This window comes from Odontesthes bonariensis, chromosome 15 (genome assembly GCF_027942865.1).
Source record: "Odontesthes bonariensis isolate fOdoBon6 chromosome 15, fOdoBon6.hap1, whole genome shotgun sequence".
In the NCBI taxonomy this organism is placed as follows: Eukaryota; Metazoa; Chordata; class Actinopteri; order Atheriniformes; family Atherinopsidae; genus Odontesthes; species Odontesthes bonariensis.
The window spans coordinates 25298268-25586625 of NC_134520.1; the positions used below are offsets into that span (position 1 = coordinate 25298268).

Sequence of the window (288358 nt, forward strand, 5' to 3'; positions counted from 1 at the left end):
TTTCATTCAAAGTATTTGCTTATCTTCAGTTTAATAGCAGCAACACTGTTTTTATTCATATTCATTTTTAGTGTCCCAACCTTTTTGGACTTGAGCTTATATAAACTAAGCCAACACGTTAGTTTATGCGTCAGTGAAGGGTAAATTCCCCTAGATCCTACACAGTAAACCTTTTAAAACATGTCCAGTGAAAATCAAGTTTTTAACCTTTGTTAACATGTATATAGGGTGTTTTTTATATATGTTAGGGGACACATTATAAGAAAAACAAGCAGCCAGCTATATTGTTGAGAATTTCCATGTTGGAACTGCATGATATTTGGAGCCTCAAAACCAGGAGGTTCATACTGCCAGGGTTTTATTATGTCTCAAACCTCTGAAATCAATCATAACAACTTGTCAGAGCTAGCGATTGGTGAACAAAGTTTATCTAATGATAGCATTTTGAATCGCTTGATTGGTTGTGTTTTAATGTAGTCAAGTCCATAGTTTATATTACATGTATGCATTCACTTAATGTCAGCTCAGTGTAAAGGTCTCTGCCGCTGTTCTACTGCTTTCTGTGTGTTTGCCTTATCTCCTGAACTAATGTGGACTCGTACTCCTATATTGTATGACTTTTCAAGAAAATGACTCCTGAAGTTGTGTGTGTCTTGTGAAGAAAACAAGATGAGCTGAGCAAAGCAAAGAAAAAATTCAAAGGTGAGAAGAGAGGAGACAGATGAAGTGAAGATTAATTTCTTGAACTGTGAACTATGTTATCATATTCCTGTGATGCAAAAATTAAGCATTGGCTTTTCTTTTCTTGCTTGACAAAACACACTTTGGGGGCTTCCACTGCCTGGAGAACTAATATCGTGGTGCTCTTAAACCAGGACTGCATCCTAAAATCTATTGTGCAAATTGAAATGGTTCACCTCAAAAAATGGAAAAAGGGTTGGTTACACAAGTCCAAGTGAACATTTTCTGCTATTGCAACATAGCAGAGAGTTGTTATCACTAACTTCTCCAAAAGAAATTAAACGTCCGCTGCAGACAGTTCTAGTGCTTTACTTCAACTGTTGAGCTGGGGCACCTCAAGCCCTCTGTAGCTACATTTACGAGACCAACATAATGTGTCCAGTCATGACAGGGGTATAACACCAGACATGACCAAAATAACACACAAGGTGTTTCAAAGTGAGTCATAGGTGGCAGTCTGTCTGAGTAGAGACCACAACAAGCCAGGTCATAAATCCCTTTCTGTCACACAGAAACATCCTTAACTGTCTCATCACAATTTGGCAAATCAAATTCAAAGAAGAAAATAAAACAAACAGCCCAACAAGCAAGGCACCATCGGTTAGATCTCAGCAGCTAACAAAGGTAGCGCTTTGACTGGGTGTTGAATTATATTCTAGTGCACGAAAAACAAAATCCGCATAAATCAACTATTAGAAAACAACTGGTGATAACAGATTATCAATTTGAATACCAAAATTAGATGATCTAAATGGCTATTTATACAGACACCATTTAAATTCTGAAAAACATGACAAAAATACCTGGCACTTGGATCAGAGGCTATTGAAAGTTACAACCACCATGTGAGAAAAAAAAGACTACCTGCGGGGAAAACAGCAGTTATGTTTAACCATAATATTCATTCATAGAGTGGATGTAATTGATGCTTTTAATTTGAGAACAATATGAACAGGGAGGTGTTTCTGTGTTTTGTTCAAGGACAGTGGCAATGAAAAACCTTTGAAATTCAATTCAAGTATTACTGGATGAGAGAGAACAATGAGTCCTAGAGCAGTGAGATAATATGATATACATCCAATATACTCTGAATATATGATTTAGTGGCTTAAAGTTTTGGTGGCTAATGTAAAAACATGAGGTATGAATACTTTCCTCCAGTCACAGAACAGCAAACAAGTTACAGTCAAACATGCAGTACAGCAAGGAAAGCACGCAGTCAGGCTGATATCTGTGGAGGCCCTCGGGGTATACTTTGCCTTTCAGTTTTTTATTCTCAGAGACTGGAAAACTTTTATAGAACCACAAAGATGTTGTGAAAGAGAAACTCTGCTTTGTATGCAATCAGCTGACAGTTAACTTTAGGCATAAAATATCCCATCACTACTTGAGCTCAATAATGAGAGATCCTCCTGAGGTCTTTTCTGACATGAATGAACAGAGGCAGTCAACACAGGTCAATGTGTCAAAATAACCTATGCAACCATAAAGATTAGAAGTGACCATTTTCACCTCTTGTTAACTCTGTATTGTAGATGACAGGAAAAAAATTGCACGCGGTTATGTAAATAGGGTTTTTTCTTTTGCACTGGGAAACACAGACAGCAACACACTGATAAGCCACTTCTAAACAAACAGTATTTCACATCTGTCAACTGCTGGAAAGATTTCTCAAATGATGAAACTGTCTGAAACTGGGTCATATGCTCATGCAGACAGATGCAATTACAGTATGTCTGTATGAATATGCAATGGTTGCGAGAGCAACTACATGTGAAATAATAATAAATAAATAAAAATATGTAAAAAGAATGTATTTTACTTTTACTGTGGTCATTTTCTAACCCTCACTAAGTAGGTTTGCGGTTGATGCTATTCCCCAAACCCAACCAGGAAGTGACCAAATGCCTTCATAACATGTTGTTTACATGTAACGAAGGCAACTAACAATATGGCGTCCATTCAAGTAACTGTCATGTTGTAGCAGCTGTCATATGCTTGTCTTTAACATGTGTTATAATTGCATGCCTAACTGAAAGCACTGCATGTAATGTACCATCCAACCGCTCCTCTTTCCTCCTTGAGAGGATCTTGTGGCTTGTGAAAGGAAAACCTTGAGAATGACATCTGCTTTGATTTGATGTGGAAATGCTCATTTAAGTCGTGTTTCCCTCCTGCTACTTGGAGGGGTGGTGCTTTACAGTATGCTCTTATGGGTCACATTTAAGGGTATGAACAGGCGATCTATATCAGTTGAAGAAATCCTAAATCAAGCAAAAATGAGGAAAAGTTTTAGTTGGCCTTCTTGGATTGGAAACATTTACAGAGTGGTATTAAAATGAACATTAACAGTCTTAACATTGCCATGACCGAGTTAAAAACAAACATGCAATTGATATAGATACATTTATCCTTTTAGTTTATTCATCAGTCTCATCCTCCACTTAATCCTTTGGCAATGTATTGCTGAGTCTTGTGTTGCCTGGCATTTCAAAAGTACAGACAGTTTTGGAGTTCTTATTTTGCAAGCCCTCTCCTTGGCTCCAGCCTGTTCCATCCAGATCACTGCAGTGCTTTTATTTCCACCGTCACTGCACTTTGGGTTATTGAGGCTACTGGCAAGCTTTCAGGCAGACAGACTGAGAACTTGAGTAAATGTGTGTCATCTAGTGTGGATGATAAGGGTACAGTGGAGGGGGGAGGTGAGGGGTACTGCCTTTAAAACAGACTGCTGTGTCACACGGCTACATAGTCTGGATAGCTCCCGGTTTAGACTGTTCCCCCTCCTCTTCCCACCTGCGGCTCTCCACTCCATAGATAACTTGTGGGGCTGCTGAGTCAGAGCTATCCAAACTGACTGAACTCACAGGTCCACATGATGAAGGCGAGCTGCCATAAAGGTGTGGACAATCAATGGATCATTGATTATTTTTCTTCAATGGATTCTTGATTCTTTTCCGGTGTGCACTTGGAAAAAAAAAAAAAGACTTTGGTCAGCCTGTGACAGCCTCCTGCTTTATTTTAGTAGTTTTTCTCATCATTACAACCTGGCTTTATATCTAAATGAGCCGCCTTCGTGTGTCGATGATGAGGAAACAAGCTCCAGTTTTCTTAATAACATAAAGCATTTAGTCATTTATAAAAACACAGAGCTACATTTATCACCTTTATGTTTTCAATATATTAAATGTGTTGTCTGTCCCTGAAATAAACCCTATGAGTTCATTATTTTATAGTTTAAAAATCTTGGCACTTTGATTTTTCACTGTGGCAGCACATAGAGTTGTAGCGTCAGGTGTGGACGGTTTCCACATTTACTGACCTGACCTGAAATTAGAAAAGAGAAAGTGTGGTTAAAGTAATAGGCAAGGCATCTTTATTTATATAGCGCATTTCATACCACAGGCAACTCAATGTGCTTTAATAATTGGTGACTATGGTGAGTATGATGAGTATAGCATTCTACATCTATGTAGCTGTGGGTGGCTGAAATAAAATCACTGCAGATTACAGGTTTGTAAAAATATTCTTATCACATAGTACAATTTGTAGTGTCTTCTGAATTTCCCTCTATGATTGCATTATTCATTTCAAGTTTCATTTTCAAAACTAACCTTGAAAAACAAGCCAGTTTGTATTATACTTCTCTGAAGATCTTATAATATAACAGAGAGACCACAGGTTGTTCATTTTAACCAAACCATGCAAGAAGTATTCATTATCAACTCATGACCTTATTTCTTAAAGCCTGCTCACATCCCAGAGGCAGCAGTTATTCAAGTGTTCATTACACACATTTATAAATACGTGAGACTAATTTTCTGGTTACAGTACTTTGTAACTGGAAAATCATGAGGTGCTTTTTTTAAAGTAACTGCTTTGTGGGATGGTTTTTGCAACCTCTCCGTCCACAGGATGAAAACGGGCTATACATAGTGTTTGCTGTCAAATAATCAACTGTTACACTCACTGCTAATGACACACACTCATGACCTCAATACTGTGGCAGGTTGTATTTCAGATTCACCCCAAAATAACAAAGCAACTCAGAGTCTAACATTTACTGATGTGTCAGACTTTTTGTAAGGTTCAGTTTTGGGTTACCAAATTTTCAGCAGGGGTTTCTTCAAGTTTTCATATTGTCCCCTCTCTCAGTCCAAACAGTGTCTTCGCTGACACAGCGAGGGGTTGCCATGGCCTCAGTCACAATAAGTAAGCCACAATAACCAGGATAAAGCTGACAGCCTCTGCAAACCCTTTTAAATGAATCTATTTATTTATTTCCATGTGTTCTTAGCTAGGGGGGCACTTTTGCTGTGTATCAATCCTTTCTAATCTCCAGCCATCATAAGAAAAATTAGGTTTCATAAATCAAATCATGGTCATTATTAATATTATCATTTAAGTTCTTTATTTGCTCGTATGAAATCAGCAGAGCAGATTGTTGCAGCGGTGGTAACCACCCAGAGATGATCTGGTAATAACTCAAGAAGTGAGATGTCATATGATGGGATGGAATCTGCAGCTGGAACAGTTATAGGTGAAGATAGGACACAAAATGCTCTAAAATGAGAACAGTGAGGAGATTTAATGCAAGAGACCGTTTTAATGTAAGGTAGCAAAAGACAGGCTAAAAAGACGAATGTGAATACCTTGTGTTTTAAACTTGAGCTCAGCTCTGTCTGCTAAAAGTCACACTTAGAGCACAGAACACAAACAGTTTACCAATGATAGTGACTCACTAGCTTCACAGCAAAACTGTACTCTAATTTAAAGGAATAAAATAAAAACAATGGCTTTACTTTTAATATGCAAAAAAACAAATATCGCAGAAAAAGTCAAGCTCAGTCAGAACACGGCCTGTAGTGTTTTGGATCCTGAACAAATGAGCACTGCTAATTTAAAATGACTCGTTTCTATTTCCTCAAGTCTACACCAGCACATTTGCAAACCGGAGAGCCACTTCACATCATATACCAAGGATTAAGTCAGCGTATATGTGGATTTCATTAAAAAGCAGTTTTGGAAAATAGAAGTCTGTACATAATGATAACATCTCACCATGGCATATAATCATAATAATAATAATATTGAGTAAAACCCCTTCAAGCTAATTCTGAAACCGGAAGGTCAGCGGTTTGATCCCCAGCATGTCCACGTCTGGAAGTATCCTTGGTGAAAAACACTTTAAAGCCCAAGTTTGAAGAATTTAGCACACACACGCACACACTAAGGCAATTTCCTCATCCAAGTCTCAGCAGTCACCACCATCAGTTACAGATGGATAATCAGAACAAGATATCCTCAAATTATTAAAACCTACTGAGTGATGGCAGTGATAGTGTAGCTGGGCACGTTTTCTTTGAGCATGCAGGAAGGTTTTGGGTAACAAGCTGTAGGCCCTGTCAGTGATGGATAAAATGAGAAGTGTGGCCACAGGTTGACCCCTGCAGTCAATCAGCAGGTTAATGTCTACAGCTTTGAACCAAAGACTAGAGCTCCCTCTAGTGATTCAAATTAATACAATCAGCAGAGCCAATGTCAAGATGTCTGCCTGGGCATGTCTGTGTGAATGGTCACGGCATTTTATAATAATAATAATAATAATAATAATAATAATAATAATAACTTGGACTTATATAGCGCCTTTCAGGGTACCCAAGGTCGCTTAACAAGAGAAAAGAAGGGGGGAAGGGTAGGGCCGGAGGGGTGGGTTTATCTGCTTTATACATTACATTTTCTCAATAAAATCAAATAATAATATCATGGTGCACATTTTTCTTCTCTCTGATCCCAGCAAATCTGACCTACATGCACAATACATTTGTGAACCTTATCTTTTTGTTAATCTTATCACACAGAAGTGTAACTCACTCAGAAATTAAGTCATTAAAGGTGCAATGAAGTTGCTCAGCATTTCAGAATCAAGCTATTTAAATTTTAAATCAATTCTAAATTCCTCAGTGAGAACACTCCAACCTGAAATACTGAGTATTAATGTTTCCTATTTGAATGGCAACATATTAGCTGGCAAGTACAGTGGCTTTCGGACCAGTGCTGCATGTGGGAGAACTTCACTGACCTCAGCTCTAGACACCGAAAACCCAAACAAAACCAGATCAATTATTAATGGATCAATTTCTAAGACAGGCAGATTCTTCACAATTCCCCATGATAGTAAAAGGGGCAGTATATAAATATACAGATATATAAAAAATATTTAACAGGGTTTCCTGTAATCAGCATTCGTATTCAGATCATGATGCATCCATTAAAGATTTAAAGCTACGATACACTGGAATATTTTGATTACAGGTCTTTGTGTAGCATTGGACCATACAGGACCATTCTCATCAGGAAAGGTTTCCAGCACTCCACAAAGAAGCCAAGAAGCATGAGGGACAATAGAATCCACAACCAAAAGAATATCTCCAGGCACAAGACCTCTTTTCCTATCTCCTTGCGATATATACTATAATTGTCTCCATTTCTTTTTCACATTTAGATCTTACTTCTTGAACTTGGGGGGGGCTCAAGATCATTGAGATCCTTAGACCTTAATAAACGGTCATCCATTCGGACAAATGTGATATTAATGCACATATTGGTGTCCAGCACGTCTGGCATCTCAACATGACCAGCTCCACTCATCAAACAGTAAGAAATCACCATATAACATTTACACAGGTATTCCCCTCTATTATATTTCCTCCTTTGTTAGACTTCTGCTGAACTAACAAATGATCAAAGTGTCAAATAGAACATTTAATGAGACACTCTGACCTCTAAAAGCACGCCTGACCCCTCCATCTTCAAAGTACATCAGTGGATTCACTGACTTGACCCCTTTCGTCCATCAGTAGGGAATCAACTTTCAATTATTTAGACACATCATCCACAAGACTGTCTTTAGTGTTGACATACTTATATTGTGATACATATCAGGTGTCTCTTCGGGTTGATGCCCTGTTAGCACAAGATGTATGAAAGCACTAGTCCTCATTCAGAACAGGATTTAGTGCAATCTAACCAAAGGACAAAACACACCAACTGTAGCCGCAGCTCCGCCCTTAACGTTAACAAGTTACTTAACTTTTTTTCGAGTAAACGAAACTTAACGGGACCATTTCCTGGTTAAAGAAAGGTTAAAAAAAAAAAAATTAAGGATAAAAAAATCTGCTTGAGCTGCTGCGTGTCGCCACGTCTACATCCAGGTTGTTATGGAAAAACTAACTGAAGATAAATTCAGGTGGGCTAATTTACTATCGTTATGATATTCAAGTAGATGTTTCATTGTTAAGCTTTGTTTAGCGTTTTATTTCTATTGGCTTCTTACCTGGAAACTTTAGACGCGCTTGTCGAGCGTGTCCAAAGAGCGTCAGACATCTGCTGTGCGTATGCAAAAATTATATCTAACGAAAGATCTCATTTTCACTTTGCACTCAGTGGTGGATTTACACTACTCTTATCTCGTCTCTCTAGGGGCGTTGAAGCCCACTGCATGTATTTGACGTTGCTTAATCAAGCGTTGTTAAAAAGTGCGTGAAGATTCAATAAAACACCGTGTTTACCCAGTGCCCAGAGAAGTGGCTGTAACTGTTATTTTCTACCTTGAGTTTTCATTTAAAGACATGGTAGGTAATCCTGTTCAGAAACACATTTTGTAATACTGGGTGAAATGGTCCGTCTATCCTGAGAGAAATCTATACAAGATGTATTTAGAAAAAGGGACGAAAATAATCAGACCTCTGTGGCAGCTGCAGGACTGAGAAAAAGCTGACCAATCCGAGATCAGCGGGACGCTGATCTCGGATTGGTCGCCTACAAAAAACCAATCAGATGCCTCTGCTTTCTGCCTTCGCCCACAGCGATGAAGCACTGACGGAATGGGGAGGGGTGGAGCTTAGAGGAGTGGACACTTTCGAATCTTGCTAGCTCTCTTGCTAGCTCTCTTGCTAGCTCTCTTGCTAGCTCTCTTGCTAGCTCTCTTGCTAGCTCTCTTGCTAGCTCTCTTGCTAGCTCTCTTGCTAGCTCTCTTGCTAGCTCTCTTGCTAGCTCTCTTGCTAGCTCTCTAGGATTACCTACCATAGCTTTAAGCGTCATCTCGTGCAAAATATAAACATTGAGTGACACAAATAGAGACATATGAGAGAGGTCAAAAGGAGACATTTACAGAAGAGATGAGTACTCTAGAGATTCTTGAGGAGAGACTCTCCTGTCCTGAGAGCATTTTGGTATCGTGTTCTCCATTATGGGTAAATTAATAGTACATAGATGGCTTTTATATTTTCGATAATCATAGAAAAATGACCCATTCTGGTCCTTGTTGACACTGTTTTAATGAATTAAGATAATGATGAAAGAAGAAGCCATTTACAAACTGCTGGAAGCAGAGAAGACCTCGCTTAAAGGATATGTTTTGCTGTTTTATGTGTAACATCATTAACAAAATGCTCAACGTCCCTTTGAATTTATGAACTCTTTCCCTGATCTATGACTTTTGTTTTCACAGCTTTACTCCATCATTTTCTGTCCAACCTTCTTGGTTTAGTGCAGTCGCCAAAGATGTTCCAAACAAAGATAAAGACACCATTTCAAAAGAAAAAAAGGATGGTGCAACTTTCGAAATCCCACGTGAGTCCCTGACATGCCAGGATTTTTTTTCAGAGACCAGTTATGATACTGAATATGCAAGCATAGTTAATACAAAGAGCTTGGAGACATTTGTTTCCTATCATATAATTTCTCCACTGTAAAGATGCTTTGCGAACAAAATTAGACCAGTTTGTGCTCAAGTTGCGTATGTGTATAACCCTTTTTACACTCCACTAACATCTGGCTTTTAAGTGAAATTGTTTGATTATCTCCAGCTCTGCTTGGTATCAATGGGAGCACAACGCCCAAGTGTATGTGTGCATTTTCATTGAGGTTGGGCCCAAATCAAATTTTCTTTATAGAAACACGTTTACCAACTGTAAAATCTCACATCTTTTCACCCTCTCCTTAAGACAGCTGAAAGCTTATCCTCTTTGCCACTGCATGGGGCTGATGTTCGCGGTTAAATAAAAAGTTTTAAACTGAATTGATAGTCTCAGAGAACCATTATTAGGATACAGTGTTGTACCATCTGTTGTCATGGTGACACACCTGCCTGCTGAGAGGTACGGCTAAACTGGAAGTTGTAGGCCTCAGAGCATTGATGACTACTGGACGAAATGGGACAGGCTTTTATTTGTTTGTTTTAATGAGTGTACCCAATCAAGCAGCTTCTTTTGGTGTAAAAATGGTATCTGTTTCCGAACCCTTCATGTTTCATCAAAATCACATGAAGCTAACGGAAAGGAGAAGTTTTTTAACAAACTTTTATCATAGTGCATCATGTTTAACTCCTGAAAACAACTCACCAACACTGTTAGACGGCTAATATGATGTCACACTTGTGCTGCAAGACACAACATTTCATTAAAGATGATTTACCATTATACTTTTAATGTGTCAGGACAGTAAAAGAGTAATTAATGCATCTCACTTTTTAGAGATAAATTGTGGCTAACAGTGTTTAATCAGTAATCCTTATCAATTTTTAAAAAAGGATTTCCAGCAGTTGGAATCACAAAGTTGGAATCTCCATGGAGGGATGTGAAATGGACAGAAGAGTGAGTAAATTTGCGCTTCTGTTCTTTCTTCAGATAAATAAATCCCCCCTCTTCCTTTATTCTAACCATTTGAATCATTCCGAAGATCAAAGTCATCATCATTAATTCCTTCCTAGGCAAAAGAAAACCCTGATGAAGACTGTGGGCTCCTACAGGCCGAGTTGTGAGGAAGTGACTCAGGCTCGGGTCCTCCTCTTGGGCCCGGTCAGTTCCGGAAAGTCCAGCTTCATCAGTTCAGTCCAGTCGGCGTTTAATGGAAGAGTCACCAACCGCGCCATGGTGGGCTCCTTCTTGACCAGCTTCACGAAAAAGGTGCATCTGGAACAGCAACGGATTATTTAACCCTTGTGTGGCTTTTTAGATCCCTGCTAGCTTTAAGATTCAAGTCACTATGAGGATTTCACTGATGAAAGGAAGACACCTACATGTAAAATTAGATAACTGGCATGTAACAAAGCATGTTACAAAGCATCCTAATTCTCTAGCTTGCTTTTGTTGTCCATCAATCAAAAAATCAAACATGATCATCTTTAGCTTGAACTGAAGGACACTGTTGATGCAAACCTTCAGTATGACGTGATTCTGACTGCAGCAAAGGATGTTTCATCCCACTAACTTTTGTTTTGTCTGATCCAGCTACAGTCCTTCAACATCCATGCTCAGAAGGGAGAGGATAAATCTGGGCTCGTGCTGTGTGATATTATGGGTTTGGGGGATGGGGAGATGACCGGGCTGACCCTTCATGACATCCTGTCAGTCATTAAAGGCCATGCACCGGAGGGGCACAAGGTAAGCAGGCTGAGCTGGTAATACTGCATTTTTCCATAAAAATATTACAGATATTACAGATATAGGCTGTAGTGAGGGGGGACACAGGTTGAGAAATAAAGATGAAAAAAGATTACTAGCACAGGGGGATTTGAAATTAAAAGTAATGCTAAGATTCAAATCATGTAAAAACCGAAGACAAACAGTTAACTAAAGCAAAGAACAAAACAAAAATCACAGACTGTGCCAGCTGCACACTCTTAGCTCCATAAATATGTGACTATTATTAAGTTAGACTGATGTTTTCACCCTCAGGCCTTTCCTCAAGATGACTCATCAAATTAGGAACAACACGCTGGTGTGTACAACCTGGTAACGCACTGAATGTTTTTCAGTGAATCCTGCTGTGGCACTGTCACCTTATTTTAAAGTGAATCAAAACTTTAAAATAAGGTGACAAACATGCTGTCAAATTCAGTCAAAAGTCAAGACTTTTCGGAGGCTCTAAGTCGTTTAGAAGTTGTTGGTTTTTTTCAATCAAAGTTCTAATGAATTATATCCATGCAGCTGGAGTGTGCAGCACTTATCTCTTATTTCTTAACGCTGAGGTATTTATCTAAACTAGAAGCTAGACTCAAATTTGGCACGGTGGTCTGGCTCACCCCTTAAGTCCTTTGTACTTCACTTCGAGGTTTTCAGAAGATATAACTTTCTTACTTTACTTTACTCTTCATGCAGGAAGTTTCAATTCAAGTTAACTTTTGATGTTTTGAATGAATGTGTCTACCATTATTGAACAGTTTGTTACCTTGAGGATAAACTGTGAGAAAAATGTCACTTTTTACAACACTTTGATCTTTGGTTAGACACTACCGTCCCTCTCATTAGCCTCAGTTGTACTTTGAGTTTAGTGTTTTGCGGGAAACATCCACAGACACACTGGCACACAATGTGAATTGCTTTTCCCAAAGCTAACCTCTTACTGTCCCCCTCTCAGTTTAGCCCAGATCAGCCAGTGACGTCAGAAACTGCTGGCTATGTGAAGACGCCAAGCCTTAAGGAAAAAATCCATTGTGTTGCTTTTGTGGTGGACGCCTCTAAAATCGCAACCTACCCCAAAGGCCTCAGCACCACCTTCAGAAAGCTCAGAGAGCACATCAGCGACCTGGGTGAGCAGACGACAGAATTATTTATGCAGAGAGTCAAAAAGACACTTTCAAAAGCATTGTGATTTGGTCTGTTAGGTGTTCATCAGGTGGCTCTGCTGACCCACGTTGACCAGATTTGTCCAGAAACTGCCAAAGATATCTCTCAGGTTTACAAGAGCCGGAACATTCAAGACACGGTAAGTTGAAACAGACATATAATATTTGGTAATAAGGTAATAAAGTAGTAATTAGATAAGTTTGCAAGGAAATAAAATGCCTCTTTGGACTGGTGTAGTTCCCAACCAGCTGAAGAGACTAAACAAAAGAGATGTGTGCGTGTTTGCAGATGAGAAAAGCTGCAGCTCTTCTGGGTATGTCTCCATCCTACATCGTCCCGGTGAAGAACTACTCGGCAGAGTTGGACCTGCATGTGAACACAGATGTGCTGCTACTTAGTGCTGTTGACCACATCCTGCAATATGCTGACTTGTTTTTCAAGGAGTGTCAACCAAGGGTCCGTTTATACTAATCTGTTTCTATATCGTTTCTATCGCGGATGCACTGTCCGTTTACATTAAAATTAGAGGTGGGCATAGATTAATTTTTTTAATCTAGATTAATCTCACTGAAATCTTGAAATTAATCTAGATTAATCTAGATTAAAATGGCTCATGCAGGGGTCCGACGATCCGCGGGGTTCGCGGAAACAGACGTGTAAACTTTAGTTCCTATCCAAACAATAGTCGTTTAATCCTGAGACTGTTGCAATTGCCGTGTCGAGTGCTTCAATACAATAGTGTAGTAACCCCACGCATACCTTTCTCACTGCAATTAAGTTTTATTTCAGATTTATTTCGGATTTTATTTCGAATTTAGTTTCTTTTTCACAGCTGCCTCTGCTATTCCTGCTCTTCTCAGGTGTACCTAATGTAGTTTTACATCATTTGTAACGTGATGTATATCTTGTATAACAAATTGTAAATAACAAAACGTTTATTCGTGTCCCTGCCCTCTCTTTCCTCATGTTCTTTTCCGCGGGGGTGCTGCACAACCACGGTGCCTTTAAGAATTTAACATTCTAAATGTGACGTCACGAGCTACCAAAGCTACCAAAGCAAATTCTCAAGCGAAGCTTCTCCAGCGGAGGTCGCTCTTGGTGAACACGCAGCATTAGGCAGACCAGCTTATTCACATGCATGGCTCCAGCAGTTTCTCTAGCTTCGCCAACTTCTCATATTCAGCACTTGTTGGGAGGGCCAGGTGGTGCTGCTGTTGAGATAGCGTTGTGTGCAGTGCGTCGCTGTTGCGCCACACGCGCAGTATCCTCCCTGCGGCCACCATATTAGGAGCGCTGTCTGTTCCAACAGAGCAGATTTTGTCAACTATCCCCCACAGATTAGCGACCTCCATAAACTGCCTAGCACAGGCTTCTGCAAAGTGGCGTTCTTCTGTTTTAATCACACCTAACGGCAGACAAAGTACATCAGCCCACACCCGAGCTAAAATATCAAGGTAAAAGTCATCACAGTTTGCTTAGGCTACCTATTTTGACCCAGTTCCCAACCCAACTTTGAGAATAGATTAACGGCGATATTTTTTATATCGCCCGATAAGACTCTCAAATTATCGCAGCACGTTAACGCCGATAACGGCCCACCACTAATTAAAATACTGGAATACGACTTCATAGGTGGAAGGATTCAAAAACGCCGGAGCCCACGTAAGCATTCGCATACGATGCTGATTTTAGCAGTTGTAAACGGGGAGAAACGGGGATACGCAGTGCTGAGCTCTAGGTACTCGGCTTTTATGATGAGAACCCAGGCACAGCAGCAACGCAAGCCGTACATGGAGCACCGCTTTTGGGTTAGACCGGGAAGAAGCAGCGCATGGTGGGACAATTTCGTGGACCAAGTTGTTGTCGCCGAAGAATGGTTAATATAAAGCAGTTGCTCATGCTCCAAATGCAAGGGCGATCATGTGATGTGATGGCTGATTAGTCATGTGACTAGCGAATCAACCGATCCCCGTTTCAGTGTAAATGTAAATAGTTTGCAAGACGCCGACACGAAGAAATGGTGAAATGAATTAATGTAAACAGAGCCCAAGACACACGAGGCAAATGCTTTAATGAATTCCTTTTGGTTTATGCCCTTTTAAGAAATAGCAGTCTTTGCTTTTGTGTCAGTGTCACGATTTGAAAGAGAAGCTTTCATTTGTTTCATTGGTAAGAGTATGACGTTTTTGGGCTTCAAACAAGTGCCATTTGTTCTACCACACCCAGTGAATTAAGAAAACTTGCTTCATTCATCCGGTCCATTGCACTTAATATTTTCTTTCACTGTAGAATTGAATGATGTCCATGAGATCCAGACTTGCAGTCATGGAGGATTAATCTGCCTTTCACCATGGGGTGCACACATTTACTGTCACTCGTTCTACTGTAATCTCTCGTCCATATCATTGATCAAGATGGAGGAGTTTGATCTGCTCTCTTGATCTCTTCTGATCTGCATCAGTGACACACTGAGCTCATCTGATCTCCATTTTATTGTGCTTTATGCTTTCGATTCTGTCTGCCATTTTTATTGTTCTCAATGATTTTGCTTTCTTGAATAACCATTTTTCAACATTGTTGATTTTACTAATGAGATGTGTCAGGTTCCTCTTTGTTTGGATGCACCAGGCTAATTCACACTCTGGATTAAACACAGTTGGATCTTTCGATCTCTTGTGCTCATTGTGTCTGATTGCCATAGTGTATCTCACACCTTGTACAGCCTGAAGATGGTACTTCATATAACACAGTAACTGACGTATAAACTAAACACAGAACGGTTTAAATGCATTGCACTGCAAATGCAAACTAACCAAACTTGCTTAACCATAATGTAGCACTTAAATATCTAGATAACTAAACTTGCTCTATGTAAGCACACCAAGGACACAAAAGTACAGCCTCTAAATGGCTTATTGCACTTCTCCGTTGGTGGTGTCAGTAGTAATTCTCCTGTTATTATGACTTAAAGTTCTCTGGTTTAAGCAGTCACCATTTAGCAATGACAGATTTTAGCTGTCTTTAGTTTTAATGGGATTCTAGTCAGGGCTCGCTACAGTTTAAAACACTCTGTATTTCTTTTCAATCACTTCTTTGTGCTGTTGGATGTGAACTCCAGATTTTTGGTCCCAGACTTCAAAGCCAGTTTCCTGATTTTCAACTGTAAAATGAAACACCAATTTTGATTTTATCATTCCTCTAATGACTACAATACCTGTGTCCAAGTGATCAAAGTATGCCCCACAGCATGATAGAACCTTCTCTATTTTTCTTCATATGGGCTCATTTCATCAGCTTTGATTCTGCATCCACATGTCCCTTGGCATTTTCAAATAAAAGTGTCTTCCTTAGCATTTGCATGTGGAGCTGTATTTGCTTCAGGGTGCAGCATATGTAAAGAGCTAAAGCACCACTACAGGTTATTTCGGTTCAGCACAGTATTTTCTCACTGAGTTTCTATTTAGTACCACATCCTGAAAGCACCTTAGCATTTCTATAACTATGAAACTTCTTGATGGCATGAGCTCTTTAAAAAAGGATGTCAATATATTAAAAGACTGCTTGTTTAGCCTTTGGAAGTATTGTTTATTGTTGATGCCATCTGTAATGTCACAGACAGCTTTATTGTTTTCACAATTGTAATAAAGAAACAGCTGAAAACATTGTGCTACGGAGCACGGCATGTGCCACCAGGAGAAAAAGAAAACCCAGAGGAAATCCGTGAGGACGGTTTTCCAACTTTTTTTTCTCTATTGGTGAAGAATATCAATAAATAATCTATCTTTCTGTCTGTCTACTATACTAAATACTAAAGGAGGCATTGCAGCTTTTCTTTCTTAGAATTTGGAGAATTCAGCCTGCACTTATCATGGCTGCCATTTTGATACTTCTAGGCCATTTCAATCAATTAGGAACTTTCCATAGAAATAAAGACTCTTTGACCTGACCCTGGTAATCTGAGAGGGACTTTTACACATGGACACTATAACATAAGCCTCCACTTCACCACTTGGTACCAAATCTGTGAGTTGACATTTTGTACACACCGAGTAGTTTGTGAATTCATCTTTTGTTTCATCGCAAAGGTAAAGTCGGCGGTTGTAGGTACAGGGGATGCTGTTAAAAATAAATAAAAGCCATTGATCGCGAACATTGCTTTCCGGGGGAAGAATATGTAACGAAGGAAGGGGCGTGTCTGAAACGGGGTGGCTGTGGATTTGGGTGTGTGTGTGGGGGGGGGGGGGGGGATTGCTGAAAAAGTGACATCACTTTTTCACAAAAACGGATTGGGGGATATTCTGGGGGCTATTCAAAAAAAGGGGAGTACTTGAAACAGAGGTTCTGACACTTGCTGGCACTTCGTGTGTACTCCCCACAGTGGGGAGACTCAGAACTAACACCAAAAACGTGAAAAAGATGATTTTGATTATCTATCCCCTTTAAGTCTTCACCAGAGATTCAAAGCGTTATTATTGATCACTCTAAATCAACAGAGGGGGTGGTACAGGCAGCCATTTATGGCTGTCCTTTTTTGCTTCATTGCACCAATTTGCATGTTACAGCACATGACCCATAACAGCTCCTTCTCTGACATACTTTGAATTCATCTGCACAAATGAACTAAACGAGCGAATAAGCTATACCTCGTGTGCAAATTGTGGCGAAACGTGGAAAATGTTTTCTTCTTATGGCCACTTAGGGGCTCCATACTCTAGTCTGAGAGTTCAAGTTTCATTTTTGCAGACTGGAGCACATCTGTAGCCTGACTACGTCATACTCACGATTCTAGTCAGAATGTGAGTCTGATACCGCTGAAACAGTTGCGAGTGGTGACGCAGAACTCACGCGCGGAGTCCATTGTAGTCCATATAATTGTAGTTCAACCGCAGCGGAAATAAACATGGCGACGGAAGAACGCTAGAAGCTATCCATGAAGTTGTCTCAACTCTGGAGATCATTACACAATTAAAACGAGAGCAAGAGGAATGCCTCGTCAATTTTGTTAGTGGCAAGGATGTCGTAGCTCTCCTTCCAACTGGCTTTGGGAAAAGTTTGATTTATCAAATGGTACCGGTATTATGAAAGCGGATGTGGGAAGCGTGATTCGCGAGCTAGAGCCTCGCGAGAGTAAGCATGAACCTCGGCGCATAACCAACGTCATTTCTAAACATTATGATTGGTTAAGGGAACTCCGTTACTCCAATGAATTTAAGTTGCTGGGTAAGGTCCCGCCCTCCATGGAAACGGATTCCTCTTGGGTTTTCCCAGACTGTTTGACAGAGTCAACAGTCGGCTTTCGCCCAGGCTAGTTTCAACCGAACCAGGAGAAAAAATGCCTCTTCGCTCAATTGGATAGACCTACAACCAATCAGAGCAACGTAGTATGTGACGTAGATTAAGCGACACACACTTGTTGTAGGAAGGACGGCAAAAACATCTTTTCTATCGATAAAAGCCTTTATCGCGTTCCTCTGTTCGTCTTTCAAAATGAATGCAATGTGGAGATCCTGTAGAACAGACTCAATGCCAGAATCTACACGCCCTAGCTCTCCAGCGGCAGCAGTGTTCAGCTCTTTAGTGACGTAGTCGATAATGTCCCTATTGATCATCTGTCCATCATCGTATAAAGCCCGCCCTGGCAATCTGATTGGTCCGACCAATTCTTGGTCGGGCATAATGATTTCCCAACTGAGCAGAGCCAGATCGAACCAGAGAGTCTCTGTGAACTGTTAGCTCTCAAAAATTGTAATGTATCCTCCATCTCTAACATTCCTGTGAAAGATTTTGTAACCTATCTCGGCGTAACAATTAACAAAAATCAAAATACTAGATGCTGTCTGAATTTCAACCCCATTATAAGTAAGGTACAGAAAAAGCTGAATTCATGGCTCCAAAGAGACCTGTCGATTAGAGGAAGAATCCTGCTATCCAAAGCAGAAGGCATTTCCCGTTTGACTTATGCTGGCCTGTCTCTTGATGTGAACAAACAGACCGCTGAAGCAGTTGATAATATGCTATGTAAATTTGTATGGAGAAATAGGATTCATTATATTAGGAAGTCAGTTCTAAGGAACTCGTATGAACACGGTGGAATGAATTTTCTTGATTTTTCAACCCTAAATAATACCTTCAAAATAAATTGGATAAAACAATTTCTTAAAAACCCATCCTCAACATGGAACTTTATCCCAAACTTCCTATTTTCTAAACTTAGTGGCCTTAAATTTATTTTACTTTGCAACTACAGCATTGAAAAGATTCCTCTAAAGCTTTCTAATTTCCATAAACAAATGCTTCTTTCTTGGACTTTAATTTATAAGCACAATTTCTCACCTCACAGATATTATATCTGGAACAATAGAGATATATTATACAAAAGAAAATCTTTATTTTTGGAAAAATGGTTTGACCATGGTATTTATTTAGTCAAGCAGCTTCTCAACTCTAATGGCTTTTTAATGTCTTACTCTGAATTTCTCAACAAATACAGTATCCCCATTTCGCCAAAGGAATATGCTATTGTTTTTGACGCTGTTCCGTCTGGTGTGATTATGCTACTTAAAAGCTCCATTACATCTGAACTGTCTTTTTTGGAATTAGACCCTGCTGTCACTACTGTTGGTCAGATTTGCTTTTCTACGAAGAAAAGTAATAACAACTGTAATATACGTGCTTTATTTCAAAAAGACTTAATCTCTGTTCCAAATGTAGTTTCTCACTGGAATAGCCTTACTTCAGACTTGAACTGGAAAAGAATCTGGTGCCTTCCTTTTAAATTTCTGATTACAAACAAGATTAAAGAAGTTTCTTTTAAAATGATTCATAGAGTTTATCCCTGTAAATTATTTTTATGTAGATACAAAAAAGACATTGCTGTGGACTGTTCATTCTGCAACCAATGTGAAGAAGATCTTTATCATCTGTTCTGGTCCTGCCCTGTTTCATGTGCTTTCTGGCAAGATGTTTGTACATTTATTTCCCTGAATATCTTGTCTGATGTGTCTCTTTCATATGTGAATGTGCTGTTTGGGTTCCACTCCTATCCTGCGATCAACAAAGATCATTATTACCTCAACAACTTGCTTACTCTACTTGCAAAATACCACATACACAAATCCAAATTCTCTAATCACAATCCATCATTTTTAATTTTTGAGAAGGAACTCAAGCAATACTTTACAACAATCCAATATTCTTCAAACAAAAAAGCCATCAAGACCACTGAGCTATGCATTTTATATAATATTTTACTGGACTAATTTAACAAAGCTTATATATTATTTTGAACACTGTGACCCCTGGCATTGTAATGTTCTTTGAATTTAACAATATGTGAATGTAATACTATGAATACCTAACTGTTTTTTGAATTTGTAATGACCAATTTTTCAATAAAGTTTATTAAAAAAAAAAAAAAAAAAACAGAGAGTCTCTATTATGAGTAAAAGGGCTGTAAAAGGGCTGTGACCGAACTTCCCGACCAAAACTTTTATGGGCGGGGCTAAGTTCGGCTGGCACCCAGGCTAGCACATCTGCGCTCAGTCAGTGATCTCTGCATCAAGGAAGAGGAGGTAAGAGTGATTTATTAAAGACATGTATGTTTTTTGTGAATCATGCATGTTTTTTTTGTTTTTTTTTCTTTTCTTCTTCTGCAACTGGAGGTTTTGGTGCTGCTGCTTTTAACTTTCGCTCATCTCACAAATTTCCTCTAGGACAGAAAAACGAATTAAAACGCAAACAGTACCCATGAACAGGTGATGCGAAAAATACTCTAGTTTTGGTTTATTTTGCTTGATCTTTATTCATTTTTATGTTAGGCGTGACTTTACTTTGTCAGGAAATCGAAACTTATCACCGCCATGACGCTACGACGCTGAAGTTTGCCTTCCGATTTGCGAATTATATGGATGAGCATAAAGGGCAATTAAACTGCATTTTTCGTAACTTGAGCACCTTAGACTATATCCTGTGTGAAAAAAACATTACAGTTAGACTGCTCAAATCTGCATATAATTATTCTAAAGAGGGTACAGAGTCTTTAATACACATTTTAGGATTTGTGAAAACTTTATTTGGTCGGTGAAAATGCAAAAAGGCCATCGGAGCTTTCTATTTTTTTCATTTGGACCATCCAAAAGCAGAACCTGTATGAAAAATAATTAAATATGGGCTGAATTATTCAGCACATGATGTAAATTCTATCAAACACACAAGTGCAAATAAGACTACAGCAACAAGTGATGAAAAACGTGCACTCAGACCCCGAATCACCTGTTGCTACACCGCCTCCCCGGTAAGAATAGGATCAATCCTGCAGGTTACTAAAGACTGAAGAGTGAACATCAATTTAAAAAAACAGCTGAAATAATTGAAAATCTTGGAGTCTGACATTAAAACCAAACTGAAAGCTGTATGAGTCATTGTGTTTCAATCGTTCACAAAAAGAACAAACTGTAATTTTGTCAACCTTACATTTTATTTAATTAATTCTGGTTTTTCTTTCTGTCTTGTCTTTGTAGATTCAATCGTTAGTAAACAGCAAAGTTTCCTTCAGTATCTTCAAGAAGCTCACATCAGCAGACAAGATGTCCAATCTGATATCTCAGCTAAACAGGAACCGGCAGAGAACTATCTGCTCTCAGCTGAAAAGTGTCAAACTAAAGCTGCTGTACAAAGCCAGCGTCCACGGTTTCACCGGTGCTGCCTTCCATCAGCAATGTGACAACCACTCCCCCACAGTGTCTGTGGGCTATAACGCCTCTGGCTATGTGTTTGGAGGCTACACCAGACAACCTTTTTGTCAGTCTGGGCAGTATGTGAATGATGACCAGGCCTTTCTTTTCACCTTCAGTGGAGAAAAGCTCCTCAAATATCCAGTTGCTAATGCTCCAAATGCAGTGAAAATGATCAACACCTGTGGTCCTTATTTTGGAGAAGCATTGGTTCTTGTCAATGGAAACAAACCAGTAGTGATCAGCAGTCCAGGCAATCATTATAACTTCACTGCTGCAGAAATGCACGGCAATGACCTCAACCTGACTGAGTGTGAAGTCTACCAGGTGGAGGGTAAGTTCTCTATAAAAATGTGGATTTTGTTGTCATAGACATTTATCAGAATAATACTGCTGCATTTAATAAATAACAATCTAGTATTTAATGCAGTATTTCATGTATTGCTGGAACACAAAAACTAATTAGCTGACACCTAATCCGGTCTTAGGTAGAATATAAACAGCATGTGGGGAACAGGGCAGAGTGTTATACTTTTCACTTTGAATCACATAATTCTAATGACACTACGTTCTTTAGATAAGTTATGTAGAACCACCAAAAAGACAACAGTTGAATATATAGTTGTGTATTTCTCACTTATTCACTAAGATTGTTGCATAAATGAGTTTTTCTCTTCAACAGAAACCACTGAACTTGAGAGGCCATGGAGGGCTGTAACCTGGGAATCTAAGTAAGTTGGACCATCACACCATGTCATTAACATTTATTACATTAAAACAAGTTAAAACACTAGCAACTCAAAAAGTCATTAAAAAAAAAACCTTGTTTTAGGCTACTTAGGTTTGAAAAAATTTCACACAATGAGCCAATCAAAATTTCAGTGTAAACTTAACATCCCTCTTCAAGTTTAACTGCCTCGCCCTCTGAGCTCACCTGCTGGCATCCAACCAGCTGGGCTGCTTGGAAATGTTCTGTTGTCAGCTGTACTGATATGCATGAATCCTACATCTGTCCTCAGCCTCAGAGGATTTAAGAGCTCAGAGAAACTATGTAACTATGAGAGTAATGTTTTGTGCTGCAACCAGTTTTTGTTAGGCTATGTTTATTTTGCTCATATGTGACCTGGAGCAGATTTATTTCATGACAGTATGAACAGCACAAGTCACACGAAATACGATTTTTTTCAATCCCGATTTATGCCACTTAGGAACGGGGTCATAAATCGGACACAACACCAGTCCTCTCCTCACTGGTTTCCTACATTGAAAGCAGTGTATCACTCTCAGTGTGTTAATATTACATTATTAATTTTTTTGGGGGGGGCTTTTTATGCCTATTGTATAGGACAGTGGAGAGAGACAGGAAGCAGAGGGCAGAGAGAGGGGGAATAACACGCAGCAAAGGGCTGTCCGATCAAGGATTCGAAACATTGACATGTTTTGAATGAAGATGTCGGTCTCCAAGTGCAGTTACTTAAAATGAATATTTACAAAAATGTAAACACAGTGATCAATAGTACACATGTATTACTACGAGTTACACTGTGTACATCTCTAGCTCGGTCCATTACTGTTGATGAGAAAGCATTGTTGTTAACGTACAGCTACACTGCTAAATAATTTCCCTCTTGGATCAATACAGTAACTATCTATATTTATATGTAAAGTATTTTTTAGTATGTCTCCTTTAAATTTCATCATGTCTTTGTACAGAAAGAGGACCGAGCTGATGGAGAGCATTAAAACTTACAAACCCACAGTCAGTTCTGTGTCCCAGGCCCGGGTTTTACTCATTGGACCAGTTGGAGCTGGAAAGTCCACCTTCTTTAACTCCATCAACTCAGTATTCAGAGGCCACGTCACCAGCCAGGCCATATCAGGCAGCTCCACCACCAGCCTCACCACACAGGTCTGTGCCATCCTCTCAGTTGCTTCTGTTTCCAGCGTTCGATGTGGAAATGAAAATACTGCCCCAGCATCTCTTTTGCTCTACTACTCCATCTCTTTCTGCCCAACAGTTTCGCACCTACTCTCTGAAGGCTGGGCGAGAAGGGAAGCCTCTGCCAATCATCTTGTGCGATACCATGGGGCTGGAGGAAGGCAAAGGGGCGGGGCTGGATATAGATGACATCAGCAGCATCCTCGAAGGTCACCTGCCCAACTGCTACCAGGTACAGCATTTCATAACATTCTGCATTCTATGAACTGAAACATGGATTTGGCTGTGGCTCACTCAAACTGCTCTGTTGTTTTTCCTGAAACATGGACTCAGTTCAACCCCTCCGCTCCTCTGCATTCAGAGGTTCATGGCTATCGCAAGTCCCCAGGTCTCAGAGACAAGATCCACTGTGTGGCTTATGTTATCGATGCCTGCAAGATCTCCATCATGCCTGCAAAGCTGGAGGAGAAGCTGGATGCTATCCGCAGAAAGGTCAACTTGAAGGGTCAGTAGAACCGACTCCTGCTTCGGTGATTGTAATTTTAAGCACGGACAGTTTTCCATTTTTAAAAGCTAATCTAAACCACGACAAATTATTTTTAAAAGCACTCAGTCCGTGCCTCAGAATGCTGACGGCATTTTGGAAATGCTCTCTGCTTGTTTTCTAGGTATTCCTCAGCTGGTTCTGCTTACCAAAGTAGATGAAGCCTGCCCTTTGGTGAAAGAGGATGTGACCAAAATCTATGCGAGTGGCTACATAAAAGACATGGTGAGCATTTTAAAACAGAAAATACTTGCAGATTAGACTTTTAAGTCGTTTGTTTAAAACTTTTTGTACTGTGCTTTGTGTGATCCAGTTGCAAGAGGCCAGTGAGCGGCTCGGTGTGCCGCTGTCCTGCGTCGTTCCAGTAAGGAACTACAGCGAGGAGTTGGAGTTGGACCTGAACTGCGACATCCTGCTGCTCAGCGCCGTCATTCAGATGCTTCGCTTTGCTGACAACTACTTTGATGAGCTCAGTGACCGACTGAGCAGCGTTGAAATGAAAGAATGATGATAATTTGTGCAGGAGATGCAGCTGATGAATGACTGTATCCCTCAAATGTCATGTCCATGGGGTTTTCCCCATGTTATGAGTTCTTAGTTTTGTGTTTATCATGTTTTAGTTTATTTCATGCCTTAGTTTTCTTAGTTCTGGTCACGTCACGTCATCCGGCTCAGCCGTGTTTTATGTTAACCTTGTTCTCTGTTTGAAAAATAAATCAAGTCTTGTTTTTGAAGTCTGCATCCGTGTCCTTATGCCTCGCAACCCACGAAACATCACATCAAAATGATGATACGACTCTGTCCCTTAGTCCCTTTGAACTTTGTACACAGCAAATAACAGCGTACATCTGAGAATGTAACACTGGTTTCTCTCTTCTTAAAAGACCACAAGGTTTTATTCTGAACTGTAATCTTTAACACATTTTGGTATGACATTAAACCTTGTTTAGCTCTACCTTCTGGCACATGCTGCTGTGTAAAGCAGTAAAAAAGCTTTTTGTACTTTTTACAAGGTTTTTGTAACTAGATTTGCTTTATGATTGGATAAGGGAATATTCAAATTGTTGTGATATTACTTCGGGTACTTTCCCCCTTGGTTTAATGGGTCCTATTGCTAAAAGTAATTTTTTTTCTATCAGTTTCTTATGTGTAATCATGTTGTGTTTTTCTGTTATTTATGTCAACTTGAATAATTTCTTTATCACTGTCTTGCTGGTTACAAAGAAATAAAGTTCTGAACCTCTCTTCAAATGCTTTGATATCATTAAAAATGATTAACGGGAATAAGAATTCTTGTGGTTAGCAAAAGCACAGTTGAACTAAACTGAAACAGTGCGGATCAGACCTGTTTTACAGCTGTAAAAAATTTAAAAAATATGAATGTGCAGCAGTAAATAGTTTTCTAATTCTTACATTTTGACTATTGAGGGAAATCCTCAGAAATAAAGAAACATCATAATAGAAATGTGCTGCTACTCAATGAGAGAAATCTGGTCATAAAGGGACGCTTTCAAATTGTGTCACCGTGGTCAATAAAGTAGTCCTGACCCTAAGCCTTATAATTCATTACGAATGACAATCTATATCCAAATTATCAAAAAAAATAAAGCTTATTTGTGGCTGATAATTAATGGAGCTAAAATATATGTTCTTCACTTATAATCGCCTGAAAGTGAAAATAAGATAAGCATGAAAATCTGGACTTTAGGTGTTGAGGTAAAAATTAAAACATTTGAGATGGACCTACTGGCACGAGTGGAAGAAACTTTTGTAATATAATAGTGAAATTTCATGTGAGCTGTCTTTGAGGAATTCATTTTTCCATGTATGTGTTCAGTCTACATTTTGAAACCAATCCTCAGCAGCTTAATTTAACCTGTTGTTTGAACATTTTGTTAAATTTAATTTGATCTTATTTTGTTTTATTTGTCCTTTAGTTAATCACATAGGTCCGACTGAGACACAAGCTCTCCTCTCTCAGGGAATCTTGGTCAAGATGGCGGCATAAAACAAAACTTCAAATAAAAATTGATAATTTCAGATGTTTGTAAGATATCAAATGACGAGTAAAAAAAAAGAAAGAAAGACTAAACCAACTAAATCCAACATGTTTCTTAACCTGTCAAACCTATATAAAACAGAAACAGGTTTTTCTTTGAAACAGTTCCCAAAAGGCCCTTAAAAGCAAGAGGAAAGTGTCACCGATGATATTTGGAAGGTCATTCCACGCATAAGGAGCAGAGAGGGATAAAGCAGTTTTGTCCTTCTCTGGCTGCATTTTGGGAACATTTGAATAAATCCTGGTTGTAGATTTGGTATCATTCTGGCTGCTTCAATAAGATATAAAGCTGGATATGTAAGGAGGTAGCTTACTGAACAATATCTTTGCATAAAATAGCAACATGTGCATTTCCCTTCCATGGTTTAGAGACGACAATTCCTCTGGTTATGCGTTCAGAGGTTTACGACAGACAAACTTTAAAGTTTGGACAGTACATATCTGATGACTAAGCCATTATTTTCAATTTCAGGGGAGAAAAGCTGTACAGATATCTAACCTCTGGTCTTGTCAATGCAAAGACATTAGTATAGTGTCCTTTTTTGTGTGTTTGTCTATTTGATAAGTTACATGTCTTGTTTATTTATTATTTATTCCTTGGCACTGAGGTGAGAGTTTGTAAGTTAATTTCGTTGTCTAATGTATATTTTTTATACTATTTGTGCAATGACAATAAAAACTGAACTGAACTGAACTGAACTGAACTGAGAGCCAGAGCAACTTTGGACCTCATCCTCATTGTTCTTGGCAACAAACGCCATAAAGAAGTGTACAGTAATCCAGGAAATCATGACAACTGTGGAAATGCTTGCCTGTGACATCAACCTGATGACAAATATGACGTGTATGGAGTGGAGGGTAAGTTCTCTTTAAACAACAAAAGTATTCATGCTGTATTGGCTATTTCTTTGTCCTATTGTTTCCTATTGATAGCCACTGGTGGCTGAGCTGGAGAGGCTAACTCAAACATCCAAGTTGAAAATAATATCCAGAAGAAAAGGTTGTCCGAAAATATTGAGGGGTTTAATGAAAATAAAAGATGATACAAAACTTAGAAGATATATAATGTCCACATGAAGCAGGATTAATAAGATAAACTAAGGATTCTTTTGCTTGGGTTTTGCATGGTAGTTAGGTCAAAGACCATCACTTCCTGCTCCGGCCACGCCATCTCAGGTGACATCACCTGTAGATATAGGAAAGGTGGATGGCCCCTTTGGGCACAAGAGGGAGACAGGAATGGGCTTGCACAACACAAAAAAGGGAGATATAAGAAAAAACTCAAATGTGCATTTTGGCTCCTACACATGCCTTTCAGTGCCAAACCCATTAAAGTTGCATTGTAAATATAAAATGATCAGTAGTAGTTAATTTGTAGTGTCTCAAATCTCAGTTTGTTGTTGATTATATTTGGAAAATTATGGAGAGCAAAGGTGTGGGTTTAACTAACTGCTGCAAGGAAGTGAATCACTATAAGGCCGAAGGATTTTCACTTCACGACTGTAATGAAAGAAAGTTGTTACAATGTTTTATAAATCATTTTTATGTCTAAGTTGTAACTGAATAAAATGTAAAGGTACTGGACGTCTCACTGGAGCACAACCATCTGGAATCAAAACAAACAGAACCAAAATCAAAACCCCTGGAGATTGGAGATTATTTCAAAATGATTTGAAAAGACAAATTTATGGTAGGCTGCTTCTTGGAACGCCTTTGTGGATGCTCTCTAATCTCATCAGAGGCTTATTCTTTGAAAACACTCGACACAATGTTTTGATGTGTTCTTTACTGTAACAAAACAAAAAGTCTTCTGTGGCCACTGACAACACACTATTAGTTTAAGTCTTCACCAGAGATTCAAAGGGTTATTATTGATTACTCTCTAAATCAACAGAGGGGGTGGTACAGGCAGCCATTTATTGCTGTCCTTTTTTGCTTCATGGCACCAATTTGCATGTTACAGCACATGACCCATAACAGCTCCTTCTCTGACATACATAGGCATACACTAAGTAACAAATGAGACTGTGTAATATATTTTGTAGTTGCATGATCTATGACTGAATGGCAAAAGTGGAACACTCAGCATTGAAGAAACTGAACAAGGAGTCGAGCCTCCATCCTGCTGGTGCGTTTACTTTGAATTCATCTGCATAAATAAACTAAACGAGCGAATAAGCTATACCTCATGTGCAAATTGTGGTTAAACGTGGAAATGTTTTCTTCTTATGGCCACTTAGGGGCTCCATACTCCAGTCTGAGAGTTCAAGTTTCATTTTTGCCGACTGGAGCACATCTGCGCTCAGTCAGTGATCTCTGCATCAAGGAAGAGGAGGTAAGAGTGATTTATTAAAGACATGTATGTTTTTTGTGAATCATGCATGTCTTTTTCTTTTCTTTTTTCTTTCCTTCTTCTGCAACTGGAGGTTTTGGTGCTGCTGCTTTTAACACAAATTTCCTCTAGGACAGAAAAACAACTTTGAATTAAAACGCAAACAGTACCCATGAACAGGTGATTAACACTCTGGTTTTGATTTATTTTTGCTTGATCTTTATTCATTTTTATGTTAGGCGTGACTTTACATTTTCAGGAAATCGAAACTTATCACCGCCATGACGCTAAAAGGTCTGTGCCATTTGCGAATTATAGGGATGAGCATAAAGGGCAATTAAACTGCATGTTTCATAACTTGAGCACCTTAGATTATGTCCTGTGTGAAAAAACATTACAGTTAGACTGCTCAAATCTGAATATAAGAGCCTGTAGGGTCCGTGTAACGCTTTGCAGTGCTTTGATCCATTTTTAGAATTCACATGAAAAAGATGAAAATTGGGTTAAAAACTTCAATTTTCAATTTTCCAGACAACTCAGAAAACAGATAATTGATGTTGTTTGTTCATTTCATTGTAATTTGTCGGTGGAAAGTAAAATGAGTTAATATTCCAATTTTCAATTTCTGCGTCGTGGTTGGACGGAACCATGCACGCGGGGGCCGGGGGGATGTCTTGGCTCGAGTAGCGCCAGATGTGTTTTGTAGAGATAGGCCCAGTAGCGGCTCTTGGTCTGGAAAATAGGCGGGGCAGATGATCTGCGTTATCAAAATGCAAGCTTTTATGGAGCATACGCAATAGGCCAATAGTCTATGCAACCATATGCAGGGGGAGATGTGCGCACTCGCATAAAAGTCTGCCATACAACAAACACAAAAGCCCCATGAAAATGAGCGAAGAGAAAGTTTGTGAAAGGAATTAATACTGCCTACGTTTCAATTAGAGGGAAACTTGTCGCAAAGATGAGATGGGCGGAGTAATATATTTCTTAAACTCTTTGAGTCCTTTCCATGTCCAGGGCAGATCATACACCTGCCCCAATAGCATCTATACAGGCGCGCTAAATGTAACATGATATTATGCTACGGAGGGGCCTACAGTGATTCTGATTGGTAGAATGTGCTCGAGAGTTCGGCGGGGCCGGGCTTAGCTGAGGGCAGACCAGGCATCTGCCCTGGCCAATGGCCATAGCTCTAACGTTAAGCAGCCACACTGGAGGTAGGCTATATTTCAGCGAAAATAAAAACAGATCCACTCGCAAAGTCCGTCACAAGCCACAATATGGTGTAATACGATTCCCACTGTGATTGAAGTTGAAATAAAGATTTTATCTATAATTTATAATTATCTATATTTTATCTATAAAAGAAAGGTTGGGGGTGTGGAAGGCGGGGCTCTGCCCATCCTGCCCAAATACAGCGGCCGTGGCTGGATAGGCCTACAAATGAAATGGATGGCAAGTCAGCTTGAGAGGTACAGATAGGCTACACCTTATTAAGTTGCGGCATGATTTAATATTGTAATATGTTTTACGCCCTTCGCACTATCAATACTGCACTATCAGTAAAGAAACGGTGATGCTGAGTGTTGCCTATGCCACTTAGGCTATATTTGGGCACGAATAGCCTACATTTTGTTAAACGTTCAGTATGAGTAGCCTATTTAATTAGGTTAATACTAAGTGTGTAAACCATGTGAATTCATGTGAATTCTAAAAATGGATCAAAGCACTGCAAAGCGTTACACGGGCCCTGTAGATTCATTGCTTGGGATTCGTGAAACCTTTTTCTGATTTGTGAAAATGCTGAAAAGGTCAGTTTCACTGCTTTTTTTTTGCTTTCTAATCACCTAACACTGTGTCCTGTATGAAAACTACTATAGTTAGACTGCTCAAATCTGCATATAATTATTCTAAAGAGGGTACAGAGTCTTTAATACACATTTTAGGATTTGTGAAAACTTTATTTGGTCGGTGAAAATGCAAAAAGGCCATTGGAGCTTTCTATTTTTTCCATTTGGACCATCCAAAAGCAGAACCTGTATGAAAAATAATTAAATATGGGCTGAGTTATTCAGCACATGATATAAATTCTATCAAACACACAAGTGCAAATAAGACTACAGCAACAAGTGATGAAAAACGTGCACTCAGACCCCGAATCACCTGTTGCTACACCGCCTCCTCGGTAAGAATAGGATCAATCCTGCAGGTTACTAAAGACTGAAGAGTGAACATCAATCAAAAAAAAAAAAAGCTGAAATAATTGAAAATCTTGATGTCTGACATTAAAACCAAACTGAAAGCTGTATGAGTCATTGTGTTTCAATCAGTTCACAAAAAGAACAAACTGTAATTTTGTCAACCTTACATTTTATTTAATTCATGCTGGTTTTTCTTTCTGTCTTGTCTTTGTAGATTCAATCGTGAGTAAACAGCAAAGTTTCATTCAGTATCTTCAAGAAGCTCACATCAGCAGACGAGATGTCCGATCTGAAATCTCAGCTAAACAGGAACCGGCAGAGAACTATCTGCTCTCAGCTGGGAGGAGTCAAACTAAAGCTGCTGTACAAAGCCAGCGTCCACGGTTTCACCGGTGCTGCCTTCCATCAGCAATGTGACAACCACTCCCCCACAGTGTCTGTGGGCTATAACGCCTCTGGCTATGTGTTTGGAGGCTACACCAGACAACCTTTTTGTCAGTCTGGGCAGTATGTGAATGATGACCAGGCCTTTCTTTTCACCTTCAGTGGAAAAAAGCTCCTCACATATCCAGTCACTAATGCTCCATATGCAGTGAGAATGATCAACACCTCTGGTCCTTATTTTGGAGAAACATTGGTTCTTGTCAATGGAAACAAACCAGTAGTGTACAGCAATCCAGGAAATTATTATAACTTCCCTGCTGCAGAAATGCACGGCAATGACCTCAACCTGACTGAGTGTGAAGTCTACCAGGTGGAGGGTAAGTTCTCTATAAAAATGTGGAATTTGTTGTCATAGACATTTATCAGAATAATTATGCTGCATTTAATAAATAACAATCTAGTATTTAATGCAGTATTTCATGTATTGCTGGAACACAAAAACTAATTAGCTGACACCTAATCCTGTTTTAGGTAGAATATAAACAGCATGTGGGGAACAGGGCAGAGTTTTATACTTTTCACTTTGAATCACATAATTCTAATGACACTACATTCTTTAGATAATTCATGTAGAACCACCAAAAAGACAACAGTTGAATATATAGTTGTGTATTTCTCACTGATTCACTAAGATTGTTGTATAAATGAGTTTTTCTCTTCAACAGAAACCACTGAACTTGAGAGGCCATGGAGGGCTGTAACCTGGGAATCTAAGTAACTTGGACCATCACACCATGTCATTAACATTTATTACATTCAAACAATATACAGTTTGACAAATGTGATACGACTTGAGGAACTATAAGAATGTGTTAACAATTTGAATGGAATAATTAATATGTTACACCTGCCAGAAGATGCAAACTGCTTTAATTGTAAATTAATCTGCCCTTCAAAACAGCTTGGTGTCAGTCGAGGAGTTTCGGCTGTGCCACTGTGGCTAAACCAAGAGCTATTTGACCAAAGTCTGCCTCATACATTTTTGTGAGACCTCTTATAAAAGAGTCATAAAATGTCTCCTTTAAATTTCATCACAGAAAGAGGACCGAGCTGATGGAGAGCATTAAAACTTACAAACCCACAGTCAGTTCTGTGTCCCAGGCCCGGGTTTTACTCATTGGACCAGTTGGAGCTGGAAAGTCCAGCTTCTTTAACTCCATCAACTCAGTATTCAGAGGCCACGTCACCAGCCAGGCCATATCAGGCAGCTCCACCACCAGCCTCACCACACAGGTCTGTGCCATCCTCTCAGTTGCTTCTGTTTCCAGCGTTCGATGTGGAAATGAAAATACTGCCCCAGCATCTCTTTTGCTCTACTACTCCATCTCTTTCTGCACAACAGTTTCGCACCTACTCTCTGAAGGCTGGGCGAGAAGGGAAGCCTCTGCCAATCATCTTGTGCGATACCATGGGGCTGGAGGAAGGCAAAGGGGCGGGGCTGGATATAGATGACATCAGCAGCATCCTCGAAGGTCACCTGCCCAACTGCTACCAGGTACAGCATTTCATAACATTCTGCATTCTATGAACTGAAACATGGATTTGGCTGTGGCTCACTCAAACTGCTCTGTTGTTTTTCCTGAAACATGAACTCAGTTCAACCCCTCCGCTCCTCTGCATTCAGAGGTTCATGGCTATCGCAAGTCCCCAGGTCTCAGAGACAAGATCCACTGTGTGGCTTATGTTATTGATGCCTGCAAGATCTCCATCATGCCTGCAAAGCTGGAGGAGAAGCTGGATGCTATCCGCAGAAAGGTCAACTTGAAGGGTCAGTAGAACCGAGTCCTGCTCCGGTGATTGTAATTTTAAACACGGACAGTTTTCCATTTTTAAAAGCTAATCTAAACCACGACAAATTATTTTTAAAAGCACTCAGTCCGTGCCTCAGAATGCTGACGGCATTTTGGAAATGCTCTCTGCTTGTTTTCTAGGTATTCCTCAGCTGGTTCTGCTTACCAAAGTAGACGAAGCCTGCCCTTTGGTGAAAGAGGATGTGACCAAAATCTATGCGAGTGGCTACATAAAAGACATGGTGAGCATTTTAAAACAGAAAATACTTGCAGATTAGACTTTTAAGTCGTTTGTTTGAAACTTTTTGTCATGTGCTTTGTGTGATCCAGTTGCAAGAGGCCAGTGAGCGGCTCGGTGTGCCGCTGTCCTGCGTCGTTCCAGTGAAGAACTACAGCGAGGAGTTGGACTTGGACCTGAACTGCGACATCCTGCTGCTCACCGCCGTCATTCAGATGCTTCGCTTTGCTGACAACTACTTTGATGAGCTCAGTGACCGACTGAGCAGCGTTGAAGTCAAAGATTAGGAGTGGAAATCGAAAAATATCACATACCAACTTGTCAGTATTTATCATTCCAGCATTGCTACCGCTTTCCCAACGATGTAGTCACACAAGATAAAAGGATAAATGCTCAGATTAGTCATTGTTATAATGCTTTAAACCTGTTTAGACTGATAAACAGCTAAAACAGTGTATAGCTCATTTCTGATCTACTTAAAGATTTTGATTGGCTGTAATGTTTGCTTTTAAGTGTGAAAGTTTTCTCATTCAAACTGAATTCAACTCAAATCATTAAAGAGCCACATCCCATAGCTGTTAAATTGCTGATAATGTAAATGCTGGGAAACGTAGGCCGTTTAATATAAATATCTTTAAAGCTGTTTAGCTCCTCCTTTAAGGTTGCTCAGTGAGTTCCCCAATGTGGCTTGGTCATAAAATCTAACACCTTTTTTGCTAATTATATTAGAGATGCTTCCTTTTTCCTACATTTTTAAAAATATCCATCAAAAAACTAATTGGTCACATGCAGCTTGGTTAATAAAATGACAGATTCAGAGGGATGTTTCAGCACAATACAATTTATTAGTATGACAAGTAGTTTGAGCTGCATGAGAACGCTTCTCAGAGAAACTGACATTTATGTTTATTCTGCTCTTTGTCCTGTTACAGATAACGAAGGCTGGGTCACTGTTGGCACTTAAACAAAAAGATAACGTAGTTCAACATCATGAGCATTCCTCATTCTGTTTATTTCTTTCTATTGAATAATGTTTGAACCTTCATGGGGTCATAGTCCTATTAAGTGAGCTATGACTGAGGAGAGATTTGCATTGAACTTTGCGTCCTTGTATCTCACTGCTCTATAATAAACGCTTCTTGTGAGTTGAGCTGGAAAAAACCCTCACCTGTCCCTCTGATGTGTACCAGCAGGTAAAACTGACAGTTGTTGTCTTATTTTAAGGTAATGTGCTCTTAGTTTGTGCTTCAATTTGTGTCTATAATAATCAAAAATCCTGCTGGCCAGAATGAATATCATTAAGATTTAGGAAAATGGAACCGTCTTCACTAAAAAAGAAAAATCAAATCTGCACAACTATTTACACGTGCATCATACTTGAAGTGCTTGAGCATATTTAATCGGTATTGTGCTTTTCAATGAAAGCTCAAAGTGTCTGAATAAACAGAAGGACTGAACTTTATTAATGCAGCTCGGACAGTTACTGTACAGGGAAACGGTGTCGGGAGTCAGTCCAGCTGAGGAGCAGTCCCTCCCTCTTTAAAGGACCGTAAACTACACAACATACACCTGCAATCTGACTCACCGCCTGCTTTATGCATCATTGGAATTAACTGTGAATTAGAAAGGAATATAAATTGGCAGCTGACAGTCATCAGTTAAAAATAACTTTGGAAACAAACGCATGTTAAAATAGTGTTTAAAATATCTACGTGTGTTAGTGCACATGACAGACGGGGAGCTCCTCTCCAACTTGGCCACAGTTAACATTGAACTTTCACAGAATAACCGACAACAAGGATGTACAATAGTGAAGAAGGAATGTCCTGAAAATGCAAAGCAAACCTGGAATTCAGTGATATTCTCTGTTCTCCCCTCTCCCACACGCAGCTGAAAAAGATGCCTCAGCAGACTTTTCAACGAGATCAAATGACACAGGTCTTGGGAGGTTGGTACAGATGCTTGGGAGCACAGAGGAAGACTATGGAGAGGCTCTTATGGCACAGCTGACACTTAAACAGCCAGATGGCTTTTCTCTTTTCAGCCAGCTACTTCAGTCAAAAGAAAAGGCAGCCACGTGAAGAAGAAAACATTTCAACTTCAACAACTTGAGTTACAGTGCAGAGCACACATGTACATACGTCCATTCAGACACGCACACACGCACAAAGTACACAAAGTACACTAGGGATTGGTCCGAGTCCAAAGGCTGATTTTAGTGTCAACCAGGGTGGAGAATAAAGCGGGGCCGCTACACTGTAGCTTTCTAACATGGTGCTAATGCACATTTATGCTCCATCTAAACAGACTTTTTGGCATCCTCGAGTCCTTTATATTTAACATAGCACAATATGATGAGCACAAAATGTTAGAAGTTCTGACATTTTTCCAGTGTTTGTCCTGGTTTTGTTTTTGTTTTTGTATGTTTGTGGCGCCCTCTGCTGTTTATTTTCCTTTGGTAGAGATAAAGTAGACTTCAAGTAAGATGATCCGACAGTGGACACAGGCAGGACTCCTGTACCCACATACTTCTCATTGGGTGAGGAGTTGCAAAGAAAAGAAAATCACCACAGCAAGAGAAACTGAGGTGTTGGCACAGTCAAACGAATGGCCTCGTGACTGTTTGGCAATGACTGAGTATTACTGCTACCTCATCTTGGATAGAGGTTTATTTCGGGATGAATTGCTCCACATAATGTATATTTACTTGCTCTGGTGCTGATTATGTGTTCTCACATGATGCAGACTAACACACTGAAGTTTGGTCTCATCATGCTGACTGTTATTTGGCTCTGTGAAAGCCTTTTTTCAGTCTGAACAGAATCAAAGGCCGAAAATGGAACATAAGCGTTGATGTCTCCAAATGCAGTTAACAGCATTTGGAGCATTTTGTTTGCAAGATAAACAGACAACAGTTTTCAATACCAAACTACCATGTGCAACCGGGCAATATGTAAGGTGGCTTGTTTAAATTTGAAAACATATTTGGGTTCTTGACACAATGACTGTGGCATTCTCTAGATTATTTACGGAGGACAACTGATGGAGTGATCTAAAGTGAATCAATAAGAAAACAAGAGCGCACGGTCTGCATCCTTAAAGGTGAAACGGGCGAGGTTAGTGCTCAGCTGGAGTTGAGACAAAAAAATAAAAAAAAATTGTCATGGGGACACTGAACAAAAGATCTCTGCAGGTTGTCACTTTGGCTTCTCAGCGTTTGGACCCGACCGCATCAGTCACACACTGTGCTTACGTCAACATCTATAGAGATGACATTCAACTTCCAAACAGTAGAAAAGAAATTTAAGAACTTTTTCTTATGTTTTTTTTTTCTCTTAAAGAACTGTACAGGATTATTTTAAAAATTCAATAATTAGTTATACATATTTATATGACAACATTGTTTACGTTATATTACTATAAAGAAATGCAACGTTTGCGTTGCTCTCCACAACTGTATGCAGTATTCCTTTTTCAGTGCGGGGGCGTTTCTGCGCTGAAGACGGTTAATGTTGGTCATTGTATCTTTAAACAGTAAATATATAATACTACTGTGACAGAGCTACATCACCATCATTTAAAATCATGTCCTATTTGTTAGACTGAATGCAGGTTTCATTTTCAGCAATCAGAAAACGTGATTTCCCAGTGAGTAATACGACTCTGCAGCAGCAGAGATGAGTGCCCACAAGGTGGAGCTAACTGACCTTTAAGACCGGTTACTTTCTGTGTGCTGAATCTGCAAAAAACGCTGAACTTTAACGTCAGAGCTCACTGATGCTTCACCTGTCTCATTACCTGTGACGCAGAGAAGGTCAACAGACACTGAATAGTCTCAAGCACAGGTGGCTGTTCCAGTACCCCACCAAACCCGCCTTCCTATTTTCAGCTATTTTCAGTCCAAGAAGCCAGGTAGCTCCACTTTGCCACCTGCTGGAAAAGGAATACTGCATTTGTCCGCAGCTAGTTTCTTCAGCTCGTTTTGCTCAGCTGTCGTGTGCATCCCACAGGGGAACAAAAAGGGCGAGGGGGGGGTGGGGCTAGGCAGGCCCATCCTTCGGCGAGGACGGGGTCTGTGATGTGGAGCTGGAGGAAGAGGAGGCAGAACTCTTCAGAGACCCCAGAGTTTTACTGAACCAAGAGTTCTTGGCAGCTTGGATTTCAGTCATCAGGACTCCCCGCTGATGCTCGAGCTCCTGCAGAGCAACAAAAGGAGCAGGACTCAGTCAGCAGAAGCAGTACACAGACTTGTTATCTGGTTCTTTCTTACACTAGTCTACACAAGCATTTTATGGCAATGGACAATTCAAATAGAAATTGGCATTTTCAATGAGCCACTGTATTCTAATACATTCATTAATAATCTGGCTGTGCTTAGAGGGTACATATTTTGTACACATTGTGCTTTTGCACACTGTTTATCATCTTAGTGTAATCTATTTTGCATTATGCTCTTTCTTAAGCAGTACTCTCTGCGGCTGCACACTGATGCAGCCTCACAGAGAAGCCAGAATTTTTGGTCATCATGTTTAACTGTGCTGTGTTTCTCTTCATCTTTATAAATGTGCCAACTACTTTAACATTCCACTAAGCAACAGCAAGGGTGCAATAAAGTAAAGTAAACTCAAGAATGGCAAGTTACTTACAAATATAAGCCTTTTTTATTTTTAATCATATTAATATAGATCTTCATGTCATCTTCGGTTAAATGCGTTTCTTTATTAGTATTCTTACAGACTCACCGCCCTGGGAACAGCTGTGATTATTATGGATATCGGTGCTACTGACCTGGATGCGGCACTTGGCCTCCACCAGCTGCAGTTTGGTCTGCGCCAGCTCCAGCTCCAGCTGTCTCAGCTGCTCCTTCAGCCCATCCTTCTCCTCGTCCAGTGGTTCGTTCGATGTCCTGTCACTGCCGGGAGAGGCAGCCTGGAGGGACCCCAGGGTGCCGAACAGGTCCTTGCAGTGATCACAGCCCATTACTTTATTCTGAATGTGATACAAACACACACATACAGCAAGTGTTGGTGCAAAAAACATTTTGTGTGTTAAAGAAAAAAAAAACACATCTAAAAATAGTTTCTGTTTTAAGATTCCTACCACTGCTCAAGGACAAACTCAACCTTGCCATGTCATCCATTTAAACACAAAAGATGAATAGCTTTACTCTGCCATGCACAATTAAACAAGCTTTATTGTGCAAAAAACCAAGACACATCTGAGCTTGAGTTAATATAGTGCAGCAGGAAATCATGGCCTTTTGTGTGTTCATGTCACACATTTATTTCAGAATGAGGGTCATTTTTCATGTCACCTTATCTTTTCTGTCTGTTTTTTATGGTTGGTGAGGACATTTGAATGTTCACTCTGTGTAATTTCCCACAGCAGCTTGCATCATTGTGACATGCTGTTTCAACACACTTTAATAAGAAGGAAATCAGAAAAGTCCTCTGCCACACCCACAAAAAACAACATCGCATGTTTGACAAAGGCTAAACACTTGTGTGGGATTGTCTGTATAAATCAAGTTCTTTATGGGTGTGTTGATGAACAAACCTGGGCTTTGTCTGAAAGCCACAACAGCGCTGGAAACTCTTTTATTGTTTGATGCAACATACTGTGGCTTCTGTTTAAATGTCTCCTAACTTGCATCTGCTGCTTGCTGTGCATTAACAGTGCAATCTCACCCTGACGATGTCTAGCTCTTCCTTTGTTGCCGCCTGCTGTTTTTCCAGCCTGGTGCTCAGCTGGGAGCAGATCTGAAACACAGGGAGGGAGTTATGTTGCACTCGAGATCACACATTCAAACTACTATAGCCGCTTTCGGACAGAGTAGTTATAGGAACGCAGTTATCAGAACTGTCCTACTCGAATTTCGTTCTGATAACTGTCCTTCTGTTTCAGTCTGCATTCGCACATGAGTCGGGACCTGATAGGGACTGATGCGCCGCGTGCAGCCGTCTGCTTCAGTGACGTGTTAGCCGTTAGCCGTTTAGCGCCACATTCAAACACAAAACAAAACCCGTAAAAGTAATTAGAGTAGAAAAAACACCACAATGAAGCTAATATGGAGAGCGGGGAGGCCACTGTGTTTATGGTCTGCATGATGGTGATATTAATCATGGACGATCATATCAGGCGTCTAATATCGAGGCTGGAAGAGCTCACAGAGAGAGTCAGGAGACGATACTTTTTCATTTCATGAAGGAAGAAAGGAGAGCAGAGCGCTGCAGACAAATGAGACCAGTGTAAGTTAACTTATTAAACACCCGCTGGTTGTGTCTGTGTCATATGAGGAGACATTTCAGCCGTGATAGCATGACATGGGGCGTAGCTACCGACCACCACACACCTCTGTTAGATTCGTTCTATAGAACCATGAAAAGACCCGACCTCAGAGAAGGAGCTAAATAGTTATAGGAACTAAGGGAGAAAGCCCCGAGTTCCTGTATGTCCGAACACGGGAGAAAACGGCCCCGCGGATTAAAAGGTTATTAGAACTGCCAATGGTTCCTACAGTCTGAAAGCGGCTAATGAGATCACAGGTACACTATGTAAAGAATGTAATCTCAATCAAAACATCATGTATTCAACATAAAACTGTTCTGGGCTGTTCTGGGCTTTATTAGTGTACAGTTAACTCTTATTAAGAGATGAAAAGCAAGTAAACATAATTTCAGTATAATTGTGTCAAACTGGAAGAGTCTAAGGACAAAGAGACAGTTGTTCTGTTACCTGCTTGTATTCAGCGATGATTGCTGTGGTTTTCTTGATCTCCAATTCTGCTTTTTCCAGTTCCCTCCTGAACACTTCCTTCAGCTGCAAGACACAGAGGAACATGACAGATGATGAAATACTACATAAACAAGGAGAGTCAACTCAGTGGCCTGATCCTCCGCTGCATCGGTTTCTCTGTGTGAGTCATTCATTGACCTATATTTTGACCCCAAAATGTGTAAAACAGCCACCTCAAATGTTTAAAAGTCAGGTGGTATCAAAGTTGGTCTTAAATATGCAATTAGAATAGCTAACTAAAGCTATTACAAGGTTATAAAAAAAACAGAGAAAAAAAGCCCCACTGGACGTTTCAGAGGTTTAATAAATCACCTGAAACCAATCATTCTATATCCACTTGTGTATGTTGAAGGATCGATAAAAGAAAAGGTTAAGAATCTAAAATCTGTTTCATAAAGAGGGTTTCAGTTGAATTTCATTTGTCCAAATACCTCTGTCTAGTAACCCGGAGCACTTGATTTCTTTAAGTTTTTGGTTACAGGAAGAGAGGAGAAAGAAAAATGTACAAGAATAGTTTTGAATGCTGTCAGCTATAATCTAAGAAAGAAAAGCGGTATTGGCCAAAATCAAAATCAACAGGTCAGACCTTGAATAAATGAAATTAAATGTTTCCCTAGATATGTTCATCAGTGTGTGTGTATAAATATGTATATATATACACACACACACACACTGTATATATCACTGTATATAGAGTGCATAGATAAGAAATTTTCTAGAGCCGAGATAAGTGTGGGCCATTAACATTTATGGCTAATTATGTAGACGAGTCTGCAGAGAAAGTGAGGTTGACATTATGCCACACTGGCTTTTAGGTAACCCTGTTTGTTTATGCGTCACATTGTAAGAATCCCACTGGTACCAAGGCTGTCTTCTGTATGCAAGGAGCCACCATTCTGACCTTCAGGATCAAGGCTTTAAGCACAAACTGGAGGTTAGCCTCTGACATCATGTCTCAGTTTATTTCTTCTCATTTTTTCAAGATTACAACAATCTTGATCCAGAATAAAGCAACTATAACACCTACTGGCTATGACTCCATAAAATGAACACAAAACACCGGCCTGCAAATCTTACAGTCAATAGAAATCCACCTCATCTGTTTTCTCTATTGACATAATTACTAAAGTTATTGTGTCTAAAAAAAACAAAGACATAAATTAAAATATGAGTAGCATTGATAATTAAAAAAAAAAAAAAAAAAAAAAGTTGTCTTTTTGTTTAGTTTGTTATAGCCGTCCTTCACTAGAGGAGGACGAGTGTTACCTGAGCCGTCTCCTCCTCCTGACGTCTCTTCTCCTCTTCGGTCTCCACCAGGCGTTGCTTAGTGCTCAGCAGCTCTTTGTTCAAGACATCCGCCTTATCTTCAGCCTGAGAGCGTGTAAACGCACAGACTCTTTATTTACAGCTGTAGCAAAGCACTATTTTCACACACATCAAAAAGGGACTACAAACCTGTAATAAATGCTAATCAAATGATATGTGTCTGTAAATATACAATGTGAAATGTACAGAACAACCACAGTTCATGTGGAAGGGTTTTGGTTACTTTGGTTCACCAATCAGGGAAAAATACAGCACATAAACCATGTGTAAATATTCTCTAAAGCTGTGTTACCTGGTCAAGATCGTTCCGAAGGGCGATCTTACTGGTGACCAGTTCGTGTGCCAGGTCGTCATTCTCCTGTTCCAGTCTCATACTGGCCTCCTGAAGACGGCGGTTCTCCCTCTGCACACACACACACACACACACAGTTAAAGGATCTATTACCATCTACAACATGCTTCCTGATTTGTTTGTATCACCATCATTCGTCCAGAAATGTAAACAACTTAACAACTTTTTTTGTTTGATCAGGATAAGACTACAGTACCCGTTCTACTTTTGTTTCTCTTTCAGTATGGCAGCCCTGAGATGCTAATACAGGCCTCCACTCCTGCCTACACACACTTTAAAGTAGCCTTTGCAGACCATTAGTGGAGTCTCATGACCACCAACCTGTCAGTAAACTGACTCACATGACAGCCCCGCTTCCACAAAACGAACAGTTGTCATGGTTGTCGTGGTCATCTGACCCTGATATCCTGTCACTTTTACAATGCTGACATTTTCTAAGCCCACTGCAATCATACACCCAGAAGTATGCATGACTGGTGTGAACACAAGTATCTCATCTGAAGTGATAGAGCACTTCTCATACAATTCGTGTAATGCTGGTTTTCAGCTTTATGCAGCCAAAGCCTTCTGTTGTTGCTACTCTGTAGTTTGAAAGCAGCAGATCTTCAGAATAAAATAATCACTTCCCAACAGCAGACTGGCCGAGATCGACTATATCCTTCGGTCTGTGTTTAAGCCATCCATGTGTCATACTTCATGTCTTAGTTTACATGAAAATTTTGAGCAACTTAAATCCTATCAGTCTTTCTCATGAAAGTTTAACATCCAGGAACGATCCTGTAAGAACAGGGAAAACGCATCAATAAAAGCCTGAACAGGAACACTCATTAAATAATCTTTTGGAGCAGAGGCAGCTTACCGGGCGCCTGTCCACAGTCACAATAACGTCCTCACATCGAGCGCCCAGCAGCTCTGACTAAACTTCAACACATGATCCTGACAGTTTCACTTCAGTGACACTTCCCGGACTCACTTTCTCTCTTTCCGATTCGATGGTTTCTGGCCGTTTATAATTGGTTTTACTCTCTTATTGTCTTCAATTATCGAAAGAATGCAGAAAAAAACCCAGAACGTCCGTCCAGAAAAGTTCTACGCAGATTTCACTCGATAGATTTTCAAGATATTTAGCTATAAAAACACAAGCAAGAAAGAATACATACCCGGACCTGGAGTAAGAAACCACAGAACCACGAAATAACTAAAGAGCTTTTCCTCTGTAGCAAACAGTTTCCACTGCTGATAGAGCAGCGTGGACAAGCCCAACATCTTATCTGCAACTAAAGTCTTCCTTCCTTCCTTTCCTCCTGTTTATGCTTCACCCCAGTCTCATGGGAAAAATGACTGGAGGTAATTCTATGTTTTTCTTCATATAGAAGTTTTAACAGTTAGTTGTGTGACTGGATCTACTATTGTTTCCAGAATTTGTCATCTATTTTGTTCTTTTTCACAAGTGATAAGTCTTTTTTTTAGTTCATTTTATGCGCATGTTACTGTGTGTGTGAAGAAGGATGTAAGTGTGCTGTCATACCCTGTTTCTATGGCTACCGTACTATTGTCAAAGACCAATTTTCCAGTCTCAATCGTATTCTTCTTTTTAAAAAAAGCTTGCAAAAGCCTTGATATTGGACATTTTTAGAGATAAATTATCACTAACATACATTATTCAACAAAGGCAAGTTTCTTGTTTTTATTTAACTAAGAAAACAGAGCTGAGAAACAGTGTCTTGTGCCCTCATTGACACGTCCTACATGTATAGATCTGAGACTTGGCTTAGATATGGTTGTAAAACGTTAATGTGACGACTATTAGGGGCACTCTGATCCACTGATCATTATAAGCTGAAGTATTGGAGGCTGTTCAGAAGAGTATGTTTTTATTGAGAGGAGAAAAGAAAAGAGCAAGGGGATGCGGGAAAAGAGCAGCCAAACATAAAATGACTAACCATCTATCATTTTGTCAAAAAGTAAAACTGGTTAGAGAAATCATTTACTTCTAAACTCGATAAAAAGAAGGCAGCAAAACAGCAAACTGTGTGTACATTACTCCTGCTAATTCAATGTAAATGGAAAAAAAAAGATAGAAAGAGAGATCATTTGAAGAAATAAAGGAATAACAGATTTGAACCCAGAGGAAGAAGAAGGAAAAGTGTAAAATTGGAGCCGATGAAATGGAGTGGTGCTATAATCGTATTCCGTCTAAAAAATATCTGAAAATACTCTTTTGAAGAGGAAGACATGAAAGTCACTGCAGCTGAGCCTGTCTAACAACAGACTGTCAAATTCACCTAAAAATAATTTTCAGGAAGTTAGTGTTTGTGATGATTAAAGTGCTGTGTTATAAGTCACATTTCAAGTCAAAATAGTTTCACAAATAGTCAGGCGCGGTTTGACAAAACAAAGCTGTGTTCACGGGAGATTTCTAATCTTAGAAACCTGATTCATTTTTGGGGAAAAAAAGGCTACTTAAAAGGGGCTTTAAAACTGTAAAATGTCCGAGGAGTTATTCAGCTTAAACTCTACAGGAGGAGAGGAAATTGCTCTTAAATCAGTCCTTTCTATACTGGTCAAAAACCTGCTAACACCCGCTAACATCTAGCTTGAGTGCAATAGGAAGAAGCTCGATCAGCACTCGGTCCCACATCAAACCACCCTGCAGGAGTTCCTTTAATGAACTCCAGCATTGATGGGAATGACACTCATGTGCACACGCGAACATGCAAAAAGAGTGTGTGAAGCTTGCTTTTTCTACACCATCTGAAACACCGACTGTAACTCGAGGAGCTCAAAAGTAGTCCCGTCGTGCGGGACAGACATCTGCGGTCAGGGCGAAAATAATAAACTGGTCCAATTATTCAGAAAGTCACGCTTGTAAGAAATCGTTGCAGAATATCCTGTAGAATACAGTATAATACCATCCCTTCATGTTCTAGTAGTTACAGGCTTGTCCCTTGGAAGGTAGTGGTAGATACTGGACCGGCTCTGAGGGTACTACTGAAGTAAACATGGTACCACTGGCAATCATATTTAATCAGCTTATTTAAGCCCGTGTTTAAAGATCTTCAGGTGTTAAAAAGGCTTAAAATACAATAAGATGGGAATGTGTAAGAAAACAGGTGACGTGTGATTATGGATCATACCTGGTATCGGTCAATGGGGTCTTCTTGTTGAAGCTGGCTCTCTCTCAGGGTCTGATATTCCTTCTCAAACTTCTTCAGCTTTTTGGTTGGAACCTGACAACAACAAAGATTGTGTATTCTGTGGTGAATTTGAGTTCATTTAGTCCTCATTCAGCTGTCTTGTCCTGAGCTCAGCCCCCCCCCCCCCCCCCCCAGTAAAAAACAGCACTGTCTGTCAGAGGGATCAGAGTTTAGTTACATGAGCACAAACTGAAAGGGTCTACAAAGACTACACTGCACAACACAACTGTCTCTAAATCAGCAAGTCGTCATCATTCTCAGAATTCGCCTCATGCATCGGAAACTTTCCGTTCACAGAGCGAGTTACATGATTATCATATCACTACAAGTCATTCATTTCTTCCAGAGACGGAAGCATAGTTAGAGAACCTTCTCTCTACTATAAACATTATTTATCCTTTTAAGTACAAAATATGGCCAAATCTGAGGCTTTAAAGTCATTTTACTAGTTTCTTCATTTCTGCAATTAAATTTGAAGTAAGCAAGATCACTGTCACTCCATTTTATGTAAAGAGACTAAATGAGGCTGAGGAGTGAAAACCTGTGAGAAGTAAACCGAGTTCTGTGGTCCAAACAGCAATGAAATAAGAGACGATCTTTATGACCGACTCATTTCACTGCACCCCTGCCTGTGTCTGCCTCAGGTAAGTGGTAATGTTACCTCCCAAGAGTGGAAACAGCGTTGCTATAGCACCAATAATTGAGATTCCAGGTCAATCTGAGTCACATAACCCTTCCTCTGAGACCGGCACGAGTATGTTTGTTCATCTATGCGAGTGTTTAGTTATTACTTAAGACAGAGCCAAGGCTTTTTATGTGTCAGCAACATCACACAGAAACTACAAAGCCAAATAGCAAACTAGAAAAAAGATCCTTAAGGAAAAGCTAAACAGCAGTAAGTGTTTAGTATATTAAATATAAAAGCTTCTATAGGTTAGATTACTGTTTTTGTGGCTCAGCAACCAAAAAAAACCAACACATTATGCTTTTACCATGGGGGATGAAATTGAATATTTTACGTCGTATTATCCTCAAGGGCTTAGAAAAATAAGAAAACAGAAAAATAAAAAGTCCTTCCTTGTGCTCCACGTTACACTTTAAAATCCAACTTATACAGTGGTGTTCTGGGATCTGGTATCTACAGGTCTGACACAGTAATCGTAACAATAGCCCAGTTTCACTTCCCTTCAGAAACAACGCAGTTATAATGAGATTTATAATCTACCCGTGACCCTCTTTTCAGTGTATTTTTCTCCTTCACTGCATTAAATGATTGATGAGAGAATGACATCAAAGCCAAAAGCAACATAATTTCTTACAGCTTCTCACAATATCTTTATTGCAAAAATGGAGACGGTCCTGGAAAACCAGTGAATAAAATAACCCAGTAAAAGAGCTTGAAAGCCAAGCAATACACTGGAGAATCCCTTCAAGTAAATAATTATTAAAGGAGTCTACCTGGTCAGCCACTACGTGTTCCTCCTCGCCTGACCTCTGATTTAACCCGACTTCAACAACCCAGAAACCACCGAGTGGAGTGAACATCACAGCGTAATCTATCTCATACACAACTTCTCAGCAGATAACAGAACTAAGATCCTTTTTGTAGTTTTCTGTGGGAAGGAACAGCAGCTCGGTCCGTTTAATAATCGCGTTACTGTAACATAATACTGCAGATTAAATTGAACGCACTGTTCCCCTAAAAGCAACAGATGATTTTCGTCCAGCATCAACAAATTCAATCTGACAATTTCCAAGTCTGAGAGCAAAAATGGCTGTAAAAACACAATATCCATCCAGGAGTGGCAAAGTTAGTCTGATGAGTGATTGGATTTTAGCAGGATGCAGTTTGTGCTTCACTCAGTGAAATTTGTTTAAATGAGCCCTTTAAAGATTATTTGATCAAGTGGTTTCTTCAGCAGAAAAAAATGACAGAACAACAATGTCCTTCTTGGCCAACTTGTCTGCATCTTTCTGCATAAAACAGAATGGTCTAACCACCTGTTACAACCTATTAATTTAATGAACTTAAGCGTTCTAATACAGAAACTACTCAAACACCTACGTACACATGCTGGTTGCATCATATTTTCCAGTCTCCATGTACAGTATATGATATATCATCATAGATCTATTCTGTAGGCTCACAAAACTCCAAGTAAATGATATTTTTTTCCTTGTTGAAATGTGTAGGTTCTCTAAAGAAACTTCTCAGCACGTTACTGTGCAATGACTCATTTCCATTAACATTCCAACAATGTTTTTCATTAGGCCTAAAATGACGGCGCTTTTGTTAAAAACCAAACTGCATTCCTTAAACCAAATAAATATGGATTTGTTGAAATGGACAAGCTGAGCTCTGGCTGCTGATTGTACAACCTGCTGATCTCCCACACTCCTTAAACACACAAATATTGCAGCATGACTGTAAGTAATTAATTGCAACCTAAAACTGGCCTGGCTTACCTGTAGGAGGCAAAGCCGTTATTCAAACATACAGTCCTGCTACAGCTACAATCCAAAGATCTGCAACCTCACGATGTTCCAGTTTGTTTCCTCCTCGTTGGTTGATGTTCAGATATGAAATACACAAACAAGGTGACCGGGTGAAAGGTAACCTTAGCAGCTTCAGTGCTTCACTGCTCCTTTCGGTGTCTAAGCTATCGGGCCCCAATCTCCTATGAGACTGGGTTGGGATCTGTTGACTGAGAAGGCCATACCATGTGATTCAAATCGTTCTGCTGGTCCCATCAAGTTAAAAATAGGATGAGGGTGATAAATGAAGGGGAGATTTTTCTTTCAACTTGTCACCCTACTGCATCTATAAAAGCTCGTAATTTCACTGGCATTCTTCTACTTTGAGACATCATTCAAATCTCCTACATAGTCTTCCTGCATAGAAGGGGCATTCATTTCCACGGATATTCTTGCATCATCATTTGCCAGATATTCTTATCTGCTGTCAGTAAAACAGAGCAATTAGCTACATTTTTTAGATCACTGACATCACACGCTTTCAACAGTATTACAAGACAGTGTTGTTTTTGCCTATGTACAACACATCTGATACATTTTTATATATTTCTAAAAGTTCAGGGACATTAGTAAGCAAGGGCCCAGTGTGATCCTTGAGGTCACATCAATAACCCACATGATCAATACAGAAAAAACACGCGCATGTTCAATTTTAAAGCTCAAAAGTGCATCATCAAAGTCCATACTCCATTTCCCAGAGCTTTTAGTGTGAATACAAGAGGCCAGTGTATGGATAGAGGGTCAGATCTGACTCAGGAAATGCAATTAAAGATGCATAGGACCTCAGGAAATGGTACCAGGCCCACTTTTAGATTCCTGACCTGAATCCCTGCAGCAGAAAATGGAATTGGTCCCAAACCTCCAAGCCAGGATCACATAGGTATTATCCTCGAAGAAAGAATGTGCGCCTGTGCACAGGGGAGAAGGGTGATCTGCACTTGCATAATAGAGCAGCCCCGGAGTTTGAATATTGAAATAAGGACAACATCAACTGGACATTTGAGGAAAACTAGGCCATAGAATTAAATTACCCATGTGAGGAAAATGCACACAAACACACACACACTTACACGCACAGACACAAGGTCCGCATTGATTCCATTTATATCAGTAATTGAAACAAACTGACAGCCACAAATGAGCTCTGCATGAACTGACTGACAAAGCTCTGTAACCTCAAACGTCGGAAACGGTTTCAGAGGTAACACGACGCTCGCCCACACATTCATACATGAGTGTACGCCATCAACCAGATGGAAAGAAACATGTTGTTTCGGTGAAACCGTTTCTCACCTCTGTTTATGAACAAATCTACAAGGGCTGTCATGAAGAAAAAAGACAAGCGGCAACATCAAATGAAAACAAGTAAAACAAAAAAAATAACAAACAGGACATAGTGGAGAAGAAATAAAGAAAAAGAAGAGACGAAAAAAAGAAAGAAAAGACTGAGCAAAAAGATGACAAAAACAGAAAGACGGGAGAGCAGACGTACCACCGGTCTGGGAGCTCGGAGTGGTCTGGAATGAGCGACCAAGCGGGCCAAAGTGTCCTCCTCACCAGGGCGGTCGACTACATGAGCGTCATATGCCACCACGATGGACACCTCCTGCATCATCTTGACTCCTGCTTACTCCAAGCAGCAAGGAGCAGCGCAGGATGAATAAAAAAGGGAGGAAGAGAGGTGGAGAAGGATAGGAGCGGAGCTCAGCTGGCAGGTTTTGTTTCTCTCTGTGAGTGTAGGAGGCAACTGGCTGCCTTCAAGAGTCCCACAGGAGCTTAGCTCCGCCCACCGAGGAGGAGGAGAGGCAAAGTGGGGAGTGAGAGGGCAGTACAACACACCTGTTTGTTTCTCCCTCTCCCTCCCTGTAACGCTAGAAGTGTGTGACAAAGGAGGATGAGTTTGCTTTTTTCTTCCTCTCCAGTGAGCACGTCCCTCTCTCTGCTCCCTTTCTTTTGTGCCCCTCTCTCCAGCCCTTCTGTATTCTCTTTTACGCTTTTTACGTTGCAGTTTGTAGGTTTTCTTTTTTCTATTTCCTATTTCCTTCTTTTTACAAGCTCCTCGCTTGTTTACACAGCTACACTCTGTGAGTGTGTGTAAAGTAAAGAGGGTGTGCATGAGATTAAGAGCGATAGGAAGGAAGTAGTCAGATCAACCACAGTGACTTCACAGTTACACATCGTTCCAACGGTAGAATCTACAAAGTGAAGTGAAAGAGAATTCAAAGCTGTCCCAGATGAACGCTGTATTGTCCTCCCAAAGGACCCACATTTAAAATCCATCAGACAACCAGACACCGGCTCTAGAGCTGGTCCAAAGTGTTTTTAGCAGTCTCTGAAGTTTATTCAACTGACTTGGCAGCAGTCTGAAACTTTGTCACTAGATGACACTGAATCCTACTCACTATTCCTTTGAGACATGTTTCCTTCGTAACAATCCAAATCTACGTGTCCACATAGTTGTCAGCAAGTTTGAAGCTGACTCGAAAAGCTTTACTGTTTTTGAAACAATAAACCATTCGGCATAATGTTCATCTGTTACAGTAGTAACAGTAGTGGCAAGATTACTAATGGCTGCAGTTAACAGCATAAAGAAGCATTGTGCATGTGAACTGGTAACCAGGAGCTTTCTGAACCCCAGGTGAATGAAAAGTTTAGAGGTCTTTGTGATATTTTATCTCCACATTAGTTAATAATTGCCATGTTTCTTTTCAAGAAGAAGAACCAGCTGATCATTTATGTAATCAGTCAATTAGGTAATTACCCAATACATTCCAACTTATTAAGAATAAGTTGGAAATCTCCTCAAAACGCATTAACTGCTTTTCCACAAAGGCACAAAAACAAAAACCAAGACATTGATGGAAACATTGTTTGCAGGAACCCTTAGGTTTGTAATTTAGCCATAACCAAAAGTCATGTGCAAAGAATGGATTTGACTAAGCTCTCATTACAAAATCCACATCTATTTTGTAGCATTCAACCGTCACTCAAAGTGGCCTCGTTTTAATCAAATTTAAACTGAGGAGTAAAGTATCCATGATCGAGGCACTTATCCATAAAGACCAAAACTATGTTTTGACAAGTTGGTAGCAGAATTCGTAAATAAAAGATGGACAAAGTCTCTGTGGTGTCACTAATGGTTTATTCACTCATTTTTGAAGTCTTGGGTTCATATTAAGACAAGCTGGTGCAGTTGGAGTCTGACAAAAGTAGATGTCTTTCAGGAAGAAAACAGGACCATCGCTTTAAGGTGATCGCACACATTCAGCAGACAGAAGATGCGCTCATTCATGTCTTTTTGTAGTCTATGTGCTGCAATTATGTACAGATGTTGCCATTTACCCGTGGAAACTGTCCTGAACTGCATGATAACAAAAGTACTGAGGTCTGCTGCATGAAGAAGCTACTATATCTCAGCTGTGTGAAATTTGCAAAGTCCTTGTAAATACAGAATTCCTCAAGCAAGCAGATATTCTTTGCGGGAGTGAAAGAAAGATAGTTTGATGCCAATGCTATGTCTGCCATGTCGCGGATATCTTACAAGTGATGAGTCTAAAAAAGCAAAAGGACATGACTCAATAATCAGTTCTGAGTCACACATTTAACTGAAAGGCAATGAACCACGCCTGTCAACTTCACTGAGAGGACCAAGTTTTACAGTCAAACAAAGAATTAGTTATTGTCATCCACTGTTTCCTAAAATCTATGTATTCAATATGATATTTTACATCAAATGCATTTTGCCCTTAGATTGCAAGCCCTTATGTCACATTCTAATATAAATGTCACTGTTTTTCTGTTGTCTGTTTGAAAGTATGCCTGCGGCTTTGGAGTCTTCATCCATCACTGTAAACTTTCCTCCTCTAAATACTATTCTGCCAGCCTCCCTTTACACACCCCTTTCCCCTCTTTTGCTTCGGTTTGTTGAAGTTTAGCTTTTCTGATAGAAAAGTATAAACCTGATTAATCAGTCAAGCCCCGAGCAGCAAATGAATACATGACATTTCTCTCCCTTTTTATTAAAGCCACTCCAGCTGCGGTCTGGGGAATGTTTAAGGCTGAGAAATTCAAATTCTTCCCATAATCCCCAGAGAGGCTAAGCCACCCAACTACCCGTTGTGTTCATCAAACCAAGGCGCCGGTGAATTCTTTCGCTGTATAAAGCAGCTTATAGACTTCAGCTGATCCGATTTAAATGTTGACAGAGAAAAATGTGTAAATGGGTGGTCGAGGAGAAAGCAATGTGGCTTGAATAAGCTGGATTGCCCGATTTCTCTCGGAGTCTCTGAGAATCATCCGTCTTCCAAACTGTTAAATTGGCTCCTTCAATCTAGAAGTTACTATTTAACATCATATTAAGAATGACAACATTTACTGTGGGTGGAAAGAGAGTAGCTACTTATCCAAGTACCCCTCTTTCCTTTCATCTCTTATCCAAATTACAAGACAAGAATCTCAGCTGCTGTGGTGCTTCACCAACACTTTGTCGATATGTGGCCAACAGAATTCGGTTTTTCCACAGGTGCTTTTCATTTCTTTAACAATACAATAACAAACAAGCAGCCAGCAAATTCATGAAATCTAATTCAAACATCACTGACTTGGGCAAAGAGAGGACTGACTTCCTTTGTGGTAGAATGTGCCATGTGTGGCCGGTTGAGGCCTTACGTTAGCTGATCTAAAGTAACCAATTAGCTGATCGTTGTCCAAAAATATTGACTTTTTAGGAAGTGTTGAAGTTATTATGTTTACATGATGTAGAGTTTCTTCAGTTTTACTATTATTTGTTCTATTTTATTGTAATAAAAACTGTGACAGCATGGTTGGCAAGGAGACGAGTTGAGTTGGGATGCGATATACTGAGGTGCAGAAGGGCTCGAAATGATGTGGCTTGGCAAATTCATGAGGCATTGTGATGTAATGTGAGATAAGTAAATGTGACATGGCGTAGCTGGATTCCTGGCTTCATGTGGCGGTGTAACGCATTAAAAGCTGATGTGAGATGCTGTGATCTATGGGTGAGCCTGGTGCAGTTAGACGGATGGTCAGTGGTAAAAATAGAGTGAAAAGCAGTGAATGAAAAACATTAGTTCCATCGTATTCTTATCTTCATTTCTGTCTGACTGGCTAACTCTGTATACTTGCATCCACAGGGAATATTACCCTTGAAAGCGTAAAAAAAAAACCTAGACTTATTCATGAATATGAAAGCAGAAGGAAGATGGTGTGAAAGAGAAGCCCTCAAATATATATATGTAAATCATCATCAGGTCAGTCATCTCCTCCTTAAAGCCGAACTGAACACCTGAACATCCAGAAATGTAGTCATAAACAGCTACCAACTGTATACCACAGCTCTACAAAGCCAATTTGAACAGCCTAAGCCTTTAAATATGGGACATTTGGGTGAATCTTGCGAAGCAGTTAGTCTCCTTACAGATGTGAGAGGACAATGTCAAAGAGCAATGACATTGTCATTGACGATTTGAGAAATGTGCCAAAAAAAAAGAAGACACGAATGACAAAAGGAACATGGCTCGTGGGTTTTCATGGAGACCAACAAAAAGGTGTGAAAAATAAATATGCCAACCGCAAGAGGAGACTCAGATCAGCAGGGAATAATACAGAGATGAGCAGAAACAGACAGCTTGTCCTGAGGTAATGTCATCCCGTCCCATTACATATTCTATCATTTCACCTGCCTGCACAGTCTGTCTCTGCACAGCATGTGTGCTTCGATGATAAGTGAGTCAGGGGCTTTTGCCACATGTGAGGGTCCAGAGAAATGTTAATATGTTTGTCCAGAAATTGAGAATTGAGTGTACAACCTGAGTAAAAGAGTGGTAAAGCAGAATTAGTAAAGATGCCTAAACCCACAGGATACCCACGTTTCCATTCTCTGACGATTCAAATTAAACAAACCTTGATGAGCAAAAAAAAAAAAAAAAAAAAAAAAGTGGACATGCAAAAGATTAAAAAAAAAAGAAATGGAAAAAAGCTCTTCATCAAGGATTACTTTCATCTCTGGGAAGATCTGCTATATAATATTCTCTTACTGTACATTATATATCATATATTTAAGACTACGATCAATCATGTGAGTTTATTGTTTTCCAGCCAAGACCAAAAACAGCTGGTGAGTCACATGATTTGAAGTTTTTGCTAAGTTGTTTCAATTCAAATAAAAAACATCCCACGCAAGCATAAAACCCTTTTTTGCATGAGTGGAAGTTTTTTTTTTTTACCTTTTCCTATTCACACCTTCAAGAAGCCAACTAATGGCAATGGAAAGCCAGCTACTGCCAGTTATACGATATCATAAATAACACTCACCCAATTAGCGTAATATTTAGTTCTAAGAATGCTGTTTGTGCCTCCTGCAGAGGTGTAGAGACTTGGTGTGAAAAAGGAGCACAGCAGCTATTGTGGTCGACGTTTGAGGCTGACAAACTTGCACAAAAGTGCCCTTTTAAGTGAGATGCTTGTATTTCTGCAAGATTGTGCAAGACAAACAGAATGCTACCAAACAACCAGAGATAAAGAGTGAGCCGCAGTGCGTGGTATCCTGTACGTAGTAAAATGATGAAATACATCAAACATTGGTGATACAAGCACTCATACTGTGTACCAACATGCTCTTGAGCAAAATACTAGTATTACAATCTATGTACTCACTCTAAGCTTTACTCGACGACGAGAAAACATGTAAAAATATAAACTCTATGCAGATACAGAGAGCCATGGACAGCGAAGCGGCAAGAGGGTGGAAAGAGGATGATTATCACTTTTATCTTTCTCTGTCAACTCTTTCCTTCCTCTATCAGGCCACACGCTGCTGACATAGACACACACACACACACACATACATATCAAATACACTGTGTACCACTTTGGTCTCTGGTGACTCCAGCAAATTCCCTAAATGCCAGCAGCCTCGTTAAGGTCAGCAGGAGGACGATAACGTCTGTGTGTCCAAAGGAATTCAAGAGAAAACAGCCGCGCATATTCTGAGGAAAACTATGACTACCATCCCTGGAAGCCAGGTTTTTATCTGCTGCGCTCTTTTGAGACCGATATTCAGAACAATGAAAGCAAATATACAAGAAAGACTAAAGGCACAGGGGTATAAAAATACCAATCAATCACCGAGAACAACGCAAATGGCTGTTGGAGATGACATAACTCAGCTATGCAGTATGTCAAACAGTGCAGTCAGTTCCTCTCTTTTGCTGCCCTCTCAGTCAGACCTCTGAAACAAAACAGAGATCAATTCAAGGCACATCTCAGTTGGCCTATTTCCTTCAAAATGTCAAGTCTGACGGAGGTTTTAAATTCTCAAAGTAAGAGAATATTCAGCATCACAATGCCAGAGGGATCAACTCTAAGGTAAAGTACGACCTTTTTGGATATCACTATAAAGTGTGCTGGAATTCAAACACAACCAATCTCTCAGAAATTATCGACCAAGTAGATGAAAAGTAAAGCTTCTCGATTAGCTGTTCAGCAGTCAGTGCAAAAAAAAAGTTACTTCATACGACAACCAGAATATCACTGATTGAGTCCCAACAACAGCAACAACTGTAATGGACTTCTGACTCCTTTGGTTACATGTACTGGTGTCTCAGTGGGAGATGCCAGGAAGTAAATTCCATTCTGTGTTGCTTGGACTCACTGAATAATCTCCTTTAATGACCTGCGTGTGTGTGCATGTTGTAAATACAGTTTTGGGAGAGCAAACAATCAGTACAGCATTAAGATTTAACTGAATACATGCGTTTGTATGTGGAGCTCCTCTCCTACCTTGATGTTGCAGGCCTGCTCCATAAGCCTTCGTGCATTCTCTGCAGCTCTGTATCGTTTAGGGAGCTGAACTCTGAAGAACTTCAGAGCCCCCTCAAAGTCAGCCTGTAAGAGGTCCTCTTTGGATGTCTGGAGGGAGACATGAAGAGGCGGAAGGAGGGTTGGTTGTGGAGATAGAAAAAAGATATTCATTAAGAGCCAGACATGAGGCTCATAAACTCCAACAGATTGTTCTTCCAAGTTGTCAGTTAACATGTTATAATGTTGACTTTTTAATGAGAATCTATTGATGTAAATTCCTTGATAACGCAGCATTTTTCAAAGTTAAACATTTCACTTTTCCATTACATTCATTAGACAAAAGGAATAGATATAATTAGGTAACTTCAGTTTTCAATAATTACATTGGCTCTACCTCCTCATCCAGAACAGCCATTATCTTCCATTATATGTAACTGGATGCCAATAACTTAAAAGGGACCTCACAGGGCAGATCTCCTTTCGACGTGTTGCTCACTTGTTCTGTTCGCATTCACATATGAGAAAAAAAACCTCCCTATATTGTTCTTCAAACTAATGTCACTTGCATAATTATATCTCTCACGATCACTGGAGAGTTTTCAAAGTAGTTCAATTTATTTTTACTTTTATATGAACTCAAACCGAATATGGAGATGGATACCTTTTTGAAGAGTGGATGGTAAACAAGTCAGTAAACATTCAACAACACAAATACCGCCATCTTGTGGTGAAAAGATGCACAGACATGACAATCTATGTGCTCAGAGAGCGTTTGATCAATTATCAGGGTCTGTTATTTTAAGGTCAAAGTATGACATCACCAGATCATGTGATGTTTCCTCTTATTTTCCATTTTCATTTAGAGAGCAACTACTATTGTGAACAACATGAAAAGAAAACGGAGGGGGGCCGGAGAGGTTCATACGCTAAAGGAGTTTTACCATTGTATTATTTATGCAAAATTGGCTTCTGTTACACATGAACAAACCTGATGGCGGCAGAATTTCCCACCTTCAGATTCAATGCACAGAGACACAGTTAAACACAAACCCTTCCTTACATCACATGCAATTTAAAAACAGAGACCGTTATTCTGAGAGGTGCCGTTTCATGTCATCTGTCCTCACCAATATCTCTTCCCAATATCAACACAAGTCAAACTAGCATTCTATTACACTTGACCCCCACTGCATGCTGGTGCCTGTTTGTTTCACTCAGCATATATATCCCCGTCCCCCTTGCCTCACCGCCAGCAGCCTGGGGACGAAGAGCCGGTGTCCCATCCCAAGAAGATCCATTGCCCTGCAGAAAGAGTCTGCTGAGGCTTGACTGCTGTGGGTACCCTCTTCCACCTGTCCCTCTCCATCCTCCACCGCCCTGCGTGCTGCTGGAAGGGGCAGATGTGGGCTTAGGGCCGGTATAGGGGGAGGAGAGGGTGGACACGATTGTGGAGGAGATGGAGGTGGGGTGGGGCAGGGCGAGGGAGAGGGGCCGTCCCGCTCTGGGGCCAGGGTGGCAGATGACTCCAGCGTGTCGTGTGAATGTCACAGTGGGTTTCTCAGTTGCTGGAGGGGAGCTTGAGGAAGGGTGTGCCTAGAGCAGACACCGTGGAGGATTGTGGAGTCAACTTGAGCAAGCTGTTTTGTGGTCAATGTCCAGGAGAGGTAAGTGGTCGACTGATCTGTCACAACAGATGTTCAGGAAGCTCATAGAAATCACACAAGAGCAGACACAGCCTCGGCATCCCATATATGTAACATTGGGATTGATTCTGATCTGATCTTTTGGGCACCACAGAATTTCAACAAGTGGACCACATTTTGGTGGAGGCCACTCAGCTTGTACCACTGTCAGAGCCCAGAAACGGCCCTCTGGTGCGACAGAATCACAGTCAGAAAATCTTGCATTGACTTGCCTCTCTGCATAATGCTGAGAGCAGCTACCTGCCAGACTCACTCTGAAATCCAGTCACAGTACCCACTCTCATCTTCCTTTGGCAAACTCCTCCAACCAATTCCAATCCAGTATGCTGTTGCCTAGCAACAAAGCTGAATGACACGTGGGCTGCTGCTCCAGCAAACTGCAGCGACTGATAAGCACTGCACCTTTTTCTCCCTTTTATTTTTCCTTCGTTATCAGTCTTCAAAGATGTTGAGAAAATTCCCCTCAGTCTGAACAGCAGCTCAGGGCTCAGTCAGTGAGATGAGACATCAAAGCAGTTGATACACTCTGTGCCCCCTTTCCAAATAAGAGGGGGGCCTTAACATAAACTAAGATTTTAGCTTTCTTTGAAATGTAAAACAGTTGGGGGAAGATAAAAAAAACAGCTCTTTTTTTTTTTTTTACCTGCCCTCAAAAACATGGGCAGGCAGTCCTGGCAGCATAGCAGAGGTTTGATAACTGTGGGAATATGCTACTTCTGTGCCTGCAGGAGATGATGCTCCGTGGTTATGGCTGAGAGGATGCTGAACTCGTTGAGTCACACGCAGATCACTGATGCGTGGATTAAAAAAAAGGAGCAAAAGTAGCTAATAAGAAAAAGGGTGTCGCAACAGTCTCTCTGAGTGTGCGTTCCCGTTGACTGGTAATCCTTTGGCATGAACTCTGTGCAGATCCAAACAACATGAAGCAGTAAAAGTACTTTCCAGTCGCAGCTCCAGCGTGAACTTCAGCGTCTTTTTTCCCTGCGGATATCTATTAGCAGAGGCAGCCAGGCATCCAGTCCGGAGCAGTTTGAAGAAGATCTTTCACTCTCTTTCTCATGGGAAGTCACTCCTGTCACTCAGCGAAACAAACTACATAGACAAGTGTTTGGATGAGTGCATGTTGTTGCACTGTCAGGAATGTTGGCTCCACACATAAGGTGGGGTGAGGCAAAGCAAAGAAATGACAGTGTTTCCCATCAGCCACTTCTCGTCGTCTCTCTTGCTCTTTGTGATGCTAAAAGCTAATGGCTAACAGCCGGTAGGGGCGGCTCCATTGCAGAGGTCTGGGTGGTGGACAGAAGTAGCGTGTTGGAGAAATAAATATCCAGCCAACAAAGATGAGGGAGAGGCAGAAACGGAAAAGGTAAAAAGGAGAGGCAATGAGGAACTGAGGGAAAAACGCTCCAAGTCTGCATCCATGGAAGGTAAAGATGAAGAGGAAAAAAACAGAGCTTTGCTCCTTCTGGTTCAGATTGCTAACGTTACACCTTGTGTTCCTGTTGTGATGTGCATGGCGACTGCTCAGCAGAGAGGGAGGGAGGCGAGCGCAGATGGAGGGAGGGGTGATGAGAGTGGAGAGGAGTGCAGGATGGATGAAGGAGGGAGGGGGGAGCCTCGGGGGAGAATGCCGTCATGCCTGGCCAATAGAAAGCAGGCAGTGGAAGCCCCCTCCGCACTCCTCCTCCTCACATCCTCATTTGTTCCCATTTCCGACCATTGCATCCTCAAAATATTTCCCTCTCCAAAATATATATACTGTATGATTATGGCAACAATGGAATTATGATTTGCACTTTTTTTTTCCTTTTTCTATTAATTTACTTATTTTGTCAAGGAATCTGTACATTGTGTGACCATTTTCCATAAAAAAAAATAGAAATAGTGACAGACTCTTTATATTAATCTAACCAATTTCCTCAGTTTAGAGATATTTTTCAACCATATCTGAAAACATCTCTGTGCAAAACATCTCAGGAAAACGTAATATTTGAAAGATACAATCCTGATGTCACGTCAAACACGATTTCCAGAAAAGTAGATTTTCTTTTCCAAAATGCAACAAAAACTTTAATGTATCATTTTTTGACTGGTTTTAACCTTTACTTAACACACACACACACACACACACACACACACACGTACAAATTGAACTGTTTTCAGTTTCAATTACCTATTTTATCGTATTTAGAGAACACAAAGAAATCTAGAATTAAACGTCAGCAACAAACACACAAAGTCTGCTGCATCTCTTCAAAAATTTCAATATGCGCCTCTGCATCAATGATGCTTTGACACATATGCAAGTCACCCATAGCACAGGCATCGATGCACCTCCATACATTCACGTGTGTCCATCATCTTTCTGCTCATCTTGAGCAATTAAAAAAAACAAAGACTGCGTTTCTGTGAGATCACCAGAGAATCCTGCAGCATTTCTGCACACAGCTGATATATGGCTTTGTGAAAACTGTTTTTCAAAGTATTCATGAGTCCATTTGGCTTTACTGATCATGGTGGTCTCCCATGCAGAGCCATCTGGGGGCTTAAAGGTGTTTTTCCCATAGTGGAACACACACTATATCCCATGGTGGGGGTTTCCATATTGTATCTTTTGCACTGAGATTTCCCTATATACAAATATGTAAATTTAACTTATTGATAGTTCTCTGATGGAGTCTGGCAAAAATTGCTGTACCACAACCCATCTGTGCATGGAAAGATTAAGGTAGATGCTCCTTTTATAACCTGAAACCTTCAACCTGTCACCTCAATAAATCTGCTGATTGCAGAATCTTCGATGTGTAACGGTATTACACGTGTAGATTTTGTTTATGTTTTCCATCAAGTTGGACACGGCAGACACAGAAAATCCTTTGTACTTGTGTCTGTTATACAAAGGTTCAAGCAATTAACAGATTACAGGTTTAAGTTGTTGATACATTTTAGAAAGCATCCCAAAAGTTCTATAAATTCACTTTGTATATTGACAACATTTAATTTACTTTTAGTAAAGATACCCTTTAGATACCTTTTAGTACCCAGATTTATTTTTTTTTTGGATGGCAGAAAAAGTTAAAAAGTGAAAAACCACTGAGCTTCATGCTGGTTGACTTCATCATAGATTCTCTTCAGTTTAACCTCGTTACTACAATGACTGAATAAAAAAAGTCAAACTTATTCTTGAAATATCTCAGCAAGTGTGTTTATGACTTTAACTTATTCAGAAACTGAAACTTATACTAGAATAATACAAAGAAATAAAAAAGAAGAGATGTTAACTGAAGTGTTTGTTTCAGTACTAAGACGTGTATGACATGATAAAACAAGGAAGCTTATCATGTAGTCACATGATAATAATGGCTGTCCCGTCAAATTAATGTCTCCATGGAACCACCAGACCATAGTCATGTAAAACACAAACAGATATGATCACAAATAACGCTACACCACATTGCTTAACCTATTTCAAATTTGTAAAGAATAAAGTTAAAATACAGAAAAAAATACAGTTAAAAAATAACTATTTTGCTTAGATTTCTTTTCCTTTAAAGCTCACTGAGGCTCTTGGTAGGTTTTCAGATCAATATGTTTCTGGCTCGCTCATGTAGAGAAGAGGGATTGTGGCCAGTCTGGGCAAAGTGTTGTTGGGACATGTGATTTCCATTAACGATACTTTCACAATGCTCTGAACAAATAGAAAACGGAAACCACTGAAATCTTCCGGTGTCCTCTTAACTTGTGTCTTCCCACAACTCCATCTTGCAGCCCTTTTGAAAGCACTTTTACAAACATGGAGAATTCTTTGTTTTTCAATGCAGTTCTTTTTCTTGATGAACAACTAGTTTTATTTATGTCTAACCAAAACCACTACAAATGATGCCAGGTCAGTTAGCCTGGTCATGATGGTGATTGGTTTATTTTACATACACTGTGGGACATGAGTTTAAAAGTCATCAACTTTAGCTGACAGGAACAAACTATCTAAATTAAATTAAGTTCTGCTAAAAACAGTACACTAAAATTTTAAGTAAAATATGAATTAAAGAGTACCCTTTAAGTTAAAAACACTACAGATGTAGTATTCTGGTCAGAAAGTGGCTTAAAATGACATTTTCTAAATTTGTCCAACAAAAACAGATCATTTCTCCCTTCAAGGTGCAGTTTCTGATTTAAACACTGGGGGGAGACAAATGTACAAAACACTCTTTTAAGGTAACATCAACACTAGGCTGAGGACTCAAAACACCTCAAGCACAATTGTTATCCATAGTTATGTGAAAAAATTCTCTCTTTTTTTTGTTTCTGAGATTATTTCTTTATGAAAAATTTATAACAGTCACACAAACAAAGTCTACAACTAAAAACTAAAAAAAAGATGTAAAATTAAGAAGATAGTAATTGTTTGGATAGTAAAATAAAGGCAGTTACAGTGAATTTAATGACTTGATTTAGCACTAACCTTGAGCAGGGCCAGGGCTACGTTGAAGATGATGTTCAGTCCCTGGAAGAGACAGAATTATACGTGAGTCTAGAAACAACAAAACACATCTGCAGGTTTTAAAAAGGTTAGAACCATTTAATTTGATCAGTCATTTCTTTACGAAAACAAAGGTACTGCTAACTTTTTCCAGACATTTATAGGTCTGCATTTCTCCTGTTCTTAGTGGATAACACCAAACTCCCTTCAAAGTCTTTACCAATTCAGCTAACCTTTTAAAAACTATTATTCAAATATCTGAACTCTTATTGAATTAAGATCAAAGAGAGGTGTACCACGCTTTTCTGCAGCATCTCAGACAAAATTAGGATGAACAATAGCTCAGTTACAAGAGTTTGAAAGGGTCTTAATACTAGTGTCAACAGGATCTTTTAGTTCTTCATATTTAATAAAACAAACAGCAAAATCACAAGCAACTTTTAACCTTGTCCTCATGGATGTGTCAAAAATGATTTGTCATTACAACATTTAACAAAACCTTGTTTGAGAAACAATAACTAAAATATCAACAGTGAAATAAAGGCCATCAAGAATTTCCACTACGTTTCAGAAAAGTCGACGTTTGTGGGAAGAAAGTAGAGAGAAAAAAAGACAGCTGAACTATAAAATGCACTTTAGAAAACATCACTGAAGTACTGCAGTTGAAAAACTGTTATTTCCATATAAATAACAGGGGCATTTCCACAAATATCTTAATAGCATTTTTAGACCTTTTAAGACATCTTAAAGCTCAGTTTTATACAGAACATCTCACTCGTTCATACAGCTTTTCCTTTTGGCTTCATCACCATTACAGTCAATCATTTAAGTCTTAGAATCATTATTATAAATAAATGCAAATGTGCTGAAGCTACAGAACAATGAAATCCTGACAGAGCGCAGAGCTTAAGACACCTTTCACGGAGCAGAGCAGATTCAAAGGTGATGAAAAAGAAACACAACCAAGTGAACCTTTCCTTGGTTTTATTTAGGACTTATGCTGCTATGCAAGTCAAACATTACCATTTACACTCTTAAAGTGGGGCATATGATGGAGTTGGGTTGTTTTCTTTTTATAGACTGACGTACATGTCCATGAAAACTGTGACTACATGCTTTTACTTCCCTCTCTATTATTGCAAGGCTTGTTGTTTTGACACAAAAAGAAAGACAGAAAATGTAAAACTGATGCTTGCCATGCATGGGAACATCCCTCTCCTTGGTCTCCGGGACAACCGGTTCACATGGCAACACAGAGCTAAAAATATCTGGGCAGCTCCAAAAATAACTGGAGAAAATGAAAAGAGGGGGAGCTCTGCCTCCACACACCTTTCTTTGTAGGCCTGAAGATGGTGCTACCATGCTGAGGCATGATCAAAGGTGTGTATGACAAAAGGAAATATCACCTTAGAGTGACTGTGTATCCTCACAAGACAGATTCACGGGGAGATGAAAGATAAGCATTCTGAGAGGAGAGGATACAGTATACAGAGAGTGCAAACTGGGAAGGTAATGGGGCAAATTGTGATCATAATTAAACTGCAAAGTGTGGTGTGCTTTGTCCAAATAAACTGTATGAATACTGGTCATCACATGAAAATAACTTGATGCACAGATGTGACATTCATTCAAACAGCCTGGAGCTTCCTTATGACCAGTCTATTCGGCATTAAAATAAATAAATAAAAGTGTGAAACAGTAATTTAAGTCAAGAGAGAGATTAAATAAATGGGAAGAAAGGGACAAAAAGGAGAGATAAGGGAAAAACTGGAAAGAAGAAAGGATAGTTTGAGTAAAAAGTGCAACCAAAATAAGCTGGTGAAGAGAATCAGCAATGAGAGGTTGGCCTATATAAAACAATTTGAAAATAAAGGCAAAGTGGGATGAAATGGTTGGTAAGAAAATGAAAGACAGCTAAAGGGTTGTTGAAGAATTGGCAGAAAAAGAGGATGCTGAAAGAAAACAAAAAAATGAGTGTGGGGAGATGAGGCGGGGAAGTCAGAAAACGAATGTCGAAAAGAAGGATGCAGAGTACGAAACTTGTGGTTTTACAAGCAAGTCCTCATCATGCGGCTCATTGGGTGAGAAAGGGAAACTTTTAATTGTTCTGCCTCAGGCCAGCAGGAGGACAGAAAGAGGGAGGAGTGGAAGAGATGGAGGGAGACAGAAAAGGTGGGGGGAGGAAGTGCAGAGCATTTGACTTTGGTGGTTTATGTTAGAAAACTTTTTGAGGACAGTTAATTGAAATACTAATAATCTATTAGATGTCAATCAGTAAAGCTATAAATACAGACTTGGTTTTAGCAAGCAATAGTGACAAATATTAGGTTCCTGGGCTGTGACTGTAAGTGGATCACGTTATTTTGCTTAGTCACCAGGACAATGGAATGTATCTGAGGGATACCGCTCTTAAAATGGCTACATAGATCCTTCTGACAGAATTTAAGCTGCTGCTGTGGATTAGGTCTGTTCATCTGGTCATGGCAGATGTGCTGTTTCTCAGCGCTCTCTTCCTGACCCCTTAGAACTTTAAGAATATTCGCCAAATTAAACCTTTCTCAGTGCTGACACAGCTGCTCACTCCATCTTCAGACTAGAGCCTCAGAGAGATGTTCCTCGTTCATCCACGTTACATGTTGTATTTCGCCGGGTCTGTTTGGCGGTTACGTCTGCCTCCTGAGCCACGCCTCCCTCAGTGTCAATCAATGACACAATATTGCTTTTCTTGAGCGGTACAGTAATTCTGCACACTACGTAGACCACGCAAAAATGTGTGATGGAGCAATTCAAATAGACATAAACGCTGACCCATTTACCATTTTAAATTCCAGATTTTTCAAGACTATATTTTTTCGTTGACTTTTTGAGGTATTCCTGTACAAATATTTGGCAAATATTTAGCATTCTGAATAATTTAGATCATACAAATCAATTATCACCAAATCAATATAAAGCATTTTATTCAAGTTTTAATCCTGAATCAGTGAAAAACAAGGAAAAACACCAATATTTCTGCCCAAAGACGAAGCAAACTAACCAGTGCTACCTACTGTATTCTCCTGCTACCTATACAATCTCATATTTTGGTTCCCCCATACTTTTTGTCTCTTTTACAAATAGGAAAGCAAAATTTGAATATACATTTTCAAGGCATCTGTTAATTCACAATATTTATGGCATCCACAAAAAAAAAACAACTAAAGCTTTTGATGACGTGAAGCTCATTCTGACCCACTTCTCTCCCACACAGAGGTGGAGCAGGCTGCCTCCACTGCATTCTAGTCTACTGTACAACAACACGTTGATCATATCGTAAAAATATGGTTCCATTTGGAGTAAAGAAGACGAAGCAGTGTATGATTCAGCGAATTTCTGTCTTACATGTTGCTAATGTAGGGTAAATAGTCTGCACACCATCTTTTAACCTCAGCTAGGTTCATAAAGTCCAGTAATGTGTGCCTCATTCACTCATTCATATAAAGATGCAATGCAGGGTACTCGCCATGAAAGCTACTGCTACTGGGAGCAACTTGGGGTCCACTGCATTGTCTAAAGACACCTCAACATAGGGAGAGCCTTCCATTTGTTGGATCTATCCAGCAAAACAATGACTAATTCATTACTTTTTCATATTTTTCAAGACTGTAGAGTAACCCGTTTTAAAATAGATACACAAGAGTTTATCAGCGTATGCTCTTCCATAATTTACTTGTAACTCTCCTCTTGCATGTACATGACATTACTGCATGACCTTAACTTTGCTTCATGTCTCTTTTGAAGTTTGTGCGTTTAACTCTCTGCACCTTTCTGGCTCCACAGCTGCATATTTCTATTCTGTGAACATTTCTCCCACCAGCCTGCTCAGTGCTCATCTCTTCGCTCTCTCATCCACAGCCGTTCGAGGCAAACGGCAACCCTCCAGGAGCCTGGCTGTGTTCGAGGTGGTTTCCTGTACTTTACTATGTAAAAAGCACAGTATTCTAAAAAATACATGAAAATAAGCCAAATTAATAATAAAATCGGGATCTCTGTTATTTTAGGGAAAGACAGATGTCCAGACTTATTTAAGTTAAGAGCATGGTTTCAGAGTCACATAGATCTCGTTTTGAAGATAAAAAAAAAAAAAAACACTCTAGATCAGTTTAGTGGTCCTAATGATATCAAAGCATTGATAGCATCAACCCCTGGAAGCCTGAGCTGAATGCAGATGCATAAGTGCTGGTGGTTTTTCCGAAATACTCTTTACTTGTAGTTGGTCAGAGCTTCAGCTGAAACACTATTCTACCTCCATACATCTCCGTCTTGTCTTTCTATCTCTTAAATGGCTGCCATCTTCCCTTATAAGAAACACTGATGTCTGCCACTACTCTCTTCCCTCCTCATAACCTTCTCTACTTTCTCCTTTCTTCTACTGTCATGTTTCCCATTATTGGACTCTATATGTCTACAACATTCCCGTCACGGTTCCATCACTATGATACAGTGTACTGTCTTTACCTCACAGAGCAGCAGGTCGGTGATGTGGAAAACCATGCAGAGGGGGAACTTGGCTGTGAACAGGGTGAGGAACCACTGGGAGGCATACATGTGTGCCTCCAGGTTCAGCTCCTGGAAGTGGCCCCACAGGTCTGGAAGTTGTTCCTGTTTGAGCAGGAGAAGCAACAAGAGGTTTGGATCTTAATTAAATCATGCCATTTCATTGGGAAAAAACCTCTTTAACAGAAAACCGAGGACAAATGCTAATACCTACAGGAGTACTTATACTAATAAAAAAACACATAGTGAAATTTCAATAGAGATATATAGTTAAAGATGCTACATTTTTGCATTAAATTCATTCTTTCTTTTCCCCGTAATTTTTTCGAGGATGGATTGGTGTTGCTTTCAGTTACCAAAGTGTCCATGTGTGCTATTGACCACACATTAGCACTCAATAAGCTGTTCAATTGGCCAAATAGAGAACCACTCTAACAGCCACATGTCAAATGAAACCTAATTAGCAGTCAATGCTAATATGTTTACACTAAATTTAGTCAGTGCTAACTAAGTAGATCCCCCTGTTAACAGATGACTGCCAGCAGGGCCAGGATGACTTTGAGGGGCTAACTCAACCATACCTTGTGGATTGGAAAAAGATGCAACTTTACACACCCAATGAACAGACTAAAAACACAGAAAGCTTTCAGACCTCAAACTAAACGAGTCAACAAGACAACAGCAAACATTCAAGAGCCCAAAGATGATGAAACCGCAGGTAAAAATAAGAAGATAATTTTTCTTTCAAAGCAAGTATGAATACAGTTTATGAAGCCTTTCTTTTTAGTGAATAGATTCAAGGTACAAACCTTTGTTCAAATAGTAATTACATGAAACAGCTCTGGGGTGATCCAATATCAGGAAAGAAAAATGTTGGAAAATCCAAATCTTGTTGAAACTAATGGTTGAGTCTTGTCTCTATAACAAGGACTGCTAGATATATGAAGCGAATTTCATGGTATTTAAACATTACTGGATAACAATTTCAATTTGTCGCTGGAACAGAATTGCCCCCCAAAGGCAACATCATTAGTGAGAATGATTAATCTTTTCTTCGGCTTCAGCCAAAGGTCTTTAAAGCATCTGTTGAATGAATACAGATGTGCAACAAGAAATGAAGGAACCTGTAGCTAAAATCTTATTTTATTACTGTTCAGCTATTTCTGGAGGTATTTACAAATGTTAGGTGACTCACAACTCTGTGGCTTTGAAGGACATGAGCCTCTACGGGTCAAATTTTCATACTTTGGAGAAAAATGTGAGCCACTAAAGAAAGGAGAAAACCACATACATATATCAGCTACTGAACAAAAACCAACTGCCTAAAATTGTGTAGATTAAAATACAAAAACAGCCAGGATACATGTCAAAGTAATGCCAATAAAAATATCAGGGCCAAAAGTTTTTCAGCAGAACATTGTCCTGAGCATCAGAATACAACATTCTATACCAGCACAGATGCTCAGGTGCCCACTGTGGGCCCTCATTGGACAGCAGACAGGGACTGTGTGACTCCGTATGCAGCTAACTGTGATGCACTGTGCAGTCTAACAGTTTGAATAAAGTTTCTATTCAATATTAAAGGTTTTTTAGCAATTTGTGCTGGTTCTTGCTTCCCACACAAACCAGTGAACAATAGCTGCCCGTGACATTGAGACCAGTCCACCAGGTGACCTATTCTTGGAGCACCTTTGGCACATTTAGGTGATGCTCTGACCCCGTCCTCTTATTCACAAGTTATTCACAGTGCCTCTCAGGTCCTTACGCTCATCCCTTTAGTTCCTGGTTACAATGCATCAATGTCAGGAGCTGACTTTTCACTTTCTGCCAAATATTTCCTTCTCCTTGACAGATGCCACGGTAACGAGACCCGTATGACTCCGTAGTCCATCTTTGTAGTCAGTGTTGTGACATTAGCATTACGTTACTTTGAATTAAATTGAGACGCATTCAATCTTCTTTCCAAAAATGATGATCTGCTGCATCACTAACCTGCATCAGCCTCTCCAGCTGGTAAAACTTGCAGTGAAGATCTTCAAAGTTATTCTTGTAGAGGGCCCTGAGGCCATATTCATACATGATTTTCACCAACACACAGAAGGCCTGCTCCTCCGGCATCTGCAAACACATGGACAACTGAAATTCAGATTATTTACATATAGCACCAATTCAAAAAGTTATCTCAAGCTACTTTAAAGATACGTCCCGATTCAATCCAGATCGATTCAGTTGGCTGTAATCCAAATGAGTCAATTTCATTGTAATAGTAGCCATATTACGTCTGTTCTTTAAAAGTTTTCCCTCCATTTGCACCTGTGAAAACTTAACAACTAAACGTCCAAAAATGTGCTTCCATTACTATTCAGGAAACCAGAAGCTTTTGTTGGGATTTGGTGGTCATACAAAACCTCAAGTAAGGCACTATAATGGTCCCACACCTGGGTCAGACTTTATTTTTACAAGGTTGTGACAAATGTCCACATTTCTATCGGTTAACTAAGACGGAAGACAATTGAGACAGTTTATTTCTGACATCATTTGTCTGCTTCCAAATAAGCGGTTAAGGCAGAAAAAAATGAAGGTGAAGGCGTGAGGGGACACAAGGGGCAAACAGGACAAACCTTCAGGTGTTTTCATGTTAAAGAAATATTTATGCCTCTCTGTGTGCATTTACCTACACCTGTGTGTTTCAGTGTGAGCGTTGTTCAGATGGATGAAGATAAGGGGTACGAGAGAAAGCTGAATTCTGTGTTTGTGAGTAAAATTGGGTTCATTTCCCCTATAACACACACACGACTGCAGACAGGGAGAAGATATTTAATCAGAGTGACAGTGTATGTTTGGGTCTGAATGGGTTCCTGCAGGTAAACCTGAACGCTTATTAATATTCCTGACATCTTCTCTATAACCTCTCCCTCCTTCTTCTTCCTCCATAATCCGCCCGTCTTCTCTTCCCCCTGTATAACCTCTACTTCTTTTACTGCTGCTGTCCCGTTTATATCTCCTCCTCCCGTTTACAGCCTCCTCCTTCCACATAATGTCCTCCTCTCACCCCCCTCCTATGCACTCCTTCCTCTTGCCCATGATTAAATTCATATCTCTTCTCCATAACTCTACTAACTCACCCCAGCTCCTCCTGACCTCTCCTCTTCCCCACTGTCTCACTCCTCTTTAACCTCTGCTGCCCTTGGTATTTGGACTTCAACCAAACTTCCACCACAGTCTCTCGTCCATTTGGGACTCCCGCCTTCATGTTTCATCTATTCCATTTTTCCTCCATCTGTCTTTTGTTAACTGCCTCATATAAAATTTTTGTTAGTTTTTTTTTTTCAGACCTACAGCGCCACACACAACAAACAGGAAATACTTTCACTACCTTCATATATATTTTTCAGATTTGTTATAAACTGCTTTTATTTGAGCAGTCAGCAACTTTCTGTTCTTTTTATCCATTTCTTTAAGTTCTACTCAGACTGTGATATTGTTATTGATATTCCTTCTGCTTTATCAGACATTGTACAAGCTAACAGACTTGATCCCGGTAGATGCACAAAGGAGCACAATGCTTATTTGTTTTCTTTACAAAAGTGCTGAAACCTTGATAACTCCAACTCCAACTATTGTCTAGTTTGTAGGAAAACTGAAGTGAATTTCAATCTGCTACAGAAAACTTTTAAAAAGAAGGGTAAAAAGCTAGTATTATTCTAGTATTTGCATTTATATGCATTTTTTATTTGTAGTAAATACCGCAATGGTAATGGGGTTAACAAATAATAATGAAGCACAGAAATCATGTCTTGTGTATGCATACATATGCATACAGGGCATAGGTGGAATATCAGTCATTATGAATTTCTGTTGTGTACTGTGCTCTCTGCTGCTAGGCTTTCTAACATAATAATTTATTCATTTTTTGTTAGCCTTGATGGATGTTCCTTGAATTACATCATATGATTACATCATTTCATCTTCCTCTGCAGTTCAGTTTGGTGGATTTGTTCATAGAGAAAAGCAGCAGAAGGCACTAACCCTAAAAAAAATTTAAATAAAAATCGCATCACAGCAGCAGATGAAATTCAGCAGGTTTTCCTAAAAAAATTTGGTTACAAATCACAGCATATATGAATGGAAATCCAGCTTCTGAGTGAATTTGAAATAAATCTAATAGCTGTATGAGAATAGGAAGCCATGCTTTCTAATATCATATCAAATGACCTCATATTTGAGAGGAATATACATTAACCAGAAAAGATAGGTTTCGCTTATGGATGAGCGATTGATAGTTTACTTACATGTAGAAGGAGAACAGCGGCAAGAAACGACTGACCCTGACAATAACCAATTTCCTCATCATAGACAGAGTAGGCCTGCAAGAGAGAGAAAGAAAGAGACAGAGAAAAGACAAACATCTTTAATTTGATTGCTCTATCGGAAACAAACCAGAGGTCACTGACAGTGAAGATGTTGTAGACAACGTATCAATAATTACTGAAAATGTTTCAAACATTTCAGTCTTCTCTTGATAGACCGAAACCCATAAATAAGTGAAGTACAACTAGAGATCCAAATTTTCAGTTTTATTCAATGGATTCTTTTCACTTGACAAAGGTAAGATTCAGTCAATGAGAGTTTAGTGAAAAGAAAACGTGGGCGTTTCACAACAGGAGCAGCCAGTTGAAGCCTTGAGCCTCCAACCTTAAAGCTGCAGTCTGCAACTCTTTTTCAAGCATAATGCCTGGAACTGTCCGGGGATTCTGAAAGTAGTACATTAAATACCCCAATACAAAAAAAAATGAGTTCTCTAGGTCCCCTATATGTCCCGCTAGGTCCCTCCAAAGCCAGCAGGTTTGTTTACAAAATTGCAAACCGGACCGGTAAAAGGTAACCAATCAGGTTTACGAGCTGGGCTCTGCTGCCTGTCAATCACCGATTGTGCACGCGCGATACAAGGTAGGCTCGTCCCCACGCTTATTTATCTGGACTATTGAACTTCATTTCGGGCTAGTCTACTTACTGTGTCTTATGATCGCAAATGACAGGTGAGTTGATGAATGAGGAGTCGTGTAGGCGCATCTGGCGTGCACGTAGACGTGCACGAGTTCTCATGTGTTTTGAAGGGGCGGGACAGGAAGTTGAATAACTTTTTATTTTTCGGTTAAAAAATAAGCATTTCTTGCATTTTGCGACTACGGAGGTCACCGTTTTCAACTTCAAGCGTTCTGATAGATCATGTAAACTCTTAAAATGCCAAAAAGTAGGACTTTACATATGACAACAACAAATCTTGCAGACTGCAGCTTTAAGCAGAGATGTGGAGCATGCTGCAGAAATCTGGTAAAGAGACATCATAATTGAGGTATATCAAAATATACCATATGAATGTGTACCCAGTACCCAGGTATTTAGGACTAATCTAAACAGGCTCCATCTAGCTGAAACAAGATGAATGTATGTAATGAAACCAAGTTACGGGTGAATTATTTTTGTTGAAATAATGTAGTTTCAAAGTTTCTTTTTTTCCAAGTCTAGTATTTCCAGTATTTAAGATTATAGACGGGCGGTTCTTACAACCAGCCTAACAAACCAATGTTTTGTATCTTTCTGAAATCCTCTTTTCCTCTTCTAGTCTTACAGACATCCACACTTATATAGCTGCATTACTTTGTTATTGAACCGCACAGTTCAATAACAAAGTAATGCAGCTATCCCAGCACAACGATCAACTCCCCTCAGGGAATCAGTGCCTCACACTATTGAAGGTAGGGTCAGTGCGGCACTGGTTTCACAGTCAGTAATGTTAACTACTGCAACAAGTGCCACATAAAACATCATCAGTGCAACTGTAGTTACTTTACAGTAATAGCCAATGTTTTGGTTGTAAAAATCTGAACTACACTAAAATATTTCTTGTGCCCTAATGCTCAAGAATTGCCTCTTCTACTATTAGTTAATACATTAGAGTCAGCAAGATGTCATATCTACATGATTTGATCTTAAAACCTTAGTGGCATGTTGATCTCCCAGTTTAAAGTAAGAAGTTTACAGTCTTCTCATTGTAATGCAAATGCTGTCAGCATGAACAAAGGGCATTTCCTAGGAGCAAGTTTCTCTCCAGTACTTAAGTTTTCTCCATGTTTTCCCAGAGGAGCTTCTCTGAACTGACTGCCACTTTCTTTGGTTTGATCCTTGTCAGCATCTCTCCGACCTCTCACACTGACACTTTCTACAAGTCCCTTTTTCTCTGAATACAGAGCTATGCCCCTGGATCTGAAAACATAACGCAAAAGTTTCTACAGTTACTTCTGCAAACAGACTTTCTTACCACTTGTAGAGCACTTAAGGGTATGTAAATCTAGAAAAACAATGCTTCATCTTTTCATACACTGCTGTCTTTAGGGGACGCTGGGGCCTGTCCTTACATTCACAAAGTTATTAAGAGCAGTTTGACGAGGGCGCTGCAAGTGTTTAGAGAACAGTTGTGCTATGATACAATTCTTCAAAATAGTAAAGCCTTAACTTGTGCACCACTTGGTTTGGCTTATGCTCCATCTTATACAATGGATGGGAAATAGGAAGTATTTATAACTCTTCAACAAGCAGCGCTGGAGTAAGAGCATTTGGGGGGGTGCAACAAATCAAAATGTTTTTCAAATACAAAATGACAAATAGGTGTGTAAGAGGAGAAGCAGGCTGTCCAACATTAGAGATCTGGCTAGTTTGGCCTTTCAGGTATGGGGGATTAATTCAGGAGGATAAACTTCAGATGACCATTCTTGAAAGCCACTGTCTAAAGTTGACAGACTCCATTAAATATGCTAGTGAGCCAACAGACTTGCCTTTTTACAGTGCAAACAACTATCCACACACAAAATACAGCGTCCAAAACCATTCCACAGACATATTTTTTCTGTTATGCGTGAAGATGAAGATCACATTATGCACCCTCTGCTCTCATCTGCCTACAGCCTTGCAAGGGAGACAAACTGGAAGAAATACACCAAACAGCATAAAAGTCTTCCAACATTTGCTTCCATTGGAGCAATCAGAGGTAAATGGGGCACCACACAGCGTACCCCAAGCCTCATTCTACGGTACCTAATACTAGTCTTTTGTGCGGTCGATGTGCAAAACCATCAGAAAGAATCTGGTTATAGCTGGTAATAGCTCATTATCGTCCTCAGATATTTTGAAGGATGCACACTTGATTACAGGCAAATTGATGGTAACAGCAGTGGGTTAAAAGATTGTCTACCCTTTTTTCATGTCTGAAAAATGAGTGTGGACGTTCAGAGCTTCACTGCTGATGTGTTCAGCTAATTTGGTGTTTGATGTGGAGGTAATGGAGAACTCTTGTGGTGCTGTCTGTGGTGTAATTTACAAGCTGACATGCTTGATGGAGTGTGGCATTCACACATCCCCAACTCGGCTGGGAAAAGTGGATGCTGACAGATGGATGGGGGAGGTCCTGGTGGGTGAAATCTAAATTTGTTCGCCTGGACAGATAATAGGCTCAGAGGGGTGGATTATTACAGGATATGCCTAGTTTCTCTCTCACTCTGGAAAGTTTTAGACAACATAAATGTGACCAAAACAAGTGCTTCAAATTTTATTTAAGAAAGGTTTATGCCAATATATCTCATTTTGACAATAACCACACAAAAAAAGTGATTAATCGTCTTTGGAAAAAATAAGAAAAACAGGTGAAAGAAGTGCCACAGAAGTGTGGCATCATCAACTTTGGCCTCTACAGCTTACATTATGTAAGTGTCAGTGACCTGAACACTTAACTATGGCTAAACATTTCACATGGTTCTTTAAAAAGATAAAGAAAGTAAGCCCATCCATCCATCCATCCATCCATCCATTATCTTCCGCTGCTCCGGGGATCGGGTCGCGGGGGCAGCAGCTTGAGCAGAGAAACCCAGACGTCCCTGTCCCCGGCCACTTCCTCCAGCTCTTCAAGGGGGACCCCGAGGCGTTCCCAGGCCAGCCAAGAGACATAGTCTCTCCAACGTGTCCTGGGTCTTCCCCGGGGCCTCCTCCCAGTGGGACGGGCTCGGAACACCTCACCAGGAAGCCATGCAGGAGGCATCCTAACCAGATGCCCGAGCCACCTCATCTGACTCCTCTCGATGCGGAGGAGCAGCGGTTCTACTCCGAGCCCCTCCCGGGTGACCGAGCTTCTCACCCTATCTCTAAGGGAGAGCCCAGACACCCTGCGGAGGAAACTCATTTCGGCCGCTTGTATTCGCGATCTCGTTCTTTCGGTCACTACCCACAGCCCGTGACCATAGGTGAGGGTAGGAACATAGATTGACCGGTAAATCGAGAGCTTCGCCTTCTGGCTCAGCTCCTTCTTCACCACGACGGGCCGGTGCAGAGCCCGCATCACTGCAGACGCCGCACCGATCCGCCTATCAATCTCCTGCTCCATTCGTCCCCCACTCGTGAACAAGACCCCGAGATACTTGAACTCCTCCACTTGGGGAAGGATCTCATTCCCGACCCGGAGAGAGCATTCCACCCTTTTCCGGCCGAAGACCATGGTCTCAGACTTGGAGGTGCTGATGGTCATCCCAGCCGCTTCACACTCGGCTGCGAACCGCTCCAGTGAGAGCTGAAGGTCACGGTCTGACGACGCCAACAGAACCAAATCGTCCGCAAAAAGCAGAGACCTGATTCTGAGGTTGCCAAAACGGACCCCCTCAACGCCCTGGCTGCGCCTAGAAATTCTGTCCATAAAAATTATGAACAAAATCGGTGACAAAGGGCAGCCCTGACGGAGTCCAACCCTCACAGGAAACATGTCCGACTTACTGCCGGCAATGCGGACCAAACTCTGACACCGGTCATACAGAGACCGAACAGCCCATATCAAGGAGTCCGGCACTCCATACTCCCGGAGCACTGTGTAGCAAAAAGTAAAATGAAAAACAACTATCATTTCAAAGTTATTGGCAAATATGGAAATCATATACTTAAACTTCTGCTTTATAGAGACAAAATGCAAAAGTTTAAAAAGTGCGGCACTAAAACTGCATAAACTTTTGCACATTTTCTAAAAGAAATCTATTCTTTATTCACTTGTCACTTAGAGTCACAAGCTTTTCAAGGCCCCTGTGCATGCAAAGTGTGCTGCCAGGTGATAATGTACCCTCAAGGATGACACTCAATGACTGCCACACCTGAGCCACAAACATGCAGATTGAGGCCGCATCTTCCAGTAACAACTTCCACCTGCCTTTTCCTCCTTATTCCCACCGTTCCGGGTCTTGAGATAGCTGTATTTGGACATTTGCATCTATCCCTGTGTTATGCTGCTTTAATGCTGCAGTTTGATGTGCAGTGTGCAAAGAACTCTCCCAAAATCCACCGTGCTAGCAAGCAGCAGAGATGTCTGTGGGGTCCATGACTTGTAGCTTATACTGTATGTCAGAGTTTCATTGTCAAAAGCAGATGCACACCAAGGCTAAAAGAAAGCCAGCTACCACTGCCATTTACATCAAAGATGTTTTGGTCTCAAAGACTCAACAGCCCCTCCCCCCTGGCTGGTGACCTCATCCAGCAAGTTGTTATACCTAGTGATGAGGTGCTGTCATCACCCCGTCATGTAGTTTAGCTCAGCAACTGAAGTCTGTAGTGAGTGCAGCACACCTGAGCAGAAAGGTGAAACCTCGTCCTAAATATTAGCTCACATAACGACACATGCTGTCATACAGAAATGGGAAGTTGATCATCCATCCACCCATTTTCTATACCCGCTGAATCTGTCGGTCGGGTCACAATGCAACGGGGAGCTGGGGCCTATCCCAGCGGTCATTGGGCGAGAGGCGGGGTACACCCTGGACAGGTCGCCAGTCCATCACAGGGCCACACAGAGACAAACGAGACAAACAACCACACATACGCTCACACTCACTCCTCAGGACAATTTCAGAGACACCAATTAACCTAACATGCATGTTTTTGGACAGTGGGAGGAAGCCGGAGTACCCGGAGAGAACCCACGCATAGACGGGGAGAACATGCAAACTCCCCAGCCGGGAGTTGAACCTGGAACCTTCTTGCTGTGAGGCGATGGTGCTAACGGAAGTTGATCATCTTCCTTTTTAAAGGTATTCTTCTTTATTTTATTTTTTTTTCCACTGATGACTCTAAGACTTTCCACTTAGAATAATTTTTTGTAATCCGTTAGTTGTTAGCTGCACAAGATCGATTCCCCCATCCGCCTTCTCTATAGGACATTAGTCGATTAATTCAGTCATTTTATTGGAAAAAGATCAAAAGCAGGTTCAGTTAAGGAAGCAGGTGCTCGCGGTGTGTTTTTATGCAACTGATCAAAATGGTGGTAACCAGGATATCAGCTGGAACTCGCATCAAGACTATAAAAATGTGTGAAAGCAAACACTAAGTGATTACTGGGACACGCAACATTAGCCAGGCTGATGAGGTGTGTTGATGTGTTGTCATGTTTGCCTTCTTCCTCATCCCTTTTGTTTTGTTTGTTTCCATGGAAACACAGACGATACTCCCTTAACGCCCAGCTCTGCTTATCTGAGAGTTACAGGTTTTCAGTTGTCAGTGTGTTGTTGACTGAGGCAGTTAAAGTTGCTCAAGACTTCCTGGGTGCATTCCAGGTGACCGTGCACAGATGTTTGAGGCTTTTGTATCTTAATCTGAAGTGCGATTGCGTAGAACATTCACGGAATAAAACAGATTATCACTGACAAGGAGCATGAAGCTCAGGTGACCTTCCCCAGAAAATAAAGGTTAAAAAAATAAGGACTTCAGGCTTATTACTGAGTAAGATATGAAGATGAATATAAACTTTGTCCTGGGTCCTCCATGCCTGTAAAGCCTCAAGATCCAACCAACCTTATCAGCTGAAAATCTACATGGATTTGCATACAAATGAAGGCTGGCTCGCCACTGACCTACTTGGGTCCAGACTGGATGCTAAACCTTCCTGACAGGTTCTCCCAGAGCGCTAACCAACATATTCTACTTTTGCAGAGCTAGGAAAAAAACAAAGAGCAAAAGTTCTAGTTCATCAGTCTAAATCTAATTTTGATTTCAGCCCCCGGTTTATCCCCATTTATGTTTAATGTAAACTTGTAAACTAATTTGATCTCGTTCTTTTTTCTGGTCATGGATTTATTTTCAAACGAAAAATAAACATTTCAAAAAAAAAAAAAAAAAAATGGTTGAAAAAGTGAAACCATAATAAACAATAATCTGACAGGTTACAAAAAAAATACAGTTTATGAAAATTAATTTAAAATCGACATACTTCCATTTATTCTGTTTACTACACAAGTTCTGATTTATAATGGTGAGACTAAATGACTAATAAAAGTATCCAGAAAAGATATCCATTCATGGAAAAGTCATAACTTTCAGTCTACAGTGTAGACTTATATTCGTTTTTCAATTGGAAGTAAATCACTTTTTGGACTTTTGACTCTTGGGTTCTTTTTGTGACGTTCCATCTCATGAATGTCTGGCAGGACAGATAGATGCAGTACTCATTTCAACACAATAAGGAGCCTCATTCTGCTATTCTCAACGAGAAAAAAAGAACGATTTCCACAGTGTAATATCTGCATCGAGCGCTTCCTCCTGCGCACTCTAGACAACCGTTCCTGTGCACCCCCTCCCTCACATTTCCAGCCGGGACAGCGCATCTCCAGCAAGAAGCCTCCCACTGTGATTTGTTTGTGTGATGGCTCAAATTGTCAGCACATTCTCCTATCCATCATTCATGTGTGAAAATGACTTCACTTGAGTTAGATGAGAAGGACAGTGGCGAGATTAAGATTGACTTTGCCACATTTCAATCAAGCTGACCTAAGCTTTTGTCTCAATAAAATGTTCAGTGTCTTCACAGATAACTTACTCAGGATGTGAGTACAGTGGGTACTCTCCTTACAGCTCCTAGTTTCTGCATTTATTTTAATGGGGAGAGCACAATGCTTCAGGGTTTATTCCTTTTCTTAAAAATTAAAAGAAAAAAATACTTGATTTATCCCAAGGGGAAATTATAATGTTGCAGTAAACATATATATATATATATATATATATATATATATACACACACACACACACTGATGAACCTTCATCTTCTGCATTTTGTCTGCATAGCACAAACCAAGTGGTCAGGAACTGTGCATTATCTGGCACCCAGATGAAGAGCTGCCGACAATTTAAGTCCAGTAAAAATGCAACTTGGAGCCACTTTAGATCAGACTGGTTCATCCCTCCTCGGACCACTGTTGATTCATACTCGCCACAGTTGAAATGAAGAAGCATCCCGACTGTTTGCATTTTGAACAGTTCTCGTCCAGTAATCTGGCAACAAAATGTGGCACCTGTAAAAGTCCTCCAGGATTTGAAACCCGTGATGTTGAGCTAAAATATCTAAGACACTGACGTGAAATTATTGTGACACACAGAATATTTTGTTCCCCTAATCTGTGGAAAAAAACTTTCCAGTTAATTGATGTGCAAAACAAAAGAAGGATTATGCAAATACATGACCATATTTGATATCTAAAATCTATATTTGGTGAAAATCTGAAGAAATCTGCCACCTTTATAATGCCCAGCACATAATTCCACTTAGAATACAGGAGAAAAGATCAATGATGTTCATTGACTGGAATGCATGTCCAGAGGGGAATGTGTAGGAGGGGTTAATCTGAAAGTCTCAGTAAAGGAGTGTACTGTTAATCATACATTTAGAGCCTAAATATTTCACCATGCAAATTCCTGCAGACCCTCGCCGGACAAAAAAATATTTTAAAATAAGAGACTGTTTTCATAAGGATAAGTAAGATTTGTCAGATTTGAAAATTAGCATTTCATATGACTAATTATTTGCTCACAAGGAAACATTTAAAACAGCAAGGTAAGAGACTTGTTTTCTTTCCCATGAAGCTAGGAAGAAAGTGAGGTATCATCCAATATGTGCTGATTTTAAACCTTAAAGTTACTGACAACCAATTCAGTTCCTAAAAAAATAAATAAATGTCCCTTCAAAAAGGTGCTTTACAGAACACAGAGAAGGTTAAATGTTGTCTCATTATCGTGGGTCGTTTTCCAAATACAATGTAAATGTCATGCCTTGGGCTCACCTTGCAAATCTTGTACAGTGAATCCTGTCCATCTCCATCCGAGTCCTTGAAGTAGTCATGCGCTGGGAAAGTGCGGTGGATATCGCGAGTGATGACACTTTCCTGGGCCGAGTCCTATGACACACAGAAAAAACATTCTTTACGGATGTGACAAAACAAGTGCTGAGAATAATTCAAATCATACTTGGAGTTCATGTTAGTGGACTTTAAATTTCTCCCAGATTCATGTGATGATAACAGTGTTACGGTTTGCTTCTGCAATACTTCAGCCACTTGTTTTTTTTACTCCTTTCTATACTCAAACACCTTCACAAACATAGTCATAAGTCATAAAATGATCTTCCCAATGCCCGATTTAAAATAAACCAATATTTTCAGAAGAAATAAATCCCTTGAATTGGTTCATTGAGTTTGTGCAGGAATGTGAAGGTTTAATCAAAAGAAGCCAGTTGACATCCCATCAGAATTTTTCCAGCTCTTTGTTGCTTTTTAATGTTCAGCTCTGTGATAGCTGGGCCCTCTGCAGATTTATAGTGGGCAACCCAATAGTAATGCAATCAGGGATCCATTTCAAATGACATTTAAATTGACTAATCATATCTTTCTGTTAAATAGATTTGGCCTGCTGTAAGACCACGAATCACCACCAATAAGCTTCTAAGTGCTGACCGAATAACGGCTCTAAAGAACAGAAAACTAGACAGCTCGCCTGTTGCACAGGGCAGCAGTGATCAAGAGGAGGACATCATTGCCAATTCCTTAGCTGTGCAGTTCTCAAGATGATATTTTGATGTAAAGTTGAAGTTAATCGTCACAGGAGGACATACACTGAGCTTAATTTGGTGCAGGAAATAAAAGCTTTTGTGAAGGATTTCGACCCCCCCATTTGGTAATATGGGTTTTCCAGAATAAAACGTTTATCCAATTCAGCCCATCGGTTTTCATGTAATGCTATCATTAAATGGTCATTTCACTGGCTGCTGTGACTGCTGCTTGTATTCTAATTGCCACGTCTACTGTTTTGTAGCCTGTGATGACAGAAAAGAAAACGTGACATACATTCGACAAGCTTTAATAGGCTTGTGTGTGTGCTCTCAGTCTGTGTGAACTTGGATGTAATCGAGTGGGTTTTGGTGTGCTCAGCTGTTATTGATTTTCTGCCCTGCTCTGTCGTCACCAAGCAGCACCTGAGTGAACATACTGCTTGTGTGATTATTGGTCAGGGGGATTTGAAACATGAGCTACTTTTGTTTTTGGTGATTACACAGTTCTAAATAACTCTGCCAGATTGTTGCCTTAATTTTGGTGGTTAAAGGCAACCTTTGCTGTAGAACAATGAGAAAAAATGACAGTGGCAGAGTTTATTTTTTCCCCCCCAGGAGGGAGCGAGGGTCAGAGGGCCAAGGTCTGGAAGTCATGGCACACTGCTGAAAGGCGCTCTGCTATTTCCATGTCACCTTTTTCCACACACACACACACACACACACACACACACACACACACACACACACACACACACACACACACACACACACACACACACACACACACACACACACACACACACACACTACCAGAGAGAGGAAAGCTCTCCAACAACTAACTGTAGGGGCAGATAAACTAACACTTAGCCTGGCTGGACTTGATTAGTGTTTGTGTGTATGAGAGACAGAACTGGAGAGTGTGTGAGTGAAGGAAAGTGAGAGGGAAAAAATAAGCATTTGTACTGTTTCTCTACTCCTCTCGTTTCCTTAGAATAAAGACAAATGTTGGATGGAATTTAGGTTCAAATGTCTAAAAGAAGTAGGACTGGCAGACATTTGTGGAAAACACTGCAGGTGGTAAAAAGGAACTGGTCATGAGAGCCCAAAATCCCCACACAATAAGAACTCCCTGAAAGTTCCTTAACTGGTCGTCCATCAATGCTCAGAAACTGAAATGTTGCTGTGACGGTCAAACCTTAGAAATAAGGTGACAGCACAATACAAGACAACATACCCTTTTGGGGTTTCTTGGCAACCCAGTGATTGAAATTATCATTACCTCGTGATGTAAATCCATAGATTAGCTGAAGTCTGGCTGATGACCTTTTCCTACAAATCCTCTACATCAAAAAGGAAGTCGTGTATATGTAAAAGAAAAAGAAAAATTGAAAAATATTGAAATCTATTAATAGTAAGGCTTGAATTGGATCCAACCAATTCATGTCACATTGTTGTTGAAAATTAAGATGGTCCTGAAGTGTATGAAATCCCAACAAACTTAATTATGCACACATTCCATCTATTACTACAGTACTATATTACAATTTTGGTTAGCTAAATATAATTCCTTGTTTAGAATATTGCCATTTCCTTACAATATACTTAATTTGTTTAAATAAAATTTATGAGGTTTAAATGCTTCACCGCACACACACCAAAGGGTTTGGCAGAAGCTGCTGGCACAACTGTGTGTAATGCCTTAATGAGATTTGTAGTGAAGAGGTGGTGTGTCGTTCTGCTTTATGTGTTGGAATTGGAAAAACTGTCATACATTGTGCCTGTATTACACAAAACAACAGATGCAGCTCTTCAGGAATTAAGGCAGTTTTTGTTTTTTTTCCTCTACATGTGATCGTGATTTTTTTATAAGCCTGACAGCAAAACTAAGTTTCAATATGGGATGTTAGTTATATTTATAGTAGATATGTCAAATATTTACAACATTTGGATGTGTTTCTTAATGATGAATACTGAAAATACTTTGCCAATGGATTAATAATAACTGTAACATTCCACAGTTTTGACTTCTTCGAAATGTGGAGTTTCTGCGCTGCTTTGTTTTAGGTGACAAAACTACTTACAGTGATCAGACACAACATCAAAACCACTGACAGGGAAAACGGAGAACACCAGATCATTTCATTACAATGAAATGTTTTCCTGGGAAAACCTCGAGCTCTGGCATTGACAACAACTTTTCTCCTGAGCAGCAGAGCCCTCACCCAGCAGGACCGCGCGCGCGCCCTGCCATGCCGCTAAAACTGCTCAGGAACAACTTGGAGAGCAAGATGAGATTCTAAGTAATTAACACAGCTTCCAAATTTCTAAGATGCAAATCGCAGCTAGCATTCCGCGGGAAGCAGCAGAACAATCCTGACCCCTGATGGTCAAAGTCCAAAACCCCTGGGACCCTAAAGATCAAACCAACAATGTCTCAGTGCCAATCACCACAAGAGCCTCGGCCTCGATTTTAATGGATTCTTTTTTGCTTCCCTTTTTAAAACGACAATTGAAAAAGGAATCCTCAGAACAGCATGCCCTGCCACAGTCAACAGTCCATTTTTTAATATACTTAAAAACTAGAACTTTAACAGATTGGATGCCATTTAAAAAAAAAAAAAAAAGAAAAAAAAAAGAGAGAGATTATTTTCCCTTTTGTTAACATGACTACAAAAAAAACTTCACAATATATATTTATACTCCAACCTACAGCATTACTGTCGAGCAGTCCGTGTCCAAAGCACTGGAGATGGGACGAGAGGGGACAGCAACAGCTGCCAATGCCCCGTCAGCCTCCCCTGGGCTCCGTGCAGGTCTCTGAGGAGCGCTGTGTCACCGTAGCCTGCGCCGCTTGTCATTTCCCTGGTCCACTGCAGCAGGCCACTGGACAACAGAACTCCAAACAGCCTGCCCCGAGGCCTCAAGAGACTCCCTTTGCATTCCGGTCCCAGCCCACCCTGTACAACACAACTTCAACGCGGTGCAGAAGTTTCACCGTGGCCATCTGTTGCATGGCTCCAGGTCAAGGAAGCATGGGTGAAAGCTCTCAGTCTTCAGTTTAAAGTTTGAAAAAAGATTTAACTCAAATAGCGAGAGGAGATTTACCGTTACAATCCATCATAGACAATAGTGAGACAAATTAACCAGCTTTCTGCCGTTTCTACCATGTTTTTTGTCTCTCAGGTTGAAGTAAATGTGGGAGGGAGGGCAAAGCCTTAACTATCAGAGCAATGGTGGGAGGATGTTTCAGAGAAATTACATTTGCCTTAAAAACCATCATCCTAAAGCGTGAAACGCCACATCCTTTCTGAAAGTTCCCTTCTACTGTTCCCTGAAAAAGAAAGCAAGAAGCACCAAGTATTTACACTTTGTTATTTTCTAGAGGACAAGTGCACAAAGGTTTTTTTGTTTTTTTTAAACTCTGAGTAATGGCTTCACTGGTAAAAATAATTAGAGACTAATGATTAATGGACTACTTTTCTTTAACTACACCATCATGACAAACACATTCGTGGCACTGTAAATACCATGGCACATCAGGGAGGACCTGCAAAAATCTGCTAGGCAGTGAAAGTTGTAAACACTTTGATTTAATAAACCATGGATGTCTCTGCTAATTAACAGCCTCATTATTCAAAAACACCAAAATATAGGAGAGGATGTCCTCTACGCTGCCTAATCCCCTTCCTTCACGTGTTTTATCCCTTCCTCCTCTTCTCTATAATTTCCTCCTGCACATTTCTCCTTGAATTCTTTGCTCGCAGCTCCTTTGTTCCCTTTTCTTGCTTATATTTAGTCTTTTCCACTTCCATACTCCCCTATTTTCTACTTTTATCCCCTACTATACAATAACTTCAACTGCTTCGTCTCTCCATTCCTCTTTCACTTCCTTTTCCCACCACTTTCAACATCCACGTGTCCAAAGTATTTCCCTAATATCTTCTCATTTTAAATTCGGAGAGCAAACATATGAGGCTTTTTAAGCCCGTCAGTGTGCAGTCTTATAAGCAAAGCTTTCTCTCTGACAGTATATTTCATGCACCAGTTTACTCTCTTGCAGTGACAGATCAACTTGCAACACAGACGCTTAGGAAAGGTAAGTTGTAAGACCCTGAACCGAGCTTGTCAAACGTCGAGTGGAAAAAAGCTACAGTTACTGTTGTCTTTGCCCTCATTACCTCATAGCTTTAAATTTAGTGGACTTAAACTTAAACATACTATTGATCTAAGCAGAGTAGTGTTTAGCTTCACTTGCCAAAAGTGCATTGGAAGAATAGTTTCTATCTAAGTCACTTCTTTGGAGCTTATATGCGTGTATGCAAGCATAAGCTGACGTTTGCAGATCTTTGATACCTGCAGGGAGGATGAGGAATTCTAAAGAAACCGGACCCTCATAAGCAGCATCATTTAATGACAGCACCCCATTCAGTTTCACTAACGCACATTATCGTACAGAACAAAACAAACTTAATTTACTCGAGTTCAACAAACTTTGACCTTAGAGTACAATTAGAGCCTAAAATAGGCTCAAGAGATTTCACCATTATTTCTTGCACTGAAAAATGGCAGGTACTTACTCAGCTAATGAGGACAGATCCGCTCATTTCTCCCATTGCTGGCGGCTATAATGGATTTCATACCCTACGCTTGCATTAGTTATATTAACAGTGGTGAAACTCTGCGGTCCTATGGCGCTCTGTATTTTGCAAACAGGTATTGGAGCAGGGCTGCTTACTGAATGTGGCACAGATATAAGTGATGAATTTAGCATCAGCACCACCACTATCACCATCAACCAGAGGGTGTCCCACCTGAATATTTCTCTTTATCTGACACAAATGAATTAAAAATAGAAAATAAACTGAATAAAACAGTCAGAGGGATCCAGATGGCTGTTAGTGATTGTTAGCTTCCAGGCAGGGGTAACAGAAGGACAGAGGATCTGCGGTTGTGATAAGACCAGGATAGGAGACACAGCACCACATCTGAAGAAAAGACAAGGCTATTCTTGACTGAGGGTAATCCTCCAATAATCCAAAAATATGGAAGGAAGGATAGGCTGTACATTAACACAACAAGGATTGTTGGATCCTTCTCAACTGGCAGAAGCAGCCATGCAGATTTTATTAAGGTGCTCTATCGGAGTTAGAAGACAGATAGTAAACCTGTATACACCAGAAATATTACTACGTTCTGTGGTTATGTGGGGCCACATGTAGCAAATGAAAGCACAAATTCATGAAAGTAAATGTCATAAAAGTACAAAAATGTCAGTGTTCATTCGAGCACACCAAAAGAAGCAAATAATCAGCTTTTACTTACAATAAAGCACTAATCACTTCATCAGTCTGAAAATGCAAAGTAAAACTAAAACCGAAATGCATACAATTCACCCTTTCACAAGCACATCAAGGAGCCGGCCTATTACTCATCCACACAGAAACTGCATTTCACAGATGACACAATTAATACGAGGGGATTAAAAACGCATTAGCACAGGCAGAGAGGTTACATCCATCAACACTATCCACCATCAGTCTGAATCAAATGTACTGTCAGTTTGTGTGTGTGTGTGTGTGTGTATTCTTGTATGCGCATACTACAGCATTGTGTGTACCTGTCAGACTTTTCCCCTGGTGGCTTCTAAACTGACTGACTGACGGTAAGGGCAAGACGAGGAGAAATCAAGGCAGATAAACAGAGGAAGAGACAGATTGAGGCAGAAGTTAAGAAATGGAGAGATAAAAGAGAAGGGAGTGAGATATGTACACAGAGGGGAACAAGAGGTTTCCTCTAATTGTAGCCTGGGGGCTTGTTGGGAAGACAGACCATTACTCAGATCTTACCAACAGGTTACATACTTAACACTGGCAGCTAAAAATAAAAAACTGCTGATGTGTCCAGTGCTGCACTCCACCTTCAACAGCATTTCATCTAACAGACAAGGCCTAACTGGTAGAGGCAACCACCTGTTAAAAAAATACCATCAAACGGCCGTCCTTTACACAAGACCTGTAGAGACATAGTGCTGCTATGCAGAAGAAAAACACTCATGGACATGTGGTCAAGCCATAAAAACATGCACATGATAGGTATGGATTAGGTAATAAAAGTCAAAGTATAAAGTATAAGAGAGTATATTAGATCAGGGCTGAAAAAATGCTTTGGAGATTCGGGAGATCCATAAAATACACGTAGATCTAGATCAAAAAAGGTGTAACAGGTCAATTCAAACAGAATAACAATAATGCCAAAATATGTGAGTAAAAAAAGTCTTTCAATTAACTAAGTGTGTCTGCAAGTCTCAGATTAGGAAATAAAAATTTGTTCAAGAATTTCTTTGGCTTAACATATTAAAGCAGTGGGCTTCAGCTGAAACTAAACCGCTTCTCCTGCATAAAAGAGGAAAAAAGTAAAAGGGCAGAAGATTAATGGGGGATGCTTGAAATGTTAATCACCGCCTTGGGAACTGCGCCTTCATTTATACTATACTTGAAGGCAACAAGAGCAAACACCTGTCATGTCACGATAAAAACAGTTAATTAGGAAGCTGGAGAAACTCCGCTGACACCAGTTTTCCTGCATCATGTGTGATGCTTGCCTGTCCTCTCATTTTTTGTCTTGTTAGCTCTCAGCCCACCCCCCGGCCCCCCGTCACTGTAGGAGGGAATCATGAAACACGGCGACCATCGGGGCCACTGGCCCCTCACCTGAAGCTAGCTGATATTTGATGAAGGTCCTTCTTTTTGTACGCTTTACTGCAGGAGCTTATTACATGAGATAATTAGCGATAGAAGCATTTGTCAGTATGTCCATAAACACCATGTTTATCCTGACAAACAGTCTTTGCGTAAGATAATGAACCACCTTACCACTTTAACATTTGCAGGCACTTTGGTTAGAATTAGCAGTCAAGTGTCCTGAAGGAACAAATGAAAAAGCAGAATCTTAGAAGAAGCTCCATCCATCACTTAACTGCACAGCTTTAGAGAGAGCAGTAAGCTCTCAAGTCACCCTTCTCTTCTGACAGTATTATGTAACTCTCGGGTGTAGAAGGGGCCCACGGGTGCTGGCTAGTGCGAGAAGCAGCCACGCTTTCCTAAAATGATGAGGCAGGAGCGAAATATGCCCATTTAAACAGCTGAACGCTCAGAGCCCTGAAGTGACAGCCCAGCAAATCAGAGATGATACTGCTGGTGTTAAAACTGCGAGGAGCAACCTGAAAACACATTACTTGGTCTCAAGTCAGGACGTGTGGACAGAATAATTAAAGATGGAGCAACCCTGTGAAGACAACCATGTTAATTGTTGGGAAACACTGGCTTTCTCCCAAACAAATGGGGAAATTGACAGTGCAGTTCTGCTGAATCCACTCAGCTTGACACCTGCTGAATTGCTGCATCAAGAATTACACTAACAATAGGCAGCTGCACCATTTGCCGAACACAGGTTTTTCCCAACTATAGCGAGTGAGCATGTTAATACATACACATCCAATAATTTTCATTAAGTCAAAATTCAATTGTTCAATTCTTTCTAAAAGCTTACCATTAATGAGGTATAAAAGCATCCATTTTCAACAGATATGAGCACCATTTCACTAAAATGAACCGTTAGCACCAACTGTAAACAGGTTCTCATCGAGCACACGAGCATGTGTAACTGCAAAACAACCCTAAGGCCAATGATGAAAATCAGGACAACACTGTTTATGTGTTAATCATCTCCATAAACTGTCAAATCGAGTTACTGATCCCATTACTGGCAAGAGAGCTTCTTTCTCTCACCCTTCTCACCACAGAAGAAGGATGGGTCGATTAAATAAACTCAATGCATCTTGACAGTATTTCTCTGACGGGAATGAGGAAGAAAAATTAAGTGCTGCCATATCTAGGCCTAGCTACAGCTTGAGTGAGCAGTGGTGCATTGTAAGCTATGTTAGAGAACAGTTGTTGTGAGCTACCAGCACCATTTTGAGTTCAGGAGCCTGTTGCACGGCTGAACCAAGAAACTCGTCCAGGTCAGAGTTGTCATGAAGTGAAAGGACTGGTCTACACCGGTTATGCTTACTTAACTTATATTAAAAGAATAAGTAGGATCTAAATCAGAAAAAACAACTGGCTGTCAAAACGAGACAAAGCACAGTTCAGAGAAACTGAAGTACAAATATGAAGGGATGGAAAAACAACTTAAACAGGCAGACGTAAAAGTAATTGCAGGGGAATGCAAGGAAAGAGCTTGGTGAGAGTGGTGCCTGTATGACTGACAGCTACAATATGAGCGGGCCTCTGTCTTTTGGATAAGTGGCAGCTCATTCAATAGAAAGACAGTATTGAAAGTGACAAATACTTTACAAGGGGGTGGTGTTCGTGTGTATGAGAAAAGAAATCAGTTGGAGTAGATGTTACAGCAATGGTGCAAGCTCGCTTTCATTATACCGCACTTGATGACAAGAAAAAACATTTTATGAAATCTTTTTTTCCAAAGTTTGTGCACAAACATTATGTCTAACTAATGTGAAAGAGCACGAGATACACAGTAACAAGGTCATATGCAGCCACGTGTACAAGCTGCACAAACACATGGGTTCGGTGAAAATAGGATGTAAAATGTCAAATTTTGATTGTAGCTAGCTTAAAATAAAACTGTGTTACCTTACACCAGACTGAAAGCATATTGAGGACAGTGCAATAAATTTGTTATTACATGACAACAGTGTGAGCTGGAAAATGGCCCAGAGGACAACGATATGTAACACTGGGAATATCTTATTATAGTTATTTTGATCAGTTATTTTCAGTCATATATTGGGTTGAAATTAATAGTGAATTAGTGCATTCTGTACATTTCCACTTCATAAAGTTTCAGCTTCTTTTTAAAAAGGCCTTGTACAGAGCAGCTGCTTAGTTGCAAAATGTCCTGATTGACTGGTGAGGTTGCCTTCGGTCGATGTGTTATTGTGGAAAAATGTGGGCAAATGCATGCTCAGCGAATGTGAAATGCTTTCTAAGCAGGTGAGAGGCTTGCCATTAATTTCAGCGGAGGCTCTTTCTGACTTCAATTAAAAAAAACAAACAACACACAGTTTGAAGAAAACCCACGGGGCATTGACGAAGTATATGCATGGCTCTCTTGTCAGACGATCAACTCAAAATCTGATTAAGCCCTTAAGTCCCTGTAAGGGAAATCAGAGCAGTGACACGCAAGGTTTGAAAAAAGAAAAATCTTCCATAATGCCTGAAATCAGAATTCAGATTATCTGTATAAAAATAGATCTATTTAAAACAAATATGAATATTCTAAAGAAAGGTGCCAGATCTCAAAGTGTGTACACCATATTAAAATAGAGATGTAATAATGAAGCTACCTCTCTGCACTCACCTGGTTCCCATAAACACTCCTCATTGCTTGTTATTTCTGTGGCGCTGCAGTGAGATAATGTATTAGTGTGATATTCAGAGGACATGGCGAGGTAATTAAAAACCAGCTCCCCCTGAGACCTTTGTCCTCGGTTACCGGCGAGGAAGTTTCTGTAGCCTTCCCTGGAGGTTTGACAGTGGGTGGCGGTGCGGGGTTCAACAGCTGGCCCATCTGGCAGATTGCACATTTGTCTGTCTCTGTATCGCTGCCATGGCATTTTAATAGTCTTACTGGTTCTGCATTTCAAATAGCCAGGTTGGCAGCACAACAAATTGCTCAGACAGAACCCGATAGAGCAAAATTCCTCATTTTGCTTGCAGTCAAATGAGTGACCAGCTCACGTAACAGCGAACTAAAAGGGGAACGAAGGTGTTGCATTTGTCTTGATCAAAAATGTTTCTGTGGACCTTCTCTACTTTAGTTAAGAATTGCTTAAGAGTCAATTGATCACTAGAAATTTTCTTGTTTAGTCTTATAAGAGTAGAAGTGTGTAATCGTGAGGTGATTAGTTGATGAGACGCTCAGATTCAGGGAGGTCCTGGAGGCATTTATTCCATATCAGAAAGCTCATCTGACAAAATGACAAGTTACATTACCAACTTATCTCACAAAGCAGTTTTTAGAATGAGTCTGTGTCCCTCTCTGCATCATTTCCTTTTTTCCAGCATTTATGCCAGCCCCTTGTCATTTTTCATGTGATCTACAGTATTTGCATGCATTCTTATGGTTAATGACTAAGGCAAAGGAGCTGTAATTGTAAAGTGTCTTTGATACATATCGACAGCTTCCTGTAACCAACGTGCAAAACATGAAATACTCAACAGACCTATGTATAAAAAAAAAAAAAAAAAACTGGTGCTGAAGCAAGAAGACATGCCCACCTATCCCTATCGCTTCTAACCGACACACACAGACGCAGACATAGAAAAACATACACAGACGGAGACAGAGGTCAGTGGATAAAGTGCACCCCCCCAGGTCTCTGACATTTTCAGTGTATTGCTGTTTTTACTGGAGGGTATGAGCTGAATCTCTGTTTTATGGGGACAATGAACCCCAGGGGGCTGACAGAGGTGAAGTGGAGGGTCAGACACTAAGTGGGTCCATGAGAGAAAACAAGGAGATCCATGTGTACAAAGCTGGGCGATTTGTTGTGTCTGAATGTGTTTTGTGGGCATTTCAATCTATTCATTACTTGATCTGAAAGATAAAGCATTTCCAGAACCAAAATGCAGATAAGGCACATATACACCAACACATATGGTTGCAGGCTTCCTAATCGTATATCTTCAAAATTAAAGCACACACGAGAGAACAAAGAAGCAGATGTTATTTTGGGGCCAGTAGTTATTTAATTTTTTTAATAATTTCTATTTCTTCACAACTTCATTATTAGTGCTCTGAAACACAGTTTCTTCAACTAGAGATACATTAGAGGAGCTCCAGTTCTAACCATAAATAACAGATGGGTGACAATTCATCCACATTCATGCCCCATGATGGCAGGGAACAGTACCGCTCACTAAATATCAAGTCTTAAAGGTGACAGAGAATGGTTGAATGGGGCATTAATCCTTGTTCTGTGATGTGATATGTAGCCCCCAAAAAATTGGTTGGGTCTGTAATGGCTCAGAACCTCCCTAAAAGGCTCTCTGAAACAGCTGTTACTATGCTGGGTTTAGAATGCGTCTTTTTCCCTTATTGGCGTCGTTTCAGAGCTTATCTGGCAACCTCATTATGAAATGCAGGTAGGTGTTGGTGCTATTCGGTTGCCGTTGCTTGATTGGCTGCCCTTGCTCTCACTGACAACAGAGCTATAGAGTAATACACTGACTGGAAAGAAAGCTCATCAGAATCAGAATTCGTTTTAGTGCCATTGTTAGTGAACAGTGTTCACTAACTAGGAATTTGCTGCGGCGTAAGGTGCAAACATGTAACATAGGATATAATAATAATAAAAAATAAAGAATAAAAATATATGAATATAAAATGTACAAGGTGTGTACAACAATACACAGTATCCAATATACAGAGCAACAACAGTGCAGCTTCATTAGTGCAATTTTAATGATGGTAAAGTGACTGGGGCAGGTTATGAGGTGATTATGAAGTGTTCATAAGTCCAACTGCAAGGGGGAAAAACTGTTTTTGTGACAGAAGGTTCTGGTCCGAATGGACCGAAGCTTCCTGCCCGAGGGGAGTGGTGCAAATAGAGAAGGGTCAGCTGTGATCCGACCTGCTGCCCCATAGTCCTGGAGACGTGCAGCCGATCACCTTCTCAGCGGAGCGCACAGCTCGCTGCAGTCTGTGTCTGTCCCTGTCGGCACTGACCATCTACTGAGCTGCTCGGAATCGTGCAAGGTTTGTGAAACTGTACTCCGTGAAATGCGCAGCGCAAAGGAAAAGTCGGCGGTTGTATGTACAGGGGATGCTGTTAAAAATAAATAAAAGCCATTGATCGCGAACATTGCTTTCCGGGGGAAGAATATATAACGATCGTAGTCCGCTTTCACAGCCTTGGAAGGCTCACCAGTTCCTGTTTCTCGCCGACGGGGCGTGTCTGAAACGGGGTGGCTGTGGACTTGGGTGTGGGGGGAGCGATTGCTGAAAAAGTGACGTCACTTTTTCACAAAAACGGATTGGGGGATATTCTGGGGGCTATTCAAAAAAGGGGGAGTACTTGAAACAGAGGTTCTGACACTTGCTGGCACTTCGTGTGTACTCCCCACAGCGGGGAGACTCAGAACTAACACCAAAAACGTGAAAAAGACGATTTTGATTCTCTATCCCCTTTAAACATTTTATGGACTATGCCAGTGACAGTTTCAGTTTAGCTTGCTTTGAGAGCTATAGAATAAATAAATGTGCAATGTATTCGAAGACTGTTATATCACTAATTTGCATGCACTTTGTTGTGATTTACTTCTAGTCAAGTAATAAATTAATTGGATAGTTTAGCTTAGCTTCTTTAAATCAGTTTCCTCAAGGGATTCTGACATCCATTTTTATTTTTTTCCTTTTTTTGCAATGAAAAAATGCTGCATGTAACCCCAAATGTTTTTAACCAGAGAAAGGATGACAGTTAGCATTCAGATAAATATTGTAATTGAGATCTATTACAAAATGACTCAAGGCATCAAAACAAACAGGGGATCTTATGTTGGCTTGGCCCTCTTCTTTCATACAGTCTATGGTTATCTTCATGGAGTTGTGAAAGCCAGCACTATGACCCCGAAGGTAGATAACCAGGTGTGGGAACATGCCCTTCACCTCAGGCTGCACCTTTGCTGAATGTTTTTCTCCTGCTCGGTTTCCCACAGAGAGACATAACAATTACTGAACTAAGCTAATGAGTGACTGACAAATCCAATTACTGACAGAGAGACTCTAATGAGACACCAGTCACACAGTCCACCAGACCTGCTTCATATTTTCTTTTTCCCTCTATTCAGGTCCTTTCACCCTTACTAAACTAAACGCCCCAATAGAATAAGTATCTGCATCAACACCTGCTTACAATGAGCTGCTGGACCATCCCAGCAGCTGACCATAAGTAAGTGCCAAATACAGGCAGGTCTAGACATATGAGAAATACAGCCTCGGGTTAGAAAGACAAAAAGAGGGCAGGTAAGAAGAGTGCTGAGATATGCTGAGGAGCCCAGGGGGTCATTTGACTGTCTTCTGGTATTTAATTCAGACAAACTACCGTGAGAGAGAATGAGATAAGCTGGCTGTGTGTCTGCTGGCAGAGCATCAGTAGCTGAGGTCGGCAGGGAGGCCAACAATGATAACAAATTTCTTCTTTAGTGTTTATTAAGGCGCGTGTGGCTGTCTTGTTTTTGTATCAAATGCTAAAACAATAAATTATGTGAACCTTATACTGAATCAAATTTTACAAAATGAGAAAGACAAAAATTTATAGAAAAAAGCAGCAAAAAGATCTTTCTTTAGAATTGCAAAGAGACAAGTCTGAAAAAGATTTCCGTTGCCCAAAAAGTGGAGGTTGTGGTCAGCCCAGTTGTCTCACAGTGTTCACAGCTTGAGAGAGGGGGAACAGATCTATTACCTTCCCACAGGGGATATAAAAAGATCCAAATTGCTTTAGAAGTTATTTGTATATAAATGACCTAAATATTCCTATACCTCTGAATAAACCAACTCAAACAAACAAAGGCTGGGGGATGTTTACCGGTGAACAACAACAGTTTCACCTGAAAAACTCAACCTCTCCAATATCCTTTTTTTCTTTTTCAAATTTCTTAATCCAGTTACTGACTTGGTAATAATTAACTAAATTAGTGATGAATTTCTTTTTTCCTCTTTATAATGAGCTTCTGTAGCGTGCTTAAAGTGCTTAAACGCGGGTGATAATAATCCACGTTTAATTTTCAACTGAAACTCACTTCTGTAAATACAATATATATCCATTTGGACTCAAAGACTAAATCAACATTTTTCACTGTTAAACACTGCAGCTGTTTTTTATTTCATGACATATCAAGTTACCTACGGACTTTTTGAAAATAAAAGCTCTTCAGCAATGGTTGTGCTTTTTTGTGGTCTATTGAAGATTAGGTTAACAAGGCTAACAAGGGCCAATGCCAGCCCCCCATTTAAAATCTTTAAAGGAAATTAAATGGATTCACAAAAACTTTTTATTCTTACTTATCTATATATTTTTTATATACAATGCTTTTTCTAAATAAATGTAGTTTTCCTTGTATTTTTGTGCATCTAACCCATCAAATGACAAAGGTTCTCTGGAGGTTTTCATTAAGTCTCTGTTAGCATGTGTATGTGATGCTAAAAGGCTGTGAGCACACAAACTTCCAACAGTCACGGCACAAAAGGCTGCCAGCTGGGTCCTGTTATAGGACGCACACCCACACACACACACTTTATTTATTACTACATTCATGAGCATCTGTATTATTTATGATACAAGGCATTCCCTAGCCAACACCCCTTGAGTGTCCTAGCAACGTGACTACCATGAACATTTACCTTCACTTTTTAGTGGATAAAAAGTCACATTAGAAGGAAGCTGTCCCTCTCACGATGTAAAGGCATGCTAATGCTTTAATTTCAGCCCTGCAAGAATGATAATGAATGTTCGCAATGGTCACGCTTGACAGCCTCATGAAAAGGCAGGCTGTCACACAGAGCAGCATGATGTGATAAAACATTTAATCACGGGGATAACGGCAGCCATTACCAGACAGTCTCACAGGGAAGTATTTAAAGCATCGCACTGTCTTGTGAAAAGTTAACAGATTCTGGATAGGCTTTTAAAGTGTTGGACTATCCAACAAGTACTTCTGATGGAACAAAATGGCCTCTTTTGACTTACATTTTAATTTGCTCAAAGCATATGTACGAAAAGCCCAGAGAAACATTACAAACAACTATTCCTTACTAGATTTAAGCAGAGAGGAAAAAAAAACAGCTGCTGTGGTTTTCATCATTGCTGCCAGCCATAGAAGTGGTGGATTTCATAAAGTGACTTTTGAGACAAAAAGTAAGTCTGACTCTAGACAAAAAGAAAGAGCAATGATGCAACAAAGACAAAAAGAACCACAAGGCAAACACTGCAGGCTCAACATGAGAGAAGAATGCTGAAACTAACAGGCACATTTGGGAGAGTCGAGCACTTACAAGAGATAGAAAGCTCTTAATGTAGTTAAGTGGCCACTGATGGATAGGAAGTCCACCAAAGGCAATCATCAGGTCCAAAGGTGAAATGGAAGTACTGAACTCAAAAGCAGCTGATGGAGACTGCGAGGGATTCCACATTTTAGATATTTTCCAATGTTGGAATCCAGGTCATTCTGCAGTGAGTGGGCAGGTAAATATTTCGTTTATTGCTCTGGAGCTCTTTGACAAGATTCCACTTCTCAATGGAGATTGAGCTAGCTGCCGTTTTGTTGCCAGGGCAATTACCAGGACACCACTGTTATTATAATGTCATATTCCCTCTCTATGCTCTGCTGAGAGGCTCTTGCAATATTCCGATGACAGTGTACGTACTTTCTGCAGCATCATTCATTTGCTTCCACCATCAATGGCTGCATAAATATTATCAAGCAGTTCTACAGCTGACACAAAGGGTCACATTATCATATACTGTTGTCCGCCATGTCTAATGAAACAAGGACAGCGAATCAAACCATGGAAGGACTGTATAAATGCATTAAAGCAATGGTTAAAATCCTATTTGTTAAATGCCAAAATGACAATTTATGTAATCTCAGGGTGATTCAGAGAAAAACCCAACATGATAACGTCAATTCTTCATTCTGTATCACAGCGGTGAATGCGTAGATGTATGCTTGTGATTTCAGACAAAGTTTAGATATTCTAATGGGTTTTCACACATTATGACACACTTATCTCTCTCAAAAGTTACTATCTTTTTCCTCCCAACCTTTCACGCAAAGTTATTCAAAAATATGTATAGCTCTAATATAATGAGACGTAATGAAATGATGACACGACCTTACCCTCTGCCTTCTTAAACTCAGTTTAAAAACTGCTTAACTTCGTGTAGTAAGGGTACACCTGTCAGCTATCAGACCACAGTCTGCAGCCCACATTTTCAAAGAGTCATGCAAGATGTATGAGAGAGTTGGTGTGTGGGTGTAAGAGCGTGTCCTCGTTATGCCATCAAAGGCTTTTGGTGGCTGCCGCGAGGCTACACCATTAGCACTCTAAGATGGGCACAGGCTTCCTCTCCAATTATGACTTCCCTACCTCAAAAGAGGATCAGGTGGTCCTTTCTCAGTCAGGACGGAAGGAGGAAAGTGGCAGGATGGAAAGAGAACGAGGAAGTTAGACGAGTGCCACCATATGTGGAAATGAAAGGGAATTCCTGATATCGTCTTGGCCATGAACATTGAGCTGGGCTGGACTGGGGAGCTGCTCTTTTCGGTTTAGCTAAATGTTAAGCGTAAACACTGTTTTCTGTTCAGAGAACAAATACAGATACTGTTCCAAATCGACATCTCTCATTCATACAGAAAACAAGAAGAAAACAATAAGAGTAGAACTCTTTTTAAAAATATGTCTGGTCTTAAAAATAAAAAATAAAAACATATAAATTGAGTAAAAACAAAAATAAAAACTGTTCTATAGCTTTATGTTACAGAACTACCTCTTCTGCTGTATTGAGCATTTGTCACAGCACTGTACTTTAATAACATAAATGCAAACATTTTTCGATAATGTATGTAAAACCATGGCAATTGCATCTAAGCTCTGGTGAAACTCCCCTTCAACTGAAAGGGAATGATGAGCTTCTACAAATTGAGTTCACGTCACAGACTTAAGCTGCAGCAAACTGAGCAACTTAAAATCAGGGCCTTGTTCAGACAGGAAACCAACAAGCCAACTAGCAGTGCAGCACGCATCCTAAACCATATTGAAAATATATCTTTTAAAAAGGCACCTGATATCTTCACAGATATGACATTTTGAATCATTTGGCCACTATTCCCAAAAGCACCCGTGAAGCCGATCAGGCAGTAAGGATCAACTCACAAACACCATCCCTCCACTCAAAGGTTAAAATAAATGCAGAAAAATCATCAGCAATCTTGAGTAAAGGTTCATATTTCAACAAGATAATGACATAAAGCACGTCTCTCAGAAAACACCAGAGTGACTTTGGGAAAATTACGTTAACCTGGTTAAGTTTCAGCAGCTGTGGACAGAAGAGTGGGGAAACGTCCAAATGAAAAGTGTAAGACTTGTAGGTTCATTCCCAAGAGGACTGGAGGCTGCCAGTGCTGCCAAAGATGCTCTAACAAAACACTTAAATGGTCTGAATACACCCTTCCCAACCCCCATCTGACACTGCAGGATAAAGTGGGTATTACTAATGAGGATGACACTGCTTATATCCTCCTAATGATTCCTCCATATCCTCACTCTTACTCTCTTGCCCCTTCCCACTTTTAGTTCTGACACTAATAATCTTCCCACCTTTCTTTGACTTCTTTTAAGCATCCTGATTCTCACTTTCTCTATAATCTAGCTCTACATATTTATATATAGAGAGAGCTAACCAGTGAGTTAACCAGTGAGTGAATGTATAAAAACACACGATTCACAAAAACAACTCCACAGAATGTGAACATCTATTATTTTTCTCTTTATTAGGCTGGCAGCAACACCAAAATTGTGGCCTTTGACATAATTTTGAAATAAAAAAAATAGATATTGTGTAATTTAAGACACTCACCTACTCAAAACATCAGCAGCCTACAGTGGTTGGTTCAAAACAAATGGGTGCACAATACCTGTTAGATTTTGTCAGGTTTATTTTTCTATTTTGGGAGGAGGCGAGTTTACAGCAGATTAAAAACAGTTACACAGACATTACATACAGTAATCCCATTTACAGTATACTGTGTAAAGGTTTATACACAACTTTATAAATAAATTCCTAGTGTCTTCTAAATGTCCTATCAATGCACTTCAAAGTAAGAGGACTTGTTTGAAACCAGACACAGTTTCGATTTCTTACCACTTCAGCTTGGTCAGTGCAACACAGACACAAATACTTTATCTTCTAAATATTAAATCAGTGGCTTTTGGATTTTCTAAACCTGTGTCAAGACACACATTTAACAGTGTATAACCCGTCACAGAAAATGATACCAAAGGATTGAATATTTATGCAACTTCAGACCAATAACTGCAATCTGGAGAATTATGACAACAAAAGTTGGAATATACCAACTTTTATATTATATTGTAACAAATTGACTATCTTAAGTTATGCTATCATCAATTTTTTTCTGTATTATACGTTGTTTCATTCACCATGTTGTGAAGATTATATAGTAAAGATCTGTAAAGATCCTATGAATTTCACCTACAACCCCACTGCACTATGCACCAAAGAAGTACCAAAAACACAACCTATTGAGATAATAATAAAAAAAAAATAAAAAAAAAAAATATTAGAACTAGAGTATTTGCTGTGCAGCATTGTACCCTCTGGTATTCCTCATTTGTGCCAAGTAATATGGCTACAGAAGAGAATTCAAAAGGTTTGGATGAATCTGCTGTCTCCTGCCATTCTTCAGATGTAGACGCCAGGCAACATGTGCACAGAAGTCAGACAGACGGATCAATGAATGACTTAACTGATTCTTTGCTCTGGTGAAGATAACTGGACTCACCACAAAGTCATGAGAAACAGAATCCAATAACAGCTGACTGTGTACAGTGTTACAAACAGATGGGAACCGTTGGAGGGCCTGATGTATTTTTTAAAACGAACATTTGTTAAATATCCTCAGTCATAATTTCATGCAAATTAACCAAACAAATTCTTTTGAATAAATAAACCCATTGGATTAATCCAGAGACTCCTTAAAAATTAAAACTGTTTTGGGCCCCGTAACCGTATCAAAGTTTATTTGGGAGTGCAAACATTGTAAATTAATCAAAGAATAATTTCTTAAGTTTCTGGTCAAAATGCACATTTACCTTAAAGCAACATAAAATGCAGTGTGTATACAGCAGGCTGTTTAAGCCAAATATCACTTATATCTTAGCAATCTAACCGCTTGTTTGTGGTCAGTGCTGGTAACCGCTCAGTGGTGCTTAGATTGTGGGAGCGCTCTAGTGGAACTGATTTTTTTTTTTTTATGTCTGTTGCATTTTAAACCCGGTCTGTTGTCTTGGTTTGGCATCCGAGTGTGAGCTTGTGCGATTATCGGTCAGAAAAAAATGTGCATTTTTGCTCCGTTTTATAGTTGCACTCTCAGACTATGGCTGACTTAACTGTTAGGATCGGCTGATCTTTGCTGTTGCAAAATTGTAGAATTTTCTATAATTCCTCTTATTTTTTTGTCCAACGATGGAACAAGGGGGAAAAAAAGGGCATAAAAATGCAGCCTGTCCATGTAATGTTAACGACGCCACTACTTTTTCCCCCAACCAAACTCATCTTTAGGCACATATACAGAGGAGTCTGAGATGCATTAAAGCTGCATAAAGCAATATGTTCTTTATAGCAACACAGAGTCAACTCTATTATGTTTAACAGAAATGAAACCCTCATCCTTGCTGCTTTCCACAGCTGCATTTCAGACTTGTGATTTTGTGTCAATGATTTGGTTATCCAAGTTCTGTGAACCAAATGGTAACAAACAAAATTAGCCAACTTTAAAAGAAAAAAACAAAACAAACATGAATTATGGTGTCTACATAACAAGAGGCCAATGAAGACAGACCAGCTTGTTGACCAAACGACACAGATATATTTCTTCTGCCCATGCTCACTTACCAAACCTGGGTTTAAAAACAATACTGGACTTACATTCATCAAGTGGGAAAGAACACCCCACCCATATGTTGTAGCTCTGTTTTGTCTAGATGTGTAACTAGCTAACTGCTTTCTAACACATCATATATATATTATAAGTAAAAGACTGAAAGTCTTCATGCCCTTAGAGGTTAGAAAAACAAAGTTAAGTTAATGCAGCTTTAAAACATAACAGACAAAATATTGTTTACCATCACAGGATGGAATGGACAAATCTACACTACGAGCAGCATTACACCGTGAGACAGAGGGAAAACTGATCTAAGTCGTTACTATAGAGCATAGCCGTTTTAATGCTAAATCAATTATTGTATTTGATTATAGGTGAACTGACTGAAATGAATGGAGCAAAAAATAATTACCAAAGGCAGTCTTTAGCTTGCTTTAACAACATTTATGGTCTAGGCTTATGAAGCAAATACCCAAGACTGGTTTCAGTCACAAAGCTGGGAGAGAATAGAAAAAGAAAAACTGATCAATTAGAGGAGTAGAGTTAATCACCCATAGCTAATAAAAAGACAACAATTGAGTACTCTAATTCTAACAAAAACTTTGTTCCCTCTGCAGCCGTATCCTTTGTTGCTTGGCACAGAAATAGAAGATATTCTCTCCCCTTAAACTCATTTGTTTTCTGTAACTTTGGAGGTAGAGAACTGCACACCAAGTTCTAAGTCCCCTGGACATTTAGGCCTGTACTTTGAGGGCAGCAGCCTTTCATATGCATCATCAACAGATTTGGAAAAGCTGAGATAAAAATGGAGATATTAAAAGAGCATTGTCTGAGCAGAAAGTTGCCAAACCAAGACAAGATAAGCTTCTGATAGCCTTGATCTTTCACACACCGAGCATGTAATTTCAGACCGGCCCAGTTTTAACCTCACAGCGGCTTCAAGATGGATCAGATTACATTAATCTGAGCCTCTGTCCGCCGCTGCTTGGAAATAAAATCCAACTTCGACAAAGATAATTGTGTCACACAAAGCACCAAAAACCTGGTTACATAATCAGGTCAGCACTTCGACGGTGCCCGACCTCAGATAAGCTGAAGACAATGGATGAATGGATGGATGGATGGATTTTTACGGTTATCATTTTCCATGTCTACTCACAGTTGTGGGTGGGTTAAGCAGCAAAAAGGTGCGACTCAGAATAAGAATTCCTGGAATAAGTTTTTTGTTACTGAAATGAAATATTTCTTTTCTGCACTAGAGATCATTATAGAAAATGTATAATTAGCCAACACCATTTCATTCAGCCAGTTCTATGTGAGCTCACAGTACAGTCATGGTGGCCCACCATATACAGGGAGAGATTGGAGTAATATTTATTTGCAAGTTACACGTGGGTGTAACGAGCACTAATGCATCAAACTGAGTAGAACACTCATATCACAGCCACATCAGGAATGCTAAACTAAAAAAAAGAAAAAATATTGTGTTGGATTGTTATCTGTGGCCAGCATCAGTTCCGTTCCCTGAATACGGAGGCCTCAGTGTCAGACAAACTCATCAAAATTCATCCAAAATTTAGGTGCTTTGCAGTTAAGGTACACCAATCAGCTGGCGACCAACCGTATTCAGCAGATAACTCGCAAACAACTGAAAAGTAATTCAATGAAAATTTGGCTGTGTGCATCACTGATTAATACCCAAGTTAAGACGAACAAAAAAGCGGATTTAATTTGGTCACTCTTTTAATTAATTTCACGTCATTGTAGGTTTAAACAATCCCTAAAATTGTCTATAGAGTATTACATTAAAATAACTTTTTGCAATTGTACACGTCCCTAAAATTCCAACAAGCAAACCAGATCAATGGTTGGCTTAATCATTATCAACAGAAAGAAGAAAAAAATATAATTCTTATATATTCCTTTACTGTAAAGTAAAATAAAGAGCAGAAAAAAACTGCTCACTTTCCTCAAGAAAACAGTCATGGCCATATCACCTTCTGAATTCAGCAGCTGTTGTCATGGTCACTGTGTGCGTGTTTAAATGTGTAAAAACTCTAAATATTCATTTACAACCTTTAAACAAGGCTTTGGCACAGTTAAGTGCACATTACAAATGACAGTCATAAAAACTATGGAGACATCCAGTGAACAGTTGATTCAATTTACAACCACAAATAAAAATTGAACAAGAATGAAATAGCATGGTAACATGTGATGTCTAACGAAATATTTTGGGAATTTAAAGTTTCGTCTTTCCACTCAGTCTGACCTGGCTGAAATCATCCCATGGAATGTAAAGGCTGAGAAAGCCTATGCAGTACCGTGGTGGAAAAGTTCTCTCAGAGAGCACGTCTCTCATTAGATTTAGCTGTCTACCTCGCTGAAAACTTGCAGTTCAACGAACAGTTAATTGTCATTGGTGTCAACTGAAAGGCTGATACAATAGAAGGCATTTTCAGTTCAACCAGTTTAGCTGCAAATGAACTAGCTGTTTAGCTTTTTAAAATTCAGGTCACACATTCAGATTTACAGTAGTATCCTCATCCTGCATAAGTATTAACTTCAGATGGAGCACGAGTTTGCCCTCTTCCTTGGTTTAGGCTCCCCAAAATCCCTGTCATCTGCAGCACAATGGCTGAAGGAGCACATAGTCTGTGACAGCCTGCGCATGCCCAGGCGGAACACGCTATTGGACAAGCTGTAGATGACACAGTTGCAAAAGCTGTTGCTAATGGCCAGCCAGGTGGTGACGAAGGAAAGGGCAGGACTATCGAGCACATGGGAGCTCTCTAGAAGAAAGTAGATTATGTAGGGGAGCCAAAGCATATAGAAAACGCTAGTGATGCGGAAGAGTACCATCGCATAGCGCCGATCTGGTCCATGCCCTCCGTGATTCCCACCGCCATTCCCCTCACCAGCCTCCATCTCCTGGCTGGGGAAGCGTGCCCGCCGCTCACTGATCTCCCTGTTGTGTTGCTGGCAAATACGAAAGATGTGATAATAGGTAAAACAGACCACAAGTGCAGCAGGTGCATAAAGGGAACACACCACAAAGCCTGTAAAGAGGGCAGAGGTGGGCCAAGAGTGAGCACACCACTCGAATATATCCCCATGATATCCTGGTTTACCCCAGCCAAAGAAGGAGGGCAAGAAAACCAGGCTCGAGTAGACCCAGATGAGGGTGATGCAGCCTCGCAGCCGGCAGGGTGTCACCAGCTGGTTGTATGATAGTGGTTTAGTTATCGCCAAGTAGCGGTCCACACTGATGCAGGCCAAGCAAGCCATAGAGACACTCTTCAGAACAGAGATCACATAGCTGAAAACCTGGCATGTGATCGGTTCCTGGACACCTGCTGGATAATGGAGCAAAGACAAGGTGGGCACGAGGCAGCTAAGACCCACCAGCAAGTCAGCATAAGCCATGGTCTGGATGAAGTAGCTGGTGGTGTAATGGTGCAGCAGAGGAGCACAGTGGAACACAAAAATCACCGTCAGATTCCCCGCAATAATGAGCACTGTCAGAAGTACTATGACAGCAGTCTCCAGAATGCAAGCCTCCGGGCGTTCTTTCAACCCCCAGCCCAGGGGACAGGAGTGATTGGATGCCCTGGCAGGAAAGAAGTCTGCATGGCTGCTGTTGGCAGTTGGCATCGGGTCTGTTGTCAGCTCAGACTGGTTCATTGTTCTTGGTGCTAACAAGGTGAGTCAGGTTCGTTGAGTGTCACCCATAAGGAGGCTAGGCTGAAACTGAAGAACTGCCTGTCTCTCTTTGGTTCCTCACCAGGCGTCTGCAGCCTCCTTCAGTTCACAAAGCTCAATATTCTCTCTAGCATACTCATGCTCTTGCTCACCTTACTGTCCCATAGCTGGGTCTCAATCAAATGAACACTGACTGGAGCAAAATCAATACAGCCTCTAGGAGGATAGGACAAGCCGTTCAGCTCTCCTTTCCAATCACACATGGTTAGTGACAGTTGTGGGTGGCTAAATCAGGAGTGGAGAAAAGAAAAAAAATAGTTATTCCTTCAGTAAACCTAAAGCAGAGGAGCATTAGTGCAGCTGCCAGCATCTATCCCAAAGGCAAGTTTCCCTGCTGCTTTTTCTCCCAGTCTGTGGCCTCATCGCATGATTTTAATGAGAGTTGCCACCAGGAGGCTGGGGATTTAAGCTGTCCTCACAAGGGCAGAGAACGCAGGAGTGAGGGAGAAAACCACACAAAGTTAAAGCATAAAGCAGAGTACAATGCTCCCTTCACTTCACCGATCCTCAGAGGAAATCAAACAGCATATGGCTCCATTTGCAAACTTATAGAAGAGATGGATTTCCGGCGTGCAGTTACCTCTCAAAAATACACTTGAGGCCACCACTAAAGAGTCTCTCTAGGTTTTCATTAACACCCAATTTTTAAGAATCATCTTTTGAGCAGATTCCAAAGTTTCACTTTGCCATGGGTGCTCGTGTGTTTACTGTGTAACAGCAGGCTTCCCTTATTTTGGTGGTCCTCTGGTCAGTGTCTGGAGCCTATGTATGCCCAGCTATTGTCTGAATCAAAACACAGACATAGGCTAGAACAACACAGGGATCTCCGCAGGAGATAATGTCATGGCTCTCAGCACACATGGCGGTGGGGGGAAAATGTGTTTACAAGGCATCCCCGTGCAAAATGAGGTGAAAATAAATAAAGAAAAAATTCTGAATTACTCCCGCTGATAAAATTATCCAAAGTTTTAAATCCAGAAGAGTAAACTTGCCTCTCAGTGTTTTGGACTGCAAGTTGCACAAGACAAATGTAAATGTTCAGCAGCTGATCAAAGCGTGGAATGTTTGACTCCAATGCAGGCAGGTGAAAGGACTCTCCAGGAGCAACGTGAGGCCAACTGACTAACTCAGTGCTCCACTCACTTCGACTCCTCGGCAATCCTGTGGCAGACACTTGGAGAGAGGCGTTTAGGGATAAAACATCTATGCACTCATTCTTCCCATGAACTTGTTACTTGCATTTTCCTAGCGACATTCTGAAGCACTGGCAGCTGTTGGCACAGATTAATACCTTCGCCTCAAGTGCTTAATGCAATCGTACATTGTATAACTTGTCCTTTAAAGAGTGCATTCAAGTTGTAGATGTATGGGATCCTATAGCCTTGCCTTTAAGTCCTCTCTCAGTAGGTCATTCGCTCAGACTGAAACACTGACAACGCAACAAAAGGAATCCGCTCTAGCAGCATAAAGAAAAGCCCAAGTCCCAGTCGAGTCCCAGTTTTAAGCACTGTCCTTTGCAAATATCTCCTTTTACCTCAGGCAAGCAGGAAAATGTTTTTTTTTTTTTTTTTACTAAATAAATCCTTAGATCCTGGCATACAGAAAGAGGGAAATGCAATGCATCTGTCCAAAGCAGCAAGTGAGGAAAAAAAAAAAAAAAAAAAGATGACTGCGCTGATGGAAATGAGTTAAATCTGCAGCGAGGGGACGAAGAGTCCCTCAGTCCTGGTGCAGTGAGGAGAGATGCTGTGACTGGCTTACACTTCCCTCCCTCCCTTCCTCGCCACACAATCTCTCTAGCTTGCACACTCAAGTCTCTCTCTTTCCACACATACACCCTCCTCCTTCTTTCTCGCCCAGCTTCTTCCCCTCCCGGCTGCACCTGAGGCTCCCTGCTACATTATCCTGTCTCAGACTGGCTTTTCCCCCCCAGAGGGAAATTTGGATACATTTCCTATTTACATATCACTTATCTCTCGCAGCCTATTTTCATTTATTTCTTTTTTTTTTTAAACCAAAGACCTCCACCCCTATACGCCCCATCTCACCCGCCTCTTTTTTTTTCTTCTATTTCAGTCCCATTCATTCCTCTTAGTTTTATAATCGCCACCAGCCTTGCCCAATGTGCATAAAATGAGATAAAACATAGCTGCAAAAAATAACAAAATGTATATTTCATGAAAACATCACAAGAGAGCGGGAAAGAATTCCTCTTAATGTCTGACATCTCGGATGACTTATCCTTGTGAAAATCATCGTCACAATCCAGCCTAAGTTGTTTTAGTTACTTTATTTATTCTTTATTCGACCAACAGCTTAGCACAGTCATGTCTGCCCCTTGGTTACAGTTGCCAGGCATTTCGGCCAGTTGGGCGCATCCTCTGGCCGACAGATGATAAAAAGGATCAAGTGACAGCAAATTGGCTAAGCAGAAGGGCTAATGGAAATAAACTTAAGTATCTAGGAGTGGGCAGCACAATCGTGCCAAAAAATAAATAAAAGAAAAAAAACATTCAACACAACTTTGTTCAAAATATCAAATATTGCTATCAGACTTTTATATACTTCGTAAGGAGTTTGGAAAAAAGAAAAATTGAACGGTGATGATAAAAAGAGCAAAAACGTTAAAAAAAACAAAACTGAATGGTAGAGTTGCACTACAATTAGTGCAATTGTAATAATACAGAGCAGTATAGTACTGTATATTATGAAGCTTAATACCTTACCCAGCTGTGTCCAGTTTTACTGAACCAAAAATTAGGAAATGAAAATAAAATCTCATTTTTGAACACCCGATGTATCTTTCAGAGGAAGAGTCATTCACAGGCGACCACGAACGAAATTATGGCTCCAGCTATCAGAATCTCTTTTTAAATTTAAGTGGTCATTCCTTTTTTTTTTACCATCTTTATGTTATCCTCATCTTTTTCTCTTCTTATTCTTTAAAACACACAAGTTGTTTTTTTAATGATTCAAGCCACATGATGGACATGTCCTCAAATGTGAAGGCAACAGCTGCTCGATTTGACTAAAGTTTCAAGCAAAGAATTCATTATTTCAGACAATATTCTTAAACATATAGGAAACTTAAGCTATGGATTCCTGTTTTTGTTCAGTATATTTCTTTACAGGCTGTCAACAATACGTTAATCATTACCATTCATAAACATCACTTTCATTGCATTTCAATGCATTCAATTTTAAAAATAAATGAGATTTCTGCCATTTATGACACGTATTACTTCCCATTGTTGAATGAGTCAATGATTCACTCACCTTTTATAAAACGCAATTCATAATATAACCATAAAGTATTCTGGGTAAGAAGTAGTGCAAAAGTCATGAAACATATCAAATAAAAGGAGCAAAGCTGTGGTGAAATGCAAAAGGTAGCCAGTAAGCTTCAGCTTTGCTGTACGTTAGGGTTTGAGTCAAAATTAGACAATATTCACTGTAAGCAGACACTCAGGAAACCTAAAAATAAGACACACAGTAAAGACTAAAAACAGTTCAGGTGCTGTCACTATGAACGGAGCCCGTCAATGGAGATCTCTCAGCACAGTGCTCTTTACCATTGTGGTGGACACACTGATGAAAAACATGACCAGAAGGCCACCGTTAATAATTCATTCTGCTCCAAAACAAAGCCAGCGGGGCCACTTGGAAACAAAGGTGGAGGCTGATTCACCTTTCACTGCCTCCCAGCATCCCACCCTCCTCCACCCTTGGGCTCCACCGGATTTCAGTTTCAACAGCATACACAGGGAGTTTACATCTACATTAAAAGGTCTTTAGTTTTCGGGGTTAGTCAGGGGCACAGCAAATAATGAAGCCTCATATTCACCCTCTTGTTCAAAGACACCACCAGGAGAAGCTAAATGGCTTCGTTCGGATTATATACTGTATTTAGCATTTCTCTGGAGGGAGTACAGCGCTCAATAAATAAAAACAAAACAAATGATGAACTACATAACTTAAAAATTTACTTTTTAAAAACATTCTTCATTGATGACTTTCCCGAGACAAAAACCTTCAACTGTCACCCTTTGTGTTAAAGGTTGGCCAGGAGACATGCAGTGTTGTCAGCCCTGCTCAGATGACATTTTTAGAAGATCTCGTTAGTCGAGACGTGCACTAGTTGTGGGACAAAAACTGAAGAAGGTTGAACCGAAAATGTTCCATGTTCCTTTAAAATGAGCAGGTGCAGCAGAGTTCTAGTTCAATAATCACATCAGCCAACAGTTGCCAGTTGTCACGCCAGTAATAATTCTAATGCAATTCCTTCTGATATGCAGACAAACTTGGACCGACAGCCCTGTTGTAGCACAGTCTGGGGGCTGGGATACGGAGGGATAAGGTGTTTGGTGTGGCAGATTAGCACTCGTTCACTGAATGCATACAAACCTGTACCCAGCAAAATCAACAGGCCAACACTAAACCAGCTTAGCAGACATTTATACTTATCAAGAGTGGGCCAAGCCTTGCTTGCATTCAGTTCTTAGGTTAGAGGAATAAGAAGAGTCTGAACCATCAACAACATCAGAAATATCAGACTTCAGCATAGCGTACTTTCCTGTCATACAGACGACACTAAAAATTGAGACATCATGAAATCTGTGCTGCTGGGGACATATACAGCGTGATGTTAGATGCATGATGGAGAAAACATCTTTTTCAAAATTAAAACTTAAAAAATAGACTTTTCTTTTAAGCAGTAACGGCTGTAATGACAGGCTAATAAAACATATGTAATGTCTAGCAGTGAAAGGGAGAGAATATCAATTAAAGTAACAGTTTCAGATGTCTACAATTCATACCAAATGTCCTGACATAAAAAAATATCATTACAACTTTCACCTCCAGCTCAATGTCATCATGTTTACCCTTTACACTGGCACCGCTGCAGCTGAATAGAAATAAGGAACGAAAGGTCAAAAACAGGCTGCCCACTGAAATCATCATTTATCATCTTCATTTCATCTTACCCTACAAGGCAGTGAAGACTTGTCTGACCACTCAAGCTGATGTATTTTTATTCATTATTCTGCAGCTCCTATTGTCCTCATACATGTAGGTCAGAATGTAATGTGCATCACTTAGTCATCTGAAAGCTTTGGTGTGAACAATTGATATTTGTACTTCCATCCATAATGTACTTTTTCTTTTTTTGGTATACCACAAATCCATTTTCGTTGAACAGCTGCTATATAATATGATCATATACACTTAAAGGTAGGGTAGGAGATCCTGGATTTTGAGTCCAGCGAAGCTGCATTTTGAAAATACACAGGTAAATATTCCCAACCCTTTTCTTCACTTTCCCCCCGAAGGCACGCCTCTAGAGTACATGAACGCGCACGAGCACGAAGGTGCACGAGCGCTGTTCTGACAGCAAGCATCGATCGTTGCCGTATTTAGTATTTAGTATATGATAACTATACGTTTAACAATGCTAGGTGCTAGCCAAGCTGGCTCTAGTTTAGCTTCCTGCCAAGCTTCTGGACGCGTAATTCGTTCACGGAGCAGGGTACGCGCACAGGGGGAAGGAGGGGGAATATACTGTTTTTCCTAGATTGTACGTTCTAGAGGCCACTAAAACTTTTCATATTTGTGTCAAAACTTTTAATTAATTGGTTGCAATGGGGGTGTGAAGAGTATTTCAAGCAATATGTAAAAAAATGTTCCAGAAAAAGATCCCCTACCCCACCTTTAAAGGCTGTATTTTGTAATTGAATTGTCAAAAGCACCAACATGTGGTGTTACAGTTGGACAAATCTACTAGTAAGGGAGGATGAGAGTAGGCCACATTAGTGTCTTTTTCTGAATAACTTTTAAAGACTTAAAGGCTGCAGCCTGCACACATCTAATCGTAGCAGTTTTGAATTAATAAGTTGAAACATGTATGTTTTATTCAGTGATATTATGTCTTGAAATAGCAGAACAACTAACATAGTTGGTAGGCTGCCATATATTAGTTGTTTTACGTGTCTATAAAGAGCCTAAACCTACAATAATATCTCTATATCTGATACTTTGCAAGTGAAGGCTCATAGCGGATAGCCTACCCGTTTATCTCAACAGGTGGCACTGTTGAACACTGTTTAAAAGAAAAACAATAAAACTTTTACATTCCTAAAACTATTTATATCATACAATGATTACAAAAATATATAAAAGGTCTCAGCCCCACTGTGACATCAGTTTGAACGTCTGTGTGGATAGATACTTCTGACAGTATCTAACGACAGGACTGCATGTTGTATGGCCGCGGTTATTTCTCATCCTTTATTCTTCCCTCATCCATTTTACAAATATGCCCGACACGCGACAGCACAGCTATAAAAACGGGAGAAAAAGAACAAAAAAGAAAATGCTAAAGTACCAAAGAGGAAGAGCTGCTGTGGGATGGGATCCGGAGTGCACTTGCATGGACCGGATATGACTAAAAAATAAAAAAATAAAATAAAGGGTATGTGTGGAGCAGCAACGCTTAAAAAAATATGGACAGTGTTGAAAAGTTATGCCAGGCGTAATAGAGCAGTGGCGCAAAGCCAAACGGTGCCAGTGTGGGGCTGGAGTGTCTGCTTTGATGCGGGTCGTTCAGAGCCACTTCAGACCTTTAGGGTGTGTGAAAAGGAACAAAACTTCTATATCCTTCCAGGCCCAAACAAGCTGGAAATTCATTTGTCAGCCAGATGAAAATATTAAGGGTGTTGTTTCAATCCACTCAAATGTAATAACCTGCCTCTTACAAACCTGGAGGCTCTGCAGTAACAGAGAGAAAGAAGAAGAGCAATAAGAATAATTTTACTTTTACATTGCTCCAACATTGAGGCTAAAGGCAATATGAGAACCGAGAAACAGAAGTGCTGTGGACAGGGAAGATGCTGAAGGCTGGATCCTCTTAATCCGAGCTGTCATATCAGTGTCAGTATGGCTAAAAGGCTATGCTAATACACACCCAGTGGATGCATTTACTCATGCATGGCAGCACATTTACAGTTAGAACAAACATGCTATAATGCTGTTTTCAACTATTTGGCATTGCATGTTCATTTCTATCTACATAAGGAATTTTAAATCAAATTTAAATAAATTCAAAATAAGTATCAAGATAATAAGCACTTCTGCTTACAACAGTCAGTGTCAACACATGCTAATATACGTTACTGAGTAAATCACTTAAAAGTCAAGGAAAACTTCTTCGTTATAGTCAGTACATAGTTATCTCTTGTTTTTGTTTAATTGAAAACTATAGAAACAACATAACATGGTAGCTTCATTGTCCTTAATATCCCTGCTGTAAAATTCTCTTAAAACTGTGAATAAAAGAAGGTGGGCTTTTTTTTCATTTTCATTTTCATTTATTTATTTTAAATGGTGCCTACTGGGTTGTTGCCATGCATACTGTGTGTGAACGGGAGCTGCGGGGATGCATTGTGGAGCATCATGCAGTCACAAAAAGGGCGGGTGTGCTGTGTATAGAACCATATTGTATGGAGGGGAGAATGGAGGTGGTGCTACGTAGCTGCGGACATGCAGTGCAGCTGGTGCCTTCAGATACAAGGATGAGGATGGTGTAAAGAGGAGTGTGCATATTTGTTTAAGGGGCTTTGATTGACAAGACTAAACCTTCAAGATGATTTTTTTTTCCATCCATAAATGATGAGACCTTAGTATAGTGACAGGAAAAAACCAAGCGAGACTATAAATGTTAAATGTCAAATTGCCTGTTTGCAGACCTTACCGTTCAAACACTGCCTCCTCTGCATGTTTGTGACCACATTAATTGTGTGTTAAGGATTTTAAGATTCACATGGTGTGACAGAGGTGCAAACAACATTTGTTTGAATATGTTCTGTCCATCCATCCATCTTTCCATTTTCTCTACCCGCTTAATCCAATTCAGGGTCACACAGGGGCTGGGGCCTTTCCCAGCTGCCATTGGGCGAGAGGCAGCGTACAACCTGGACAGGTCGCCAGTCCATCTCAGGGCCACACAGAGACAAACAACAATGCACACTCACACCCACTCCCGAAAGTCACTTTTAGAATCACAAATTCACCTAAGATGCATGTTTTTGGATGGCGGGAGGCAGCCGGAATACCTGGAGAAAACCCACATAGTATCTATAGTGTAGATCACCAAAGCAAATCAACAATTTAATCTAAAAACCAAAGATTAAAAATACAGACTGAAGGAAATTAAAAGGCAGCTTTATAAACACTTGAATGCCTCCAATAGCAACCCAAGACTTTAACTATTTAAATGTTTTAAATATATGTGTGTGTGGGATGAGGAGTGACATTGAGGATAGTTAATCATTTTGGTACTTCACTTCATAGACATATTATCGTTCATTGTGTTAATGTCCACATCCGAGATCTTCATCTAAAACTAAAATATTTGTAGAAATGACAAAACATGTCTGTTATCTGTTAATTTTATGCTGCAAAAAGACACAGCGTGATTTTAACATGTTGCTTTATCTGCAATGTTCAAGTGCAAGTGGAGAAGCATTATAATACTGTCCCAAAAAAAAGAGAAAAAAATCCAACACCACAAAATCATACTATACAAAGATGACAGCAGTGGTTGCCAGATGGCAAGGCAGTCACAAGTAGCTGGCCGCCTACCCAGGTTCCAGTTAATCAAATATCAAGTGCTTAATCCACAAAGGCAGAACGTTGACAAAAAGGTGAATGGAATTCTCATGGAGACAACTTTTATAAAAGTAGTGCAGAGAAGCTTGCAGTTACCATGGCAGCCTATCTTATGTACATTGTAGTCCATGCATCTGCATGTGGGTTATCAGGCGTGGGTGTAGTATTATTCCAACCGGGCAGCATTGCTGATGCCATGTTTGATTGAACACCAACATTAAATGTCATCACTAAGCTGGTGACTGGCCTGAATATGATTCATAAACAAGATGTAAAGCACCTTACACTCTTTCATTACATGCTTTGAAAATAATTCATTGGTTTGTTCCAGTCTTTGGAGGGAGCCAGAGGAAAGCTCAGACGGACATAAACACAGAATGAAAGGTAATGTTTAAACTTTAAGGGGGATCAAATTATTTCTCAAAGATTTGGAGAGAAATCATTTTTTCATAGCCAGTAAGAAAAGTTATTACAGGCTGGGGCATAACACAGCCACAGTTAACTAAAAGGATCTAGTGATAGAACTCTGCTTATATCTAAAACACAGTTATATTTATACGAATGAAGTCAACAATACTTCAAAATGGTGCACCTTATGGAATAATAGTCACAAAAAGGAATAAAACTTTAAAAGAAAATGAATAAGGAATTACAACGAGGAATTAATTAAACAATACATGTGGAATCTTCTATGTCTTTACTGCTACTGCTTTTCAATTGCTTCTCCTTTAACCCTTTTTTGTATTGCTTTTGTCACTTCATATTGGCTTTGCATTTGATTTTCTTCATCACTTCTGCTGTTATTTTAGCCTTTGTTATTTGTCAGCTGTTTTTGATTGTCTCTTCTCTGAATTGCAGATCCTAGAAGCTCCCTTAAACCACTAGACCAGTTGTACCAGGATGGGTTTTAAAACCCTGGACATACAAATCCTCCCCTATTCTGGTAAGAACTTGATATCATGGACAACAGGATGCAACATAGTCTCATACAGCACATGAGATGTGTTACCAAGATATAAGTTCTTGAGAAACAGGATTTGATATGTGTACAAGTATAAGAAAATTAAAATGAAGACATTGCACAGATTTATATTATTCCATTGCACCAGAAGAATTAGAGACAATATCTATTCAATCTTAATAACAGCCACTGCTAATAATGAGCACAAATTTCCATATCATGCTTGCTATTATAGAGAACGACTGTAAATAACGAAAAATCAATTCCCTTTGAAAAATAGTCTCCTTGGAGGACCTTCAGTTTCATAAAGTCTAAGTCTCCCTACTGCCTGGTGTGGGGGAACTGCTGTTCCGGGCCTCTGGTTACAGCCATCAAACGTGAAGAGAGATCCTGACCTCTGTTAACACATGGCCTGTGCTCTAAGCAAGATTGGTTTTTGGAAATGAAGGCCTGGAAATAGCTGGCTGAGCTGTTTTTAAGCTGTGAGTTCAAGCGTGGCTGCACACCTTGAGCTTGTTCGGCTCTAGGGACACGTAAAGGTTGTTGAAATGTCACTAAAAACCTCCCGAACCCCTACCCCAAACACAGTGCAGCATCAACTGAGAAATGGCTCAAGTAGTGAATGTCTCTGATGCCCCGAGGCCATGTTGTGTGTGACAGAATGTGTCTATGTGTGATGACTGAGAATGAGAGCGGTACAACACTTAACATGACACTTGTAATCTTTGATATGAAACTAGCCAACATCGCTCCACATGCTGCTTCATGCTCAGTGTGTTTGTCAGTTATTCTCACATCGCCAGTGGAATTCTCATTGGATCAAAGATCCCTCTGTGTGTACCAAGCATAGAATTCATGGTGATGCATGATACTGAATTACAACACCAATATCCCTCCCACAATAATGACAATACATTTACTTTGAATTCAGTCAGCATTAGTGTCGCCACTAAGCCCAGACAAGAGGCATTAATCAGCTCCACACTGTCCTCACCGTTATCATTTGCCTCTCTTCCATCTTGCCCTTCCTACTCCATCTTGCCTCCGTTCCATTAATTTGGTGTGGCTATTAATAGCTCATCCTACCACCTCTCAATACCATCACTACTCCGGCAAGACAGAAGATGTGGGCGTGGCAAAGATAGCGAAATGAGGAAAAATGAGCTCAAATACGGAGGCTTGGCCTTATGTAACATGAGCGAGAGTGAAGGAGAAAAGGGAAGAGGGGTTGGCAAAGGCAGAAAGAATCAGGGCTCCTACAAGAAAGACGGAGGCAGAGTAAGTGTGAGCCAAAACAAAAGATGGCACTCAGCAGAGTCACACGTACAGTTTGGTTGAGCTTAAGTCGCTGCACAAACATTGTCCTTAAGTTACTTTTGTCTGATGACGCTGTAGTTATAAAATCAGGATTCTATTAGAATCAAAATGGTCTGCAAATGGTTGAGGTGATTACAAGTTGACATGTAGTCTTAATGTCACAATTTGACACGTTCAGCCAGTTTAATCTGTGTATGACGATATAGTTGATTATGTTAGTAACTCTTTAGTATTTATTGATAGTTACTATCAATAATGGTTTTTGACTTGCTAATTAAGATTAAGATCAGATTTATTGTGGGCAGTCATTCACAGCGCCCTGGGGGCATGGGGGTACGGTGCCTTGCTCAAGGGCACCTCGGCCGTGACAAGGAGGTGGACTGACACCCCTCCAGCTGTCAGTTTCACCATTCTTTTTGAGTGGCGAGGGTAGGAATCAAACCACCAACCTTCCGGTTTTTGGACGACCGACTCTAACCACTGAGCCACGATTGTCGATTAATGAAGCAACTACCAAAAATAACGGCTCCAGTGGTAGATCCAAGATGAAGGTGAGGTGGAGATATGAGGTTAACAGTTTAAGAATCCAACTGTGTAAGAAGATTAGGTCACAAGCTCTCTTTAGTACTGGTCACTGAAATGTTTCCTGTGGATCCACGGATAGATGAACAAAAGTCACATAACATTTCTAATTTGCTGTTCCGATGAATAGAGGCAGGACCAAGCTTAACCAAGTATTTTAACAACAGATGTGCCTTCAGATATGTTGTATTTGAGAAGAATTCTGCTCTGAACAATAGATAAACTCCTGGCATTTGTTCATCCTGTGCATTTTAAACCATACTTTGTTATCATTCTTAGGTCTTTATTTCATTGTCAGCTTTCTTTCCTTATTGGGTTTTCTTTTTTTTTAGTTATTTGCAGTTTTTTTTTGGCTATTCACTGGCTTAAAAGTGAGAATTTTACAGTTTGAAATAAAGTCTGTTTAACATAGCTAGAATCATCTCTTCTCGAACTCCTTCATCCTCACCTACATCTCCTCGCCGTAGAAAAAAACCTTGTAATATTTGCAAGACGACTAGCTGCCACTCCATCCAAACAATTATTAGCGTGGCTGAGTGCGCTGTGTCTCTCCTTCAGCTGCAGTGCAAAATCATGCCTGAACAAGGCTGTCTCTGCCTGTAAAGGTATCTATAATGTCTGTAACTGGCACATGTTTATTTGTGCACAGCGACACAGTGGTGCCAGGTAGCGTGAAGCAGGTTTGCTCTTATGAAACACAGAAAAACAAAGCCTGCTTCTGTTTTTGAGCAAACACATTATTATTTCCGGGGGTTTAGTGCATGATTAAAATAGATTTGTTTTTCCATTTAATTTGTAATGAGATCCAGGGCAATTCAGAAAACATCTGGAGCTGCATACTAAATACGAGTATGTTCTGAGCGTAACGGTTAATGCAGCTTTCTGGAAAATTAGTGAGAAACAAAGAACACATCTAAACTTTCCTTTCATGGTATTTGGACCCATTTTCAGGCCTGGCTTTTGTTAACTTAACATTCCTAACCTGGTTTTTAAATAGCTGGCCTTTGTTTGTTTATGGAGAGCAGCTCAAGACTGATATGTCGGCTCTAAAATCTGAGACACTGCTCACAATTTAGCAACAAATGACCTAAAAATTTTTTTTTAAAACCACGACAAAAATAAAAAGCAATTTTTTTTTTTTTTTTTACAAATTAAATATTCTATCTTATATAATAGCACGTTGACCGTCGTGAACTCATCTGACAAACAAAGTGCAGCACTTAAATGAACAGGTTCAAAACTTCACCTGCACGAGTTGTGACAGTCCAGAGAGAGTAATGCGCGCACTTAAATGTCATGGCTAAATTACAGAGATCTCTGAAATAAGAGTGCACACACAAAGGGAAACACTTTCTACTTTCATTCATGACAGCAACATGATCCTTTACACGACTGAACTGTTTCCACCAAAACTGAACAAAAGCGAGCGACAGTGCCTCGAACCCATCGTTTCTTATAGACATACAGCAGAAGGATCCAACAGAACAATCTGCATGCTGAAGAAGAATATTTTCATAAGCAAACAAGTGAAACTAAACAAGTGTTATCGTAATAATCTGAGATAAGATTTTTTTTTTTTTCCTATGGCAACATGTGGTGAAACTATACAAATCACTTCTTAAAAACAAAACAAAAAAGCTCATGTCGAGAACTCAACAGCGAACAACAGCTTGTTGCCATGCCAGCCATCAGGTACTACATGATAAACAAATCTTTTTGTGTTAAGTAAACGTGTACATGTGATGAGCAGATGCTAAACATCACAGCATCAAGCTTTGTGTGACATTTTAATCATAAATTCAACTTCTTCTAAGCAGCTGTCCCTCCTGTTTTGAGTGTGTGTGGGCTTTTACCTTAGTGATGAGGATGCGATAGTGCTCAAGCAGGTCATGGTTGTCGTGGCAACCAGCCAGCAGCTGCCAGACTTCGGCTCTGAGTGGCTCAGGAATGCCACTGCGAACCAATGAGGGCAAACCCTTCGGACGAGTGGACAGGTTCCCGTGCCTAATACACGCGCACACATCGCAAACAGGAAACAAAAGATACTTCATCAATCTTACGTACAGCTGGTCAGCTTCAACAATGAAGTCATTTACTTTGCCCTTTACTGTAGGTGTGACCATGATGAATTTGTTTAATTTTTCTTACAAGGTAGGGAGGACTGAACAAGCCAATTCAAACTAGTGCAAACCTACAACTGGGAGCTGCCCAGTACACCAACATGATGCGGCAATTGTTGTTGTTGTTCCTTAATCTTATGCAGATACCTTCCTGACTCAAATGCACACAACTATATCTAGCAACTACAATCATGAGTACAGTAATCAGTTCAGTACAGATTTCATGCTTCATTTACAATAATATCAATTATCACATGAAACACCACGTCCAGTATCAACAGCTTTATCAACAACGGCGCTGGTCCCATATTGTAGTCTGGAATATTAATGGCAGCGCTGTGCTCCCAAAAGAGGAAAAAAAAAACTATTTTTGAAAGCACAAAGTCAGCTCTATTTAATGATGCTTGAAATCTCATCATGACGCGGTTATGGAGGCCATATGAAAGCAATTTCCCAATAAACTTCACTTCATTGTGCTGATGCAACATCAAGAAAATGATGTGACCTCAAATGAGACGCCTGAAATATCTTTTATTTCAGACGAAGAATCTTAACACCTCAACTAACTGCTGCTCCTCAGGCTCTGTGTTGAAGCATTTCCAAATAGTATTTCATTCATTCAAGTTTTAAAACTTCAGCTTTAATTTTAGTAGGTAATCCATGCAAACGGGGATGGTAAAACAGTCAAATTGCGATAATGGAGAAGATCATTGTCCTATACGTTAAATCGCACTCTGTCTCAGGTATGCTGGACCTTGAGCAACATAAAGAAGCTAAAGAACAAAAAGTCTTCAAGATTTTAATGGCTGCTTTTTTCGAGAGTCTATAAACACATTTCACAAAAATATTACATGAGATATTCAGTAATTCAAACCTTGTTCAATGACACATGCACAATCTCCATGTTTCTGACACATTCTCAGTCATTCAACAGTGGTAAATGTCTCTGTAGCCTGTATGATCCTCCCACCCTGTTCAGATTTCCCAGGGCTTTCCTCATGTCATACAAACAATTCATTTTTCTGACATTCTCAGCGTCCAGAATTTGTCACGTTTCATGCCGTACCATCTGGTCAGGAGTCCTCCCCAGGACTCCAGTATTTTCTCAGGACATTCTTTGGAAACATCTCCCGTTCCGCTGGAGATTTCACTATCGCTGTCTGCAGGAAACAAGACACAAGCCGACATTAAAAAATATGGGATGAGATGGGATAAGTGGCTGTATGTGTAACAGCTGTGCACATGAGCATACAGACAAACATTTCAAAACGATGTAAAACTGCAAATGCTTTGCTTTCTGTGAGGTCATTTATCACTAGCTTACAGTCTAATCCAACTGGGTGTGCTTGTTTTGGCTTGTTGGCATTTCAGCACTTCTCTCAAGTGGTATGACTAATTCTACTGATTAGTGGGAGGTTCAAAACATTATAATCTTATGAAGGTCAGACAATAAATATTAAGATCGTAGTGGCACCTATGTTTAGAGCCATCAGTCAAATGGAATGATAATCATTTTTAAAAAACACAATATTTGTCACATACTAAATAAGAAATCAATCTAATGCCATCCTAACATACTGAACATTTAAAAACCTGTTGATGCTAAACCCACACGGTTAATGGAGGCAGGAGTGCCTGTGCAGTGCCTACACCTTCCATTATTACTGCTCTTCTGTCTCCCTGTCCGTGAGGCAGACAAGAGGCAATCAGCACAGCATCCACTTGTGTTGAGAAGCAGAGGCACTGACTGACTGTCTGGTCGGCTGCACTGCAGGAGGATTAACTGTAATACTGCTACATGCTTCTGTATGCTACAATGAAAAAGGTGTTGGCATAAAAACTCTGACGGTAACGTTTGAGATGGAACCAACACAACCATTTCATCGATGAATTTAGATAAACAAACACTAACCTATAAACACCTCTATGTAGTGGAGGTTAAAAACTTCTCAGAGCAGAGGGCTGCACTGATATCTCAACAGCAAAACCCGACAGCTGCAGCCTTTCTAAGAGTTTAAAGGCATAATTCACTCCCACTGAAGACTTTACTAAGGCCTTGACATTTCAGAATGAGTTAAGACATGCAGCTATGCTCAATGCACTGTGGCTCCTACACACCCTCACAGCCTCAGCAGGAGCTTTTCAGGTCTTTATAAATGCTTGATGAGGCCTTTCAAATGTTTCAGATCCAGCATAAGGCTGCAGCTTCTGTCCTCAGATTTGCTAAGGCCACGTGGCAAGGATACGCGAGTCCAAACCAACTGCCAGCTTACCAGGTGATGAAAGAACCCGGGAAGATGAGGGCCATTACCTTTTAATCTGTAAAGGGACTGCACATTCACTGTAGGATTACTTTCAAAATGGATCTCTCTGATGTTGAAGTCACTAGTGGATTGGTTCTCTTAAAGAGAGTATTAATTTCCTCTTGGTATCATGACGATTCTCCATTTTGTATTCTTTACTCTGTTTTTTATTCATGCCTCTTATTTCACTGTAGTGCAGTGACTGAAACAAGCTTTCCTCATCACCTTATCGAGTTATGTGGATATATGATAACTCCACTTAAAACCGATGCAGTAAAGTAGTAAGATAATTATACATATAAGTATGATCACTATTTGTTTGAATGCATTGTACATGACGTGAATATAAAGTATTTATCCACAGTGTGTGTGAACCTCTAACAAAAGAAAAAACAAAACATACTATGAAAGGAAGTGTCAAGAAAAAGGAGATTGCTAGCTTCAGGCTTATTTTCCACACTGCAGCTTCAGCTAGAAATAAATGTACACAAGAATTGATTGAGTGTACACAGCGGTGGCATCTACTCTGGGAGTGGATTCATTTCTGTACACAATGAGAGTGACCTCCAGCTCCGCAGCCCTAAATGCGTCCAATTTTCAGCTCTGGGGAGGCGAGGGGTGTTCCAGAACAAGCCCTTCAGATAGCTCCCACACTGCCAGCTGAACATCATCAGACCCAATCATGGTGAGATATTTGTGAATTTTGGAGTTGCCATTAGATACAGGTAAAAAAATAAATAAATAAATAAAAATTGTCTCCTATTCTGTTAATATATTTCAGAACTTCAAGGTGAAAAAGCAGAATACTGTTAACAGCAGCAAATAGGAGAGAAATGCAACAAAATGGGATGAAGATGGAAGATGTTTTCTCAAGATTTCTATTTCACTTTCAAGGGAAAAGGTCAACATTCCTCAAAAGAATTGCAGACACCAGTGGCAGTACTGAACCAGCTGTACATTCTCCATAAAGCAATATTCTTAAAAGCTGCATAAAAAGATTAAATAATACAGTTAATGGCCTATTGAGACCATTAGAAGGTCTTTATTTTAATCAGTCTGGCTGCAGCAAAGTAATGATTTACAAACTGTGAAACCTGGGCTGGAAGTAGGAGAAGAGGTACAGAAATGCATCTGTACACAAGCAATATACACACACAACAGCTTAATAAATACCTTTATCCAAACCAGTATTATCGTGAAACATGCAGTCTGAATTGTAGCCAGGAGACACCTGCAGTACGTAGCCAGTGGTGAGGTGGAAATACCAGCTCTGTTTCTATTAGCGGGCTGAAACTGGGTCATGTTTGGGAACCACTAGAGTCTAGCAAGGGGCTCTTAATATCACTGCTGTTTTGCCCACATCCCTTTGGCAATGCTTCTGTTAGTGTAGGTAAAACATCCACTCTGCATCATATCCATCCGCTTGTCTTGTAAATGGGTTAAATTCCTAGATTCGCTATCTTGATAAAGACACAAAGCTCATAAAGAACTGCGTTCAGACTGAGGGACGTTTGTGCCAGATTGCCTGTTTGCACCACTGGACAAAAGCACAATAGCCGATTTTGTAGTTTTCAGTGTACTGTTGCCTTGTATTTTTCATTTCAACAAGAGGTTTCAACTTCTTCATCATTAATCAAACAAAACAAATTTGGCACAAGCAAACAATCCTTCAGGGTCTGGTGTCAGTGAGTGAAGAAGGCTGTTTACTTCATCCAAATACGGGCATGTGAAGACTGTTTGATGGTGTTTGACGCTGCTGTGCTGCAGTGCTATGAGCCAACAGGACTTTACAAGATGGGGCTGAGCTCAGCTTGACACACAAGCACAACCATAAACATGCATAATCACACAAAAGACTACCCGAAACCCCTGAGACCGTGCCTGCAGCTCACTGCTGTGCACGGTGTAACATACACACACAACCGTCGTTCACAATTTAGATCACATACATTTATATGTACACATATTTGCCAGCGTTTACATGCCCGAGAGAGTTAAGCTTCACTGTGGAATATCGTCTGTCAATAAAGAGAATTCAATGTGTTTGTGACAAAGTCTTGCTGCAGAATACAGTGAGTTTGTGTGATGTTAAACCTCCAGTTCAGATTTTAAATCTGGAGATTTGATCTTATTTAAATGATGGGGTTCGTGCCACACAGCTGTTGAATACATATCGCCCCACCTGATTGGTGAATCAGCGCTTCAATTATTGAAGGAAACAAAAGGAAACAAAGGACTAAATTATCTGAGTCACATTTGTTAATCTAGCTTTGCAGGCCAAATTATTGTGAAACGTCTCATGTATATTTGAGGGTGACGTCTCTTAAACAAATTCTTATTACTACTGATGCACACAGATATTGAAGACTTGCCTTTTCTGCATTACTACGTTCGGACATAAGTTCCTTAAAGTATTGTTAAGCCCAGTAGAAAAGAAGGAGAAAAAGAGCAAGACACTCATACCTTCCTCAGCCTCCTCCTCCTCATTGAGCCGTCCTCTTTCTTCATCCTTTCTTTCTGCTTCCCTCTGAAGACTCACAACCTCATACACAGCATCGCTCTGACCAACTCTGTCTGGTGCCTGCTGTATACACACAGATAAAAATGATCAGAATCCTGGAGAAAAAGTCAACTTAATAATGTCAGAATGACTGACTCATGACTCATTTTTAAATCCAAATTTAAGTGCAGTATGATAATGTAGCCCACTGTCTCGTCAGAAACATTTGTATCAGGAGCTACCTTCGTCAGCTGATGGAAAACCTAAAGTTTTATGCTTTATCAGAGAGTGAACCTGGCAAATAATCTAAAAAAAAACCTAGAATGAGTTACAAAGTGATCAGTAGCTCTAACGAGTAACATCGTTTGTTGCGTCTGTCTTTAAAAGCACACGTTTACCTCCGTTATAAACTCAGTGTTCACTACATTACATTACAACTGTGTATGGGGAAAACATGAAAAAAAGAATTGTTAGAAAATCTGACCAGGAAGACCAGTGAGGTAGGAGACAGCTGGCTGCAACACGGGCTTAATTAACAATCAAATAATTGGCAACAGCAAACTGCCTATCAGCGAAAATCAAGATTCCCGGTGCCAACAGGGGGGTGGTGGATGGAGGGTGGGGGTCAAAAGCAACCGATTGTTTCTATTATGACAAGACAACCAGAGAAGAGTGAGAGTGCTCCTCTGCAGCCTTAAAGAGTTATGGCCCAGAACTGACTTCTTCCAGCCAGCAGAGTTTTCCCTCCCAGGACAAAACGCAGCCTTTTAGAGAGAACAGGTACGTGTGTCAGTATGAGATGGCAGCTGGTGGTTAATCTCAAGAGGGTAATCGGTATGACCGACATCAGGCTGGAGCTCATAGTTTCATAATAACACTAACACCTACAATCTGAATAGTAACAGAGGGGATGAAAAATTAATGCAGGAATAAGAAATTATGTAAAAGATTTATTTTTCATTTTTTTAAAGGATTAAACCAAGAATGCTCCTTGTTTGAAAGACTTTCATTATTCAAGTTCCTTTTCGGTCATTTGAATCGTACATTTCGTGTGGAATCTTGTGTTGAAACAACAACTCTGAAATGACTAAAATAACTTTTTAAAACTTTTTCACAGTCAAACATTCAGAAAGCAAAAATGATGGAGATATTTCCCTCAGAAGATGACAGCCCAAAGTAACATATTTAACTAGATCTAAAATGCATCTTAAGAGAGTAAAGAAGTGGCACACAAGAGAAGAAAGATACCATCAGACTTGACCTTCTGTGTCATAGGCAACTGATGTTTATTTCTGGTCTATTCAATTACTTTAGTGCCGTTGCCCCTCTCCTCCACCTGGAAGAATGGATCAATGAGCTGTATTGATCTGCCCACTCGCATGGCATCTAATGACTAACTAAAGTCAGGGCTGAGAACTCAAATTGGCAGAGATATCAAGCCTGGCCTATTTTCAGAGCTCAGGCTTAGGTAACATAATTTGTTTTTGCCATGGCTTCTGCCAGTGAATAGTTAACCTACATGATGAATTATTAACAAAAGAGTGACAGAAAATTTGAACGCACCGTACAAAACACGGCATCATCAGACATAAAAAACAGAGGAGGGGGAAAAGAAACAGGATTACCATCAATATATAAAGAATGAATAGCTCTAAGCAAAATCCTACTCATCTCACACTGTATACATTTTGATGAGATACTGTAAAGTACTGAATTAGAATTACATGGATTTTTATAAATGTCATATAGGAGAAAGTCACAATACCTTCTCTTTTTTTGGACATTAGTAATTGTGATAATAACAAAAAAAATTTTTTATTGATAAACTAAAAACAACAAAAGCTGGAAGCCCAACTGTAGGATTACATTGGCTAAAATATTAGTGACATCAGCAGACCTTCTCATAGTTTATGATTCATTAGGTAGATGTACACAGTAAATACGCTACCGACTTATCGTATGATAATGTCCTGTCGTGACAGGCCTAATTATCAATGCTTTTGTCTCTCTGTAATTTTCAGCTGTCGTCTTCTCGCTGTAACCGGAACAGCACACACATTTTGCAGGTGATCCTGCGAGCCTCAGTTTCCTCATCTTAAAATGTAAACCAAACAGTTGCTGAGTTTTTATTTCTGTAAACTTTCAGCATAAAAAAAAAATCTTTATGCAAAGCTAAGCTGAGCACTTTATGAAATCATTACTGTTTATTTTTCTCTTTATTTACCTTCTAACTCCACCTTTCATTTCTTTAGAGTTTTTCCTATCAGGAGCCACACTTTCTTGTAATCATTTACTGTGGTCTTGAGTAACTTTTATCCAGACCTTCTGAAGGTCTTTCAAATGTTTTCCTTTCAACAACCCTTGTTCATTTTCGGTCCTTGTTTCTGATCATTTGCAGAGGAATGCCTTATATTTGTCTGTAGAGTCACTTAACACTGACCTATGAATCATTCAAACATAAGAAAAAGCACCTAATTCAAGAGATGAAACGGTGTTGCGTCTACACATGACAAACAACTGAGCATTGAGTCAAATCTGTATCCTTAGACAATTTATTAATTGCAATCTGTCGCAAAGACACAATTTGTTCCCATTTCTTTAGTTGCATTTATGAAAAATGCAAAACATTACACAGTTTGAGAGACATAAAACTGTATTTTTGTACAAAAAAGGTGATTTCCATAGAGCCATTAGCTGAAAACTTAATATCTCTGTGTGCAGTGCGTCCTTAAAAAAAAAAAAAATTGAGGAATCTGGACAAGTGGCAGGCGTAAAACACTATATACAGCAGATCTAAGAGTATCTGACAATGATCTCCTTGAGAAGTAGGATATAAAAATCCAGCAAAGACCTGACACAGGACCTGAGAGACACATCTGGCTCTTTAGGTGATCCATCTACAGTTCACCAAAGCTTTAACAGAAACGGTCTCCATGGAAGGGTGGCTGTCAAGAAGCCACGCTTAATGAAGGGAAACAGGGAGAAAAAGCTGAGGTATGCCAAACTGCGCACGAACTGGACTGAAAATCAGTGACAACAGGTCTTATGGAGGAACGAATCCTCCCCAGAGAACAGACCTCAACATCACTGAAGCAGGGTGGGATCATCTTGACAGAAAACAGAACAAAAGGCAGCCAACATCCAAAGAAGAGCTTTGAAATGTCCTTCAAGAAGCCCGGAGAACTATTCCTGAAGACTACTTAAGGTAATTTCAAGAGAGTTTGTCGAAGAGGGTTCAGGCTGTGTTGAAGAATAAAAGGTGGTCATACCAAATATCGACTTTCAAGATTGTTAACATTGTAACCCTTGTATAAAGGGTGGCTTGAGACTTTGACACATTTAACAGAACTTAAACTTGAAATAAACTTGGTCTTGACACTAATAATTTAGTCCACAGCACTGACAGGGCTGTCTGAAAGTACAGCAGCCACTGCATACATTTTTTTAGGTAAAGGCAGATGAAAAAAAGAACCCACTAAGTTAACTCGGATAATAAGTCCTCAGTGCTTTAGATGACTAATGACTGTTTTTAGCCAAATAAGAAGACTGCATATTTTGTGTATGTGTGCTTCATCTCCGATTGCCATCTTCTGCAGAAACCTCCACACAATATTATCTTTTAATTAACTCAGAACCACAGCACCAGTCCAACACTTCCATTTACTGAGGAGATAACTAGAGAGGCAATCAGGCAGACGAGTCAAAGCTCTGCTGTTAATTACCCACACGCAAATAATGAGACAGAGCTTCTTATTAGCTTCCACAATCCAAAGCTTCCCCACACTCCGCTGCTTCGCCGGGTCCCCTTGGCCTAATGAAAGATGCGCTTTTTAACAGGGGAAAGGAAGCTTATGGCTTAACAGTATTTTCAAGCACCTGCAGCAAATGCCTGGGCTTGGTCTGCTTGTGTTGGTGGGAGCTGAGTGAATATGCACTCTTAATGCACTTGTTAATCAAACAATTTGTGGACTAAATCCAAAATGCAAACTTGGCAGGGGTACGTACACATTAAAAGTGGAACAAAGGGTTTTAGAAAAAAAACTTAAGGCACAAAATAAATAAACAGAAGTGCTTTCAATTTTCAGAGACAACTTACGTATGCAGTAATGTAAAGGTAAGGACTAAACCCCTTTACATTATGTGTTGTACTAAGTCTACTAAGTGTTGTGACATTAAGAGGAAAGGGACGAGAGAGCTGAACATCAATGCTGCAGGCAGCAGGAAAACTAAAACATGAAGACCAAAGGAGATGCACAGATGGATAGAGAGAAATGGAAGTCAACGGATGAGATATTTGCATCTCCCATCACACTCGAGTTCTCTTTGGTAGAGCATTTGACAGCATTGATCCAAGCTGCTTTGTGACCCACCCTCCATCACACCGCCCGTGCTCCAAGCTGCCCAAACACTCGAACCACTCTTTCCTGTTAACGAGGGCCTGGAGAAGATTTGGAATTGATGTTGCTGGGGTTGTAAAGTCCTTTGACACTGATCTTAAGTTATATCAAATTGAACTTGAATAACCGTGTAGGGTTAGGGTTAAATCAAATAACTGAGCAACATGGCTGGCACCTTCATAGCTGCAGGCCATTTTCATGGCCGGAGGGCTTCACTGAGACTCGATGTGCTGCATCGACCTGCCAAGGTTATCTCTTTAAATGTTTAAGTCCAGCAGACAGTCTGAGGGCAGCTTTGGGGAAATATTGTTTGAATGTACTGGCTCTATATTAACAAAATAATTACTTATTTAAAGATGGTCAATGCTCTTCCTTTGAATATCAATTAATCATTCCCAGCTCTTGTGTTAAGACATCTAACTTCTGCAAACGAATAGATTAATCACAAACTGATAAAATTTATATAAAATATATACTCGGCTTGAATTTTTTTGTTTGGCAATTGATGCATAAAATGATATTTTCTGGAAATATTGAACGGAAGATCAGTTCAGGATCCTTTACTGCATAAATATGTGCTAAGGAATGAGTGTTTGGGGCTGCTGCAGCGAACTTCTCACGTGTAAAAAACAAAAAAAAAAGGATTTTAAAGAGGTCAATGAAAGATGGCTTTCACAGTATAGTAAAAGCAGCTACTTTATTCTATTAGCCAAGCATTTTATAGTCTTTGTATCATCTGCGCCTCAATGTCACCTTACTAAAACAGGACATTTGAACAACAATGCAAGTACATGGAAAGTGTGAATGTGTGTGAGAGGATTTAATAGTTCTGGCACAGATACCTGTCTGAGTTTAAGATAGAAAGTCTCACTGAAAGTCTTGCGGCTGAAGTACCAGAAACGTTCGTTTGATGGATAGACCCTGACGAGAGTTTCCAGCAGGAAGCGAACTGGCTCCAGCACTTCAGTCACTACAAGATCCACTGCCACCGTCATGTAGACCTGCTTATCTGGAAGAAACCGAGAGGTAAACCCAAAACAAGACAGAGAGGAAAGTTATGGCAGGGCTATTATGCAAAGACTGCTCTCTCTTGTTGCTTAATATTAATCCGTCTTTTAAAAAATAATCTCCATTTTCAGTTGTTAAAATCTATTTATTTACTTAACGATCACAACATTTTATTCAAAAGAAGTAGTAGGAATGAGTAGTATTCACTTAATCTGATTTAGAAACCCAAGTATAACTGATTTTTTTCCCCATTCATCTGTTGGGTTTCTACCAAGAAGCAGATTATCCGCGCCACATGCTTTATCCAATGTGGATGCCACACCCCCTAGTGGATCCGGAGAGCCTTAACCAGCATTGTATATACTGTATATTGAAGAGCAGATATTTTTCATTTATAGAACAAAATCTTCTGAAACAAAGAGATGTTAACCAGTCACCAATGGTATCACTGTAGGAACAGCAAAACATGAAAAAGGGAAGCAGAGCTGTGTGGGGTATTTCACTTTAGGGGGTTTATTTATCCGAATAAGCTCACGGAGGTACTGAAAAACAAAGACAATTTTAGCTAAAGTCGATTAAAAATTCAAAAACTGAACCCAGAGTATGCATACTTTAGTACAGGTTGCACAAGTATTTTAGAATACCATCTGTGCTGCCATTCCCACGACATGTGATACAATTAAGTTTAAAACATGGAATGACGATTATTTTTCATTCTCAGCTATTTGTGTGTACTTTCAACAAATTTAATCATAGACGACTTCTCTCTGCCAGTAAGAATCAATAGATTTACATCATGTTACGTGTTTGTTGAAGTTAGCCAGGCGTTACACTGCCTGACGTCCACGAGATAGACTGTTTCTACAGGCCTTCCACTATGAAGCCAAGGCTCTCTGAAACTCAAGCGCCTGCCAGTGTCAAGTCATCTAATTTGTTATCCACAGTGAATCTGGAGAGGCAGGAACTTTGCATACGAGCACTCCACGAACTGCTCTGTTGCAACCTGTTTGAGCATATGCAGATATAATACTGAGATATAAGATATAATGCAAATACAAATAAATTTTTTTTTTTTTTTTTTTTTTTTAAATCTGTCTTCTCAGCAAACAAACATGATTAACGAGATCTTTAACCTGCGGTTTTGCACACTTTGCACAAACACTGCCAGTAAAATGTAGAGCATTTAAAATGCACACACTGTGATGCATACATAAATACACAAGTCAAAAGTGGGAAGTAAAGACAGCAAAAAGTCAACAGTTTACTGACTTTCTAACTTGTAACAAAATTCAACCTTTAAATGAGTAAAGGCTTCTCGGATTACTGTTTACTTAGTTTGTTGCAACTTGCATTACTGAAACTCATCAAACTGATTTGACGGAAACAAATTGTCCCAACCTTTTGGAGTGTCTTCATTCAGTGGCTGGAAGACCGCCATGTTGGGGTTCCATGTTCCTGTGATGACATAGGCCTTTCCATCAGAGCTTTTGCCCATTGATTCCTGTGAACAAGTTCATCGATGGCTTATTTTCTTGCAGCAACTTTTAAATGTAGTAACATATGGTCAAATACAACATGCAACATAACCGAATGAAATCAATATTGTAAAGAAAATAACCAACAGTTAGGACTAAGGTTTCATAACTTAAATATATATAAAGGATACGTTTTAAATGGTGTATCCATTGATCCATATCAATGAACAAAATCTGTTAAATTGAGTCTTGCTCACCATGTCTAGCAGATGCATGTTACTATTGCAGACTTTCTGTCCAGGACTCAGCAGCATCCCAAAACACCTTGAAGGAAGACACATGAGGTAAAATCCACAAATCAATAACCACAGATTCCACTGCAGAGCCACAGCCTGCATTCCTCAGTCAAGTTTGCTGGGAGAGGAAAGAAAGTGCAGCGTTGAAACAACAAAAGAAGCAATCAACACGTTTATGCATTTAATGTTTTCAAGAAGTCGGGGAATGCCACAGGGAAGAAAAACAGTAATCCACAATCATAGAAGAGGAGCTTTAAGAGTGAAGGCCAGCGTAATTCTTTTTATTCTCTTGCATAAAAAGTGTCCAAAATTGAAAAGATTTTAAATAAGTTTCACTTAATCTTGATTACACACACAACTTAAAACAAAACAAAAACAAAAACCCAGCAGGTCCTACCACAGCTGACAGTAATTCATCACCCTGACCCAAAAGCTCACGCAACCAAAACTCAATTAGTCTTTATCACAGTTATTTATGGTAAGGTGGCAGTTCACTTTGTCCAGAAATGGTCCAGCACCATCAGTTATTGTGATAAAGTCTGTTCAGCTACTCATGTGATGTGCCTTTCCAGTTTCAGATTTGCCGTACATCAGAAAGTATTTACAGCTGGTCTACTCAAAGTCTTTTACTAGCTATGTCTTGCTAAGTGAGATTTGACTACATGGGCGCAGCAGTGTAAACGAGCAGTGTTACGACTTCCTGATAAAAGACAGAGTTTCCGACCAAGGGGCCTTTCATCTGCTCAGAAATAAATAGAAAATGTGCTGCATCCACTCACGATGCATGATGCAAAAAACCAAACAGGATTTCAAAGGGCCAGAACACGAAGGCCAAGGCTATTAAAAAAAACGAATATCAATTAAGTGTTGTCAAACATGGGCTCAGCACATCAAAAAGATGCATTCTGAACAGGAACGGCAGGTGTCTGTCTTCCTCTGAAAGCAACAGAGGTGTGGGATGAAAAGGGGGGAATGACCTAGTTTTTCAGTGCTGCTCAAGCACATAAACATGTAAAGATGGGCGGCATAAAGTTAAAGGTAAGGGAAAAAAACAATAATAAAAGATATTACTTTGTTAAGATCTCCCATATTTTGCTTTTTTTTGCCTCCTTTTTATGTTTCGCTGTTGTTCCAACATTTAGTGTAGTTTCAGAAAGGGATGTGCTTTCATATGAAGAGGCAAATCTATCAATATCGCACGGTGCCTTCATATCAATAAAGTTTAGAGCCGCTACATTCGTTCCTTCAGTTCAAGTGTGAAGGAAACCAACACCACACAAATTTTGTTTACAATCGTTTCCTCTTGTACAAACAGACCTGTTCGTACAAGAGGAAGAATGAGGACAAGACTTGAAACACAGCATTAACTGGGCCAACCGAGAGTTTTACGTTTGAGAAGATGAATTTGCTTCCAGAACAAAAAGGGTGAGAAATAAACACAGTACAAAACCTTCAATCCATCACTGCAGCAAAGACACCCGACGAAATATTTCCATGACTTTGATAAGCACCACCTTGTTTTGTGATTAAATATAAAACACTAAAGATTTTGTAAAAAAAAGAACAATAGACAGATTAAGATGAACAATGCTGCATAATGTATAAACAACTCTATCCTGCATAATTGATGTTATACTAAAGAAAAGCCAGTATACAGACGCCAAGTTGCTAAAATGATGACATGACAGTAATGCTAAGAGACTGAGATTGTATAGTACAAGTTAAATGTTCATGTCTGTAGGATACAGAACAAAAAAAAAATCTTATGTATAGATTAATTTGGCTCAGAAAAGGTCAATGAAATGATCTTAGAGCTGTCAAACAAAGGATTTAGATCTGAACAATATAAATGTAAGCGTTGGAGATATTTGGTATGTGTTCATTTACCTTGGATTTTGGGCACTTGATAAGTTTTGAATCCGACACTGAACTAAATGACATACAAATTGCTCACCTCTCGATACCCAGCTCCTTGTTGCACATTTGTTGAACCGACACCACCACCTTCTTCTGGACTCCCTGTCGCAGCTTGAAGTAGAACTTATCTCTGTCCTTAGGCACGGAGCTGTAGTTAGGAAGAGGGATAAGTTGATAAAAGTCATTCATGGGACTTTAATGTACGATTACATTCTTTGATTTTAAAAGTGTGAAGAGTTTAAACTGTGATATCATTGATCTGTCTGTAGTAATGCTTGAATTTCCTCTTTCTTTTTTGCTAAGATGCATTTCCTCCATTTTCTCCTTAAAGGTGTTCTATATAACTGACATCCGCTGTGCTTTCAGAGCAGCTATTGGATCGTTTTATTTCAGAAGAGAACAGATCGAGTCAAAATCTATTTTTAAAAACTTCTGCTTTACAAGTAGCCTGTGGAAATGGAAACACTGTCTCAATGTGCTGATAAGCTTCACACTCTTTATGGGAGGACAGTCCCAGCTTGATAAGATAGTACTACAGCAGCACATTAAATCTTTTAAGGCTACCGATAGATGTCACACCGACAGTCCTGTGCCGACAGAGGAAATGTGTACGTATCATTTGAATGCATCTCTGGACCAAGTACCTGTAGTTGCCTTTACCATCATCTTCTCTGATCTCCAGTGAGACAGTGAAAGTGTAGAGATCACTGTCAGACGGACTGGACAGCGTGGTGTCTCTGGTGTCTGCTGGCCGTGAGGAACGCCGAAAGGCTGTGGAGAAACTGTACAGGATACGACTCACCTGAATGGCAAAGAAAGAGTGAAGACAAATAAAGTAAAGGTTATCAACAGGAAGAGAAAACAGAGCTTAGGAAATACAAACAAGAAAATATTCATCAGAAGACAATAGCACCCTCAGGTGGCTCATTATTGTCAGTTCAACTAAATCAGCTTGTAACCCATCATGTTTACGTCATTCTACAGGGCGCATACGAAATGTCTCAAAGTGCATGTGTTCATTGGAGTATAAATATCTCTGATCTGTGAGAAAATGCAGTGGCTGTGGTCCTGTGGTCTCATGACAGCTTTAACCGCTATCTGCAGAAAGTTTAATTTGTTTATCCAACTTGGGATTTAAAAGGAACCCAGACACTTTGCCTGCAACATTTCATTTTTTCTTTCTTTTTACGCCTTATTTTTGACAGGAGCGTTGGGAAAGGTCATCAAAAAAGTCCATCAAACAGAGAATCTTCATCGAGTCATTTTTCACACACATTTCTGATGTAAAACCAAGTGCAACAGCATGCATTACCTTTTGAAATGTGTTCTTTTATTCCCGCTTTCACTCAAATCAAATAAAAGACGTTTTTAAATGCAACGTTGATACCATTTTATCAAAAGGAATAAAGAAAAGTGTGGGAAATAGCAGGAATGCTCCTATTGGGCTCAGGTGATAACATAGTCCCGTCAGTGTCTGCGTTAGACTGACTGAACATGAATCAGCAGGACAAAATGTTTTTATGTTTATGGGTTAGATAACAGAGTAAACTTCTGTGGGTTGCTGTTCAAGAGCTGCTTGGTGCAGATTTTATTTGTTGTACTGAAACAGGAATAGAAGGGAGATCATTAAAAAATAAATACATCAGAAAGGCTGAACAATTTATATCAATTTCTTTTTCTGGATTAAAAAAAAAAAGTCCCAACCTGCAGCTGGACTCGTACCTAGATGTTACTGGCTGAAGCTCTCCACAGTAAAACAGAAAGCATGCTGAGCTTCAGCCGGTAATGTGGATTGAATGAATGCAACTCACAGCTTCTTTGATGTGGCAGGAGAAAACATGAATCTGGAAGTCCTCTGAACTTCTGTAACTCTCCGTGAAGGAGAAACAGTCACTTTCCACCGAGCCCTCTCGACCACGAGCACAGAACAACACCTTGTAGATGGGAAAGGAGGCAATCTCAGTGCCTGTAGCCTGGTCCACAATTCTAAAGCGGAGGGAGACTTTGAGTTAGTTAGTGTTTATCTCTCACTGTATCATAAGCTTAATGCAGTAAATGTAACCCTAAATACATGGCATTAACTTATTATTCAACCAGTTCTTCTTTAAACCGAGCAGTAAAGCATCTACTCGTGTTGCATCAGAGCAGAAATTTCAACTTTTTCTGTTTAGTCATACGTCTCATTTCCTCTACGGTGTATTTAAATATTTCATGTTCACTTCATCTGTAACTGCTTTTCATCTGATGGTTAACTGGCAGTATGTGTTAAACCTTTTTTAGATGACTTCTAAAAGAGTTAAGGCTGATTTATGGTCGGTGACGCAAAAATCAGGCTTTATGATTTGTTTGTTTGATGCCCAAACACCATTTACTTGACAGTAGTTAATAAAACCAGACTCCTGCATATCAGTCCCTTTGAAAATGTGTGTCAGTTCTCAGGTGTGGTCTTCTGTCCTCCCAAGCTGCAGCCTAATTAAGGATACGAAACAAATCCGCTTTTTGTGCATCGACTATTGTATTGAATCTGGTTCGTGTTACAGTCTCGCTCCTTCACACAGTGTTTTTTTGTCTGACCTGACAGAGCCATCTGGACCACAGGGGACATGCAGGGTGATGGGAATGGGGATGGCACTCTCGGCTCGCAAGGTCTCCATAGCTCTCTGTGCCTCTGCCTCGTTGCGAGGGGCTTTGACCCAGGTACAACCCAGGTATGATAGCTTATTAAACTGGACACTGTCTTCCTCCAGGACAGTGGGACTGCATGGTCCGGGGCATGCTTCTGTGAACAGACGGAGAGGGGAGAGAGGAGAATTTATATAATGGTAAAATAAGATTTTTTTTTTTTTTGCATTCAATAACAAAAACAACAGGAATTTCAACAGCATATCACAGTATATGGAAGCAGATCAGCAAAAAAAACTACTAAAAAGTTGTAAAGATAAAGAGAAGGTAAGATATAGTGACACAGGAAATTAGTGGGTCCTCTCTCTGAATTAACTTTTGACCTGAAACTTTCACTCTGACAAACAGGAAGCAGAACAAAGAAAGAAGCAGCTGGACTTCCACTGCTGGTTGGCTCTTATTTTTCACCATGCTAACCATTTCCTCTTAGTTAACTCTGCAGCTGTGCAGCACATCAACGAAGGTAGCATGGAATATGTGAAAAGACTAGTAAGAGTAGAATATAACTTTAAGAAATAAATGAATGTGGAAATAAATAAATGTGGAAAAGTAACAAAAGTAACAAAGATTCTTGGATTTCATATCAAATTAAGCGGTGAAGCATAACTGTAACACCTGGCTCTACGTAACATATGGCATCAATGGTAAGTGATAATCAGTCAGGCAGTTAAAGTTCTAATCTATTTATCTTTGTTTCTTTGCTTATATTCAGTACATACCTTCACCTCTTGCAGTTTGTAAAGCAATACCTTTCATTCTGGATAATGCTGCTAACTCAGCTAATCATCTAAAGAGACAGAGGCATGTGCTTTCAGTCTCATATGGCACGCGGTATCACTCGTTTCGTTTTACCTGAAATCATCCAAAAATACACAAAGAGGAACTGCATACACTTCCTCTCCTCTAATTCAGAGCCTAACATTCACTTTTCTGTTGTGTTAAAAGTTTATGGACACTGTTTGACAAAAAGATGCTCAGAAAAAAAAACAGTTAATGTTCTACATCCTGCTTGAATGAACCTTACAAATCAATTATTGATATGAGGAAACAAACAAGAAGAAGAAGAAAACAAGTTCAAGTAGTCATCATTGCGTTCTTGCTTAGCAGTTTGTAGTTAAAAACTGATCTGATGGATCCAGCGTGGCAAACATCAGTGGTAAGGAGAGAATGGCAGCCTGTGGCCGAAGAGTCGGCACCAGACCCCAATGCAAGATGGTCAATGTGCATCCTGACTATTACAATACATCCTAGAGCAGTTTCCTTTTTTCCCACCGTTTGGGGGTGCAGCGCCCAGCATTACCCTTAATTCAGAGACATAACATGAGATATAACACTTTAACACAAAGTGGGAAATTGCGCAGGATAAAGAATTAAAATGTAAAAGAGTCTTTCATGTGGAAATATTATGCAAACATGAATGTCCTTCTATAACATTCTTTGTTGCAGCAGAGCTGAAGAAGACTCTGTCTGAACACACTTATGTAGAGGATGAGCAGTCTTGCCCATTATGTGGAGCAGCTTTGCAGCATTCTTCAATGCTGCAAAGCAACTCTTTATCAGTTTGTTGAGTTTCTCTGAGTCACTTGCTCTGATGACGCTGCTGGAAACAGATGGATTGTATCTGTTTAACATAATTAGCCGCAGTTGGTTCCTTCAGGTGTTGTTTTTGTTCGTTTGCTTTTTTCATGATTACCACTTACTTATCAAGCTTTTTGTTACTTCCACCCAAACCTCGTAGAGACGTGTTGCTGCTGTGTTAATGAGACAATAAAACGCCTCAATCTCAATATTTTACACGTTTTCAATGTTCTGTTATGAATGAAATGTTGGTTTAGGAGATTTGCAAATCCTTACATTCTGATTTTATCTCAATTCTACACAGTATCCCAAATTTCTCAGATTTGGGGTTGTACATCACATCCATCCATCCAAGCATCCATTGATTTTATATGTAACACACCTGAAATATTGGCTAAAGCCAAGTATGTGTTGATATGTTTTGGTGCACTAATATATGTTTTAAACAAGAGTTTTAATAAGCATCTAATGTAATGTATTGTATTTATAACATTGTAGACAACTTGTTATATGAACTTTTATTTTGTTGACGGAGTATTATAGCTTCCTATACGGCCTGCTGTTCGGTTGACAGGGTTACCAGGTTGTCATGGGAACGGGGAGAGGAGCGTGCGAGGGGATTGTGAACGGGAGAGACATCTTTCGATACCGAGTTGGAAAAGAGTTTAATTAGTTATTTTTAAGTCAACATGTCAACTACAGACGTTTAGGAGAAAGAGCAGTTCGACACACTGTCTTTCTGTGTCCGTTTGGTTTCAGTTCTGGAGTTATGTTTCGTTTGAGAAGTTTAGTTCACTTTCTACCGTTTGACAGTTGGATAATGCTATCTAACGAACGGCCAACTACGGAGACTCCGCTAGCCTGTTAAGACCGGGTCGCGGTGTTAAGACCAACAGAGGAGGCTACTTTGTGTCAGAAAACCGTTACCTTGGATGGTCATGGAGTCGGTACTCGGGTGACATCGGTGGATGTTGCATTTGTGGATACGAGGTGGATTACATTGTCGGCTGTCTGTGAGTAAGCGCTTCAGGTCCATAGACGGTATGAGCTCCATCGCGCGCCATCAGGGTACCCACAATAACTTTGCTTAACCCCGGCCGGGTATTTTTCTTTTTCTTGTTTGTGTATTGTTTTGTCAGTGTCCTGCATTTCTTGCCATTGTGTTCGGGCTTATCATTTTCAACTGTGGGCTCAAATAAATGGTTATTAGTTTAATATAACTTACGTAATGTTTTATTCTGTTTTATTTATGTGTGATTTATCAACTAAAATATGAACAGTGTGTGTTAAATGAATCTCTGAGGTGTAATTCAGAGTGGGGGCTCGAGAGCACAACCTTAGAAAGCACAGCAGTCATCAGTAAACATTTCTACTGTTTACCCCAGGCCTCTGGTAAAGTGAATCATCATCTCTAGACCGTTAATAGCTGAACGCCATACAATGCTGATGAGCAGGTTGGTTACATATATAACCTGAGTTTTGGACAGACTAGGGTTTATAAAGTCAAAGCATTGTGTAGCAAAGCAGAGAATCGATAATAAAATTATAACTTTCCTGTTGGGTCAGTGTCAACTTTGGTATTTTTAGCAAAAACTCAGACTTAGCCTCACAAATAAATCCAAACCAAATTAATTTACCAGGATATTCTGCCACAGTAACTGTGCTTCAGCTACGTTGAACTCGCTTTATAGAATGAATAAACCAGGAACGAGTCAGAATGGTGGACATAAGAACGGCTTATTTGGTAAGCTTGCTCTGCTGAACAGGCTCCCCAGTCCTTAAAATGTGGGTTTAAATTAACACTTCAAACAAGAATGTTTGATTTTTGACACTGATGATTAAGAAAGATAATCTGATGAAACTAAAAATGGAACCAAATTTGAAAACATGATACGATTTGGTTGATCAGATAATTGAATATGAATGTAACAACGAGTGCATCTGCATCCTGCAGCAATGTCGTGCTGACGCTTCTCGCTGTGACTGAAACGCTGCTCTTGGGCCCATATTAAAATGTTGGTTTTTCTCTGTTGTTTGTTGAACCATCTGAGCTAACCTGTCCATGCTATCATACAAAACAGTGGAGGCGATGTCAGAGAGGTCAAACACCAGCTTTGCTCATCTAATACGGCAAAACTGGATTTTGGTATGTCAAAGGAATGTACTCGACTAGATTTTTGTCAAGGCACTGAAGACGAGTCTCACACATTTCTCTTCAAAGAAAGCTTACACATTATTAACACCCCAGTAGTACATGTGCACTGCTCCTTCCAATTTCCCTGAAACGCATATCGAACAACAGCATGAAGTGAATAAAAGAATAAGAAGAAAATATTTTGACAACTGACATAATGCATCTATACTGTTGCAATGATCCTGGTCCGTTCTGATTTATCTAATTAAATTTCAGCTGCGGTGTATACAGCTAAACAATAAACTGACATTTCAATGTTATCTATCTTGTCGGAATAAAATTTTACTGGAAGGAAGTAAGTGTGTTACATTGCACTTAATTTTTTGAGTGCGATGAATAAAAAAAACTATTAACAAACGGAGCCCATACCTGCAGACTGAGTCTTCACAATTTTGCTCTCCGGCTCCTTGTGCTTCTCCATCTTTTCCACGCAGCTCTTCTCTACCTTCACCTCATCATCATCATCATTTAAGACCTCCTCCATAGCTTTTTCCAGCTGGTCGCTACCATCCCAAGACATCTGAGCGAGAGAAGACAAAGAACAACAAAGACTGGAATGAGAAAAAGAACGGATAAAGATTAATATGACTTTCTCAGCCCATCGTAAAATCTCAGAAGCACTGATGGGATCAAAATATTTCAGCTATATTTAAAAAATAGATTACTTAATAATTTTGTGCATTATTGGCATGGCTGTTAGAAACTGACTTATCCAGATGTTTCTAACCTTGAGTCTTGGTTTACCCTCAGAGCCCTGTGGTGACCCAGCAGAGCTGGACTGTACCAGAACAAACTCCTCACTGGTGACGGTGGCCACGGACTCTGTAGAGCTGCTCACTTTGCCCAGTGAGGAGCTGTCATCCATGGCTCGCAGGTTTGATCAGGGTTGGCCAGGGGGACCAGGTCAAAGCTCTCCGCTTCCCTCCTGTCTGCCCAGCACCGTAGGAAGGCAGCCTGCGTGCACAACAAACACAAGCATTAGGTCATCCAGGCATTTTTCTGGTGTACTTGTGAACAGCGTTGGTAAACATGTACGGAAAATGAAGTCTGCAGAAACCCTTCTTTGGGAAAATGACTTTCTCTAATATAGTTACAGGATTTTAAAAGTCACAGAAGGAAGTTTGCATTGTCTGGGTGCTATTTTTGTGCAATTAAATAAACACACTAATCAAAGTTTTAGTGAGTTATTGTGTGCAGTGTTGTCACAGTAATGTAAAAGGGGAAATCAAGCCACAATTAAACTGGCCAGCTTTTCTGACCCACATTTTTACTAGATTCATCTCTGTCTAAATGACACAGAGCCAAAGGTAAGGTTCACCTGTAAAATCTAACCTCAAGATGAAGTTGCAGGGCACAAAGAATAGTTTTCAGTTTAGTTGAACACCGTTATCACTCGTCGCAGTAACCCTGCTGCCACATTTCTATTCAGTCAGGTCAGTGACCAAACAAGCATCGACACGTGACTTTAATCTAACCATCTAAAACCCTTTTTGTAGCGCAAAGATACGCTTGTGTTACAGTTTTGTTGTTATTCGTGCTATTAAAACAGCTTTTTCTAGTATCAGTTTACGGCTAACTGTGAAAGAGATTATACTGTGAGACTAAAAAATGACTAAAATAACATATTTTTGTGAAAGTTTTACATTTTGTAATGCCATTTTAGCTTTTACTTAAAAAAAAATTCAAAAGTAATCCGTCTTTGTCATTTCTTGCAACCCATATGGTGGTGGGGTTTTTTTTTTCCTACAGAGACACTAACCCTGCTTGTACTCTTAGTTTTACTTCGCTTACTGTAACTGGAACATTGGGACAGTCCTCACAGCCACACACTGTCTCAGTAAACATCAAAATGTAGTGAAAAGTTCAGCTGACTGTCTGTCTAAACCCTGTGCGCTAATGTTATAGCCACCACACACGTATGTATTCAGAGCCCCATCTGCAAACTAGGGAAGTTCAAATTAAATTTACCAAATCGCATCTTCCCACAGGATCAGGTAGAGATATGCGAAGTGTTCATTTGTGCTTTAGAACAAACCAACTAAGAAATTATAAATAGAATACTTCTTATTCACCTATTTATACCACTGCTCTGTGACTGAAAGTTTAGTTTTATTTTGAATGAATATTTTTGCCAGCTACACAACAGCTGGGGTTTGCAGTGTTTAAGAGGAGGGGCGCACGCACACAAGCGAATACACATCATACAGACTAAATGCATGAAGGGGCCATTCTTTCACACACAGTGACATGATTACATGCATACAGGAGGCATTCATTCACACTTTAACCAGGCAAATTATATTCATACACTTATCTTCAGCACACAATCACACGCGAAAAGCGACAGGGTCATGTGCTTCATTCACACTGATTAAATTATGCAAACCACAGCATGGACAAAGGAAGCTAACTTTCCCACCAGTTAACTCATAGAAGTAGCCACAATGAGCCGAATAACAAATCTATAAAGCAGGACAGGAGAGCATGCTGGAAAAGTGTGCCATGTGGAGCAACTGTCTACTTTGGTTCCTGCAGCTCATCTCTTCAACACTAAAGACAAAAGCATTTGAAAGATATACCACCAGCACCATTAGCAAATTCTGGCTTTGCAGGTAGAAAAGATCCCAGAGATATAAGTGATGTCTCTCACACACACAAATACACTGACACACAAAGGCAATGCAACTACACATACATGTGATGAAATGCCTTTTACAAGAAAAAAGGGGGGAAAGGGGCTTTTGAAACGTTATTTCAACATGATTATCAGTACAAATAAAACATTTTATTCTCATTATAATATTCCTCTAACTGTTGCCACTCTTACGTGTCTGGACAGTCTCTTCCTCTTTGGACTGAACTCCAACTACAAAACACAGCAGCAAATTTGCACCCAGATATTACCAGCTTGTCCCTCTAGCACCGGACCCATTGGCAGCCGTGCTACCAACCAGCTGTATGGAAAGAGTGAGCGGCTGTTGTGACAGACAGATGTTCAACACCCACTGGAGCTGGCCTAAGAAGCTCGATCACATCTGCAGGGATGCCTGCGTTTCTACAAGCCGATCTGCTAAGCCATGACCCGAGTAATTGCATTTATCGCATGACCCCGTAAGATGCACGGCAAGGTAGTTCTGACATTTCACGAGAGGAAGGCGAGGATGAAACCTTCCCTTCTGATTATCTTTTGTTCTGCTCGTGAAAGTAGAAGCGTGCGGTATGGTATCTGTTCTAGTTGTACATAATACTGGCAGCCCGACTAATACGCGAGGCTAAAACTAACTTCTTCTGTTTTATGACTCTGCTGACCTCAGAAAGAGGAAAAAAATGCTAATGCAGCCCGACTCGCTGACTGCATTTTTTCCTGCTTCTCTCTCATAGAAAGTTTACAGGCCACCCTAAATAGACTTTTCAAAGCGACCCAGAAAAGCAGTTTAATCTGTATAAACATAGCAACGCAGATTAGGTTAAACAGGGTTTGAGTTCACCAGCTTAACTACAGTATCAGCTAGTTTTAATCATGTGTGCAGTCTTTTGTCTAGTCCATTTTCAAATTTCTGTCCCTACTCGCCAACTGTACGCCATCTTTGACAAGACAATCAATTCAATGTGTATTTCACAGAATATGCGTTGGCAGTTTGAGAAACCGGTGTATTAGGTGTCTGAATGTATGACTACTTTCAAAGACTAGGGTGTGACACTAGCATTGACAGGAATGGGAGTATATTTCCCTGCACTGCAGGCAGAAAGTCCTTCATGGGAAATCCTCCAGCAAACATGAGTACCCACAACTAGTCCTAACACCTGAAGAGGATGAAGAGAAACGACTTCCCGCAGCCAAACAGAAAAAAATGTCCAGCTTCCTGAAACTCTCTGGGAACTAAAACAGCACCTGAAGCTTATTCTTGAACACAGCAGTGCCTTCACTTCACACCTGTCATTGAAGCACTTCCTGTTAGGTCTACAGCCACAACCATACAAGACTCACCATCATCAAATATAACTTTCCACTTGTGGGTTTATGGTACATTCACATTCACCCTTACACTCACTACTGGGTGTAAAGTTTTCACCTGAAGTGCATCAGCAACATGATACAGAATAAAAAAAAAACTGAGGAATTTTGCAAAATCTAGGTTAATAATTCAGGATTAGTTCCTACTCTGGCTGGCTTTGAAACAGACATTCTTTTAGTACCCTAAGGTTAGTAAACTAAGGACTGGCCTATATCAGACTAGTATACCTGCTTAAAGTAATATAATTTGTTGATTCTATCAGTCAACAAAGCTTTGTGACTTTAAAAGTGTTACCAGTATTAATCATTGTGAGATTGTACTGCTAAACATGTATGTGACTACTTCCAAAAAATCTATTAGGGTATTTAAAGTTAGAAAGGGTTTAGATTACAAGATCTTAACTTTAAAAATCTAAATTTTTTTTCAATCAACATCCTGAAACTCCCAAAATATTATAGCTTTAATAATGGTAGAAACAGAAAAGCTAGAGCTGAACACATGCTCTGCTTCATTTGTCTAAGAGATGACTTAACATTAGAAAAATAGGTTTTTAACTTAGACATCAACTTAAGTTAAAACTCATCTTTTTGCCAAGTCAAACCCTAACTTACACGCAGATGTGTTTAAAAGAGCTTCAAAGCAAGTCAACCTACCAAGCCCCCAAAAAAGAAACGATTAAACTTGTTTAGGATGTGGAAATTCAAACCACAATGATAAAATAACGAGGAGACCGATACAACATTAGGAAATACATGTGCGTATAACAACAGATCAGAATGTCATTAGCCTGTCCGGGATCTATCTAGCTGTAAGGATGTCATGAACCGTGCTCTCCGTCAGTGGTTAGCTGATGCAAGCTACTAAAAGCACAACAATACCCATCCCCTTTTTACAGCTTCACTGATGCAACTCACCAAACCACAGCAACAGCCTCTGCCCCTCTTTGGAGTGCAGTGACTCTGCCCTTTCTGTCTGGAGTTAATCTAACTTCAAAACAATCAATTAATAAGGATCAACCTTTTTTTTTCTTTTCTCTAATATCCAGCAATGGCATAACACACTCATTTTTTTTATAATAAAAAAAGAAGGCAGTGGAACCCCTACCAGAAGCATTAACTGTTGTCATAATATACCGTAAATATACAGTAAAAAAGAAAAAATAAGCTTAACCAAAGTGATTTTACACATTTATTTATAGCTTGTGGATTGAAAAGCCTCCTCAGTCCCTTCTTCAGCTGAACAGCAAGACACAGCCTGTAGTGATGAGGTCATTCAGACCTATAATCCTGGAGCTCATCCACAGTGAAACAAATCGTAACAACAGTTGGATGAAGCTGGGGGCAAAATGTCTATTACACATCTGTAAATAACCCAACTGTGTGGAGTGAGTCAACCAAAAACTTAATGAGTCCCTTCTAAATATATAACATGATAGCTCATCCGACCCTAACAGTGTCACCTGAAAGCATCTTTTATTCTTTTTAGGTATTGATACTCTAACATTCACCTGAGCAGAATGCTGTCAGTGTCTTATTCCACAATGACTGCAGTAAAACTGGTTGCTGCTCCCACCGTCATTACAGCCTTGGGTAGAGCACATTACAGTCTCACAGCATCTACCATTTTCACTCTAGTATTACGAATATTTAGATGATTAAATGGCTTTGGCAGTACAATCACGCCTTCGTAGTTGTCAAGCACATGTGAGAAGAACACCTGAAAAGCGGTCAAAATCATCTCACAGCAGCTAACTTTAGGCAAACGACACAAACAAACAGACCGACAGGCAAAGATTAAGCTAACAGCAAGCTAACTTATTCCTAGCAGTCAGTATAGTTTTTTCCTCGCCGCGGACATAACAGCATTGATTCATCACAAGCCGACCTGTAGACAAGAGGTTATCTGTCAGAGCAGGTGAATGCGGGGTGAACAGGAAGTACCTGTGTGTCTGAAAGGGTAGACCTGCGAGCTAAAGCTAAGTTTGGCTAATGCTAACCAGCTCGAAGTCCAAAACAGTTGGACCACTATTTAGTGGAGCGAGCTATTCAGCAACACCCCGCCCGGCTCCTAGGGGAAAATCCCGCGAGCGAAGCAGGAAATTAACATTTACATCTCTCAATACATGCAGGACGTGACTCTGAATACAACATATATGTTGGTAACAGAGCTGTCAACTTACTTCTTTGGAGCGTTATAGAGTTGCTCGATGTATGTCAAAAGAGTTGCAACGAAGATCGTGTATTTTCAAAAGATGAATCACTCGGGAGTTTAGCTGTACGACTTCCGGTATGAAACGTTAGCTCTGTGTGACGCATGCGCGGTACTCTTAAAGCGTTGCTCCCACACCAGACACCAGTAATTTGTGCTTCTAGGAATTGCGTCTATATTGATATATCTCAAAATAACAGCTATTTAATGCGATGTCTTCCAAACAGCATCATTTAACCACATACCATTTTTTGTAGAAACATCAAGATTGGAAAAATATTCATGAAAAAGGCAAATTTACTTTCAGTCCAAAGGGTCCTTTGTTGGAGACAGCTCCACTTCTGAGATGCTCTATGGAGGGCATGGATAAACAAGGGAAAAATATTAATAGAAACTAAGTTGCAAGTGTAAAATTTGTACACAAGAATTAAATAAAGAAACGCTTGTTGACTTGAATTTCTCTAAAATTTAAATTTTGATCTTTTTTTTTTAGTGGTTTCCTTTGTCACTTTCAGTGTCTGCTAAAAAATTGTGAAGGCAGAGGCATGAACAGTGTTTGTCTTGTGATTGGGAACCACGGGGGTAAATGAATGCTTTGTTCAGAAAAGTAATTTTCCCATTTGGAAGCGGTTGTTCTCATGACAGTCATTACTGAAACGTCAAACTTAATGTTGCCCTCGGGGTACGGGATAACACAATCACAGAAAACTTTACTTTCTGTTATTAGTTTCATCTCAAAGTTGAGATTGAATATATTGTGCATAAAAATCTGTGTTTGTGCGTGCGTGGACTTAGTCAATAATCATGCAAAAAGTCAATTCAAGCAGTTACAAATCTTTAATTCTCAAAAGTTAACACCATCAAATGTTACTATTTCTGTATTTATCATGTAAGATTTATTTTAACTACATTTTTAAAAATCTTTTTTCTATGTTTTCAAAGATAAGCCTTTAAGTAAGTAGTAAAATAGACAGCTAGTACAATGTCTAAATGAATAAATGAATGACAATAGAGTCAAAGTGCACGGCGACATGGAGAAATATCAGTTGTGTACTTTACATAATCTAGCCCAATTTATGGTTTATGACTTTTAGTGATATATTTCTTTTTTAACAGTTTTCAATACATTTATTCACTTTTGTTAGTTAATCCACAGCAAACCACTTTGGATGTGAAGTTGTCTGTTGAATTTATTTAATGTTGAACTGATGAAAATTTCCGCTATGCACTGCTGAAAAGAGTTAAGGAAAACACATTTTTAGCTAAATGCTTGTATAAAAAAAATTTCTCAAAACTCTTAAACTTTATCACACCATGCAAGTTTGGAAGGTTTCTTGCACTGCTTACTCAACCTCCTCCTAAAGCCTGTACACAGAAATATAAAGATCAATTCCACCAGAAACCTAATTGAGGATGGGAAGCGATGTAGTTCGGAAAATGAGAACTGTGTAAAAGCTTTCAATCTCATAAATGTGTACACAGACCTTCTTACAATATGAAAAAGAAAAATAAACTACATAGTTATTTGCATCTCAAATATTCATTATCAGAGTAGTACAGGAGTAAAGTGGGAGTGTGTAGACAAATAGCACAAACCAGTGAATTACTCTGAAGATGTTAATTTCCCAGCGTGCATCACTCTCAATGGAGAAAACATCGGGATCGAGAGATTGCTTCCTAGATAATATTTACATGTCAAAGTTTTTGCATCAGTGTCAGTAAAGAAAAATGAATAAAGTTCATTTTAAGCGTACCAACATTGCATTCATGGGCTCAGGCTCTGCTGCTTTATTACAGGTTTCCAAATGAGAGGAGAAACTTTGAACTTCTGTGTCCATGTTCCTTTTTTAAATGCTTGTAAGTCCATCTACTTGTGCAGCGTCGTAACATCTCACAAGGTGGACACAGTGCTCGCAATATATTCCCCAAATAAAGCTTAAGGGATAACAACTGCTAAAAGGAGACTGCAAGAGATGAAGAGCTGCAGTAGTTTGCTGGACATCTTGCATAGAAAAATCTCTTGTTGTCCTTCCTCCCGTACATTTTCTTCAGCCCATTTTTTCCGGTGATCCAAAAAGGGACGTTGACTTTTCCTTCTGTGACTTTTTCAAAAATATTTTACTTCCTTTTCTGCTCATCTTGACAAGCAGAAAGTTGCCGTTGGGAAGATGTGTTGCACAGAAAAATCATAAATGATCTTAGACAGCCCTCAGTTGTTAAACACACAGTACACAGTCAAAAGGCTTCATTTTTGTGTCGGAGCATAAAAGGATATTTTCTCACAGACACGGTTTATCTACCATCAGTCACAGAATAATTACTACTTTTGTGAGCATAAAAACTTTAAATCTAATGGTATGATGTGAGGAATCGTTTAAAAGGGATTGTTTCTAGTCACTTTAATCATCAGCAGCTGGTTGAGACAGTTTGATTATTTTGATTATTTCTTTCAGAACACCATACTGTAAATAAATGTGTCACCTCCACAAACTCACCGGCAGCTACAGTCAAAATTATTTCTGTGGTTGTGTTCGTGGTGGTGCTGGTAAGTGTGAGCGTGTGGAAACGTTGGGCGGTCACACCTCGGTGCTGATGGCTCGGGTGTTGGTGTAAAAATCAGGAGGCCGGCCTCGCTGAGGGTCTCTCAGCACGGGGCCTCGGACAGCAGGCAGCGGAATCGCCAGCGCCTGGTTGTCATAGTGTGTGGGCATGTAGGTGATGCGCTCGCCGCCGTTGCGCATCTCATCAGTGGTGCGGATGTAGAAGGGCGAGTCATATGGTGAGCAGCTGGGACAGTAGCTGCGTCGACCCCCTGTAGGTTTAGTGGGATTGGAAGATTTGGGAGGCTCTGGTGGCGACAGAGACAGCGGAGTGATGATGGGTCCATCCAGGCCAGAGATACTGCAGGTGTTGCAGGCAAAATGTTGCTGAGAGATGGAGCCGCTGTCAGACCCATTCTTCTTACAGCAATAGTACTAGAGGGGAAGAGTTTTGGTGTGAAAGAAGTTCATTTCAAACACTGAATAACAAATATAAAAATAATAGCCTGATAATTTACACAGAATACAACCATTAAACGTGTGCACTGAGAAAAAAAGCAAATGTTTCTCTTGACTTCACTCGTGCTTCACTCATTTGCTAAAAGTAACTACTCTAAACAACAATTTTATTAAAGGGATAGTTCGCCTCTTTTGACATGAAGCTGTATGACATCCCATATTAGCAGTATCATTTATGAACCTTGACTTACCCCCCGCTGCGTCCTGTGAGCCGAGTTCCAGCTGAGTTTTGGTGTTGACGAAGGTAGTCCGGCTAGTTTGCTAGGGTCCCGAAAATAAAGTGTCTTGCTTCTCAAAACAATATATGTTCAAAAGAGTAATACATTTGCATCACAAAATCGTCCCTCCAGAAAAAGTCAGACCTCACAATCGCTTGGCGCTATTTCTCTCTCCCTTCGTATCACTACGGGCTGTGTAAACCGTGCAGACCGAAGTGCAGACCGAGCAGTCCCCTGCTTCCGAGCAGTAAACACCGTAACAGGTGCGGCTATCGCTAGGTGGCTGAACGCATTGAGGTCTGACGTTTTCTGGAGGGACGATTTTGTGATGCAAATGTATTACTCTTATGAACACATATTGTTTTGAGAAGCAAAACGCTTTATTTTTGTGGCCTCAGCCAACTAGACGGACTACCTTCGTCAACGCCAAAACGAGGCTGGAACTCGGCTCACAGGACGCAGCAGGGGGTAAGTCAATGTTCATAAATGATATTGATAATATGGGATGTCATACAGCTTCATGTCAAAAGAGGCGAACTATCCCTTTAAGGAGTGTCTTATGCTTAATTATAATTATCATAAATAAATAAATAATTTGTATTGAACTTTTCTTCACAATGTTAAAGGGCTTTACAAGAAGAATCAATGGGGTGAATTAACTGGGTTGGATGGATGTTCGCAAGAACACAATAATGCTGAATGCATCAGACATTGTCAAAAACTTTCTCAAAGAGGGAAGTTTTTAAGGAGGGATTTGAGAATAGCTGAAGACTTAATGTGTCTGATTTCAGTGAGCAAAGAGCTCCAGAAGATGAACGGCTCTAAAGGAAAACGCCCATTCTCCCTTCGTCTCATACTATTGTCTGGGAATAGTTAGCAGGGCACTGTGAATCTCAGAGGTCGGGAGGGCACATACCAGGTCAATAAGTCTTAAATGTTTCTGGGTGCAAGACTATTTCAGGCGTTAAATGTGAGCTTTTGGAATTAATATGAAATCTAACAGGGAGGCCAGCAGGGGTGACATGTTGAAGCCTTTTTGTCCCAGCCCTGAGGGGGGGCCCTGACAAACAGCTGAGTAAAGTGACCCGAGAACTGAAAGAAGTTGGCATAACTTTTTTTGAAAGTCAGCAGTGAAAAGAAATGACCTGATTTTTGAGATTATGGTAAACTGGAAAAAACAAAACTGAACAACATGTTTGACTTGAAACTGAGGTCAGAATTATATATTTTTTCTACTCTTTGCAGCTTTGGTTATATTAATTGGTCCAAATCTGAGACCTAAAAGCTTATCCAATAAATATCAGCAAAGAGTTTATCTGTTATTTTTAATATATTGACAGAAAAAGTCTCTTCAGAAAAAGGATTGTGGTACTTAATATACAGCGTACTTAAATACACTAAATCCATGTCCCTGTCTATGGATTTAGTGTATTTTGTTCTTGCCGTGTCAAACTGAAATTTCTGGTTATATTAGCTCACTTACTAACCATGTATACTATAAAATGACACAACCATGATCCTAATACACAGTGAGAAATTACTGGGGAGACTCACTGTGTCAGACTTCGAGAACTTCTGGGCGGTACTGAAAAATATACATTTCTACAGTAACCCATAATACAAATACCTCTGCTTGGGAGACCAATATTTCATAGTGTCAGCCTTCAATACTTTTCATGTCCCTGATGAGCATTTGCTTTTGAAAAACACATACATACTGTGTGATGTTTTCCGTTTCCCCGTCCTAATTTGAATTATTTTGAATAGTTTTGCCTCCTGCTGAGTCAAGCTTTCTTATCTGAGTCCACTTTGTTATTCTTCATGTTCCTGGTTGGTATTATGTTTCCCAGTTTCCTTATTCCCCCCCATTTCCCTCGCCTGTTTCCTCTGAACTGCTGACTGCCTCCCTACTCTTGACCTTCACCAGTTTATTAAGCTTCCAAACTCTTGTCAGGCATCCTACTTCTGGATCTTCCTTCTGGCAAAATCTAATCTAATAATTCAAAGTACTGACAAGTCATGTACACGTCTGATGTTTCAAACACATATGGTGAAGTCATACCTGGAGTCTACAATAGCAGAGCACGGCTATGATACACAGAAGTATCACTGTGGCCAGTATTCCTCCAGTTATGACAACAGTTCCAGCTGTCATCCGACCAGCTCTCCATCAAACTCTGACATGGGCACAAGAAGTGAAAACATCAGCATTTTACTGCTCAGCAGATCAAAGGACACAAAGGTCAACAATCATGGGAATACAGATGCAATGTAGTTAGACTGTACATGTAAGGGTAGTAGGGTACTGTTTATAACCGATAACATATGTCAATGCATCCAAGGTGTAAAATGTTACATCTTTTATTCGTTTTAATTCCCTGAGTTTTCATGTCGTGCAGTACTTTAGTCGATGTTTGGTTGTGTCTAAAATGTTCTGCCTTCATCACCAAATTGCAACACTAAGAATTGGGGCTGAATGTATCTTAGTTTGTGTGAATGTGAAATAAAAATAACATGACAAGAATAACTTCAAATATCTGTAGCTGAATGCAGAATATACAGTAAATGCCTAAAAATTCAAGCGGGTAGAAATCACATCATCCCAGGTCACTAAAAACATACTGAGAAAGTCTGGATTTTTCATTCATTTGCCTGGTTGGGAATGTTGATATACTCACGTTCAGCAAAGTTGCTTAACACCTGGAATCAGACAAATAAAGATATAATTCAAAATGACTGACAGATCGATAATATAGGTAGGAAGGTACACTGGACACACTTACATCAGAGGAGTGTTTGAAGGTTGTATGGGCAAACTGAAGTCAAGTGATAGTTCAGTGGAGAGAGATCACACTGCCTGATAGCCAACGCTGTATGAACATATCTGCAGGAAAGACAGGGAAAGGAGGGAGGAAAGGAAGCAGGAAAGATGAAAAGGATACTTAAGTGTAATTGAGTACCTCTAACTATATTTCTCCACAAGGTGGCACCAAGAGTACAGAATAATCTGTCTCAAACTGGCTAATTCCCCTTTGAAGGATAGAATAACTAGGAGTGAACCAAAAGGGACGAAAATAATAGACCGCCATAGTATGAAAATAGAAGCTCGACTGCTGAACATATCAAAGTGTTCAAATAAAACAAAATCCATATTGCTGAGCAATGCCTCTGTCATCCACACTAAAGTACACACAAACACACACATGCAGCATCACAGGACAGCGGCAGTAAAAGTGATTTAGGAACAAGGGGTCCGGTTGATTGGGGTTTTACTGTGGTCTGCAGTCTGAGGCTTGTCTAGGTGAAGTGAAATCTATTGCCGCTGATAAAAGCATGAGCCACCCCAGATTAGGGTGGAGGTCAAATGCACATTTGTGTATGGAGAGAAAAAGTGGACACAATGGGGAAACAAAGAATAAATGAAGCACCATTTCTGATGCACAAATGTGTCGGGGTCGGCGTAGACTCCTGGGTTTCTGTGTGAGCTCATTGAGCTTATTTATCAGACTCTCTCTTCACATATCTTCTGTTTGACATTTAAACAGACTGACGTCTTTGTTTGTGTGTTATGCTTTCATGTGAGCAGGAGCGTAATTTGATAGACGGCGTGCGTCACAGCTCTATGTTGACCGTCTTATCCACCTACAGTCGGGGCTGAAGACCTGTAGCTGGGTGGAATATCTACACAGTAACAAATCAAACACTCTTTCAGAGCAATTGTTCCTGCAACTGAATCATATTGGATTGATAGTAAATATGAAATGCTGCTCAGTTACACACATACATGAGGAGCTGCTTTAAACTTCTCTGAATCATTTTTTTTACACCTGGGGGAGGACTTATAACACCATTCAAAAAGGAAAGAGATATATAAAATTTGCAAGATCCCCATTGAACACTATAAACCATTCATGGCAGTGACAGTTTCTCACTGGGCACATACTGTATGTGGACTGATAATGATGTTGGTTTTTCAGACCTCATAAACATGCCACCTTTTTATTTTGTTTTGACATTAGAGTTTTTCTTTCTATATATATGTTCATCAATATACATATATATAGATGTACATATATCTTTATCTATATATATATATAGATAAAGATATATGTATTGAGACCGAGGCTACCTCGCAGCCCCCTGTCTTGACTTCAGTAGCCATTACAATAGACCAGGACAGTTTTCTGGATGAAAATCATCTATTGAAACTATTGAAATTATGATATTTCAATTTTTTTTTTAATTTATGATTCTGTAAGTTATGTTATAAAATATGTGTAAATTTTGCACTAACTTACACAATGGATGCTAATGTGTTGATTATCTGATGCAAGAATCTGCATCCGTTTCTTCACAACGGTCCAGGACTGTTGCAATACTGAGACTGGGGCTTATCCCGCAGGCTGTCATGCTGTCATCTACCCGAGCAAAAACTCATAAACCATGTTTCTGTCAGAAAGTACACTACCTTCCATTATTTTTGGAGACCAAACGGGGTGGCAGCTGACATGTTCTTCTTACAACCATTCATCATAACTCTACTCCAGCTCATGCGATCACAGACTCAGCTCACTGAACTATGTTTCATAATTAATACCAGCACACCGACTTATATTGCAAAGGGGAAATATAGTCACTGTTGTCAACACATCATCCTTTACTCAGACACAAAATAACACACAGATTTTTTTTATCTCCTGTTTACATGTTGCTATGCAAGCACTTTGAGACACACTTGTTAGTTAGATTAATTTGAGTTTTCTTGACAAACTATCCAAGTCAGTACACACTATTCACATGCACACACATACACACACACATAAGCTATTCCAGGCAGAACAAAAGCTGGATCAGTTACTATTGGGTCCAGATTATTGAGGCTCCTAGACTAGACACTCACTGCCTGAAGAGCCCCTAATACTGATAAGACGCTCACACATACAAGACAAACATACAAAGTTCAAAAACATATACTTGAGCTTTACCGCATAAATCAGAGCATCCTAATAAAACATCCATTAGAGTTTTCTTTGCATTGAGCATGACTTAAGAGTTCAAAAGGCAGGGGCATTTCATTAACTAAGTAAAACCACTAAACCTCAGGACTCACCATAAACATCTAATCCAATTAGAGCTGACACTGCAGTGTAATACATGTAAAGTCCATCTGAATTCCTCTTCGTTTGAGGAAGTCATGCTCTTTGCAGCAGTTTGCAGTGCTGTGCAAACATAATACAGAATGAAAGATGTCAGCTCGAGTTTTTTTTCGGGGGTTCACAGATTGAAGGAGAAGTTGCAATTTGTTCCTGGACGTTTTTTAATCTCCAGTGACTTTCCAAACCCTTTCGCTTCTCAGATGTCAGAAATATGCTGAACAAGCCTCAGGGTCGGGAAGAAAACTCTGTAACTCCATCTCCATCCAACCAATAAACAAACAAACAAACAAATAAATAAATAAATATGGGTTTCCGTCAGGTAAATGAAAAGATGACTAAATTCATTCCATATGCCACCTTGTTGTAAATTGGAGCTGCAGTGCATTCCGGGCTCAGCCATTCGACACTATATTCATTTTTGACAAGTCATTATTTTTCTTAAAGCACGCAACCACAAAATTTAGGCCTGAGGCAACAATTTCCCACTCTGACACGTATCAGTAATCATGACGGCTTTATAAGTGCACGTCTAGTTAAGTGCAAGAAACACTGGTTAAAATTTTGCAGCTGGATGCAGACTGCTTCACCCTGATAAAAAAATAATTGACTGATCACAACACTGCAGGTGGGATAAAGTAAGCCCACCTTGTTCTTAAAATATAAACTTCTTAGGTAAAAGCCGATAAAACACAACCGAGGTGAATCTCTGGATGCCAGTAACACAAGTACAAGCAAGAACAAAAACAGCGCACAAGAAAAAGAAACACATATTAAAGACTAACAGAAGTCTTCAAGGTCAAAGGCAATTCAAGCATCTATTGCCTTATTTAACTGATCAACAGTCCACACTCACGCAGTGCTTTTTAATCTTATCTAGATTCTACAAAGCGCCTTACAATGTGTTTCTTATTCATCCAAACACACACCACTCGTACAATGCCTCTTACTTTTTGCACTTTGAGGAGCTGAGGATTGGATTACCAACGTTTCAACTGAAAAACGATCTTGCTACAGCCAGAGCCGTAAGCGCCTCAGTTTTAATGCTGAAGATTTACAATCTTTCAGTGAAGTTGGAAGTAACGGTTTTAATGACGTGACACTGTATCTACACTGGAGCTGCAGAAAGATACAGAATGGACAGTATTTTACCAACAAATGTGTGATATACTTGTACGTGTATCAAAGTAAAGAACGGAGTCAAACAAAAACTATCAAATGCAGTTTTCTGTTCACTATGAGGTACCAAAAATACTTGATTCCTTGGTATTTTATTAACTATATATGTTTGGTAGTTGCTAATCAATGCCACATTTATAGAAACGACTGTTTGTTTGAATTTACATTTGAAAAAAGAATATTGTGGTAAAGGTATGTTAAAATCTGTATCAGATTGCATCAAATCGAACCAGATTTTTGGTTTAAAAATGCATCACTCCTCAATCGTATTCTAATCCATGTGTCAAAGTACACATTGATTTTTCTTATAAAGGAAAGATGCACACCCCAAAAATCAACTGCACAAGAAATCTGTTATGAACTGTACTTGAAAAGCTCTTTCCCACATGACTGAGATGACAGAAGTGGCCGATCTTTGTTGAGTCTAACATTATTACCTTCTAAATATCAGTAAAATTACACTTATTCCATCTGGAGAAGCTAGGGAATAGTACTACGTTAGAGTCATGCACTTAACTAACACAAGTGAACATTTTTGAATTTGTAAGACCGTTCAGCTGAACTATGAATACACTCAGCTGCTCTATTAAATTTCATAAATGTCCTGTGATACTCGTTCCTTTGTCGGACCCAAATCCCATCTGATCAATAAAAAAAATAAAAAAAACACCATTTTGTCATCAACTCAATGGCTGCTGTAGAAAACAACTCACGCATCCAAACAGGATCCATGGTCACAGCTGAAATGTAATTAGTGTAATCCTGTTATCTGGTGTTCCAAAAGTTTTCCTCTATCTGCATCCTCTCTCTCTCGTCCAGTATAGTTTGTGCGTTTTTTGGATGTGTGTGGATGTAAATGTATGTTTGTGGGCCTGCACTGGGAGTGAAAAACAAGCAAATGAAGGGGCTGGGAGTGGGGGGATATTGGTTTAGAAATTGCAAAAGTGGAATCACAGGTAAAACATCAGAATTAAAGGAAAAATATTTGGCTGCACAGGGAAATTTTACACAGTGACAGCTCTGAGTAAAATCACCGCATGACTGTTTGGATTGCCAGATTTCTGGTAATGTTTCATGCTGATAAGTTCCTGTTTAGTGCATGCAGTGGAGCTCCAGCTGTCAACAAGACAAATGTAACAAAACACACACATGATCCCGTCTTTATTGTATCTTTTCAGCATTTGCTGATCAGTTCTAAACACAACTGGATTTAAAATTTAATGCTAACTTCAATGTAGTGGTGGAGGAAACAAAACAAAATCACCAAAATCAGTACGCTTCATTATCCGAGGAGCAAACAGAAAGAAATGATAAAACACAAGTCCTCTTTGTTAACCCAATTCCTTCTGGTTACTTCTAAATATATGCACAGAATTTTAAAATGTACTACTTTTTGTTTGGAATCCTGTCTGTACAATGCCTTGGTGGACTGAACCACATCAAAAAATATCATTGTATGGACCCACATCAGAGTAGGTATTTTTGTAAGTAATCTCAACCTCTACAGTTTTAAACCGAGTGCTGTCACCCTGTAAAGTAAATCTGCATTCAAGTTTGAGTGTGTGTAGAAAAGAAAAAAGACAAAGCTTCACAAAAACAGGTTCATCAATACAGAAAATAAAACTGTGCGTCAAACTCAGTGCTCAAAGTTCCCACTCTGTGTGCGACTTCAACATGTTAGCAGCCACAGATCAGATATGATGTTTCATAATCAAAACATACACATGTCTTGAATCTTACTTTCAGTGTTTGCTACTGCCCACTGAATCTGCAAGCCTTTTTGCAGACATCATTTGTATCAACAATAACAGAAAATATCAATTTTGTGAGACCACTTTGAGACACACAAACAATTCTGAAATGGCAGCTATCGCAGCAAATTTGTGGATAACATTTCGCTCGAGAGGACGGCATACATTTGTTTAGCTATTTAGGAAAAGACTGAGAGGGACAAGAAAAGCTAGATGGCTAGATTAAGCTATTTTAACAAATATTGCTAGTAGTGCTGCAGATGCTATGAGCATGCGCAAAGAGCCACATGGAATCAGATAGGAGCATCCTCACTCATGTTGCCACGTATCTTATGTAAATCCATCTCGGACACAAAAATCAGATTTGAAAATTGAAATTGATTGTAAGATTTCTGTTTCCACACTGCCCTGGAAGAATCCGATATAAGTCACATCAAGGGAGGAAGAAGAAAAAAAAAACAATTCTGGATTTTCGTCACTTCACCCTGGTAACATAGCTTCTGTTGGATCTTTACTCCTCAAACCGAGGAGTGAAACTCCAGTTAGAAGAAAAACTGTTCAACCATAGGGTAGATGGTTCTGTTGTTTTCCTCTGAGTTTAAGCTCCTGAGACTGAAGTATTTTTTTTACAAAATGAGCATGTATATTGTATAAAGCATACACTATGAAAAGAGTTTTGAGCTTTAATGCCAACTTTTCATGTGAATCTTGTGTATCTTTGTGGTTTGGTGTTGGCAGTGTACTTCTGTGGAGCCAAATCGACTTGAAAATTACACTTTGTCCTTTTGGATGGACTTAATTCATTTGTTTGTTATCAACTGAAGCATTTAATATAAGTACAGTCATTTTTTTCCTCAATGTACAATAATTTTTTTAGGTAAAGCAGCTTCTCTAGTGTTTCCCGTCATATAAACATAAATTAATGTAGCAACCTTAAAGGGATAGTAGTAGTAACAGTATTAAAGTGGGTTCAGAGAAGCCCGGCTTAAATCTGACAGGCCACTGAAACAGCCTTGTCCAGTCACTGGTGGCTTGACTTATTATTGATATGTATATGTTAATTTGTGGCACTTTGTGTAAACACTCCCTGAGATAAGACTAAAATAGGAAAAAAGACAACTTGGATGTTGATAAAAGAGTATTTATAAGTGGAAAACTGGTATATTCAACAAGACATAAAGGCAGCAATGTGCATGGTTGATGGACATACACTTTTTTCCTTTCCTCTTTTTACAATACCCCGTTGATGCGTAAATTGACTTTGTAGATATACACACTTGCACTTTACTCTGAAAACCTTCATGTACTGAGGGACCTTTAGGAGCTCAACCAACCGTTGTGCCATCTTCCCTCTAAAGCTGTTGCAGCATTTATGGCCCAGAAAGCAGAGATTGATGACACTGAACATTTTTGTTCAATTACTTGATTTTGCTCAGGGTCATTAGGGGCAGAAAATGCAGTGAATGTGAAGAACCACTCTCCAGAATGATCCTCTTGGCCCTATGAAAGTACATGACAGTGAGGGTGCTTTGTCCCCGTGAAGATGGAGAGAGATGAGACAGCAGAGAGTTGGGATACATTTTGAGTCTTTTTCTCAGTACAGTTTGATCCATGTTCTGAAGCCATATACACTGCTGGCAGATTTACAACCACTGAACATTATATGCTCTTATGCAGCTCTTGGGGCTTCTGTACTGTACAGTCTGCCAGCTCCTGATTCAGCTTTTCCACATGTTGGCTGTGACTCAAGATGTGGTGACTACCTCTACTCATATGGTAAATGAAAAGTGTTTAACTGTCCATCTGTACTTTTTTCATTAACAGATCTAATTTAATTTCCTCCCTTTTCATACAAGAAGAACACTGAATATCCAAGCTAGTATTAGCCCTTCCATCTGACTTTTACCCTTAACTGAGATTTTAGCGCTATTACAACAAAACTGCTCCACTAATGGTACTATTACTGTGATTAATGAATCTTTGGTAACAACTAATAATGTACTGAATGACATCAGCTATGAGTGTTTAAGAGTTATGCTCATTTTAAAGACATTAGAGCTGAAAATGGAGTTTCATTGCTTTTCTAACTGTTGCTTTCAAATCTTTTTATTCAATCAATCTTGCTTTCATGGCTGTAAGTATCAGAGAACACATTTTCTCTAAAACATCGGCTCAGTGTCAGTATATTAAACCATCTCACCCCCCCCCCCCCCCTCCCCCTATTTTATGTAGCACAAATTTCTCTAAAAATGACAGTTGTTCATCAAATCAAACTGTTAAATACAGTATTTTTCTATTGAGTTGTTAAAATACATAAAGATAGAGGAATCTGAAGAAATCTGTGTGTGTACACAAAGAGACAAAAATAAAACACCTGTTTTGAATGGACTAGATCTTTCGTTCCTCAGGCAGTACTGCATTAAAAACAGAAATGATTCTGTTCTGAGCAGCACTGTAAAGGCTCAGAAACACCTCTGTTCATTTCCTTTGAACATGATGTAGTTTGTCTCTGCATCCATGAAGGAAAGAACAGCCGTAGAGACACTGCTGCCTTCTCTGGGCCCCGGCCAATCTAAGATGGACTGATGTAAAGTGGAAAGCTGCCCCGTAATCTGAATCAGAAATTCAAAAAATGTTTGAAAATTATGGAGACTGTGTCCAGCTAAAGAGGAGAGGAACCATGTGGCATCTTATCAGCACAGAGTTCAAAAGCTGGAATCTGATAGTATGGGGTTACATTAATGCTGGCATGAGATAACGCAATCTCATGATAGAACTTGATAGAACCACATTGTGATGTAGTTATATAACGTGATATAACAGCACAAAACATTGTAGTTTCACAATGAAGACTCAAAAGCATAGAATTGCATTGCACGACAAAAAACCACAGCCATGGGATAAGTTATCCTCTCACAATTTACAACCAAGGATTGTGACACTACTATGTTTTGAAATAGAGGACAAATGTGTATATTCCTTGTTTTCTCTGGTGATACTGGGCTGCATGAGCAAATCTTTGAAGGCTCTATTGCCAAGAGGCAAAACTGCTCTCCACACAATACCTTTTTTTTTTTTTTAGTTTTTTGGGAGGACTTTGCTTAAATCAGAAAGACAAAAACAACATTCTGCACTTATTACGTCAGCATGGCTCTGTATTGAGTGTTAAACTGCCAGTATTCCAGTCTAATCACCCTTTAAAAACAATAAGTGCATTGTGAAATGCTCACATGTCAAGCAAGGATGGGAAAACATTTTACTTTACTAAAGCTTTAGCATTTTGTCTCCTCAGATTCCAACAGTTTACCGTCTCCACTTTAGTCTGCAGGACACGGCATCCATGAAAATATTTCTGATTCCAAATGTCTGACAGCAGAACAGTTTCCCACTTTGTCTCAGTCAGTTTTAAATAAGCTTTGGTTCAGAGAGAACAGCAGCGCTTCAGGATCGTGTTCACATTTGGCTTCTGTTTTGTACAATAAAGCTTTAACGTGCATTTGTGGATCATACGGTGAACAGGGTTCAGAGTCACTGATTTCTGGAAGTGTTACTGAGCCCATGCAGTATGCAGAATCATGTCAGTATTTAATGCTGAGCTGCCTGAGGGCCCAAAGATCACAGGCATCCGGTACTGATTTTCATCCGTGTCTCTTGTGCACATTATGTACTGTAGATGATGGAATATTCAAAGTCTTTTTTTATGCTGAAGCCCATCTTTACCTCTACAAGACTCTGCCTCTCTTGGGAGCTTTTTTTTTTATACCCAATCACATAACTGACCTGTTGTCAATTAGCCTAATTAACTACAACCTGTTCCTCCTTCTGATTCTTTTTAGCATCATTTACTTTTCCAGCCTTTTGTTACCTGAATCCCAACTTCTTTTTAGATATGTTGCTGCCATCAAGCTAATATCTTCATGAAAGAGTAACATTCTTTAATTTTACCCTCTGGGGTCTGAGCCGTAATGACGTCATGCGATCTGATCACGTCGGCGTGATCACAGACCTCACAGGGTTAAACAATTTGTTTGTTTTTCTATTGTGAATAAGATATTGGCTTACAAGAAAAGCAAACCATAATCTTCTGTGTTTATTCACATTTTACACAGCGTCCAAACTTCTTAGAATTGAGGTTGTTCTCGTTCTCCTATACTGTGTACAAAACTGATCAACACTAGACAGGTTTTGAACTTCATCTGTCACCTAAAGAATGAACACGCTGAGCATCAAAAGTGTCATCAGAAACGCTAAGCCTGAGCTCGCTAAGATTCCTAACAATCCAAACAAGTAAACTGGCTGCATCTCACCTTGTGGGAGCTCTTCTAAGCACAGAGAAACTGACTCACTTGCTCTCAATTAGAGAGAATTTTCTACTTGATTTACGTACAATTCAGATATATTCAAAGAGAAGAACATGAGCAGGAAAAGTACCTGATGTTCAACACGTAGGCTGCTTTGCATTCCCTGATTAACAAGGTTTACAAGGATTTTATTATAACTGCTTAGCTCCTCCCCTGTTGTCCATCGATATGCCAGCTTCTCTTCACATTTGGCAGCAGTGCAGCATCACTAAGCGCACACGCCCAGCACGGTGCAGCGGACAGCCAGTGAAGCTGTAATTACTGTACTTCCATTCTGCTGGTCAGCATGGAAGTAAAACAGACAAGATTCTGTCTTTACTGGAATATTGTACCACGGATAATACACTAGTATACATTCACAAGAAAACGTTATGTGCCAGAGTTAAAAACGTGAAAAAAAACAGATGATAAGGGCAGCATGAGGAAAGTAGGACAGGTTTCGTCCAGAGTAAGAGAAGCAGAGGTAGAAATGAGGGATTCAGTAATACTGTTCTCTTCATATTAAGAATTAAGCATAAACTTCAGAAGAGCCTCAGGTTTATAGAAAATGTTCAACTCTAATAACATAGTTATTAAATATGTGTTCTATGAGGGATCTTGTCTCATAAATTCTTATCCTGAATGATTTAGGTTATTAATTTTTACTCTAAATGTTTAGATGAATATCAATTTTCACTATGATTAAGACTAACTAGCTAATCTAAATAGCCCTTTATTATGTTTCCCTCAACTACTAAAAAAAGAAGATTTTCTTCTGCTGTTTATCTTCAGTTGATCACTCCATCAAATTCTTAGTAAAATGCAATAACTATGGTTTCCTGTGTTTTACCAGTTGTGGCCAAAGGTAAGATGTGCCACTAAGTGATACCATGGAAACAGGCTCTTAATTCTTCATTGGTCTATAAAACAAATGTCTTCCCTTTCCGATAAATCTGTCTTTCCTGAATCTAAGTTCGTAAATTAAGACTAGTATTAATTACTACAGACTAAAACATGTTTGTGAGACCAGCTCTTCTAATCTATCTCATTACATGTTACAAAGTCAAACATTCAGTTCCTAACAAGCTTTTCCCACAGCTGTCAATATGCACCACAGCCTGATAATGCTTAAATAGGAATGAACTTCAGCATGTTGGCTAAACGCCATGAATGTACGACCTTCAGCTCACAGGACAGTTACTGAATCTGCTGAGCCATCCTGCCAACAGTCAGGCAGACTCACAGACGAGGAAACACTTTCAGGACAAACAGCCTCTCAGATCTCCTCTCACCTCTCAGGCAACAGTCTGATCATTTGAGTGTCATTTATGTTTTCATACCCGACAACAGCCCTGGGTTTCTAGAAAAACTAAACACTCAAAAACTGCGGAGGAAACTTACAAAATGTAATTTGATTTGAAGAAAAGTCTATAATCAAAGTAACTTTAATGTGAAGCCACTAAACATTTTCGAAAATGAACAGGTTTTAATGTTTTATGTCTCTGGAATATTTTACTGAAATAATGATGGGTTCATGTGGAGATCTTACAACTTTTCACTTCTTTTACCTGGTTTTTGGTCCAAGCGCATGCATACAGCTTTTAAAAGATTGTGCAAAAACAAGCGTCTGATTTGTGCTTTTACTATTTTTCTACAGCGTTTACTTGTCAGGTGACAGTTACTATTGAGGAACGTGATCATATTGTTTACATGTGAAAGTTGACAAGGAAGAAATGTGACGCTCAAATCAAAAGGCAAGACAAGTTTCCGGGATGTGTTTGCGTTCCATCATGTCCATGTGTCTGCGTAAGCATTCAGAAGATTAGAACTGCATCTCAAGGTGAGTAAAAATTACTGTGCGAGTGTCTAAATGTCAAAGGATGTTGTCATTTTAACTGTGAGCATAAGTTTGTCGTTCTGATTATGTTTATACGTGTGTTTGTGTGTTTTTTGATGAGTCACCACAAACACAGCAGCCAGCAGCGGTAACATGGCTACGTTAGCAGATAACAGCGTTTCTCTTCCAGAGGCCTCCGGCTCTGCCAACAAGACTTCCTCTCTGTGGCCTCGTCTTCACCCAGCACATCTGCACTTCAGAGCTTTGTTCACATCCATATGCCACAGGGTGTGCACAGTAAGTCTGACAAAGTGTACTCCCAGCCCCCAGAGAGCAAGAGAAAGTAATGTAAGCTTTCACTGTCAGTTCAAAGATTTGAAATAAGCATTATGTGATGAATCGTCTTGGATGAAAGAGTCTATATAGTCAAAAAAAATTATTAGTTCCTTGGAATGAGATAATGAGAAACAGCCAAAAGCTGCATGTAATATCAATCCTCATTATTAGCCCATCTTTTGATGTCAACCCTTTTTTTCTCCTCACGCTGTCATAATTCTTAATAAAAACTTTAAATTTAAGAAACACAGCTTTTACTTTTCTTCATTAGTTTATGACCCATGAACAGTAAAAAGCTGTAATCTTTTAAACAGGTAGCCCATCTTTGTTTGAGTCATTCACTCTTGTGTAATTAACTCTTGGGGTACTGTACAGACTGAATGCATTTTACACTGGTATCCTGGTCATGATTGGATTTTAGAAGTATCCTGCTTATGTGCTGCATATGTCAACATCTTATTCTGCTTTCAGAAAGCGGAACAGGCTACCTGGAAAAATCCAGTATATCTTGAACACTGTAGCATGTAAACATTTTGACCAGGTTTCACAGCATTGTCTTATCATAGCGGCAAACGACTGCACACACATGATATGAAATCAGGAGCAGCTCACCTATTTATGTAGATGAAGCAATGCTTTATATGTAAAAATAAAACACAAAACAATGAAGCTCAGCGACTCACATTAAATCTGAGCTACATAGCTCAGTAGATTTCAGTTAGTGTCTGTTATTGGTTTGAATTATATACATTTTAGTGCGTTCGTGTCACAAAACATATAGTGAACCCCCTGTTATTGCATAGATACAAAGGAGAGAGATTATAATGACATGTTAAATATTTACATGCTAGAATTCTTTCAATAAAGTAAGTATGAAGATTACAATTTAAAATCAACATGAGCACGAGCACTTTCTGGATTACTGAAGTTGAAATATATAAATTGTAGGGCTTGACTGAGATATTTATTTATTCAGACACTCAGATATGCTCACCTGACTCCCCTGTCAGTCACTGCTGAGAACATGAAGCTTCAGTTCACCTCAACTAGCAATTCACAAGACAATTAAGGAACTTTTTAAACCCCTTCACAGACAGTTAACAACACTGCACTGCTAAAACGGGTTATTTCTACTGCACAGCAGGCTCACATTATGTCTCTCTGCCTATAATCTGTGCAGTCAGTATGACAGCAGCAAGCTGCAAGGAGCTGCACCAGTAAGCAAGCTTTTTCCCCATGCAGTGTTTTTCTTGGCGGTTACTCGAAAGCTGTGCAGTGAGAGAATAAAAAAAAGCATGAGGCACTCCATCTTCAAGACAAAGCTTTGACTATTTGCCTGGAATTACAGGTGCAATCCGGAGCCCAAAAAGTGGTATTTGGGACAGCCTTACTTTATGGATACTAGTACTCATAAAAACACTGCAGATTACCTCCATGAAATTAATACTATGTTCACATGATTTCATTACGTCTACGATTTTATTTCTTAGTTGACTGTTTGTCAATAGAGGGCAATGGTGCAGGCTGCACTGCTAATGGCTGTAAGTCAGTCCAATATATACTCGTCTTAAATGGAAGTAAACTCAGATGAGGGAAATAAAAAAAAGCAAAAACTGCAGTGGACATCCACAAGAGTTAAATGTAGAGAGCTCTTCTTCATTTTTTCAACCTCTGGGATATCATATCATATCTTGGAAGATGCCGGTCTGAGTCTATTGTTGCCAGTTCAAACCAGAAACAGCTGGTGTGATATCATTTTAATCTTCGCAAGGTCAGACATAGGTCACAAAGTTGTTTCTATTCCCCTTACTCTGTGCCACCCAAAAGCATCTCAAGTGACTGTACAATTTTTCTTGCACACTACATCGGTGGAACTTTCTTTGTTTTTCCCATATCTATTAAACTTTTCTTCTTTTATTTCACATTTTCTAAATGCGAATCAAAAACAGCAACAAAGTTCATCCTGTGATGAACTGGCAACCCGTCATGGGTGTACCCTGCCTCTCACCGACAGCTAGGGTGGGCTCAAGCCTCTCAGGAACCGTGAATAGGATGAAATGGGTATAGAAAAACATGAAAATAAATAAATGAATGAAACAACAATGGAAAACCAGATAATGTTTTCTTTGTTCAAATCAAAGAAAAAGCAGAATGAGAGCAGAAAATCCCCACATTTAAAATTGAAATGTTAATGTCTTATTGTCCCAAAAGTCACCGGAATTCAAAATTTAAGGGTCTGTTTTTTTGTTCTTTTTTAAAATGAATGTGGTCTGGGGAGACTGGTCCTGACCTCCACCAGTCTTCTCAGTTTCACAGTTTTTGGACTTTATTCTGTGTTTTAATCCCAAGCCTCAGCTTTACAACACCTGAATTAACCATGTATACAGCAATGTAAATAACCTGGTTTTAAATACAGTATTTCATGTCAACAACAATCCTGAATGTGATCTAAGCAGAGAGTTAATATGCATGTAAATGCAGACATTGACGGTAAATGAGCAATCATTTTACTGCACCAGGAGCAGGATTATGGATTTCTGAAATGTTTTGTTTTCTGTGCTTATTTTGATGACAGAAATTGGTCATTTCTGTGACTCCCACATACATCTAACATATGAAATATGATGTGAATATTAAATCAACTAAAACCAACAACAGGCTCCTACTACAAATATCCAGTAAAGGCAACACAATAGAAGAGCAGGATCCTTTCTTTAGCTTCAGCAAATGTGATGCCTGCAAGCCAAAGTGTTGGTGATACCAAAAAATAATATAGATGGTTTTATAATACAAAGCTGGACTTATAAACCAAGATATTATCTTGGTGTCATTTATGTATCATAATCTGAGGCTCAGCAACACAAAAATACCAATAGTAAATCATTCTGATCACCAGATGAGGAAATGGGAGACTGTTGGTCTTTGTGCACGGTGGGCAGCTTGCATTCGAATAAATGGGATGTTTGTATAAAACATCTATCAGGTGAAAGTAGCTTTCACCACCAGCTCACTGATCATAATAAACCTTAAAACAAGTTGGTCTGACTGAGGCTGATAGACTGCCCCACTATTGCTGCACTGCAGTTTGAACATAGCTCATCTCACCTTTAATGTGTGGCTATGGTGCACTCAACTCGCAGCTGTATGAAAAGAAACACCAATCCGGCAGCCACAAAAAAAAACGTAAGGGCTTATGAATAATTCAAACACTCCCCCTGAAACACTGAAACACTGAAACACTTTCCCATTGCTGTTTAGTTTTAGATTTTCTCCACTAGCCCCAATCCAACACACACACACACACACACACACACACACACACACACACACACACACACACAACTGTACGATATACACACCAGTGGCATGGCTGAAAAACTGTCTTCCATGCATGTTGTCCCAGATAATACACTGAGTGGAGTGTGTCAACAGAGGTAGGACTTTACAACTAAAGGCAGGCTAGTATTCTGCCTCCAGCAAGAACTGGAGATAAAAATCCAAGACAGACAAGTCTTCCTTACAGTAACATTGACTTTACTTTCATTTTAAAGAAGAGCCTCATTAAAATTCCTCACCCAGCATAGCAGATTGCTCTATGCTGCTGTTTCCTCAATGCTCTATTTCAGCTTTCATTCAATTATCGTCAGCATAATGTCACATTCAAAGCCAACAAACCCTCAGATGTTCATCTTGTGTGGGCATGATGCAAGATTGTGGGTTTTGCTTAACAGGAAAGTTCAGCCACTTGTGCTTGACTGGAAGAACTAATTTGGACCAGCCAACTCCACTCTTTAATTTTACATGTTTTCAAATGTATTTTTAAGTTTCTGAGCATGATTGGATACTTCCAATTAATATGGGTCGTCTAGATCAAATAGACTAAATATGATACATCTGTGACCACTGTACTGCTTCTGTTCAGTGAAATCTCAGCATGTCATTGCAGTCAGTTTGTTCAACAGGTTTTTATGAGCTTTCATCTGTCCAAACAAGGTCAACTTGTGTCAGTGATGCCGCAACTGAAGCAAAATTATGAGAAGGGTCTGCTACTTAACTCCAGATACTGTCAACTTCAGAGTTATTGAGGCAATGTAGGCCAACAGTTTCCCACATTGACTGAGGCTGATGAAATAACCAGGTATCCAGCTGGAGAAGCCGTTACAGTACAATTTAGTACTGACAAACCAAATGTAGCTTGGAGTTGTGATTTCAGTCAATGTTTTGAATTGTTGGCACATCACACAGTTATACAACCTGTGTATTAAATACATTTTGTCTGTTGCTGCTGGGTTAGCTGTGACAACCCTGACTGCAGACTCCTCTGGGAAATCAGCCCACTTCCTGTTTCACCACAGTCACTGGAGGTGGAGGAGCCGAGGGTGGAGGGGAGCGAGGAACAGATAAGAGGATACACTGAGATACACTCCACAGTTATTTAGTCAGGCTGTAATTTCTTGCTTCCTTTCAAGAGAAATGGGTCACAGTGGTGCAGAACCTGATGCTACAGAGTGGGAGTTCAATGCTCTTCCCTGAATATAACTCCTATGTGCACAAAATAACAATAACCCAAGTTAAATGTTCAATATGAAGGTTTCTTTTGCAACTCCAAGTCAGAGGAAGTTTGCATTTATATCTTCTTAGATTTTTTTGCCTTTGTAGAATAAATTTAATGTTTTGTCTCATTAACTAAGTTGTCTCATCATACATTTATTTTTGCATATCATGCCTGAAAGTCATTCCAAAAAAAGCTGGGATGGAACAACACGAGTAATGAAGTTGAAAATGAATAATTGTGTTACTTAAAACAGGTGATGTTAGCAGCTGATTGTAATCATGATTCGGTACAAAAGGCCGAGTCTTTGATAAGCAAAAATGGGCAGACGATATATTTTCAGATAGCACCAAGATCAATAGCTGATATAACCCCATGAGCAAGGAATTAATTTGGGAAACCTTTCTCAAGGACTACAATACAAGAATATTCACAAATTCAACTTAAAACTTTACTGCACACAAACAAAGAAAGCCTTTTGTTAACCTTCTCCAGAGACAGCGTTGATTTCTCTGGGTTTCGAGCTATCTGGGTCTGGATGGACCATCACACAGTGGAAACAAGTACTGTGGAAGACCAATTAGTATTCCAGATGTGCTCTAAACCAAAGATGAAAAGGACAATACAGACTGTTATCTGCAACAAGTCAGACAACCAGGCTCTGTCATGGCACAAGGTTGTGTCTGTGCCCTTGGCAAAGGTAGTTTGTACTTATATGACTGCAGCATTATTACAGTGAAGTATATCTGGAGCAACTTATGCAGCCTTTAATACATATTTTCCCAGGATGCCCATGCATTTTTCAACAAGACAATTCAGAACTGCATTGAGCACACATCATAAAGGCATGGCTGAGGAAGAAGAGGGATCGGATAGGTTGACCTGGCTGCATTTCTGACCTGTCCCCAAAACAATTGAAACAATAAAATGAAACAATGACGACACCTTAGTAGTGCACATCTTCAGACGTGTTTGTTGGAAAAAAACAAGACGAAATAACATCTAACACCCTTCATCGCTGGAAATCCTCAATGCCAGAATGTCTTTTCAGTGTTGTGAGAAGAATCGGAAACAATGTTTGGTCTGAAATGAATACATGAATAATTATGACAAAATGAAATAAAAGTGATAAAACAAAACATTAAATATGTCAGGTTTATGTTGTCTGTAATTAAATAAAATATTAAGTAAATATAAAACTTAGTACACTTTGTTTTGTTTTATTTTTTGTTTGGTTTCCATTTTCCATACCACCCCGCTTTTTTAATGATTTGGGGTTGTAAATGCTTAACAAGAATTAATTTGCCCATTTGGAAAATTGCCTGTCATCCAAAGGGCTAAGTCACAAACCATTATGTTCTATCACGCAGAAAAGCATTTGAACTTTCACAGTTCTTAGTGTACATTTTAGTCATTTCCATCATTACAAAGACAAGTGATGCACAAACACAATCTTATATGGAGCAAACATACAGGACACGGCATCAAGTTTAATCAAATTACTTGAATTGATTATGAAAAAAAACAGGTCTAGGTGGGCAAAAAAAACCTGACAATTTCTTTGATTGACTGCAGAGCAAACCACTGTATCTATAAATGGGGTTCTTCAAATAGCCAATTGAATAGAAACAATATGTTTCCATCATTTAAAAAGCAGTGGGGTGCAACTGGTTAATAGGAATATTCTTTAGGTGTGACCACATGTCATCTGCATTTCAAACGCCAACAGAAGCAGCTACAATGAGAACTGAATCTGACCACAGCAGTGTGGCTCCTTTGTTCAACTGACTGACACTCTGGACCTTCAGCTTGGGCTCCTTCTGTCGAAAAGCTACATGTTTGTTTAAATCGTGTGCCATACATTTCAGTGTCTGCCTTACATACTCATTTTAGTTAGAAATAATGTAGTCTTTTCTAAATGACATGCCAGCAGAAGATCAGAGCAACAGCGAAATGGCAAGACACCAAGACTCCATCTACTGCTGTGCTGCTCCACTACACATTTCATGTTGTGCATTAAGGTGAACGGGAAATGTGCAAATTTGTATCTGAATGGGTGGGCACTTTTTTAAACACACATTACAAAACTCGTTTTTTTTTTAATGTGAAATCTGAGAAATGTTGGGTTTCCTTCAGAAAACCTTGCCAAATTCACCCCCTTTTCATTACTGCACATACCTGATTTAGTTACATGGTCCGATAGTTTGCCTCGTCTTAATACTGTGGAGTCACACCAAGAAAAGCCGCCAGCATCCTTATCGCAGCTGCAGGACAGCCTGCATGTGCATGGGACTGCGGCGGAACTTCTCCGAGGATGAGCCGGAGTCCGGGGCGCACGACGCCGCCAGGAAAAAACCAAACACTACCGCTGTGGGACCAGCACACAAAAGGTCCAAGAGGTCAGACAGAAGGCTGTGGAGACATCCACAACCAGAGGAACATGCCCACGCTGCAGGAACCGGAGCTAAAACAAACGACTAACAGGACGAGGACTACACTCCGCGATGAGCGCCTTTTACGCGCATGTAACCTGTAAAAACAGTGTCATCGTCACGCACAGCGGTAATCTTTGCAGGACTCCAAGAGAGCAAACAACCGCAAGGGACCATGAAATCACTTAAATTCAAAAGGACACATCCAACAAGTGAGGGACGAGAAGGCGAAATGACGGAGTCCGTAGCTGGGCGGACTGAGAGGAGATGGAGGGAGGAGAGGAGCATCACACACAACCTCCCTGGCAAAAGATGTGATATTACACAAGCATACAGCCAAGATATCAGCGGCAATACGTTGTAGATATTAGAGGGGATATTACGACTATATGAAGTAGACTGAAATGTTCTTCACGTCTGTTTTCAATTTACGAGAACTGCGGGGAGATTTTGGAAATTAGTGGAGAACTCTTTTAGACCAGAAATCTTGAAATACAGTTTAGCCCTAACGTGGAACACCCTTTATTAGAGATTATTTTAAAAGATCGGGGCCACAAAGCACAAAAAAGAACGTCTTTCTGCACGATCACAGATACACTGTATGATTTCAGATGAGCTTTTATAATAGAGCAACAACTGAATATGTATGAACATCATTATATTCATACTAATAGGGTATTTTAAAACACTCCATGCTTTATGGTGATCTTTGCTAGTTCCATATAAACTGCTGTTGACATAAGGATAGAAAATATATTACCCAGATGTTTGGTTCAGGATGTTCCCATTAGAACAGTGGGTAATGTGGTTGTGTTCTTGGCACAAACTGAAATAATGCAACGGTAAAACCCCCAAACACAGACCTCTGAGCTACTGTAATTGATTTGCCCTCAATCACTGCTCCCTTAATCTACTTACTGTTGCAACCAAGTCAACCCAAATATCAATAGAGAAGGAAGGCCTGGCTGACTTAACAAGGCCGAGCTGTGCTGCAAATAGTTACAGTTACAGTTCCTGTATAGTTTTTAGATTCTCACTTACAAAAGCTTGCAGAAATGTATTAATGATGTTGCAAATACATGATACCAGAGAACAGCTGCCTTTGAGTCTCAGGCCTTTGTAGTTTTCTTTGTCAATGCAAATAAGGCAAAAATCATGAATATTCTAAGTCTAACCTGCTGTCCAATGTATGTTCTCCCTGGTTTGCAGGTAAATGAAAGGTGTGGACAGAAACACATTTAATCAAACAGATTCTAATATAACATAAACTCTGATGCAAAACGTGTAGATGTATCGTTTTTTTTCTCAACATCGTCCACTTCATCAAACAGCAATTCAGCTCAATGAGCTGTCATATGGAATGAAGCTTTTAAACATGCACCTGCATGGATTTCTCTTTCTCCTCATTATTATACTTAATCGTCTGTCTGAACTTGATCCTTCGAAACAACACCACTGAACCCCATCATAACTAAAAGCTTACTTTACGAGACAAAATTCATCATGAAATAGCTTCCAATATTTTGGTTGTGAACAATCAAATGTTCCCTGAAACATTTCCCGGTCATTATAGTGCACAGTTACACAGCCGGTATGAAAGTGCAGGGAGAGCTTGCTGCACAAGTCTGCTCTTGATCTGTGTTCACTCAGCTAGAAAACTGCCTTTTATGCTGCAGAGTGATTTCACCCTTAGTTGGCCGAGATACAAGATTGGGTGGATGAAAAGAAACAGTTTTTACTCTTATAGTAACAATATATCTGGTGCTAATGTTAAATCAGCTGAAAATATCGGATAAGAAAAGCAAATGCAACACAATCTCTTGCTCCTTCCTTCAAAAATTTACAGTGAATGTTCCCCTGAGCCACTCCACTGGTGTTACTTTCTCACAACACCTCCCAGACTTTATGGAACTGAATGAATGTAAAACATATCTAATTTACCTGTTTAAGGGTTCAACAGTCTCATCTCTCTTTCACTATGAAAGGGGTAACATTGTGTGTTACCAAACTGAATTATGGGTCTGTTGCTTTACTTTGCCAGTGTTGCTTGCAGCAGAGATGTCAGTGTTGTGAAATCATTCTGACTGGAGATTCAAATATAAGTGTTGACAATCATCTCATGTAAATGCATCTTTGCTGTTCCTTCTGATGGAGCAGCACACAGGCCTTCTTCTTCAGCTGCTGTCTATAAACAGGAGAAGCTCAGTTAACTCCCTGCCCCCTCCAAGAGTAAACAAGGAGAGTGGGAAAGTTGTCCACATTGAATTTTCAGTTTACCCATCATTAATCGAACACGATCAAAATCATCATCAAGATGTTCAATACACCTTCTAAGGTCTCAAACAAAAAGAAAGTGTCCATCATAGACCAGTTTTGCCTAGCTGCCGCCATATTTCTACCTTCTGAAACTCATAGTTTCCCTTTATCGCCGCATGGTTCAAGCTGGTGCAAAAATAACGTATTTTTTCCAGTCAGAGAGGAAATTCAGGTTATGTAAATATGGTTACAATTTTATGTTGATCAGGATATCAAAAAGTGTACACAACCCCTCTCAAACTGCTTGGAAAATCCATTAATGATTGAGCCGAATTGAATCAATCTTATCTTACTGATATGTTTACATGAGGCATTTTATTCTGATCAGGCCATTAATATGATTAAAACTGGTCCATGTACAGTAACTGTAGCTTAAAATGCAAACATCAGGCATTAAAGGGATATTAATTAAATAATTAATTTATTCATTCATTCATTCTTTGCTCATTTATTCAAGTAGGGCTGTATGTACTGTATGAATAGTCAGTAACTTACCTGCAGTACACAGCATTTCTTTGGCATGTCGTTTCAACTGCCAAAGTGTCAGCATATCAAAGATGTTTAATAGAGACTTTACAAGCTTTGAGGGCAAGCCTCAAGTGGCACTTTGTGCAACATCAAGTTGGTATCATGTTTCTAACTTTGAGGCTGATGTTTGGTCAACCAAAAGTATGGGAACATGACAACTGGCCCCCTTAAGCTCAAAACAAAACCTGAGGTGTAAAAGCAAGAAGTTGTGGCATTACTGAGGGCCTCACGTCAAACTGTGTCTTACCAGTGACTGAATAAGCCTATTACCTTATATTACTCCAACAAACCCAATTATAACTGAGCTCATTCACAACCACCACTACAGAGGGGAAAAAATGTGTAAAATATGATTCTTGTGTAATAAAACTGAAACAATATCAAAGAAGAAAAAGCAGTTTGTTTGGGAGGGGCTAAGGTAAAGACGTACTTTTTACATACACAGGGCAGAACAAGAGCAGAGAAATATTTGTGTGTGTGTGTGTGTGTGGGGGGGGGGGGGGGGGTTATTTGATTTAAATGGTGGCATTGACTCTTGGGGGAGGTGCAGACATGAGATCTGAGCCTCAGATTGCTGGATCAGTCAGCAGTGACCTTCCTCTTTATGTCCCGGACAACTCTCAGTATTACAGTATTGCATTTTGGTCAGACAGGAACTGGCCAATGCTGGAGTAGATGGGTCATAGAAAGTGTTCAAGTTTCAGTGTCCAAACAGTGCAGATGAGCCTATGAATCCAGAAAATACAAGCAGACATTACTTTAGAGATGGAAAAAGTCAGATAAGCTGGGAGAAGACACGTTGGACAGCAGGATACTGAAGCATTTATCATGATAGCTCTAGCAGATGAGCTTAGTTGAAGCTGTTCAATCAAGCCAGAAGTTTAAGTTTCAATGCCAAGTTCAATATGGAAACAGACAAAGATAAACAGGAGATGTGGTTGAATTTACCAAATAAAAACCCATTTACAGAAGCAGTGGCAGCTGCTGTGGATAAATGAATGCAAAAATTGGCGCTTCTAAAATGTACAACAACTGATAATCCCAGTGACACTGTTTGATTGGCAGATGGGTTCGGGGAAGGGTAGTGCTGGAACCCCATTCAGTGAGTCGTAAGCAGTAAAGCTGTGGGCTGAAAAATAATCAGTGTAGCTGACTGCATGCATGAAAAATGACAAATTCACACACAACCACAAAATGATGACAGGAAAACACAAGCAGTAGCCTTCAGTTGTCTAGCTGTTGAGTGCGTAGAGGAGCTGCATCTCTATGGCAACCTGGGGAGCGAGAGGTCACTGTGTGTGCATGTGCGTATGTGAGACAACAAGGCTAATGTCATTTCCTGTGCTCGCTGGCAGCTCTGACTTGATTCTTATCGGGACGTGCCCATCCCCAGTGTTTTAGCACAGACACTGTTGTCTCTTAGTGACGCTAAAGTCGATACAAATTAGTTCTCATGTTTTCCATAAAACTTTTCACAGCGTAAATATCTTTAACTGCAACATTTGTCAACAGTAGCGCTGCAAAACTCAACATCATTTGTCTTGTTGAAGAGCGATTTGTCTACAGAGGAATTTAATACTGAGGTCACGTTGTTCAGGAATAAAGATGCAAAGCTATATATGGCACTGCAGTGAAAGACATTTTTTTTTTAAAAACTCGTTCTTGAGGTGAAGTATCGTGGATGATTTGAGGCCGCTCTTCTGCCACTGGGCTTGGAAAGCTTGCACGTACAGTGAATTCCCAAATTCATTATTGTCAGAGTGGCTGTTTGCCAGCTGCAGCTCAGTCCTTCTGAGGGATGCAGCAAGTTATTAAACCTCAAATCTTCCACAGAATCATTCTCCAATAGCAAAAATCAACCAAGAAACCGTTAATGATGGAGGATTGGTACAAAATATCTCCTTAACATTGAGCAGATCTGATCTTTGACTACCAGAAATGCTAGTGGAGGGTTCTTGCTAAAAAGGGGGTTGACCTGTTTTTAAAACAATGGCTTCCATTACTTTTTTTCTGTTTTAGCACTGTGAATATTTTGATCGTAGTTATTGTTGGTCTGTATTCAGGTTCTACGTCTCTTTGTTACATTATGACCATCTATGCTTGTGACCTATATGAGGATCATGGATTATGAATGGATAATGCATAAATGAGATGATAATAAGTGTCTATTTTTGCCACTGTATGTATCATTTGAATGGAAAAAAAGGGCAGTGACATAGTAGTATCAATTATTTTTACCACATAGCCACAAAAGTAGCTTGTAACTTGTGCCTCTTCAGACTTTACGCCAGCTTTTATGAAGTTAAGCCACAATGTACTACAATGGACCTACGAAACTGATGAAGGCAATCATGGTTGATGTATCCAGACTGTAAGATGATAATCCTCTCTAAATTGTTGGCTTTAAATCGATTATTCTACTTTTTTCTCCATGTTATGTCCCCCTTGGCCAGGTGACTATGACAACCGGAGGACATCATGCACATAAAGCTTTTGTAGAATTTCTTATCTGCTGGAATCCCATTGATTTGTGTTAGCATGTTTTTCCCACATTTACTTAGTTTGAGTTTCCTTGGTTTGTTCACAACATGTCAAGTGTTGCACTGGTCAGCTCATTTCATGCTGCCGTCTTATTGGTTGGTTTGTACACCTGTGTTGAAGCAGCAGTTTCATCCTGGACTTAATTAAAAATCTTGTCACATGATCTTTTTTGTCAAAACTCTTAGAACAACAGCCTTTGAGCTGGAGGGCTGCATTAGGACTGGGGCTCGGCGGAACGCAAACATCACTGGAGTGGGTGGTTTTAATGTTGCCGGCGGTGGGAGTGAGGGATTAGAAAATAAACTGCAGTTCCTGCTGTCACATCGGCTCAGGAGCCAGCTTGCTTCAACCATAGAGTTGGAACGAACAAATAAAGTTTAGAGGAAGATTAAAGCAATACTTTACAGAACTATTCAGTTACAAACAGCTTTAGGTGCATTGCTGCCACCTTCTAGATTGTAATGTAGATTTTCATATTTTTTGTTTATTTGATTGCTGATACGTGCGTGTAATACAAAGATCATGAAACCGCTAGGCTGATGGTAGACTCAGTTATGTAAATACTATTAGTTCTGTGCCTTTCTTTATTGCTGCTCTATTTTGTTGCTTTAAATAGCAGCATCTTTCATACACAAGATGATTCACGGTAGAGGTGCGTGCTGGGATCGGGATCAGGTTTTATGTTACCCATGTCACGGGAGCATGTGGTTACGGTGAGAAATCCTGCAGTAGCGGTATTATGAAAACAGTCCTGTACAGGACTCCTTAAACATCCCTCACAGTCCAAAATTGCAATATATATATTTGGCTTTAACTTTTTTCAGGATGCTAAGCAGACTAAAAATGGGTCCTGCATTACGTCACTTAAACAGTGACGATTAAGCTACTAAACAGATATTTGCAAAATGGTAAAATGGTACAAATCCATTAAATTAAAATGCTGGATGTGGAAAATGCATGGCAAATGGGTGAGTTTGCTGAAAACTTATTACAGGGTTATCTGAACCAAAGTGCTTACAGAGCTTTCATTTTCAGCTAGTCGATATTTCACGTATCACTCTAAGATAGAATTTAATAAGAATATTGGCTATTGATGCCATTTCCATGTCTCCTATCCATGCAGATTTAAATAAAGAAAAAGAGAGGAAATGTAAAAAGAACACAAAAAGTTGAAGGAATATGGTACACGAATGGAAAAAGTGTTTAGAGAGCAGGGCAAAAAGAAGCAAAGGACAGATGAAGAGGGATGAGGAGAAAAGTAGAGTGAAAAGAAGAAGGAGTGGCACATGAGTACTGATAGATCATGACTAAGCATTACACTGTTGGCTGTAAGTGAAGCCATTCATCAGGTGACCTGTCGCTCGGTCTGCTCTTCATTCAGTGCTGCTTTCTCTTACAACAACATTTCATCACTTAACGGAAGAGAAACAGCTGGCTTACACAGAGCCAGGTATCTATCTATCTATTCTAACTTGAGTGTAGATAAGCAGATTTTACAAATAAATCACAATGAATTCACTGAGTACTTTCTAAATGATCAGCAGTATGGTGTAGTCTGGAAAGAAGCAGTGAAACAGGTCACATTTCAGGGGAATATTTTCTTTTCCTTGAGTGAAACATTTTTCCAAACATACAACCACATGAATTAAATTCCTCACACAAACCAAACAGTTAAACTTTTATTTGCTTTATCTTGCCCTCAATCGTTTTCAGCGGTTTTATGTGGTAAAGTGCTGTTTCAGTGCAACAGGAGATATGTTTAAATATAGAGCTACAGTACATCACAGTATCATCAGCTTCAAAGTATGTTCGTTGAAGACGTTTTTGATCCATTTTGAATTAAATAAAAAGGACATAATCCAAGACTGATCCCCTTACTCCAGAGAAACTAGAAGTCATTTTCAGTCTTCTTGCACAGAAACATATTGATGTTCTTACAATCTTTTCCTGCTAAGTTTCTTGCTTTATTATTTTATAACCCAAAGTTAAAAGATGGATAATAACAAAGCACAACCTTTCAGAGTTTTTCACTGAGCACAGAAAATAAATCTGTTCTACATAAACATTCACGCAGAAAGATAGCTGGTGAGGGGTTTCTTTTTTCTTTATGTTTGACCCCAATTTTTACTTCCACGAAAACATTCAGCATGAAAGCAGAACATTTGTTTTAAATGTGAGCTTCTTGCAGTTGTTGGACAGCCTGTAATAAAACGTTTTAAAATGTAACTAAAGAGTTCAGCTGGTTATTTAATATCACTATTCGGTGACCTTTGACCTTTGAACATTTTCAGCACTCAACAGTTGATAAGTGGTGCGCCCTTCTCCAGTATAATGTCTTTGGTTTGGAGAAAAAGTAGGGCTTTAAGTTATGAAGGTCTACAGTGGCACGGCTGGTCTGCTCCTGATGTCGTCTATATGAAGGGATTTAAGCCTGTTCATTCCAGATATGCTATATAGTTGACTGTCTTTTGTTGTACAAATCCTGCCTAACCCACCAGTGGGACAGACAGTAGAATGAGTAAAGAGCGATTCAATTGCAGTACTGAGTACTTAGTAGAGGGCAAACACTCCCTACAGAAGCATACAATACATACAGTATATCTTTTCTTCCCCATTTTAATAGTTGTATTTAAATATCTTTAATTAGGTAAAAGATTTTCAGTACACTTAATAATATTTCTTCAAACAGAATGGATACAATTGAGGGAAAATGTAGGATGGGGTGAGGAAAAGATGATGATGGAGGAAAGCGAGAGGAGTAAGTGAGGTCTGTGGGGACAAACAATACCCAGTGATAGTGCATACTGTCTCTGTCGTTTCTGTGCCGGGCAGTTTGATGCATTGCACTGCTGGACCAAGGACAATTCAGCGAATGCATACAGCCTGGCATATCTGCATATCAATTATTTGCAGATGCCATAAATTTGGCTTAATGGAACTGTCAGTGTCTGCCATAGCATATTAACTGAGCTTTGAGCTCAGCTGCAGCTGGTTACAGCTGGCAAAGAAGACGGGCCACATCTGCATCCAGGCGGAGAACAGCAGGAAGTGTAGCAGGTGATATAAGAGGCTTGTGCTGACTTGAGTACAATAGGGATGTCTAAGAGTTTTTTCTCAACACCTCATAATACAATAATTCAATTTCCACTAAGCTAAATATACCAAATGTGTGAATTTAGATAGAAGAGTGCAATTTCTTGTTAAAAACAAGTGTTCAAAGTCTATTAACTTTAAACTCAGTTCACTGTACTTATTTTTTTCAACATTTATACATTTTCACCTTCAAATCCAACAATAACAAGCTGCATTATTACATGTCATGTGATGTAACAAGGTACACAATTAAGTAAACACAGGTGAACTTTAACAAAGCAGTCGACAGTCAGTGTGGGCCAAAAGAGGCCACTTAAAAGTCCATTCTGCTTAAATATCAAGGCTACAAAAAAAAAAGAATATTTCTGCAGAGGTGCGGTGCACCAGTCTACAGATCAGTGACCCAAGAGTGTACTGTCAGATATTGACTGAACACAACACCCCTTCAAGAAAATGCGCCTAAATTACTTGAGCCAATCTTTAATCTTTAAATACATTCTCATACCTCAACTCTTTACTCCAGGATCCTTCTATGAGGATCCCTTGTGTGAGATTTGTGGGAAATTCTGCTTCAACACTGAAACATCTCAGGGTAATTTTGATACCGAGCTTTTTTGTATTAGAAATAATAACAGGGGTTATTTTTTAATTATTCAGTGTTCTTCCACCCCTCCTGCACTGAAATCACATGTGAACTACTCCATTTGTAGCATATATCCCTGGACTACAGACCCCCTCTCTGAAAGCTCAAACTGCTTTGATTGGTTAGCTTCATTGGTCTAATTAGACACAAACTTGTTTATCAGTATTGGGCCACATACGGGTGAATTGATGACATATAGTACAAGATAAATCCCATACAATCATTTAAATGCCGCATTTGAGAAAATTGGGAATTAATTTGGGGTATGAACGTCTTGTTTCCACTGTCATAAACAAGCTGACAAACTTTAACATGCTAATCGTGATTACAAATGATGAGTAACAGGTTAAAAACACTTCTTGTGTATTGTATGTCACTATTTAGATTAGTTCTTATGAGCCTAAACTAACCAATTATCATATAAGAAGAGGAGGGCTCAAAAATATAACTTGGACCCATCAACATTTAAACAAAATAGCCATCATGAAGGGTAGACTCAAGGACGAGAAAAAGGAAAGGCAATGCAGCATAAGCCTTCATTCATCTTCCCGCCTTCTTTCCGTATGTCTGTTCTTTCTTCCCTCCTCTGCCCCCCAGGGTCTCCTCAGGGCCCCCATTATGTTAAACACAGAGCCGTAAATTCTCACAGCAGAAGACAGGCAGAGGTCAAGGCTGGGGGTTTAATGAGTAGTGGAGGCTTGCTTCTTTTAAAACTACATTATGAGCAGCTTCTACAGCCACTACTATAATGGTTAAGATTTTGCATCATCCCAAGCACCTTTTAGTTTCCAGAAGATGCTTTCAGTGCCAGTCTGCCATCAGAATCATTGGGATTCTATGTCTTGCCCAGGCACACTTTGGCATGTGGACAGGCTGAGGTTTGAACCACCATTCTGATGGTTAGTGGACAACCCACTCCATTACCTGAGCCATGGTTGCCCACAGCTGACAGCTTATAATACCATCAACTCAGACTCTCGGGATGGAGGATCTATGTCAACAGGGGCCTGTGTGGATCCAGCTAGTGCCAGTTTATCCCACAGAATGTTGATAAGATTGGAGTCTGGGGAGTTTGAAGGCCAGGCCAATGCTGCTTTTTAAACTGTTCCTGCGCAGTTTCTCAGGTGTGTATCACACTGTACTGCAGGAGAGTCACAGAATGCTTTAATGGAGAGCTTGCTGTTGGTCTGTAACATTGTTTATGCGTGGGTCCGGGAAGCAACACTTGACAATCGAACACCACACTGTCATGGGATGATCATGGTCCAAAGATGTTGGGATGCTGTGTAAATTGTAAAATAAAAACCAAATGCAATTGTTTGCAACTTGTGTCAAGCGATATTTTATTCACAGCAGAACATAGAAAACATGTCAAAAGTTGAAAGTAAGACATTTTACTATGTTATAAAATATTAGCTGATCTTGAATTTGATGGCAGTAAATCTTCTTAAAAAAAAGAGTTGGGACGGGTCGATTTTTACCATCGTGTAGCATCTCCTCTTCTTTCAACGACAGTCCATACATTTCTGGGAACTGAGGAGACCAGCTGCTGGAGCTCAGCTTACAGAGAAGAGGTTTGTTGATGTGTAAGTTGCCAGTTCCATAGGCACTAATGCCCCATACCATCAGAGATGCAGGCTTTTGAACAGAGCACTGATAACAAACTGGAGGATCGTTTTCCATGATTATCAAAACGAATTTTAAATAGTGACAAAACAGTTTTCCACTTTGACTCAGTCTACTTTAAATGATCCAGAGAAGACAGCAGCTTTTTCACAGCGAACTGTGTTCACAGACAATGGTGTCTGGAAGTGTTCCTGAGCCCATCCAAGGATTTCCATGACAGAATCATGCCTGCTTTTAATTCAGTGCTGCTTGAGGACCTTCAGATAACAGGCATCCAGTATTGATGAATGTTTTGACAACATTATGAACTGTATATGGTGGAATATTCAAAGTCTCATTGAGGAAAATTGTTCTTATTTGCTCCACAGATTTTCTTGCAGATTGCAGAATCTCTGCCCATCTTTACCTATAAGAGATCTGCTCTTTTTATACTCAATCATGTTACTGACATGATGCCAATTAACTGGATTTAGTAGCAACAACTGTTTAATTTTAGTACCATCAAATCAAAGAACATTTTATATGCATTCCATGTTCTGTTGTGAAAACAAATATTGGTTCATGTGATTTGCAAATCGTTGCATTCTGCTTTTATTAAAATATGATAGTATTCCAACTATTTTGGAGATAAGAGTTGTACGTTTAGAAAGATATGTGTATGCTGTTCGTATGTCATCAACTTTGTCTTCCATAAGCTGATTGTCCTCATATTCTGTGTTTTATTACGTTGGTTACACAGTACATTAATGTGCTGTAAGCCAATGCCGTAGTTTCCAGCATCATTATGTGAAGCCCTGTATGTCGATTACAATTACAAGCCAAACAAATGATGGTGTGAGTTATCACAAGGTGAATTTGAGTACACGTAGGAGTGAATAAAGCACTGTTTATTTCCAAGTTAATGTTAGTATGAAGAAAACATCAGTTGGAACACACTGTCTGAAGCTTCATTCTAAGTGCTGGCTCTGCTGGTATGTCATGCACAAAAGTGCCAAAGCTAGAGGCCTGAGGGATTAGCATAAGAATGAAGATTCCTCCCACTCTTCCCCCAACTGTTCTTATATTAATACTGCAGATAATATTCTTCACACAGGGATAAAAATAAAAGCTATCCTGTCACAGAACTTTATTTCAGTTCACGAGAGAGACTCGGTGTACTCTAATTAAATCTAATATAATTTCCAATGCTCACTGGACAGTGGCCGCTCACACACAAATCCCCCTGCTTCAATATCCAGAATCACCCCCTGTGTGAAAGCAGCTGAACAAAGACAGGCATGAGAGGGAAGAGGAACAATCAACATTGATTTTTTAAAGAAAAACCCAGTAACAGTATGACCTCTCTCTCTTAAGCTCATTATCAATAGTTCATGATTATCATAGCAAAAGCAGAAAGCAGAAGCTGGCCCACACACAAGCTAATCGCAGAAGCTGATCTCAGTAAAAAAAATTCTAAACAATCTTTGAGGCAGGGACTTTCAAATGTTATGTTTTTGATTGATCCCTTTTTGACATTTTTTTAATTGTGATATTCATCTTGCAGTTTTATCTTTTATCAAAGCATTCTCGTTTGAGTTTAATTTGTATGTAAACTTGGTTTGTTTCTTATGCTTGTGTCAAATGTATGTGTAGTGTGTTTGTAACCGTGCTGTTGCTGCTGTCGGGATCTTTGATCTCAGTAGTGAAATAAAGGTTATTATAATAGTAACAATATTCGTACATTCCTCCACTGGCGTCATGTGATCCAAGTCATCAGGCAGAATTATTCATTTGAGTAGACGGTGACTGTTGCTTCGCTAGCTGGCAACCTTTGCTTGGTTATCATACTGAAGAATGTGACAGGTTTACTTTCTATCCAACTGCTGAAAAACACCTTAACACCAGAATCTAGAAGCTTACTAAGACATGTCTGTATGATGCATTCAAGTTTGATAGAATAGTAAAGACTGAACACCTCAGTAAAGCTTTCCAATCGCTTTAAACACTCATTATCACCTATTTTTTAGTTAAGAGCTTATTGTAGAAGTGATTTATTAAACTACAATTGGCAAAAGTACTTGTAAACCAATCTAAATTCAGCTTAAAAGCAAAAATGTCAACAAATAATATAAAACTGTGCAATCGATATGACATAAGAGGTAAAAATGTTAACATTTGCTTCTATTATCTCAAACATATTATCATAAATATAAGCAAAACGTGCTAAATGTTCCTCTAAATACACTGTTAACACCAATAGTCACAAAGCAACTCTGTGGAGACAAACATCTCGATTATCAACGGTACCTCATCTTTTCAGCTAATTAGCAAACCAAAAGGCGATTAAGCACAAGTCCTATCCTGTCATGTTGGTTTCAGGTTTCAGCTGTAAATCAAGGCCATCAGATTCATTCATTCAGCGTACAGATGCTCTGCTACTGTCAGCCGCTAATTCAGCTGAAACCGCATTACCATCCTGCTTTATTAGGTTTACTGAGTGTCTGTCTAACCAAGCCTCACCCTCCTCCACCCAAGTAAACACACTGAAAAATGGGGCATGAAAAAAGCAATTGTTTTCCAGTGCATGTGAGCTTTTGCTTTTTGCAGTGTGCTGATGTTAAGTAATGAGCGCTTGTGGAACTGTATGCAAACATCTCAAGGACTGCCATCTGTGTCAAGTAAAAGAGGACAGATTTAAACAATCTCCTCCTTTTTTCATCATGGGAAGTGTACGGTCACTGGTGGATAAAATGGAGTCCAGAGCCCTGACGAGGGCACAGCAGGAATATCAGGAAGGCAATACTGTGTTTTTCACCCAGGAACTACTCCAACACCTCACTTCTAATGTGAGCAGACAGAAAGATGTTGAACTGTTGGCTCAGACTTTCTGTCAATGCTGTCCCCCGTAGTTTCCGTGTAATCTGCCAACACTGTGTGTGTACTCATCAGGGCGGCCATGGCTGGAAGGTTGGCGGTTCGATTCCCACTCTCACCACTCAAAAAACAAAAAGATTGGTGGAACTGACAGCTAGAGGTTTCTGTCAGTCCACCTCCTTGAGCAAGGCACCGTACCTGTCTTGGTGTGTGTGTCAACAAGTGCCAACCGGGATGGGTTAAAAGCGGAGTGTATGCATGACAAAAATTTAATCTCAAGGTAAATTGTTGCCAGACCAAAAAACCATAATCCACTCATGGTGATCTTTAAAGACTTTAACTACACCTTTCTGCCACACTTCAACTTTCTAAATGTTGAGAAAGTGGTTTTTCATTTGATTATTTTGTTATCTTTCTATAACAGCAAATCTTTAATGTTAATCAATACCGCAGCAATATAATTTCCCTTAAGGAATAATAGAGTATCACTGAAATGCCAAAACCAAACAATGGGCCTCATGCAAGAACCGTTCGTACGCACAGATTTGTTCTTAAATCGTCCGTACGAGTGATTTAAGAGAATTTGCGCATTTACCAATCTTTTCGTATTTTACGTTTTCTTTCAGGTACGAACAGAATTTACGAGTGATCCAGACCTGTCGTAGGAGTTTCGTAAAATAGTCCGCTGTTATTCCAATCAAGTTTGCTTGACTAATGGATTGTATATTTAATTACTTTGAAGAAAACATAAATAAATATACATTATACCCCATAATTATGCTGACATTATTCTGTTTGACTTAAATCACGCACTAATTGAAGGTTCATTTGAATCTGTATAACAAGGTCAATGGGAAGCGTAACCAGCGGCTGTCTTGCTACTTTTGGATGCCTTAGCAGCAGCGCGTCAGGCTCTTGGAAGAGACCGTGTGGAGACAAACAAATGGCTGACATCGCGATTAAGATTCCCAAGGACTGTGCTGCTGCTAATTGCAGCTTGCTAGAGCCACGACTCCAGAGAAAAACACGCCGATCAAACCCAATTCCACCACACGTCCAGGTCCTCACCACCCTTGGATTTTTGGCCACTGGAACCTTTCAGAGGGAGACTGGAGACAGATCGGGGGTGTCCCAGTCCTCTGTCAGTCGTGCGCTCCCCTTGGTCATCAAAACTCTCATCAGTTTATCCCCCATGGTACATCAAATTCCCATACACCGCTGTCCAACAAGTACAAATTAAGAGGGACTTTCATGCCGTGGCTGGACTGCCAATCATAATTGGAGCACGAGACACACATACGCATCAAAGCACCCGTGCTGTCGGGAGCGCACTGAGCTGAAGGCCAGGTGGGTGTGTCTCGATACAGCGGGGGCCAAACTGCTCTATAGACCAGAGAAGGCATGCCAGATTTGCACAATATTGCCATGAACGAGGGTCTCCACCTGAACCAGCCCAGGCAGACCAGAAGGTGTGGTGCCAGAAGACCCCCCCCCCCCCCCCCCCATTAACCGCCCCATCAAAGTGCCATCATGATGAGGCAACAACTGATTGCACGGCTTTAGTTGCAGTCATCGAGCGCCTGCCCATGGCGAGACCTTTTTATTTTTAAGCCATTTTCATATCAAACCATTTATTTTTTATTTCGGTGACACGAACTGCAGGTGACATGGTATTAATAGCACTCGTACTTGCTTCCCATTTCTTCGCTTTAGCAGGTCCCGTAATTCCACTGCTGACATGCTAAAAATGACAGATTTTCCTTTTTGGATCTCTGAAAGCAGAACTTCAGTCTCAGAGCCCGTAAAGTTGTTCTTTTTGCGCCTTGATGCCATTCTCATTCTCAGGAAGCACAGCCTTATATGGTATAATTTTGGGCGTGGAGTATGCAAATCTACTATCCTCGTGCACGTGAACTTAGATACACACGAGTTGGATTCACCATTTACGCAGGTCGTTTACACACTTTTTCCGAAGTTAAGAGCGCTTGTTGAATCTGACGTGGCGTGTTCGTATGAGACCTTCTTACGAAAAAAGTGAGAGCAATTTAGAATAAAAACACGAAAATGTTCTTGCATGAGGCCCAATGTTCTCAGACTAGTAAAAAGTCTGAATATCAAACAATTGCTTCGTTCTGTTTGTGGCCTACGGTATATCGATGATATTTACAGTTCAGTATTATTTGCACCATCATTTTTCAGGTTAAAATAGTCTAGACTGAACAGGCGGAGGCAAAAAGCTTTGATTCGGTTTTTGTCACACTTTTGTTCCACATTGTGCTCATTAATACGAAGATTAAAAAAAAAATACTAGAAAAAAACAATAACTTGTAAAAAAAAAAAAAAATACACAAATTAAAAAAACTAAAATATTCCTTCAAATAAAATTTATTTGACAAAATATTTTGTCTTTGTCATAACAGCACTTTGAATCATTTAAACACTCCAAAACATTAATATCTGTATAAGGTATTCAAACCACTGATTGTTTTTAAGGAAAAAGAAAAAGCAAGAAGCCTTTAACAAAAGCTTAATCACAGTTATGAAAGAATCATTTATTTCCTTTTTTTTAACGTAACTGTTAGAAAAGTGCTTCAGTTGCACCAACATAAACTGTCAATCAAAGTTTAACAAATCTACTTTAAAATGACATGAATACAAACTTCCATAAAAAAAAAGAAAAAAAAAAGGTCAGTACATTACTTAATTCTTTTATGTTTATTCAGTTGGGAACAGCAGCTGCTTCATCTTTCTTGTGGGTTGCTTTTGCAGCGGTGTAGCAGTTGTGTTGAGGTAGATGAAGGAGACACAGCCCGTCTGGCTCCAAACAGAGGAAACAGGATGCCAGAGTTCCGCAGGATGAAAGGAGACATGGGAGCACCTGGGAAACACAAACACACTCAATATATTATAATATGTAATGATAGATTTAGAATTCTACGCAAAATCACATTTTCAAATCCATCGTAAATTGCTACATCATCATATAGATCATTTGCAATATCAAACCATGGTTCAAAACTTGATAACCAACTCATTTTATCACTGTTTTGCAGGAAACCTGCAGCAGCTTTTAAATTAACTAAATTACATCACACAAGAAAAAAAAAATACATTTCAGACATCGTCAGGAGGACCTGCCATAGCAACAACTCACAAACGTCAAGTGAGTCATTTTAATTTCACGTTTCAGACTTTAAAGAACATTTCCCAACATTCCCATTGTGAGTTCTGGTCATTGGAGTCTGCTGGATGTGTAACCACACAGGACAGCAATGCAGGGTGGATAGTTTCACCATTCAAATATAAATAACCCGGGAGTTACATTTCCAACTCAACTCAACAGCAATCTGACGAATAAACTCAGCTGTTTGATATTGTGACAAACCACAAATGCAGAATTAGCAGTTTTCACAATGTTAATAGACAGTAAACCAGTCTGAGGTTATGTTGGGAAACAACACACAGAGCTATAAGTTGCAGGGAATACTGACACCAAGTTGCCAAATACCATCTGAAGATAAAAACATGCTTTCAGAAAGCACAAACATATTTCCTGATTTGTCACACTACAATTCTTGTTTTTATCTTCCAGCTTTAACCGTATTTGTGCAGCTGTGTGAAGCACTTTGATGCTATAGTCTCCAATAGCAAGATCAGTATATAAATCTGCTTTGATCCATTCTGTTTGGCTTTTTCCACAAGCATGGTGCAAGTGAAAGACCAATGAGGCAGCAGAGCATCTGGAAGTATCTTGTTGGGTCAAATAGCTCTGGTAACAGGTTTAATTGGATCTGTGTCAGGTTCTCCCTGCAGGTACATCCACCGCAGCAGGCAGCATATGGATGGAAATCAATATGCCCTTTCTGTATCCATGGACAGGCTCTAATTTCATTGAGGGCTTTTCGGTCAGTGTATGTTTTGGTCATTGGATTTTCCGTTCAGAGGTGACTATTGAAAAAAAAAAAAAAAACGAGCACTTATTTGATTTTCGTTTTAAAATTAAATTAAATATTATTAAACTGTTAAAACGGATTTATTGAAAATGGCTTCATTTTGGTTGCTTGCAGAACGTAAATTATCTTCATTTTTTATTATTATCATCATTATTACCATTTTCATTACTATTACTAGAATACAAATATTATAACATTATTATTATTATCATTATCATCATTATTATCTTTATACAGGTGCTGGTGTTGGGTGTTTTCCACTGTTGTGTCCTTTGTACATTTCTGTATATAACAGTGCTGAGTGCGAGTGAGATGAAGATTTCAATTTCCCTGAGGGAACCTCCCAAAGGGATTAATAAAGTCATCTATCTATCTATCTATCTATCTATCTATCTATCTATCTATCTAAAACAAGATCACTACAATACAACCCGTTTTACTGTATTTTCAGACCAGGAGTGGCAGATTATGTGGGCGAATCACAGAGAGGCGCTGCGGTGGGAGGGACTTACGAGGTCACGTGACTAAGTATACCTGTTTAGGCTAATGAAAGTCTCTAGCCCCTTTCACACTGCCGAATAACCCACGTTTAATTCGCGAATTTAGCGTGTCCGCTGTTGCGTTCACACTGCCGACCCGGGCTGCCGCGTCAACTCAACTCGCCTTTCGACCCGCGTCGGACCCTAGTCTTTTTGCCGAGCCGAGTTTGATGTGAACGCAATCGACGCGGGTCGGACGTGGGCGTGGCGTGACGTGAGGAGTTTAAAAGACAGAATGGACAGCTGATTCAGAACAACAGCGACAGGTGAGGACAAGTTTTACTCTGTTTTAGCCTACATCAAGTTGGAGACATTTTTTAATATGGCCAACTGGGGAGACAAGGAGGTACGCGAGCTCCTCAGCCTCCGAGCAGAGGACGTTATTTTCCGCCACATTTCGGGGACGGTGTTCGCGTTCTTCTGCTTCAAATTGTAGCTGGATTTCCTCAATTTGGAGGTTATAGTGCTCCCGTATTTTCTCCGCATATGTTCATCGGCGGCATCCCACGTTGTAACCATCCACACACTGTAAAGTAACATCTCCATGAACTGCATATACAATTGCATAAACGATATCTCAAGGTGTCCCGCCATCGTTGGTTTGAAAAATTTGATGCAGACAGGTGTATTTAACCCTACCTCCGACGCATGGCTTGTGCCTACGTCATTGTACACGCCCAGCATTTTATGTGTTTCGTGTGACGCTCTGCCACTAGGCAACGCCCCCTGAGCTCGGCTTCAGGCGACACGGGTCACCCTGACACGCCAAGCGTTCACATTGCTCGACGCGGGTCGAAGGTGCAATTTGGACCCGCTAAGGTAGCGGGTCTCAGTGTGAAAGGGGCTACTGTGTTACCCTGTTAAAAGAAAAAAGGAGTGTGTGTGTACATGTGGACTTTTGATTCATAATGCTATCATTCTACTATCCACTCTGTATGAAAAGTGTATGAAAAGTGTCTTGCATAATAGCTAAATCAGGATACTATTCGTGGTGTTGCCAACATAAATAATTATATAAATCAATACCGACTTTCACAACAAGGCTTATTTTGTCCCCCAGAGACTCCATGGCAACTTCACTGAATCCTCGAATATTATAAAAGCAAAGGTCAATTTAGAGCTTGATCATTCACTAGATGGATGAAAGGCAATAAATAAACCTTAGCAGACTGGATTCTTGTGGTCAAAACTTATGTAAACACTGTGGGAATCTGTGTTGTACCTTGAGTTAAGTCCTGGATTTGACCTAGCAGAGGAGTGTGGAGGCTCAGTGTCCTCAGGATAGAAGGTGGTCCAACTGACGAGGGGGCCGTGACTTTCTGCAGCTGCTGCACCTCCTCTGGTGGACAGCAGGAACTGGTGCCGGATGTAGTTACTGTAGGAGTCGTGGCCTGTGTCTGAGAACAGAGAAAAGATTCTTTTAACTGAATTATTATTCAGGAGCTGTTTTGACAGATGTGCTTTAAAAACCAAAACGCAGACGATGTCATCTCACTTTAGCACCGGCTTTACAGTGAGCTGGGGTTGTCCTCGTGTCAATAAGATCTTGGGGTGCACCAGGGGTTGAGGCAGAACTTGTTGGATTGATTGGAGGTAAATCCCAGGTCAAAGTGACTTCCTGTTCACTACAGCTGATGGTGTGGTCATTTGTCAGAGGACTGGATGGGTTGGCCTCCATCCCCTGACAGACATAACAGGGTCCCCTTCCTCAGTTAAAACCCCAGTGTGGTTTAACAATCTAAGACAACAGCTAGTTATATTTTACAGTATGTTAAGACACATGTTAATAACAGTCTTAACCCAATTTAGACTTAACCCCATTTACACAGTCACACATAAGCTACTTACATGTGCGTACAGTAACTGGTATAATCTCATACTAAAATGAACCAAACCTAAAATATTTCTGCTAAGGCTTTCAATTTAATCACTTCATTAACAAGTTTCAGGTTTTTCAGTTGTCGTAAATACAGATGTATGAACAACCGAAAACAACAGAAGACGAAAGCATTAAAGACTGCAGAGCCCTGGAATAAAGGCAGTGGTGGTCTTGCCTGGACGTCGGGGATGACAACATTCTCTCCAATTAACTCCAGGGCTGGTAGTTCGTCCTCCTCAATCTGGGAAACCAAGAAAACTCTTGAATCCTTCATATTAATATTTAACCCTAAATGTGGAGTGTTGTAAAGTTAAATCAACCAGAACAATTATCAAACTTTTTTTAAGGTAATGATCCATGTATGAAGTCGAATTGTTTTGCCACTGCTGTTCAGTCCAGCTGAAACTGGATTCATTTCTGTTAAATTAATCAAAACAATAAATAAAAAACTTTGAGTCGTTTTTCATTTTAAACTATCGTAGGAATACATCGTAGGAGTTTCTTTTCCGAAATGTCCAGTTGAAAAACAAGCAACTCATACATAAGAGACAATCTTGTAATTCAGCAGTAACAGCATCCATTAAAAAGCCGCTGACTGACTTCCATCTTATTTACTGTCCAACATCCAGCTGTGACCTTCCAACAGTGCGACTATACATTAAGCAACACTGGGTCCAACTCCCTCTTCAGTGAGATGATGTGCGGGTTTTGTTCAAGTGTGTACGCTGGTTGTGTGTCTGTGAGTGCACATGCGACACACTGGGTCTGCAGCATTGACAGCGTGGTCGTTAAGATAAGAGCTATGGACGGTGGAGAATAAAAGTTTTACAACTAGAAGAGTGGGTAAGAAAATGGAAGTTTGTGTGTGTGTGTGTGTGTGTGTGTGGAGAGAGGGGGTAGCGTTCCCTCTGATAAACAAAAACAACTGAGACATACAACTAAAAACCCACCACAAGCACCAAAATAACCCATTACTGACACTAATTTTCAAGGTTTCCAAAAAAAAAAAAAAGTTTGCAGCCCTTTGGTCGACACCCACTTTTTTCTCTAACACGCACTCACACCAAACCTCCAAATTTGTGACAGTTAAGTCATTTTTAAAGTAGGCTTGTCAGTGCAAAGTGAAATATGCCCCCAGTTTTTATAGCCACTGAAAAAACTGCATGACCTGCTCCTCCAGACAATAAACGCTAGCACAGTTTAAAAGGTAAAGATACTGCAAGACATTAACAGCAGGTTATTTAAGGCAGAGCTCTCAGTGTGGCCCAGCTGGTGGTGAACAAGTTTGTTGTAATGTAACCGTAATTATCATAACGCTCAGCAGTGCTAATTTGACCAAGTAAATGTGACAATTCACTGCGCGAACAAGGAAAATGACGGTTGACAAAATGTGTCAGAGCTACCTTCAGTGTGGCCACTTTGGACTGTTCAAGAGTGTCTGCTGCCTTTGAAGATAAAATCAGCTTCTCGTCCACCTGTGGCAGTTGGAAAAGTCCGTCGCCCAAATAGAAACTCACTGGTGTGACTTGGACACAGAACTAGGAAAAGAAAATGTCACCAATAACTCATCTCACAGACTAGCCTGGATGAAAAACATCATTGAAATACAGTATTTATATTTTGATCACTTTTACTCACGCAGTGCATCCCACACACAGCGATGTAATACACTGGATAAAATGCATCATGAGTTGATGCAGCAACTTAAACCTAAAACTAATATTTGTTCTGGTACAAACGTGTATTTTGTGTTGATGTGACTCACTGCTGCTGAGGCTGCAGGGCTGCACGCTGTCCCGTGGCCTTGGCTCAGCAGGACCGTGTGGATATAGACGTCCTGATCGGTGTGTGTGTCACACAGGAAGAGCTGCAGCACATCTCCAGTGTAGCAATCCAGAGCACCCACTAGGGTGCGATCAGAGCACAGATTTCTGAAAGAATCTGTGGCCTCAGCAGTCCAGCTATCCTGCAGGTGACCAACCACAGCTGTCTTATTCACAAAAACAAACGGTAACAGCACTGAGCAGCCGCTGGACAGTAACCAGAGGCTATTTCTGTTAATAATGGCTGGTATTAATAAAGTTTTAAGCTGTTGATGAAGAATTTTAACCTCAAGCTGATTCACTATAGCAGTTATTACAAAATACATTGTTGGCCCATCCAGCTGCTTCTGAACCAGAAGATGTTGAAGAGACATGATGTGTACCTGACAACTTATACTGTAAATTCATAGAATGCAGGGTTAATGTATGCATAAAACTAGGTTAAATAAAATATATATTATATAAAGTATGTTTTTTAAGAAGGCTCACATTTGAACATATTATCAAATAAGATTCAGACTTACTGAGGTGGGTTTAATTCCGGCGAGTGATGACGGAACAGCTTGTGCTGGAAGAACCGAATAACTTGACCTGAAAAGTAGAGACGCAAAGTGTAAAGAGCAGAGGAAAGCTCACATCTACGAGCTGTGCAATAATAGTAACTGCTCAGATGTTTTGACAGGCCCCTACTTGAGAAACTTGAGGGTGGCACTTTCGACCACAGTAATATCGCCAAAGTCGACATAATACACCTCAACCTGAGTGGGGCTGAGAACCTTGTGGATCACCACTCGGTAGAACCACATCGCTCTGGGTGACACACAGCAGACCTGACCTCGTCGGACATATTGCTCTGGAAGGCGGTATCGCTCCGACACCTTAGGAGAGGTGTAACATCGTCTGTGAGACAAGAGTAGAAAAAAAATCAGACGAAACCCACTGGCACTGCTAAAGGGGTAGAATGCATGACGAAACAGTACACATGGGACATTGTGATTAAATCATCACCTCATCTCAATCATCATGCCCTCCATAGCATGGGCCTCTTCACTCTCACTGAAACGGACGTAGAAATGTCCAGGTGACTCCACCTGCTCCACAAAGACTGACACTAGCTCTCGAGCACTGTGGCGGGTTGGCGGTTTGATACGCTGACTCAGCAAGGCGTCCAGTGGTATGACAGACTGGCACTGCACCTGAATGGCAGGGCACATCTCAGACGTCTAAAGGAAAACACATAGAAAACCAGAGTGAGGATAGTGAGCAGCACGCAGCAGTTTAAATGTTCAATATTTTTTATCATTCTATGATACGATTATTCAAACTCAAGGTTTTTAAGCTTTTATAGACTAAAGAAGTTGACAGCTCATAAAACTATAATTTCAAACGTTCACTGCCAAATGTCAACACATCCCATCCCCGTGAATCCTGCTTTGTTAAACAATTATAGAATAATATACTGAAAAAGATGATATCCAACCAGCTCTTTGGTCTTGGAAATGTTACTGGGCTCCAACTCTTCCTTTTCATAATTTTCTTCGTCTTTGAAATCGTCGCCATCTCCTTTCAGGTTACTTTCCCAAGGAGATTCTCCACTGGGGAAGTAGTAGCTCTTAACTGGTGACTGTAATCTGTCACTAAGACTCTGAATTTCCTTTGAGTCTGGAAGAACAAAGAAAAAAACACATTTATTTCCTGCTCAGGTGAAACATATTATCTTACAAGAAAGCTTTATGTCATGATATCTGAGACGCCATTTACTACAAACAGAACTGTATATAATTAGATGAAAAATGAGCGTTTCAAGAACAACCTGAAAAACACATTTTTATAATATATATAGTATATATAATATATACTCGAACATCAACTCGTAATACATTTATTGTCCGTGTTTATTTTTGTTTTTCAGCCAAACTAATTTCAAATTCTTGATGAACCATGTAAAATGATGTCAATGAAGAGCCAATCACATCCAGGAGATTACATCTCATGAATGAATTTGGTTAACGACTACAGATACAGACTACAGATGGGCCTTCACACCCGACTGTGTGTCGTCAGGGTCTTCTACTTCCATGACTGTCCAGTGGTGTCCGCTGTCATCCTCTGCTGGTTTCAAGTGGAAAGTGTCACTCAGGGCACCAACAAGCTCAGTGACACTGACAAATCCGCTCTGTAAAAATGGCAAGTCTTCACCAAAAAGCCTCTGAGGAGGGGAGAAAAAAAACACAAAAAAAACAGAGCATGAGGTCAACAAGCTCATCACGCGTCTTTCGTTATTACCTGGGGCTTCTTCTACAAGGCGGGATAAGTGGCTCGCAGAGGTAACTTGAGGTTCAACCCTGGGTTTTCAGTGTCACTTCTTATGTGTCACCATGGCAACCTAAGCTGCTCCTGAGCCGGTTAAGCTCGAGATTGGTGATCCACATGTTGTCAGAGAAAATGAGAAGATTAAAGCACAACGGTGCACGCACCTCTCTTCCTTCTGATGGAAAACGCTCTGAAAAGTCACTGAAAACTCTCTTCATGTGGGACACCTAAGTGGGAGAGTAAAGCTCTGTAGCATACATAGATATTCATCACTTTCAAGCTCGTTCCTGTTGACTTTTAAAGACTTGATGTCATTTTTCCCTTTTAAAACTGACCTATAAAAAGACAACCTTGCCTTTTTCACATGTGGCTTGCAACTGGCAACCAATAGCCCCTTTCACACTGAGACCCACTACCTTAGCGGGTCCAAATTGCCACTTCGTCCCGCGTCCAGCAATGTGAAAGCTTGGCGTATTAGGTGACCCGTGTCACCTGAAGCCAAGTTCAGGGGGCGTTGCCTAGTGGCAGAGCGTCACACGAAACACATAAAACACCTTGAGGACTTGTTTTTGCAATTGTATATGCAGTTCATGGAGATGTTATTTTGCCACTGAAGAACATATGCGGAGAATACAAGAGCACTATAATCTCCAAGTTGAGGAAATCCATCGACAATTTGAAGCAGAAGAATGCGAGCTCCATGCTGCCCTGAATGGCAATGGGGTTGGCAGAGTGGCTTCCTCCCCAGATGGCGTGGCACATGTCGAAATATGGCCAGTCCAATCGCCCTCTGCCACTCCTGCCGTTGTGGTCATTAACCGCATGGAACTTTTTCCTCATGGCCTTTAGTTTGTTTGTTGCATCTTGCTGCGTGGGAAACCGCGCTCTCCCATCTTTCTCGCCAGCCCTTCCAGCAGAGGTCCATTTCACCGTCTCCGACATGTGGCGGTAAATAACGTCCTCTGCTCGGAGGCTGAGGAGCTCGCGGACCTCCTTCCCAGTTGGCCATCTTCAAAAATGTCTCGAACTTGAAGTAAAACAGAGTAAAACTTGAAGTGAAACTTGTCCTCAGCTGTCGCTGTTGTTCTGAATCAGCTGTCCATTCTGTCTTTTAAACTCCTCACGTCACGCCACGCCCACGTCCATCCCGCGTCAATTGCTTTCACATCAAACTCGGCTTGGCAAAAAGACTAGGGTCCGACGCGGGTCGAATGGCGAGTCGAGTTGACACGCCAGCCCGGGTCGTCAGTGTGAAAGGAACAGCGGACACGCTTCCGAAGTGTATTTGAACTGCACCGTTACCGTCTGGACTTTTTATTGTCGGCAAAGATTATGTCCCAGATAATTGGAACATTGTTGCCATGTTTATTTCTATCATGCATATTAATTCATCAAAATGAATCCATCACAATAAAAGCAAATAACTTTGTTTTGTTTTTCAGTTTATTGTTGGAATAATAGTAAAAGTTGGTTTAAATCATTTCTTTGTCATTTTTAGCTTGTTGTTCTAAAAAAAAAGAATAAATAAATACATTTTTTTTAAATATAAAAATGAGTTTGAGTCTGAGATTTAATTTTGAGAAGCCTCCGTAAATTTATTCTTTCTTTGGTACAAGCAACATTTAACACAGCTTTTGTCACACAGAAAAAAGTCTCCACCTGCAGCACATTTTTTTAATAAAATACTCAATCTTAATCACCAGATCCACCTGTTCTCTGATTATATGGCAGTGATATTACCCTTATCAAAAAGAAAGAATCTGGATTGATTTACTGAGACGACAGCCAGCATTGTGAAACTGCTTGAATCAGACTTGATTATTTGGGTTAGGTGCATCAGAATATTTAAAGATTCCCAGGATATGTTGAACCAGCCTCTGAGCATTTTGTTTCAAATTATTATGAAAGCAACATATGCAGGAGAAAGTTATCTTCTTTTACCTTATACTCAGCAGGAAGATCGTGAACCGATAATCCACCAGTTGCCTGACCACCAACAACCTGCAGAGGGTTACAGACATGGATTAACCATATGTCTTTGTTATATTCCATACAATTATAATCAACCGAAATTAGGACATTAAATTCCTAAGACATCCTTAATTATGTATGTCTTTGGGCAAATTAAATAAAAAACTACCACTACCACTGTCTCTGACAGCAGATTCGTGCTGCTGTTTGTTCACGCCGTGCCATCCAGACACCAATGATGATGACCTTCTGACGACCTGTTGCTGTCATTGTGTCACTCTGACAAACGTTTCCAAGCGAAGGGACCGATGATATGACAGTTCGGACAGTAACTGTATTAAATTACCACTCCTGACTTATATTTCACTTCATCCAGCTGCTTTGCATTTAGTGCTGCTGTGTATTGCTGAAACACAACAGCGAGTGCATTTGGGGGACAGCTTCATTGTCTGTTTCTCATGCGCTTGCATGATTAAAATAGGGCCCTGGGACATGTGCTTGTAAAGCAGTGTAAATTCTGACCTTCCGTAGCTTGTCCTTCAGCTCCTGACTAACGGTGCCAGCAACTCCATTCTCCAGGATTCGCTGACGAAGTTCCTCCTCCAGCTGACAGAGAAATGGAAAGAGTAGATAACTGAATACTAAACACTGAATCTGTTTCCATCCAGTTCTTAATTACGATTCTGTGACATCCAACTCTTTTCGCTTCTGTTGCTGTATGTCAAAACAACTCCTTCAGACGGATCGCATTCTGAATGATTGACAAAAGTCTCACGGCTCTGCCTGCAACACAGTTCTTTTACTTCTTACTATGCGGGTTTTCCTGAGCTGTTCATATGATCCAAGTTTGGTTTCAGGATCCTTTTGCAGCAACAAAGACCTGAATTTAAAGTACTATAAAATCCCATAAGCAGTTAACATGGACTTCAGGTGCACCTGAAGGAATTTTAAGGAATTTTGCGTTTTGTCTGCTTGGTTTTTTAAGTTGGTTTGTGTGAAGTATATATGAGTAGTTAGTGTCTTACCTGCAGTAGAGAGTAGTCTGAGAGTAGGAATTCTGATAGTGGAGCCAAGCTAAGAGCTACTCAGAATTCGTTCACATAAGAACCGAATTTTCACCATCAAAAACAACTCAAACTTAAAAAAATTCATAGCAGTTTGAGCAAATGCGTGAGTGATATAGTGAGTGAGGAAAGCCTGCATTGCTACACGTCATCGCATGCACGGTGTCTGCGCCACTTATCTTGCTGCTGATCGGCTGTGGCTGACAGTTCCACTGGACTAATCACAAAATACCAACTAAATGACAGTAAAAATGAGTGAAAAGTCTGGATTATCATCCTTTAAACATTTACGACAGTGAAGATCCACAGTAAGCAATCCAAAAAGTCACAACACAAATCCAGATGGACTCAGCTGATCAGCAGAAGGATGCGTTGGACACCCAACAGGCACGCAATGGCACATAGTGACACGGACATTTTTTGGCCGAGAAAATAAAAGATAAAATGAAAAATTGTGATCCAAAAACGACATGATGTAAAAATCACTTTAGAAACTATTATTACATTTTCGAGGTATGAGTTGTTTTAAATGTAAAAACTTGCTCTTCTCTGGCTCCAATCTGAGTAACTCCTACATGGGCTCCTTGTTCTGAAAGCACTTTGACAGCTTGTCTGCTGCTGATAAGACACTGACTACTTCAAAAGACCCAAACGGTAAAAACGAAATACTCCTTTAAAGTTTCTTTATAAAGCAGAACACACCTTTATTACATGTTCCTGAAAGACCTGACCCTCCTGGCGGGGCACTGGTTTGGTGTCCCTGTTTCTCGCCTCCATCTCTGGCTTGCTGCTGCTCGCAGATCGGTGATTCAGCGGACTCTGCTTCACTGAAACTTCAGTTGGGGAGCACAAATCTATTGTAGAAATGTAAGTCAAAGCCAACGATGGAAGTCTAGAAGCTGATGAATACCCCAACTGTCTATCAACACACCTGGAGGTTTTGTTGGTACCGTGACTTTGATGTCTGGGACTGTGGAGACTGGCTTATTTGGCTTTATCAATCCAGTCCTCCTCTGTGAGCTGGTAGGTCTCTGGAGCGGCATGGGCAGCATCTGTTCCCTTAGGGTCAGAACTGAGCCAAACCTGCCTTGCTGGATGAGAATCAGGTCCCCTGCTGCCACCAGCATCTCTCCAATAGAGTAGAAGCCATAGTTGTGGAAACGCAGCGGCTGACCGAAGCAGCGCATGTAACTGGACTCAAGGTCAGACAACCTGAGTTCACCCTAAAAGAGCAGCCACAACACAAAACAGGTATCTCCTTCTCTTGTCTTTTTTTTTTTTTAATGTAAATAGCGTTTAAAGGTGGGGTCTGTGATGTTTTCTGGAGCATTTTTTATCATATTGTCTGAAAACCTCCTCACGACCCCATTGCACCCACTAAAATAGAATGTTTGGAAAAAAAACGAAATCTTTTAGTCCATTGTAGAGAGTGTAGCCAGAGGAAAAGTCTGACCAATAGAAGTACTGATGAGAGTTACTTCTATTGGATTCTGACATGCCCATCAACCGTCAGACCCCCTCACCCCTCCCCCCTGCGCGTTCACAGACTCGTGATTTTTATTTTTTTTCATAGTCAGTCTACATGACGCGCAAGGAGGGTCACTTCAAGTAACTCCACTCTAATAGACGTGAGCACTCTCGCCTCATCTTGTGTCGCGAGCATTCATGAGGTCTCGTCTAGTTTCGTTCTCGATCTCAGGAACACCTCGACCGACAGCATGCGCGTTCAAGTGTTTTGAAGGCGTGGTTTCGAGGGTTGGGCTGAAGGGAGAGGCAAGGTTGTGTATTTTCAAAAATATAGCTTGCAGGAACTGTTTTTCCAAGATCTCAGACCCCACCTTGAAGTGGGGTCTTATTTTGTTTTCATTTGCCCCATTTCAGAGAATAAAGCTAGGTTACCACAGAATAATTCATGCAGCTGACAAACTTAAGCAGGCTTAAAGAGTTCAGGTTTAATGGAGAAATCTTGTATGCATGTACCTTGAAGTCATACCTGGGAGAGTAGAAAGCGCAGCTGTGCCCTCAGTTGGGCAGGGAGGGGTGGAGGAGCACAACCTCTTCGAGGAAGAAAAACAAGGGGTTGACGGTAACGGGGAGAGAAAGAGCTGCAGCCTCTCTTCTTGACTTTAATGTCAGTCTTAGACATACGCTGCTTGGCTACCAGCTCCTCTATGCGTCGAGTGGACTCATCACTCACAGCTTTGACGTGGGAGACAAAGATTAGGGTATGACATAGTAGAACTGATTGAAGTTGAATTAGGGGGGGGGGCTTAAACATTAACACGTTTAATTAGCTCTGCTATGAGGGTTAAAATTGTCCTAAAAAAAGCTGAAGTCCACTGAATTATTGACGTAAGTTCCTTGAAATGAACAGCTGGTAGAGGAAAGGGAGTACACAGGGAAAAAAGATAAGTCATTTAAAAAAAAAAAAAAAGGAATTTCTGTCAATTATTACAGTCAGCTCAAACAATTTGACAGGCTTATTAGAAACTACTAATCTTTAATTTACTGCTGAACATCAACAGCTTTTAAGAACAAATAACTATCAAATAGAAAGTAAACACTATACCCTTTAAATATGGGCTGCCATCCTCCCCGTAGTAAATAGACACCACATCAGGCATCTCCTTGACCATATCCACAATGTTCCCAAAGCCCAGGACATTCAGGGGCATCGGATGCCCCAGCATCTCGGCGTAGTCTCGCCTGAGCCGATCAGGGTGCAAACCAATCTTGGATGAAATGAGCAAAGAGCGAACATCCTTCTTCAGCTTCGCCAAAATGTCGTCCTGACTCATGTTGCCTGCTCGAGTCTGGAGAACGCAGCAAGAGGACAAGTGTAACACAACATACAGGACATCCTGCACCCAGGTGATACAGTAGTATGAACACTTCTTTGAAAACTTAAGATTCAAATTTGACTCAGAGTGCATTTTCCTATATTTGCAATGTGTCATTGATGCTGTTAGGCATGTAAGGTGTAGGGGTATATGCATCATCATATGATAAACTGTATGTCACTTTTGCTACTACAAATAATTAGGTTTGTGTATGTTTGTTTATATATATATATATATATATATATATATATATATATATATGTGTGTGTTTATGTATGAAATTATATACAGCTTTTTTTGTTTTATCTTTGTCAAGCACGCTGGGTTTACACGATGTTGTAATGCAGGGTATACGTGAGAGTATCCACTTACTTATCAGTCAACGCAGAGAACCCCCCCCCCAAACTCTGTAGGAAGTGCATCACATTAATCACTTTGCTATAAGACAGTTATTTTTTCTTAAGAGGGCAAAAACATGGCATGCCCTTGTTTACCTCTCAGTGGTCCTGGTTTCCTCCTCTGGATGGATCGGTTAGGATGAAGCACTCCTTTTGAAATAATACTAGAAAGCAGTGGCGTGCACACATAGACATCAGGTGGTGCTGAAGCACCACTACCTCTGCCCTTTATCAACGAAAGTGCCCTTTTGAAACTTTGTTGTTTTTTTAAAATTATTATTATTATTAACATTTTACTGAGGCCGATTTTGAAATGATCTTTTGAAAACCTGAGCAATTAAAAACGACTGAAAACAATGCCCCAAAATGAGCCACCTTCCTTCTCGTGCACACCCGAGCTCTATCTCTTCCTTTGTAACGTGAACTCGCGCAGCCGCGTGCAGGGCACACCAGATGCGCTGCAGCAGCATCGCAGCTTAGCAGGCAGATTGCAGGCAGGTTGCAGGCAGGCTTCTTCTCCCGTGCCCCACCAGCCAGGTAACATACAGATCAAGTAAAATCATATCGTTTGCCCTCTAAGCCCAACGTGTAATCATTTTGTTGTGCAGTAAAATGTCTCATACAGCACCAAACAACTAAGCATTTTTAGCCGACTGGTCACCTGATAAACTAGTTTAACGCTCTAGCCCAAATCAAAAAATGCCCATCTGCCTTCATGTAATGACAACAGTCAGTAGCCTATAACTCCTTCTCGTACTTTTTAGTCTCTTTATTGTCTTTGTCTTTGTCTGTATATTGATTTACTAATTGCAGCCCAATGCCAAGAAAGGAGAGGCTGAAGAGAGAAAAGGTAAAGGAGCTACAGTAGGCAGCCCTGGGAAGCAGCTCTCTGCTTTCCTGGATGAAAGCAAAGCCAAATGATGAAAGGTTCATGGTCATGGTCATGGTCAGAATCACGTTAACTGTTTAGCGCCTTATATGCTATTGATCTGCTCCTTTGGGTTAATGTTATTGAAAAATCTTAAAAACTGTTCACATTTTATTTTTAAGTGGTTTGTACTAAATCAGCAGGTATTAAGATAGCTATTATTTTGTACCATAAGTCATTTCCATGTTACAAGACTTTAAGTCATGTTGCCCTAATAGGTCAAGAATCTTTGAGTCATTCCAGCCCTTAACTGTACATGCTAACTGGGTAGGCACACCAAGCACAGAAGCCATGGAAGCTGTGCACCTTCTCTGTGAATTCTATGGAGAAGATGAGGAGCAGACAGAACTAAAGGTCTTCCACTCCAGCTTTACTTCAAAGAACCTACAAGGAAAACTTTCAATACTGAGGGAAAACAATGGCCAGCTGATCTTTCCTGCTTTTGTCAAAATGATCCAAATATATGCAACATTACCAGTGACGACGGCTTCAGTTGAAAGATCATTTTCCAAGCTGAAAATCATCAAAAATAAACTAAGAAGCCTGTGAGGTGAAGAAAGGTTTTCTGACCTTCTCTTGCTTGCCATTGAAAAAGACATTGCGATAAATCACAGCGAGGTCATCAACATCTTTAAAGACATGGCACCAAGGAGGATGCTGCTTTAGAGCAGTACACTTCAATTTCATTCAACATGTGCGTGTAATTTTTTTAATAATATATTCAAGGTTGGATTAAACATATGGACAATTGGGCAATTGCCCAGGGGCCCTCGACTTTTAAGGGGCCCTGGGCAGTGAGGGCACAAGCAAAATATCTGGTTATCTCTTGATTATTAAACTGTCCGCGGGAGCCGTTGCGCTGCATCTGTAGTCTATGCGCCGCACAGAATCTCTGCCCCTGGCTGCCTGTAACTGTGACCATTAGCTGTGATTGGTTAGCCCGTAATGAGGTGGGTCAAAGGTGACGCCAATCAACGTGCACTGAGTGGTTTCATGATGTCAAGCGCTTGTTCACAATTAGCAAACATGGAAAAGCTAAGTGGGAGCGCAAAAGGGAAATTAAAACAGGAGAAGGACATCAGAAATACAGAAAATTTAAAGTATATTCCAAAAACTTTGTTCGTGCCTATCCAAGTGCATAGAAGCCTACACACATGTGTGTGACCTCTTTGGAGTTTTATTTGCGAGGGACTGCAATGATTGTGATATGCGTGAAAGAGCTGCTAAGCTGTGCTCCACTTATCCGACAGATCTAGATGGTTCCTTGTCAGACGAACTTATTCAGTTCAAGCACTTTGGGCAGAATGAGACTTCACCTGTACAGCTGTTGCAAGCTCTTGAGAGACATGGACTTAAGACAACATTTCCAAATGTTTATGTTGCACTAAGACCGTTTTTAACCTTGCCTGTGTCTAACTGTGAGGGTGAGAGGTCGTTTTCTGTTTTGAAACGAGTTAAAAATGAGCTGAAGACCACAATGTCACAGACACAGCTCTCTGCACTTTCTCTCTTGGGCATCGAACATGAACTTGTTAGTACCCTTGATTTTGAAGATATTGTACACCAGTTTGCACATTCAAAGTCCAGAAAAATGCCAGTATAAGAAGTTTGCCACATTAAATCGAGCATTTCAAATTTAAACATGCACATCTGTGTTGGGAATATGTGTTGTTAAATAAATATTGGATGCTTTGAAAGTGGTTGCTTACTTATTTTTTTGTGAAAATGGAGGACACTTCCTTCCATCTCTATGTAGTGGGTCAATTTTGCCAGATTATACTGATGCTGATGTGTTTTGTTTTCATAACATCATATGTGAGTGAGTGGTCTTGATAAGAAGACGTAGTTCTGTATTTTGTCAGATTAAGGTGATCCTGGGATCGTGATCATGGGCCCCTTGAATATTGTTGCCCTGGGGTACAGCGAAGTGTTAAGGCCCATTTATGCCCTACGGAACCGGACGAAATTCGTCTGTCCGGTCCATACGTTGCTCCCGGAGCTTCTGTTTATGCCTCCGTCCGTATTGCGCACGTCCGTAAGAAATCCTCTAGAGGGCGGTATATATTGAGTCATTGTCGGCCGCGGGTTTGAGAAACATGGCGTCAATTGAGGAAGTTGCAGTCATACAAATGTATATACCCCCTGACCATCTCACAAATCCTCTCCTCCATCACCTGGCATTTTTAAATCTTAAAATGTTTTAATCTCCTACTCTTCGTTCTTCTTCTTCCTCCATAACTTCCGGAGCCAACACGCTCCTGACTCTCTACTGCCCCCACGAATTCCTCTGGTATTGCTCCGTTTCGCCCGGAGCTCACCGGATTGCTAAGCTCTTGACCTACGGACAAACTGACGGATGAAACGCCCCCCGGAACCGGGTGAAAGTGTCCGTTTCCGTAGTTAACGTAGGGCATAAATGGGCCTTTAATCTGGCCCTGAATATAGTGTTCCACGTGCGCTAAAAAGTGCCCTTTTCTCCCCCCTGAGCACTTGCCCCCAAAAATGTCTGTGCACGCCACTGCTAGAAAGTGTGTGTGTATGTGTGTGTGTGTGTGTATGTGTATATATATATATATATATATATATATATATATATATATATATATATATATGACAATATGCAATACTGCTGGTCCATTTTGACGAAATAAATGTCAGTGCGCTTTTACATGTCACTGTTTATGACACAGAGTGTTTCATCCTTTTCTGAGAAGGACAGTGTCTTTTTAAGCTAGATAATTAAACTGCTTCTTTAGGCACCGCTAGGCTCACGTGTAATGAAATGTGTCTGTAGTTTATTCGCTTTAAATCATCTTCGTTATCTACCTGCACAGTGTTTACAAAACGCATTTGTTCAGCACTGTCTGTGAATAACACGCTTTGGCTCACAAAGCTGACTTATTGCACTTTTACTCACTGAAAAACTAGCAAATGTTGTGCATGTGCGAATGTACAAAAGAAAAAAAAGTTAGTTTCCCGTTTCTTGGAGTCAATGTAGTTAATAATCTTATCTTTGCATAAACATTCCCCCAAAGTATTTTAGACATAAATTTAGGTAATTCCAGTTACCTAAATATTTTATTATGTTTCCCTGTATCGTCCAGCGGTAGCTTGACCTTTCCGCCAGGTGAACAAACTCTACACACCTGTTGTTGCTAGCACACCGTCCACGTTGTTGGGAGCCGAGCGGGTGGCACAAACCGCAACGAGTCGATTATTCTTCAAAGATAACGTGTTAAAAATAAAAACAAACAAAAAAGACTGTTTAAACGTGCTTCCTTTTGGTAATTTTAAAAGAAAGTGGAAGTAGTCCAGCTTCGTGGTTCCCGTTGCCGTGGTTGCATGTCGAACATAGATCGTTTATTACAGAAGCGATGGGCATTGGTTTTCTGATAGAGAGTGAGATTACTGTACAAGCTCACTGGGCACAGTAGGCCCTTGGATTCAGGGGCCCCTTGTTCATACACTTCCATCCATACATTTTCTATACCAGCTTAATCCAACCCGGAGGGAGGCTGTCATTGGGCGAGGTCCACCCTGGACGGGCCACACAGAGACAACAGACAACTAAACCAACCATCCACGCTCACACTCACTCCTAAGGGTCAATTTAGAGTCTTGTTCATACCCAACATTTATATAACATAAGGCTATGTGTCCAAAAGAGACTCAAAACTACCAACAACAAAAAAAAAGAGAAAGCAGAAAAAAATGCAAAGTGAAAGTTACAAATATACAAAGTGCTGCACAGTGTGACACATGAGGAGCACAAGGGCTTAGTACAGAACAAAATCCAATTATTTCCGTCGTGGTAATGGTGACCTGCAGCTCATCTTAATGAAATTTAGGAAGAGAGGAACAAAATGTCTCAAGATTTCCATGAATAACTTTGACATTGTGACCCCTCTTTGCCAACGTCAGGACCACCACCAGGATTCTTTGTGTTTCCTTTGATCAACGTTTTGGTTTTAAGCCTCACATTGCAAATATTATTCACTCCTGCTTCTTTCAGCTCTGAAATATTGAAAGAGGGTTAGAGTCAAACCTACAGCTTTTGGCCAACCTTGTGAAAACTCCAGAGCAAACCTTGATTTTTTTTTCTCATTTACTCTCTTGTGAGTCCTTCATCACCTCTTTCACTCAGCCTCTGTAGTCCATCTAAAAAATGTATATGTCACCAAAATCAGACAAAAACCACAAACTGACACAATAACAGTAAAATAGAAGACAGAAAGACAGTGGAGGACATTAAAAGAAAAAGAAAATTGCATTAAAACCTCTCTCACTAAAACCTAGTCTAAACAGTAAAGTTTTCAATGCAATTAACGCAATTTTACAGTGTAAAAACAAGGTTCAACTGCTTGAACTGCCTGAAAGGATTAATCCTCCTTTCCATGGGTTTTAAGACTTGAAGAGTACAGTTTTAACGCATCTGAAATATACTGAGGGCTTAACCATACAGAATCCTTAAAGAAAACAGCAAAACATTTAAATGATTGAAAAGGTTAACTGGTAACCAGTAGAGAGATGCCAAAACAGGAGTCATGTGTGCTATTCTATTGGCTCCAGTCCAGAGTCTCTGCAGTGTTTCGTACTAGCCAAAGAGAACCAAGGATTTTTTTTTGTAAAGATAAGTAAAAAGGACGTTCGTGTAATCTAAGAAGAAGAAAATGAGAAGAAATAAAAGCTTGGATAATATTCTCCAATTCAGACTTTGACACCAGCATACACATATTTTTTTAAATGTCCCTCATGTGAAAAAAGCCATTTCAGACTAGCACAACATTTTGTGATACTTTGTAATAATTCTCAGATGGGCGACGGAGCAAAAATGGATCCAAGAGACTCCAGAGTAAATATATTTAGTTTAATTAAGGACACAATAGGGAGGATATTGAATGTCTTTTCCTGTCAAAGCAGAGATAATTTCCTCTGAGCCTGAGTCTGCACATTCCCTGTGAGGACACTCTGTGACTCCCCAAGCCTCCACACAATCAGCTAACCTTCAGTTATCGCTTCCAGAAACCTCTGGAAGAAAACGCACCCCAAACAAATGGAAACACAGACTTAAGAGCATAAGTTTGAATGCCTTTTGTTTGTTATAATATACTGCACAGTTAAACATTATCCGTGCACAATTTAATTGGATACAATTCTGCCTTTGAATAAAAACTTTCCAACTATCAAAGTCTACGTGTTGAAGTATCCCTGGACAAGCGGCTGAACCCTAAACTTCCCCCCAGTGTGTTCCTCACTCTCTAATCCCTTCGGATAAAAGCAACTGCTGAAATAAGTCTAATATAGATATCTGAAAAAGAGGAAAATACATCATTATTTGGTTGAAGAACACATTCATTTCCATGTGGGGCTTATTATTACCTCATCTTGATATTTTTTTCACATTTCATAATGGACCACTTTGATGACAGAAAAGTTCACTGACATGAAATAATTGGAAAAGAATGACGGGGTGGTAGTGGGCACACCTACTGCTGCCTTCCTCCCACATTCACACCGTCAGCATTGTTTACCATGTCTTTATTCTGTCTCATTACCACAGTAGACAGCAACACCACAGACTCTGCTCCGGACACAGAAGAAGCGACATTCATCGGTATAAGTCACAAATCTTCCTCTTTCTTCTTGCAAGGAAACCCTACAACCCTCCCCGAATGACATCATCCCAGCCTTCTGCCGGTATGGAGAAATCCTCAAATCCTCAACCAAGAACAATGCCTCAGAAAGGGAGGGATAGGGGAGCTCTAGAGCTTTCAAGAAATCAACGTCAAAGGATACCCAAAGCGGGTCGGCTCCCTGAGGATCCATCAGTAAGGAAGGACAGGCAGAAGAAGGAAAAGCCAGAGACAAACCAGGCGGAGGTGGAGCAGGAGGCAGAGGTTAAACTGAGATCTACTGTGGTGGACATAGACAGGGTTAGAGATGATGAGATCAAGGAGGAGAACCTGGGGCTCTTGGAAGCAGCAGAGCATGAAGACGGTGAGTTGAAGCCTGAGGCAAAGCTTGGTAGTGATGATAATAAGAGATTCATGAGTATTTCTTTTTTATCCTAACATTTCTCTGTCGATATTTCCTTGCAGCTTTTGGCACAAGTTAACCTGAAATTTAAAGCCTGTCTTTCATGTTCATTCTGGCTTTTGGTCCATTTTTAAAAAAAACTTTTGTCTGCACAAACTTTGATGTAAAATTGGCCATTGAATGTATATGTTGCCCTGTGGGTCTCTGCAGGTCTAAAGCACAAGAACCTGGGAGTGTTTGAGTGGCTCCTGATGGTCTTTGTCTTGGCTTTGATTCTCCTCTTCCTCCCAATTTCCATCTGGTTCTGTGTAAAAGTACGAACTACACCTAAAACCAAACAGAGATTAAAAACACTTTACAAATCTCTCTACTTCATAAAGTCTGACATCTTCAGAAGAAATTGTGTAAATATTTGTTGTATATAAAAGACTATGCATGCACTTTTAAATGAAAATGTTGTGGATGTTTAATACCAGCAATTGCACATCAGCTCCTCTTTCACAGTGAATTTATTTTATACACCTCAACAACAAGTAAAATATTTGGATATATTAGTATATGTAAATTGACAATTTTACATTCAACACTGTCATCAAGAGCCTTTTTTTAAATCAGATTCTTAGGTAATGCTTTAGATTTCACTGCCAACTTAGCAAAAATGTGTTGATACTCTAAAATATTTAGAGAACAATGTTGGACATTAGAGTAAAATATTTGACATAGGCTGTTCTCAATGTGTTGTATGCCAGGTGAATACTCAGAATACAGCAATCAGTGCCTCCCATTCATTGGTGCAGTTTACTGTTATTTTGATTTACAGGTTGTGAGAGAGCATGAGAGAGCTGTAATCTTCAGACTCGGTCACCTATTGCGTGGAAGACCCAGGGGACCAGGTCAAGACAAATTACTGTTACTTTCTCATGTTTGTCTGCTGACATTGATTAGTTGATAGTAATCTATCAGTCATGAGAGTTTATACTTAACCTAGGGAATATAAGGCAAGAGGATGTTAAGAGCTATTCATTTTCTTTCTTTTTCTTTGCCTATATTAGAGTTTTACTGCAGCATAAATGGATGGAGATCCTTTCTGGGGATGTGTGCGTCAGTTTTTACATTTATTTCTGGCTTTTTGCCAGGAAAGTTAGAGAGTAGCTATTATCAGTGAATAATACAACCCCGTTACCATAGAAATAATCTTTCACTTAAAAAAAAAGAAAAGAAAAAGATCATTTACACCCACGGTGTTTGGGAGAAATATGTGACTATGATATCCAATTGGGTGTCTTTTCTTGATCATTGCCAGCTGTCATTAGGAAGAAGAACAAGCGTTGTGTTTATTAGAAAGCTCATCAACACCAATGCAGTGAATTTGCAAGAGAAAATGACAGAATGACATCTGATAAACTTCTACATTTCCCTCCTCTCTCCAGGCCTACTTTTCTACCTTCCACTTCTAGATGTGTGTCACAAAGTTGACATCCGACTCAGAATGTTGAAGGTTCCCTTTCACATGGTACATAAATAAAATATAAACGAACAAAAAAACACATTAGACATACATAGGTAGAATAGTGTGTCGGATAAAAAACAGAATCTACATAAACTTCCTAATGTTTCTACGCAGGTGGTGACGAAGGACTTGGTGAGGCCAGAGCTGAGTGCAGTGTGTTATTACCAAATAGAGAATGTGGCTCTGTGCAGTGCAGCTCTATCCAGTCTGACCTCAGTGCTACAGAGTCTGGTTCAGGCAGCCGTCAGAGACGTTTTCGCCCAACATACTTTCAGTCACATCTTGCTGCACAGGCGGAGGATCGGCGAGCAGATACAAGTCGTCGTCGACTCTGTTGCCTGTCGCTGGGGCATCAGGGTGGAGAGAGCAGACATGTAAGACCAGAAATTAAAAGTCCCCTTAGTCCTCATGTTGTTTGTATCAACCTTCCTCCACCAGAGTTAACTAAATTTCAGTGGAAGTGAGGGATAAAAATCCCCGTGTGACAGTATGGGGTGACACAGAACAAATGTATTAAATAAACAGATATAATCAAAAGGGTTTTGAAATTTGTCCATTAGAAAGAGGCAGGGATTCATCTGAAGAATGTATTTCCTGGTAAACAATAATAATGACTTTAAAGATTGGTGGCAGACTGTGGACTTCCTGCTGACCAGGCTGGGTGGTGCTTGTGTTTAATTTTCTGTCAGAGATGAGCTGAGTTTTCCCGTGGAGTTACAGCAGAGTCTAGCAGCAGAAGCTGAAGCCAAGAGACAGCCGCAGGTCAGAGTAAGTAACCAAACCGCTTTCTATCATTCATCAGTCATTGTTCTCTGTTTTAATCCTCGTTTTAAATCTTATATTTGAATAGATACAGCATTTAGTGAGCATAGCCACCGTATTACTGGCCACGTTGTTTTTTTCATATCAAGGTCCAGTTTAGCAGAAGTGGTCATTTCTGCATCCTCACCGGTTTTGTAAAGATAACACGTTTCAGCCGTCCCTTTCTCTTCTGCAGGGAAAAGCAGCAGAAAGTGAGACAGCCGCCTGGGAGGGTTTCAGGTCCTCCTTTCGTCTCCTCCACCCTGCGTTAGTCCTTCCCCTCCCTCCAGATCTTCTCAACATGAACTCTGACCTCTCCTCCCTCCCACCACCTCCTCCCCCCGCTGTGGAAGAAGAGAGAGGGAAGACCGCGGGGATGCAAGGGACAGACTCATCAATGATGTGACAGACTGTTAACAGAGGAAATGTGTGTTATCGTTGTCATTTAAAGTATCTAAAGTCAATGTGCAGCTTCTGCACATTCACAAGTGATTTCATCATATGTTAGAGACAATGTAAATTTTCCCTTTAACATCTGGTGGATCAAAAAAACGCTCAATATAAAAAATATAAAAAAGCATCTCAAGAGTTTTTCAAAAGTAAAGACCCCCGTCTTAAAGACTGATGTGCATATAGTTAAACATTTAAGTATTAATGTTTACATCTAACATTAACAAGAACCTTGGGCATTTCATCATCTACGGTACATAATATGATAAGAAAAATAAAACAATAGGTGAAAATCTCAGTGCACCGGACACATATTGAAATAAAATATTAAATAGTTCGGGGTCTTGGCGCAGAACAGCGACAAAAACAGACAATTCTGAAGTGGAAATCACATTATTAGAGTCCTGTGGAAAAAGCAAGCACACTGTCTTTCAGTTCTAAGGTTTCACAGTTCAGGACATAGAAATAAATCACACAGTCCTCAGCAAGTCTTAGACCTATATGCAGACTCCGTCAAACAGAAAACAAACAACATATTACACTCTATCATTGTTTATTTAACAAAAACTAAATAAAGATACAGAGGCAGTGTGTGCAAAACTAAGTATACCCTATATTTAAAAAGCTTGTAGGAGCACCATTTGCAGAAGTTTTTTGACGTAATCGTTTCCTGTTGTACGTTATCAGTCACTCACATTACTGTGGAGGAATTTTAGCCCACGTCTCCTTACAACATTGCTTCACAATTGACGTTTGCAGCATTCGTTGATGCAGTTCTCTGAAGGTCCCACCTCGGTATTTTAATCAAGCTGAGCTGTGGGTATTCGCTACATATTTCTTCAGCCATTATGCTGTAGATTTGCTGCTGTGTTTGGGATCATTGTCCTGTTGCATGACCCAATTTCAGCCAAGCTTTAGCTGTCAGGCAGAAGGAGTCACATTTAACTCTAGAATACTTTGTTATACAGAAGAATTCATGCTACTCCCAATGACTGCAAGGTGCCCAGGTTGACCGTGTTTGACAGTTGGTATGAGGTGTTTATGCTGATATGCTGTGTTTGGTTTTCTCAAAACACGGTTAATGCTGTGGATTATGACCAAACATCTCCTCACTGGGCTGATTTATTCAGATGACATTGTTCCGGAAATCTTCTTGTTTATTTAGATGGGATTCTGCATGTTTCCCAGCAGAATGGTTGCAGTCTGGGTGCTAAATAGACCTGCTGAACAAGGCAGTGTTGCTGCCACGTGAACACATTTAGGTGCATTCAGAGATGAAAACTGTTGAGTTACTGAAGTTACATATCATGCAGGTTTGAGATCAAACTTTTAAAACACTTACAGAGGGTTGTTAAAATAACTGTGGTGGACATACCCGTCCCAACGCGAGACGCACTGCTGCCGTCAAATAAAAACTAAAAACAATGAACCTTTCAACATTTGTTTTTCTGTCAAGTGCATCAAATATTTTCCCATTTCCTAGATAATAAAATGAAGGAAGGACAGCTAAGACTGAAGTATCTGCATCAATTTTATTGAATTCTTTTCGTTTTTTTTCAGGCAGCAGAAGCACCAAGAGCTTTAACAAAGCCACAGCAAGCAGTTATACAATGCAAATGATAACATGAAACTATTCAAATGTTCATACAACAGTCAAACACTCTCACGAAAAACAGCCGCTTGATGCTGTAAATATTCAATACTTAGATGCCAGCACTGATAATTGTTCTTTCTGGTTATTCCTGTTTACTGCTTTGGGAAGTTATGAGCTAAAATTTGTGATATAATGTTTTCCTCTGGTGAAATGCAACTCAAAATAAATAAGACAGTCTGAAGCACAAACTCAGAATCACAATGAGTTCCGGCCACATGCCAGATCATCGTTTCTTGGTCTTTTTGGTGCTACTTGCTGGTTTGGCTTCAGTTGCTGTTTTCTTTGTTGGAGCTGACGTTGTCGCTGTTGGTGGGGAAGGAGGTGGGGTTTTCTTTCTCTCTGAAACACATGAAGATATGTTATGACTTGTTTTTTGTGTGTTAGTTAAATGTTAAAACGTGCTGTTTAGCCTTTACCGTCATCAGTTTTGAGCTCCAGACTGGGTTGACCATGCAGCTGTCTCTCCAGGTCTTGAATCTGCTCCAGTGCTGCCTGCAGGGCCTCCTCAGCTGTCAGGGCTCTTTGCTCGGCACTCTGCACTCGCACCTCAGAATCGCTGGGCAACAACAGACCAAAATTTTATCTTGGATGTTGCGCAGGACATTTTTTCAGCAAGAACACAAAACATATTGTGTGTGGATGTCCAAAAAAAGAAAAGCACATATATTTATTTCCTTTGGCTTCACTTCTGAAAATGTTACAAAAACTAGATGCAAACAGACATCTTTTTTGCTTTGAATGATCATTTAAAAGAGACTGATGGAGAAAGGGTAATAACACAAATATATTTGTGAAAAGCGTGTTGATGATGTGTTATATTTGGCAAATGTAGCAGGTACCACACAACAATAAGAAAGTAAACGTACTGTAGTTCTCTCAGCAGCAATCCTTGTGTGTTGAGATCACTGAAAGCTTTCTGGGCTTCTTCTGTTGCAGGAGACACAACCGGCTCATCAGTCTGATGGACACACACACAGACACACGGTTTAGTCAAATAGAAAGTTAATATATTGCCATTAACACTGAAAAAAGTGTAAGATTTAGACCATCTGACCCCGGTCAAGTGCACTGTGCTCTCTCCCAGATTTTTTTGAATGATGTGTCCATCAGAGCTTATCAGCTTCACCACAGGGCTCTTACAAACTGTTAGCTCCCCCTGCAGGACAAGAACAGCACTGATCATTTTTCACTCAGTCCAGCTAATATGGCTTGAGAGTGAAGGAAAAACAGGCTCCCGTTATAAAAACCCATTGATGAAACTCGTCTTTTTCATTCCCTAAAGTTGCTCTTTCTGGATTTCAACATAATCCAAAGATTTCCATGATCCAGCTAGTGAAACGAAATATTTGTTACACAAATCTCCACAATCTTTGCCAGGTGAAAGTATTCAGATCATTACCTTTGGTAAGAACTCCAATATAGCAAATAAAAAAAATCTTGATTACAACTAAGAGTCATCTATTAACAATAAGAGCAGATACAAGTATTCAAAATAATAATAAGCTACGTGAAAATATTGGTTAGGCTCTTTGGACACATTTGACATTATTGGATTATCGATGCTTATGCGTCAGAATCAAATCAGCGTGTTACTGCTGTAGCTGTTCGTGATGGAGCTAGTTTGAACTACAAAAAAAGGTGCCTTTATTCGTAGAAACAGAGAGGCGATTGTGGGTCAGAAATGGGATCTTTTGAACATTAGTAAAACTATGTGAGGAGGTAATAGGGAAAATAACAATTTGATACCACAGCTCTGACATCTGATGACAGCATCAGAGATTTCCAAATATCAAAAAGAGATTTAATAACAAAGATAGAGACTTCATATCTTTCATAAGAACTTCTCAGCTGTTAAGATGACTAACCTCTTGTGGTGCTGCCTCAGTCTCATCTTTGATCTCATTGATGTTGTCTGTTGTTAGCTCGGCTGAAGCCTCTTTACACACCTATAAACACGCATATGACCAACTTTCATCATCTGAAAATCACTGATTTTTGATCCTGACAAAAATACAGTCTACCCATAATTTCTTTCATAATTTGAAGATTTCAACTATCTGTGAAGAGGTGAACACTTAATCAGGTAACTGCTGTCCGAGTGAGCCAAACAAGATCTGATTCAAGAACAGCCACTGACTCATCTGATGTCACCTCTTTTGTGTTGTAGAATCAGTATGACTAAGAAAATAAATAATGAGAAAGAAAATGAATGTGCAACGATGTTCCCACTCACCTGTCTTGGTTGTATTTGACTTGGATTCTCACCTGAGTGTCCATACTGTCTGCTGGACCAGTGCTGCTGGATGTGAGGGCAGGCTGCTCGATAAGCAGCTCCACAGGATCACCACCAACTCCTGCCAGCAGTATTTTACTGGTCTCCACCCAGTCAGCGCAGTGGTCCTGAGGACAAGAGTAAAGATTACTAAAGTTCAAAAGTCTTCTGTGATGAACCTATATCTGTTTTCTCATACAAACATCAAAGGTTTTCAGGAGGATGTGTGAACATTTTGGTCAAGACTTTTTCTGCAGTATCTGTTCACACAGCGACTTCACAGCGAGATATTTTCTATTTGAGATGCGCTCTCACAGTTGGAAAAGTGAGGAAGGGGTTTGAGATCTGTCTGTCTGACATAATACAAAAGTATGATGTGGAAAAATCAATAACATTCAGGTCAGAGTAAAATGTATGAAGCAGCAACTCTGACCAGCTCGCAAGCACTCACTCATTCATACACTTTGAGCGCATGCTCGGGAAGATTAATCACTTCATTCACACATCTCACTGAGAGAATCTCTGCAAGACATTCAGAGCGAATGCTGCGGACATTTGCATTCTCACGCCAACCTCCCTGAACGTCTCTACAAAATTTCAGGACCAAAATTGCTTGAGTCGGACCATTTACCTGCAGCTTTCTGAACTCATTTAACTTATTTTCACTCTCATATTTATGTGCGTCCAGGAGAGCACGCTCCTCCAGAATCAGGTTGCATGATCTAGAATCAAAAACAACATTTTCATGAGTAAATACTGGATAAAATGAGCTGCTAATTGTTACTGAGATTTGTTGCGTCAAAGCAACTTCTTATATTCACTTCTCTAAAGAGATAATCATCAGCCTTTGTGTTAAAATTCAAGTCAGCATTTTGTGCAGGAGAAGCTTACCACATGCTGACTGTTAGTGTGGTGACAAATGCCTGCTTAGCTACAGCAGGTAACAACTTTGTCACCTGGTAATGTAGCTGGAAAAAAAGTCCAGTTTCTCAGTCAGCATACTGGCAACCTCATCCAGAGTCTTTAGTGAGGTATTCATGGTGTTGTGATGCTCCTGTTCTTGGAACTGCTCCTCGCTATGGTCAGGTACCATTACCAGCAACAAATCCAACATCCAGCGAGTCAGAGCCATGTGGACAGAACTAACCTGGTAGGAGAGGAAACATTGAAGCTTTTTAGAAAGCACAAAAGGCTCAGCTAATAAATACATGGAAGGTGCCAGTCTATTCTCTCCCTATAAGTACTACTGACAAGCCCCTGACTGAGGTCCTGAAATCACAATTGTGCCCTAGCAACACTTGCTATGATCACAGCTGCAGTGAGCAATAAGACTACAATAAATAAGCTCTACTTTCATGGTGCTGGTATATTTGCAACAGTGACACTGCAGTTTTTTTGCAACATTTTCAGTGCATAAGCCCCCCTGGATTTAGCTGAAAATGGTACTCACTTCTTCTCGGAGCCTCTGGTTTTCACCCTCAATTACGTTGGAAAGGCTGGTTTTGAACTCCTGCACGTCTTCCAACAACCTTTCTGTCTCTGTGCTGTTTGAACAAACCCCACACAACAACACACTTTGAACTCATTAGATATATAACGACAGGGCTGTTTTATTTCTTGCAGAAAAAAAAAAATCTCTAAAATTGAAAAATACATCCCGAGCAATGTTTATTATCATTTTGTGAAACTAAGAAAAATTAGCCTTTTTCTTAATGTTTTGATCCTGCTAACTTTTAATAAATCTACTAGTTTATGAATCCAAACTAGTAATACCACAGAATAAAAAAAAACCTACTACATGTCCAGCTTATTTGTGTCCACTTTGTTCTCTGTCTGCATGGATGAGAAGTGCTGTACTGTTTCTTCAGTTAATATTCGCCACTCATACAACTCTTCCTCCAGCTTAAGCCAATCAGAGGCAGGCATCATTTCTGGCCGTCCAATCACTGCAGCAGTTTTGGAAACCCAGGGCTCCATCAATGCAACCAGTGACATGATCAGTCTGTGGGTGCCTAAAACAGCACATCTGGATTCATTGTCAGCACTTAAGTCCATTTAGATTACCACAATGACACCCAATAATACAGGAAGAAAAAAAACTAAACAGAAGACAGATACATAATAAAAATTCCATGAACAGCACAGTGTCTGGGTAGGATTGCAAGTCTTTGGTGACTATAGGCTCTCACCACTCTCTCCACTGACTTGCGTGTCCAGCTGTTTGAGGAGCTCAGAGAAGATCCTGTCCAGCTCTCTTAAGGCCTGTTGGCCTTCAAGGCCTTCAACATGAGGAGAAGGGTGTCTTTCAATCAGCTGAAGGCTGATGTTCAGCCACTTGTCCTGTGCAATGTGAAGTTTCCCCAGTTTCTGCTGAAACATAAGCTGTTTTTCACCTTGGTAATGATCACATTGGAGAGCCAACATCTGCAGAAACAATGAAGAAGAAAACCTTAGGGAAAACTTTACAGGACACTGTTTGGCCCTAAATTTATTCACACTCAATAAATAAGTACCAGAATGGCCACTGCTATGTGAGACATAAAAACGCTGATTTGTTTTTGGCTGAATGACCATTAAAGCATCAAATCAAGCCCTTATAAATCAGCTAGATTCTGCATACTAACCCCTCATATTTCAATGCTATTCAAACTATTGACACGGGCAGACAGTGTGGCAGACAGAAGAAGACACGAATCAGACTTGACATGTGATGAAGGATATGAGAGATGCCGCCGATAAGTAAAATCAAAGTGGTGGGAGTATTTAATTTGATCATAGGGAAAAAAAATTAAATATGACAGATTAGATACGTGACGGTAATGAGATTATGGTAGAAATGATGATTGGTGTCAGGAATAAAAGACCCTCAGATGGATGGAAAAGGTGAGATATATCAGAAGAATGACATCCATGATCCAAAAGACATATGCAAACAGGAAAATTAATATACTGCCTTACATCGGACCACTGCTTCAGATCAGTATGAATCTCTTCCACTGATGCTTTGTCATACTTTGGATCAAGGCACCTAATGATATGAAAAAGAGCATCACCGGCAGAATACACACCAGATCTTGAGTGTTAATACATTTTCTACTTTACATTAAAACAATGCTCCAAAATATGTAATGACACTAAGTGCTTTTTGCTTTCCTTACTCATTTTGTGTGGCGAGGAAGGAGAACCATCTGGTGATGCCCTGCTGGGTGGCCCTGATCTGTTCACACTGAGCATGCTCAATCGTCTTCAGTTCAGATATGAAAGTAACCAACTGCTCTTTCCAGCAGCCAGAACACTCCACGATACCATTCAGGTCTTCTGTATCCTAGAGCAGAAGGGTCATATGCACAGTGAGACTCTAAACGAGCCACCAGAGATGCTTACAAAGAGTTATCTCTGCCATTAAACTGGAGCTGCACTTTTACCTTTGTTGAGAGGTAGAGGAGGCAGTGTTCAGCTGTGTTGAACCAACCCTGCTCACTGACATACAGCCGACTGACCACCTGCAGCCTCTTCATACTGATCACCTGACAGAAGACAAACGGAACCCTTTCACATCACACTTTGAATCTTTGAGCAGACATTCCACTATTTGACATTTGATCCCTTAAACAATTCATGAACAATGAATCTCTGCTTCATCGCTTTATTTTGTTAGCAGTGGCCTGCAACAGAGCATATGCACTGCAAAGTACTAAAACAAGCTATATTAACAGCTTTTTTTATTACTTTTAATAAAGTAATAAAAATAAATAAAAAAAGAAGAAAGAAAGAAAGAAAGGAAGAAAAATAACACTAAATTGTCGCCTCCTGTACCTTTAGGGCAAGGCTCAAGGTGAACTGGCTCCAGCAGTCTCTGTCCTCGGTCATATGGAGCAGCTGAGCTTCCAGGCGAGACCTATGCAGCTCATACAGCTCGTGGTAGCCCCGGACCACGCTGAGAACGGCACATAGATCATTTGAGAGGTCACATTTTGTGCTTTTGTAGAAATGCATACTGTAATATAATAACCAGCACTACGTACAGTAGGAATTCCAAGTCATTGGGATAATTCCTCTGGTATAAAGTTATATAAATAATTACTCCTGTTGTATTTCAACAAAAATAAACGTTTTGTGCTATTTTTGTGCTAAGGGCAATTTATCTTGAATTAAATCACATATATTGACAAGATAAGAACAGCTGATTATTCTACTGAATTTTGGAACACATGAACTTGTTGAATTTGTCATTTGGAATGTATAAACTGTATTTCATTTCTCTCTTCTGATCAACTGACTCTGAGTTGCTGTGAGTCTGTCTGAGTGCCTCGGCCAGCTGCTGGTGAGCGTGCTGTGCCTGCTGGGACACGAGGGCATCATGGGCTCTGATTTTGGACAGTTCCCTGGGAAGAGACCATACGCACACATAATCAGTAAAAGCACACAAAACAGGCACAAACACAACCTTCCCATTCACTGAGTGCTATAATTAAAACATTATTTATCCTCTAAAAGCACAGAATAATATCAGTAATCGTGACCCAGCAGTCTGACCCTGACCTACGTACGTGCTTAGCTGCTGGATAGATGTCTTGATGCGGTTGATTTCCTCGGTAAGCCGGCGGTCTAGAGCCCGTTGTGCCACTGCCTCTGTGTGTAGGGCTTTCAGACGGCGTGGGATTCTGTCCAGCAGAGACTGGTAGCGCTGTCTAGATAAAAGACATAAGCTGCTGGAAACCCCTCCTGAGCCATTACAGACAAAGATTCTCTAAAAATGTCCCTCTTCCCGGGAAAAAATAATATGATAATACTTTTGCAGAATGACTCTTTATTTTGTGAGTACAATTATAGATTGATCATTTGGTTTTAAGGCTGGAAATGGTTGCCCTCAAAGCCACTCAGGTGCAATTTTCATGGTTGGCTGCAAACCTGAGTTTGGCGAGTAGTTGTCCTCTCTCAGCACAGCCCACAGTAACCTGCCTGATGAGTTCATGGAAAACAATGTTGTAGATGTTTTGCTCAATCTTCACCAGGTCAAGCAGGCCCTCTAGCTGTAAAACAAGTCACATTGCCTATATGATCAGAGGGCGTTTGTCTCTATAATATGGATAGAAATACTCAAATCTGTTTTGATAATGACAGTGATGACAGCAGCTGAAATAAACACTAAAATAACGTAGTCTGTCCGGAAATTGTATTTGTATAAATGTATAAATATCACTACCACAAACAGTGATTTATTTGCTCCTCTTTGAGATGCCCACACCTACAGCTCTGCAGTACCTGGTGTGTACAAAGCTGTGTCCTTTTCTCCACATAAATGTTTGGAAATCTTAGCATGTGGTACATTTTTGGTATATTTTTAAATGTTAGAGATGTGCCGGTTAATATTTTTGTCTGAACGTGATTGCAGCTCAGCCCTTGTGTGAGACAGAGAGAGATACAGAACCTACTTGGGAGAGCTCGGTCAGTTCCTCTCTCTGCTGATCCACTCCAGCCTTCTCCAGCATGTCATCCATCATACTCATCAGCTGGACCACTTCCAGCCTGCCACTGGGCTTCCTGGACACAGGCCATACATACAAATCTATATTACAACATGTTTACAGGCTCCCTGGCCAACATTCAATACTTTTTTTACCAGCAGGTTGCTAGTAGGCTGCCCTATTACTGATTTAGGCAACAAAATATCCTAGAGAAAACTACTTGACTAAGGGCTGTCTTTCAATTTGATTCATTCATGTTTTTTGGCTCACAGTGATGGAAGGACCCGTAACTTCTGCTCTTCATCCTTAAGCTGCACTGTGAATGCGCTGTGGAAGAAAAACAGCCAGAGCCTTGACACAAAAACTTGGCTTTGCTTTAAAAATGATAATGTGAGGTAATACAGTGAACCTGAGAGGAGTGGTTTGAATATTAAGAGGTAGACTCACTCTTCATAGAACTCAAGGCACCGGATTCCTTTATTTTTCACAATGTGATACTCTTCTGGGATCACATTTTCTGAGACACTCAAGTTCTGAAAGACAGAGTGGCCACAGTTACCACCTCACTCAGCACAGCCTGTGTACACCTATACACTGTAGATAAATGACAATAAATAGAGCTTGACTATGAGCTTGACTACATGGCCTGCCTGGATGTAGACTATGCTTAATACTTAGAGTCAGTTCTATAACAGTAAATCACAGCATTGTAAACTTTGACAGGGATAATGTTAAAATTATGTAAAAATTCTGCGTTCATTGTTTATTAGGCGAACCATGGTTTATTAAGCGTGCATGGTTGTGTGTCTCGTTTGTCTCTGTGTGGCCCTGTGATGGACTGGCGACCCGTCCAGGGTGTACGCCGCCTCTCGCCCAATGAAAGCAGGGATAGCCCCCCCCCAACAGCTACCATAAAATTGGATCAAGCGGGTATAGAAAAACGATGGATGGATGTATTTGGGAGCTTGAACAAAATGTGTTGCTTTTGTAAAAAAATATAGAAATAATTTATAATTATAATGGGAAAAAAAATTAAATGAAGGACCATTTTTGCCATCGATGGTTGTTTGTCCAAGAAGTACATTTTAGTTGAGGGAGGTCACCTGTGTCTTGCCAACGTCGTTCTTTTCACTCATAGGCGGGAGGGGTGTTGTCTTCCTCTGGTTGACCGCAGCATCGCACAGGAATGAAATATCCCTGAAAAGAACACGTCTTTTAGCCCTCTTATTTCTTCCGATTGCAGAAAATATTTGTAGTCTTTTGAGATATGTAATCTTGCCCTCAATTTAGCTCATCAGGTCGAAATTCCTGTCATAAATAAGCGTTAGATAAAATTATAATAAACATGTCCTGTGCTTGAAATGAATATTTAAACTCTTTTAATGTCCTGCTCTACTGTTTGGTTAGGGACATTTTTTGGCAAACGTGATGTATCTTATTAAAAAATCATATAATAAACCCATCTCTAACACTTGTTTTTTGTTATGTGATGCTCATAGAAAGTAGATGTTATGCCATTACTTTGTAAATTTTTTGTACTTTTATCATAAAGCATCACTCCAAAGATCTATGAAAAAAAACATTAATTCTAGTTTTCTTTTCCAAAAGAAATGAAGGGAAAAGGGAAGGGGAAAAAAGCACGTTTCCTTTGCTTTTTTCCTCAGTGAGAACATTTAAGGGTTAAGACAAAACAAAACATCGCTAAGTTCAGAATAAGTCCCAGGTGCAATATTATGTCTTTTCTGTTTAACTGACCTTCCAGCTCCTGTCAGGGACGTTGGCTGCTCTAGAAAGTATTTGTATTTCTTGCGTCCAAGTGGATGATGCCAAACTGCATCCGGCCGTCTGATTCCACAGCCCTGTTTACAAAAAAATCATCTTAAAAACACCAGTCGAAGCAATAACACACAATAATCCACATAAAAATGTTGATGAAATCAATTAGTTTTGATCATAGATTGCGGTGGTTTGTAAACAGTACATGTTTTACAGTCCTCAAAAAGAATCTGAACGCAAGACTGCTCATATGTGAGTGAGAAAGTCACTTTGAAGACATTTATTTGTGCCAATTAATGTATTGTAATGTCATGTCGATAAAAATGGAGTATGTACCTCACAGTGCCGACAGTGTGAAGCGTGCCCCTGTGTGCTCCTGTTGCAGACAGTGGAGGTAAGGCTGACCAGGAGCTCATGTGGGATGTGTTTGACAGGAAGAGGCTGTTTCTTTCTGGTCTCTGCTGGAACTTGAATATTCAGCTTTGCCACTAAAAAAAAATAAATTCAAACTCGAACAAACCATTACAGTGTATAACTCTAAGACTGTTGCCAAATGAAGGGACGTTATGTGTCTAACAGCTTGGCATTTCAGTGGATGTTTCAATTCTTTCCTTGCGTAATGCACAGTGAGGAGTGAGGTAAGCCACTGTAGGTTTAGAAAACCTTGGGAGGTGGAGACTGGAAAGTAGTAAATTATACGAGAGGATGTGTGATGCATCTCAAACCCCAGCACACAAAAGATGGACTTGTTCATTTCTGTCAAGAATGTATTGTGACTAAAGTACCTGTCATGGGAATATCATAAAAAACAATGCATAGCCTTTGAGACCCTTACAAAACATGTTATGTGATATAAGAAAATGTTTCTATGTCACATGGTATAACCATATTGTACCACTGTATACTGTAGTTCTACATGATTGTACACAACCAGACTGTAAGACACAGTATAACACAACAGTAATTTACCACAGGAGACAGAAAAGTTTAGTATTCTAACACAGGACACGTCCGTAAGAGTAGACAGACGAGTAAAACTATCCATAAATAAAGTTACTAGAATACAAACGATTACTTCATACACTTATGTGACCAAATATGGAGTGTTTCATTCGTTTATAATGCAACTACTAGCTGAGCAGCACTCTCATGTTAAACCAGCCTCCCGCTGTTGCCGGACGTGCATAATTTAACGTCACCTGTGGTGTTCGATGCTCGCTTTGGCCTCGAAAAACTTGGTGCTGAATTGGCCCTGCTGGACGCCGACATGTTGGATTCACAGCGGGGAATTTGCCCTCAGGTTGTGGCAATAAGATCTTGCAGCTTTAAACAAGTCATGTAGGCGACAACTAAGTACTGTTTGTTTTAAATTTAAAAGAAAAAAAAGGGAAAAAAAAGAGAAAGAAGCTGTCTCCTTCCCTGTCTTCCGCGCTTCAACTTCCTGGACGCGTTGCTATGGAAACGCGTGGCCACTCAAGGGCCGGTCCGATTAGAGCTGGGGAAGTGTGGAAGCCGTTTGTTTTGTTCACGAGAACCGTGACAAAAACACTTAGAATATTTCATTAGACGTTCATTTCGGTCAGAGCAGAACCCGAAGTCATTTTTCACGTGTTTATTCTTACGAGGACGACAAAACGTCTGCATATTAATTTTGGTTCGCTCATAATGTTTCTTTAAAAAATTTTGCTTGCAGCTCAAGAGTTTTGCTTTTATTGTGTTATTTTTGTTCATTTAATTACTCTTTAGCTAATTTATTGAATCGTTCAGTCAATTTAATTCAATCACGTGTATTCTTTTAACGTACTTATCATTCTTTTTGCTTCCTGTTGTGTATGAAATACGTTTCCCACTAAACAAAAATCTTGACATCAAACACAAGATTGATAAAATAATGATGCATTTCTTGTAAAAACTAATGACGATATTATACGTAAGTTTAATTTTTTTTTTAATTTGGTCTAGGTTATTATCATTATTTTTTTATTTTGCTGGTACACACACACACGTGCAACGATGACAAAAGATGTGGCACACTGCACACAAATGTCCCCCCTTGTTTTTTATTAAGTACTTTGTTGTTTGCAGTTGTCTTTGGGTTTTTTTTTCAGGGACATCCCCTTCTCGTCCCTCCATATAATCCGTCACCACTGAGTGTGTGTGTCTGACCGCCACGCTCCAGTCTTTAATTGTGTAGCGTGTGATGGAGGCTCTTGATGGTGCTCCAGCTCGAAGTGTGCATCAAGTGGGTCTGGAGTTGACAACAGCTGGGTCGCCGCAGGCAGAAGCAGAGAAATCCAGGAGAAGAAAGAACTGCTCCTGACCAGACCTGAATACAGCAAACAGGATGGTTTCCTGTCCTGATTATGGATTTAATTCGTTATCGTAATTTTGAGATTCTTGCGTGCACATTTCTCATCTCTTCAGTGTTTGTGACAGATGGTAAGTGACTGCCTCTTTTTATCCCCTGTAATTAGCTTACCATTGTATTTTGTTTAATGCCACGCTGTGTTGTGTTGTATCATTATCAGTGTATCGATATAGGTTTGTGGACCAATAGTCACAAATATTTTTGCATATGTCCAGCTGGAATCCCCAGCAAGTTCAAGCTCACACAGGGAAACATACTGTTACTTCCCTGAGCAAACTACAACACCAAAAAGAAAAAGAAAAAAACGTTACATTAAAAACTTTATTACATTTTCTCAAAACTCAAATAGAATTGACAAACTATTGTAAAAAATGAATTTCCATCTTCTGTGCATTGAATCTGAGCAGACATGGGCTTGTGTTTTAACCAGTCCATGCTTGGAATTTCAATTACATGACTGTGAGGTGACATCATTGCCCCTATTAATCTCTACACATTTTCTTTGGATTGAAAGCCTAAAGATGACTGAAAGAAATCTAACAACAGAGTAGGGGGGTGGTGGTGGCCCAGTGACCCATGAAAAGGTTTGGAAGGGTTTGCACTACGAGTCTCTGTTGCTCTCCAAAACACCCTGTAACGATACGTCTTCTTATCTCCCCTGAAACAAACACACAGACACACACGGCAGCAACATGCATCAGTGCAGAGGAGATGTCAGGTGCCCCACATGTGCCATTAGAGGACCTCCATATAGGACTAAACAAAGACCCTTAGAAGTAATTTGCATATGAAGAAGCCTTACATGCTGTGGGAGGGGATGTGTGCTTGGCTGGAGCTGAGGTCCTGGCTCTGAATCCTCTGAGCTCTGCCTCAAAGGGAATACTGAAAGACAAGTGGATTCAGTAAGAAGTAAAAACAGTGCATCCCTTGCAAAATGTGCATCTAATCTGGTCTGGATTTAAAGGATGATGCCTGTCGTAATGAGGACTGATAACCCGACACCTTAAATCTATGACCCATTCCCACTCTGATTCTAAGTCTAGACATGTAGCTGCTCCTGGAGAGCCTTCCGGGTGTCTGTGAAACTTACCGACCTCCACTGATGGCACATGATTGGTGTCTGGGAAGGAGATGATGGAGTGTAATTGTTCTGTTTTACATCATTTTACTCTCTCATTTTGATTGCACTCTTCAAGGTTGATTACTTTTTGTGATTATTGGACCATCTCAGGGCGTGTAAGCACAGCAACATTCTGCAGCCTCTTGCTTCGTAATGATTTTCTTAATCTTTCTTGCGCCCATGATGCAAATTACACTTTCAAGGCGGTCTTATCCTTCCGATAGTCAGTGCGTTCAAGGCTTTTAGTTACGTGCTTTAGTCTGATTTTCATCTAATAGAAGCAGCACTTCAGCTGATTTGAAGCCTCCTTTTTGAGTCATCATGTCTCCGTGTCCCCTGACGTTCCATGCATTACAAGGATCATTGCCTCTGAGCTGGTCTCATTCGGTCTGCCTGGAGCGTGCCATTTTTTACATGCCTTCCCAGAATCCATTTGTGTCAGATGTTTTCTAGCATATGTACTGTAATTGCTGCAGAAAGTAAGTCTCAGAACAGATACGATTTATGACTTTAGCGATGCTTCGTCTCATCCAGGTTCCTGAAAAGTTAGGCTTTGCAGGTAGTTAGAGGTAGTTAGAGGCCTATATTAGTGAGGATTAATGGGTTAACAGAGTTGAGGACATTGTCCCAACCTATCCAAACATGCAGTTGTCTGTTTTTAAAGATTATGGAAAATGTCACCTTATAAACGCACAATCCCAAATATGATGCAGCGTAACTTTCTAGAACACAGTTTTTAAAATCACTCTAATTTTTGTCAGGTATGAACAGCATCAGCAAGTTCAGTGGACATGTGGTTATTAACAAACACTTGTCTGCTTATTATGAGTAAAGTTTGACTTGCCTTTTTCTTTAAAGACTAGCTCTTGTCGTTTGTACACACAGTCATTTTTACATTTGATGATTTTCATTATTGGTAGTAATAATCCTATTATCCTATAATCCTAATTACTAATTCTGCCACATGCTTTAGTTTGATTTTCATCATGTTTATATTTCATGACTAAGACATAAACATAAAGTCCATGCTCTGGTGCTGCGGTGTTTAATGTCCTTTTAATTTAACAACATCATAATATCATGCGAGGAATGAATGGCTCAGATCTTCGGTTTAATGCTACCACCATGGCAATTTGTGAATGCTTAGGCTGAGCAGAGGAATTGGTTACCCTGGGAGGCCCTCAACCCCCAACAAACAGAGCCCTTGTAGCTACAACTGCTTAACCTTGTTTTTTTGTTTTGTTTTTTTTAATCAAAGCTTTAACAGAGAGAAAAGAGCTTCTTGCCAAACATGTACAGATTAAAACATCAATCGAGAGCAGGTCACCTCCATCGATGTTCATTGGTGCATAAAATTATTATATAATAGAGAGGAAAACTGAGTCATTCAAGCGATTGCTGGGGGTCATTGGTCTTTCTACAACCAGCTGTTATACAGTGCGTTTCTTCATAGTGCTGCATAAATGTAAGCCATCAACAAATGCAGCAGTTGTAGCACACAGCACATCAGAAAAAAAGTATTTCATCAACCATATTATTCTGTTATACCATGCTTTGTACTGCTGATATTTTGAAACTCCATGTGTTCTTAGGTGCATCCCCTGACAAACTTCCCCCAAAAGTGGACCAGTGCTCCCCAAACCCGTGCCAAAACCGAGCGCTATGCAGAGCCCGCGGGGATGGCTACTCTTGCTACTGCGTACCAGGTTTCCAGGGTGCTCACTGCCAGATTGATGTGAACGAGTGCGTTTCACAGCCCTGCAGGAACGGAGCCACCTGTGTGGACAGAGTGGGTAGATTCTCCTGTCGGTGCTCTCCTGGATTCACTGGTGAGTAAGTTAACCAGGAGCATGCCTTCGAGTTTGAAGTATAAGATGACTTAGTGATACAAAAGTTTAAACTACATGCATAAAGGTGTCACCTTGATTTAGGATTCTTTTTAATTTAGGATTCATTGTGTTGCCCAAAGACTTGCCTGTGACTCTTTCTTATATGTCTGTTTATCTCAGTGACAATATAATAAATGATCATGATTACTGAAGGGTCACAAAGGATGTCCTTTTGGGAACAATGACCTCAACCCACCGCATAGAGTAAAATTATCGTCAACTTTCATAAGCTATTGACATGTTCTTATATTCTTTTCTGCTTTTTCAAAGATTTTAAATATATCTAATTCCACCTTATTTAATCAGATAAACTGTGTTTGCCCTCACCAGTGAATCAATCTGCTGAAAATACTAGGAAAATGTGTATGTGAGATTCTTATAAGTTAGTCAAATTCTCACACAATTAATTTGACTTAATTTAACAGCAAAAATGTCATCTTGTTTGATGTTTTCACTTTGCAGCACAACAGAACTCGTGACAATAGAGCTGGAACACTGAAATGAATACTATGCAGACATTTTTGTTTTGTTTTGTTTTGTATGTTTTTTTCATAGTTTTACAACTTCAGAGTGGCAAACAGCTGCTGAGAGAGGCTTTGTGGACATAAAAGAACAATCCACATATGATCACAGTCAGTCAACATGAAAGCTTTATTCATTTCCACCCTCTGCCCTCAGTCTGTGTAGCAGGCTCACCTGCCCTCTGACATCTGCGTTGCTTTGATGTTCACAGGGACCACTTGCGAAGTCCAGATTGATGAGTGTCAATCACAGCCATGTGACCATGGTGGCAGTTGCCATAACTACGAGGGGGGCTTTACATGCACCTGCCTTCCCGGTTTCCAAGGACACCAGTGCGAAATCAACACTGATGAGTGCCAAGAGCAGCCATGCCAAAATGGGGCTCTGTGTATAGATGGGGTGAATGAGTAAGTAGCCCAGCCCCTGTGTCTGAGGATAAATTACAGTTATTGTGACTCACCTGTGAACACAGACTAAAATAAATACTGTAAATACTTTTATTTCTAAAGTGATTTTAAATCAAATCTGTCTTGATGTGTATTTGTGTCAGATACAGCTGTGACTGCTCACACACAGGCTTCACTGGTCGACACTGTGAGGCACCCCGACCACCGTCCTTCTCTGAACCCTGCTTTAACAGTGCCATCTATAAGGACAACCAGGGTAGCTACACCTGTGAATGCTGGCCTGGTAAGTGAAGCACTCGTCTAATCCAGTTAACACAGAAAGTAATGTATTAAGAGTTTTACATTTAGGACGACATAATGGCATTCATGCTTGCTGTTGTCCTTCACTGACCCACCATCTGACACTTCATTCTAGGGTTCGAGGGTCGTCACTGTGAGATAGACATCCATGAGTGCAGCAGCAGTCCTTGCATGCATGGCGGCAGCTGTATCGAGAGGTCATGGGAGAACTTGTATGGCATTGTGCCTTTGCTTCCTGAACACTATGACCCGCAACAGGCTGCAGGCTACATCTGCAGCTGTCTTCCAGGAACAACAGGTAGCTTACTCAATATTTGAGTGATGATTTGTAACACAGGTCTTAAGTTCTAATACCAGGTAGATACTGTACTGTGTTTGAAGATCTACTGTAATTCATGCTTACACGCCAGCTAAAGAAATCAATCAAAAGTTGTCATGTCAGCAGTGTGTTTCATCAGATGTTTGATCAGAGGAATGAGGTATCTCACTGGAGAGGGAACCTTTTTAAATGGAATATTAAAATCCACACCACAAATTATATGCACTCACACAGTCAAGTCAAGCTTTAAAATAAGCAACAAGTGAGTTAATCAAAACACCAACTGTTCTTGCTGAAGTTAATTAGAAATAGAGAAGTTGCTGCAATAATGTACAAGCAGAACTGTGAGAACTGTCCACAGAAAGTGGGCACTTAACTGAAGCCCAATAACACACCAAACAGAACAACTGAATGGAGTGGAGGTAGCTGGGGAATATAACGCACTGTAAAGTCAGCTAAATAGGAAAACGATCATCAGTCTGTCCATCAGCCTCTTTTACAGCAGCTCCAGAATCAGCACAATGGACAGCAATTGTGCGAGGATAAAAATGGCAGTGCATGCTGTGGTTATCGATAGGTTTTGACAAACTGGCCTCGACAACTCAAATCTGCTGGGAAATGTTACACTTTGTTGCCATCCAGTGGTAACAGCAAAAAAAGACACTAATCAAAGTGCACAAAAATCTGCAGTAAGGCTCACAGTAATACGTCCTTTTTTTCTTTTTTTTTCAAAACTAAAGTTACAAATTTGCTATTTGCTATTTAATATTTGATATTGATGTACAGGTTATGTTTGTGGAAAAAAAACCTATATAAATTAGTATCAGTTAAATTGTTTATTGTTAATCAAATAAATTGTTGGTGCTTTATTGTACAGTATTATTGTAGTTTTGGGGATATTACGTCAAATTATACTACTCAGTTGCAAACGCTTAAAGTTGTCTTTACACAAGACTTGGTCTGGCAGTGGGGTTAAGAGTGTGAGCTGCTGCCTGCTGAGAATTGTGTTCTAAAAATTGACTCTCTGCCAGTTGCAGTGGCACTGACTCAGTAAGGTGGCCAAATAGCATTAGCTTAATCCCCAGGATCAGGCTTTGCTGGTCTCCTGACTGGAGCTATTCAGCCCTACGTGAGAAGTACACAAAGAGGAGCAGACCTAAACTGGGATGGCCGATACAAACACAAATTAATATGGTGAAGACAGACAAGTTTGGGGCAGCTCTGGGGGCAAACGTGACAGCATGATGTGGACACCAGCACCATGGATTTTGTGGATTTTGGTGCTTGGAACAGGTAACAATAGAGTCTTTGTACGAACTGAATATGTAAAGCTGCTACATAATAGGCATTGAAGTTATGTTTTCTTTTATCTTTACTTCACAACAAACTAAAACAAGTATCCTAATTTTTAAGAGTCTTTAGATTTAATAAGCTGTTTGACGGTACAGATTGCAAAAGCTGATCTACGGAATGTAAACATGTGCAAAGATTTCCAAGGCAAACATAAGCAAACAAAAGATGCTGAGAGAAATTAATGTATTGAGCGATAGTTACGAATGTCTGGATGGTGTGAAGAGGAAAACACGCCAGCACAGGGAACCGAGATCATTACCTGACAGTTTATTGTCAAGTGGGTCTACCCTGATCGCCTCAGAGGAACACGGTAGTTGTTTTTTAGGGGAACAACAACAATTTTAAAAAAGGTAGAAGGTTAGGTACATGCTAATTACCATCTTAATGAGTAGAATAATATAAAATATATAAGCTAAGTTACATCAAACAAACATTTTTAGTGATCAGTGGCTGTAATGACAAGTGTTTTTCGACTTTGTTTGACTTTGCGATATTCTTCTACTAACAGGTTCCCTTTGCCAGGAGGTGATAAACAATTGCGAGCCCAGTCCGTGCCAGAATGGGGGCAGATGTGAGAGCCATGCTGGAGGTTACATTTGCCACTGCCTCAAACAGAGTGATGATGGCATTGTTTATGGAGATGTGAACTGTGATGTGAAGTTAGTGGGCTGTGAGGGCCACGAATGCCAGAACCAAGGCTCCTGCTCTCCTTTTCTGTTGGATGGGACACATGGATACACCTGTTCTTGTGCACCTGGGTACAGTGGGCCCTTATGTAAGACTCCAACCACATTTTCCTTTGAACGCAGAGGGTACTTGCTGTTGCACAACCCCCTGGTGGATGCTGAGGTGTCCTGCAACATCACCCTGAGCTTTAAGACGGTTCTGCCCACAGCGTTGCTGTTCCAGCAGAACACCAGGGGGCTGCTGGTGAGCCTGGTGTTGGAGGAAGGGCAGCTACGTCTCACGTTGAGGACGGAGGCCTCTGCTGGGCCCGATGCAGAAAGCTTCAGCCAGGTGCTGGAGCTCCCACATAATGTCACAGATGGAGAGTGGTATTCTGTAGAGGCTGTGCTCGCAAACTGGGTACTGAGCCTTAAACTACTGAATGATGCTGGGACCTGTGCAAGCCAGTCATGCCACCGTGTGGCCCCAGTCCAAAACACCCTTGCAGGACTTGTGACATCTCTTCAGAACACTTTAATTGGGGGAGTATTCAAAGAACCAAATGGCCCCAGTGAGTACTCTGCATTTCCGGCATTTATTGGATGCATGCGGGATGTGTTTGTGGACTGGCAGCTTGTCGTTCCAGAGGAATGGTTGAGCGACTCTGCTGTCAATGTGTCCCCTGGCTGCAGCCATAGGGACCGCTGCCTGGATGTGCCGTGCCAAAACAGAGGACAGTGTTTGAACCTGTGGCAGAGCTACCAGTGCCAGTGTCCAAGGCCTTACGAGGGGCATGACTGCGAAGAGGGTATGTTTGCAACACAAAAAAACCCCAAACTGATGGGTAAATAGTGGCAGATATAAATAATATCCTGCTATTTTCTATATGCAATGATCCCATTATTTCATTTATTTTTATCTATAATTTTTGCAAATATTCACATATTTAGGCTTTAAGCTTTTGACTGGAGGAAAGAGTGACCAATCGAAAGCTTCACCCTCAGTGTGACTAAGTTTCTTAGACGGGCAGTTGGGTAACATCCTGATCCGCCGGTGTTGCGGAGATATGACCTGTCAAAAGCCACGGTAAAGAGGCAGAGGTGGCGATCCTCTTATCTGATGTTCTGGATTACGGATACGAGGGATTCTATTTTGGATATAATCAGATCATGCATGGAAATGCAACACTATTAGGAAGAGGATAGACTGCTGTTATAAATATCTTTACAGGTATACTGATATAAATACATCAGAAACTGGATCATTAACTTTCTAAATTTCAGTAACGGATTCTATTCAGTTTTTCCATTTTGGGTATCAACAAAAATCCTCCCACAGATATTTACACACAAATTTACTTATATGCACATTATTCCAAACACCTACACATTTAAAACACGCACACACATACAGTAACACTTATATAAGTTACAGTATCATGTGATGTACACTTTTTGCCTAAGCCTGTCTTTCAGTGGTGTGCCTGTCATGTAACATGACCCACCCGCAGTGGAAAGTGCTGACAGTGGACTCACAGTATACACCTCATGAGGGCTGGTGGCTTCCTAAATTTCCACTTCCTGTGCCCGTTCGTTAGGGACCTCTGCATAAACTGCTGAAATATCTTCTCCTGCATATAATAGAAACTTTGAGAAAACCCAAATCCATAAATGTTCTTCAGTAGACACACTGTAGACACACACCCCCCCAATATCTTTGGTTAAATCCATTTTTTTCTACTTCTCTGCTTCCATCAAAAATAAAATCAGATAGTTTCTACTCTGAAACCATTTAAACATCTGTTTTTAATGTTATAGTGCATGTTGTCTGAAAAGTATAAAACGGTTTTATTGTATTCATGCTGACATCCAGCTATTCTTCCTAATTTTGTCTTATGGCAGTCTTTTGTCTTATTCCTTATTGCAGAGCATGTGACTGCTCGTTTTGGCAGTGAGGACTCTCACAGTTATGCGGCGTTCACCATCACTGATGATCTGGGTCAGAACCTCTCCATCTCTTTCTTCCTGCGCACACGAAGGCACAGTGGACTCCTCCTGGTGCTTGCCAACAACAGCAGCCAGTACCTGCGTATGTGGCTGGAGGACGGCAAGGTCACAGTTCAGCTCAATAACTTTGAGAGCCTGAAGGCAGGGAGTGCCATTCATGATGGAGAGGTCCACTTTGTGAATGTAGAGGTGGTGGAGAGTCAGATGACACTGTATGCAGCAGGTCAGAGACACGGTGATGTGGCGGTCGGGGCATTCAATGTCCAAGCAGGTGATACTGTTTATGTGGGAGGTCTGCTGGAGACGAGAACCACTTTAGCGTTTGGTGGATATTTCAAAGGCTGTATCCAGGACCTGAGGATCAGTGACAGGACGCTGCAGTTCTTTGGGTTGGACACCTCAGTGCGATCGTATCCTCTTGATCTCATGGAAAATGTGATCACTGGCTGCTCAGGAGACAACACCTGCAGTGTGAGTTAACACAGAGAGCTGATGTTCTGCACAAACCTGACGTTTCGTTTACAGCTTTTGTAACCACTAGTAATTTAGTATGTGCAGATATTTCAACTATGAAGTAAAATTTTTGAATAATAAACCTCACTGAGGTCTTAGAAAGAGGTAACATTCTGTTCAATTCTGTTTAATAGATGCAAATTGCAATCCCACGGAACCAACTTATGGTGAAGTAAAAATATCAAGCAAATACTCAGGATTCATGGGGCACATAATTAGATCCAAATGAAAAAACTAATTATCATAAAAATGATAAAAGTCCTATAAGAAAAGTGAATTAAAAGTCCTATAATAAATACAAAACCATAATAATAAAACCCTAAAACAGGCAATTTCTCATCTTCAGAGCAATCCGTGTCTGAATGGGGGGATGTGCTACTCCAAATGGGATGACTTCACCTGCACCTGCCCCCCGAGCACATCAGGGCGGCGCTGCGAGGAGGTAAAGTGGTGTGAGCTGTCACCATGCCCCACAGATGCAGAGTGCAGGATGCTAAACCACGGATACGAATGTAAGTGACTGCAACAATTCAGCAGTTACATGCAGGGCTGCTTTTAGGTTCCTCTAAATGACTCAAAATCAACAAATCCTCACAACTGTTTCCTTTTAACTAAAACCAAGTCTTTGGGGGTAAAATGTGTTGTCTTTTTCAGTGTTTCCTTTTTACATAAAGGGCATATAGTTTTTTGTGTCATAATTGGTGTAAATGTAGGTTACCTAATCTATCTAGTCTGTGGAGTTAGTCATAACATTCTTAAGTCGCCATGATGTGACTCTTATTTACATACTGGCCTCAATCTTTCCACACAGTGTTCTGAATCTGATCCGTAAAGAAGGATTGGTCTTAGGTCAGTTTATCCTTTTTTGGCAAGGATTAGGGATGAATCTCTGCGTTGCCACCCCATTTTCTTTGATGAGCTGATTGAGGGATAAACACTGTCTGGGTTATTCCTTCAGCTAATACATGTTTTTAACTTTTGTTTTTCCCACTTAAAACTATTGACTTTGTTTGTTTTTTTCCCTTTAATCTACATGATGAAAAAATATTAATTATTAGGGCTCCAAAGAGGTTTCTTATAAAGTTACACCCATTTTTACGAGGGTGGATTAAGATTAAGATTCTATCTATCTATCTATCTATCTATCTATCTATCTATCTATCTAAATTTCCACTCACTGTGCCCGTTCGTTAGGGACCTCTGCATAAACTGCTGAAATATCTTCTCCTGCATATAATAGAAACTTTGAGAAAACCCAAATCCATAAATGATCTTCAGTAGAGTATCTATGTCACAGTATGTGTGTAAACAAAAACTCATGTCAGGTATTTCATTCCAATCTCCCAGGTTACTCCAATGTAACGTTCCTGAATGACAGCACTGTGTTGTCTTACCGGGGAAATGGCCACATATTCCGCAATCTGACTGACCTGTCACTAAACCTTCGCACACGGAAGCGTAATGCAGCTATCCTACACGCAGAGAAGGATTCATCCTTTATTACAGTCTCTATCCAGGATGGCGTCCTCTTCATGGAGCTCCAGAGCACCCCTGAGGGTGTCGGTGTCGCAGATGACGGGCTGGAGCAAGAGGACGGAGTGTCGACAGTCAGTCTCAGCAGTAGGAGGAGTGTCAGCGATGGTGAGTGGCATGCTGTCCATTTGTTTATGACAGCACCATGGGATCGATCGTCTCGGTGGACTTTGGTGATGGATGACGAAATAGAGAAAGCCAGTATGTCCAGAAGCCAAGGTGGTAACCTGAACTTCCTCAGACAGGAGGTTGACATCTTCTTGGGGGGCCTGGCCCCTGATGCCGGCTGGTCCCTGGCTGGTTGTTTGGGCACTATGGAGCTAGGTGGTATAGCCCTGCCTTATTTCAGCTCCTCTGAGGTGAACCTTCCACGTCTGCAGGAAGAGCAGTTCATCCAAACATCGCCAGATCCTCCTCTCGTTGGGTGCAGCGGGGCCTCTGTGTGTGAGCCCAACCCCTGTCTGAACGACGGAGAGTGCCAGGATCTCTTCAACACCTACAACTGCAGCTGCCCCGAGGGTTGGTCTGGGAGACGCTGCGACATCTTTATGGATGCATGCATTTCAAATCCCTGCGTACATGGAAACTGCAGCGTCAATGGGCTGACCTATGAGTGCACCTGTGAATTTGGCTACGTTGGTGTCGACTGTGAGGAAGAGGTGGATATGTGTGAAAATCATCTGTGTGCAAATGGAGGTATTTGTCTGCACGGACCGGAAAGATACACCTGTCTCTGCCCTGAAAACTTCACTGGACCCTACTGCAAGTAAGTTGAAATGGTTGCTGAAAAGTCTATTTTGAGGAGCATGCAAAATGAAGATGATCAGACAAGAAACAATCCCTTTATAGATATATTTGATCTGAAATGTCTTCATTTTGGATGAATTGAAAGCTTATCAAAACAGAAAATGCGCAAATAAATGTCGAAAACATTTCACAGGGACGGCACCACGGCACAAACGAAATTCTTCACTGTAAATGTCTCCACATCTTTGCCTCTGTTCAGCATTTCAACCACCGCTGCAGTGAGAGTCTCAGAAGCTTAGTTTCTATTCTAGTGTCAGCCAGAAAAGGCCTCAGTCTGCTGTGGTGCCTCGCTACACAAGCCTCTCTGGTGCAGCGCCAGTTTCTTCCCCCTGTCATCTACCGTTTGCCTCTGAGAACCAGCAGGGGAACGCCTCCAAGCATTTATCCCGTAAACACAGAGCCTCCTGCATTTTGCCTCTTTTACACATGGAAAACCTTTGCAAGTGTCTCACTAAGCAGGCAACCAGTCAAGCAATCTCTCTTTTCTGGGAACATCTACGATGTATAGTTTTCATCCAAATGACTTTCCTTTGTTTGTTTCTGTTGTTTGTGCCTCTCTCTTCCTCCTCTCATCGTCTTTTTCTCTGTTCCTCTGCAGTGAACGCATTGAAGAAGTTCCATGGTACATCGTCAAAAAAGTGTGAGTTTTTTTCCTTTCTCATGTGTTCCCAGGTGTTTGTTTCCTGTTAGATATTTGTCTCTCAAATGTCATGTGTGATGCCTCCCGTTCTTTTGTTCAACTTTGTGCAACAAAATGCCAGAAAAAGCAAATATTAACACTCCCTCTGACAATGTTTGTTGTGGAAGGAGCCAACAGCTTTTTCCAATGAGTGACAGTTGGGACTCGAAATGATCCAGAAATTGTACACGTTCAAATATAAGTGTGTATTTTTGTAACCACTGAGGAGCAAACTTCAAGAGAGGAGACAGGAAATGGAAGGTTCTAGAGAAGCGGCTTGCTTCTTCATTCCTGAACATGTGATTTGACATCCTGCTGGTGTTGGCCAGAGGTCATTAATCTTATTATCCTGGCCGCATACTAAGCCTCTTGGTCTCTCACACGGAGAACAGCAGGAGGCCTAACAATGCAGCACCTGCATCGTGGATTCTGCTACTTCTGGTTGACAGAAAGCAGCCAAAAACTGCTGTTTAACACCTCAGCACCTACTCCAAGCTTTAAGAAAAACTCAAACAACACAAGTATATACCCTCTTACTCCTCTGATTGTTCTCTACCAGACGGCCCAAGTTGCCTGTTTCTGTGTGCGGCGATGACACCAGAAATTACACCTGCTTCAACGGAGGCAATTGCACTGACCGGCACCTGTCCTGCGACTGTCCATCAGGCTTCACCGGGTACCGGTAGGATGGATAAACAACAACATCCTGTAACAAAGCAAAACAGAGAAAACGTCTTATCTCCTAAATTGTCTACAGAATATAGTTTTAGTTCAGTTAAATTTAATCAAAATTGATCATAGTTGGAATTAAAAGACAGAGTTGGAAAGCCACTCAGCATACATGAATAAAAATGTCAACAAAAAACTGACAGAGAAGCATCTTTCTCCTTCGCTAATGAAATCACAAGTCACTCCTATATTATATATAACATTTTGGCCCATCAGTTTGTTCAGCAAACTAATCACCAATCTAAATTCTACATTTAAATTCTCTGATGAAATAATTCTTCCTTCCGTGGTCAAGATGACAAATATATGAATCCAGTTTCAGTATATCTGCAATGAGAGTTAAGTCTTGATGTTATGGAAATGTAGCAAAATAAGCTTTTTTCACATTAATGTACATACTGTCAGCATAAAGTTGTGTTTTGCACTCAGCTGCAGAGTGAGCAGAACAGGTCCCAGGACTAAGCCTTGTGGGACACCTTTTGCAATTTTAACAAATTCAGGTTTAAAAATTTTAACAGCCATTTCGTCTGCCAAAGTGGTGATTCTGCAGAGCATTTGTAGGAAATACTCTAGTCTGACAAATGTTTCACATAGAATAATTTGCAAGATAAACAAAACAAGGGCGACAGTATGTGTTTCTATTCAAAGTCATAATGTGAATCAAAACAACAGTTGGGTGAATCTTGAATTGAATATGACCTTTATTCATTATAAGACTGCTTTAACAATGAAATTCTTCACAGTGACACAGAGAAAGAGAAAAATAACAAAAAAAGAGATGTTACAGTTGTTTAAATAATGATTTAAGAACCATTAAAGAAAATCCCTTTTGAAGAACTTGATTTATCGAATATGATCATCAAAATCATCAATTGAAATATGAAAAATGACATAAAACACAAATATATGAGATAATTACACATTTCAGCTTAGAATTGACAAGAGATTGTAGTCTTTATGTAAAGGAGTTACATAAAGAGCCTGCCACACCTTGAAATCGGCACCAGTTGTTAAAAATATCTGTTATGTAGGTGTCTATAACTGGATCAACTTACATAGCTAATGCTAATAAGCTGCTTCAGAATCCCTGACTTCATGCCTATCTGCCACCTAGTCAGATTGATTCAGTGAAACACCCATTATATCCTGATACAGCTCAGTTTAATTCTCTTATTTCATGACAACATCTGCTTTCTACCTTTTATTTCTCTCTATAATTGACTGGCCTAAAATTAAATACATTTTATATTTGTGTGTTTAAAAAAAAAAAAAGGAGAGTACTGATTCTCTGAGAGCAGGACTTCTCCTGTGCAGTAATTTGCTCTAAGTGACTTCTCTGTCTGCCTCTGACTGGACTGTGGTTGTGTGTCTGTAGGTGCGAACAGGAAGTGGATGAGTGCAGGTCCAACCCTTGTCTGAACGGAGGCTACTGCCGAAACCTCGTCAACAAATTTGTCTGTGTGTGTGACATGAGCTTCGCTGGGAACATGTGCCAGACTGACGTAAGCGACCTTTATTTTTATGTGGCTTTCCTACTGTGGCAGAACCTCTTCCAGCTGCTCTCCTACCTCATCCTCAGACTGGATGACGAGCCAGAGGTGGACTGGGGAGGAAACGATTGAGCGTGTGTGGGTGTGTGCGCGACTGTTGTTGCACAGTGGGATTTGCAACTTTGTCTGTGCATTTGTATGGGTGATGAATCGATCATAGATACGGAAGGCCAGTAGTTTTCCAAACAAGGGCATAGGGAAGGTGCTTATGACCAGCACACCACACACATCAGGGATTTCTGTGGTTTGACGTCAACTACTACAGAACTCTTTTGTGCCTTAAAATAGTACTTTTTCAATCTGCTGCACTTTATTTTATGTCCACATTGATGTTACCAAAATATTTAATTCACTTATCCAAGTAGTAAAGACACACAGTGTATGACTACGCTTACAGTAACGGTATTTCATGTTTTAGATAACTGTGATTATTTAAGATTGTTTAATCTAAACAGAAGTATAAACAAAAAATCTATTTATGCAAGTTTACATCAATTAAAGAGGTCATATTGTTATTTTTGGTGTTTTACTTTAGTTTTAGTGTGTTATGTAGTATTTATGCATGTAAAAGATTTAAAAGTAAGAGAACACCAAGCAGAGTTATTCTCTCCACAGAGCACACCGCTCCTGAACTGCCTGAAATTTGTTGTCCAGACTTTTCTTTCTTTACTTTATGAAAACAACATGGAACATATTCAGATGGTGGTGAAAGTGTGAAGTGTGGCACAAACAGCTGTCTTTCATGCTGCCATTTTTGATAGATTAGCTGACCAACTAGGGCATACTGGGCCTTTCGGGAGGGGGGGCCTTAAAGAGACATACACTGTTCTAGCTTCTAAGACAGGGGCTAACGAGGGTGTTTTTATTTTTTAAGTTAATTATCTTTTTATCCAATTTAAAACATGTAAATGTACTTTTAAATTCAATTGAATTCATTTCAGCGATTCTTTTATCATCCCCAATGTGATATTACACTGCTTCAGTATAAGTCCTGTTAAATTGTAGAGTAAAAACGATCAGTTAAGATCTACTATTGTCATAGATAGACAAAATCAAAGGAAAAATCTCTTTTTGTGGATCCCCAAACTAAAACTATGGACGTGTGAATGAGCAAAATGGGAGCTCGCCGTATTTGAGGAAGTTCGCTTAAAGAGACACTTCAGAGTTTCTAAGAAACCCATGAAAACGTATTTTCTGTCAGTCTAATGTTATCGAATTAGCGCTATAATGTAACAGTAAAAACAGTCTGCATTCAGAAAAGCCCTTTTCTTGGTGAAATGAGCACCATTATGAAATCTGAGTTATTTACGTTTCCCCACTGATGATATTCTGTCAGTCTTGTCTGAACTGGATTTCAGGAGCTCCGAACGAACAGATTTGTGAACGAAGAAAAACAGTGTTGTAGCTACAAAAGCACCTAGAGGGGCCCAGATGTCTCAGTTGTTCTTGATGTGCGTTCAGAGCAGCGTGGTGACTGACTGCTGTGTGTTGTTTTGTACCAAAGAAGAAGTTTTCTGTCTCTAAACCTTCCTGTCTGAGCCACAGATATTTTAAGCCTAAATTCTCCACGGCTCTGCATAAGCGGTACCTGTCAACGTTTACCCTGCTGTTGTGGTCAACACTGAATTGTTGCACTTGTACAGTATGTCTCTCATGGTAGACTTCATGTGTGTTATTGTTTATCTGTCAGTCTTGACATCTGAATGATCCATCTATGAGTGTAACTTCTTGTTTGTCCTTCATCATATTCGATCTATCTTTGTGTTCTGTCTGTCTTGTCTCTATCTGTCTTTGTTGTTGTCTAATAAAAAAAGAATCAGCCTTGACATGTTGTCTGTTCTCTTTTAATGTCTCTCAACTAAGTTTCTCTTCCATTATCACTTATTTGTTTCATTCCCGTTTCCCTCCATTTCCACCAAAGTATAGTGAATGTCCAGATCCTTCCACTGATTTTCTAACTGTGAATCAAGGTATGTGTGCATGTTTTTGTAGGCCTGCCAAAGCCAGGTGGATAATGTGACCCCACACAGACTCTTAATCTGTTTTTAACAAGATGTAAATCCCAGAATAGCCCAAGTTCAAACACACACAGTAGACATGCACACATTCAGAGTGAGCAAACGAACCAAGTTTCTGTATGAAAAATAACAGAAATAGAGAATAAGAACAAGTTTTGTATCTATCATTTTCTTTCATTTATCCTGCTTAATAAGATTTCTCTTCTTATGTCCAAGTGAGTGAAAAATGCGTGCACCCCCCCCTCACTCATCTTTAATATTAACCAAAGGAATTAGTACAGCAAGAAAAAACAGCTTAGTTTTTAGAAATCATATAATAATGTTAACATAGTTCTGAACATGTAGAAAACATGGCACCCATCTTTTGTTTATCTGCCTCATCGCTTCTATCTTTCATTTTTCATGTTCATGTTCGTGTGTGTGTGTGTGTGTGTGTGTGTGTGTGTGTGTCCTTTGGAGGCACAGGTAGCCCTAACGCTGTGGAGACAGGAGGAGGAAATGGGAAAGCAGTTTTTCAGCGTTGGCACTGATGTGGCCATCCTTTGAGAACGAGGGAAGCGGAGAGGAAGAAATGTGCTTTGCCAGCAAAAAAAAGAGAAAAAAAAAGGCAGCATCTGGCGCTGAAGTGCAGTTTCAGCAGAGAGCTGGTGGCTTTCACAGAAGTTCGGTCTGCTTCACAGGAACGTATGAGGGCAGCTTATCTGGCAGGCACACACATATGCACACACGCAGAGCAGGTTGATAGTGCTGACAGCAGGGAAGCATCGCTGGCGTCTCTGTGCGTAGCTGCTCTGCTGAGGCTTCAGGGTGGCCTCGCTGTGCACCTCAGAGACTGGTTAGTTAGACATCTCCGTGTCTGTGTGTGTGGCAGTCAGTGACTGATGGCAGGTCCTGGCTGCAGGCTGCTCCAGCTCGCTTGTGTCACACTCGCTCTGACAGCCAACTGTGCTGCAGTGACAGGTAAGCACTTTCTGAGAGTCAACAAAGAACTTGTAGCGAGGGAGAGTCTCTACAGCGTCAAGCATGAGCGCGCAAGTTATTTTTTGCCTCAGGATACGGATGGTTGTATTTTAAATTAGAATTATGTTTCCATGTTGATTGCTCAGTGTAAAGTTTGCTGACTTCTGAGATTATTTTTGTGTAACCTGACAAGTTCAGCGAGATGCTTTAGTCACGACGACGCTGTCAGCAAGCAACTGAAGTTTTGTGGAATGAGACTTACAGCTGTTGTAACCTTGTAGCAGCCACTCAGAGAGTAACAGCTATCACATCAACAACAACTACTGCTGTAAGTGCGGCTCTGTTTTCTGCTGCTGTGAATTAAACTTTCCTGCTGCATTTGGAGGATACAGTTTATCTTGATTCACATGGCATTGATTGGTGACATGACATTGATTGGGTGTGTGTGTCTGTACAAGATGCTCATTTCTAGTTGGTGGTGAAGGTGCCTGGGTGCGTTTGTTGCATGTGAAGATCAAGGGGTCAAAGGGTGCAAGTAAAATACAAATGTGAGCAGGTTTCACAAGCGCCTGGATACAAATCAGACACTTGAAGTAAAGCAGCTTTTATTACCACTTTAAAGCAGTCGAGTGTGTGTGAGCTATTTCGGGTGTAAGACTGTGTTTGCTGAGCATGTGCAGATGGGATCATCCGGCTGCATCTCGGCTGTGTGTGTGTGTGTGTTTGTGATCCCTCACAGAAGGAGCGTGCTCCACACAGCTCGAGGGTGGCTGCCGTGTTGGCACCGTGTCTGGTTGGCTTGGCGATAGTGGCGATGCTGGGGCTGGCGCTTGCTGCAGCCAAACTACGAGACAGGCGGCAGACGGAGGGAGGTTTCAGTCTACGGCAGCTCCAGGCTCCTGGTGGTCGCAACCCACCTACTGCGCTGGGAACCACATCCATCAGCACTTTGGCAGAGCGTGTGGAGCGCCTGGTGTAGTGTAAAGCAGTCAGGAGAGGAATAGTGTGTGCGAGAGGGTGTGAGAGACAAGTCTGTATTCATCCTGTGTGTGAGCATCTTTTACCCATCAACATTCTTGGTCATTTTCCGTGAGACACCTGTGACACCTCTGACTTTGTCCCTGCAGCTGACCTCTGAGGGTGTGACCTCTGACCTTTTGCTGTCCATCAGTCTGGCATCTGTCATCCTGCTGCTGGTTCTGATCTTGACCTCCGTCAGTTTAGTGGTGGCACTTAATCGGCGCGCCACCCACGGCACCTACAGTCCCAGCCGGCAGGAGAAGGAGGGATCGCGGGTGGAGATGTGGAGCATCACCCAACCACCTCCGATGGAGAGACTGATATGAGATGCAGGTGTTTCACATGCAGGGTTAGATTCTGGTACTGAATCAAATGTGAAAACATCTGGCAGCAGATTCATCTGCTTGGACTCAGTACCCGCAGCCTTCACATAAACATTTTACACCCCTGCTGTCTTTCTTCATGCATGCACTCATGCTTCACCCATCTTCCTGTGATGATTCGTTTGGCTGATGGTGCAGAAGTAAATCCATTTAAATGGATGGACCAGTTTGTTCAGGAAGGAAGAACTGAGAGCACACAAACGGTCTTCAAGCCTTCTTTGGAAGAAGTCAAAATGTGCAACATTATTTTGTATTTTTCTTACCGAGAATGAATTCCATAAAGCCCCTTATGGACATCTTTAAGTTCATACAAATATATAAACCAGAGTGTGTTTGTGTGATTAAATTTGATTTATTGCCATGAGTGATCTCACTCAGCTTTTAATAATCCTTTTAACTTAGAGCTCTGTGTACAAGTGCGAAAAGCTCTGGCTACACAGATAATGCTTATATGTTTTTATCTTTAAACAAGATTTTTATTTTTATTTTTTTAAATAAGAAAAATATCAATATCATGTGTTTGAATTCATAAGACTTCATCCGTGTGTATTTATTACAGGAAAATGTCTGATCCAACTCTAAGGACAGTGTATTATTTATCAGTACACTGAAGGTTGCTGCCAGTATTGATTTATTGTCTTTTTCAGTGGATGTTCTCACTGCACTTTTCATACTTTACTGGCAATAATGTCTTCAAACAGGCAGGTTTCAGCATTAGTTGCATTGGACAAGAATAATTTTTATAGAGGGTGACATTATTGTCATTTAATGTGTATATACCATCGTGATGTTCTTCTGTTTAAAACTGTGAATTTTATTTTTTACTTTTATCCGTACTGGAGCGTGCAGGTTAAATAAATAGATTTGATTTCTTTTTTATTTATTTCTGTATATATTTCCGTAAAACATCTACAGTGAGACAACTTAAGTGATGTTTTTTGGCTCGATAAATAAACCAGTGTGCTGATATCGACAGAAACACGTCACTAATTCAATAAACAGCGGCCTCTGTTACCTACACTCTGCGTGGGGATGGATGAACTCATCTGGAATGAGCTTTTGCACAGCTTAAAAATCCAAAAGCTGAGCAGAATTTCAGGGCCACGGTTTTTTTCAGTCTGTTGGTTAGCTGGCGATGATTTGACAAACACAAAACATGATTTAGGAACCTGCTCGTAGGGTGTAGAAAATGAAATAAGACTTATATGTGCTGAAAGGTGTTTGAAACTAGATTTTCATAAAGGATTACACAGCATTTTATGTGACCTGTAACTACATTCCATAAATCAGGATTGTTATCAAGTAAATGTAATTCTATAAAGCAAGTTTTACAATGGATTTTTAAAAAAAACAACAACAAACAATCGAGCAGTTTTATCCGAAAATATTTCAATAACTACTCAAGAATTACACAAGATTTACATCCAAAAATGTTATCCAAATAGTTTTGTGCCTGTGACAATAGAGGTTAAAAAAAATAGAATTCCCAAAGAGTACATGCGATATCTTTACAAAAACAGCATGAATTGAAACAGAATGTCCACATTTCGCACTAACCTTTGGGCTTGGGACCTGAATGTCTGTTGAGCCGGATGTTGTTTTTGTATGAAAAGAGTCCAGAGACGCTTTAGCTTGAAACAGTATAATTTATTTTCAATTCACAGTGCATACATTGTGTGCAGTTGTACCAAGTTACTCATCAATAGCACATTAGATTGACCTTAACTGTAGACAGTTATTTCTTCTGCAATGAAAACATCCAAGTGTGCGCACCATTAGTAAATCTGTCAATGGCACCACACGAATGAGTTAATCATCATCATAACAGATCCAACTGGAAAGTTGCTGGCCGTACCGTTCAATACCCTTGAACGGTCTCTTTCCTCAGAGTGTGGTTCCAAGGGAGTGGCGTTGATATTTCTTCTTAAAGCTGAACCTGTTTTTGTTCCATACTTCAATGAAAGCTGCTACATCTTCTGTCACTTCCCACTCACTCCAAAATTTGCGATTTCAGGACCGTGACACAATGTTTACGGGAAATCTTTACGCTCTAATGTTAAACACGTGTCGGGTAGATTTACACTCAGGTAAATGCAAACTCTTTTTGTTGTATGAAATGAACGTAAATGGGATCAGAGTTGCTAAAGCTTTGCAAATGTTCCTCAGCTGGCTATTCGCGTATTTCCTCCTACAGTTAGATTTACAGCAGTAACAAAAACAGCAGAAATGGGTTGCTTCTCTACATGAAAAAATGCCGCAGGTGACATTTACCTCAACGACGTGAGGCGGGAAAAGAGAACCGCACGAGACACAATGCTAATTTCCAAAATTTCATGGACGTGTTAAAATACTGAAATAATATGAAAATGAACAGAATAGAGCACATCTGCAGGTACAGCACGAACATGCAGATACAACAGTAAGTACTCTATCACATACAAACAAGCTTCAGTCTCTGCTTTGCAAATGTTCCCGCACAGTAATGGCTACATGGACATTTGATATTGTTCTTTTTCCAAAAATAAAATCTAGAACATTCAAATTTTAGGTGTCATCGTCTTTTTTTTCTCCTTTTTTCTTCAAAACATACAACACCAATCATATATTATCCATGTAAAATATACTCAAGCCAGAAAAAAATACACATCTATTTGGATGAAAATAATTTTTTGTCAATATTAAATCACCTAGAGAAATTCCTCTGAGAGGAGCCTTTTTTTTTCATTCCCCCAATACAATTAGCTCAGGGAAAGTGTTCAAAGTTTTTTTTTTTTTAAAAACAAAAAAGAGTAACAAATCACAAACTATACAAGCAATTAACCTAACAGTACAACCGAGGAAAGTACCTAATTTACAGAAAGAAAGAGAAAAAAAAACAAAAAAAGAGAGATCATCTCTTAAACACAAGCAGGAAGGTTCCCACCGCAGCAAAGAAAAGCACTGAGCGACTCCAGCTGGACCGAAACTGAAAAACACAACTGCTGCTAAAACAATGAACCCGAGTTCATTCCAGGTTAGTTTCTCAGGTCTGAGGCGGGGCTTTCGTGTCTGTTCGTCACATAAAAACCGCCATGCTCAGCGCTCCTTACTGTGAAGTAGGGTGGTCTGAAAACAGCTCTATAATACTGTACCCGGCTGCGACTATTATGGGTGGTACTCTTACTGTATAAGGCACACCACACACTCCATCACTAACGCACCTCAGCTCACACACTTTATTCATTTCGGGACACAAAGGGGCTACTTCCACATGAAAGTAATCGGATTTAGATTTCTGAGTGTGAACTATAATGCAATCACTGTTCAGGAAAGCTGACCTCTTTAGGAATTCTAAATATTTGCATAGTACATACGTTTATTAAAGTGTTTACAGTGAATGAGGCCAGTGCAGAGATTGTTCTGGAGTTTTTTTTTTTTTCCTTTTTTTCTATTTGGAATTACCAGGACCGATTCTTGGGCTTTTAGAAGCATGCCAAAGACTTTATGAGCAAATCGTTAACGCAGAGCGGCACTCAAAAAGTGGAGAAACAGCTGCTGTTAAACTGCCACATCGACTGGCGTCTGGCATAAATCATAAGAACAACGAACCATAAATGTAGCAATCCCAACACAAGCGCGTGAAAGAGCTTTCTCCTCGTCTCTGGGTTTGTGGTGACGCAGAGGATGACGGGGAGGCCAAAATCTCTAGACACGGCGCTCCTCTCCACGGGAGAGTCTGTTATACAAATGCTTTTCCACCCTGCACACATTACATCCATGTAGCTCCTCAGAGGAGAAGTACAGCATATTGCTTTATTACAGTACAATCATCAATCACTGCATTAAGTCACAGTGCGTGACTCTAATTTAGTCGCACAGAGGTTGCATTTCATCATGAGAGACAGAACAAGGCAAAGAGACGGAGAGAAAAATGAAGACGTGTGATAATTCTGCTGTTGTACATTATCTTTGTCAACAAATCCTATGACAAGAACAAAACTACCAATTCATCTTTAAAAATAGTTTGCAACAAACACTATTTATACCTGTTATTCATGACCCATTTTAAAAGTTTCCATCTTCAGCAGGAGCAGAGACGCTCGAGGCAAAGTGCCACAGAGAGGGTGAGGAAGTCTGAGCGCGCCAAAGCACTGAATACGACAAACAGAGAGGTGTTAGTTTTGGTTCTTTCCCGGGAATTGTTGATCATCATTCTCCAAATTCCTCCCCACCCCCCAGAACCATGCCAAACAACATAAGCTCGCCAACAACTGGCCTGAATATTTTTAAGGTTGAGAGCGAACGTCAGACGTGCCGAGAGCAGTAAAAGGTCGACAAGTGGGTGAGCGTGAGAGGCGGAAAAAAAGAAAGAAAAGGAGATTACATGCAGCCACTGGCTTTTTTCAGGGAATTCATTTCAACTTTTGACTGTATTTGCCTCTCTTCAGAGAGACATGGGAGGGAGATGCAGACTGGTCTGTGTGAATGCACATCTCCTCATGTGGAAACCCATTAAAAACAGCACTGTAAAGGACATCATATATATATTAACTACTCTCACGATCAATTCAAAAAGAAAGTTCACTGTTCTGACAACAACGTACCTGCTGTGGCAAGTAAAGACGTAGACACCAGAGTATCAAAACAAACCACATGTCCATGTAAGGCATAGAGATTAAAATCATTATTTCACACAGAATGAATAGTTTCAAAGGCTTTTGTGGACTTTTGTCTTCATAAAATCCTCTCTTGCCGTTGTTGATTTTGCTCATAAGAGTTTAGTACCCGGAAGTAATAACTGAGTATTATAAGTTAATCCACAAGTGCAAATTCATTATGTGAAATGTTTAGAACACACTGAGTTAAAGACTGACACGATGGTGTTCAGGAGATATCATCCCTTCTTAATCCTTACAAAGTACTGACTCGTTTCTAAACTCATTTCAGCTGAAGGGTTCAGATGACAACAGATATAAATACAGAAACACCTAACTGAGATGAACACACACTGCAAAAGTCTCCATCTTATCAAGTTTATTTGACTTTTAATTGAATTTTATTGAGCTGTGAAATTCATCCAATTCAGTTAGAGGCACTAGATTTTGTTACCCTGATCATTCTGAAGATTGCTGCTGCAGCGAGATTCAGAACAAACAAAAAAATTAATCAACCAGGCGGTTCAATTCTTTGTCTCTTTTTGGTTTTGATTAAACTAGATTTTTTTGTTTCATGATGGACATTTTCACTTTAGAAACTCGGAGATGGATGATAATGGAGAATTCTGCAGTGCACCGCTTCAACTCTTCCTGCTTTGTAACTAATTGTTTGTCTTAACGACTTCGTAATTTTTTGTCGTAGTCAAATGTTCAGAAAAAAAAAGATAAAGGATGAAAAAAAAAAAAAGAAGACTGACCATGTTCTCTGAGACACCTGCTAGCTGTAATAAAAGAGGCAAACCTGTGGCACTTTACAGACACAGACTCCTCGATGCTCTTCAGGACTCATCTGTGGCTTTGCCCTGGACCTGGTGGTGACTGCTGTTGCAGTGAACTTGAGGGAGCTGAAGGCTGCTGTGGAGGACTGAGCCAAGGCAACACATGGACTCAATCTCCTCAAGAAGGCCTGGATCCTGCCCCACAGCTGGCCCCGAGCCTTTACCCTGACCCAGACAAAGGCCGAGCCCCAGGAGCCCCTCCTTGGAAACCTCTTTCTCCCAGGGGATCTGCATGGCTGCATGGCTGTTTCTCGATGGGCTCGTGTGCCCCTCCTGGTGACCCTTGCTGCCCTGCCTATGGAGCGACTTCTCGTGGGAGTTCTTCACCATCTTTTTAGACAGCACCTTCCTCCTGAGGATGCCGGTGGACGCAGTCTGGTTCAGGGCCTGAGAAGGCTCAGAGGTGCTCTGAGGGTCTGAGATGGTCCGTGACCGGCTTGCTGGTATAGGAGAATAATTAGGGTGAGAACTTGGTGCTTGAGAACTGTAGGTGTGTGAGAGATTTGGAGATGGTGACACTGGTGTAACTCTATGGGAAAGCCCGGGTGAGTAGGAGAGGCGGTCTCCTGGCAGTCGCCCTGGGTGAGGATCAGGGTGCGCATTGGAGGAAGAGGGCTGACGAAGGTGCAACTTGGAGACATCAGGGTCCTGGGCTGGGGTCGTAGTCGTGATGGTCTGCACTGCAGGAAAAGTTGGAGGTTTTTTTGACACCTTCAGGCTGCTCTTGCTGGGTTGTCTGCGTGGGGATGGTGGAAGGTGTTTTCCGTGGATGGCGCTGTCATCCTGGCCCATATTCCATCCACCTTGATCCCCTCCTCCACCACAGCTACTGTCATCTCCAGGTTTGGACTCATTGCAAGGTGCAGGCTTTGACTGGTGAAGACCAAATAAATAAACACTTTAAAAGAACAATCTTCATACGGAAACATCAAATATCTGCCTCCAGTCAACCCAACTAGTTATCCATCTTACATGTAGACTTTCTTCTTCTAAAAAAAAAAAGATTTATTCTAAATATTTTCTGTTCTCGCATACCGGAACCTTGTAGTCCAAATCGTCCATGGACCTGAAGAAGTCCAGGCTCTTAGCACCGCTGAGTTTTCCTTGCTCAATCGTTGTGGTGGTCAGAGAATCCAGGATTTCCTCTAACAGGTTCATCTGGCCTGACTGCGAGGAGTCCAAGTTCAGCTCGAGGGAGTAGGAATCGTCGCTGTCCTCAGTGTAAGAAGGAACATCCCCGCTGTCCTCAGAGGAGATCCTGGGTTTAAAAGACAACAGAAGGCAGCGTTTGATTTTCCTCTATATTTGTTTGCATTCAGGTGTTCGATGTTTTTCTTCATAATACAGTTTCTTTTGTATGCTGTGTGAAACATTACAGTGACTGTGCACCAACACATGCTGTAATAAATACGTCCACCTGGGGGCAGTGTTATCATGAACAAAACAACAAAAAAGACAACTATCTGCAATCAACTTTTCAATCTATAAAAAAAGATGATCTGAAAACAAAAACATAAACGCCTTTGGTTACGTACTTGCTTGCAGTGTCCAGCTCATCATCATCGAGCCCATAGCCAAGATCTTGAGGGCCCATGCTCATGGGAGACTTGTTGAAGTTTTGCTGTTAATGAGAAAAACAAAGGAGAAGGTTGCAGTTACACACACAAAATAATGCGATAAACACGGGCCCAGGGGACTCTGCTTCTCAGCGAATTAATATAAACTTGTGATAACAATGGAGTTTAAAACAAATTTGATGTTTTGCTGAGGTACAGTTTTCCATAAAACTACAATTCCCCAGAAAAATGATGCAGGTTGTGTCTGGTGGGTCCCCATGAGAAAGTATCAATAGTTTGCTTTAATGAGCCGGGAACCCACGGGCTGAGACAAAATTTGTCAAATTTGGGTCTTTAGAAATGAAAATCTTTAAGATCCCCTGCAGTAATTTGTCAAACTCAGCATTACAGCTAAACTAAAAGGCACTGGAACGCTAAGATATGGGTGACTACATCAATCATTTGCATTACGGCACCGGGCACATCTGATTGTATTTGTCACCACGGAGAGCTGAATGATAAGTGTGTAGTGTCGTTGTCTGACACAGAGGGTTTAATAAGCCACCTGTGTACCGTGTTTAATGGGCGAGTAAGGGAAGAGACAGAAGCTTTACAGAGCAGGGCAGGACTCTCCCCATGGGAGCCCAAATCTGCCCCAGGCCACTTATTAACATGCCTTCCACTACGACGCACATGTTCCTCTCACTATGTGTTCATGTTCACTGATGTTAACACTATCTCTCATTTTCTAATTTACACTCTTTGCTTTTTGCCGCTCACCTCCTGAGTCTAACCTCCTTCCTCTAAATGTCTCTCAGTCTTTCATGCACAATCGAGCATTCACGGGCTACGGCTAACATCAGAGCACTCTAAATGATTACCGCGTGTTACCATTAGTGGGCACTGTAATGTTTTCTCTGCACGTTGCTCTGTAAACTGCAAGGCGAAAATATCAAAACCGAGGAGAGGAAAAAAAAATTTCTTTACAACCCTAAAAGTGAGCAAAGCGCAGGAGTTGAGTTTTAGAAGCACAGAGAGATGTGTTGTGGCTCAAAGGTGAACAAAGGACCGAAGAGGAAGGTAATGAATGGAAAACGGAAGGAAGGAAATATAGAGAGGTGAGGAAAGACTCCTTAAAGCCCCTAAGAATGATGGGTATGGTGTGTGTGTATGTATGTATGTGTGTTTGTTGGGGGGTAGGGGGGTTGCATTGGGTCAGTATTGAAACCGTGAACCAAGCTGGTCTTGATTAGTCGCAACAGTGCCAGCCAGACAGGCGGAATGTAACGTGTGGCTGGCCTGCCCTCATTTAGGGCAACGGACTATACACACACACAGGTACGCGCACGCATACTCTGTCACATACGCACGCTACAACACACACACACACAAAAAAGGAAGAATAAAAGAAAAAAAACAAAAAAAACAACACAGAGTTAAAGTGCCATTTTCTCCATAAAAGTCAGTGAAGGAGATGTGTGCAGTAGCCACTTAAGCCTCTCAACCATCAGGCTAAACATGAACACATGTGGTGGCGCTGCTGATTGGCCGAGCCGCTCCCCTTCCATGGTAGCTTGAAGCTATAATGAAAGAGATTTCAGAGGGGCTCAGGCCTGGGATCCCTAAGCAGCCTTTAATGGATTCCTGTGTCAGGGCAGTAAATCTGGGCCGGGCCGACATGGCAGCCAGCCGAAGCAGGCCAGCAGAGCGGAGATGCACCTGTGAGACACTTGGGGAGGGTCTGCTTTGGACAGAAATACGTCCACACAAACACTACGAGCACATGTGCTGTGTGATGGTGATATGTGCCGTTACTCAGACTGTTCATTTGTGCTGTGTTTGGGAGGGCAGGGCCCCTCTTTGCGTCTAGGTGTTTATTAAAGCAAGGTGAACCCAAACACAACCAGACACAGGTCATGAAGCCTGGCCCTCTGATCTTGGTTACAGCTTTGGTGCCGTCTACCCGAGAGGAAGTTCCACGGGGAGCAGTAAATGGATGGTACCTCACTTCACGGCTTTATCAATTTGTCATTCCCTCTCTTCACTGTGACCCTTCAGTGCAACATTTAAGATTAAACTGTTTACAACAACCAAGCATTTTACAACAGATGCGCCAAATTTGGCACAGCAGTGGGTTTATCGCAGTTTTTTTTTCCTTCTTAAAAATGGCCAACATATTGCATTCGTATTGTTGGTTATTCAAGATAACAAGTAAGCTTTTGTCAGTTACTTTATTATAATTTTAATGGTTCTCCAGAGCCGGTAAGACCGACAACAGCAGTTGATGCACTGCATGTCAATGAAAACAACAATAACAAAAATATAAAGACATTCACAATGAGAGACTCTTCCCGGTTAAAGCTGTGACAGCTATGTCACCATCCCACATCTCCCCAGGCCTGACAGGACAGTGGAGAGCATGAAATAGGAGAACAACAGATTATCATACTGCTCCTTCATTAGTTTCTCTCTGTCGGCTAATGGGAAGCTGAAAGGTGAAAATGAAAAAGTGATTCTCGCTCCATGCCTCCCCGTCTCTCATTTTCTCCCTCCGTCACTCTTCTGCCAGTGACAGATGTCACCATTTCTGTCTGGGCTCTCGATTTCTTCCCCTCCGCCACGGTGCCACGGGCAAGACCGACAGAGTGAGAGCGGAGAGAGTGAAAGAGTCATGAGGGAAGCAGGAGTCAGGAAAATAAAACTAAAAACTACACCAACACTAACTCGATCAAGTATTTTTGAAGATGTAGAGGAGCCCCTTGTGTTTATTAAATATGGAAAAGATCTCAGCTGCTCTCGCATAGCAAAGAAGGGAAACTTTATTATTTGCATGTTAATTTATTACACTGATTTGTGTCCTTGAGTAGCTGGCTAAAGAACTAAAAGAATCCTGACTTACTCTTCAGCTTCAGATATAAAAAGGAGAGAGATAGTCCACAAGTCTACAACTGTGGACTGTGGGGATATGAGGCTAAGAGTTGTAAACATGACTAATCTATCCTTTACTCCAGATATCTTTACACACCAGGCCTCCTAAAGCAATGAGCAAATGCTTGAAATATAGCCAAATAAAAACATCTTCGGATTTATACAACAAATTATATTTAATTTCTGTGGTTATGAGGGGAAAATAGTCATCACCATCAATTATAGTAGCTGCATTAGGAGAAACAAACTTTCCCCTCCTGTCGCCTTCTTTCCCTGCATGAGCAGTTATGTGGAACGACTATGCCTCTCTGTGACAGGGCCAAACACTAGTGGACTTTAATAGCTGCTCTAACATGATACATTTCATATGGTATTTCTGAGTGGGCACTGATCTCACAGATTGGCAGTTTATGCAAAGAAATGCCGGTAAAATGCAAACAAACCTTTGGGAGAAGAAATGCTTTTACAGAATAACAGCCAAGTCCGTGTTTGCCTTTTTAAGAGCTCGAATAGAGAGGAGGGGGAGAGAAAAAGCGTTTGAGGAGAGAGCCACTGCTCCTCTGTCCAATTGGCTGGTTCTGAAAGGCCGCTTCCCTTTTGCTTAGAAACAGGAGCCGTATAAAAGAAGGAGAACGTGCATTAAACTCATTCTGTTCCGACTAAAGCAAACTCTTGCAGTAAAATCACCAGGTGTCTTTCTGTGAATGAGCGCAGTGCAGTACTTTAAGGCTACCAGAAGGTGGCACTTTAGTTTTAGAAAGGAAGGCGGTTGGTCCCTGAGGAAAGGGGAAACTAAGCGGAGTGGAGACAACAAACACATACAAATAACCATGAAAACACACACTCAGGTACGGACATAAACCACTGCACCTAAAGTAACCGGCGATGCATCCTAACTGCTCATCTGGCATTTACCCACAATTTTATTCTACTGAGCAGTTTTTGAAATAAAATTTCCATTCCCGAGTTATGACAAACATACCCAAACATGCACCATAATCTACAGTTCATTAATACATTGTGAATTACTTATTAGCTATTCACTTCACAGTAAAACTATTCATTTTGCTTAATGTCAATGTTTAAGCATTTTCAGTCATATAAATACACTTTGTGTTATGCATTGTGAGCAGTACCGCATAATGCACACATGTGAGTCGAAGCATGTTTGAATGTGGAGAGAAATGGCAGTGCTAATGTTCAATTCTTGAATTACAATGCACATCAGAAGTCTTGTGTACCGTGTACATATGTGTCCGCTGGTTATACACACATGAACTATCTGATGCAGCGCACCCACCCACACAGCACTTTACACTTGTGACTTTGTTCCTGTTTTACACCTTTGGAAGCCCCCCGTTTCTCCTCAACCCTGAGCTGTTCTCCGGGCTGGCATCTCTCCTACCTCACCAGGTGAGGAGTCCAGAGCCTGGGGCTGAGCCCAGCCACAAGCCTGCTGGCTGTCATTGTCCATAACACTGTCCCAACCTCTGCTCTCCTCTGTGCTCTTAACAGCTGTCACTCTGTTGCTTCCAACCTGAGGCATTTTGCAAAATGCATGCCTGTGTGTGCACATCCAGAAGACAGGCTCAATATATCTTCATGCATTAAAGGGCTGAGGTACAGACATGCTTTCTATTTGCAGCGCAGTACCGCATAAAACACACACATACACACACACACACGGACTACATATGCTAAATCTTAAACTGAATCTGGCACTAACAAACAAAACCATACAAGAGCCAGAACAGTGACTGTTGCTTGTTGTATCAGACAAGAAGTCAGCAGTCCAATGCAGCCTTGTTTGTCAAAGAAAGGATTACTCCTACATTCTTAATCAACACGCTCACCAAACGCTACAAATCACCCACATTGCCGGATACGGCTGAAATATGGATGCATATGACAGCAGCACTTCCACTTTGGTACATGTGTTGGCTGATCAAATAGAATATGAATTTTAGAACTCTTGATTATTTCGCTATGATTAATTAAAGGCGCTTCACCAGGATCATTCACTTCACTTCAAGGACAGACAGAGATGTTTGCTGAAAAAATGATGAATGATGAAAACGCAACAGGAATTTGCTTTTCTACAGGAGGATGGAATGTCTCTAATCATATGACATTTTTGGAGCTCCTGATGACAAAGTGTTTCTGAATCTACAGAAGCGAGAGAATGAGGCTTTGGAACAGCTGAAGGTTAACAAGGCATGAGACTTTGCTTTATCAATATTTAGTGGAAGGTTTTTCTATAAATAGAGTTGCTCATACTGACATGCTGAATGTAGAAGCCACTGCATGACGGACAGCAGTTAATAATCCCGGTTGCCTTTGCGTTTTCTTTAGTCTTTGGTACACACGCATGTAAATATCCAAACCTTTCACTGGCATCATGCATATTGTCTGTGCAAGCTATAGCTGAAAATGCGATTAAAAGCATGTCATTCAGTGTATGAGACTTTAAGTCTAAAAGGAAAATAAACATAAATAACCGGCTGATCTGCTTCATTGAGGTGTTGATTTGTTGATCAATGCAGGCGCGTTAAATGAGGTGGAATAGTGCATAAAGAAAGTCCATATGGCTCCTAAAATCTATATAATACATATATTCTTTATTCTATTATATATACCTGGAAGATTTTTCCAGCAATAATTTATTAAAAAAAAAAATCTGCTTCAGACAAACATGTTTTTGTCTTCTATTATGAGTTTCTGCACCACTAATGCAGTCCACAACAAGAAATCCCATGATCATATGAGGCCGTTTTATTAATTTATTAATTAATCAATTAATCTATCTATGTCGTGTTGAATTTCATTGCCTTACACTGCCAGGCGTTCTCAAATATTCATATGAGATTTTAAGACGGCGCAGACAGAGATCCTCGTCAAGGATAAGTCCAGCTAAAGGACTCCACATGTGGGCACAAGGGCTGGGGGAGGTTTTCTGATAATTTTACTTAACCTTCATTTAACCGTGTTAGTCCCATTGAGATAGATCGTTCATGCAAGAACAGCTGGTTAAAACTGTTGTGGGCAGAAAAGCAGTATCAACATTTCATAGGAAGGAGGTAAAAAAAGAAAAAAAAAAAAAGATAAAAGGCAGGTGACAAGAGTATTTCTCACCAACTGAAATGCAAATATGCTGGGAAATAAACATTTAGGTGAAAGGGAATAAATTGCAGGCGTAGAAAGCAGCGGCGTTTGAAAAAGAAAGATCTACAGCACAACGTGTCTTTATCTTATTATGTCCTCGCCAAATAATATTGCTGTGGTCGTCTAAAATAAAACATTCTTCCTGACATGTTTTTTTATAAGATTTTCCTCCCCTCTGTTCCAAACAAAACATAGCAAAGATTTAGCATTTCCAGAACATTTGTCTTAAAAAATGCTTTTGAGAGTTTCAGTCTTTCAGAGTTAGTGAACACCGACAGGTCATAAATTATCGAGGCCTTCGTGGCTTTTGAATTGACAGTTTTGGTTTCAATTGACTGAAAAGAATCAAACTTCAGATACCAAAATCCTGGTGCGTTTGCAAAGAGTTTTAATTGGTCTGGTGTAATATAGTGATATACCGAACACTGTCAGAGACTATAAACAGTAAATGAAAACTGGGAGGACCACTGTGTATGATTAAAGAGAAAGTCATTGACTACATGTAAACACACACACAAAAGCCGTGCTGTGGGACACGCCGTCCTGTGTCCTGCCTGTCCCTCCTCCAGTGGTCTCCAGAGACCTGTTACTGTGGCGATGAGCAGGGCTCAATGGCATGAACATGAGTGTGAGCGTGTGCACATCAACTGCATGTTAACAGTTAATCTGTGTGTCTGCGTGTGTGTTGGGCCGTCTTTGTGTGTGCACTGGCTCGGGGGGGGGGAGCGGGGTGTGTCCGAAGAGGCCTTTAGAAAAGCCCTAATTGCCGTTCCTCTCCTCTCCCCTGGCCGTCACACCTTCCCCACGCTAAGACTTTCCAGCCTCATCACACACACACAGGAAACACAACACTAATTAGACACAGCACAACCTCTCCTAATCACGCTCTTACATGGCTGTGACCAAAATGTCAGCGTGTGCATGCGGACTTGTTTTTTTGTTGTTTTTCTTATTTTTTTGTGCATTTTTTTTTATTTCTTTTAAACAGAATTCGAGTCTCACAAAGATGTGGAAGAATTCCAGCCGGGTCTACAGAGGTGTAGATATGAGGTGGGAGATGATATAACCGGTATCCCCGAGGCTGTGTGCATGTGTTTAGTACAGAAGTGTGCAATTATAATGGCATGAAACTATAGTCGCGAAGCTGAGGGATATATGTGTACATTTTTATTTAAACTGAGCTACGGTCTGTTATAATTCAACTAAAAACTATTTTAACTCTCCCTATATATATATATATTTATTGATGAATGCTTATTTTGTGAGCCTGCATACGCTGGCACATCCCACTCAAACTCTGCACACAACAAAGAAAAAAAAACTGTGCTATCCACTTATGGTGCACAAGCATATTCTTCAGAGGAAATGCTGACCAGCAGATGAGTTGCTTCGACTGTCCGTGCTGTTCAGAGGAAAATACTGAATGTACAACATAAGTGTGTTGGGAAGAAAAAATGCTTAGGATTACATTTGGAGCCCTGACAAACTACTGTACTTCCCAGAGCTGTTACAAGAGAGGAAGAGACAGTTGGGGGGGAGAGAGGGAGAGTGGGATGGAGATAAAAAAGGAGTTAAAAAGATCTGGAGCTGGAAAATTGAGTGTGTGTGTGTGTGTGTGTGTGTGTGTGAGTGTGTGTGAGTGTGTGTAGGGGGGGCGACGAGAAAAAAAAAGTGGATGTAAAAGAGTGCCGAAGTGGAAGACTGAATCCATGTTGGTCAAGTGAAAAGTGAGCTCTGGTATGATCAGTCAGTGTAAATGCAGTTAACTCATTTACTGATGTGCATCTGTGTGTGTGCATCATACCCGTCTCATCTTCTGCAGTCTCCTTGGAGACAGGCTCTTGGTGCTGGTGGGAGACCCTGCACAGACTGTCATCCCCTCTTCTTCTTCTTCCTGAGAGAGAAAAAGGAATGTAAATCTAACACTTTCTGAGTTAGAAATGACCTATCCTGACGTGCAAATTTCTGAACTGAAGCAAGGCAGTCCTTTCGTCCAACTTGTTCCCATTTGTCATTAACGTTTAACCAATCTAAAATATTTCTCTGTTGTATTTGACAGTTTCTCCTTTGTAACAAATCCCAAGAAAATACATTTTCCTAAAATACTTAACCTTAGTAAAAAAAAAAATTATTTGTTAAGCCACAGTCCTCATTTCAGGAACATGGCTAATATATTGTATCTGTTTCCACTTTCTTCCTACAGTAAATACTTACTGGAGAATCCATTCAGTGGTACAAAATAGTCATCAATGATTACAATATATACTTTGGATTTTATATATATCTTTAGGTAAGAATGAACTAGGGTGTCAGAGTAAAAACATGGAAGTGAAGTTTAAAAGTACTGACAGGCACCTATTACATTCTGTGATCATTTTTCTTTTGGTCTGGCTTCATCTATTAAAAGATTTTCCTATCAAGTTATGGCAAAAGCCCCTATAACAACCCCTCTGATCGGGTTATTTTTCATGTATTTTAGAATCCTTGTGCAAAGCAGATTGTGTACGAATTAATTTCTCTACTGAACAAACAGGATAACTGCTTAACTTCAAAATCAAATGGACCCCTGCGCCCCTGTTTGGATCCATCGTTCGTACTTGTGTGAGCAAACACGCTGCAGATTGGTGCGTACGCTTCCTGTTCATCATCGGTGCCCTCGCTCCTCTTTCCCACTGACAGATCAAACTGCTATTGCCTTATCAAATCCATCAGGATTATGGAAACATACACCTCGTTACATTAGCTTTGAGGAAATCACAGGCTCACTGATGAAATATGCAGACAATAAAAGAGAAAGAAGGGCTGGGGCTCAGATGACATGACAGGCCATAGCCAGAGGGGCGCTAGTTAAAAATGTACAGCCCCGAACAAAGCGCTAAGCAGGCTTCAAGAGTCATTAAAAGGCCCCTACGTCAGAATCACACACTCCATGTAAAGCAGCCTTCCTGTCTGTTTCTATGAGTGAGGCACGTGTCTGTGTGCCTCAGAACAGAGTTGTGTACATGTGTGTTGGCACGCCAATCAGTGCACGAGTGTCAGAAAGGTGTGAAGGTCCACGCAGCTCACCCTTGCTTTAAGTCTGCCCTTAATGTCCCGAATGCCCCTCTTGGCCTGATGCTTGGCCTAGGAGGAAGAAAAACAACACACACTCACACATATTACTAATCAAAACATGTTGCATTAACATTCTGTTCTGGTTTCATGTAACTTCAAGAAATGCTTTGATCCCTGTGGCAAAAACACGCAGACAAAAGGCTGCATAAGAGAGCCTCACACACGAACAGGAGGCGATAACATGAAAGGGCACCCTGACCACCTATTGTACGCCACATAACGACACGACACTGCTCATCACACATTCAGCAGTCATGAACAATGCTCCTTTTTAGCTCCATGACCAATTACAACACACACCGTTTTCAAGCTTATTTCGATCCAATACAATTTCCACTTCTCTACAGATGCTGAAAAATGTCATCCGAGGTCTGTTCAAACTAATTTCTCCAGATCTGAGAATGCTTAACAACAACTTGAAGAACATCGTAAAAGAAATACCTTCGTCACAGCCGTGTTGAAGAATGCTCCTCCTCTCTGTAAGAGACAAACTGTGTCAGTCACTCAAAGCCATTTAGGGTAAATCCTTACACATATACACACGTCTAAATAAATAGCGTTTCCTGTCCGTCATTGCTTTCAAAGGTGCTTTAACCAAATAATAATATTTGGTCAAAGGATGATGTTCAATATCTGTCCACAATGCCAAATTATCAGATGGCTAACGCAGACAATCATGGACGCTTATCTCTTAGAATCACCAATTAGCTTAAAATGCATGTCTGTGGACTGTGGGAGGAAGCCAGATAATAAACCCATGCCACCTATCAAACTAAATATAGACTACTACAAAAGTAATCCCTTTCAATTATCACTTGTGCCCATTGGAAGTGCTTAGAGCTCCTGCCCTCATATTCTATTAATTACTTATTTTGCTGAGTTTGGGGAGTTTTCAAAATGCAGCCACTGGGCAGCCAATGTCTCAAAACCAGCCAACGACAGTGCAGAACTATAAAAAGAAAAATCCAAGTTACAATGCTGTTTTCAGTCCCTCTACTACTCTGTTTGTTTTCTCTCAAAAAGATCAATAACAAACAGGGAACCGAAGTAACAATGCATTCAGATAGGCAGTCAGTATATAAGCTGAGTTTCGGTTTTATCGCTCAACTTGGCCATTTAACATTTAACTGGAATGGTGTCCTTGTCACAGCATACAAGAAGGGGGAGGGAATCAATGTATTGACCTGAGTATGTCTGCTTCAATTATGACAAGTGATGATATGCCCCCTTTCAGCTCATTAGTATTGGGCTTTTTCCAGTTTGTTCACCTATTAAGTCATAGACAAAAAACAACTGACAATATTTGTTTGCTGCAAATTGGTTAAGAAACGAGGGGTGCACAGCTTTACAGCTCCGTAAATCGTTTACATAAGTGCTGTACAATGTTTTTTGTAGAAATGAGGTGTACTCTATCCTTTATGTTTTTTGTCTTTTGTTAACGGCTTCTTCCTTTTCCGTTTACACGAGAATTTTCAGGTCAATGTCAGATGGAAAAAGTGGAGCATACTCAGACTGGTTTCAGTCTGATTGAATACATACATGCAGACAGATGAACATGTTTACATGCATCTAAAAGGTTGGTTTTAGTCTTAGTAGCGCAATAATTTAATGTCATACAAATGTACTCACTCACTTTCTTGCTTAGCATACTGATATTTGCTAATATCATCTCTAGAAAGAGATATGCTTATTCAAATCTGTAGAATCTACATGAATGGGATTATTACAAGATTATGTGTTGTAAATTTCTGTTTTCAATGTTTTGTGGGGATCTTAATAGTAAGTTGTGCGTTGTCCATAAAGTGGATATCTGCTGGCTACAATGGAAGCACCAAAGCTCTGGCTATTGCTCAGAGTCAGAGCCAACAGGCAACAGCTAATGGGAATTAATTTATATCATAACTCTGACATCAAATTTTTTTCTTTTTGTTAAAAGCTTTGCAAGTAAATGCCATGCTTTAGCAATCAGTTTCATTGTTTCCTAAGTGAGTTTGCACACATTCGCTATACAATGATCCAGGGTGACCTCATCATTCAGTGATCATTATTTCTACAATTAACACCAAAAACCACCCGAGTAATATTAAAAAACCAAACAAACTTCTGCAGCTGTCAACTGCAGACAACAGTGGTGATGCTGGATGAAGTGTTGTATCACTGAGCCATGGTATACAGAGATTTACAGCATTAAAGAGGTTTTTATTTAGAATGTGTATAAAACCGTGGTAGAAGGGACTGTACATGATTGATTTGTACTTTGAGTTCTGCAGACTGACATTATGGTACCCTGTCTCTCTGCCTGCCTTTCTTCTTTTCTCTCTTCAAGATGCTGCTTCCCTCCTTTGCCTTCTCTCTGTTTGGTCTTTAGTGTAAGCACAAAGCGTCGGCTAAACGGCTAAACACAGTAAATGGCAGACAGCGTTTCAGAAGTTGGCAGAGGGAGAAGAGGAGTGGGGCCGAGGTGAAGGCCTTTCTTATAGATCCCTGTCAGTCAGGAAGTGTGAACTTTAACAAACCTTTGAAGAGCACTCTAGAGAACTAATTCAGCCTTAGCTGACGGCCTGGGGAGATAGGGGAGGGTAAGGGAGAGAGAAAGGGGGAGAGGGATGGGGAGCAGGGATGGGAGTGTGACAGAGATGAAAAGAGGGAGAGAGATAAAGACGGATAGGAAAGGGAAGGAAGGGATAGGAGGAAAGAGGCAGAAAGAGATGAAGGAGGGAGGGATGTATGTTCTTGAGTTGGTTCAGCGGAGTAACGCTTGTGTTTGCTGCCAGATCAACATGTCATGTCGGAGGACGTCTTGTCACGTCAAATCACTTCTGTCTTCCTCCTTGTCTGTATCCACTGTCCTGCTGCACGCGCCGCTACACACACACACCACACTGCACTCAAACTGGATCTGTACATTCAGGAAGCCCCCTCATTCCAAAGGCAACACCAAGACTTCAAACACCAAGCTGTGTCAATCAGGCCATCAATTAAATATAACTCAGGAATAATATGTGTGAAACGTGAAAACTCTACCGATAAAAGTTCCTGGGTACGAGACACAGGATTTTCTGTAAATACCTTCACAGTGTACATCCACTGCTGGTAAGACCTTGAATTACCTGAGGGGAAGAATAAAAGACAGCAGATATTAATTAATAATTTTGCACTCAGTGGCATACTTTTTTCCTGGTAACGCAAAAGTCGCTGTGTATGTTACACTGGGACACAATCGTATATCCAGGAAAACCCAATAATGAGCAGTTAGGTTTGTGAATATGTGGACACCGGCACAGCTTCTGTTATTTTTGTCCTAAAGTGGGTTTAAAGCGAAGACTAAATTACATCTCTTTAATATTTAGAACTCTCATTTTCAGGGACTCAAATTTAATTGGACTAATCAACACAACAATCAATAAAATGTTCGTTCTTAACACTTTGTCAAGAATCCTTTGCAGGTAATTACTGCCTGAAATCTGGAACCCATAGACACCACCACAGAATGGGTCTGCGATGCTTTGCCACACCTTCGCTGCAGCTGTCTTTAGTCAGTTGTGGCCTTTAGTTCCGGTCTTCAGGACATGAAAAGCAATCCAATCATTTCCAGACTCAAATGTACAGGTATAATACACACTGGGATGTACTGTTGTTTTTCTAAAATTGTAAAACATTGACAAAATACAGTCCTATGATAAAAATAACAGATATGACCCTTAAGTCTCTTTTCAGTACAAGTGCTGAAGTAAAAGTTTTTTAATGATATTCTTTAATAGTCTCTACAGAATGTGGCAAAGTAAATTCTAATTCTGAATTCAAATAGACAACTCAAAGGGCTTTCTTTATTAAAGCTTATGCCATATTTCACCATTTCAATGTGAATGTCTGTTGATTTTCTGTTAAAATTCAGCTAATCTTACTGAAAAAAAAAAAAAAAAAAAATCTGAATTTGGCTTGTAAAACCGTGATGGGGGATTGTTTTCAGTGAAGATTTTCCGACTGTAATGGTTTGTTATTGTGTCACATGCTTCAGCTACAGAATTACAAATGAACATGTGCTGAGTAAGGATGAGAGCTGATTGGCCCAGTTCTATGATAAAAACACCTGAATGAAACATTTCCTGTCATGTAAATACATCTAAAGAACAAAATCACCTTATTTTTTCAACACCTCTGTGGGATTTATCTATTGATCTTGATCATATTTACAGTTACTTTTATAGAAACAAATGCTGTTGTGAAGTCTTCTGCGTGGGCCGTGTGTTTGCAGTAAATTGGAGAAATATGATAAAGTGAAAATGCTTTCAATACCTGGCAGTGTTGGCGGATGTGTTTGTGGTATGAATGACAGGCTGTAAACAAATGTTGCATTAACATGTATAACGTCTGTTTATGTTATTGTGATTAAACTGTTTAATCATACGCACAAAATGTCTCATTTGCAAAATAGTGCTTTTTATGTCGATCATGTGAGGGCTGGGAGGAAATGTCTCATAAGGCCAGGTCGCCCCATCACTTTGCCTTCCCCCTCCATCCTAAAAAGAATTAGAACACCCCATTCGTCTTTAAAGCGTCCTATGTGGCTTCAGTTGTGAGTTGCTCAGGAAACCTTACAGCAGCTTTCAAACATTCAAAACAACGAAGAGTCAAAAACCAGACACATTTTTATATTTACATAGGTTAAAGCTTACTCAAGATCCCGGAAGAGCAGTAGAAATATAAGAATATTTGAACCGATTATATGATTTGATCATTTACTGTTTTACAGATTTGGGATGAAGTCTTTGAACCATTGGAAAGATTTTAAGAACAATAAATTTATAAGTTCCTACAATAGCAACTGTGTGCCGCATTAAAAATAAATATAATGGAACTAATTGATGGACACGTCTAGCACTACTCACTTCCACAGAAGCCCCCCTCTGTGATCTCTTCTTCAAACACGTCGGTGAAGCCGCGGCCTGCGTTCAATTTGGCCAGCCGTCCGTCGATGAACTACAACCATAAATTACAACATGCTTATTAAAGGCTGGAGGAGGGGGTGTGGACACACTAACACATATACACACACACACACATATATACACAGATTCAAACACTCCAGCCACAGTGGGGTGTTATTAATCCTACCTGACGGAAACTACATCCCAAGATTAGGTGGACTTGCAGGTAATAGGGATTTGTTAATGTGGAGCAGGTGAGGGATTAGAGCAGCAGACTACATGCTGCACACTGTCTGAGACATGAGGAAGTTTCATTTCCTCCCTTTGTAACATGTAGCGCATAAAACTCCATCTCATAAATATTGACTCAACAGCCAAGACAGCTACATTTTTCATGAGCAGAGTCACAAAAGAGCATAAAAAAAAGTCATGCAAACACATGACTCAACAGCTGAGATTAACAGAGTAAACTAACTGCATTTTTGATAAGATATTAGGGAAGAAAGAATGATACTATGCTTATGACAGTTCTAAACACAGCAAAGGCTTTTCTGTTGCACTTTGACTCATCCTAAGAGCCTCAGCGCCTCATCTAGTGCACTTTACAGTTTAAAGTTCTGTGGCCACTGTATTGTCTTGTGTTGAGGTTGTGTTTTCTGAGAAAATAAATGAATAAATAAATAATCTTTTTAAAGAACGGAGCGTGAGTAGAATCTAAATCCTCCCTGTTTAAGTAAATCCCACCACACTGACGTCAAACTGCTGTGATTTCCGTGTCCCCTTGCTAAGAATTTCTGAAAATATCTGGAAAGTTGTGTTTTCTTTTCAAGTTTCCAGTGTGGAAACAAACAAACATCTATAATGTTGAGTTGTTTTTTTTTTTAACTCCTAATATAATCATATAGTCAGTTCACTAAAATGCACAGAAGCCAACTTCAGAGAGATTAGATTGAATTTTTTTTGAAGATTTTTTTTTTTACTGTAAAATCTTTTACAAGCTATTTTTGTATACAGGTAAGATCATCCTGATTGTCTTTAATAAAAACAACAAATGGACAAAAACTCGATAGCAACATATAGTCTGATTGTTTTCATTTATTCATGTATTTATTTTTTCTAACTGTAACAATCCTACTGCAGCCCCTCTAAGTGTGTCCACAGTGTAACACAGTACAGACTGTTCTAGGGTGCGTGTCCTCAGGGACAGCCTGCTAACTAGCGACCGACACGGCCACCCGCACCTCTGGTCAGGAGAGCTGGAAACTCATCATTAGATCATTTTAATGAGAGGTGAGACTGCAGGTTCCATCTACTGCTCTGGTACATGGCTGGCCCAATTAGCAGAGATAATCAACCCAAATCATCACCTAGCCCAAGCCTCCACTTACATCCCCTACCCCCACCCCGACTCAAACCCAAGCCAGATTATGTGTCGCACTGTGGGCCTTAATTAGGCATTACTCAAGAATGGCAGACTGTGATCATGCACGTGCAAACCAACACTAACAAACGCTCACACTTTAAACATGTGTATGTACATGGGGAAAAACAGTACCAATGAACAAAAGACGAGGATTCTTATTCTTTGTTTTGAGAAATCCACCACGAAACTAAAGGTATTACGACAAAATCAGGGTAAAACAAAAGCAGAATTACTAAAAAGCATTTAGGTTTTGTCAAAATTCATTCAACCAGGCTTGCACTTCCTGAAACATTAAATGGTTTTACTTCGACTGTTGCTGATTTTGACAAAGAGACTCGAGCCAAACATATGAATACAGTCAAGCCAAAGCATGCTAAACATATTCAGGCACACAGAGTTGCAAACTATAAACCCTGCTCATTCTCTTCATGTCTACATGTCATCTTGTTTTCATGATACTATTTCGGGAAGTAAAAAGGAAGAGTTATCTCATTTGTCTACCAGCACACTGACTCATTCACAGGTTAGTCACCATGGTCTGGATTTATTCAAGGTCTGGAATTGAGGAGCCAGTAATTGGGATTAGGTCTCTACAGGGAGCCTAAATGGGCTTCAAGTATTTCCCTATTTGTTGAATTCCAGCCAATTTTGCCATGATCTTAACTGGTTACTAGAGCACGTAAATCCAAATTTAAGGAAGGGAAGTGGTAATCATATGCTGTGACGCATGGCACAAAAATACTCTTTAAATCATAATCAATGATGTTCATAAAGAATTTTTTTCCAGAGCTGGTACCCTGCAACCATTACTAATACTGCATACTTCCAAGATTTAATTACACATTTGGTTTTGCTCGTAAAAGCAGCTCTTTCCAAGATTACATTGGCAATTCTGTTCATATACACCAAGAATGAATAAATATACATATAGAGGATCTCTGGCAGTAAATGATAGGAGTACAAGTTCCCCTACAGACTCTCCTACAAGAAGAAGAGAGTTAATTTACTCTCAGTCTCTGCTCACATAATATACACATGACAATGGGAGTGTGCTTGTGAGTCCGAAAGAGTGTAGGAGCTGAGGATGGGTGATAGGAAGCAGGTTAATGTTGACAGATGTTCCCCCGCATTCTTTGGGAAGATTTCTCCCACTTGTTCTGTTCAACAGGGATGGGCTGCTGGACTGAGCAGAGAAGAAAATGTCTGAGTGTGTTAAAAGCAGACAATGTGGCCTGAGTGTATCATTTGTTTTAGAAGTAGTTTAATGTATTTTACTTCTAAAGGAATAAGATTTGTGCTTATTGAAATAATGTCAACATTGAAAATAAGATCACTTGCAAGCCAGCGTAGATATTCATCCCCCCAAAACGGTAAGGAATTTGTCATAACGTAGATAGCAGTGGCCTAAAATCTGACAGTTTTTCAGTCCACTGGGTAATTCACCTCCCCACGTAATCACAGTGTGCTGCTGATTTGGATTAACAGCTCCTCAAATTATGAAACTTTTACTCAAGGCCGATAATAGAACAAAACGGGTAATTTAAAGAGAGTGAAAACTCTCAATCAATCAATGAAGTACCAGCAGAAAAGTAATTTCCTGTTGAGATACGGTAACACCTCAAGCTCAGGTAACACTTCAGTTAAATGCACATGTGGTTGAGCCAGTGTATAATGTGAGCTGAGGTCATTCCAGTCCAAGAATATGTTTTAAATTTTGGAAATTTAATCTAGTCAGACAGAGTAAAATCTCAAGCTTTGGCTATTGTTTTCAAATGAATGAATAATTTTAACCACTCAACATGCTCATGGAGGTAATTTCATTATACTTGAGGACTGAAGACTTTACAGCTTTATAACTGAGCAACCCAACCTGCTTGATTATAACAACCAAGCGGAAAAACCAACCGACCGCAGCTTTGATGCCCTGTGAGACCCCTCTGACAACAATCCCACCGGGAAATAAAGCAAAAGCATTTAACTTCAGCCAGAGAGTAGGGAAAACAACCAAGAAAGACAAATAATCAATTAAATAAGTACATTTTAGATAGGACAAGATAGGATGCTTCTCCCTGCTCAATGCAACATTTGTGGGGTCTAATCTGTTTAAATACATCTATACATATATCAAATGCAGTTCATTTGTTTCACTTGGGCAAATACCACAGAGGCCTCAGTATTTCATGCATATCTAATCAATATGTGATCATGTCTGCAAATAGGATTAAGATAAATGATGAGTCAAAGGCCCAACAAGAGTTGGTATAAAAGGATTCAGTGTATCTCTATTCCCAGAAAGTGTCTATCCGTGTAAAAATTGATGCGTTTGTGTGTGTGGTCAAGGCAGTTGAGTACTCCTTGCATGTTTGTGAGCGGATATGGGTCATAGCCAGAGCAGCACTCGGGCGAACCACTGGCCCATCTCACTTTAGCACAAAGAGGAGTGGAGCAGATAAGCTCAACCCATCCCCTGTGCTGGAGAGGAGGAGGAGATAAGGGCCCGTTTCCCAATGCTACCGCTGAGGCAGAAGCCAGCCGGGAGGATGCTTTGAACTGCAGCTCACTATCTGCTCTGCCTGGGAAAATTAGGAACAGGGTGTCCAGAGAAACAAAAGGCTGATTGAGGGCCGCTGTGCTGTACTCTCGGGGGTAAATCACACTACTATCATAGGTCAGAGAGCACAAAGGGTGAGGGAGAGTCTAAGAGAAGGGTGAGAGGAAATTTTCTTTGGAGCCAGAGATGTCTTTCCTCTCGGCTTTGACTCCACTAAGTTTAGAATCACTAAAGGGATTTGGGAGGGTGAAACGTATTCAGTAAACAAAAATGAAGTGAAACCACATATGAATAAAGGATACCTGCTCCAGTCAGACAGACATTAATAAACATATCACCTATTAGTGGTAAGTTTCCGAGGAGCAAGTTGAGATCTGGCCTGATTTGTTTTGCTTACAGATTTGTGTATACATGTTGAGGGCAGAGTACAAACTCAGCACGGTTTTGTACAGTCAGTGTACTTTCAACAGGCCTGACTTATCATGGTTTTGTTTGTACTGCGGATAAAACTGAGCAAACAGAGAAGCATTAAGATGTGCACTCAGAGATAACCACAGTAAACAGTCTATAAGGGTCAGTAACCGTGCATAATCCCAGGCTTCACTCTTCTACATTCCTCCTCACTCTGAACAACTTAACTGTCAAGATACTAAATGCCAACTCTGACCAGCTGACAGTTTGCCGACAATAAGAGGAACTGAGAGACACCGTCCATCTAAATACAATACAAAGTCCTTTTAAAAAAAAAAAAAAAAAAAAAAAAGCATAAAACTTCTAAAATAAACTGATACAGAAGGGAAAGACTGAACCCACCAATGCAAGCCATTTGTGCTTGCTTCTGGTTTACCATACAGAACAGTTCATGTACTCATAACAACGACAGCAGACGATCACGATGTGAGGATGAACAACTTCTGCCTTCTACACAAATACGCAAAGACACAATGTACATAGTCTATATAACTCCTACGTTTTCAAAGATAAAATCTTTTATTGTTTACAGTATGTAATATCAGTAGTTAGTACAGGTGAACAGAAACAAACAAACACACACACACACACACACACACACACACACACACACACACACACACACACACACACACACACACACACCGACACAGATGTTTGTACCTGTTTAAAGAGCTGCAGGTTGACAGCCATGGACAGGAAGTTCTTCATGGTGCTTGAGCGATGGTTCACAAAGCTCTCTTCACAGAAGGTGATTGGCTCTCCCTGAGAAATCCGCCGAGACAATATTGACACAAATTAAAATAGACAATTAATTTTAATTCATTCTTCCTCTTTTACAGTCCATACATATCCATTTATTATCAGGTGTACTTAGCCAAGAAATGAGCAAGAGAAAGAAGGGCAGAGGCCCTAAACTAAGCAGACTCTTTGCAGTATGATTCAGAGCTTCGCATCATGTGGATTATTATTATGAAATGTAACAAACCATTTCTAACCAAGGAGTATTTCAACTGATTTCTTCATTAGTGAGAAAAAAAAACAAATAACAGAAAACTAGAGAGGAAGAAGTTTGAGAGAAAATAAAACCTTTAGAGCCGCTCCTCTGGCAGCACACATATGATCTACCCCGGACCAAACGATGGTGTCCCAGTAAACTTCCCAGTTCTCCAGATGAGCATATTATCACATTATTACCATTTCTTACATCATGTCTGTTGGGCTGTGAGCTATAGACATGAAGGATGACAACAGAACCACTCCAGGCCAATCACACGCTGCCCTCCGGTTATTTCCAATTCATATTTTCTCATAATTAACATAATCTCACATATTTCAATGATGCTCTAAATTCCTCTGAAGTAAAACAATGTGCTTTGTCTGTTCAAGGCTACAAGCACTGTGTGGCACATAAAAACAACTTCACAACACTGGAGACTAACCTCGTTTTCAGGGATGGGCGGATGATACCAGTGGCCCAAATTACATCACAGGAATACAGCTCCACTTACATCACTAAAAGTTTTAAAGGCCTGTTCTCTTATAAAAGTTGAGTTGAAAGCAGTATGATTTGTGGTTTAGTTTTACCAGCTTTGGCCTCCACAGCTTACATACTAAATGCTACTAGAATAATACTTGTCAAGAACCTCAGTAGCTAAAATCTTTTGGTTCTCAGACATGCACTAAATGACAGCCTCTACTGCTGAGGGATCCTCCCAAAGTTCAAAGGTGAAAGGAGTGTAATAATATTGGTTTAATGTGTTTTACATGAGTTGTACATGATCTCAGAAGGAGGGTTGTAATTCACAACAAAAGGTAAAACTTGATAACTCAAAATGATTTTCACTTCATGCTTCCGAGGCTGAGAAATAAAGGGCTCTACTAAACACTGACAAGTCTTACAGAAAACCCTCAGGTTTTCAAACACAGCATAGGCTTTAGAATGCTTTTTTCAAAGGGCATCTTGGGTTTTAAAGAGTCATGAATGAATCATTTTACACTGAAGAGATACAATGTGATTAAGCTGCTCTGCTAGTTAACTCCTCCAAGGATGCTACAATCACTTCTATGGTGTAATTCATCCACACTTAACATTAAAATATGATCATACTCCTGTCTATACATTATTTAAACATAACATACTCCTCTTGTAACTCATCTTGTTGAACAATGTGTTGTTGTTCTTTTGAATTTTAAACTAAAACTAGAAAAACATTTTTAAATGGGATCAAACTAGCTGCGACGCCAGATGAAGATGCCTTACACGAGGAGTAAAAAAAGATACTGAACAGATGAAAGAGGCATAAAGGGTTTCCTCTACTTCTGGTGAACTTTCCTTAAAGTTTAACTTGGACCGTTGTGAGGCCACAGACAGAGGACTTGTTGCTGCTCTAATAGGGATTTTTACCTGTAGTGCATTATTTTTTTTGTTTTAGGTGAACTTTCCTCAACCATATTACATCTTAAAATAACCCACCACGCTCTTGGAACAAATTGTATGTTCTTGCAGATAAGATGCACATGGAGGAGTCTAAAATTGTCTTTACCGCTGTTAAATATGTGATAACACCCGGACAACCCTCACACAGAATTGCCACGTTTTGCTGGACGATTTGAACTGGCATGAAGCCTAGTTGGTTGGAAATTAAGCCAATTCTGCCCCTTAACAGTACAGAGCACGCAACTTAGAAATATCTACACCCACTTACCCAAGTTGGCTTCCTCAGTGGTGGTAGAAACTAATGTGAATCACTATTTCAAGTTCTTTTGTCAAAGATGTGTGATACTTTGAGCTGGTGAGAAGCAACTGGGGGGGGGGCGTGAGCTGAAACTGATGACCTAAGAAATCCCCGTGTAATCAGTAGATAACTTCTCAACTCATTATCATTTTCCAGTTTTCTTTCATTTACAACTCAGCAAGACACCCACTATGCATCCACACCCCTCCCTCTGTTGAGGCATACGGATCTGTGAACCACACAGCGCAGCTCAGTTCCATCTCTGAAGACCTTTTTTTAAAGCTTTGAAAAATGAATAGTAAAGTGATATTCCACAAATATTAGAACACAGGATCTCCTCAATATCTTCATTAAATCAGAGGTGCCGTTTATGTATTAGCTTGTATATTCAGTCCAAGGCTTTTATGCAAACCACTGTGAGCGTGAGTGAACTGAGAAATTACTGCATGTTGTGCTCAAACACAAACATACCACATCTCAGCGTTTGTGTCAGAGGGGAGGCAGTTTGTTCGTATACTGTCTGTATGCAGAGAAAAGAGAGACAGCATCAATAATGTAGCATCTTGACTCCAGGAGTCCACAAAGTCCAATTAATCTCAAAGCCAAAGGAACAAAGGCTTTGCTATTTGACAAACAGGACATGGTGTAGTTTGCTCTTGCCTGACTTAGACTTGCTAAGCAGAGACAATCTAGAAAAGAAATGTTGGGGAGGGCTTAGTAAAGGAGAGTTAGATGCCAAAGATGGCTAAAGGGGATCTTCAAAGGGAACGTCCTTACTCTTCCCAGCTCCTCTGATATTTCACTGTTTCAGACAGGCCCACCTTAGCTCTGTGTGTCCCGACTGAAAACACATCTTTTACCCCCATTCAAAACTGACCCGGTCTAAACAGTCACAAGTCAAGTTTGGCACCTCGAAAGAGATTGTTAATATGTGCTACACATTATGAGGAGAAAATATGTTAATTTCATGTCTGTGATTACTCCTGACTGAGGATATGAATACAGCGGGTGAAATAAGTATTGAACATGTCACCAATTTTCTCAGTAAATATATTTCTAGAGGTGCTATTGACATGAAATTTTCACCAGATGTCGGTAACAACCCAAGAAATCAAACCATAGATATCCAGAAATTAAGTTAAGTGTAATAATGTGGAATGGCACAGGGAAAAAGTATTGAACACGTGAAGAAAAGGAGGTGCAAAAAGGCATGGAAAGCCAAGAAACCAGCTGAAATCTCCCAGTAATTAGAAAGCAATCCTGCTCCTTGTCAGTGCAAATTAATATCAGCTGGTTCAGTACCAAATGATAAAAAAGGTATATATGTGTCTCTGGTATCACACAAGAAACATCTCATGATGGGTAAAAGTAAAGAGTTCTCTCAAGACCTTTGCAACCTTATTGTTGCAAAACATAATGATGGCATTGGTTACAGAAGGATTTCTAAACTTCTGAATGTTCCAGTGAGTACTGTTGGGGCCATAATCCGGAAGTGGAAAGAACATCATTTCACCAAAAATCGACCACGACCAGGTGCTCCTCGCAAGATTTCTGACAGAGGAGTGAAAATAATTATCAGAAGAGTTGTCCAAGAGCCAAGGACCACCTGTGGAGCGCTTCAGAAAGACCTGGAATTAGCAGGTACAATTGTTTCAAAGAAAACTATAAGTAATGCACTCAACCGCCATGGCCTGTATGCACGCTCACCACGCAAGACTCCATTGCTGAAGAAAAAGCATGTTGAAGCTCGTTTAAAGTTTGCTGCACAACATTTAGACAAGCCTGTGAAATACTGGGAGAATATAGTCTGGTCAGATGAGACCAAAATTGAACTCTTTGGATGCCATAATACACATCATGTTTGGAGGTCAAATGGCACTGCACTTCACCCCAAAAACACCATACCAACAGTGAAGTTTGGAGGTGGGAACATCATGGCGTGGGGCTGTTTTTCAGCATATGGTACTGGCAAACTTCAAATAATTGAAGGAAGGATAAATGGAAAAATGTACAGAAACATTCTTGATAAAAAAACCTGCTGCCATCTACCAGGATGATGAAGATGAAACATGGGTGGACATTTCAGCAAGACAATGACCCCAAACACACAGCCAAGGAAACTCTCAATTGGTTTCAGAGAAAGAAAATAAAGCTGCTAGGCTGGCCCAGCCAATCACCTGACTTGAATCCAATAGAAAATCTATGGAAAGAACTAAAGATCAGAGTTCATAGAAGAGGCCCACGAAACCTTCCAAGATTTGAAGACTGTTTGTGTGGAAGAATAGTCCAAAATCACACCTGAGCAATGCATGCGACTAGTATCTCCATACAGGAGGTGTCTTGAAGCTGTCATTGCCAACAAAGGCTTTTGTACAAAGTATTAAATAAATTTCAGTAAGCGTGTTCAATACTTTTTTCCTGTCATTTCACTTTATTACAAATAACTTAATTTCTGAAATTATTTGTTTTGGTTTCTTTGTATGTATGGATTACTTGGGTTGTTACCGACATCTGGTGAAAATTTCATGTCAATAGCACCTCTAGAAATATATTTACTGAGGAAAATGGTGACGTGTTCAATACTTATTTCACCCACTGTACATACTGCCTTATGTGCAACCTCTGATGGCGAGTAAAAAAAAGAAATATCATCATAAGTCTGCATATTTGCTGCTTTTCTCACATGTTATCACTGGATTTCATATTAAGAAATCAAATCTATCCAATTTGGTTCAATTTGACTGCTGAAGCTCCCCCCTAATCAATTACACTGCATCACTTCCAGTGGACACTATTGTTAATTGTTCTAAATTACCTTGAACTATATGTGTGAATATTTCACAAAATTTTTCAATTATACATGAACAACTTACGTGTTAAAACTGATGTATTTTCTTGGCAAGAAGGCATTATTTCCAAGAATCTTGAATCTGTTTTGATCTGGTGATGAAAATGCTTGAGAGATATCCCAAAAAACAACAATTTGCTATTTATACCACTAAAGAAGGCCAGAAAAATATTTTCGATCATTTGAGTGAACTAAACCTTTAAAAACAAGTAGTTTTAAAAAATCATGGTGACTCTGGGTTTGATTTCAAACTAGTGTAGGCATCACATTTCATCATAATATAAGAGCACTAGTCTGAGGACCTGTGGTGATTAATGACATTAGATCCTTACGGGCTTATATCTGAGGGCATCTCTGTAGGATCCAAACAGAGCGGCCTGCGCTCTCATGAAGGCCCTCGCCACACCGCTTCCTGTTGCCGTTGACTGCTTCTTCAGCTTGCTCTTCAGAGAGGACACCTGGTGGAAAACATGGAGGGGGAATGTGGGAGAGAAAGAGATGGAAAGTGATGGAGAAAGGGGGGGGGGAGATGGAGGGGTAAAAGTTCAATTATCACCTCTGAGATTGGTGGAGGAAGCAGCTAGTCCATTCTGGGTGTGAAGTATCACATTTGCAGGTCATCTCAAAAAAGGGAAGAAAAGAACGAGAAAAGCTTCAGCCTTTGCTGCAAGCTTATCTGTTGTGCTGCTGGGAGCACCTGCTGCTTTGCTAATTGAGCAATGCAAGGGGGTGATGGGAGGGAGGGGACCGAAGAGAGAAAATGGAAACTTGCATCTTTGCTCTTCCTGTCTCAGCCCCCCCCCCCCTATCACCTTCTTTTTTTCCCCATTTCAGCTTCCATGTCTTACTCTCCTTCTCCTACCCAGTCATGCTGTTTCCCCCTCCCCTCTTGGCTCTCCCGGACTCCCTCTAGAAAGAGATTCTTGATATAAAACGTCTTTAATTATTTCCCCCCTCTCCTGGCTCTGTCTCCAGGACTCCAGGCGAGAGTGGAGGAGCAGCAGGCCCTGGCTTGTTTCAGGACGACAAAAGATTCACCCTGGACACCGGGCCCTGGGGAGTCTGAGGAAGGAAGATGTCAAGAGGCTCTCCTCACCTGCTCAGCAGTGGTCTGACTGTGTTGTGGCAGTGTGAGGAGGAGGCAGAGTTACAGTAGTGATGTCATGGAGTGAGGGACTGTCGCTCTCTCTGTGTGGGCTCCAGCAGCTTCACACAAAAGCACAACGTTTGATTGGCTTGTACAGGAGGCTGAGATTACTGTAATGCAGTGGACTGCGAGCTGCAGTAAGGACACAAACTGGGATTTGAAAAGAAAAAGTCAACTGAAAATCAGTGAACTGCTCCTCTTAATTTAGGAATCTTTTTACCGTATATTCAATTGGGTCTATATACACACAGTAGGAAAGAAAGGACAACCAATGCCTTATCTCTCTTTAATCACTCGCAGATGTAATGAAGCCTGCCCTCAACACGGCAGACTAAACCAAAATTCTCCAGGTAAGACAGTTCTGCCGTCTTACAACATCACACTGCTTATGAATAAGGGACAAGAAAACCAACGGCACATGCAGAGGTGGTGTGTGAGATGCAGAAGTATGTGTGAAACAGCCAGAAACAAAAAACATGTATATTATCAGTTAGCAGTCAGGCTCTTCGGTTTAGCACTGCATTGCTAATCTTAGCAGTCTACTCAATCACCTCCTAAAACAATCCAACATGCTGTGGTGTTTGCACACTGTGTGTGTCCTACGCTCCACGGCTTGTCCACATCTGTAAAGCAGTATATATATGTATCAAATTTAGCAGAAGTATTATTAGTTTCAAGGCAACATTTGGTATCAGAGAGATAAAGACAGAGATGATGGCATCAAAAAACAGGTTGAGTCTTAAAAGACTTCTTCTGCAGTTAAAAAAAAAAAAATCCTGACCAGGTCTATTTCAATCAGTGGCCAGATATATCATGCTGTGAAGCTGCAGCGTCAGGCCCCCTATCACAGTCAGGAATCTGCAATTAGCCTGACTGGAAGATTTGAGGGAGGAGAAGCAAAGTGTGAGAGCAGCCCATACAGGGGACAGGCTGGGAGGAACAGAGAGGCTGAGAGACAAAGAAGCAAAGAAGCAAAGCAAGACCGAGAGAGTGGCAGTTTTAAACTGGGACAAAGACAAAACGAGTAGAGTTGATTCCTCTCCCCTGGGCTTTCTCACTCTCCACAACCTCCCTGTGCTGCCATCGCAAATGCTCCCAGGCATCAAACAGAAAGTTTATCATGGTTAAATTAACAAGTGTCATCTCCATATTCACTCATTGTACTAAATTCTTTTATGTTTATGTAAAGCCCTTTCTGGAATTAATATTTCATGTTTATGGGCATTTTCGCTGATTTTTTTTGTTTTTCACCCTTGCAAATCATTAAACTGTCTTTTTTGGGGTGGGGGGGAATCAAAGCGAACACATTGTCAGTCTAAGAGGGGGAGGCATACCCCAAAGACTGTCGGAGCAGAAGGGATAGCGGAGTTTACTCTGCACACAGTAGAGTTCTGTACAGCAGCTTTGAACGGGTGAGAGCACTCCAGTGGCAAACGCTTTTTAATGAGGCTGGGACACAATCACTTGTGTTTTTGCTTCCCAGTGTTACAAAAAGGGGCATTAGAGCAATGAGTTCAAAGTTTCACGTATATTCACAAGCAGGATAAAGAAGCATGAAGACAAATATTCTTTATTCACATGTAGAGATTAATTCAATTTTCACATATAATAAGTCCAATACTTATGGTTGTAGTGCGTGAGAACGAACGTCGTTCCACAGTGTAGCCCTTCACCTTCCTGACAAAAAAAAATTAAATGTGTATTTAGTAATTGGATTTTGAATATGGCGCCTACGCTGCAATCATCAGGTATGCCTCTGCGGTAATGGCTCTGTCAAACTAATTAACTTCTACAATCTGAGTGAAGCTAACAAGATTCATACAGGCATCAGAGGAAGGCCAGACTCTACAGGTGATAACCCTATTTGGCAGTGACATTTTTTAGTGTAAAGTCACAGTGGCGGTGATGAGATCAAAGGCAGAGACTCCCCCATTGGGTCCAATTAGAACTATAGCATTGTAAAGGGATGGGGTAGCGGGAGAAAAGAGGGGAGTGGGTGGTTGAGGGAAAGGCAGAAAAAAAAACTGTTGAGTTATGATATTCATAATCTATGCAGAGAGGCCTTTTCAGTACAGGTCTTCTCCCCATAGCTGTGATCTTTTCAATTTACATCAAGGGAAGATGGTCGGGATGAAAGCGGGGCATCCAAGGCGCACAGCCCACAGAGGGCAGACATGGGGCCTCATTAAGGCCCAGCCCAGACAGCCCCAAACAGGGTTTGAAGTGCGTCACATAAAGAGCATGGGGTCAAAGGTCAGACATAGAACAGATCTCCATTTAACTCTCCAGCTGGAGATGGTAATTAGCAGGTGCAATGATGATCCCTGTCTGACTGTAAGGGATGATACCACTGTAGGTGACACCAGGCATCTGTGTGAAAGTGTGTGTGCGGCCGTGAATGTCGACACACGTACGGGGCCTCGCTACATTCATATTTACACAAACATTCATCGTGGATCCCAGCTCATATCATACACCCATTAATATGATGACGGTATATCCAAACACTACTGTGCAAAGACTATTGAGGGGAAATTCTAATCAGCATCATCTTGGAAAAAGGATCCGTGACAATTGTTTCTGCATCCATTGTAAAGAAAATACAAGATTGACTTGAAAGAATGAAAACTCAAGAAAGATTGAGGGGATTCTGCAGGAGAGTGCAGTGAAACAGAAAATAAAAAATAATTGGGACGATTAGGTCATTTATGCGCAGGTTGAGTCACCATTACGCCGCTGTATTCATACAATTGTTTTCTGCCCAGTCAGTGATATAATATATCATGATGGATTTTTTTTGATGTGAATGGAATTCAGACCTACATGTCCCTTATTTATACAAAGCTGATTTACAATATTAATCAAACTACTATAACAGTGTTCCTTCATGCTGTAGCGTGATACGTACAGCATTTCCAACAAAGCACCTGGTTTTGGTTAAAATCCACTTTTCTGTGGCCAGGATATGTTCACACAGCCAAGACTGCTTTCTTTTCCAACCAATTCCTCCATTTTGTGTTTATTCCCCATTCCTTGCTTAATTTACAGCGCACACGCAGAGCCTGCAAGTCACTACCTAGCAGCAAAATATGTGATTTGGAAATGAAATAGAAATGGAAAACTAATTCAGTGCACCCAACAAAACCCTCAAACAGAGGTCATTTACTCAGGATCAGATAGACTTCTCTTGTAGATTAAATATAGAAGATGAGAACCATTCAAGTCCCCCTTCTATATCAATCAGCGATGAAACTGCAGCATGACGTAATCAAGTTCATTTGCCTCACTTGATGGCGAATATATCCCGATGACGATCAATAAAGAAAGAGGACTGTTGATCTAAAACTCATGAAATGATCCTAGTTTCACATCTTAAGTTGTGCATCTATTCACTCTGTTAACTCTGTTATATCTACTTCTATATTTGTCAAATTCATGTGTAGGAGCTGAATGATTGCTTACGAACATAACTGGTATGCACACAGTCTAGTTAAAATCTTACACAATAAAGTGTCGTCAGCATGGAAATTAGTCTCCATGAGGGAGCTTACAAATTATAATGCATATGTGGGAAAAACGAATACTTGGGACAAACTTAGAGACAATTAAAGCAGCTTTAAATTAGAGAAGCAAAGAAAAAGTGACTAAAAGCTTAGCAAGTTTAAGCAAAGTCTGCAAAGCCAGCAGCATCTGTAATATTTAATGTAATCCCATTACTACCTGATGCGACATGTACGCTTAACTGCACAACTGTGGTCTTAATGAGTTAAACAGAGTTGGATATATAGCCATGTTCTTTTAGAGATTCTATCTGTCAACTAGCTCGATTCATCACGTCAAACGGGGAATGGGTCTAGTGCAGTGTCAGAAAAAAAGTTTTATGAATATACAACTGAATTTTCAGTCGAAGTATGCAGTCTATTATACTTCAAAGAAAGACTGAAAATTATAATCAATGCTTCAGTAAGACCTAAATTGGGATCTGCAAGAACTTTGCAATAAGTCCATCTGTACCTGTGCATTAACAAATGTAACAATTCCAGCAGGTGATCATAGAGTCAGATCACAAACGTAAAATCTAGTCACTGCATTAACCATGAACTTCAACTATCACCAGTAAATGTTAGAAAATAGAACAGTCGGAATGGCAGTTTTACATTCACTACAAAGCAAATGCAAAAAGAAAAGAGCAGTAAATCAAAGAAAAAAGTTACACACAAACCCTGAATATATATTTAGAATTTTACACAAAAATTTCATGGCAAACCCCAAATAATGACCCCGACCCTTGTCTGTTGTTTAGAAGAAATGAATAAAAAGTTGAGTTCTCTCTTCACAAAAAGAGTGTTTTGTTTAAGATTCTGTCCAGGGAAAGAAAGCCATGGGGACGCAATTAAAGAACTACAAAGAAAAAAAAATAGTTATGAAAATCTCCCACTTTCTTTTGATGTGCTGCAGTCTGAACTGTACACACCAACGCACACATACACACAAATCTGAACAAAGACACAGAGAACAGACAAGCAGAAAGCTCCTAACACTTGGAAGGGAAAGCACACAAAAAGGATGGGACTGAGAATTATGAAATTCATTCATTCCACTAAAAATAAATCTTAGATACCATCCTTTTAATTTTTTCAATTAACCTTTTTTTTTTTCCTTTTTTAAACTGTAAAACTGCACAATAATAGGGATTATTACTTAAGATGATGGGGTGGAGTCAATTAAATAATGGTCTGAGGGATGAGAGCAAAAAATGATTTCACTGAATATTAAAAGTGGCAAGAGGAGCGGAACAATATGTGTAAAAAAATAAGAAAAAACAACAAAGAGATAAATTATTAGTCACAAAAAAAATATAACTGTTGAAGTGTTGTCAAATACACGCACTGCAGGTAAAATGAAATGGAGTGGGAAAAGGGTAGAAAAAGTGCACGTGTGTGTGTGTGTGTTTTAATAGGGCTGAGATTCTCCCCGGTGTGGGGTTACTTTGTCAAGCTGACCTCTTATAGCAGCTGAGCGGCTGAGTTTTGCATACATAATTAACTATAGCTAAATGTCATCTTTCGCTTCAATAACTATCGCAGTGGGTGTTGCTGCTCTCCCTTTTTGACTTCTAATCCAGAGTGAACCGCCGGCAGAACGACTATGTGAAAATGAAGTGCAGCTTTTAAACTCCACATGAGTAAATGAAGGGCTGCAAACACCGCAGTGAGAGCGCTCGCACAGTTCAGCACCATTTAAAACAATCACAACCCGTAAAATAATGTTGAAAGTGAGCAGATTCTGACATTTGGTGTTGGTAAAATACAGACTCGACAACAAGAACAAAACCAGAATCTTTGCACGGACTCTGCTATTATACATTGTAGCCCGTTTCTGGTACAGTATGTAACTGAGGTGGAGCAACTACACTCCCAGCAGTGAGCTACGGTGTAGTTAGTGGAGCATGCGAGCGGCTTTACAGTAGGTGGCTCCGTTATGCTGTTAAGACACGAGTAAAAAAGACCCTTCATCTTAATTGAAAACAAGGGGATCTGGTGGACAAACCATGAAATCTGTAAGTAGCAAAAAAGTTTTCTCCTGAAGTAAATCTGAATGCTGCGATGAACATTCCTGGCCGACAACGTGTAGGTGTGTCTGTGCAACAGTGTTCAAGTGTTGCCTGCTGTACTCTGTTGTTGGATGATGATGTAGATGTTGTTCTCTGGAAAGTGAACACCAAATTAAAGCAGCGATGTTTGATTAAGTTTGCCAGGTGATCTCAGGAGAGGCGCGCAGACACAACCTCAACCCCCTCATTCATTTGTAAACCTCCAAATGCAGGCATGAAATACAGGAAGTAGGAGTGTACGCTGTAAATTCCCCCCTTGATTGGGAATACAAATGATCAAATGTATGAGGGCTTGGAGTGTATGGGTACACGGTGTCAGCAAAGAGGCGAGAGGCAGAGAGGAGGAGAATAGAAGGAATTAGGCTGTGATGTGAGAGAGAGCATCTGAAAATAAAGATGTAAGCTGTATTGTAGCACCTCACCTTGAATATGTGGCACAGAAAGAATAATGCATGAAAAAAAAAATCCGTCATTGGTTTGAGATCAATTGCCAGGATCACATAAAAATCAGATTCAGACACATGTTGTTTGTTTTCAGAATTAACAGACTCCTAATTTGCTATTCTTGGATACTTTTAATGACTAGTGAGAGGTAAACAACTTCCCCAACCAAAAGTCAATTATAACTTTATCACCACAATCTCTGTTTGGAAGAAGAAATGTGAAATCTTACAGGAACAAACAAAAATACTTTGATGTTCCTGGGGAAAACAGCTATTTTTTTTGGTGAATATTTCTTCTCAGTGTGCTTGTCAACACATTGGTTTTATTGACGCAAGCATTGTCTCTGTGAGATTACCATTAATCTAGAAAATGGATCAAACTTTTAGTTTAAATTTAGCAATCTGCAGGGATACAAAATCCTGCAAAATTTTAAGAAGACTTCAGTTTTCTGATAATTTATTAAAATAACAATGGAAAAGAACACCAGTAAAGCAACAAAAAAAGTTCCTTAATCGACGCTGCTGTTCATACAAAAAATAGAAACTATGCTAAATAAAAAGGATCTGCTTAAAATGACCTTTAATTAATATTGTGCGAGTTATGAATAAAAACTATGAGAAGAATCCAAAAACTTTCATCTAAAGATTAATCGGAAGACTTGAATGTCGTTAATTTATTTTAAATGTGAAAAATCTACTCGGTAGATTTAATAGAAACGCATTCATAGCGAGACATAATTAATGTGGGACCTTTGATTCATGTGACATTTCCACAAAATAAAGAAATCGTAACGAGCTACATGCAAAAAGACCGTGGCATCCTTTTTAACCAGTTACCAATTACATCCTTATTTAGATCTTTCCCTCTTTTGCTAAACGGAACTGCTACTGGCTTGGTAAGTATTTGTAATAGTCAATAAATCTGAAATATTATGTGTGAAATTGTGGGAAAAGACCGTTAAGGGGCGGGCTCTAAGGGGCTGGAGTAGGGGTCCTGTCTGAAAGAGGGTGGCTAATTCAGGACAACTGTGAACTCTGACCCTGCTAAAAGCACGACCACTGGTCAGCCAAGCCTAATAACGAAGTCCACATGTGCTCACACCCTGCATTGCCATAATTGGATGGATATCGAAAGGTTTGTTTAAATGAACATCAGAGAGCTTTGTTTTCTGTCATAGACGGACTCGAAACACACATAAAAAACTGCTTGTGGCCTTTACCTTTTAATCCATTTTATGTTTTATATTCTCCTACAAAGTGAAGCTGGGCTTTTTAAAGTGAGGATAATCATTACTTCATAGGTCTCGGGGCTCGGGTTTCACTCTGAATAAAGCTGGAGTGTTAAGTAGCCTGTGTTACAGTGAGAATTAGAGACAAACGAATAGTGATTTTAATAGCTCAGAAACAACATGTGGCAGCTCAGCACAGGCAGAGAATCGCTCAGCATTAATCAGGATTTCAGGCCCCAGTTCAACAAACTACACACCGCCTCAAACATTTCCTTGTGTGTAAACACCAACATCAAATGCCATGTGGCATGTCCTCATCACTAACAAGCAAACTAACAAGAGACCTGGAATTCCACTCAATTAGTACCTGCTTGCTTTGTTATTAATCTACTAGCCTTAGTGAAAAGATAAGAGGAGACAGGAGCTGGAAAAAAAAATAATCTGAAAGGGAATAAAAACAACAACAACAATTTGTTCTGATAAATATATTTATGCCAGGGAAGTTTCCATTTCAGGTGGTGTAATTTGACATGATACGTGGGCTACGTTCTGTCATTAGTCAGGAAAAATTGGTGAGTGGGGGATCAAAGCAAAAAAGGCACCGAGCCTGCCACTTAATTTATCACACAGCAAAGACAAAAGCTTTTCTCTCTGCTTCTGTCGCTTTTCAAAAGCCCTGACTCTTTTTATGACAAACTCAGTTTGCTATTTAATTTAGGGCTTTAGTCCCTAGGTGCAGAAAAGCAAGCAGGCAGGAAGCAAGAAGAAGGTACTGCAGCCAGACAGGCACACAGGCAAAGAAGCATGAGAGGCAAACAGCGGGTGCACGAAACGTCCGAGCTGGCAGGAAGTATGCGGAGACAGAGAGAGACACGAAGGCAGACAGGTGCCGTGAAACCTGAGCCTTCATAAGATAGGCAGGTAGGACCGAACGTCGGCAGGAAATGTAACAGAATGTAGAGAAGATCGCACATAGCAAAGAGGAATTCATACAAGCAAGCAGTCAATGTATGCAGAGCCCTGCTAAATCAGAGAAGGGTGGGAGCGTGAGCAGGTCTGGGGTCTGCTGGGCAGTGGATTGAAACATGTACTGCTGGTGGGGCAGGAATCCGGTAGGCAGTGGAACCTGAGTATATACTGTTAGCAGCGTGAGTAATAGCGCGTCCACAGCTTCAGCTGAGATCTCAGTGCCTCACAGAGGAGCTTCAAAACACACTGTGAAGACTAACTATACAAACAAAAAGATTCCTGCTTTGACAAAGACAGAGCAGACAAGCATGTATGTTGTTCTTTATGGCTGTGGAGGTGTTTGTGTGAATGTGGGTAAATGTGTGAGTGACCCTGACACCATGGTGATGCTTCCAGTAGCACTGACCAGCATCAGTGCTCCATTAATTAAAGAGACGATGCGCTGGCAGGTGGCTTCACTGCCCACACTGGTAATTGGCCCCTTTCTTCCCACTATCTCCCCCCACAAAATCACCCATCCCTGCCTTTTCTTTTCTTTTCTCTGCCTTGTTCCCTCCTCCTATCTCTCGCTCTCAGAAACGTGCCAGTGGGCAGGCAGAAATGCAAGACTTTGTGAAATAATGATTAGAATGGATGGAGATGAAGGGAAGGGAGTTTCACATTTTCCCACAAGCCTCTGATGGTCGGGGAATGCTGTTTGCCTTTAAGCGTCATACGACGCGACGGGAGTTTACTTTAGACAGCCCCAATCTGAGGAGCCAGAGCTGCAGTCATTAATGATGTGGGGAGGGGACAGAACTATACTTTGACAAGTTTCTGGATGTGTATGCGTTTCTATGTCAGTGTGTGCGCACATGGGCCGAAATACGAGTGTGACATTACACTGGAAGACAAGAGTGTATGTTCTTATGCAAGTGAGACTCACTGGGAAGAACTGTGTGTGTATTTATGGGTGTGCGTCTCACCACGTCACTGGGCAGGTTGTGCAGGTCATCAAAGGGACTCTCCAGGGTGTTTGTGTCCACATTCAGAATGACAACATCCTCCAGTGATCGACTTCGTACTCTCTACAAAAAGAAAGGCACAGTTTCATCTACAGCAGCGGTACACAAAGGGAAAATCAAAACAATTAAAAGTACAACAAACACAGATAAAACAGATGCAATTAAAGTTTTCTGCTATAACAGAAAAAAAGTATCAATAAATATCTATTATTGCATATATGCATTTTAAAATGCACACACAGGTTTTCATAAGCACAATGAGCAATTACTATTATACTAGATTCTATTCTTGTGTAATTTACAGATTTTATACAATAAAGAGCAAGGAAATAAATCATTTAGTTATTCAGTCATGATATCAAGTTAAGATATAACTCCACAGCTGGCACAGGTGTGTTTTCCCAGTAGACCAAGTCGTCTCTGTCCTGAAGACCCAGGAACGAGACAATACAGCAGTCACATTTACAAGCACACGGTTTTCACAGCCCTTTATGATTAAGGATGAAAAATTGTATGTAGAAAAAAACAAACAAAAAACAAAAACATTAGAACATCTTTACTGTAACACACACAGACACATGCTCTGAAAATGAAGAATGGCACTGAGAGGGAACATTTGGACTGTGCAAACATTTTCCACAGAACCAAAACCTCATGCATCAACAACAACACAGTGATGCTGCGCTGTGCGCATCCTGATGGCAACAAATTCAACAATTATTTTAGCGCGGTGCAGGAGGATGCAGGCAGGTGTGTGTGTGTGGGGGGAGGCGGAGGCAGCGCAGTGTGTGAATTTCTAGTTTGTCACTTTTGTGACAGCCTGTGCAGCGGAGGCTCACATGCTGATCTGGACTAATTATGTAGCGGCGGAAAGAAGGTCTGTCACGGATGCAGAGTGTGATAAATACTGCCACTGCCGCAACTGTCAGACAAGTATCACACACACACATGCACACAAACACACATGTGCATTACATTATATGGGCTTGCACAATTACACACACAGACACTTACATACTAACACTTACACACAGGTGCAAATGTGTGCGTTCTTGCGTCATGCATTCACACACACAACAGCAATACTGACGGTGGCCTGCCCCCCAACCAACACAAGGCTTAACAATGAAGTAGAAAAGCTCTTTGTTTGCAGATGCTTTTTCTGGCTTTTTCTCTCTGTCTTTTGTACTTCTGGTTCAGAATGTGCACAAACAATAAAGGGAGTTACGGGGGGGGGGGGGGGGGGGGCTCAGTTTTGAAGGTGTACAAGAGTGAAAAATACTGACATTTCACCTTTTTTTCCCTAAATCAACGCAACAAGTTCACTAAAAGCAAATATTGCATTAACTGGCCATTTATATAGAAATGAACTGCTAATATAAAGCATCACACAGCTTCCTCTGTTTCAACATTACATGGAAAAAAGACTCTGAAATTCATGATAAATAGCGCATCTGCATAGTGCATTAGGACAAACAACAGTAATTCTTCAAATGCAGTGTTTGCACTCATGTCCATCAGTCTACAGAAACAGAAACATATATATGCACCAACAGATTTATCAACGTACCTCGAGCAGACTAAGATGAACTCCCACAAAGTATGGCATGGGGGCACTGTGAATGGAAAAAGTACAACAAACAGGTTCATACTTATCACTACTAGATCTTTCAAAAACAAAAGTATGTCAAAGGCTAAGAATTTTGTTTATTGAAGACTTGGAAATTATATACAAACTACAGTAAAGCAACAGATGTGCATTAGATGCACTGCAAAAATGATCCAATGCATGTATTACATATCAGCTGTGGATGTAAAACAAGTTTTTTCTTTTTTCCACACCAAAAACCCCTCCGGCCAACATAGTTATTTTTAAAATTAGGTTTAAAGAACAGCTATGTTTTTAATTTTTCTGCTTCTACAGAGTAGTTATGTTGATGTGTGGCATAAAATGAGCTTAAATAGAATGTGATTAAAATCAGTGGGTGAATTTAGAAACCTCAAAGACAGTGGAGCAGTAGGCGCTATTAACACACAGCTACAATTACGGAGAATGCTGACACTGAAACTACATAACAATAACACTATTCATTTCACAATAAGCAGATTGCGTAATAACCACAATAAATCCTTTTTCATATATTGGCCAAGTGTCAAGTATCAAGACTGACATTTATGTAAAAGAAATGTTTAGCAGAGTTTCATTTTATGTGATATTTATTTTTATTTCATAAGTTAGCGGCACAGGAATGTTGCATCGCTGTATTTTCCAACCAGCAAAAATGATAAACTAATCAAAAATGGTGAAAATAATAGAGACCACTTTGTATGTTTAGGTTTACAGAGGTAGTAAAAATTGGATAGTTTTGGGTTGGTGTATTTCTGGCCGAGGTAATGCAGAAGCTACAGGCTTGTAATCAGCTTACAGCAGCAGAAAAACAAACAGCAGGCCTGTGAGCCTGCACTGTAGCTGCTGTACTGCTTTATGAATGTACAGTACTGACTTTCTGAAACTCACATACTGTATATGCACAGAAAAACATGTGGAGCTTCTAATATAATCTAGTTATCTAATCGTGCACGGAGGACACCCCTGTTATTCAATAAGATAATGATGAGTCTTCACAGAGTGTTGAAAATCACATTTCACTGTCAGTGATAGACAGTTTTTTTAAGCTGATGTGCCCCTCATGGTAAAGCACTGTACTGTAGGAGCTTTCTGATTCAACAAGAAAACGGTTCCTTTCTCATAAGCTGACATCCCTGCAAGCACATTAAACACACACGGATCTGAAGTTGACCAGAACGCATGTAGATTTGTAGATGAGCCGTTACTCCTTCTCTCCATTCAGTTTCAATCACGTCCGTTTAGATTTGTTGGATTTTTGTTGGATGAGTGGTAATGAACCCCTGAGAGAGCTGAGATGATGAGAGCGTGGTGCTAGCACCGGCATGAAATATAGAGCAAGGTGATCCGGACCATTCATTATGTTGAGGAGCCACAGAACAGAAGGTGCACCAAAGAAGAGCGCACAAGAACAGGAAGAAGGAGCGGGAGAAAGTGTGAAAATGTGAAAATGTGCCACTGTACTTTTATTCCGAGGTTTTTGTGGCTGAGCTTGAGGCATAACTGGCATACAAGTGTTTACATGTCTATGTGGAAGCCATTTGTGTGTAAAATAAGACACAGGGGCAGAGGAGAAAAAGTTCACTGTGACGATAATGATTGTGTTGGCACGTGTGTCCTTCAGAGGTGGTCATCCTTACCAGCAGTAGTCCAGAAGATGCGGGGGCAGCACAGGGATGAAGATGTGCTGCCAGTACATAGGAAAGAGCAAAGCTGCTGCACCATGGACACATGCAGTTAACTGCACGGACAGAGAAAAAGAAGAGAGGACAAACTTAGAAATAAATAACCATCAATATTAAAAAAAAAAAAAAAACACTCTTCCATGCTCAAAGTTGGTTTGATTTCACCATCAAAAACCATCTCAAGGAAACGACTAGAAAAGTTTGAAAAAATTATATATTTTAGCCAAATTATCCTGCTCTCCCTCCTTTTCGCCTCTGTAAATGTATTTTTTTCTACATTATAAAAGACTATATAAAGACACAGCAATCAACAACTCCAAACAGTGTCCTGTCTTAAATTAAAATAAGCCCGAACAAATTGAGCTCAGCTTTGTGCTAACAAATATATGTCCTGTTGGTTTGATTTAATTCAGGTTTCATTGGCAAACATGCAGTTATAATCTTCCTTACTTTAAAACAAAAGCCTTGGGAAGAAAAACCTTTTGCATTTACATGTCAAGTGGGTTGTCATGAACATATGACCTGTTAGCTTCCATAGACTAATTTATGACCTGTTCTCCCACAGACTGAAAGCAGAAGATCAGCCAGTTGATAAAAGCCTGTCTTGACCCTCATGACAGAGACACAACAGAGAGATTGATGTGAAAAGAAAACTATTAAAAAGCCTGACCAAAAGAAAAGCAACACTTGCTTTACACACGCTGAACATGCATCTGCTGTTGTTCTCTGTATTGATTTATTTGTCATGCGTCATCACAGCTAAACTGTAGCTTCTGTTACATATGATATTCTATTATAAAACCATCTAAAACATTAACAAAAATTGAGTCAAACGCAAAGTGTTATAATCGCACGCTTTTTAAATCAGTGTCAGTAAGTGGGGATTATGCTTTGACCTGCACAAAAAGCAACAAAACAAGGCCAGAGCCGTGCTGCCAGTAGCCTTAAAAATCAAAATTTGCCCAACCACGATGACTGAAAAATTAAAGGGAAAATTTGGAATAATTAGCCTCTTTTTTTAAACAAATGATGAGAAGGAATCACGTGAAGATGACATTGCTTTTCAAAGGCCCTTGTAACATTGTCAAACCAATGTTGCAGACAGAATTAAAGTCATTGTCTACCATTGTCTTAATGCCAGCATCCCCCTCTTGACATCCAATCTCATGAAAAGCCAGCTATAGTAATGACCTGCAGCACACACACAGACAGATTCACAGACGCAGCAGGAGACAGAGGCGTTAGCTCATCCCCCAGATTAAAATAACATGATTAAATATGGAAAGAGAACAGAGGTCTGAGGGGCTCCTGCGGGACTTCATTAGGGCAAATTGCCAAAGAATGAAACATGAGTTAGCCAAGAGAGACTGCAGGCTAGGCCAATACCGCCGGGACCCCGGAGCAGCAGCCGCTGTTATACTGCTGCAGCTTCACAGTAAATGTGTGAAGCGGACACACACTATCACACACACACACACAACTACCAGGAGACCCCCTGCTCACCGACACACACAGTGTCACAATTGACCGGCCAAAAGCGGGTGAGATTGGTGGCTGAAAACAACCGCTGCGAGAGGAGGAGAAAGAAAGTCCCCACCCCTCTGAATTCTACCCTCAGATCAAGCTTGGAAATCTGAAAGCTCACAACAAAAAGCATGCATGTGTTTATTTGTCCGCGTACCTCCCTCCTTGCATGTTTGTCTAACTGCATTCATTTTTCATATTGGCCAGTATATAAAAAGCAATGTTCTTTTTTTTTCTCTCTTATTGTCTCTCATACACGCAGTCCCACAATACTTAGGACTTAATCAACATTTAATTGGTGTCTTGCTCTGTGTATCTGCATATGCATATTTCTGCTTCCTGCTGTCTTCAAATAAAACAACAATGCCACGCTCCTGTCAGGATTAATTCCCCGGCAAACAGTTTGTTTTTTTTGTTAATTCTGAAAATAAATCAATGCTATGAATATTAATGAGAGATAGTGAAGCACTTGGTGGAAAAGCTACTATCGAAACTATCACACTTCTTCCTTCTCTGAAGCGATGATGGTAAGGGGCCATTAAATTGTGATGAAGAGAGGTCACCCATCCGCAGATCTACATACACATACATGCACGAATGCACACACACACACACACACACACACACAGAGTGAAGAGCCAACAGGCTAGTGTATCCCTCCTCTGGGAGTGTGAGACAAGCCCCAGCCATTCGCCGGTACCAGGAGGTAATGGCACAGAACACCCTGCTAACCAACTCCAATTATCTCCACCAGGCCTCAAGGTGAGCCCCCCAACCGGCATGATTTACTCTCAGGTTGAAAGTGAAAACGGGAGTCTCTCTGCCTCTCTTCCCAGGCTGGGTGGCTGGGCTTGGGGGAGCTGACTGAGAAGGGAGTCCGAAACGAAGATCATGATTTATAAGGTGAATCTAGATTTTAGTTTTCTTTTATTTGTTATCTCCAAAGCAATGGAAGTAGCAGTGTGTCTTAGATAAGGTAACTTGGAGGGAACTCCACAGGAATAGTTCACATATTTGCTTCTCTAATTCAGATTAATACTAATCCCTCTGTCCTTGTCCAGGTTTTTGGACAAATGAGGCAAAAATTAAAAATTGGATACATGAAAAAAAGCCTACACCTCTTTTTTTTCTTCTTCTTCTTCTTCATTTAAAGGGGGGGCTTCACATGAGAGTGGGTCATGAGAGGCTAAGGCTGATAAAATATTTGCCAGGCTGATAAATAATAGATGAGTGGAGCCAAATGGCTTACACGCTCCACAAAAGACCTGGGTGCTTAATATTCCATTCAATGGAGAATCACAGATACAGTCCCCAAGAACAAATACAGGATTAGGTGCTGGGTCCAGTCCTCAGGGACCAGGGCTCTGCCCGGTAATGAGGGGCTGCCTGCCTCTTACACAGTGTGTGTGTGTGTGTTGCCCCCTCCTCTGAGAAGCTAACCGATTATACAGCGACAGCCTGCTTCAAAAAGCAGTCAAGGTCTTTGGTTCTGCCCTGAGAGCTTTTTAGTGTGCTGTGGCTTCGACAGAAAGTGCCCACACGAACACTGGTTTTTCCAGACCCATTCAGTAAGACTAAAGAAGGACAGAGGGAAAAGAGACAGACAGGGAGAGATAAAGAGATGGAAGGGAGAAGGTCAAAGTTTGAGAAGAAGGCAAAACCAAGTGAAAAG

General features: G+C 40.2%; 11 protein-coding genes across 18 annotated transcripts in view; 5 read left to right on the forward strand and 6 right to left on the reverse strand.

Annotated features, from left to right (window-relative positions):
• The first annotated feature begins 10319 nt into the window (after positions 1–10319).
• Positions 10320–14544, forward strand: ifi44g (interferon induced protein 44g). Its single transcript, XM_075485694.1, has 7 exons — positions 10320–10397; positions 10514–10709; positions 11034–11186; positions 12163–12334; positions 12410–12510; positions 12660–12821; positions 14418–14544. Exons 2-7 carry the CDS (start codon positions 10530–10532, stop codon positions 14442–14444), a joined length of 795 nt encoding a protein of 264 aa, XP_075341809.1. The 5' UTR covers positions 10320–10397; positions 10514–10529; the 3' UTR covers positions 14445–14544.
• A 5365-nt stretch (positions 14545–19909) lies between these two features.
• LOC142399869 (interferon-induced protein 44-like) lies at positions 19910–24094 on the forward strand. Its single transcript, XM_075484413.1, has 8 exons — positions 19910–19942; positions 20891–21437; positions 21786–21834; positions 22817–23012; positions 23122–23274; positions 23376–23547; positions 23711–23811; positions 23900–24094. Exons 2-8 carry the CDS (start codon positions 20957–20959, stop codon positions 24092–24094), a joined length of 1347 nt encoding a protein of 448 aa, XP_075340528.1. The 5' UTR covers positions 19910–19942; positions 20891–20956.
• Positions 24095–27906: 3812 nt separating this feature from the next.
• On the forward strand, positions 27907–33834 carry LOC142400634 (interferon-induced protein 44-like). The gene is made up of 9 exons (XM_075485693.1): positions 27907–27980; positions 30393–30939; positions 31288–31336; positions 31660–31855; positions 31965–32117; positions 32219–32390; positions 32554–32654; positions 32743–32970; positions 33583–33834. The coding sequence occupies exons 2-8, from the start codon at positions 30459–30461 to the stop codon at positions 32935–32937; spliced, it is 1347 nt and encodes a 448-aa protein (XP_075341808.1). The 5' UTR covers positions 27907–27980; positions 30393–30458; the 3' UTR covers positions 32938–32970; positions 33583–33834.
• rabgap1l (RAB GTPase activating protein 1-like) lies at positions 33474–143032 on the reverse strand. Of its 3 annotated transcripts, XM_075485689.1 has the most exons (26): positions 142950–143032; positions 137482–137708; positions 137124–137274; positions 132875–133079; positions 132112–132286; positions 130945–131102; positions 130338–130448; positions 128345–128411; positions 128011–128113; positions 126447–126613; positions 121171–121291; positions 117471–117564; positions 116138–116288; positions 78529–78642; positions 69688–69762; positions 67388–67513; positions 65357–65500; positions 60842–60883; positions 54656–54784; positions 44261–44353; positions 41064–41174; positions 40712–40816; positions 39386–39469; positions 38338–38409; positions 37439–37639; positions 33474–36846 (listed from the first exon to the last, which is right to left on the reverse strand). In XM_075485689.1, the coding sequence occupies exons 2-26, from the start codon at positions 137617–137619 to the stop codon at positions 36691–36693; spliced, it is 3093 nt and encodes a 1030-aa protein (XP_075341804.1). In that variant the 5' UTR covers positions 137620–137708; positions 142950–143032; the 3' UTR covers positions 33474–36690. The 3 variants fall into 3 exon arrangements, with proteins under 3 accessions (XP_075341804.1, XP_075341805.1, XP_075341806.1); XM_075485690.1 differs by lacking the exons at positions 60842–60883; positions 65357–65500; positions 67388–67513; ... (13 more) ...; positions 137482–137708; positions 142950–143032 and adding an exon at positions 55924–56060; XM_075485691.1 differs by lacking the exons at positions 54656–54784; positions 60842–60883; positions 65357–65500; ... (14 more) ...; positions 137482–137708; positions 142950–143032 and adding an exon at positions 48348–48638.
• Positions 96861–104531, reverse strand: gpr52 (G protein-coupled receptor 52). Its single transcript, XM_075485688.1, has one exon. The coding sequence runs from the start codon at positions 102680–102682 to the stop codon at positions 101564–101566; it is 1119 nt and encodes a 372-aa protein (XP_075341803.1). The 5' UTR covers positions 102683–104531; the 3' UTR covers positions 96861–101563.
• A 764-nt stretch (positions 143033–143796) lies between the features above and the next one.
• On the reverse strand, positions 143797–168072 carry fam163ab (family with sequence similarity 163 member Ab). Its single transcript, XM_075484414.1, has 5 exons — positions 167582–168072; positions 149039–149139; positions 148934–148955; positions 148318–148432; positions 143797–145953 (listed from the first exon to the last, which is right to left on the reverse strand). The coding sequence occupies exons 4-5, from the start codon at positions 148408–148410 to the stop codon at positions 145555–145557; spliced, it is 492 nt and encodes a 163-aa protein (XP_075340529.1). The 5' UTR covers positions 148411–148432; positions 148934–148955; positions 149039–149139; positions 167582–168072; the 3' UTR covers positions 143797–145554.
• Positions 168073–183859: 15787 nt separating this feature from the next.
• Positions 183860–202467, reverse strand: tdrd5 (tudor domain containing 5). Its single transcript, XM_075484416.1, has 18 exons — positions 202290–202467; positions 197547–197790; positions 196971–197176; positions 195909–196200; positions 195680–195831; positions 194436–194519; positions 193884–193943; positions 191676–191838; positions 191110–191291; positions 190638–190852; positions 190320–190529; positions 190154–190220; positions 189572–189772; positions 189210–189344; positions 187982–188047; positions 187423–187608; positions 187150–187324; positions 183860–184313 (listed from the first exon to the last, which is right to left on the reverse strand). The coding sequence occupies exons 2-18, from the start codon at positions 197773–197775 to the stop codon at positions 184177–184179; spliced, it is 2760 nt and encodes a 919-aa protein (XP_075340531.1). The 5' UTR covers positions 197776–197790; positions 202290–202467; the 3' UTR covers positions 183860–184176.
• A 2348-nt stretch (positions 202468–204815) lies between these two features.
• nphs2 (NPHS2 stomatin family member, podocin) lies at positions 204816–207907 on the forward strand. The gene is made up of 7 exons (XM_075484546.1): positions 204816–205140; positions 205390–205493; positions 206000–206072; positions 206610–206692; positions 206804–207063; positions 207379–207457; positions 207687–207907. The coding sequence occupies exons 1-7, from the start codon at positions 204816–204818 to the stop codon at positions 207894–207896; spliced, it is 1134 nt and encodes a 377-aa protein (XP_075340661.1). The 3' UTR covers positions 207897–207907.
• Positions 207908–209504: 1597 nt separating this feature from the next.
• Positions 209505–220559, reverse strand: axdnd1 (axonemal dynein light chain domain containing 1). The gene is made up of 25 exons (XM_075484417.1): positions 220310–220559; positions 219447–219598; positions 219090–219193; positions 218438–218531; positions 217782–217867; positions 217605–217661; positions 217302–217410; positions 216778–216899; positions 216417–216557; positions 216147–216251; positions 215683–215803; positions 215292–215393; positions 215025–215191; positions 214825–214894; positions 214056–214290; positions 213662–213878; positions 213317–213410; positions 212823–213013; positions 212498–212588; positions 211860–211994; positions 211460–211540; positions 210649–210750; positions 210461–210552; positions 210011–210150; positions 209505–209933 (listed from the first exon to the last, which is right to left on the reverse strand). Exons 1-25 carry the CDS (start codon positions 220377–220379, stop codon positions 209818–209820), a joined length of 2994 nt encoding a protein of 997 aa, XP_075340532.1. The 5' UTR covers positions 220380–220559; the 3' UTR covers positions 209505–209817.
• Positions 220560–221190: 631 nt separating this feature from the next.
• On the forward strand, positions 221191–242794 carry crb1 (crumbs cell polarity complex component 1). 5 transcript variants are annotated; one of them, XM_075485696.1, is made up of 14 exons: positions 221191–221549; positions 224191–224427; positions 225221–225416; positions 225560–225699; positions 225832–226014; positions 227897–228862; positions 229981–230531; positions 230920–231085; positions 231921–232872; positions 233512–233553; positions 234152–234274; positions 235697–235823; positions 239589–239898; positions 239977–242794. In XM_075485696.1, exons 1-13 carry the CDS (start codon positions 221474–221476, stop codon positions 239826–239828), a joined length of 3999 nt encoding a protein of 1332 aa, XP_075341811.1. In that variant the 5' UTR covers positions 221191–221473; the 3' UTR covers positions 239829–239898; positions 239977–242794. The 5 variants fall into 5 exon arrangements, with proteins under 5 accessions (XP_075341811.1, XP_075341810.1, XP_075341813.1 ...); XM_075485695.1 differs by having other exon boundaries at positions 239589–239894; XM_075485698.1 differs by lacking the exon at positions 239977–242794 and adding an exon at positions 238355–239177 and having other exon boundaries at positions 239589–239672.
• The window catches only part of dennd1b (DENN/MADD domain containing 1B), a 108375-nt gene continuing 61901 nt past the window's right edge, over positions 241885–288358 (reverse strand). For both annotated transcript variants that reach the window (XM_075485702.1, XM_075485700.1), the window contains 13 exons: positions 285118–285218; positions 283421–283466; positions 281812–281913; positions 271777–271902; positions 266522–266623; positions 261375–261465; positions 259555–259595; positions 256927–256962; positions 256438–256494; positions 255176–255265; positions 247261–247346; positions 246761–246983; positions 241885–246598 (listed from right to left, as the gene is read on the reverse strand). In XM_075485702.1, coding sequence (XP_075341817.1) covers positions 245726–246598; positions 246761–246983; positions 247261–247346; positions 255176–255265; positions 256438–256494; positions 256927–256962; positions 259555–259595; positions 261375–261465; positions 266522–266623; positions 271777–271902; positions 281812–281913; positions 283421–283466; positions 285118–285218 — 1974 coding nt within the window. In that variant the 3' untranslated portion in view covers positions 241885–245725. The remainder of the gene's footprint in view (positions 246599–246760; positions 246984–247260; positions 247347–255175; positions 255266–256437; positions 256495–256926; positions 256963–259554; positions 259596–261374; positions 261466–266521; positions 266624–271776; positions 271903–281811; positions 281914–283420; positions 283467–285117; positions 285219–288358) is intronic.

Bases quoted from the DNA above. Each gene is read 5' to 3' on its own strand.
- tdrd5 (XM_075484416.1), bottom strand. From the start codon at position 197,775: ATGAGTCAGGACGACATTTTGGCGAAGCTGAAGAAGGATGTTCGCTCT. The intron at 195,832-195,908 runs GTGTGTTGATAG...TTTCTACAATAG, and splicing joins GGTACCAACAAAACCTCCAG to ATTTGTGCTCCCCAACTGAA. The intron at 189,345-189,571 runs GTGAGTCACATC...TTCTTTTCCTAG, and splicing joins GCCCTGCAGCCTCAGCAGCA to TTCTGTGTCCAAGTCACACC.
- fam163ab (XM_075484414.1), bottom strand. From the start codon at position 148,410: ATGACAGCTGGAACTGTTGTCATAACTGGAGGAATACTGGCCACAGTG. The intron at 145,954-148,317 runs GTATGACTTCAC...CTTCCCCTCTAG, and splicing joins TCTGCTATTGTAGACTCCAG to TACTATTGCTGTAAGAAGAA.
- LOC142400634 (XM_075485693.1), top strand. From the start codon at position 30,459: ATGTCCGATCTGAAATCTCAGCTAAACAGGAACCGGCAGAGAACTATC. The intron at 30,940-31,287 runs GTAAGTTCTCTA...TCTCTTCAACAG, and splicing joins TGAAGTCTACCAGGTGGAGG to AAACCACTGAACTTGAGAGG. The intron at 31,856-31,964 runs GTCTGTGCCATC...TCTGCACAACAG, and splicing joins CCACCAGCCTCACCACACAG to TTTCGCACCTACTCTCTGAA.
- crb1 (XM_075485696.1), top strand. From the start codon at position 221,474: ATGGATTTAATTCGTTATCGTAATTTTGAGATTCTTGCGTGCACATTT. The intron at 225,700-225,831 runs GTAAGTGAAGCA...ACTTCATTCTAG, and splicing joins CACCTGTGAATGCTGGCCTG to GGTTCGAGGGTCGTCACTGT. The intron at 230,532-230,919 runs GTGAGTTAACAC...TCTCATCTTCAG, and splicing joins CAGGAGACAACACCTGCAGT to AGCAATCCGTGTCTGAATGG.
- axdnd1 (XM_075484417.1), bottom strand. From the start codon at position 220,379: ATGTCGGCGTCCAGCAGGGCCAATTCAGCACCAAGTTTTTCGAGGCCA. The intron at 218,532-219,089 runs GTCAGTTAAACA...TGTTCTTTTCAG, and splicing joins TCCCTGACAGGAGCTGGAAG to GGATATTTCATTCCTGTGCG. The intron at 210,751-211,459 runs GTTAGTCATCTT...CTTGTCCTGCAG, and splicing joins CTGAGGCAGCACCACAAGAG to GGGGAGCTAACAGTTTGTAA.
- nphs2 (XM_075484546.1), top strand. From the start codon at position 204,816: ATGACATCATCCCAGCCTTCTGCCGGTATGGAGAAATCCTCAAATCCT. The intron at 205,141-205,389 runs GTGAGTTGAAGC...GGGTCTCTGCAG, and splicing joins AGCAGCAGAGCATGAAGACG to GTCTAAAGCACAAGAACCTG. The intron at 207,458-207,686 runs GTAAGTAACCAA...TCTCTTCTGCAG, and splicing joins AGAGACAGCCGCAGGTCAGA to GGAAAAGCAGCAGAAAGTGA.
- LOC142399869 (XM_075484413.1), top strand. From the start codon at position 20,957: ATGTCCAATCTGATATCTCAGCTAAACAGGAACCGGCAGAGAACTATC. The intron at 21,438-21,785 runs GTAAGTTCTCTA...TCTCTTCAACAG, and splicing joins TGAAGTCTACCAGGTGGAGG to AAACCACTGAACTTGAGAGG. The intron at 23,548-23,710 runs GTCAGTAGAACC...CTTGTTTTCTAG, and splicing joins CAGAAAGGTCAACTTGAAGG to GTATTCCTCAGCTGGTTCTG.
- gpr52 (XM_075485688.1), bottom strand. From the start codon at position 102,682: ATGAACCAGTCTGAGCTGACAACAGACCCGATGCCAACTGCCAACAGC.
- ifi44g (XM_075485694.1), top strand. From the start codon at position 10,530: ATGAAGACTGTGGGCTCCTACAGGCCGAGTTGTGAGGAAGTGACTCAG. The intron at 11,187-12,162 runs GTAAGCAGGCTG...TCCCCCTCTCAG, and splicing joins ATGCACCGGAGGGGCACAAG to TTTAGCCCAGATCAGCCAGT. The intron at 12,511-12,659 runs GTAAGTTGAAAC...GCGTGTTTGCAG, and splicing joins GCCGGAACATTCAAGACACG to ATGAGAAAAGCTGCAGCTCT.
- rabgap1l (XM_075485689.1), bottom strand. From the start codon at position 137,619: ATGGATGACAGCTCCTCACTGGGCAAAGTGAGCAGCTCTACAGAGTCC. The intron at 132,287-132,874 runs GTCAGACAAAAA...CCTCCGCTTTAG, and splicing joins GGTCCAGATGGCTCTGTCAG to AATTGTGGACCAGGCTACAG. The intron at 130,449-130,944 runs GTACTTGGTCCA...TCCTAACTACAG, and splicing joins GATGGTAAAGGCAACTACAG to CTCCGTGCCTAAGGACAGAG.